The 214,735-nt window shown below is 47.6% G+C and overlaps 5 protein-coding genes and 1 pseudogene across 12 annotated transcripts; 2 read left to right on the forward strand and 4 right to left on the reverse strand.

The window, feature by feature from the left end:
* Nucleotides 1-35,186: 35,186 nt before the first annotated feature.
* On the forward strand, nucleotides 35,187-36,420 carry RNF186 (ring finger protein 186). Its single transcript, XM_066265149.1, has one exon. The coding sequence runs from the start codon at nucleotides 35,258-35,260 to the stop codon at nucleotides 36,047-36,049; it is 792 nt and encodes a 263-aa protein (XP_066121246.1). The 5' UTR covers nucleotides 35,187-35,257; the 3' UTR covers nucleotides 36,050-36,420.
* Nucleotides 36,421-51,121: 14,701 nt separating this feature from the next.
* Nucleotides 51,122-132,259, forward strand: TMCO4 (transmembrane and coiled-coil domains 4). 3 transcript variants are annotated; one of them, XM_066270258.1, is made up of 14 exons: nucleotides 51,217-51,447; nucleotides 62,752-62,929; nucleotides 69,975-70,149; nucleotides 70,901-70,928; nucleotides 79,408-79,540; nucleotides 87,759-87,856; nucleotides 88,097-88,240; nucleotides 89,060-89,179; nucleotides 91,002-91,166; nucleotides 92,451-92,587; nucleotides 93,869-93,953; nucleotides 122,568-122,685; nucleotides 127,358-127,472; nucleotides 131,070-132,259. In XM_066270258.1, exons 2-14 carry the CDS (start codon nucleotides 62,760-62,762, stop codon nucleotides 131,475-131,477), a joined length of 1,896 nt encoding a protein of 631 aa, XP_066126355.1. In that variant the 5' UTR covers nucleotides 51,217-51,447; nucleotides 62,752-62,759; the 3' UTR covers nucleotides 131,478-132,259. The 3 variants fall into 3 exon arrangements, with proteins under 3 accessions (XP_066126356.1, XP_066126357.1, XP_066126355.1); XM_066270259.1 differs by lacking the exons at nucleotides 122,568-122,685; nucleotides 127,358-127,472; nucleotides 131,070-132,259 and adding an exon at nucleotides 105,126-108,786 and having other exon boundaries at nucleotides 51,122-51,447; XM_066270260.1 differs by lacking the exons at nucleotides 122,568-122,685; nucleotides 127,358-127,472; nucleotides 131,070-132,259 and adding an exon at nucleotides 100,110-100,234 and having other exon boundaries at nucleotides 51,122-51,447.
* Nucleotides 58,249-59,560, reverse strand: LOC136329199 (phosphorylated adapter RNA export protein pseudogene; annotated as a pseudogene).
* Nucleotides 132,260-134,408: 2,149 nt separating the features above from the next.
* On the reverse strand, nucleotides 134,409-146,178 carry HTR6 (5-hydroxytryptamine receptor 6). The gene is made up of 3 exons (XM_066265151.1): nucleotides 145,465-146,178; nucleotides 135,054-135,212; nucleotides 134,409-134,858 (listed from the first exon to the last, which is right to left on the reverse strand). The coding sequence occupies exons 1-3, from the start codon at nucleotides 146,176-146,178 to the stop codon at nucleotides 134,409-134,411; spliced, it is 1,323 nt and encodes a 440-aa protein (XP_066121248.1).
* A 5,916-nt stretch (nucleotides 146,179-152,094) lies between these two features.
* On the reverse strand, nucleotides 152,095-164,017 carry NBL1 (NBL1, DAN family BMP antagonist). Of its 5 annotated transcripts, none has more exons than XM_066270265.1 (4): nucleotides 163,975-164,017; nucleotides 154,987-155,181; nucleotides 154,740-154,851; nucleotides 152,095-153,575 (listed from the first exon to the last, which is right to left on the reverse strand). In XM_066270265.1, exons 2-4 carry the CDS (start codon nucleotides 155,154-155,156, stop codon nucleotides 153,312-153,314), a joined length of 546 nt encoding a protein of 181 aa, XP_066126362.1. In that variant the 5' UTR covers nucleotides 155,157-155,181; nucleotides 163,975-164,017; the 3' UTR covers nucleotides 152,095-153,311. The 5 variants fall into 5 exon arrangements, with proteins under 5 accessions (XP_066126362.1, XP_066126359.1, XP_066126364.1 ...); XM_066270262.1 differs by lacking the exon at nucleotides 163,975-164,017 and adding an exon at nucleotides 163,666-163,949; XM_066270267.1 differs by lacking the exon at nucleotides 163,975-164,017 and adding an exon at nucleotides 163,077-163,326.
* A 15,380-nt stretch (nucleotides 164,018-179,397) lies between these two features.
* Nucleotides 179,398-214,335, reverse strand: MICOS10 (mitochondrial contact site and cristae organizing system subunit 10). 2 transcript variants are annotated; one of them, XM_066270268.1, is made up of 4 exons: nucleotides 214,180-214,335; nucleotides 184,350-184,397; nucleotides 182,758-182,857; nucleotides 179,398-179,651 (listed from the first exon to the last, which is right to left on the reverse strand). In XM_066270268.1, exons 1-4 carry the CDS (start codon nucleotides 214,241-214,243, stop codon nucleotides 179,573-179,575), a joined length of 291 nt encoding a protein of 96 aa, XP_066126365.1. In that variant the 5' UTR covers nucleotides 214,244-214,335; the 3' UTR covers nucleotides 179,398-179,572. The 2 variants fall into 2 exon arrangements, with proteins under 2 accessions (XP_066126365.1, XP_066126366.1); XM_066270269.1 differs by having other exon boundaries at nucleotides 182,748-182,857.
* Nucleotides 214,336-214,735: the final 400 nt, after the last annotated feature.

Consider the following 214,735-nt stretch of genomic DNA (forward strand, 5'->3'; position numbering starts at 1 on the left):
ATTAAACCCACCTGGGGCATACCTCAGCCCTACACAGTGACTGAGGAATGTACAGGGAAGGGCAAAAGGAGGTTTACCCTTATGAGTGCACAAAACAGAATTATTCTTATATTATTCATTTATTTATTAATTATGATATTGTTTGTTATTATTATTATTAACCTACTTTTGCCCACCCCTGTATTTTACCAGCACTTTCATTGTGCTTATCACCCTCAGTCCTCTTAGAGTGATGGAACCAATGGCATTATTAAAATGTAATTGGCAAAATTTGCAGTGACCTTAACCCTAACTTGGCCTAAAGTACTTTCTCTGGTCCTTTTGAGCCTGAGAGCTGTTTGCTCCCTTTGGGAAATGCATACTATCATTATTTGAAATGATTACCAGCCGACCCATGCATTTGACCCTTCCTGTTTTTGTAGTCAACTGGTTAAAGGACACATGTTTCAGTATTGCAGAGGAATAATCAGAGCCTTAGATAAAAGCCATACCCTGGTAGAACAATTCATCCACAGTGTGCTCCCGGAAGGTAAAGGCAAACATCACAATTTACACCAGATGATCTTTTTGTCTCCTGGAAAAGACATCTTCAGAAAGATTCTTTGCAACCTTGATGGAAAGGATCATATCATGTACTCTGAACTAATCCTTGCATCACAAAACTTATAGATGTTGATTCTTAGATTCATGTTTCTTATTTTAAAAAGGCTCCAATGCCGAACTGGACCTCTGAACTGGCTAAAAAATTAAAACTAACTAGGAAGTCAAGCAGATGATATGTGATGTGAAGGCTTTCCCAAGTTTTAGGATCATTTACTTTACTTTGACCTTATTACCGATCCTCTTCATGATGGACCACGCTGACAAATTTACTGAGCCTCTTAGATACCTAATAATTCAACATTCTTGACAGTTTCCTAATTACCATGATTTATATGCCTAATGTCTATGAGATTTTTGAAATATTATGGTTAACTGCTCTTCTTATGCTGATTGCCTTGCTAAGGAAAGTCTGCTTAATTAGTTGGTGGTTTGGGAATAACCCTTAGCAACTTCTGTCCAAAATGGTGACTAGACAGTGCTTTGTTAAAATCTATTTAATTTTAGCTGGAGTCTTTTTTTCCTCTGAGGGTACTTCTGTTGGCAAATGGAAAAATAACATTCTAGTGAATGATTCCCAAACGATAGCACTGGGAAAAATCTCTTTGATTGCTGGGTGTGTCTCCAAAGACCATGATCACCCAGATCTAAAGATCTCTCCTGGTTATACCCATCACCAGTTTCTCCCTGGTCTGCAATGCCATGGGAGATCTCAAGTCCTACTTCTAAAACTGCTTATGGGGCCTGACCTGTGGTGGCGCAGTGGATAAAGCGTCGACCTGGAACACTGAGGTCGCCGGTTCAAAACCCTGGGCTTGCCTGGTCAAGGCACATATGGGTGTTGGTGCTTCCTGCTCCTCCCCCCCTTTCTCTCTCTCTCTCTCTCTCTCCTCTCTGAAATAAATAAATAAATAAATAATTTAAAACTGCTTATGAGGTAAGACTATTTGACTGAGTTTCCCTGCCTTGATTTTTGGTTGACCCCCCCTCCAAAAAAAAAACCTTTCTCAAAAGACCTAATCATCTAACTTTCCAACCACCTGTATAATCTCACTCTTTCCTTTGCCTCTGGCATCAGACAAATGGCTGACCCAAACTGTAAAAGATATCATCTCAACCATCTTTGTCAAGTTTTTGTCACACAGAGTCCAGATGGTTATCAGCTGGCCCTTTAATAAACTGCAGTGACTGCACTGGTCCCTGGCTAGAATGCATTCCTAAGTCCATGCCCTGACATACTCTTGGCCATGTACCACATGCCCCTTCTACTTACACTTTTGCGATTACATGTGATTATAAAGGGGGAACCACAGGCTTGTGAATGCCTAGACAGTTAGTATATGTAGCAGGACAATGTCTTTTGGGCTACCATAGCATTCCATCTCAAGTCTTTGTTAAAAGAAACAAAACAAAAAAACCAACAACAACACCCAACCACAGTCTCATAGGTCTAAACAAGACTTGACAAGGCCATCTTTTCACACTACTTCTATTCTCCACTGATTACCATTGCCAAAAGATTTGTTTCTTGGACTGATGTGATCCATAATGACCTATTGACAAAGAATTAACCCCTCAACATGGCTGCATTAACTAACCCCACTGCTAAGACCTTGGCTCAACAAAGATCCTTGGTTCCCCAGCAAGTGTCATGTCAGATAATCAAATAACACTTGACTGTCTTCTTAAAGAACAGGAAATGTCTATGCCACCTTCTACTGTACCTGGATCAAAGCTTCTGATGAAACTGAGTTCCAGTTTGAGAAAATTAGAAAAATAGTACAGGATATCTCCAGTTCAATGTCTTTTAATGACACCCTCTGTTTCCCTGTAAATATTTTTAGTTGGCTACCCTCAGGTAGAAGCAGTGGCTTGGTTTAAGATCAGGACTTCAAATTGTTCAAATGTCATTGTTCAAATGTCAACAATGGTTGTTATTGAATTTTGCTATGTGTACTTATGTTTAAACTTTTTGTGCTACTAAATGCATCAGAAACTCTACAACCACCAACATCCCGATCACTCAGTGGGTTGAAATCACAAACTAGACTTATTTACCTGAAACTTTAGGTGGCTTAATAAAGTTCCCACACAAGAAAACTGCCTAAGAAGACTTTCCTGACTGCCTCTTTGCTGCTCATGGGTAGCCTATCTCCAATGACACTGACTCCTTAAAATAAAAATTAGAGATAAAAAATTTTCCCCTGACATGGGACATGACTTTCTGGGACATGTTCATCCCAGTGACACAGGACTCAGCAAATCTGTGGTTAATCAGTGATGCTTTCAGAGAAAGATTCTGACCAAAAGAGGCAACTGTGAAAGGTGAAATAAAACGGAGGCACTTAGGTCAAAGGTTCTAAATGAAGCTGAAAGACCTTTAAGGAGGTGTACTTTATACATGTCCTCACTGGGGGAAAACATGAACTTTTGAACTGGGCAAAACCCCAAATATCTCAAAGTCTCTATAAAGAACACCTGAAACTTATAACAGTAATGAACTTTTGCTTGTTGACAGCCTTAGAAACCATTTATGTTTAGCCAGGGCTACTTTCTGCTGCCAACACCCATCAAAACTCTTCATAAACAATTTATGCAAACTTCTGTGTTTTTTCTTCTTTTCCTTCTAAAAATCTCTGACTTTTGCTCCCTAGTGGGCACTATTTGGGTTGCTACCCATATCTCCATACCCCAAATTTCACTCCTTTGATCCCAAATAAACATTTTTGCTTGATGATTGCTTTTGATAATTTTAGGTTGACAGAGACTTTAAGAGTCGTTGACATCTTGTTCTCTTGCCTGCCCTATTACCCTCAGATAAGTCTTGTTTTATTGTCAATTTGCTCTTCCTGTGTGGACAGGGTTTTCTAAACAAAATTAAATATCAACTCAGGTGTGTCCAAACTGTCATAGATTATATATACTAGAATTTGAATTAATGATACGTCACTCTATTTGACGGGCATAGAGAACATATGAAGACGTCAAATACTCAGGACAAAGATCATCACCTCACCCCACCACCCAGCCCCACTCTGCAAGTTCACTTGAGCAAAGTGGGTGTTCTGTGCAGATGATTGACTGGCAAAGTCTCTGAGAAGAACAAGTTCAGGGTCAGAGCATCTAGCACCAAGGCCAACTCTTGAATTTCATCATTTGTACCTAATGTTGTAAAAATGCAACATGGTTTGATTATCAAGCCATTTTGATTATTAGGTGACAGTCTTCTAGTAAGCCATAGAGAAGAATTTTTTTCAACAAAAGTCTTCTCTCTCTCTCTCTCTCTCTCTCTGTGTGTCTCTCTCTTGGTCATTCTGAGTTTCTATGTCTGTTGTTATTGTGTATGTATGTGTGTTTGCATGTGCACACACACATGTGGAGCTTTGTCACCTTTTGTCTTTTTCCATTTACGCTGTTGGTGGTGGCTGGTCCTACTGTGTGCCTGTTCTGTCCTGCTTTCCCTATTATATTTCATCTTCTTTCTCTGGATTTCCAATACCCCTTTTGTCTTGCCCACTCAGCATATGGTGGGTCAAAAGGAAAAGAGTTTTGGGTGATCTTTTTGTCTCCTGGAAAAGACATCTTCAGAAAGATTCTTTGCAACCTTGATGGAAAAGATCATATCATGTACTCTGAACTTATCCTTGCATCACAGAATTTATAGGTGTTGATTCTTAGATTCATGTTTCTTATTTTATTTTTTTTAATTATTTTTATTTATTTATTCATTTTTTTAGAGGGGGGAGAGAGAGAGAGAAAAGGAGGGAGGAGCAGGAAGCTTCAATTCCCATATGTGCCTTGACCAGGCAAGCCCAGGGTTTCAAACCGGCAACCTCAGCATTCCAGGTCGATGCTTTATCCACTGCGCCACCGCAGGTCAGGCCATGTTTCTTATTTTAAAAAGGCTCCGATGCCGAGCTGGACCTCTGAACTGGCTAGAAAATTAAAACTAACTAGGAAGTCAAGCAGATGATATGTGATGAATCCAATCCAAATCCCATTTCTGTGCTTGCAACCTATGTGACTGGAAATATTTTCCATAATTTTTCCGAGCTCCAGTTTCCTTATTTGGAAAGTGAGAGCCATCATGGCTTCTACTCAGGGTTGTTCTGAGGTATTGATATCACATCCCTAACCAAGTACCTTGATCCAATAAAGATTAGTTCCTTCCTCTTCTCTCCTTCAATTCTTTTTTTTTATCTGTCTCACCAGTGCCCATTCACTCCACATTCCCTTAAAGGCTATAAAACTGAATTATATTACATACGATAATTACTTATGTATGTAAAATGAATAGTTTTATATGCTTTGTTGTTACTTTTCCTGGCAACGGAATAGAACAGTTGACACTGCTCTCGAGAGGAATAGAAGACATCACTTTTGGTTTTCATGTGATTCTCACTTGATTTTTCCATTGCATCAATGACCCTTGATGGAGGGGAAAGGTCACGGGGTGTGGGCATGGGGGCTCCTACCCCTGAACTAGACACTCATACTCTTTCAATGACTTTGCTAGTCATTGAGTTGCAGGATTTATCTTTACAACTCCATAGCAATTTCTCTGTTTGGTGTCTGTTGTTATCATCAATCAACTGCATAAACTATCTGCATAAATCATCAGCACCTGTGCCAGGATCCCACCCCTTGGCACAAATTAACCAGCCTGGCAGGTGACAGGAAGGGGAGCCCTGTGCTGCAGGGCACACAAGGGGGCAGCAGAAAGACAACTTTCTCTCTTTCCTCTCAAACACTACCCATGGAAACCTTTCTGGTATGAAAAATATAACGTGTTCAAGGTAGAAAAAGTTCAAAGACATTAAAAAATAAAAAAAAGGAAAGAAGATCCATAATCCCAAATCCCCTTCACAGAGATAGTGATTATTGTCATTTTAGTGTATTAGGTTGAACCCTAGGAGGTTGCTGATATATAACCATTTTTAAACTGCAAAAGTGACAATTTCATGTGTTTAAACTGATAGTTCCTCCCACCTTCTCACTACAATGAATATTAAAGCATTTTAAAATAAAATTTGAGATAGGCTTATATGTGTGTCGTCTTTAAAACCTACCGTTTTAAATAAAGTATTAATGATTACAATTCTGTATAGAGAGTAATTTCGCATACGCTAGGATGCGCAACAGTTTCCTTGGGAAGTAACATGTCACACGTGTACTGAAGCCCCGTGCTCACCCTTCCCCAACGGTCAATCCCTCTCCTTATGGTAACCAGCCCCATAAATCTGATGTTCATCCATAGAGGTTGGGGCCCTGGCCGGTTGGCTCAGCGGTAGAGCGTCGGCCTGGTGTGAGGGGGACCCAGGTTTGATTCCCGGCCAGGGCACATAGGAGAAGCGCCCATTTGCTTCTCCACGCCCCCCCCTCCTTCCTCTCTGTCTCTCTCTTCCCCTCCCGCAGCCAAGGCTCCATTGGAGCAAAGATGGCCCGGGAGCTGGGGATGGCTCCTTGGCCTCTGCCCCAGGCGCTAGAGTGGCTCTGGTCGCGGCAGAGCGACGCCCCCTGGTGGGCAGAGCATCGCCCGTGGTGGGCGTGCCGGGTGGATCCCAGTCGGGCGCATGCGGGAGTCTGTCTGTCTCTCCCCGTTTCCAGTTTCAGAAAAATACAGAAAAAAAAGGGGAAAAAAATGCAGGAAGTTCAAAAGCTCCAAACCATAAAAAGTGCTTCAATTAAAAGCAAGGTTGTAAAATATTTAATGGTTTGGAAAGTTATTCAATATGTCAAGTGGGAGCAGGGGTAGGATAGGTTATAAACATGTAAAGGAAAATATGTACATCCATAGAGGTTGGTACCCTACACAATATGCAGGATTATTTAGCATTTTTAACTTTACATACATGACACCAAAGTAGATATGTCATTCTCTTATTTTTATTGCTTATTCAATATTATACTTTAAAATGTTCATCCATGTTGATACGTGTAGCTTTTGTTTATTCATTTTCAAGTTGTTGTTATTGAAGATCCAGATTTGTCATCTGCCTTTATCCACTAGACTCGGTTCCTTCATGGTGGGGACCCCCTGCCTTAATTATTTGTGGCTCAAAAGCCTCCAGAAATGGATGCTGTGTAGAATAGACAAATGCAGGAAGTGAAGGAGGAAGAACCGCTGTCCTGGAAAACCAAGCTCAGGCTCTTTTGTTGGGGACCCAAGGTGGAAAGCACGGACGATGGGAAGGTTCTCGTGTCTGGGAGAAGCAGATGTCAAAGCTTGACACTTCGTTATGACCTCACCCCTCTGGCACCAGGCTTAAGGGGCGAGGACGCCCCATCCAGAAGTGCAGGGGAGGGACAAGGGCATGGGGAAAGTTTCTAAACAGTCCTGAGCCCGTTCCTGGAAGACGAGTACATCCCTTTCACCATGGCCGCCAAAAGACCACATCAAAGGCATGGGCATGTTCTTCAGATACTTTAATTATATTTATCTCTGAGTTTTTCTGACCATTAAAATTTATGATTGGTAGAAAACAGCATTTCTGGAGCCTGAAAACAGAGACAACCAAAATATAAATTTCTAGAGTAGTCAAAATCATCTTAACCCTGAGGAGTTTAAAGTGCACCTGTCATCTGAACTGCAAACCAGGGGTAGCAATCAACCACAGTAGCAATGAGGCATGCTGGCAGAGGCTCAGCGGCTCCGGAGTCAGAGCTGAGTTAGACTCCTGACACCGCCCATTCCCGAATGCGTGATCCTGGATGAGTTAGCTAACCTCATTCAATTTCTGTCTCTTTAACTGTAGATTAGAGACTGAGGCCCATCTTGCAAGTTGATGGGTTTAAACTGCCTGGTTTACCTCCTAGTGCACATTCTATAAATGTGAGCAACTTTTATCAGCAGGCTGGTCTTTGACTATTGAAGCTTGTTGAGCAAGAATGAAAATTCCTCCTGGTTACAAAAACCCAGAATCTCCCCGTATGGCAGCTGGAGGTCCCTGGTCACAGACCTTCTCAAGAACATGACTGTCCTTTGAAGAAGGTACATCTCTAACATCCCGGGAAACTGCCTTTGGTTTTGTGTCCATTTCTCTGCTTTGAGAAGATGGAGGGAATAAAAGGGCATGTGTCAGCAAAGCTCAGGAGAGACTCAGACCTTGAGATAGGATCCTCAAAGCAGAATGTTTCAGGTGCCTGTGAAATCCCCAGATGCAAAAGCACAAACTCAAAAGCACCCTGAAAGGTGGTGACATCACTGCACCTGCAACTGCCCAGGCAAGCATAGCAAACCTCACTGGTGACATCTGGTGACATCACTGCACCTGCTACTGCCTAGGCAAGCATAGCAAGCCTCGCTTTCTCTCTCTTAGTTAGAAGAAAAAAGAATTGTGATCAAAGTGACACACTTGGGGTAGATCTATTCAAAGGGATGAGAATTTCATTTTTGTATTTACAGTTAATTATGTCACATACACACACACACACACACAATACACTTGATATAATATTGGCCTTTGTTTTAATTTACACAGATAGAGCCACTGGGATTTCTTCATTTCGCTGGTGAAAAATAAGTCACACTTTGTACAGTGACAGAAGTTACTAGTGATGGTGAATAATTCATAAGGTATATAGATGTCAAATTACTGTGGTGTATAACTGAAACTAATATAATATTGCGTGTCAGCTATAGTTTTATTTAAATGGGTCATGCTTTAAATATATACACACTGTTTGATGCCTAACCTCAAAAATAATCATTATGGCATTTGTTATCATGGGGAAAGTGGTAAACAGCCTAAATGTCCACCAATAGCAGGGTCTTAAAAATATTTTTACTGATTGATTTTAGTGAAAGAGGAAGGAAGAGAGAGAGACAGGAACATCAATCTGTTCCTGTATGTGCCCTGACTGGGAATCGAACCACCAAACTCCGTACTTTGGGACAACACTTTAACAAACCGAGCCACCTGGCCAGGGCAGCAGTTTCTTTCAAATAAACTAGGATGCCACCATAGTGTAGAATAATCGGTAGCCATTCCAAATAGTCTTGCAGAACACAACTGATCAAATGAAACAAAATGGAGTAATGTATAAAATGTGTTATGATATGGAAAGAGCAGTTTGCAAAGAGGTAAGACTCCCACATCTCTAAAAATAAATAAATAAATAAAAGCATGTGCACAGAGAAAGATTAGATGTCAAAATGCTAAGTTGATTACTTCTGGGCTCTTTGAAATGAAGGAGGCTTTTATTTTCTCTGTTTCCATTGTTAGGCATGTTTGTATTTTTCTAAATTTCACACGTTGAAATTGCATTGCAATGGTTCTAAAAAAAATGTCTCCCAAAGGATGTGACTCGTTCTTGGAACACCTGGGTCTTTGCTCTAATCCTATTCCCTAATGCTTCCCTCAGCAGCACTCACAATGCCAGGGCTGGAGCATCCTTTTATGGGAAAAGGTCAAATATTCCTTTCTTTAGCAGCAAATCCTACCTTTGATGCATGCCAGGCATGTCACCTGTGACATTAGCTAAGTATCAGGTCTACCGGAAAGTTCTATTCGTTTCTATCACAAGTTTCGACACGTAAGCACGTTTATTTGGCACATGTGTGCCTCTCTATTTTTATCACTTAATGTATACATACTGACATAGCAAATTAACTAAAACAAAGTTGATTCACATTAGTCTTATGTGTGAAGCCATAGTGTACCCATGGCTACTGATAAAGTTCATTTACGCCACTGTAGTTTGTACGAATTTCAACAAGGAAGAAATGCTACAGAAACATGTAGAAATTTATTGAAAGTGTTTGGTGAGGGTACAGTTTCTGATAGGACATGCAGAAGATGGTTCGAAAAATTCGAAACAGGTGATTTTGACCTTTCTGATAAGCCACGTTCTGGGCGACCATCTTTGATCAATGACGATGTTGTTAAGACCATGTTGGAGCAAGATCCTTTTCTGACAACATCGGAGATCCCAGAAAGGCTTAATTCAGCTCGGCAAACCATTTCGGACCACATTTGGAAGATAGAATTGGTGTGGAAATATTCAAGATGGGTGCCACGTGAATTAAGTCAGAAGAATTTGGATGATTGAGTCGTCATATGCACATCTCTGCTTGCTCGGAACAAAATCGAGCCCTTCTTGAACCGGATGATAACTGGGGATGAAAAGTGGATTACCTACGAAAACATCGTAAGGAAAAGGGCATATTGTGAACCCGGAAAACCTAGCCCTTCCACCTCTAAACCAAATTTGACTCTGAATAAGAGAATGTTGTGTATATGGTGGGACATTTGAGGACCAATACATTATGAGCTTTTAAACCTGAACAAAAAGCTTAATCCAGAGTATTGTCAGCAACTGGTTAATTTAAAGACAGCAGTCCAAGAAAAGAGGCCAGCGATGTTCAATAGGAAGAACATCATAATGCATCATGATAATGCCAGGCCACATGCTGCTTTGGGGACTCGTCAAAAAATTGCAGAACTAGGCTGGGAAATTCTGTCACATACATCATATTCCCCGGACTTAGCACCCTCCGACTATCACTTGTTTTTGTCCTTACAAAATTTTTTGAAGGGCAAAAAATTCAAAAATGAAGAAGATATCAAACAAGCACTAGTTCAATTTTTCGCATCAAAAGATAAAACATTTTTCAAAAATGGGATATATAAATTACCCTCGTGCTGACAAGAAATCATTAATAATAATGGCAATTATATTATTTAATAAAGTTTATTGATGGTAAGAAAAATTTGTATTTTGTTGTATTCCAAAAACGGACAGAACTTTCCAGTAGACCGTATATAATTCATTAGTATCAGGAAAGGAACATGAGGAATAGGAACTCAAAAAATAATTTTTTTTAACCTCTTTGGGGCATTCATTCTTACACCTGGGTTGTTGGCATTGCTGCGGCATCAGAAATTTGAGATGGGCTGGCCATCTTGTGCATAGTTGGGTCATTTGATTTATAAGCTAAAGTAAGCTGCCAGCCCTTTGCTATGAACTTAGAACCTGCCCTTGGCCCCCTCTAAGTAAGACAGAAAGGACAAGCCAACCTTGACACCTTGCCCATTGTGAGGCTATTTTCTACTCCTTTTATGGTTTATACAGTTCAGGAGCTTTGCAGTCATACAATGGTTACCAGGCTGGTCTCCTTGCTGATCAACAATAATTTACAAAGCTAGGGCAGCAATGCATTTGGTAACAAATTACATGAAGATGTAAAGGTGTCCAAAGAAGTAATAGGACACCCCCTTGCCCAACTCACAATTAACTATTCCCTCCAGCTCTAACAGTACCACCTACAGGAAGCCTTCGGGGTTTCACAAGTTACCCCTAGACCAAGGAGTATCACCTCTTTATCCTCAGATCAAGCCCTGGCATTGGAGAAAGAGTCTATGAATGAATGAGCGAGTGAGTGAGTGAGTGAGTCAGCAAGTGAATGAATGACTCCTATGTGAGAATGAATAAATGGATGCATTTGATCTGACAGCACTTTGTAGACATGCTTACTTAAGTATTTCACAAAAATTTGTTGAGGATTTACTGGGTTCCCAGCTCTTTTATGGGCACTGGGATACACAGTGAGTAAGACAGACAAGCTTCCTGCTCTCAGGGAGCTTCTGTTCTAGCAGGGGAGAGAGTCAACCCACAAGGAAACCAATGTATGCCTGATTTCAGATGGTGGTGGTGCTATGAAGAAAACACACAACAACAGTACATGAAATAGAGTACTTACGGGGATAGGGTGCTTGGAAAATAAGGAGCGCAGGGAAGACCCCTCTGAGAATGTAGCATTTGAGATCTGACTTTGAAGAACTATGGAGGTACTTGTATTCAAATGCTTGTTTACCTTATTTCAAGTGCTTTATTCTTAAAAATAAATTTTCAAGGACACACCTGGCATTGCCTTTTTCTTGACAGTGGGAGCCATATCTTAGCCATCACTGTTAGCTAGCAAGATACAGTGGCAAGCACATAACATTTACAATCAAACTACCTAGGTTCAAATCCTGCCTCCATCACTTACTAGCTACAGACACGGTGGAAGTTACTGAAGCACTGGAGACTCAGTTTCCCCATCCAAGAATGAGGATGATGAGGATGAGGGGGATGATACTTTTATAGAAGAGATGGCTAATTGCCCATCAAAAGTCCATGCCGCCTGACCAGGCAGTGGCGCAGTGGATAGAGCGTTGGACTGGGACGTGGAGGATCCAGGTTTGAAACCCCAAGGTCGCCAGCTGGAGCGCAGGCTCATCTGGTTTGAGCAAGGTTCACCAGCTTGAGTCCAAGGTCGCTGGTTTGAGCAAGGGGTCACTCGGTCTGCTGTAGCCCCACCGTTCAAGGCACATATGAGAAAGCAATCAATGAACAACTAAGGTGCCACAACAAAGAATTGATGCTTCTCATCTTTCTCCCTTCCTGTCTGTCCCTATCTGTCCTTCTCTCTGTCTCTGTCACAAAAAACAAAAAAGTCCAGGCTTCCTCTTCTGTAGCATGAAATTGTCACTAAAAGGGAGTTGCCCAACCATGGATTGCATTTTGTAGAACCTCTTGCACCCACATGTGACCAAGGACAAATTTTTGCCACTGAGATGTGTACAGAAGTGATGCGTATCATTTCCAGGCCTGGGTCCTTGAGTCACTATGTGGAGAAAAAACACCCCTTTACCAGGAATGCCCCCATTGGACTGTGAAGTGGGGGAAGGGGAGGAACAAACTTTATGTTCAACTTCTGAAATTGCCTGACCAGGTGGTGGCGCAGTGGATAGAGTGTCAAACTGGGATGCGGAGGACCCAGGTTCAAGACCCCGAGGTCGCCAGCTTGAGCGCGAGCTCATCTCATTTGAGCAAAAGCTCACCAGCTTGAACCCAAGGTAGCTGTCTCGAGCAAGGGGTTACTCGGTCTGCTGAAGGCCCGCGATCAAGGCACATATGAGAAAGCAATCAGTGAACAACTAAGGTGTCGCAATGTGCAACGAAAATCTAATGATTGATGCTTCTCATCTCTCCGTTCCTGTCTGTCTGTCCCTGTCTATCCCTCTCTCTGACTCTGTCTCTGTAAAAAAAAAAACTTCTGAAATTCTAGAGTATATTTGTTACAACATCTAGCATGATTAAATTAACTAATATAAGCTTAAAATGTCATGAAAATTTAGTGTTTCACATACTTTGTTTACTCAAAATGGTTGGTAGCTGAACATAATTAAGTGTTTTGAATCCTATTAAATCAGGCTCATGAGATTTTAACTCCTTTTTCCTTCTACCTTTCCAGAAAGTGGTTTTTACTATATTGGATACTTATTTCTTAAGAGGTTAATGACTATAGGAACAGAAATATTAGGTCCCTAGGACATTGCAGACTTGTGTTACCAAAAAAATTTAATTGCCTGGGGATATTAAGTAACCTTCTTCCTTGACTTCAGAGTTTGCAGAGGAGCTTTAAATCAAGACTTTTCTTGGGATATAAAGCTTCTTTTCTCTTTCTCCTTCCTCCAGGACAGTTCTGTAAGGAGATCCCTGCAGGGCTTTTAGTTCTTAAGCAACTAAGAGGGAAAAAGAGAACAACCTGCTTCACATATTCATCCACTCTAAAATGAGATTGTGAATATAAAGCTCCTGGCACAGCAAATGGCTCATAGTGGGGATCTGACCAATGGGCCTGGCCTCCCTGTTACTCATCACCTCCTGTTAGTTCACTGTCAACTACGACAGTGGTCCCCAACCTTTTTTGGGCCACGGACTGGTTTAATGTCAGAAAATATTGATATTTTCACGGACCAGCCTTTAGGGTGGGACGGATAAATGTATCACGTGACCAAGACAAGCGTCAAGAGTGAGTCTTAGACAGATGTAACAGAGGGAATCTGGTCATTTTTAAAAAATAAAACATCGTTCAGACTTAAATATAAATAAAACTGAAATAATGTAAGTTATTTATTCTTTCTCTGCAGACCAGTACCAAATGGCCCACAGACTGATACCGGTCCGCGGCCCGGGGATTGGGGACCACTAAACTACGACACGTTTGACAACTTGTCTTCATTCTGGTTTTTTCTTCTGGGACTCTAATAATCCTGAATTAAACAGTCTATGCCATTTACCTTTCTTCTGTAGTTCACACCTTTATGACTCCTGGTCCTTTTTCCTGGAGATTTTCTTTTAACTTGGATTACAGTTTACCACTGTTAATTAATTCTGTCTATAGCTGTATCTAATCTGATGCATTGCATTCTTCATTTTATTGTGTATATTTTTCAGTTCTAGATTTTCTGTTTGTTTTTTTTAATCTGCTGTCCTCTTTTTTTTTTTTTTTATCACTTACTGTTTCCTGACAAATATTTCAGCTAAGTTTGTGTCTCTTGGAACATAGTAAGTGCAGTTGTTTTATTGTTGATTTCTGATCGTTCTAACAAAAATAGTTCCTATGGGTCTGTCTAGTGTCTGTTGTTTTTGTTGACTCTTACTCATGGTATCTTGTCTTTAGGTGTGCTGGTTATCTTTAATTACTTATTGGGTATTGTATTGTATTTTTTTTTTTTTTTGCATTTTTCTGAAGCTGGAAACAGGGAGAGACAGTCAGACAGACTCCCGCATGCGCCCGACCGGGATCCACCCGGCACGCCCACCATGGGGCGATGCTCTGCCCACCAGGGGGCGATGCTCTGCCCATCCTGGGCGTCGCCATGTTGCGACCAGAGCCACTCCAGCGCCTGAGGCAGAGGCCACAGAGCCATCCCCAGCGCCCGGGACATCTTTGCTCCAATGGAGCCTTGGCTGCGGGAGGGGAAGAGAGAGACAGAGAGGAAGGCGCGGCGGAGGGGTGGAGAAGCAAATGGGCGCTTCTCCTGTGTGCCCTGGCCGGGAATCGAACCCAGGTCCTCCGCACGCTAGGCCGACGCTCTACCGCTGAGCCAACCGGCCAGGGCTTGGGTATTGTATTTTTAAACCTATTAATTAAAATACTTTGAGGAGGCCTAATAAGATGTTGTGGTCTTCCAAAGAGGATTTTCATTAGTGTCTATCAAATACCTGAGGGTACTATCTGTCCAGGATAATTTAATCAAATTCAAAAGATTGAGGTTAAAAGGCCACCCTGATGATTCAAAGGCTGGTTGGTTACAGTCTGTGCTAGAGCTGGTTTACTTCCACTTTACCCTTTTTCCAGGGCATAACCCTTTGGAGTCTCAGCTAAAAATGGAAATGATTTACTGAGATCACTACCCTTGATGGAACTCAAAACGCTACTTCAGTTCCTCGACCTCTGAGAGGCTGCCAAAAGTCCAGCTCAGTCTTTCAGCTGCCTGTTTGAAGTCAACAAATGTTGCTGAGCACATGGCTTCAGGCACAAATACCAATCCTAGGACTGTTGGTTCTCCAAGACTGAGCTTCATACTATGTCCACCTATACACACCTGAGGCTGGATAGAGCAAAGTCTTTAGTTCCAGGTCTCCAGAAGCGTTGCTTTAAAAACAAATCTTTGTATCTGCAAACTGCAGCTATCCACTTAACTTCTGTGAGATGGCGCTTTCCAAGGAAGACCAGACAGTTTACAAGCTAATCATTCCTCCTGCCAGCCTCATACACTGGGAGACAAGGGCAGGGTAGTAAAGGGGTTAATGTTTTATTGTCTCCATTTTCAAAGGCAGTTTCCAAGTCAAAGCAAGTGAGTCATAACAGAGATCAGAATCCAACACCCAGTTGGTTCCATCCCCTTGAATTCCCTCCTACAGTGGGACTTTACCCCATAATGAAACTCACTTTTTTTTTTCTAAGAAATATACAAAACAGACTTTGGGCCACCAGGGAGAGGACAATGGGAGATAGGTGCATGGCAGGTCCCTGAGTCTCCCTAAGGACTGGATGATCCCCTATCTTGAATTTTCAGGACATTAATAACCATCCACGTTATTATTAGTTGAGCATTCACCACTATGCTAAAGCACCCACATGCATTATTTTATTTAATCCTCACACAGCCCTGTATGAAGATTTCATCATTATTCTAACTCTCTGAAGCCCGGAGACGTTAAGACACTTGCCATGACCAGCTAGTTAGGAAGTAACAGACCTTTGGTTTCACACTCAAGTCATTGGTCTTTTGTTACCTTTCCTTCTCTGCCTGCAGACATGTTTCTAGATATCAAGGGACAGAGAGTGGACAGGGGGCTTCCCAGGGGCCCAGGCTCATTCGGAGTCAGCTGAGGAAGCTGAACCCCAGAGCAAAGGACAACAGGAAGAGGAGAGGATTTCTCTGAAAGCGGCAGGGTGGGTGCAGACTGGTGTGCCTGTTGATATGGCAACCTAGACACTCCTGGAAACACCTGCTCCACAACCTAGATGGCTATTAATGGGTCAAGTGTCGTGTTCTTTCAGTTGTTATTTTCTTCTGATTTCTTCAAAGTTGTACAAAGATCAAGTCCCATCAAGGGTGCTTCAAGGATCCCTTTCTCCACCTTACCTTAGAATGTAGCTTGAACAATGTTTAGTCACTGAGGAGGCCCTACCCCTTGGAAAGGCCTCTGCTGGGACCAGAAATTTCTGCCTCAGTGGCATGAGTGTTAGTGGCTTTGGAAGTGTCTCTGCTCCTAAACAGATCTCCTATATTGACAGGTCACACTGGCTGAAATTCCACCAATAGAGTTGTCTTTGGCGGGGGGTAAAAAGAAGTGAACCGGCTTTCAAAATGAAACTATTCCCAGCTAGGGTCCTGAATTTTAATCAATCTTAATCTTTTCTCACATAAAGATGTCTTTTGCCAGACTTTTGTACCATTACCATTTGTCTGCTAAGACTTTGACCCATAAAAGGCCCCTAATAAATATAGTATCTGTTTACTATCTGACGAATGATCAAAATACATAAATAAATAAGCAGCAGGCTAAAATTAGAGAGAAAGGTCAAAGAAAGCCATGCTTCATCCAGCCTCTCTATTTTGTTTTAATGGAGTAGAACGTATAACATAGTTGCATGCACTTGTTCTTTGTGGAGGGGGTTAGATTTATAACTTTTACGATGTTAAAGCATTATGACGAAAGGTGCTTTTGCACTTGGGCAATTTTCAAAACCACCAGATTTTGGTGATTGGCCCAGCTAGCACTTATTCATACCTTAGAATAAATTAATCTGTGAAGCTGTCTTTCTTCAGACACCTTTCTGGGTGTCTCAGCATCAGCAAGAAATCATCGCGAGGACTCAGAACAGGTCCTGGCCCACGAGAAGCCCAGGATATATTACAGCCGGTATTATTGGTATCGGAGACTTGAACGTGGAAACTTAACACTTGGTCTAAAGTATTTTAATATCACCAGTTCTGTCTCTTAAAGAGCAAGGATACTGATGGAGAGGTAGTTAATACCTTCGTGTGGATATTACCCTGCAGCCTAAAGACACAGAGCCCACAGTAAGCCATCAAGAACAGTGGCAACCAGGCCCTGGCCGGTTGGCTCAGCGGTAGAGCGTCAGCCTGGCGTGCAGGGGACCCGGGTTCGATTCCCGGCCAGGGTACATAGGAGAAGCGCCCATTTGCTTCTCCACCCCCCCCTCCTTCCTCTCTGTCTCTCTCTTCCCCTCCCGCAGCCAAGGCTCCATTGGAGCAAACATGGCCCGGGCGCTGGGGATGGCTCCTTGGCCTCTGCCCCAGGCGCTAGAGTAGCTCTGGTCGCAGCAGAGCGACGCCCCAGAGGGGCAGAGCATCGCCCCCTGGTGGGCAGAGCATCGCCCCTGGTGGGCGTGCCGGGTGGATCCCCGTCGGGCGCATGCGGGAGTCTGTCTGACTGTCTCTCCCCATTTCCAGCTTCAAAAAAAAAAAAAGAACAGTGGCAACCAGAGCTTCTCCCACACCACAGGCTCACCAAGGGGATGTACAACTAGGTGAAAAGTAGGAGTGGAGAGTCAAGGGAAGAAATGGAAGAGTGCGTAGGAGAAGAGAGAAACCACAAGTTGGTGAGCCATATGTAAAGTTGGTGGACAGACCACAGTGACATTTTTATATTGATTGACTTTAGAGAGAGAAGAAGGGAGAGAGAAAAAGAGAAACATCAATTTTGTTGTTCTAGTCACTTATGTGTTCATTGGTTCATTCTTGTCTGTGCTCTGACTGGGAATCGAACCTGCAGCCTTGGCATAGAGGGATGATGCTCTCATCAACTGAGTTACTTGGCCAGGACTGCAGCCAAGTTTCTGAACCCCTGCTATGATGAATCCCAGCCCTGGGAGAGGTTCTATTTAAAAATGGAAGAAAAGTTTTCACAATTAAATAAATTAGGGAAACACTGTAATATATATCCACTCCATTATCCCTTGGCAATTCCAGTGCACGTGTTTGTATAAGAACACATGCAGAATCAAATCCTGTTTAACATTACTAAACACCCCTTTTCCCAAGCTCGTTTGCCAGTGGAATTCCTTGTTTGCAAAACATGCCATCCAATAGTTTTTCCATGGGACTTGCTTTGGGACACTGAGCTAGCTGTAAGGACATGGGCTGCCCTTATAGGAGTGTGTTTAAGATAATAGTCAAAATCATATTCCTACTCCTGGGGTGACTTTAAGTCAGGGCAGGTACAAACAGTCCACTGGGGTTCTGAGAAATCCAGCACAGATTTCCTTTTAACAACTTACCTTATTTTCTCTTCAGAAATGGGTCAAGAGCCTGGGAACTATGTAAGGCAGGGGTCCCCAAACTATGGCCCGTGGTCCACATGCGGCCCCCTGAGGCCATTTATCCGGACCCGCCGCACTTCCAGAAGGGTCACCTCTTTCATTGGTGGTCAGTGAGAGAAGCATAGCTCCCATTGAAATACTGGTCAGTTTGTTGATTTAAATTTACTTATTCTTTATTTTAAATATTGTATTTGTTCTCGTTTTATTTTTTTACTTTAAAATAAGATATGTGCAGTGTGCATAAGGATTTGTTCATAGTTTTTTTATAGTCTGGCCCTCCAACGGTCTGAGGGACAGTTAACTGGCCCCCTGTGTAAAAAGTTTGGGGACCCCTGGTGTAAGGCAACGAAATGGAGTAAACACAGACCCAGAAAAGGAAGATGTGAATCCTTTGCCCCACCACTTCCTCGCCGGGGGACCTTGGACATGCTCCTTAATGTTTCTGAACCTTTGATGCCACACTGAAAATCAGGCCTAGTAATACTTCCCACATGAAAAGTAAATAAAGTACCATTGTAGAATGCCTCACACAATGCCTGACTCATGGAGGCTGCTCATTATATGCCTGTTAGACCTGAGCTATTGAAGCAGAGACAGAAGTGTCTCCATGTTGACAAGATTACAATTGATGAGGATAACATGGAGCATTGATGGGGGACAGAAACAGGCCATGGGTAGTCTCGAATGCACAGGTCAAGGTGGATCAAAGGGATGAGACTTAGAGAAGTAAAATGTTGGCAAATTTTAAGGTCAGTAGAAGCCGCGAGACCGGAAATGCTGATAGCCAATCTCAAGGTTGAGTGGAACTGTGTGGGGCCCTATGTAGGCCTCCAAGGACACAGAAAAAAGTCATGAAAGACTCGTTTGCAGGTCAGATTTCTCTCTTCAGCAAATTAGACAATACCTTCTTTATTCACCATCAGAGTCTAATGCGAGGATAAAAGGAGATTTTGTATGTGACAGGGCTTTATTAAAATCTCATAAAGTATTTCATGGAACACATCCATGGAGATAAAAATTGAAAGTTAAAAAGTACTGTATAAGAATTGTTATTTGGATCAAAGTCTATGTTTATTTCATGGGTGTGCACTGAAGCCCATAACAAGCTAACATAAGAAAATGCTTGGCCCTGGCCAGTTGGCTCAGTGGTAGAGCATCAGCCCAGCATGTGAAAGTCCCCTGTTTGATTCCCAACCAGGGCACATAGGAGAAGCGCCCATCTGCTTCTCCACCCTTCAACCTCTCCTTTCTCTCTGTCTCTCTCTTCCCCTCCTACAGCCAGGGCTCCATTGAAGCAAAGTTGTCCAGGGCACTGAGGATGGCTCTGTGGCCTCCGTCTCAGGCGCTAGAATGGCTCTGGTTGTAACAGAGCAACGCCCCAGATGGGCAGAGCATCGCCCCCTGGTGGGCTTTCCAGATAGATCCCATTCGGGTGCATGCGGGAGTCTGTCTCTCTGCCTCCCCACTTCTCACTTCAGAAAAATACAAAAAAAAAAGGAAATGCTCATTCTCTAAATCAAACACCTGCCTGACTGTAGAAATCTCCTATCTCAGTCACATTTTCCGAGGCCTTTCTCTCTCTAGGATTGTTCAAAAGTACTGAGGACTTGTGCAATCTAGGACATTTTGAGAGAGCCCCTCTGATCATCAGCCCACATTAAACTTGCTAGGTCCACCATTCCAGCCTACACTGAAGGTGGCATTTCTGCCACTTTCAAGCCCAGCACAAGCACAGAAGGGTCTAGTCCAGGCCGGGAGCTCTGTGTCTAGGATCAGAACTCCCTCTGCTCAGCTCAATATCATTCCTATCAGAGGACTCATCTGCTCTGCTTTTCTGGAACTCATAAAATTTCTCTGTCCTACCCTTCTTGTTCTCTGGGACAGCTCTTTCAAATTTCTCCTCTCTGCCCTCTCTAAGGGTTGCCTCTCCCAAGCCTAGGAGTCACATCTTCTCAGACAGTCCCACTCTGGTCATCCAGGGGAACAAAGTCCTGGGGCTAGGGGAGACTCTGCTTTAAGGGGGCCCAGAAACTTCTTCTTCTGACTACCTCCTTGGGATAAGGGAGGAGAAACTCTCCACCATCATGAGAACAAAAATGCAGATTTATCTCAATAAATGATCTCGTATACCCAAGTGCTATGTTCTTCATACCCCTTAAGCAAAGTCTGACTTTAAGGTGAATTACTTGGATTGAGTTCCACTTTACTTTTAATAAGAGATCCATTTGGCTGGTTTTGCCAGCAAACTCGCACTGCCAACCCACGCTCTGACCTTGGTCCCAGCATCCGCCAGAGGAAGGTCTCCCAGTTGCGGGCTCAGTTGTTTTAGGAGGCAGATACATTTCCTGAAGATAAATGGGCAATGCTGACTCTGTAGGGCAGAGACAGTCCCCAGGGAGGGTAAACAAAGAGAAAACTATTCCAAGCTCACCCTTCACCCCTGTACAACCTCACCCTCACAAAACAGTTCCACACAGTGGAACTGCATGATTGCTTGTTTATTTAATTGTTGATATCTGCTTGCTCTTATATTTGGAAAATATTCTATCTTTTCTCCCTCCTCTTTTTTGGTCATAGCTGGTTATTTTAGAGGACAAGGTCACCATCAAGGAACAGCCAAACGAGCCTGGTGATTCTTTCCTGTGGTGCAGGGACAAGGCTGGGGCAAGACGACAAACCAGGACTTCACTCTGAGATGGAGATAAATCTTCTTGGGGCTTCTGTGTGATGGAGGGTGGCCTGACTGCCGGTGAGATGACTTTATGCTATTTTTATAGACGAGAGAAGGAAAACTCAAGGTCAGGGGAGAAAAGAGAGGGAGAAGGCGGGTGGAGCTCTTTTCCAGAGATGGCACCAATGCTCCAGGATTGTCAGAGGTGATCATGAACTTGCTACTCAGTGTGACTCCAAGGAAAACACAGATGCATACAACAGGTCTGAGGGAGAACGCCAACCTGAGGGAAGAGGCTACTCGTGTAGAGGGGATGGGACTGGGGCCACGGAGGGGTGGGACAGGGGCTCACCAAGAAGTTAGACTAACCTGCAGTGTGTTAAATTTTAGGATAGATACATCATTCATGCAATACTGGTGTAATTAAAGTGAATGTTCAAAAGCTTAATTTCGTGGAGAAAATATGAGATTTGAAGTCATACGTTCCGGATTTGAGACTTGCCTTTTCTATTTGGAGACACTCAGCCATCATTTCTAGAGCACCTGTTATGTACCAAAGAGTATGTCAGGCAACAAGGGTACACAGGTGGATCAAAAGAGCCCCTGTCCTAAAATTTAAGATCATAATTTATGTGATCCTGGATTTACTCGTTTCTACAATGGGTACGATGATTTCTACTTCACAGGGTTGCAAACACTATTAAATGGAAGTATGGAAGTATAATTCTGTTAACTGTGAAACACCACCCAGATGTTCTTTACATATTTATTACAAGCCTTATTTAAAGGAGGGTTTGAAACAGTAAATTGTTATTACCGTGTTTCCCCATGTATAAGACTCTCCCATGTGTAAGACGCACCTTAATTTTGGGACCCCGAATTTTTTAAAAATGTATTACATAAAGTTATTGAACTCAAGTTTTATTCATCATAGAATTCATACAACTCCCATCTATTAGCTTGTTCTCATCTGTGTCTGAAGATGAATCACTATCTTCATATATTGCCTCGTCCTCAGTTCCATCTATGGCATTTGAAATGCCACGCTTCTAAAATCACTGTATAAGATGCACCCAGTTTCTAGACCCCAAATTTTTTGGAAATAAAGTGCATCTTATACATGGGGAAATACAGTAAGTCTTTTCTCTTTTTTAAATCAAATGATTTTTTGAGACAATCAAAAATCTCAAAAGAACTTGGAAAGATGATACAAAGTATGGTGTGCTAATAAATGTGTGATAATTGGCTCTCCAGAGCAGAACAGGCCTGACTTGTACCATTTGCAAATCTCTGTGGTTTAAACACCCCCACCCACCACATCCCGTCTCAACCTACCAACCTACCAATGTAACATTACTGAACGCGGAGTTGGGAAGATGTAAGCATAATGGGCTCCAGCCCACCACCGACAAAGAGCTGTTTTCCTGAGTCATCTGAGAATGAGTTGCACTCTGACACACCATTTCACACATACTATCTATATGTGCGTTTCCCACAAACACAGACAGTCCTCCCAGATGGCCACATGAAAACAATTAAATAAACAGGCAATCAACACCATCTAATCCAGAGACCCCGTGCGAGTTTCACCAATCGTCCTAACAATGTCCTTGATAGCAGAATGGTCCAAGTCAGAAGCACATGCTGCTTCTAATTCTCAAGCCTCCTTAGACCCCTGCAATCTGTAACAGTTCATCGGTTGTACCTTGTCTTTCATGACTGTGACACTCCTGAAGATTACAGACCAGTTATTTTATGAAATATCCCTTGTTCTGGGTTTTACTGTTTCCTTGTGACTCTATGTAGGTTTAGCCTCATTGGCAGGAATACCTAGAGAAGCAGTGCTGAGTTCTCACAGCGTCCTACTGTGGCGGTCCAGCCACGACAAGTCTGTTACAGGGTCCTCGAACGGGAAAAGGTATGGAATTAAATAAATGATAGACAGAGAATTAAAGATATACACATAAAGATGGGTTCGGGAGGACCGCACGGCGAGCAGTCTCTACTGCTCCTAAGCCGATGCAATGGCGGCCCCGAGAAGCACATCCATCTTTATTCAGGGAAAAAACGTGGTCCATTAGCAATTCAATTGTTTCCAAGACAACTCAAAGACAACCCTCACCATACCATTTAGATCTAACTTTACACCAATAAGAAACTAGCCTCCAGGCTCTTCCGGAGAACATAGGTGGGATAAGCAATAATCAGGTATAGCTCTTTGTTAACTGGGCAGGTGAGATGGGTGGTTAGGCCCAGCACCTGTCCCCTGGATATAAAAACACCCTGTTTATATTTTGGTCTCCAACATCCTACCATTTGGAGTTTTATTTAGCTCTATCCCAGGGGTCCCCAAACTATGGCCCACAGGCCGCATGCGGCCCCCTGAGGCCATTTATCTGGCCCTGCCACACTTCCGGAAGGGGCACCTCTTTCATTGGTGGTCAGTGAGAGGAGCACAGGATACGGATGCTGTGCTCCTGGAGTGCTGTATGTGGCGGTGCCGCAAAGCCCGGTGTCGCTCACGCACAGTACTACTTCCTGTGACGCATCTCATTAGCCAAAAGCAGGCCCATAGTTCCCATTGAAATACTGGTCAGTTTGTTGATTTAAACTTACTTGTTCTTTATTTTAAATATTGTATTTGTTCCCGTTTTGTTTTTTTACTTTAAAATATGTGCAGTGTGCATAGGGATTTGTTCCTAGTTTTTTTTTTTATAGTCCGGCCCTCCAACAGTCTGAGGGACAGTGAACTGGCCCCCTGTGTAAAAAGTTTGGGGACCCCTGCTCTATCCCATTCTTGATGATGTTTTTCTTTGTTGTTGTTTTTTTTTTAAGTGAGAGGCGGGAAGGCAGAGACAGACTCCTGTATGCACTCAGATTGGGATCCATCCAGCAAGCCCCCCCACTGGGGGATGCTCTGTCCATCTGGAGCCATTGCTCTGTTGCTCAGCAACTGAGCTATTTTAGCACCTGAGGCAAGACCATGGAGCCATCCTCAGTGCCTGGGGCCAACTTGTTCAAACTATTTGAGTCATAACTATGGGAGGTAAAGAGAGAGAATGAGAGAGAAGGGGGTGAGGGAAAGAAGCAGATGGTTGCTTCTTCTGTGTGCCCTGACCAGGAACTGAAGTCGGGACTTCCACACACTGAGCTGGCACTCTATTGGTGAGCCAACCAGCCAGCGCCAACGATGTTCATTTTTTATCTCTTCATTAGGGTGGTGTCTGCCAGGTTTTTCCAGTAGAAAGTTATTCTTTTTCCTTTTGCAGTTAGTATTGTGTGAGGAGTAAATATCCTATTTATGACATTTTTACTTATTCTATTCTTGATTTATAGCTACGGTATATGAATTCATGGGTTTTCAATTTTATTTAATGAATTTGAATCAATTATTATCATTACTTGTTTTGATACTAAATTGTCCCTGGTTTGGACAGTGTTCTTTGAGTACTTCCTTACTTTCTAGCACAACGTGATGTTCCCAACTTGCCTTGTACGGTCTCCACTCCAACCTTGGAATCAGCCATTCCTTCGAGGTGTCCTGCTTCCTTGGACTCCTTAGTGGAGTACTCAGCAGAGAATGGTATTTAGAAGCCAAGATCTGGGTTGGCTAGTTGTGTTCATAGCATGAGGATGTCACTTTCAGTGGACAAGGATAAGGAATGTACACACACACAGACACACACATACTCAAATCTGTATTTATCTATAGATCTGTCTATATCAAAAGCCATGGGTTCACACCTGGCCTCAAATTCCAACTCAAAACCTCAGAGTTTATTTTGGTTTTCTCCCTTTCCAAACTTGCATCTTCCTTGTCCAACAGTGAAAAATTAGGTCTTATTTTTTAATTGAGCTGTAATTCACATGCCATAAAATTCACCATTCAATAGGCAATTCATTATTTTTTAGGATATTCACGAGATTGTGAAACCATCACCATTATCTTATTCCAGAATATTTTCATCTCTCCAAAAGACACCCCAAACCCATTAGCAGTAACTCCCCCGGCCCCGCCTCCCTCTATCTCCTGTCAATCACTAGTCTGCTTTCTGACTCGATACATTTGCTTACTTTGGATATTATAAATGGGATCAAAACAATATGTGATCTTTCCTGTTTGACTTTTATAATTTAGCACCCTGTTTTCAAAGTTCATCCAAGATGCAGCCTGAACTGTTATTTTATTCATTTTTAGAGCTGAATAATAAGCCACAATGAATGCACCACATTCTATCTATCTATCTGTTCATCAGCTCGTGGGCATCTGCATTGTTTCACTTTTTGGCTATTATAAATAATACTGCCATTAGCATTCATTTACAGGTTTTTATGTGAACATGTTTTCAATTCTCTTGAGTATACACTTAAGAGTATAATTGCTGTCATATGGTGATTGTATGTTTTACTTTTTGAAGAACTGTCAAAACGATTTCCAGAGTGTCTGCATAATTTTACTTTCCCACCAGCAGCATATGAGGGTTTCAATTTCTCCACATCTTCCAGAAACAAAGATGCCTGCCCTCTGGGAAGGCCACCGGTGAGACAGGGTTTTGTGGTGGTTGGAGGAGGGGAACAGGGGTTTAGTTTGCACACAGTGAGTTTGGAATGTCAACCAGACAGTCAAGTGGGGCAGGGAATAGACAATAAACATGATATATATACAAACTATATATTATAGTATATGCTAAAAGGTGGTAACTATGCTGTTCAGGGTGGGGGACCAGAGCAGAGTAAGTGGAATGGGAAGTAGTGGTGGAGGAGAGGTTTGTTGTAACAAATCAATAGTCAGGACAGGACAGGCTTCCTGACATTTCAACAAAGACTTAAAGGGCAAGCAGATAGCTAAGGGAAGAGAATTCCAGGCAGGGGAAACAGCTGGAACAAAGGCCCTGAGTCTGAATTGGAAGACAGTGTGCTCAAGTTTGGTGAGAAGAAAGAGAGCAGTCCAAGGTTGGAGAGATAACAGCACCAGCTCATGGAGAGCCTTCTAGGACATTGTAAGGACTTTGGCAATTTTTTTTTCAAAATGATCTGAGACTCACTGCAGAGTTTTAAGTAAAGAAATGTAAATTTTGCTGCAAAAGAAAAAATTATAAACGAGTATTATATATTTAATAATATGTATATTAAAATATTTAGAGTGAACTGTACTGATAACTGCAACTTACTTTAAAATGCATAAAAAATTAGATTGATGGATGAATAGAGCAATGGATAGATGATTAGGTATGTGAGAAAGCAAGTACCGTAGTGTTTTGATGGTAGAATCTAGCTGATGGGCATACAGGTGTTTCCCATAGACTTCTTCCAACTGTACAGTATTTTTAAATTTACTTTTGATAATACAGTGTTGGGAAGGAAGAGACTAAGAGGAAGGAAACTAAGGACAGAAACTATAGATGACTCTTTCAAGGAATTTTGTTCAAGGAAGACTAAACAAATAAGATGGCAGCTCGCTGAGGAAGTAAATTTAAGATGTTTTGGTTTTTTTAAGATACAAAAAACAATAGATGTTTGGTTTTATGCTACTGAGAATGACCCAGAAGAGAACAAAAGAAGTGATATTATAGGAAAGAGAGGAGAGAATTGCTTGTGCAATGTCCTTGTGTTGGGCAGATAAAATATATTTTGGTCACTTTGTTAAAGATGGCACTGCCTACGTGGAAGCCTGTCGCCCCGGTAATAATATTAGTTGCCCTTCTTGCTTGGGACAGGCATGATTATATTAATGTGTGTTGGGGGAGGGCTTTCGCATCAAAAGGTTTTAAAAGAAAGAGATCACGTTGTTCCGGAGAAGAGTGATTATGTTCTAGGAGGAGCCCATGCTGGAGGAGAGCAGAGAAAGGCCACGTGGAGGAGAGGAGAAGCAGCTAAGATGGCGGAATGCTGAAGGAGAAGCCAGTTTGTGCAGAGTTTGTGCAGAGAGAAGGAGATGGGGAACAGAGGTGAATAAGGCTGGTGAGGTAGATACCTTTGATCCAAGGAAAACTCGGATAAGTCAGTGACTTTGGGAGCCCTGAATGGAAAAGGAAGTATTTTCCCACTGGGTGTATTTCTTGCCCACTAGGTGCAAGCTAGTATTAAAGATAATGCCCCACCAGTTCTTGGCTCCATTGTTTCATTGCTGTCTGTCCGAATCCAATGCGAACCTGCATGGGCCAGGCGGCTGTGATGGTGGCCGTAGCTACTGGCTTTACACCATGACCAGACCCAAGGGGATGGATGTGGTTTACAATGGAGGGGTTGGCTTGAGCTGGAAGCACAGAAATTCACATATGGAAGAGAAGGTGGAAGCTGATACTGGCAAGTGGGAAGCTACCGAGGGGGGGATTAGGGAAGTTCTCTTTGATTGTTTTAATGCCTCAATAACTGGGCAGCAAGGTCAACAGTTGAAAGTAAGGATGGGGAGGAGGTGAGGCTTTGAGGAGAGAACAGAAGGGATGAACTAGCCATCCTGGAGAGGAGAGAATGAATAGACTAAGCACAAATCAGGTCCTTGCCTGGCAGCATTAAAGCCCCATTGAAGATCATGGTCAACAAGGTTGTGTGTTTTTCTCCAGCCTTGTTCAGCTTTACTGACACAGGCAGAGAACAGGTACAGAATTTAATTTTATCAAGGAGTCAAGTGATTGGAATAATTGACCACGGAACTGTAATTGAGGAAAGAGATGGGTGAAGACATTAAGGGGCAAAAGGTCATGGAAAGTGTGTGTGGGGGATTTCCAGTGTTCAGAAATTGTTAGTGTTTGAATACAAAGAAGCATGAGCTAGAAAGACAGGAGCAGTAGGTGGAGATCTGGATGTATGAACTTGATATTGTGGCTTATTGGTAAAAACAAAACATGGTGAAGGGAATGAGAGGCGGAGGTTGGGTGGAGGTCAAGATCACGGGAAGAGGCATGGTCAAGGAACTGAGGCCTGTGGCTCAGAAGGAACATACAGACACATGTTGCAATTGTCACAAATTCAGACTGGAGTCAGAGGAAAATGCAACAGTGAGCCAGGAGCCCAAATCACTGGGAAATGGGGAGAAATTATCTAGAAGTTGGCAGAAAACAATGTAGTGAAGGGAAGTACAATGTAGAATCCAATGATATGAGATTCAAAATTAAGGGGTTTTAGGACAAGGGGAGAGAGAAGGGTGTGTGCAGCAAGGACGCCTGCCCCACCTCCAGGCCCAGCAATATCTCTTAGGTATGTTGGGGGGGGAGGGAATAAATGACTAATCCATGAAAACATCCAACAAAGTGCTAACTCTTGTGAGGGCCACGTGGTCAAGGCTTGCCCAAAGCCAGACCACCTCCAGACTTCTCAGTAACACGAGCCAAGAAACGCCCTTTATTTGTGAGCTATGCAAGCTTGGGTTGAGTTGTCTGACTCTCACGACCCAGAGATTCCTGGCACAGGAAATCAACATCTCTTTTGACCTCCATCAGGCAGATGAGGAAACTAGGAATCAGAGATATTAAGGCGGTTGCTCCAAGACGCACAGGTAAGATTTGAACACAGGTCTGTCAGACCAGCCAGTCTGCTCAAACACAGCCTTCCCACCACCGATTCAAAGCCCCAGAGCCCAGGATCCCCCATTTTCTTCCAGTCCAGTGTCTAACTCCCAGAGGGGCTCTGCAGAGTCCAGAGCTGGACACTGTGAGAAGAGGGGCTGGTTTGACAGCCTCCTGACCATTGCCTAACCAGCCTGCAGAGTAGTTTAATGGGTCACAGGCCGTGCTTGGGAGGATTAATTTCCACATGGTCCAGTGGTCCAGATCCCAGGGCTGTGCTCCTGGAATGTGGTGCTCAGTGGCCTGTGGAGAGGTGTTCTGAGGTAGGCACACGTTGTCTCCAAGTCTCTAATGCCCAGAACAGCATGCGTCAGAGGAGACAAGGGTCCATGGGTTTACTCTCAAGAGAGGGAGGCCAGGCTACCTGCCCACACTCTCCACCCCATCTCTGCCTCCTGTCCTTGATTTGCCAATTTTCCTTTTATTATTTTTTCTTCATTTCTTTTCTCATTTTTTAATGTACATTTCTTTTTCCTACAACTCTTTTAGAATAATTTACAGAAAATATGTACAAGGATTAGGTAAACCATAAACTAGAATAGAAAGGTAGACTAAGAGGATGGGATGGACTACAACACCACATGCCAAGTGTGATATTTCACAGCTGCTGACATTGAGCTTCCCGGTGGCCAAAGCAAAAATGGGCAACAGAGTCAATTACATAGTTTCATAAACCTATTTCTTAGAGTATCCTGTGAAGAAAGCCAACAAAATAGCCCCCAAATACAGCTTTTGAGAGCCCCTAGAAAGAAGAGCTTGATTCGACAGCATTTCCCTATCTCTCAAAACCCCAGAGTTATGATATGCAGCATCAATAACTGTTCCAAAGAAAAAGGGTTTCACAGGCAGATAAGGTTGAGATAAAATCAGAATTGACAAAATCAAGCTGGTTTTCTAACTTCAGGATTTCCAAGAGGTATTAATAGTCTAAAGTCCATGTGACTCTCCAAGTTTGATGGACCCCTCCTCTCCATCCACCCCGTTTTTTTTCAGGAGTGTCTTTTATTTTTTGGTTTTTTGTTATTGGTTTTTTTTTTATAAATAATTATTTACTTTTTTAGATTTTATTTATTCATTTTTATTAGAGAGAGAGGGGAGAGAGAGAGAGAGAGGGAGAAATAGAAAGAGAACAGGGGGAGGAGCAGGAAGCATCAACTCCCATATGTGCCTTGACCAGGCAAGCCCAAGGTTTTGAACCGGCAACCTCAGCATTCCAGGTCACCACTTTATCCACTGGCCACCACAGGTCAGGCAGGAGTGTCTTTTAGAAGCTCACAGAAAGATAGAGACCATGTTTGAGATGCATAGATCAGTTTGAGAAATGCTGATCTAAAGCAGCAATTTTCAACTTTTTTTTTATCTCATGGCACACATAAAATTCTGCGGCACACCGAAAAATATATTCTACTTTTTGCCAATCAGACCAAAAAAAACCCAAACAAATAGCTATAATCTTGATTCATTCACACCGATGGCTACTGTTATGTTGGCTGTTGTCACTGTTTTTATTTGCCAATCTCAGGGAAAAGATGTCAGTGCCCCTGACTATGTAGTCAGGTATTGCATATTTCAAAAATTCTTGCCGCACATTGGTTGAAAATCGCTGATCTAGAGGAAGGACTAAGCTGAACTCCTCCAAATAAAAGTTCTTTCAACCAGGTGTTTGGCAGAGTTTTCCATCTGATGGTTTAAGGCCTGACATGGCCTAAACTTCAGGCCTTCTGATACTCTCGTGATAAAATAAGAATGCCTGTTCCTCAAACTCCTCTTTCCCAGGACTCATACATGCATAGTCCAAGCAACTAGAAGACGTGGGAAAGAAGTCACAGAGGATGAAGGCAAGACCCTCTCACAACCTCTGAGCTGTTCCATCTCTATCAAGTGAGGTCCAGGTGTGTTCCCCTAAGGACCTGGGCCAGGTGTGTTCCCCTGAGGGCCTGGTCCAGGTGTGTTCCCCTAAGAACCTGGGCCAGGTGCAAAGGTGGGGTTCCTGTTGCCCACTGGCTTGGCTGTATGGAATTGAAAAAGCAGTTAAGAGAATGGATTCTCAAAGACATACCAGATGTGTCCCAGAAGATGGGCAGAAGTAGGTCAAGGATGACTTCCAAGTCGAAGTCTGAACTAGGGTTGGCCAAGGAGACGGGAGCTAGGAGGGACAGGAAAGTCAGTTTAGAGGCGACCGTGGGAAATGGGTCTATTCTAGAACATAGAATCATTCTGAATTCAAAAATGCAGATTTAGGGGTTCCTTATCTGGTTTCTGTAATCTCACGAACAGAGGTACTTTGATAATTCTGAGTTGGGCAAAAGTGGTTTTATCTATTTCTCACCAACAATAGTTCCCAAACCTCGTGCCTCAAATCAGGTTCAGAAAACAACTCAGTGTATATCTAAGTTTGAGGCCTGAGCCACCAGATGCTCTGAGCCAGAGAGGCAGATAGAGAAGGTAATGTGCAGAGAGCAACTTTTTGAAAGGGCAAGCTATGAAAGCACACATCCGAGGTTGCTCATCACAGGACTGTGAGAAGTGGTGGAAAGTGGAAAGAAAACTTCAATGTTCCACTTTTGAGAGCTGATTAGCTAAAATATGGTACATTTGTATGACAAAACCACCTTTACGAATGATTTAAAGTACATTTATCATTATGCAATAGAGATATATGATAAACTATTGGGTAAAACTATTATGTAAAAATACACATTACCAAAATATAAGCAGCAGGGCCCAATTTTAATGGAAGAAAACATTTTTGTGTAAGCATGCAAAGAAAGGAGTCTACGGAAGCATATCGGAATTCAAACTTGTTCTCTGGGCTGTGAGGTTGCTGATTACTGATGTCTTTTTCTGCATGATCGTTAGGAATCCTTTTCTTTTCCCCCTTTTTTTACAATAAGCACGGGTTTGTTTGGGTTGGGGTTTTTTGTTGTTGTTGTTTTGGGGTTTTTTTTTTTACATAAATAGTCTTAAAAAGCAGAAAAAGGAAAACAAAGTATAGTTCCCAATGTCCTGCAGTTTCTGTCTGAGGTGCTTGGCCTCTTGCATACTTGATCTTCATTGTCCCATTGTCACTTTGGTCCCAAGCCCTCTTCCTCTGTGTCCCCCAACACTTCATCCTCAGACACACAGACACTTTGAGGGGGATGGAGGTGTAGCCAGCCAGGTTCTGAGGATCACAGAGGTCGGACTTCTGGAATGAAAGTGTGAGCTGACACCAGCCAGCCCGCGGGGGAAGACAGGATCAGAGGGTGACGGGCGTTTGGCGAGGACACAGCTCTCTGCCACCACTGGAGTGTGGAGGCCAGGCCTGGAGCCGACAGTTCAACCTCATGACTGCTGCCCCCTCACTCCTTTCCCAGTGACCTGAGGCAGGGCCTAGTCTCAGATCAGAGCTGTCTGCGGGGCGTGGGGCTGCGGTTACCAGCACAGGTCCAGGTGGTCCATCTCAGGGGACCTGGGCTCCGGTTTCCCCACTTGTAGTTGGGTGTGAAATTCTAACCCTGCTTGAGGCTGTGCTTCTCAAACTTCTTATATAACCCCGGGGGGGATTTGAAGTCACAGGATGAAAGAAACTACATTTCAAAGGGAAAGAAAAATTACTGAGAATTAATGAGTTCATAGCTGTTCAGCAATTAAAAAACAAGGATGTTTTATTTGGCGATTTGAAAGGACTCCGAGTTTTTGAATTCTAATGTGGCAGCAAGCACAAATCTAACACCGGCTAGAAGGAGGAATCGAAATGAATTTAACGTTGGAAGGCTCCAGAGACATTCTGTACTGCCCCCCACCCCCCCACACACCTCTCCCACCCTCCCCACCCCCATTGACCTCCTTCAGGCTGCGGCTCTGGTTCCCTCCCACATTCACTGCTCTTTAAGAAGCACTGGATGAACGAGGTCACCAAAGTGTCTTAGCTCCGTGTCCCCCGCAAGGGATAAATTACATCGAGGTCCCTTACAAAGCAAGGTACACAAATGACTGAGCATCCCCTGAGCAGGGCTGGATGGAGGTGGGTGGTGACGTCATCTTCCATAACCGTCTACAATGTTATTGTTTTCGTTTTATCGAATTTTAAAACTGAGCCTCCACGAAATGGAAGTGACTCACCTAAGGTCATCCAGCTGGTAAAGTGACAGGAACTAGATATTCAACTATAAAGCCAGTGCAGATCCTAGTTAAGCAGAGGCACCTTTAAGTGTTTCCCAAGCCGAGATAGAAGAATGGGGTGCAACACGAAGTATCACGCTATTACCAGCCATTATTTCTCAGGGAATGAAACTTTCTCAAAGAAATGTTCACACGCTACCTAACATGTTTCTGTAATTTTGGATGGTTATAATCTGTATTTTCTTAATTGTGTTTTCCCAACAATTTCAAATGGTTATTCTTTAGACAATAACTCCAGTAACAGCCCTTGGTCTGATTTCAACCTCAGCCAGCAAGCTACCTTCCTGATTATTTGGCTTCCAATAGAGCTGGCTAGCGGCAGAGGGGGCGCTGGCCAAGCTGATGTCACTGTACTGTCCACCTGAATTTCTACTTCTCAATATAAATAAATGCAGCACAACAATTTTTTTTTAACTTCTCCTTCTATCCCCAACCCTTCCTAGGGCCTCGCAAATGGAGAGAAACATTATATAACGCACATCAAGGCAGAGAAAAGAAAAGTGTCTTTCAGCACAGGAACGCACAGGCGTTAACTCACTCTTGGCCATGCGCAGGCTGGCTGGCTGGCTGCTGTTTGCCCCTGTGCTGAGCAGCTAGTAAAGTCTTCTTCATCTGCTGCTGTGTTACTGTTTCCCTTGTAAGAGACAAAAACACAACTCACAATGGCTTAAAAATAAAAATTAGGGTGGATTTTATAGGTTTATATAATTTACAAAGCCAAAGATAGAACTCTGGCTTCCAGCATACCTATATCCAGACATTCACTAGGCTTTTTTCTCACTCCTCTCTCTTACTCTTTCTCTCTCGCTCTCTCTCTCTTTTCTCTCTCTCGTTGTTGTTGTTGTTGTGCTGACTTTACTCGTGGGCAGTTGTTTTTTTGCACCCAGTGGTCCTGGCAGTTCCAGAGTTTCATGCTCTAGTTTGGAAACCAAGCAGTTAAAGAAACTTCCCAGCAGTTCCAACCAAAATCCCAGAATTTAATCTCATTGGCTTGACTTAGATCACATGCCTATGTCTGAACCAATTGCTGCAGCCAGCAGGGCGAGTCACTGATTGGTCCGCCCTGACTCACATCACTTTGCCCTTCCGCAGAACTGGGAACCACACAGAATGACAGTGGGGAGTAGCATTTGCCCAGTGGGAACACAAATGGGAACACAGCCCAGTGTAAAAGGAGAAATGGATACTTGGCATGGGGACAAAACAGATGCCCAGTGCTCGAACTGAGGTCTCCATCAGCTCGATCTGGGGGAAAATGGAATGGGAAGAAATTCTGACAGTCAGAAATAACTGACTGTCAGGCTGAAGTTCTAAAGAGAAGAGATGTCATTGTGGAGGTGGGAGTGGGGAATTAGATTTCAGAGGCAGAGGGCCCAAGGGAGGGCAAAGCAAGAGGGCACTGCCTGCCACTTGGGGTGGGGGACAGAGCTGGATCCGAAGAGCTGGACTCTAGGTGGATCTCAGCAGGTGACCTGAGCAGCCAAGGAGGGTTCCTCTGGTCCTCCGGGGTTTAGTGTGGCCTGAGTGAGGCAATTGCTTGGGGAGTGGATGGTGCCACCCCACCCACCTTCTGACGTTCAGGGCAAGGGAGAGGGATTGCATTTTCTTAACTGTCATGCTCCTTATATCTGTCAGCCCTGCACGAGTCCAGTTAGCTTGAGTCACCTTCCTGGAAGCTAATTGCCAACACACAAACTAATAAGACTAAGTTCCTAGACCCACGAGACTGGGAACCTGACTTTGGACGCTGGTGGTTCCTGCCCATGGAAGGCCCCTTGGCCAGCAGCCAGCAGGCCTGCCCTGACCCCAGGCTGCCTTTGCCTCCAGGCCCCCAGTGTCTTTTTAGGGCCCTGTACCAGGATTCCAGAGGACTTCAGATAGGACCCCTGACACAGGGCTTCCTCAGAGTAGGGCCAATATAAATGGCAGCTGTTCTTACTACTCGGGAGTGCAACATGCCCCGCACACAACTAATGGTACCTATAATTAAGCATGTGTAGGGCACAGCAGGGGTCTAGGGATGAGATGCTCAGGAATCGGTCACTGTAAATAGACTTTCAGCTGGGCCTCCCCCCTCCCACTTCCTCATCTCTCTTTTTCATGGGCCACCTGCTTGCAAATGTGTTCAGAGCACAAATGAACCTTTCCCCTCGCCAATCCTGACACCCAAACATTTTTGTCTGAGACCATCTATGGCCGTGTTTCTTAAAGTGGAGTACCCCGGTCCACCTGTGTTAGAATGACAATATTTGTGCAGATTCTTACAGCCCATTCAGACCTGCTGGATCTGTCTCTGGGTTTGGGGGTTAGAGATAGGCATATTAAAAGGCTGGTGGTGGTGGTGGGAATGCTAATGCATCCCTAAGCTCACAAGCCACGGTCCTATGGGCACTTCTGTGGCCCCAACAGGAAAGTTCTGATTCACTCGTAGGCCCTGCCCACTTTGGCCCTTCTATCAGGTAATTCAAAGTCTCCAGGCCTGCTAGTTACTGATTAACCCCAGAAAAGAAGTAATAATAACTGACGGGCTATCACAGGCCCAGAGTCGAGCTGAGCAGCCCTGGGAGACTGGCGTCAGACAGCTGTTGTCACCAGCCACTAACAAGAAGAAAAAGGAGGTTTGGTATGCCCACCTGCAGTCAGACTACATCTAGGTCCCAGCAGCACCTTGGCTATGCCCAGGCCCTGAACTGCCACGTCCTGCTGGATCCCATGCCCAGAATGGCTGGCACCGAGGTCCCACAGCAGCCAGCCCCGCACCAGCCCCTGCCAACCTCTATAGGCACCACCACCAACAGCCCCATGGGCCCCACCAGTGGTCATCATGGCTCTGCGGATCGTGACCTGGAGTGCCTGGTATGCCGGGAGCCCTACAGCTGTGCCCGCCTCCCCAAGCTGCTGGGCTGCCAGCACTCCTTCTGTGCCATCTGCCTGAAGCTCCTGCTGTGCGTGCAGGACAGCACCTGGTCCATCACCTGCCCGCTGTGCCGCAAGGCCACTGCCGTCCCCGGGGGCCTCATCTGCAGCCTGCGTGACCAGGAGGCCGTGGTGGGGCGGCTAGCCCAGCCATGCCCAGAGGTTTGGCTCTGTCCTCAGGAGCTAGTGAATCCTGCCACCTTAACAGCAGGGCATTCCAGCATGGCAGGAGAGGATGAACAGGACATGGCAAATGCCAACCGCGTGGCAGCCCGGCGCCTGCTGGCGCACCTGCTCCTACTGGCCTTGCTTATCGTCCTCATCCTCCCCTTCATCTACTCCGGTGTCATCCAGTGGGCGCTCATCTTCATCGTTGCCCTGGCCCTGCTGATGTCCACCCTCTTCTGCTGTCACCCCAGCAGCCAGGGCAGCTGCTGGCCCTCCCCCCGGACTCTCTTCTGTGGAGATCAGAAACACAGCGAGATCTCTTCGGTTGCCTGAGTGCACCCTGGCCAGATGCCTACAGCACCCTCTGCCTTGGCAGGCCTGTTGTTCCCACGGTGAACAGGGTAAGGGGCTATGAAGTCAGATTGATTCCCGCGGGAGTGGATATGCCAGCCGGACTTGCCAGCTAAAGCCAGAAAGGCTGTCTTGGGTCCAGAACTATGTGCTTGGATGATAGACTTATGCCTGCCCCGGTTAGGGCACAGCTAAACTGCACGGAGTGGGGAGGAGGCACAGATGACTTGAACACTACAAGGAGGGGGCTCCTGTCCCTTTATTCTAATGTTCCAAGTTATTCTTTCTATACCTTGATGAAAGTATTGCAAAATTAACGTTATTGAACAAATAGAACCAGAAGTCCTCTTTTATTTATTTATTTATTTATTTATTTATTTATTTATTTATGTGTTCCTTTTGCCATGTAAGTGGCTGGTTTTATTTGATTCCCACGGTGAACAGGGTAAGGGGCTATGAAGTCAGACTGATTCCCGCGGGAGTGGAAATGCCAGCCGGACTTGCCAGCTACAGCCAGAAAGGCTGTCTTGGGTCCAGAACTATGTGCTTGGATGATAGACTTATGCCTGCCCTGGTTAGGGCACAGCTAAACTGCACGGAGTGGGGAGGAGGCACTGGGCTTTTGTGTTGGGGTGGTTTGTTCATATTTCTGGCTGCTACACGTTTTCCCTCCTGGAAAGTCTAACCCCACAGGAAGTCCTCCTGTGCTTCTCGCCAAAGCTGCCCATCCTGTGCCCACTCCTCCTCACCCAAAGGTCCTGGCACTTTTGGTCTTCCATTGAGTCATGCTGTCCTCCTCCCCTGCCAAGAATGGAGGAGGAACTTATGAGGAGAAGTGGTACTTCTGATGCTGCCGGGGAGCCCTCACATTTAGTTGGCAGAGCTGGGGGGGGGGGATGCAAGTGGGTCTGGGAACTGCCCCCAGCAGCCCCACCAGGGTGTCCCCGCTCCGAGTCATCAGGCCCTGACTTAACAGGGAATCTCAGAGTTCCAAAGGCTTCCCCTCCATGCGGGCCGGCTGCCCACCTGACGTGCAGTCCCACACTCCAAAACCAAACACGATGGTGGCTGCTTTCTCTATTAGGTCACCTCACTTCCACTTGAGCTATTGTCATGAAGACAAGAGGCCTTGTGAATGCAGCGGCCCTCTCCTATAACCCCCCATTTCCTGCCCCCTCTCCTATAACCCCCCATTTCCTGCCCCCTCTCCTATAACCCCCCATTTCCTGCCCCCTCTCCTATAACCCCCCATTTCCTGCCCCCTCTCCTATAACCCCCCATTTCCTGCCTCACCCCCAGAGTCACAGCCACCAAGGCTCTCGGGTCTTTCCTCAGCCATTTCTGCTCCGTAACTAGAGGAGGCTTCTGCTGGAAGGAATGACCCTGTATGGTCACCCAGGTGACCTCAGCCCCTCAGCCAGGGGTCCTGTAGGGCGCAGGGGAGTGGAGGGTGACAGATCACACATTATTTTCTTCCAAAGGTCACCGTTGGAAAGCAGACATGAAACGAGGCGCTCACTGAGCACAATCCATCGTCCTGTCCTGCCTTCTGCTTTTCTTCCTGCAGATTCATCATGGTCACCAAGCTGACCCACGGGAGCACAGGGGGTTGATCCCGTGTTGTTGAACGAGGTCTTGCCTCTCAGGGCTTCATTGTCCCTGAAATAAGCTAGTAGAACTGGAATATTCCTAACACCCCTGCAGCCCAGGAGCTGAGGGCCCTGCTGGGCCTCCGAACAATGGACACGCATGGATCACATTCCCTGTGGCCTCGCACAAAAGGAAGTCGAAGTATAAGTATGGGTGAAATTAGCTGTTCTTGAAATATTTTTCTTATAAGGTGCGTGCAGGGTGTCTCTGTCACACCCATGCTACTGGCCTTATTGACTGCTGGTGCTGAGAGTGTGTGAGCGTATGTGGGTACATGTGGCCCACACCATCAAGCCAAGGCCAACGGGCCTGAAGAACACCCTGTCTCCCCAGGATGTGTAAATGACCAGAATTGTTTGGCATCTCCTGAGCTGGCCTTGGGCATGTGTTTTGGGATGGGTGCCAGAACGTTCTCTCCCCACTCACCACCATTCCCATTCCACCTAGTTCTTGGACCCTCCAGCAACAAGAAAACCTTCACCAAGATTTCGGTTGTTAATGACAACACCATTTCTACAATCAAAATGATGTACATGTTAATTGAGTGTCTGCTATGTGCCAACCCCTGCAAAACTGCTTTATACGCATTATCTGGCTGAATTTTCATAATAGCTTATGTAATAGAGATCATTTGACAACAAGGAGACTGAGGATCAGAGGGGTAAATTCATCAGCCTTACATTGCACAGCTGGCCACTTTTAGAGCTCCCTGGCAAAGGGTTATTCCTGCCCCATCATGCTGTATCTTTTGCATGCAGTTCCAAAACAACCAGGAAGCTAGTCGCCACGTGCAGGCTTGCAAGGAAAAATAGAAAACTAAGCTCCAAATTGAGAGGAGACTCCAAATTTCAGTGGTCAGGTACTCAGAGAGACCAGAGAATTCCAGAATCTGTTGTCTATGCTAAAGAGAAAGAAAAGAGAGCGATAAAAATGAGATGGCTTTCTCCTGACCAGGTACTGGTGTAGTGGATGGAGTGTCAACCTGGGATGCTGAGGACCCAGGTTCAAAACCCTGAGGTCGCCAGTTTGAGCTTGAGCTCATCGGGCTCACCAGCTTGAGTGCAGGGTCACTGGCTTGAGCATAGGATAGTTGACATGACCTCATGGTCTCTGGCTTGAGCCCAAAGTCACTGGCTCAAGCAAGGGATCACTGGCTCAGCTGGAGCCCCCCGTTCAAGGCACATAGGAGAAGCAATCAATGAACAACTAACGTGTAGCAATTATGAGTTGATGCTTCTCATCCCTCTCCCTTCCTGACTATTTGTCCCTATCTGTCCCTCTCTCTAGCTTGCTAAAAAAAAAGAAAAAGAAAAAGATGGCATTCCCCCATTTGGTTATAGCTTCCTTATTAGTGGATGTTCTCCCACTAAGAGGAGCAGAGGGTGGTGGGTGCCTACCTGTACCATTGCCCGTTGCCATGTTCTCATCTCACCTTGTTTGTTGTTGGGACCTCTCTGCAGATGACTGGAGGAAATTGTTCAGCTGTGCTAAAGCAGTTAATTCTCTGTCTGTGGCGAAGGAAAGCCTTCCTGGGAATGAAAGATGGCCCCGCAACTTCTTGGAACAGCATAGAACACATTCAAAGAGAAGTCAGATCCTGGCTCTTGAAACTGCCTGGAGCTATTCTTATGAACTTTGTAGTCTTGTTAGAAGATCTTGAGGTCACTTTTTTTTAAACAGAGAAATATTTCCTGGGTCAGTAGAGAACTCTGAACAACTCAGAACACCATGAAATCTAGGATCCAACCATGCATTTATTTATTCAACAAATAAATATTGATTGAGCATCTGTTCTGTTCCAAGTAGTGAGCAGGGTATTTAATTTTATTTGGTAAGAAACCCTGATAAGGAAGGAAAAGTAATATATGCAAAGTGCCTGTTATGGGTTGAACTACGTCCCCTTCCCCAGAAGAAGGTAGGAGGAAGCCCCAACCCCACTACTTTAGAATGTGATCTCATTTGGAAATAAGGTTTTTACAGAGATAATCAAGTTAAAATGAGGTCACTAAAGTGAGCCCTAAAACAACATGGCTGGTGTCCTTATAAAAAGGGGGAATTTGGCCCCAGAGACAGACACACATGAAGGAAAGACAGTACAAAGACACACAGGGAGAACATCATGATGACGAAAGTGGAGCCCAGGGTGATGCTGCAGAAGCTGAGGAAAGCCAACGGTAGCCAGCGTGCCACCAGAAGCTAGGAGAGAGTCGTGACATAGGTTCTCCTACAGAGTTCTCAGCAGGAACCAACCCTGCCGACACCTTGACCTTGGACTTCCAGCCTCCAGAACTGCGTGAGCCAATACATTGCGGTTGTTTAAGAAACAAGGTGTTGTGGCGCCTGGTGTGGCAGCCCTAGGAAACTAACGCAGTATTCTCCTGTGTCTACGCTCACAACATGCCCCTTCGCTAAGCTACTTCAAATTCATCTAAGTAACACGCCCAGAGTCTTATAGCATGTGAGTGGCAATGTCGGGCTCAAGATCAAGTCTGATGAACTCCCAAGATTAGATCTTCTCCCATTTTGTGGATGGGAAAGCAATGTTCAGAGAATCCCTGACATCCACCCCCCCCCAAAAAAAGCACCCAATATATCAGAGATGGAGTTGAAATCAGAATCTATGGTTCCTAAATTATCCTTAATTTTTGCAACAACCATATGAGAATTACTGAATTATTGCCCCTATTTCACAAATTGAAGAGTTAAAACCCAGCATGCTAAGGCACTCACTTGACCAAGGGTGCAAACAAGTGAGTGAGGTACTAGAATCTGAACTGACTGACACCAAAGTTATGTCTTCACTTCCCACTGGCCCACACTGCTCTGTCTGCAGCCCGTCTGCATAGCAAAGCAGGCAAGCATGTCTCTCAGGATGCTTGAATACCCACCACAAGATCTTCAAAGAGGACAAAACTAGAGTGAACATTTGTCTTCTCTTCTTTCCTTTGACTGTGTTATATTTTCAGCTGCACCCCTCTGGTTGGCCCCTCCATCTTCCTTTCTAAGAAAGGGAGAATTCCACCAGCAACCACTACACCAGCTGGGGTTCTTGGTCCTTCCTCTACCCACCTCCCATTTCAGCTGAGGTGGTCACATGATGTAGATCACATGCTCTTTCCCAGAACTTGAGGATAGTGATGAATCTGGGGCTCGTAAAGGAGGGATGCAGGTTTGAAAGAGGCAGCGGCAGCAGCAGACCAGGTGGGCTCCACAGCTCTGGTCCCTGAGCCTCTGGTTGATTCAATGAACACTCAAGATTCTCCTCTACAATACATATTTCTTTAGATAGCCAGAATCAGTTTCTGTTGCTTGCAACCAATATTCCTGAACCAATGCAGGAGCTGTCCAGGCCCCCAGTTGCTGAAATTTTTTCACCATGATCCACAGCCCTTCCAAAGCCGAAGCAATCGGCAATGTCACAGGCCAGGGAGCCAGGGGGCCACCTCCACCCCATACCCTAAACCTCCCAAGAGCCAGCCTGACCTTGTGGTGAGGCTACCCTGATGTCAGGCCCAGGAGGGAGGTTCCCAGGTCAGCTCTGCTCAGAGGTAGGTCAGACAGGAAAACACTGCCTTGGAGCTCAGGCCAGCCACAGTCAGAGGAGGCTAGTCTCCATTCTGTTGGTTTCATGACTCCCAGAAGAAACAAGCTCTAGTTCTCCAGTCATCTAGCCAGAGGCCCTTCACTGGAGCCGATCTGTGAAATGAACAGCCTTCAATGGAGCTGTGGATACAGCAGTTCCAACTTAACAGCATCGATCACGGTGGCTAATGTTTATCCAGTGCTTACCACATGCAGGCTGCTGTTCATCCCTTGGAGGTAAGTACACTTATTTATTATGCTAGACACTTTATACGTCATCTTACTGAATCAACACAAAACCCCTATTCAGGTAAGAGACTAAAGCACAGAGAAGGTAAGTAATTTTTGCCCAAGTGGCAGATCTGGGGTTTGAAAGCAGGCAGTCCAGTCCAGCTCAGAGCCCCCCTCTTAAGCACTATACCAACACTCCCTCCCCACCTCTCCCCCATCCTCCCTCACCTTCCCCACGGCCAACAACCCATGGACAAAGTAGGTCCCTCGGTCAGACAGACCTGGGTACAAAACCAAATCCTACCACTCTCCGCATGACCTTGGCCATGACATATGCCTTTCCTGAACCTTAGTTTTCTTGTTTGGAAATGCAGGATAATCAGGTCTACCTGATAGATGAGTTGTGACAATGCAACAAAATGACATGTAAAACATCTGGCACAGTTGCCAACACATAGTAAGTGATCACCTATCCCAGTCAGCCTGTCAACAAATGTATGTGAGCACCTGTCATGTGCCTGGTGAGTGTGAGAGGCAAAGAAGTACAGAGGAAGAGACGGTCCTTACCACCCCCGCCCCCACCACTGCCACCTTAGCCAGGGGAGTAAGATATGCACATATATGATATATACTAAAGTCAAACAGCTGAATGAGACCTGAATACTGATAGACAAGGGTTTGCTCTAGAGAAGAAAGACTAGACAGAGGCATTCATGCAGCTTCTGGAATACTGGTAATGTTCTATTTCTTGACTTAGGTGGTAGCAACAAAGGGAGGTAGTTACTTTCTAATTAGGTACAAACAGTGCCTATCTTTTGCATGTGCCTCTTTGTGTATATATATCACAGATTTAAAAAAATTTAAGCCTAACATAACAATGCTATAGGAGTCTAAACAGTTTTAGGGCAAAGGATAGGTCTGAGACTGATGCCCAGGGCTAATCCCACACTGTAATGCCTCCCCATCCAAACCCACCTCATCCAGGGTTTTTGAGTTTGTGGGTTGCTCAAGAGGTAATATATTTGGTTTGAGTCTCAATTCTTACTGGATGAATGAATGAGTCTCTTAAACTCTCTGAACCTCACTTTTTACATCTATAAAGTAAGGAAATAATCAGAGTTGTGAGCATCAAATGAGATCATAGTAAGGATATTTAGTTCAGTGAACCTGCACATAGGACATCCCCAGAAAACATCAGCTGCTCAAGACAGGCAAAAAGATGAATGTATTGGCTTGTTTAATCAAAGAGTTGAAGGAATCTAAGTTGATACCTGACCCTCCAGGTGGTTTTGAAGGTGTATCTGTCAGGTTGAGAGGTTAGGACATGTTTTATATATTCTTTTGTGCTCTTGCCCTGAGATCTGCAAATGTCAGGACTGATCTGTTCCCACCCACAGGAGTCTAAGTCAGTCCCTTTTGCCAGATCCTTTTTTTCCAAGACTCCCTTGCCACCAAGGGTGATCATGTGATGCAGACATGTGATCATAGCAAGGGGACTTCTGGGAAATCATTTCCACCCTGACCGTGGGAGAGAAACCCATAAGGAAAAGCTGATGAGGACAGCTCCCTTTTTCTTTTTCTGAATTAGCACATAACTGCTGGAGCTGCTTGCAACTAAATGAGTCATCTTTGGACCACAGGAACACAGCAAGAGACAGTAACCAACATGCTAAGGATAATGAAATATGAAAAGAGCTTAGGTCCTTACTGATGTCACTGAGCCCCTGGGCCACTCTGGAACCACATATCTCTGGATTTTTATGTTCTATAAATCATCAGGGTCATTATGATTGCAGCCACTGTGTTGGTCAGCACTAGATATTCGCAGCAGTGGCTGGCCATCCTAACAGAAAGGTATATCTTAAGGAAAATAAATAACACTATGTGCAGTGGGGTATCCTGGAATAGATTCTGGGATGGTAAAAGGATGTTAGTAGAAAAACCAGTGAATATAATCTGTACTTCAGTTCATAGTAATGTACCAATATTGGTTTCTTAGTCTTGACAAATGCGACATCATTATGTAAGATGTTAACACTGGGGAAACAGGGTGAAGGACCTACGGTTCTTAGTTCAGATTTCTGAAGGTTCTGGTCAGGATGGTAGTGTAGGTAAATGCAATACTCGAATCCTCCCACAATCACATCAAAATTACAACTAAACCACAGAACAACCATCATTCAGAACCACCTGAAATCTAGCCAAACAGAAGTTCTATAACTGAGGATATAAAGAGAAAGCCACACCAAGACTGGGAATCAACAGTGGAGTAGATGAAGCTGAGGATCAAATCAACAATTTGGAAGATAAGGAAGCAGGGAACACCCAATCAGAACAGCAAAAAGAAAAAATAATCCAAAAATATTGAAGATAATATAAGGAGCCCCTGGGACAACTCTAAGCATACCAATATTCACACCACAGATGTTCTGGAAGATGAGTGAAATCAAGGAATTGAAAACCAAATGAAAAAATAATAATAGAAAACTTTCCAAACCTGATGAAGGATATAAACCAGGGGTTGGGAAACTTTTTGGCTGAGAAAGCCATGAACGCCACATATTTTAAAATGTAATTCCATGAGAGCCATACAACAACCCGTGTACATTATGCATTATCCAATAAAAATTTGGTGTTGTCCCAGAGGACAGTTATGATTGGCTCTAGCCACCTGCAACCATGAACATGAGCGGTAGGAAATAAATGGATTGTAATACATGAGAATGTTTTATATTTTTAACATTATTTTTTTTTATTAAAGATTTGTCTGCAAGCCAGATGCAGCCATCAAAAGAGCCACATCTGGCTCGCGAGCCATAGGTTCCCAACCCCTGATATAGACACACAAGTCCAGAAAGTGCAGAGTCCCAAACAAGATGAATGCAAAGAAGCCCACACCAAGACACGTCATAATTAAGATGCCAAAGGTTAAAGACAGAGAATTTAAAAAGCAGCAAGAGAATAGCAGTTAGAGCATCCATAAGACAATCAGCTGATTTCTCGATGGAAACACTGCAGGCCAGAAGGGCATGGCAAGAAATATTCAAAGTGATGAAAAGAAAGGACCTACAACCAAGATTACTCTACACAGCAAAGCTATTATGTTTACTATTCAAAGGACAGATAAAGAGCTTCCTAAACAAGAAAAAGCTAAAGGAGTTCATCACCACGAAACCAGTATTCCAAGAAATGTTGAAGGGTCTTCTTTAAGAAGAAGAAAAAGATTAAAAATATGAATAATAAATTTGCAATAAATATATATCTATCAACAATTACTTTATTTATTTATTTTTTTTGTATTTTTCCAAAGTTAGAAGCAGGGAGGCAGTCAGACAGACTCCTGCAGGTGCCCGACAGGGATCTACCCAGCAAGCCCACCAGGGGGCGATGCACAGCCCAACTGGGGCATTGCTCTGCTGCAATCTGAGCCATTCTAGCTCCGGAGTTGGAGGCAATGGAGCCATTCTCAGCGTCCAGGCCAACTTTGCTCCAATGGAGCCTTGGCTGCAGGAGGGGAAGAGAGAGACAGAGAGGAAGGAGAGGGGGAAGGGTGCAGAAGCAGATGGGTGCTTCTCCTGTGTGCCCTGGCCGGGAATCAAACCCAGGACTTTCACATGCCAGGCTGACGCTCTACTGCTGAGCCAACGCCAGGGCCAACAATTACTTTAAGTGCAAATGGATTAAATGCTCCAATCAAAAAAAACTTATGGAGGTTGGCACTGGCTGGGTAGCTTAGTTGATTAGAGTGTTGTCTCATGAGGGTTTGATTCCAGGTCAGGGAACATACAAGAATCAACCAATGGTGGCATGAATAAGTGGAACGAGTCAATCTCTTCCTGCCCCATCTCTAAAAAATAAAAAAATAATTAAAAAAAAGACATATGGAGGCTGAATGGATAATAAAACATGGCCCTTACATATGCTATCTTCAAGAGACTTACTTCAAATCAAAAGACACATACAGACTGAAAGCGAAGGGATGAAAATATATATTTTGTGAAAATGGAAAACAATTTTCAAAAATAAGGTAGCAATACTTATACTTAGACAAAATAGGCTTTAAAACAAAGGCTACAACAAGAAACAAAGGAGGAAACAGCAATTCCATTTCTGGGTATTTACCTGAAGAAATCCAAAATGCTAAATTGAAAAGACGTATGCACCCATATATTCATTGCAGCGTTATTTACAATAGCCAAGATATGGAGCAGTGATTTTCAATCTATTTCATCTCATTGCACACATAAAGTACTTCCGCAGCACACCAAAGAAATATATTTTTTGCAGACCTGACCAAAAAATAAGTATAATTTTGATTCATTCACACCAGACGGTTGTGTTGGCTGTGGTCATTGTTGTGTTGGCTGTGGTCATTCTTTTAAAAAATATTTTATTGACTTTGAGAGAGAGGTAGGAAGAGAGAGACAAAGATCAACATCAATCTGTTTCAATATGTACCCTGACTGGGGCTCAAACCCACAATATTTGTGCATCAGGACGATGTTCCAACCAATCTGACAATCGGGAAAGAAATCAGTGCCCCTGACTAAATAGTCAGGTATTGCATGTTTTAAAAATTCTTGCTGCACACCAGTGTACCATGAGACACTGGTTAAAAATCATTGAAATGGAGCAACCTAAGTGTTCATCAATACATGAATGGATAAAGGAATAGTACATATATACAGTGGAATGTGACTCAGCTGTAAAAAATAATGCAAACTTGCCATCTGCAACAGCATGGATGGACCTAGAAAGTACTGTACTGAGTGAAATAAGTCAGACCGAAAAAGACAAATGCCAGACGATTTTACATATATGTGGAATTCATAAAACAAAATAAATGAACAAGCAGAATAGAAACAAACTCATAGACAGAGAACATTTTGACCGTTGCCAGATTGGGGGGGGGTGTGTGGAGATTTGGGGAAATGGATGTAAAAGGCGTGAAGGGATTAAGAAGGACAAATTCGTAGTTATAGAATAGTGACGAGGATGCAAAGTATAGCATAGGGAATACAGCCAGTAGTATTGTAATAACTATGTGTGTGTCAGATGGGTACTAGATTTATTGAGAGGATCACTTAGTAAGTTATATAATGTCTAATTACTGGGGTGTACACCTGAAACTACTATAATACTGTATGTCAACTGTAATTGAAAAAAATAAAAATTATTTTAAGTAAAAGAGAAAGAACTCTGTCCTATCTTTATAAATTTCAGTCCATCTAAAATCCTCCCAAAATAAAAAGCTTATTAACTATATAAATAACAGAATTATTAAAACCTAACTCAATATTTTCGATAGCCAAAGCTTCTGAGTTGAAGACTGTCTCTCTCTTCCTCTCTCTCGCTCTCTCTCTCAAATCAATAAATTTTAAAAGAATTTAAAGGCTTATTAGCAAATTTTAGAGGAGTACAATGGATTATTATGCAGCTTTAAAAAAGGACGTCACTCCCATTGTGACAACATGGATGAACCTGGAGAACATTATAGTAAGTGAAATAAGCCGGACACAGAAAGACAATACTACATGATCCCACTCATGTGGCATCTAAAATAGCCAACCTCATAGAGGTAGAGAGTAGAACAGAGGCTACCAGGAACTGAGGCGGCAGCGGGGGGCAGGGGGGAGAAATGAGGTGATATTGGTCAAAGGGTACACAGTTTTAGTTATTTTTAGTTATGCAAGATGCATGAGCTCTGGAGATCTAATATACAGCATGTGACCATAGGTAACAATACTTTATCATACACTTGAAATTTACTAAGAAGATAGATCTGCACACACACACACACATAGACACACACACACACACACATACCACAGCTGGTAATCAAGTACAGAGGATGGAGTTATTCAGCCTTTTTAGGGTGATCTTTTCACAAGATATACACAGATTCAAAACATAAAATTACATGCTTAAATATATATAATTTTATATGTCAAAATATCTCAATAAAGTTGTTTTAAAAAGATATATATATGCTTTTTTGTTTGCTTGTCTGTAAACCTGAAAGTCACAAATATAGTTTAAATATGAGTTAATTAATGGCTTTGATTAGTAGTTTATAAGAAACAAATTAAATTGTACCTCAAAAAAAAAAAAGATTAGCATCAAACTGTTCTCAACAGAACAAGGATTGAAGGGATTGATTTTTTCATGTATGATCCCAAATGATTTAATGCAAGTTCATGTACCAGCTAAAGGTATTTTGTGTGCCACCAGTGATATGGGTTTCATAAATAAAAAAATAGCAGACCAGGGGCGAGTGCAAACCATTCTTAGATATGAAGCAGGTGGGGGTCATCACCCAAGCCTCTGTGTATGTGATAAGGTAGAGGACTATAAAATTAGTATCTAATACACAGGAGTAATAGGGGAAAATATTAACCCAAGTGGCGTTGACCCCAAACCCCTGCCACATTGCTTAGCCAATTCCAGCTGATGGCCCAATTAACAAAAAGATGTTAAGTTCTTTGGGTCAAAAACACCTGGGAAACACAAACAAGAGACTGCTCAGCAATGTAACAATATCCATGGCAACCATAAACCATCCGCAATACCCTTCACCCTGGCCTTCCTCTAAAGGTGTGTCCAGTCCCTCCCCACGGGAACACTTTATTTCCGAGCGTCATTAGGAAAGAAGCGACCATAAACCATCCTCTGAGTCATTCAGTCTCAAGTTCATCATAATGGCATCATAAAGATGCTCTAGGGGTTGCCTTCAGTGACATCACCCTGAATTCAGTTCCATTCAACAAAACCCAGGCCACCCCAGGCCCCACCTATGTCCAGAAAAGGTAAACATCTGTGGGACATAGCAAAGGAGCCAATCCCTACTGGGTATCCATTATCTGCAACTCATATAAATATCTTTGAACCTGTATGTACTGATATTTAAGCCTATAAGAGGGCAGGGTAGCAGAATCAGCCAGATCTGGGATCAAATCCTGGCTCTTGTAGCTCAGTGACCCTGGCCAAGTTGTTTAACCTCTCTGAATCTCAGTTCCTTCCTCTCTAAAATGGGACTAATAATAGTATAAACTGCATAGGTTAAATGATATAAAATATGTATGAAAAGCATGTAGAGCCAGCCACAAGGATAATGTTCCCTACATAGTATTCATGGTGATTTCTGTAATTTCTGGGACAATAGAATTCAATCATTTAGTTGTTCCAAATCTGATTGTTCACTAGAATCACCAGGGAAACTTGTTAAAAGTATAAATTCCTAGGTTTCCATAACCCTGAGAAATTCTAAACTGGGTAGGTCTGGGGCAGGACCCAAAAACCTATGCCTCCATTTTATACTTCCCATATTGTGCTTAATCCATAGTAGGCACTCAAGAAATCCCTTCCTAGCCCGGACTATTGCAACAGCTTCCTAACTGGTTGCCTGTGTCCACTCTTTTCCCTCTGACCTCCGCAAAGAGCCAGTGAGATACTTTTAAAAGATAAGATTATGTTGTATCACTGCCCCAAACATTCCACAATTCACCATCTCATGCAGAATAAAATCCACAGACAGGCCCTTTGTCAGTGGTTCCTGGTGCTAGGCTCACCTTAGAATGCCTGGTGAGCTTATATAGAAAACCTATGTTTAGCCCAACGCCAGAACAGAATCAGAATCTCTGGGGTTGGGGCCCCACTAAACTTGCCAGATAAAATATAGAACACCCAGTTACATTTGAATTTCAGATACACAATGAATGATTTTTCATATAACTATGTTCTGGGCAATATCAGGACATAAATCCTACTAAGAAAGTATTGACTTGTGTATCTGAAATGCAAATGTAACTGGGTGTCCTGTAATTTTATTTGCTACCTCTGGTGACTTCAGCCCCAGCATCAGCCTTTCGCCTGCTGTAACTGCAGTGCCTAGGACTTTACCTGCTACTCAGTAAATTCTGGTTGAAGTACTTAATGGTTATGAAAAGGCTTCTCCTTCTAGCAAAATCCCCTAAACATTCCTTTGGGCGAAGTTGATAGAAGACAACTTAGTAGAAGTATCTTTTACCAAGAATAATAGCAGCTAATTTTTATTGAGCATGTCTTATTTGCCAGACACTGTTCAAAACACATTAGCTGTATATCCTCATTTAATCCTCATGACCCTGTGGGGGCTACAATGACCCTCCTTTTACAGATAAAGGAAAGTAAATTCCTCAAAGTCCAACACCAAACCCCCAAAATTCCAAAGGCATACACTAGAGGGATAAAATTATTTTCCCACCTTTTCCTGCGATAGCCTTGATGGTGGATTAGGTGCTGTTTAGTGCAGGTGACTGGGGTGTGGGGTGGGCTGTAGGCACGGCTGTAACTGGATCCAATGTCCAGAGTCAAGAGTGATCAATACAGGATCTCTAACTGATTTAGGCATGCGTGCGGGGTGGGGGGTGGGGGCAAAGCCACAACGTTGTACAGAATAATGCCTGGATCTGCAAAGCCAATCTGGCTGGGAGGGGCCACAAGACACTGAGAGGGGGGCTGGCTGGAGGCTTTCTGTTGGCATCACTTCCATATGGTCACCAATATTCTATCTTTATAAGGCCCACTTGCTCAGATATAACTCACTATGCTCCCCAAAGCATGCCCACTATTGATGCATTTGACCTTCATGATAGTCCTACAGGTAGGCAGAGTGGTATTCTTAGTCCTGATTGGCCAGTGGTGAGATGAACAGAAGAAAGCCCAGAACATTCTACAAAGACATGCATGGGTCACAGATTCTGCCTTGATAGCTGGGCACTGACCTCCACCTCTGCCTTTTCCATTCAAGGTACTAGGCTGTCTTCACTGAGAAAAAGAGCAACCGCCATGTGGCCGCGGGGATTCATGCTCCCAGTCTGGCCCTCATTAGCTCTGTGGCTTCTGCGTGGCCTGGACCTCAGCCTCAGTTTCCTGTCCTATAGAATGGGTGTGACAAGAATGCTTAGGGTTGTTAGGGAAATAAGATCCATTTGACCATTCATTAAATGACACTGAGCACTTGTCAAGTGCCTGGCACAGTCCCTGGGGCTGGGCACACAGCAGAGGACAAGGCAGTCAAGATCCCTGTTCTCTGGGCTTTAAAAGTCTAGTGGGGATGGCAGATAGAAACTGCAAACAGAAAATGAACAAAATAATTCCATAGACTGAGAAATACTACGATTAGATAGAACAGGACTGGAAGCCTGGTATGTGATTCCTCTGCACTTACAATAGTGCCTGGCACATAGTAGGTGTTCAGTGAGCATTTGTTCAATGGCTGAGGTTAGGGAAGACTGGCAGATGCCAGCCAATGTGGACACGGCAATGAAAACCTGGAAACAGAGGCAGGAAGAGGAAGGTCGGGGAGCAGAGTGACAGGCACCGACACCTTAACTGCAGACATCTTGAAACTAAACCAAACTTGGCCTTAGAGAAACGGAAAGAAAAGTCAGGGACACATGGATACATCAACACTCTGTAAACTTCAAAGTGCTGCCTATACGGGAGGGAAGGTATTTCTGTGCCTGGTTCTTTGATTTTCCATAATCTGCTTTGTAAGATTCCCAGGCCAGTTGCTGCTCGGAACCTCCAGTCCGGCCGAGCGCCTGCGAGCACTCTGCAGAGCCAGCTTGCAGGCCCTTCTCCGCGGCCGGCGGGGCGCTGCCTCCCGCAGGGCAAACACACCCTCAGCCCGAGTTTCGCGCCGGGACAGGCCCGTCACTTCCTGATACCGGCACCCCTGTCGCAGAGTGGCGGCGGGCCGGGCGGGGTGGGGACACGCAGCCCGCGAGCTGGCGTCCGGAAGGCCCCGCTCCCAACGCACGTCCTGAGGGCGGCCGGCCGGGCTGGGGGGCGGCGCAGGGCAGGCGGCGGGACCCGCCGGGACAGCGCCGGCAACGGGGAGGAGCCGGGGCCGCCGCCGCCGCCTTCACAACCAGGTAAGGGGCCACTCCCCGCCGCCGCCCCGCGGGCCCCACGCGGGAGCTCCCGCGCGGCCGGCCCCGCAGGCCCTTTGTCCCCCACCCCGCCCTCCGCCCCTCGTGGGGGCCGACCTACCGGGAATCACCCCAGCGCTGAGCGCCCAACAAGCAAGGTGTGACTGGTGTGACTTGTTTTTTTTCTGAGCCGGCAGTGCCCATGGAAATCGCGTAGGGAGGCAGCTGGGGAAACTGAGGCCGGGCTAAGCGATCGGGTTGTCATCCTGCCTCCCAACTCGGAGCTCCGAGCCTTTAGAAGTCACCCAGCCCCTCCTTTGATAGGTGAGGCGCTGCTCTGCGCTCAGAAAGGAGGAGAGTGGACTTGCTCAAGGTCACACGGGGTCACTGGGCTTCCCCTGGTCCCACGCAGCTCCTCTGTGTACTGCCATGCACTGGTTGGGAAAAACACGTGGAGAAAAGCCCAGACCCTCGGGGTTACAAGCCAGCCATGTCTCTTCAACCAGCACTGTTAGAGGAGGGAAGAATTTCTGTGACCAACTTTAGGGTGGATTTTACAGTTAAATAAACTGAGGCTCAGAGAGATGGAGTGATTTCTCCCAGACCACAGAGCAAGGAAGGAGAACAGGATAAGGACCTGACCCAGTGCCAGGCACAGAGTAGGCCATCTCAGTGTCCTCTGCCCTGCCCTGGGATCACACAGGGAGTCCAGAGCACAGCCAGGCTAGAGCCAGGGTCTTGGTCTAGAGACTACTGACTAACACAAAGTAAGAGTCAGGGGGTTAATCCTTTCCCCAACCCAGTGTCCATTTCACTGCAGAAAACATGAAACCCCTTTAAGAGCATCCATTCATTCATTCAATAGATATTTATTGAGCACCAATGGTGTGCTGGTGTGTGCATTGTTTAGGCACTGAGAATACAGCAATGAACAAGACAGGTGGGCCCACCAGGAGTGCACCCCAGAGAGTAGAACAGAACACTGCCCTTCAGTGTGTGTGTGGGAGGGAGTGGGGGGCTGAGCAGAGAGGGGAGACTGATGGAATCTTCCCAACCTGCAAAGTATGCAAAGATGACAAACAGTGGCTGAACCTCATAGCCACCAGCCCTCTGAGCCTTTGGCCCTTGCTTGTTGAAGATGCTCTGCCAGCCTGAGCTTCCACCCCTCCCCGCCTACCTGGGGATTTGCAGGGCGAGGGGGATAGGTTGGTAGAGAGTGGTCCAAAGGATGCCCTAACTAACCTCAGAGCCTGAAACCTGGCACTGCCACTTCCTAGCTGTGAGATCTGACCACTCTCCCTCTCTGGGCCTCTGTTTCCTCATACAGTGGGGGTCCAATACTTCAGAGTTGGCAATACTGTGTCAAAATGCTTCATAAATGGTAAAGCACAACCCAAAGTATGGCCTGTGTCAGAGGGCTTGTCACATCAGGTGGAAGCTAGGATGTGTTTCTTTAGAGGCTCTGGGAACCCTGTAGATAGCCTGTTACTGCTCTCACAAAGAAACATAAGGGGCAGCTGAGTTCCAGGCTGGGAGACTGAGTTTCCCCAGCTGGCTCATGTCACATTCAGTGTTTTAGCGTTTACAGCCCCGGCGTTCAGGTGTGCAGCCTCAGACAGGTGTGGGCTCAGGTTCTAGCTTTGTGACTTCCTCACTGAGTCCTCATGGACAATATCCTCATTTATAAAATACCTGTCTCCAAGGTTGTCATGAGGGTGAAGGGAGCTGGAGCCAGAGAGCCCTGCGCAGTGTCTGCCACTCTGGGAATGCTCTTGTTTATTAGGCCGAAGGCCCAGGAGCTGTCGGAGGGGCGCCGTTGACTGACTGGGTAGCCCTAGCTCAGCATGTGAAGCTTATTAGGGTCAGAGCCCGCAGAATTTCTCTTTCACCTGATGCCATTTCTCCCTGCCCTGGTGCCACTGGGCGACAGTGGTTAGATCAGCCACCTGTGCCTGCACATGTGGGACCTGAGAGGCTGCTCTGCATTATAAACTGAGGCTACAGATGTTACAGCAGGCAGAAGTGGGCTAGAGGGGGGCGGATCCACTTTCCACTTAACTGCCCTCCACTGGACAGCCAGACCAATCGGATTGTACCACCCTCTGTGTAAAACTCTGCTGCAGCTTCCCATTTTCTTAGGGTAAAGAACAAAAACTTTAACATGGACCACAAGGCGCTACAAAGTCTGGGCCCCACCTACACCGGCTCTACTTCTCCAGCCTTTCTCAGACCACTGTATCAGTAGCCCTCTGTGCTTGTGGCACACTGCTCCCTCCCTCCCCAGGACCTTTGCACATGCTCTTCTAGACTACCCTCCTCCCTCATCTCACTTTTCCTAGGTTAATACCTCCTTATCTTTCATATCTGAGCCCAAGCTAGACTAGTACCTCAGGTCACAAGACATCCCAGTTACATTCATAGGAGGTTTAGCTCAGGTGGAATTATACACTGGTACTGCCATTTGCCACTTGTGTGGCCCTCTCCTCTGTGAGCCTCAATTTTCTCATCTGTGAAATGGGGACAGTGGCAGTCACTTCCTCATAAGGTTGTGGTGAGGCTGAAATGGGATTGTGAGAGTAAGCCCAAAGGAAATCGTCACTGATTGTATTATTAAACTGTGCTTTTGAAAAAAAGGCACCATTTGGACATGAGACCCACACTGAAAAAAAACAGCATGGTTGAGGCCCGAGGTGGGAAACCTAGTGTAGGCTGGAAGCGGCGGATGGCTAGGGTTGGCTGGTGGCTGGCTGGAAGAAAGGGAGGAGAGGAAAATAAAGATGAAATGGCAGGTTAGGCCCATCGCAGGCTCGGGGCTGGCTGAAAATGAGATGGTAGACTGTGGACAGATGGGGAACTGGGGAGAATCATCTAAGTTGGCGGTGTTCAAATTGTGTTTGAAATCTTTCTGACTACTTTAGGGTATAAGCTAAACCAAAGAGAAGCAGTGCAACATCATAGTTAAGATGGCTGCTGTAGGGCTAAGACCCAGGCGCAAGTTTAAATTCCACATTACTTGTCCCATGACCCTGACCTTCATTTCTCAGGGCCTCTCTGTCTCCATATGTAAAATGGAGACCGTAGTACCGACGTGTAGAATTGTTCGGAGAAAACGAAATGATGTGTAGAAAGAGGTGACATGTGACTAACATTTACCAAGCATTTGCTGTCATTTTTAATTAAAAAATTAATTGTGATAAAATACACATAGCATAAAATTCACTATCTTAACCATTTTTAAGTGTACAGTTCAGTAATGTTAGGTATAGTCAGTCACCTTGTTGTACAAGCAATCTCCAGACCTTTTCAGTTTGCAAATCTGAAAGTCCATACCCATTAAACAATAACTCCCCAACCCTCCTCCCTCCAGCCTGGGGCAACCACCACTCTACTTCCTGTTCTCTGTGATTTCGACTAAGTACCTCATGTAAGTGGAATCATAGAGTATTTGTTCTTTTTTTTTGTGACTGGCTGATTCCAGTTAGCATAATATCCTCAAGTTTTACCCATGTTGTAAATTGTGTTATATATATATAAATATATATATGACACATTTTGTTTATCTATTCATCCATTGATGTACACTTGGGATGCTTCTACTTTCTAGCTATTGTTAATTCTGCTGCTGTGAATATGTGTATACAAATATCTTTTTGAGACCCTGCTGTCAATTTTCTGAGGTCTACACCCAGGAGTGGTATTGCTGGATCATTTACGGTTATAATTTGAAGATGGGGTAATGAGGGTTCCCCACTATATCTCCTCTCGCCCATCAGAGTAAGAGGAGTCCCAGAGCCCTATGGAACAGCTTGAAAACCAGAGGATCCAGTGAACCATTACAGACTTTGTCGTTTCTCTCCTCCCTTCTCAGGCAGATAGGCCTCTTGAATTATTTTTTTAATTACCCCAAGTGGAAACTACTACTCATTCAACAAATGTTTGTAAGTGCCTACTGTGCTTTTGTGTGGGCAGAGGGGGCTAAACATAAACAAGTAAGTGATATAGGATGTCAGACAGTGATGTGTGCTCTGGACCGAGCAGAGCAGCCAGGTAAAAGGGATTGGGATGAGAGGCTGGGTCAGGGTGGCTTCACTGAGCTGTGAGATTTGAGCCAAGACCAGAGGCCCATAACGGAGTTGGCCAGGTGGTTATCTGGGGGAAGAGTATTCCCAGCAGAGGAAATGGCCATGCCGAAGGCCTTGATGTGGAAACGTGCCTGGTGGGATCCAGGACGGTGTGGCTGGAGCAGAAGGAGCGAAGGGGACAGAGGAGGAGGGCAGATTGCATGTGGCCCAGTTGCCATTGAAGGACCGTGACAGTAGATGAGGAGGGAGTCGCGGGGGGTCTGATCTGGCTTCAGTTTAGAGTGGAGCTGTGTGGGTGCTGTGTGGTAGCTAGCTAGGGGCGAGGGCAGAAGGAAGTGGGAGGCTGGTGCGAGGGCTCCTGCTGGCGGTCTGTACTAGTAAGCAGCAGGGGGAGGAAGACACAGTGATAAATGTGGACAAATGTTAGACAGCCTAGATATCCGCCCCAATGGCACCCTGTCACCCCACCACCTTGCCCATCACCCAAGCTGTTGAAGTGAGGTTGGGATGGGAACTTTTCATGCCAGCATTTGCTGTTTCCTCTGGTCTGTTGTGGGATTGTCCAAAATCCTCTGGATTCATCTCTTGTTGGATCTGTTGCCACAAAGACCTCCTGAGATGCTGCATTGACCACTGGCTTTCAACTTACCTCCCATGTAGAGGTTTAACTCCCATGTAGAGGTATAGAATGAAGGGTTTCTCTCCCAGAAGGGGCAGAGGGGAGTAAATTGGTCCTGCCTAGAATCCTCCCTTCTGGAACCATCTCAAGATTGTGTGTGTGTGTGTGTGTGTGTGTGTGTGAACTCTGAGGTACAATCTTCAGAGTTTCTGGCCTAAAAACAGTGCTGTAGCTCTATTTTTTATAAAGGATTTCTTCAGCCAGATGCTTTTCCTTCTCCTTGGCTCCAAAACAATTAGGCAATTATTTCTCAGCCTTCTTGCAACTCTAGTAGTAATGCTCATCTCACTATACTACAGACTCATTGAAAACTGCAACTGTGACAGGTTAACTAGAAAACAGGAAAAGAGAAAGAACAAAACACACACACACACACACACACACACACACACACACTGGCACATCAAATATGACCTTGGCCTTCACTAGCTGCTCCAAGTCAAGGAAAAAAAAAAAGACCACTATTGGCTGGCATGTAGGAAAAACAAAATAAATTTTATTCTTGCATGTGATTTTCTTAGGGCCAGGTCATGGGGCTTTAAGGGTGATTGCAAGGACAGTACTGACCATAGGACAATTTTTTATTTCCTCCTCGGTACTGACTCTGGGATTTTTCATTTCCCCGAGGAGAAACCGCACATGTTGTTTATGGCATTAGTCAACAATTGCTGGCTGAGCCCCTGCCGTGGGTGCTTGCAGACTGAGGATGGGTGTTTGTGGAATGTCTGTCTCCCCCCACTACTGACAGAAATAATGCAGCCAGCGTTTTCTTTGGTGATGGGGGATGTGATTGGCTAGACAAAACAAGGTCCTACTACAGAATAATTCCTGTCCATCCCGTGTCCGGTCTTTGCGGTCTAGCCGTGGGTCAGTGCTCGCCCTGTTCGTGTATTGTTTTCCTGCTCAAGTCAGGGCTCTGCTGGGTCAAGTTCAGGCCTTGGTGTCTTGGTGACTGGATCCTGATCCCTAATCAGACCCAGGGGTGGAGGCCCCCGAGGACCAGTATACACAGTTCGGGTGACACACCCCTCACCCCACAGCTGCCATCACACTCCCGCAGCTGGAATTGTTTGGAGCCCAGCCCATCGACTGGACAATCCACAGAGTTGGAACAATGGGCACCTCCAGCCCACCATCACAGTAGCTGAGAATTCCTGCCATTCTCACCCCTGTCTACTTTGTTGATAGCAAGATCTGCTGGTCAAAGGAATGGGCTTAACTGTGACCACAGCCATGTGAGGCATGGCTGGTCTGCACAGGACCAGGACTTTCTGAGTGTCTTGGTCTAGGGACCAAGGACAGTGAATTGGCCCCCTGTGTAAAAAGTTTGGGCACCCCTGTTGTAGGCCATTCTAGGGGGATTGGTATTCATCCTGGCGCAATGAGAAACTTTCAGAGGTATAAAGCATGTAAAGCAGGCAAGTGACAGGATGGGTTACATGATAAAAAGGCTGGCTGGGCTAACTGTACAGAGAATGGATTATAGGGCATCTGGAGTGTATTTGTTGAGTGAATGAGTGAATTTCGCCTGAGCTGAGCTTTTTTTGTGCCCTAGTACAGGATGGAGCAAAAGTCAGTTTACAGTTGTTTCTATGAAAAATAATACAGTAATTAATAAATAATAATACCAAGATAAACTCTGTGTTTTGTGTACTCACAAGTGTAAACCACTATAAATCCACACTCATATACTCCCCTCTCCTCTGTGGTTAGAGGCAGACCAACTCATGCCTCTTTGATCAGGAGGTTGTTCATTCTTTTTTTTTATTTTTTATTTCTTATTAGGACCTTTTAATGGAATGTTTTAAAACCAGTCATAATCCACTGCAAAGATAAATCAGAAGAGAAAAACAACTTTTGCATGGCGTGTTATAATCAGCTGGAAAAAACTGATTATCAACTAGTTACAATTAGCACGTGTCACAGATTGAGAAATCCTCTGCTACATACTTTTGTCAGTGACAAAATTCTAAATGTTTCTATCAATCGCATTCATCTCCCCCACATATTCAATTGTATTTAAAACAAGAAGACAAGTCTATCTCTCCAGAATATATGTTTATCAGTGCAGGTAAAACAAAACAATTCAGTAGAAATGGTTTATCACAATATTATTTTAGAAAGGTTTATTCCTCAGAATGTACTAAAAAATGTCCAGATCATGAGAATGATCCACCTCAATGGCGTCCTCCGCATCCAGTTTTGTTTTTCCTTGGCCCTCCTGTGCCTCATCCAGAGAGGCCAGGGCCTCATTTGTGTCACTTGCAAAAGTTTCTCGTGATGTGTCATCATCTTCTTGAAAATTTAGACTTTTAATAGCTTGTTTCATTTTCTTCCCCAACAGCTGTGTCCTCCTCTTTCTAGCAGCTTTTTTATTTTCATATTCCTTTTGATTTTCAATGTAGAAAATGTCCTTAATTTGTTCCTCACTGATACTAGGAGTGTTTTTCAGAAGATTCAGGAAAACTCCACCTGGTGTTCTTCGACTACCATTCATTATAAAAAGGCTGCCATTTTGTTCAACCTCAGCAGTTTCCATCAGAAGTTCAATAGTCTTTTTGTTCCCGATTATACTCACTACTCGGGCTATCAGATCTTTCTTTGGTTCCTGCAACCTGAAAGTAATTTCATCAGCCACTTTCTCCTGAGAATCGTCCTCTGTGATCTCATACCGGCCTTTATAGTTCATTTCTACTCTGTCCCCTAGTCTGTCTTTGACAGGTCGTTTCCATTTGAGATGACCTTGCCCATTTTCCCCTTCCTTTGAGCCTGTTTTATTGTCACCTTGCATATAGTCCTCTAGCTCTTTGTCTAATTCTGATGTGCGTTCTTGAAACTCTCTCTTCAGTTTCTTAGCGAGCAAATAATTGTAGCTCTCGCATTGTCTGCTTCTGTCAATAGTGCCTTCCATTTCCAAGATACCAAGTTCAGTGGCCACTGCATCTTGAGTCTGCTCCTGCAGCACAGTGCCCCAGACATTGTTCACCTTCTTCTCTCCAGCAAAAGGCGGTTTCTGGCTGCTCTGGCCAAACTGAAAAGGCTCTGGTTTGGGAGAGGGGTTAAAACATTTCTGCCGCTTGCGTTTCCAAAGAGAGCTATCATCATCGGAATCAGAGAAACTCTCTTCACTTGAGTCCACACCTTTAACAGTCCGATAATGTGACACTGGTGCACAGGCTGCTGCAGTGCCCTGGAAGGGCCTCTCTGCACTTCTCCCACCTAACGCTTTCGACACCTGCAGCGGCCCGTCGCTCGGTGCGACCGTCATGTCGGAATCCAAGTCGGAAAGCTGTCCATCTTCCATGTCGCGGGGCTCCTGCTCCATGTTCCCGCGGCGCGGCGCCGGGACTCAGGAGAGCACTTCCGGCGCAGCGGTTGTTCATTCTTAAACTAAAAATCAATGTGGGGCCCTGGCCAGTTGGCTCAGCGGTATAGCGTTGGCCTGGCATATGGAAATCCCAGGTTTGATTCCCAGTCAGGGCACACAGGAGAAGTGACCATCTGCTTCTTCACCCCTTCCCCTCTTCCTTCTCTCTTTTTTTCTCTTTCCTTTCTCCTCCTGAAGCCATGGCTCTGTTGGAGCAAGTTAACCCCAGGCACTGAGGATGGCTCCATAGTCTTACCTCAGGTGCTGAAATAGCTCAGTTGCCAAACAATGGAGTAGCAGTCCCAGATGGGCAGAGCATTGCCTCACAGGCAGTTTGCCTAGTGGATCCTGGTCAGGGCACATGCAGGAGTCTCTCTTCCTCCCTACTTCTCACTTAAGAATTTTTTTTTTTAATTTAAAAAAAATCAATGTGGGTCTCCAAGAGACCAGCCCAATAAAATACCATCTTGGGCTCCTCCAGGTAATAGGCACAATTACTGCAGGCTCCAAACGGCACGTGGAGTTGATTACATGTAAACTGCTGAGCCCACTGACCCTGCAATGGGCATGGCTGGCTGCTGCCCCCAGTGCCATCCTTAGTTCCTGGCTTGTTCCTGTCCCTTTGGTCTACCACCATAGTCTGGGCTGACCCTCCGATCCAAGGAAATCTGTGAATCTCAAACTTTGGTTCCTGGAGCAACCCCTGGAGGCCAGTCTTGCTGGGTGACTTTGGGCAAGGCCTTAACCTCTCTGTGCCTCAATTTCTCCACCTGAAACAAGGGAAGAAAGATCCCTGTGCTGGTGTGGAGGAAAGAACGTAGTATTTGGAGCCAAATGTCTGGTTTGACTTTTATCACATACTTACTGTGTAACTTTGCGGATATTGGTCTCTCTGAGCCTGTTCCTCAGTTATAGTAAAAGATCATAATGGCTCACGTGCTATTTAACCTCACATGGGAGTTGTGAGAATTAAATGGACTGGAAAGTGCTTTGTAAACTATGTGTGCTGTACACATCTTTGTGTGTTGCTCCTAATGACCTCAGGGTTATTTTGAAAAGCTAATGAACCATTAGTTGCGGACAGACTTTTAAATAGCTCCTCCATAGAAGTTATCTTTGGAGAACAAAAGTTTTTATTGCTCAGCTGGATGAGAATGAACTTGTAGGCCAAAACCAATGCAGAGTGTGCTGTTAGACTAGAAATCTCTTGGTGATAGGATGAGTAGTTAACACAGAGGTGGTGGCCAAGGGCTCTCTGGCTTTGGTCTCTAGCCTGCTGTTCACTGGCTGTGTGACCGGGCCCAGTTACTTCTTGTCTGAGCCTACTCCTTCTCTTGCACACTGGACATAATGGTAGTACCTGGCTCATAGAGTTGGCTGAGACCACGTGTGTTAAAACTGCAGCCCAGGGCCTGGCAATCCAGCCATGGCTCAATAATGTTAACTCTCATTATTATTTATACATCATTACTGTGTGCCAGGCACTGTGCTGAGCATCTCACTTATTTGTTGTTGACTGTTTTATGCATTTCTTTCTTTGACAAACATTTATGTAGCATGAGCCGCGTGCCAGGCTCTGTTATAAGTACTTTACAAACCCCAATTTGCATGGCTGTGTCATGGATTGCTAACACGTTCTTCCAGGCTGATATGGGTGTAGTCCCATTTGTAGGTGAAAAAATCCAAGTGCAGAGAGGTTGGATTGCCTCAAGCCTCATATCTATTAGGTGAAGGTGGTTAGATTCACACCCGGGTCTGTCAGGTCCTGAGCCTGCATTCATATCCACAGTACCCTGTGGTCAAGGCTGGTGCCCTTCCCAGTACCTGCTTCCAGGGCCCTTCCTGTCCCTTGGATGCCCGGCTTGGCTTGGTTTGTTCTCTCCCCTCTTGTCTTCTCCCCTCCTTTCCCTTCTTCCCCTTCTCTCCCTGGGAAGGAAGGAAAGAATAAAGGGAGGGGAAAGGAGGAAGAAGACCTCCCTCCCTTTTTTCTGTCTTTTTTCCCTTTCCTTTCTTCTTTCCTTCCTTCCTTCCTTCCTTTTATTGAAGTATAATATACATTGAGTGCACAAGTCATAAGTATACAGCTGAAGGAATTTTTAAATATACCCATATAATTACCATGTGGATTAAGATATAGAATATTTCCATCACCAGAATCATCCATGTGCCTTCTGAGTCAGTATTCCCTCCCACAGGTAACCTCTCTATCATCTTAGATTGATTTGACCTGTTCTTCCAGTTCATATAAATGTAACCCTATAGTATGTATCCTCATGAATGGCTGTCTGGTTATCATTTCGTCTATGAGATTCACTCATGTTGTTGTGGTTAGGCAGGCTTCGTTCTTTTTCATTGTTGTGTAATATTCTGTGGTATGAACATGGTGCTGTTTGTTCATTCTACAGTGAGTGAACATGTGAGTTGTTTGCAGTTTGGGACTATTATGAATGAAGCTTCTGCAAGCATTCATGTACATGCCTTTTGGTAGACATAAGTTCTCATTTCTCAGGAGTAATTGCTGGACATAGGGGAAACATATGTTTAGCTTTAGTGGATAACGTCAAACCATTTTCCAAATGGTGGTTTATCCTCCCACCAGCAGTATATGAAAGTCCCATGTTGTCAATCTTTTTAGTTTTAACCATTCTGGCAGGTGAATGGTTGTATTTCATTGAGTTTTAATTTCCATTTCCTTCATGACTAATTTATACTCCCATCAATAGTGTATGGAAATTTTGTTTGTTCCTCATCCTCATCAACACTTAGTATTGTCGGTCTTTTAGTTTAACCATTCTGATGGGTGATTACCAATGTTTCCTTGGGGTTGGAATTTCTATTTTTCTAATGACTAATTATGTTGAACACCTTTGCATGTGCTATTGGCCACTGAATATCTCTTATGAAATACCTATTTTTAAATTCCCCTTTCTTTTCCTTAATGATTTATAGGAATTGTTTATATACTATGGCTACAAATCCTTTGTTGATATACATGTTAAAAATATTTCCTACTAGTGTTTGGTGTGTGTTTTCACTCTCTTAAAGATGAGTAGAAGTTCTTAATTATAATGAAGGCTAACATATCAGTCTTCTTTCTTATGGTTGATCATTGTGTGTCCCGTTTAAGTACATTTGCCTGCCCCCAGATGCATTTCTCACTGGGCATTCTTTTCCTGCAGGACTGGAAATGGCCACACGGGACAGATCCAGCCGCAGGCTGCATCAGGTGGCTGAGCCAGCTGTGGAGGGAGACCCCCATCTGCCCGTGGGCCGGGAGTTGTCTGAGGCCAACCGCTTTGCCTATGCCGCCCTCTGTGGCATATCCCTGTCTCAGCTATTCCCAGAACCCGAGCAAAGGTGAGTGCTTTTGTCTCACAGAGGGAAGGCCATGCTTCCTCAGGGAGAACATTATTGACGGCACGAACAGCCTGCCAGGTACTGGGGGCCATACGAAAAGGAGGAGGCCATGGTGCTCGCCTTGAAGAAACTCACAGCCCGGTATAGGGGAATACGACCTCTCCTTCAGCACTCACTCGCTCATACCTTCCCCAAGCATTTTCTAAGCACCTGCTATGCGCCAGACACCATTTGAAGTACCTAGAAGGTATACATGAATAAGATGAACAAGGCAGACAACACCAACACCCCGCCCTTAGGTAGGACACAATCTAATGGGGGATAAGATATTTATTTATTTATTCATTTATATGACATGCATTTGTTGAACTCCTACTCTGTGCTGGGTGTACTGCAAGACCCTGTAGATAAAACAAAGAAGAACAAAGTTTGGCTTCTGCCCTCCTGGTGCTTACTGTCTGGGGGGGAGGGGGTTACCCAAATGACTGATTGTAATAGCAGACAGATGGGGCATCATGGGAGCAAAAGAATGACAGGTTTAATGACAGTGTTAGTGTCTGTCATTGTCAATTTCTAACATGTGCATTTAAATGTTCATTTAAAGTCCTTATAAGCAGAGTTGTTAAGAGCTCGGACCTTGGCCTTCAAGGGCTTCCAGGATTCTATGGGGAAAGAGTTCAGAGGCAAGAGGAGGCCAGTGAGGAGGCTGATGGAGTCATCGGGGAAACAGGAAAGTGATCAGGGGGTGGAGGGAGGCCACAGGTGAGACTGGTATTTCTCAGGGAAGATGGAGTTGACTTGGGGATAGGCTGGATGTTGTGGGAGGGGCAGAGCAGGAAACTAACCCTCCCCAAAGGCCCAGGTGGGGAGGCCACCTCAGAGGAAAGAGATGTCATTACTGAAACAGGGAGCAACAGGTTGGGAGGACAGGAGACAAGAAGTTGTTACATCTGCCGTCTTTTCAAGACCTCCCCCTCAAAGCTCCCCCATTAGTCAATTTCCCATGCCTTGGGACTTAACTGGGTGTTTTGTTTGTTTGTATTGTTTTGTTTTTTATCCTTATCTCTCCTACTGGACTGAACACCTGAGCATATTTATCTCCTTGGGGGTCACCTCCAGGAAGCCTTCCCTGACCTTCTCCACCCCTAGATCAGGGTGTTTCTTCACTTGCATGTCTGGTGACCCTTCACCACGACCCAGACTGCACTGTAACTCTTCCTACACCCACACACCCTTCTACAATAGTTTGAGCTCCCGGAGGGCAGGAGCTGCCTCATTCATCTCTGCGTCCCTAGTGCCTCACACCCAGCTTGGCGTAGTGAAGACACGGGGTACAATCTCCCCCATGAAAAGAATGGTAGATAAATGCTGGCTTTATTAGCACAGGAGACAGTCCAGGGGTTTGGGACTCAGAGCTCGGTTCAAGGCCTCTGCCACTTTCCAGTTACAGGTGACCTTGTGCAGGTTATTTAACTTCCCTTACATCAGTCTCTTCATCTGTAGAATGGGCTAATAATACCCACCCTTGCAGGGTGATTACCAGAATTAACTGATGTTAGGAAGGTAGTCAAATGTATAAACTCTTGTACAAGATAAGTAAGTACTAGGGATGTAATGTGTAGCATGACTATGGTTAACTTGGCTGTGTGATGTACATTCAAGTTGTTAGAAGAGTCCATGCTAAGAGTTCTCATCACAAGAAACACAATTTATTTATTTATTTATTTATTTTTGCTTTCTCTTTTTATTGTATTCACATGAGATGCTGGATGCTAACTAAACTTATTGTGGCAATCATTTCACAATGTATGTAAGTTAAATCATTATGCTGTGTATCTTAAATTTATACATATATAAATTATATCAGTAAAATGGGAAGAGGAATTAAATGAGATAATGTAGGTAAAGCCCACAGCATGGGCTATTTGCCAGGCACATAGTAGGTGCTCAATAAAAGGTACAGGTTACTTACTAACTCCGTGACTTATTTTATTTGCCCCCATTTCCTCCCCTATACAATGGAGACCATATTGGATTTAATCCTACCAGTCGGGGTATTGGACCAGGGTATTTGGAGCTGCAAGTACTAAAAGAGATTGAAAGAATAGATTTTTTTTTCTCACTTAACAGGAAGCAAAAGATAGAGAGTTCCAGGCTTGATTCAGTCCCTCAAAAAGCCTCTGGGTAGTTTCTCTGCAGTTCTCCTGGCCTCCCCTCCTGATCACAATGTGGCTGCTGCAGCTCCACACATCACATCCTCACAGGAAGAAGCCCAAGGCGCAAAGGAGGAGGGTGGGAATTCCCCTCAAGTCTCTCATCAGGGAGGAAATCATTTTTAGAATATGCCAAGAAGGTTTTCCCTTTTGGCTAGACCTAGACACTTGCCCAAGTCTCACCTGCAAGTGGGGGGAGCTGGAAAAAAAAAATAAAGGCACTTACTATTTTTAACCTCCCTCATGAGAGGCAGGTTCTGCTGGCTGGGGAGAAGGAGGTAGGGAATTACTGCTGCAGAGAAACTGCACCCATCATGGCAGGTGGTTATGAAGAGGGACTGTGTTCTGCCAAACACAGATTGGGCATTCCCATTATGAACAATGAAATCACATATGCTATCTGGAGGTTGGACTGTATCTCACTGCCTGTTCTGTCCCCAAGCAAGCCAGAGTCCTGTCTCCTGCGAGGGTCTGACTCTCCCTGCTCTGGCCCACACCTGTTCCGTATCTGGGAAGTCTCTACCTATCCGAAAGCTTCCCCCGATCTGATAAGCTGATATTTAGTGGGGGGAGCTTTATGTACTTTGTTCACATAAAGAAATATTTATGAACCTGGACAGGGTGCCAGGCCTGTGCTGGGCACAGAGGGAGGTGATTTGTTGTCCTATGTGCCCTCCCACCCCAACCCAAGTATTGTTCTAAGCACACAGGGCTGGAGGCATTTGCCCTGGGACACTCCTTCGTGAAAATGTCTGATGCAGTATGCCAACCTTTTGCACGTGGTTAATCTTGGTTTTCCTGAGCCCAAAACACATTTTAAAGACAGCTCCAATCCTTCCACAGCTTAGGGGGGCAATTGGTTTTAGTAATCTTAAGAAAACACTCTGGCCCTGGCCAGTTGGCTCAGCAGTAGAGTGTCAGCCCAGCATGGGAAGTCCCAGGTTCAATTCCTGGCCAGGGCACACAGGAGAAGCACCCATCTGCTTCTCCACCCTTCCCCCTCTTCTTTCTCTTTATCTCTCTCTTCCCCTCCTGCAGCCAAGGCTCCATTGGAGCAAAGTTGGCCTGGGTGCTGAGGACAGCTCCATGGCCTCCATCTCAGGGGCTAGAGTGGCTCTGGTTGCCATTGAGTGATGGTCCAGATGGGCAGAGCATCACCCCCTGGTGGACATGCCAGGTGGCTCTCGGTCAGGTGCATGCTGGAGTCTGTCTCTCTGTCTCCCTGCTTCTCACTTCAGAAAAATACAAAAAGGAAGGAAGGAAGGAAGGAAGGAAGGGAGGGAGGGAGGGAGGGAGGGAGGGAGGAAGGAAGGAAGGAAGGAAGGAAGGAAGGAAGGAAGGAAGGAAGGAAGGAAACACTGTGGCCATTTTTATCCACATGGAGCATAAATAAGTATTTAAAATACTTATTATTGGGGGTGGGGATGTGGGGGAGGAAGTGGGGGGAAAGGAGAAAAGAGGGACAAATATACATTGACAGAAAATAGTTTGACTATGGGTGATGGGTCTACAACGTAATCAACAGTTCAAATGCTATAGAAACGTTCACCTGAAACCTATCTACTCTTATGGATCAATGTCACCCTGTTAAATTTAATTTCCTAAATAAAATTTTTTTAAAAAATAAAACACTTATTATTTATCCATGCTTTTAACAGATGATTTTTGTACTATTCATTCTATTTATTAAATATGGGAAAATGAATGGGCAGAGCAAGATTGTCAAATGTTTTCTGTAGAGGACCAGGCATTTCAGCTTGCTGGCCACATGGGCTCTGTCCCCATCCCTCAGTTTGGCTGTTGTAACCTACCAGCAGCCCAAAACATTATATATGTGATTGGATTCTAATGAAACGTATTCTGCAAGAACAAGCTGCAGGCCAGATGAGGCCCCCTGGGTGGTATGCAGGGGGGTGGGGCCTGGTGAGTAGGAGGAGCTCCACCCTCCCCATCAGTGAGACTCCTGATAAGGCATTTTAACCTCTGCGACCCAGGGGGCTCCACCTGCAAGATTCGATAAGGATGAAAGGGAATTCTGATGCACCTGTTTAGCCAGCACCTGGCACATGATGAGTGCCCATGAATATAAGCTCTGTCGTGGGTAAGCCTTTGCAGTCAGGCAGTTGTGGCCTTGAACCCTGGAGCTTTCATGTACCCCCTCTGGGTCTGAGTGTCCTTATATCTAGAATGGGGGTAAAAATAGTCCCTCCTCCCTCATGGGAATGGGATGAGAAGTAAACAGGCAGTGTGGAGCCCTGGCCGGGCGGCTTGGTCGGCTGGAGGGCCGTCCTGATACGCAGAAGTTGCAGGTTCAGTGGAGCACATACAGAAACAGATCGATGTTTGTCTGTCTCTTTCCCTTCCTCTGTCTCTAAAATCAGTAAGTAAAAATTTAAAAAGGAAGAGAAACCAGGCCGTGTGTATATAGGACTTGGCACGGGTACTGAGGCATAGTTGTTCTGGGATTGTCGATTGCTGTCAATGTCATTGTTGCTGTTGATTCTCATGTATCTCAACTAGACCACCCACCACTTTAGAAGCAATCGCCGAGGCCCTGCCAATCAGAAATGCTTTTAGTTATTTGATAGATTGCTATCCTGCCACGCTACATATATATTTATGAGTTCATTTGTTCATTTAAAGAAACACATATATAGTGCTTTACATGTGCCAGGTATTATTCTAAGCACTTTTCAACAACTCTACAAGGTAGGTTTTATCATTCTCGCCTCTGTTTTAGAGATAAAGATACTGAGGCACAGAGAGTTTAGGTAACTTTTCCAAGATCACAGAGCTAGTGGCAGAGCTGGGATTTGTACCAGAGGTCATGCTCTTAACTTACCTCCACTCTTGTTATGAGATGCTTCCCTACATCCAAGACTTTTTCCCTGGACCCAGGGCCAGGCCATGCTGCTGTCCTCAACCCTGTGCCCTTTCTGTACATAAGTTTATGCCTAAGTAATGTTCAGTTCACTGAGTCATCCCCTGCCCTCTGTACACACACCCACATACCATCCCAGGGTAATCCCAGTAATTGCAGTGAGGTAAATTAAAATAATTGCAATAGCAGTAGCTAACATTTATTGAGGGTTATCAAGTACGAGGCACTGCTCCATGTCATTTAATCCGTCCAACCAACCTTTAAGGCAGGTCCTGTTATCAGCATTTTATAGCAGAGGAAAGTGAAGCTAAGAAAAACAAAGAAAGGAAGGACACAAAGGGGACTCCCCCAGGGGACTTTAGAGCCTGACTCTGAACCCTGTTCTCCACTGCCTCCCTTAGCCATCTTCTGAATAAAAATAATGACGCCAGCTAACATAAGTCAGACAGCTACACACCAAGCCCTGCTCTGGGTGCTTCGTATGTATCGTCTCATTTAATCTCAATCAACCGGAGGAAGTTGATCTCTTAAACCCATTTGCAGATGAAGAAACTGAGGCACAGAAAGGCCTGGTTGCTTTTGCAAGGTGATGCATCACTCTGATGTCCCTTTAAAAATGAAAGCCTTTTCCCCAGCCACCAAGAAGGCTGCCAGCACAGACACCTTGCCCAAGGTCCTGCCCCCTTCCTGGGCAGCCTTTATCAAGTGACCAGCTGATGGGGCAGCATAAAGGCACCAGTCCCTCGCCCCACAGGGGCAGCTCTGAAGGGTCACCCCGTCTTTAGAACTCCTAAGGTTTCCGTAGAGACTCCATGGCAACCCGACTGCTTTCCCCCGATCCCATCCTACATCCTCCCTGCCCTCCCACAGGCACTGACCCCAGGAAGATCCTAGTAATCATTTCAGAGCTGCCTCCTGAGGACCGGGACCATAGTGGTGCTGGAGCCAGTATTCTAACCTGAGCTTTTCACCGCTCCTGTCAGGGGGCCGACTGGCAGAGGTCCCTCTACTGGGTCTTTGGAGAACTGGAACTGGTGGGCTGCCTGGGATTGCTGGGGACCAGGACCAGGTGGTGCAAGCAGGGAGCCTCCTGACGTGGCCTCCATCCCCAGGGAGCTCTGCTTGTTTCTGGGAGGCTTGATTCCACCCCGATCTGGCCAGAACAGGGGGTGTGGAACCCAGTGTGAGGACCCCCAGGAGAGTGCAGTTGGGGTAGGCTGGGGTGCTGGATTGGGAGACAGATGTGACTTCTCGGTCTCAGTCTTCTCTCTGGGCTGGTATTAGTCCCCCTCCGATCTGGCTCCTGCTCCACACCCACCTCTGCCACGCCCCACTCTGCTTACCATTCTCACTGCCACAAGTGGTGACCGTGACTCAAAGCCTGATTGGGACTCTGCCACTGTCCCCAAGGTGCCATGTGCTTCCTGCAGCTGTGTCTCAGCTTCTGGGGTTCCTTCTCCCCGATAGCATCCCAGCCATCCCCCACCCAGGGACTCCTGTGAGACTCAACTCCAATGCCTGCTGTGGGCGTGGAGGAAGGACAGACCCTTCCTCTGCGCCTCCTCTGCTTCTGAGCGGCCGACGTTTCTCGAGGAAGCATGTCCCTGGCTATTTCCAACAGCAGCGGGTCTCCTTCTGGGAGATCCCTTTTTTAGTCGCTGCTCCTCCCCTCTGCAGGCTGGTCTGGGGACACATGGTCAGGAACTGCTCGTTGACCTCATTCCTGAGGTTTATCAGCCTCTTTGGTCAAAGGTTTGGTGGGGGAAGAAGCTAAATCCCCACCGTCTGAAATTAGCTTTCGGCTCCCCTGCCTTCCGTGGGCCGCAGTCACCGGGGCCCTTCTATGTGCTGGCCGTTCACGTGCGTGAGCACATCCAACCTGAACTTCCCGGCGGCCTTGCGAGGGGCACCGTCTGGAGGCTTTGGGATCTGAGTCGTGTCTGTCTTTCAGCTCCTTCTGCACAGAGTTTGTGGCAGGCCTGGTGACGTGGCTGGAGTTGTCAGAAGCCGTCCTGCCAACCATGACTGCTTTTGCCAGCGGCCTGGGAGGCGAAGGAGCTGACATGTTTGCTCAGATTTTAATGAAGGACCCCATCGTGAAGGACGACCCGTTGGTGATCACTCAGGTACACCCACTTCCTGAGTGGCAGGTGCTGGGGAAACCAAACAAATGATCTCCTCGGTCAGTCGGAAAATTGCTTCCGGTGGGGGTGGGGTGGGGTAGTTGAAGGCTAAACGATTTCATCAGAATGACATGAGGGTGGTGATTATAGCTAAGGTTAAATGATCACTAATGAATATTTACTGTTGATTGGTTTCTTAAATAGTGCTTAGTATGTGTTAGAGCCACAAATATTAACTCATTGGATTCTGAAAACAATTATGAGGTTAAAGGTATGAGTATCCCCATTTTGTAGATGAGAAAACTGAGGCGCAGAGAGGTTTAGTAGCTTGTTGTTCAAGGTTATGCAGCTGACAAGTAGCTGAGCCCAGATTTGAACCTTGGCAGTGTGACTCCAGAGCCCCTGCTCCTGAGCTCCAAGCTGTGGGCCCTTTTCTTGGAAGCAGCAGCTTTGCTGCATGCCCTTGGGCTTGTCACTCGCCTGCTTTGTGTGCAGTTAAAACAGGCAGCTGGGAACACAGGCTGCTGCTGTTGGTGGGTCCGGTGAGCAGATTTCAAACAACCCTTCCCCTCCCTCATTTCACTCCCTGAATTTCTCACACATCTATTTATTTGCTTATACCACTGACTAGACTATAAAACAGAGATATATATTTTGTCTTATTCCCCCACCTAGTAAGAGTTGAAACATATTTGTCAAATGAGCGGGCTGATTACATAGCAACTTATTGCCAATACCTGTTCCTTTTCCCCAGGACCTGCTGAGCTTCTCACTCAAGGATGGTGAGTGGATTTTCTAAGTTCTGTAAATGTGGGCACTCGGCTTCACCCTCAGCTGGTAAAACCAGGGGCAGGTGTTGCCACCTGTGGCCTGGCCCCCGTGGTGTTTCTGATGCAGGAAGGAATCCCACAGAATTGGGGAGCCAGTGGGGACCTCATTCGTGCCAAGTACTGAGTGGTGCTTCTTAGCGGTTATTTCATTTATTCCTCTCAATGCCCTGTGGCTTTACCTTCTAAGTAGATCTTAAATCTGGCCCCTTCCCCGTCTCTACCCACCACCCTGGTCTGAGCCACCTTCAGCCCCCTCCTGGATGACAATAGAGGTCTCTGCACTGGTCTTCCTGCCACCGCTCTGGCAGCAACTCCAATGGCATTTCCAGATGCACATCTGGCAGTGCCGCTTCCTGGCTCCATCCCCACGACCACTGCTGCTGCACTCAGGAGCAAGACCCCTCCTGGTGGGCCGGCCCTGCCCCCACCTCATCTCTCACCACACGACCCCTCCCACGCTGGCCTCCCTGAGTGCACCCCAGCTTCTGGCACAGGGCATCTTTGCACACGCCCCTGCCCTGGCTGGAGAGCATCCCGTTCCTCTTGCCTCTCTACCTCTCCCTCATGCCTCCACGCAGTCATCACTTCCCAGGGATGCTCCCCCCACTCCCGGTACCATGTCAGCCAAGGTTGCAGTTGGACACCTACTTACATGTTTCTTTGCTTGGTAACAACTGGCTTCCCGTCCAGACCGTAAGCTCCATGGGGGCAGGACCACGCCCAGTTTTTTTCACTACATACTTCCAGCACCTGCGCATAGTAAACACTCAGTAAAACATCTGTTGAATGAATTCATGAGATGGGACCTAGCGTTCTGTTTTATGGATGAGGAAGTCAGCTGAGAGAGGTTAAGCAATTTACCCATGATTGCTCCGTAAGTGGCAGTACCGGATTTCACTACATGCGTTTCCTAAGGCTGTCGTAACAAATTCCCATAGATGGGTGGCTTACAGCAACAGAGACTTACTCTCTCAGTGTTCTGCAGGCCAAAAGTCTGAAGGCATGGTGTCAGCAGGCTTTCATTCCCTCTGAAGGCTGTATGAGAATCCTTCATGCCCCCTTTAGCTGCCGATAGCTCTGGGAAGTCCTTGGCTTATAGCTTCATCACTCTAGTCCAGAGGTCGGGAAACTTTTTGGCTGAGAAAGCCATGAATGCCAGATATTTTAAAATCTAATTTCATGAGAGCCATACAATGACCAGTGTACCTTACGCATTATCCAATAAAAATTTGGTGTTGTCCCGGAGGACAGCTGTGATTGGATCCAGCCATCCGCAACCATGAACATGAGGAAATGAATGGATTGTAATACATGAGAATGTTTTATATTTTTAATGTTATTATTTTTTTACTAAAGATTTGTCTGCCAGCCAGATGCAGCCATCAAAAGAGCCACATCTGGCTCGCGAGCCATAGGTTCCCGACCCCTGCTCTAGTCTCTGCCTTCATCTTCTGCATCTTTCTCCTCTTCCTCCCTTTCCTCTCTGAATGTTTCTGATAAGGACATTGTACGAGAGACCCCATCTTGAGATCTTTAACTTAATTACAATATTCCCACCCCCTTTTCTGTTGTTTCATTTTCCATGGTTTCAGTTACCTATTGTCCACCAGAGATCAAAAATATTAAATGGAGCCTGATCGGTGGTGGTCCAGTGGATAGAACATTGGCCCAAGGACACTGAGGTCCCAGGTTTGAAACTCTAAGGTCACCAGCTTGAGCACAGTGTCACTGGCTTGACCCTGGGGTCATCAATATGATCCCATGGTTGCTGGCTTGAACCCCAGGTCACTGGCTTGAACCTAAGGTCGCTGGCTTGAACTCAAAGTCACTGGTTTGAATCCAGAGTCGCTGGTTTGAGCAATGGGTCACTGGCTCAGCTGCCCCCCCCATCAAGACACATATGAGAAAGCAATCAGTGAACAACTAAAGTGATGCAACTACGAGTTGATGCTTCTCATCTCTCTCCATCCCCATCTCTTTCTGTCTCTCTGATTAAAAAAATATATACATATATTAAATGAAAACTTCCAGAAATAAACAATTTATAAATTTTAAATTGCATGCCATTCTGAGTAGCGTGATGAAATCTTGACATCCTGCTCTGGCTGGCCTGAAATGTGACTCACCCCTTTGTCCCACGTAGCCATGCTGTGTACACCACCCTCCCGTTAGTCACACAATAGCCATCTCAGCTACCAAATCATGTATCAGAGAGAGAGTGAGATCCCATTAACACAACTTTTATTACAGTGTATTGTTATAAGTATTCTATCTTATTATTAGTTATTATTATCAATCTCTTACTGTGCTTAATTTGGGAATTAAACTTTACCATAGCTATGTATGTAAAGGGAAAACCGTAGCACACATAGGGTTCGGTACTAGCCACAGCTTGAGGCCTCCACTGGGGGTCCTGGAATGATGGAGAGGTCAGTGTCATAGTTGGTCCCAGTCCTTCTCCCCAAGCTCCATGAAGGCAGGGCCCATGTCTCGATTATTCACCATTGTATCTCAGCATGTATAACACTGATGGGCACATACATGGTGGGCATTTAGTGATGGATGGATGGATGGATGGATGGGCTTTCTTTAGGGAATGAGCTTGGACCCTAGCAGGGTAGTTTGTCTGAACTCGAGGGTTAAACTGCCTTCGTCCACAGAGAATGACGAGAGAGGGACACACAGCAGAGGTGGAGGCTCTTGGTGCTGCTGGATTCCTCTTGAGTGTGAGGCGAGGTGATTAGTCAGGAAATCAATATGAAAAGCTGCATTTTTTCAGAACTTCCTGAAGGGCTGACTTTTACTGACAGTATTGGGATGTTAGCCACAAAATGATGCCATTTAGGAAGCTGGATGGAATTTTTTGTGCGTGGGTTAATCATTTTCTTCTCCTCATCCTGTAACAACCCACGAAGCTCTTTGCCCACAGAACTGAGCAAATACATCTTTTGTGTGTTGAAGGTCAGCCTCGCTCAGAGCTAACTCTGAAACAGGTTTCGTGACCTTGGCACTGTTGACCTTTGGGGCTGGATCATTATTTGTTGTGGGGCCATCCTGTGCATTGCAGGATGTTAGCAGCATTCCTGGCCTCTATTCACCAGATGCCAGAAGTATTTCCTTAAAAAAAAAAAAAAAAAGAAGTACTTCCTGAATTGTGGCAACCAAAATTGTCTCTGGGCACCAATGGTCAAATGTCCCCTGGGGGCAAAAACAGCCCTGGTTGAGAACCAGTACTCTAGGACCCACAATGTGGTCATCTTGGGGGGGAGGGGGCGTAATTTGTAGTTGATAATCTTAAATTATTCTAGTTGCTCTTCTAGATCCTGTACATAGCTTATGAATTATTGCAGAGTATATAATCCTCATATCAACCTAGAAGGTGGTGCCCTTATCCCCACTGACAGCAGGATGGGACTACGTTACAAAGTTTCAAAATTCCATTTAAGGCAAAAGGAGTCTCGTTGTGAACGCTGCATTGGAGCCCAGGAAACTTAAACTGAATCATGGATTTTTGCCCTCTGTACTCTGAAGCCAAAGATAGGATCAACTCTGGGCCGTGGGACCTGAGGCAGTGCACGCTGCATGAAACATGTAACCTTTACCACAAACTCTGCTCTACTTTCTGATCCGTTCTTTATTACAGAACTACAAACCCCGCCCCCCTGATGGATCGGAAGGGTTTGAGATAATAGTCTTTGGTCATGGTGAAATGCAGACATTGTCACCCTGCTGCTGGGTTCTCCATCAGCATTCTAGATATTCATACAACTTGTTACCAGTATTAAAACTGGTTGGTTCACCATGGCCAGATAGCTCAGTTGGTTAAAGCATCATCATCCCAGCATACCAGGGCTGTGGGGCTCAGTTTCCAGTCAAGGCACATATAGAAACAGATTAATGTTTCTCTCTAAAATCAATAAATTTTTTTTCTTAACTGGCTGGTTCCTCCATTCAGCAAATAAGAACTGAGTACACACTGCCTGTGCCAGGCCCTGAGAGTAATTGTAGTCATAGCCGATTCTCATTGAGTGCCTGCTGTGGGCAGGCCCTCAGATCAGTGCTTTATAATAATTTTTTAAAACCCCTCAGCAACCCTGAGAGGTAGATACTATTACTGTCCCCATTTTACAAAAGAGAAAAATACAGCACAGAGAGGGAAATAACCTGCCAAAAATCACACAGCTAGAAAGTAAGGGGGTCAGAATTCGAACCCAGGCAGTGTAATTCCAGAGTTCACTCTGAACTGCTGTTGTGCTTCCCACGTGGAGAGAAAGTGCTAAAGCCCTCGTCCTTACTGCTGACTTTGAGAGGGTTCGGTGAGGCCGGGATGCAGTGGCTACCCCACGTGGCACCAGGTCTGTGTAGAGTGAGTAGTCATACGGTGTTTCTGCTGGCAGGGAATACATTTCTCATTCAGTGCAGTCACCCTCCCCTATCGTGGACCTCTCCCAACAGAGATCCATCCATTCATTCATTCATTCCTAAGGAGATTCCATTCTTTACTCTTACAGAGATGATTATACAACCGTTTTGTTTTAGACAGGGGCCTAGGTGCTGGGGATGTACAGTGAATTTGGAGCTTATACTCAAGAGGGGGAGACAATAAACAGGTAGGCAAGTTTAAAAATCAAGTTATAAATGGTGATCAGAAGGAAATACCCCCTGGTAAAGTAATCAAAAGCACTGGACAGGGATCAGGGAGGACTCCTCCTCCGAGGTGACATCTGAGGAAGGAACTGGGTGATAAGCAAATAGATATTGGAGAGTATATCCTAGGTGTTGTCAAGACAGAAGACCCCACGCAGAGGAGGAGAGGGGTCTTACTCAGTAAACCCACTTTCTCCCTTGTCCCTGGGGGAGCAGGACTCAGAGGGTACTGGAAATGGAGGGTAAGTCTCAGCTAAAGGTGGGAAACAAACAGGTCTTTTATGCTGTTTGGAGCAAGTGGTCACATCTGAGGACCCTGGCAAACAAGCAGGGAGCTTCAGTTAATTAATGAACCAACGCCTTTTAATTGGGAAACTACTAATCACCAGGCATTGTCCTAGGCACTGGGAGACAGTGGGAACAAAGAAAAGGTTTCTGAGCCCTGGCCGGTTGGCTCAGTGGTAGAGCATCAGCCTGGTGTGCAGGAGTCCTGGGTTCGATTCCCGCCCAGGGCACACAGGAGAAGCGCCCATCTGCTTCTCCACCCCTCCCCCTCTCCTTTCTCTCTATCTCTCTCTTCCCACAGCCAAGGCTCCATTGGAAAGTTGGCCCGGGCACTGAGGATGGCTCCATGGCCTCTGCCTCAGGTGCTAGAATGGCTCTGGTTGCAACAGAGCGAAGCCCCAGATGGGCAGAGCATCGGGACGCGCCGGGTGGATCCCAGTTGGGTGCATGCGGGAGTCTGTCTGACTGCCTCCCCATTTCCAACTTCAGAAAAATTTTTAAAAAATGAAAAAAAAAGGTTTCTGCCCTGGTGGGACTTAACATTCCGATGGGGAGATCCAGACAATAACCCTATTCACAGATATAACAGTGGTAGGAAACGGGAATAGGGACTGGGGGACTGGGGCACAAGCTGTTCTACATCAGAGGCTGATGGCTCCTCTAAGGAGGTGATATTTGAGTAGAGACCTGATGGATGAGAAGGACCAGCTAGGCAGGGCTCTGGGGGAGAGGCTGTCTAATTATAGCAGCAAATGCAAAGGCCCTGGGGCAGGAATGAGTTGGCTTCCTGGTGGAAGAGATACTGGTGCTTGAAACAAGAACCAATAGAAAGCGAGGTAGGAGAGGGTGGCAGGAAGGTATTGGATCATGTTCACCTTACAGACCATGAAAAGAAATGCGGACTTCATTCTAGGTGCATTGAGGCACTCTTAAAGAGTTTCAAGTTGGGGGAGAGAACACAATCAGATTTGTGACTTTAAAGAATCCCTCTGGCTGATGTGTGGCAAGTGTTGTAGACGCAAGAATGAGAGAGGAGAGGCCAGTGAGATGGCTGGTAGTTGAGGAGCGGTGGTCACAGTGGCAGTCATGGCAGTGATGACAGTGGAGACGGAGCATGGTGATCAGATTCAGGATATTTTTTTGTAGGTACAGCTGTCAGCATTAGCTGGTGGATTGGATGTCAGGGAGTGGAGAAATGAGAATCGTGGACAATGCCCAAGCTCTTGGCCTGAGCCCCACAACAGAGCAGACTGGTCTTTGAGGAGTGAGTTGGCAACCTGGCGGGTTGGTGGGAGAGCCAATACCAGAGAACTCCAGTGTCCCAGGTAGCCTGAGACTCATGCACCCCCCACCACTTACCACCTGCCTTAAATAGACACCAGCTCCAAGTCCAGCAGCCTGGCCACCAAGGTCCTTGAAGTGACCCTTACGTGAGGCTGACACCCTACAGCCCCATGCCTGAGAACACGTTGGGAGGTCACCTGTGCACCTGGCAGCTTGTATCACTGCTGCCTTGACAAATGGCTTACAAATTAGTGACTAATTATAATTGCCACCAATTAATCACCATGGCCAAGGCTTGGTTAATTCCCACAGCTCGATTATCACCTGGGTGCAGTAGTCTATGATACGGTGAGGGCGCAGGGAGCTCCTTTGTCTGGACCTTTAATTGACATAGTAACCCCAAGACACAACATGCCGTTGTCTGTTGCCCAGCACGTAGACAGTGCCACATCTAGGGCGGTTTCCAAGGGCAGCTGGGCAAATGCTGCCAGACTAGAGCTCGCTCTGAGGACCCAAGTTCAAGGAGAGAACTGGTTTATATTGCAGAAGCTGAAACCTCAAACTTCAGGACTTGTGGGGGGGGGCTGTATCACGTCGAAGGCTAGCCACTCCTACTTCAGTATAATATTATCACCCAGCATTGCAGACACCCAGTGGAGGGTACCACTTCTCTAAGATTCATTAGGACCTGTCATAGGCCAGGAGTCCTGTCCTCAAAACTTTGTGAGGTGACTCTCTAGTTCTGTTTTTCCCCTGAGCGAGGACGAGCTCCTTGCAAAGTTTAGACATACAGATAGAACACCTACCCAGATTGGTGAAGCCATTTGAATTTATTCTTTGTGCCAGGCACTATTCTAAGGACTGGGGATAGAGCCATGGGAATCCCAATATCATTATGGATCATTTTGAAAAGGCCAAAAGAAAAAAAAATCACATTTTTAATATATTTCCTTCTCCTTTTATCAAATGCAGCATTTGTGTTTGTTTGTTTTTTTCTTATTTGGGACCCTATAACATATTATCAAATAAATCTTTTTTTTTTTTTTTACATTTGTTTAATTGCATAAGCTTTTTTTTTTTTCCAGTTGCTACAAACTTCTCTTAGGAATCATTGTTGATGGCTTTATTGTTTCCCACTGGGCGAACAGTCCTGCAGTTACTAACCCAACCTCCTGATGTTTGAAATCTCCAGACTGTTTCCACATTCCTGTTGTAAATGCAGCAGTCAGACCTTTATTACTACATATTTTCTACATTTAGGATTTTTTTTTTAAAGATTAGAATTAGAGAAATGGAGTCCCAGGACCAAAGGGGATGCACATCTTTTCCCCATTTTTCTTTTATTGTGGTAAAATATGTGTAACAGAAAATTGAGCTTCTTACCCATTTTTAAGTGCACAGTTCGGGAGCAAGAGGGACATTCACATTACTACGCACCCCCCCCCCATCCATCTCCAGAAAGCTTCATCTTGCCAAACTAAAACTCTGTCCCCATGAAACACTAACGCCCCCTTCCCCCTTCCTGTGTCCCCGGACCGCCACCATTCTACTTTCTGGCCCTATGATTTGGGGGCTATTTTTAATGCTTTAAATATAAATATTGTCAAACTTCCCTCCAGAGAGTTTACATTAGTGCACACCTGAACACCCATGTTCATCACCTCCTAAACAGCTTTGGAATAAAAAAAAAACTGATCTTTGCTAATTTGATGAAAAAATACTACCTTGCTTTTGATTAATTTTTTTTTCAAGTGAGAGGAGAGGAAATAGACAGACTCCCACATGTGCCCCAACCGGAATCCACCCGGCAATCCCGTCTGGGGCCAATGCTCACATCAATCAAGCTATCCTCAGCACCCTGGACTGACGCTCAAACCAATCAAACCACTGGCTGCAAGAGGGGAAGAGAGTGAAGGGGAGAGGGAGGGGCAGAGAAGCAGATGGTTGCTTTTCATGTGTGTCCTCACCAGGTATTGAACCGGGGACGTCGGCACGCCAGGCCGACGCTCTATCCACTGAGCCAACCAGCCAGGACTTGATTAATGTTGCACAGTATTCCATCCAGGAAGCTGTGCTGTTGTTTAATTGACTGGTTTTCATGGGGCTGCGCACTTAGGATGTTTCCAGGGTTGGGGTTTTATCAGTTACTCTGCTGTTAACATCTCTGTGCTTCAAAGCCAAACTGACCCTCCACCTGTGTTCTTTCTCTTCCGAGGGCACTACGACGCGCGGGCCCGAGTCCTCATCTGCCACATGACCTCCCTCTTCCGAGTGCCCCTGGAGGAGCTGGACCTCCTGGAAGAGACGTTCCTTGAGAGCCTGAAGGAAACCAAAGAGGAGGAATCCGAGTAAGGGAGTCCTGGGAGCCCCAGGAGCCCCGCCCATTCACCAGGAACCGGGAACTGCCCCTTGAGGGCCCCTCACAGATAACAGTGCCTCTTCCCCTCCCCTCCGTAAAGAGCCGGGGCACTGAGGTGGAGGGGGTACTGAGGTGGAGGGGGCACTGAGGTGGAGGGAGCACTGAGGTGGAGGGAGCATTGAGCGGAGAGTCCCAAGGCAGCCCTGATTCGCTGTGCGGCCTTCGCAAGTCTCGTTCCCTCTCGGGGCTCCAGTCCTCATTTCTATGAGGAGCTGATTGAATGGAGGATTGCTAAGGGCTTGTGACTTTAACATTCGGTGGCCCCAACACCCCTCTTTACCTCAGGTTCTTGTCCATGGGCCACACTACCCTGGGTTCAGATTCCACTTCTGACATCCACCCACTTTTTTGACCTTGGGCAGGTGCTCCCCCTCTTCTCTAAGCCACAACATTCTCATTTGTAAAATGGAAGCAAGGAGAGTGGCTGTGAAAAATGAATGGGACCATACTGTAAGGTGCTTGGCCCAGGGTTGGCACCAGCAAGTAGTCGGTCGGTATGAGGGCTTCCCTCCCCTACGCGCCCCGTAGCTCCCAGTGGTAGAGAAGCTTTGCTCTCTATCTGTTGTCAGGACCGTGCAGAGGGAAATTACCCTGGCAGCTGGGCCAGAGCTCAGCCCTTTGCTAAACACCTTACACAGGCTCTGCTCCCAGGGCAATCAATCAATCCGGCCCCAGCCGGTGCGGGCTCCTTGCACCAGGCACGTCTCCCAGGCTTGGCTTTGTTCAGCCTCGATGACTGTCTTTGAGCGGCCAGGCTGGGCCAGCTCAGCCCAGCTGGGAACGTAGCTCTGAAGGCAGGTTCAGAACTGGGGCCACCCTTTGACCAGGGTAGAGGTCAAAGGGAGCAGTGGTTTTCCTGGGGAAGGAGGAAACTTGTGCTGTTGAGATAACCTGAAAACAGGCTTGTTTTGACTCCCTGAGCTGTGTCAATAAAAAAACACCTGAACTCACGTCAGTTACCACCGTATAGGGGCTGCCCAGATTCTAGGGCTATTTTGGACATTTGTAGTGTCTTATGTGCCTTGAAAAGAAGGAAACTTTTTGCCTGACCTGTGGTGGCGCAGTGGATAAAGCGTCAACCTGGAAATGCTGAGGTCACCCGTTCGAAACCCTGGGCTTGCCTGGTCAAGGCACATATGGGAGTTGATGCTTCTAGCTCCTCCCTACCTTCTCTCTCTCTCTCTCTCTCTCCTCTCTCTCCCTCTCTGTCTCTCCCTTTCTCTCTCCTCTCTAAAATAAATAAATAAAATTTTTTAAAAAATTTTTTTAAAATCTTAAAAAAAGAGTGATTTTAAAAAAAAAAAAAGAAGGAAACTTTCAGCTATTGTTTGCCAAGCTTATTGTCTGAAGGAAACATACTGCTCAGAGGATTTGTTCTGATGATACCAGCAGTCAGATCGGGGAATATGTAAAAACAGAAGTAATAACACAGCCCAGCTCTGCCACTTACCAGCTGTGTGACCTGAGGCAAGTGAACTAACTTCTCTGGGCCTCAGTTTCCTCACCTGCAAAATGGGGATAATAATAGCACCCTGTTCATCAGGTTTTTGTGGGGCTCAAATGTATCCATACCTATAAAGTGCTTCGAGCAGGCCTTGTACAAAGTAACTGGTTGATAAATATCATCATTTGCTGTAGTATCAGTTACCATTGCTGTTAATGACTACATATGAGCCTTTTCCTCAGAAAAATACTCCACGTGCAGAATTTTTTAATTCAATGTTAGGGACTTTGGGGATCTCTCAGTTCCTGTCTGTGGTCTCTGGAAGGACCTGAGACCCAGGAACAGCATACATAGTTCAGTCCGGTTCTCAGTTCAAGTCTGCTGCCAAGTCTCTGTGTGGCCCTGGACATGCCGCTTTCCCTCTCTGAGCCCCAGCGCCGGTGTTCCACCTGCCCAAGCGGAGGATCGAATTATATGTAGGTTTCTATTAACGCTAAGGTTTTGTGTTTCTGCAAGGTGAGCTTATCACTCGGCACCCCAAGGCAATCCTTTGCACCTGGAATGCAAGGTGTGATGTACCTCCTTTCTGCTTTTGGGTCCCCATATGAGCCCAGGGGCTATCCAAGCTTTTCCCACTTGTTTGGTGATTTCACTCTTGCGTGCCTCAGTTTCTCCATCTCTGACGGGGAAATAATGGTAGCATCTCCATCATTAGGTGGTTAAGAAGATTAAATTAATGGATTCATATTCAAAAGCTTGGAAGAGTGCCTGGCACATAATAGGTCTCAGTAAACGTTAGGTAATGCCCTGCTGGAGGTTGACATTGGTCACATCGTAACAACATTGTCAACATCGAATTTGAGTATTTACTAGATGTAGGCACAAGATGTCACATCATTTGGTGTTCATAACAATCTCCTCAGGGTTTCACAGGGGACAAAACAGAAAGTCCCATGAGTGATAGAACTCGCCCAAGGCCACCCAGCTGGTCAGAGCACTGTCTGATTCAACCACCATATCCAGTCTGAACATCACTTGCTGCATGCCTCAGAGCTTAGCTGACCATCCCTTGTTCCCTCCTTAATTCTGAAGAAAGCAGTAAAGATAGTTCTTTTATGGGGCTTTCTAAGCATTTACTAGGAAAGTGTTTCTAGACATCTAAGAGATAAGCACTTCGTCTCTATCAACTGGAGGAGGTGATTAAAAAAAGGAGAGAGGCCCTGGCCGGTTGGCTCAGTGGTAGAGCGTCGGCCTGGCGTGCAGAAGTCCCGGGTTCGATTCCCAGCCAGGGCACACAGGAGAAGCGCCCATCTGCTTCTCCACCCCTCCCCCTCTCCTTCCTCTCTGTCTCTCTCTTCCTCTCCCGCAGCCAAGGCTCCATTGGAGCAAAGATGGCCCGGGCGCTGGGGATGGCTCCTTGGCCTCTGCCCCAGGCACTAGAGTGGCTCTGGTCTTGGCAGAGCGACCCCCCGGAGGGGCAGAGCATCGCCCCCTGGTGGGCAGAGCGTCGCCCCCGGTGGGCATGCTGGGTGGATCCCGGTCGGGTGTATGCGGGAGTCTGTCTGACTGTCTCTCCCCGTTTCCGGCTTCAGAAAAATACGGAGAAAAAAAAAAAGGAGAGAGGCTGTGGCTGGGTAGCTCAGTGGTGGGGGCATCGTACCAAAGTACAGAGGTTGCCAGTTTGATCCCCAGTCAGGGCACATACAGGAGCAGATCGATGTTCCTGTCTCTCTCTCTCTCTCTCTCTTTCTCTCTCCCTTCCTGTCTCTAAAATCAATTAAAATATATATTAAAAAAAAAACAGAGAAGAGGGTGGGTGGTGGTGAGGGTAGGGACACAAGATAGCAGGGAGTAAAACTGACCTGTGGGACCATGAGATGGGCAGTGTCACGTCTTGTGTGTCACTAGGCATCTGTGGCTTCACCCTGGAACCGGGCCCAGGTCTACGTTTAGGCTGCTGCCTCCGTCTTTGGAAGGCTGACATGGAATGCCAACACAGGGTCATTTCTGGCATTCCAGGGCATGGGTGTGGCCAGTGACTGGGACAGTGTCGACTGCCACGATATCTCACCAATGAGCAAAGTCAGGAGCAGGGCTTCATTGGAAATGAGAAGTGTGCTCTGAATTCTCCCTTCCAGATATAGGACGCGCTGTCCATGTAGCTCAGAGCAAATGTCTCCTCTTGTGCTTTAGATGTTGAAATTCAGACAATGGAAGTAATAATTGTAGGAATAAATGTATTCTATTTTTAATCATTTATTTTTATAATTTTTAATTCCAGTTTACATTCAGTATTGCTTTGTATTAGCTTCAGGTGGATGGCATAGGGGTTAAACAATCACATACTTTACAGTGTGTTTCCCTGATATTTCCAGCACCCACTTGGCACTGCCCATAGTTATTGCAGCCAGTATTTCACTCCTGATGGTTGGTGATGGGCCTATACTCTCTTCCTGCTCCTCTGGGGACAGTGAGTGGAGGAATAGAGCTCTAAAGTGAGAGGTTCATGGTCAGTGCTGGTCAGAATGACTCGGTGCTTGCTGTTCAGGAAACGTTTTCTGAGCACCCTTGGGCCCCAAGCCCAGGGCCAGCTGCTGAGGGTGGAAAGCAGGAAAGTCTCGGCCTGTGCCCTCAAGGTTTGGCCCTGCTGTTCTCCAACCTGAAATGCAGCAGGTCCCTGGAGAGCTTGCTAGTAGTTTCCTCACCCGCACGCCCAGAGCTTCTGGCCTAGGAAGCTGTGCTTTTAACAGCTACCCTTTGGGGATTCCGATGCAGTTGATCTAAAGCCCAACCTTTGAAAATCAATGGTCTAGAATTCCAGATGGCTAATACCATCTGGAGGGTTAGAGGGCCCAGTTAAGTCACCTTGGGGCTTGGGCAGGCTTCCTGGAGGAGGTGACTCTTGAATGATGAGTAATGTCGTGCCAGACAAAGGAAGGTGAGAAGGCCAGCAGGAACACAGGTACTGAGGCACAGGCAGTGTGCCTGTGAGGGTTCAGTGTTCCCGGAGGGCAAAGTGTAAGTTAAGAAGCGATGAGCAACAAGACAGCGCGGAAACAGAGACCAAAGGGAGGCTACCAGAAGGGAGGGTGGGGCCGGGGCAGGTGAGAAGGAGAAGGGGGACACAGTCAATAATATTGTGATGAGTTTGCACAGTGACAGATGAGTATTGGAATTAGTAGGGTGACCATGTTAGAAGCTATAAAAATGTCAAATCACTAGACGGTACACCTAAAACTAACATAACCAGTATGAGACTGTATACCAAATATACTTAAATTTAAAAAAAAATTTTTTTTTTTTGTATTTTTCTGAAGCTGGAAACGAGGAGAGACAGTCAGACAGACTCCCGCATGCGCCCGACCAGGATCCACCCGGCATGCCCACCAGGGGCGACGCTCTGCCCACCAGGGGGCGATGCTCTGCCCCTCCGGGGCGTCGCTCTGCCGCGACCAGAGCCACTCTAGCGCCTGGGGCAGAGGCCAAGGAGCCATCCCCAGCGCCCGGGCCATCCTTGCTCCAATGGAGCCTTGGCTGCGGGAGGGGAAGAGAGAGACAGAGAGGAAGGAGGGGTGGGTGGAGAAGCAAATGGGCGCTTCTCCTATGTGCCCTGGCCGGGAATCGAACTCGGGTCCCCCACGCGCCAGGCCGACGCTCTACCGCTGAGCCAACCGGCCAGGGCCAAAAAATAATTTTTTTTAAGTAGTGAGTAGTGAGTCTGTGAAGGAGGCAAGCAAGTCATGGAAAGCCTGATGTCGTGCTGGAGAATGACCCTATTCTCTGGGGAGAGGGAGGGGCAGGGGGAAGGGAAGAGGGAGGCCGACAATAGCGACTATACCTCCTGCTTGACCTTGGTCACTATGGTGGGGCTGTCATCATCCTTCCACATACAGTCCCCCAAGTGAGAAAACTGAGGCTCAGAAAATTGGGTGAGCCGGCAAGATCACGGCAGAGCTGGGCTCCAACGCCTCTGCCCCAGACTCCCAGACTTGCCCAGGCAGCGTTTGTTGAATGAGGCGAGGCAGATGCACAGGGCCAGCTGCTTGTCCCCCTTAGAGGTAGGTCCCCTTGCATGTCCCCTTGGACATCCTCAGCTGTGTTAGGCTTGCTCGTGGGGTTACCAGGTGCAAACCCTTTGCCTGATTAGTGCCTGAGCACATGGCAGACGCACGTGTGCATAGCCTATATAAGGCTATGGGTGCGTGCGGTCGAGAGAGATTGGATTGTGGATGCATGGGTTGTCTGCCCGCCACTGGGAGGGGCCATTTTGCTGTTTGTTTGCCTGAGAGGCGGTTTCCCCTGCCTGTGTGCTTGTCTGCCATTGTGAGACTTTATTAAATGGAATGGCCCTATGCTTTCTGGCTACGCAGTTTCTCTACTATCTGCCCGAATCCAATGTGGACTTGCCTGGCCTCGGCCACCGGCATTACACTCAGCCTCTTGACTTTTTTTCTCAGGCCTTGAACTCTGCCAAAAGCAACTAATTTACAACCTTCCTGTTTACACTGAGTAGTGCTGGCAATTAAAGGCCAAAGTATATCTCTTGTGTTTAGGAGGAAATTATTGTAATAATGAAAGCAATGATAATAGCAACAAACATATCAGACAGATTAGGATATGCCACTGTTGTATGTGGATCGTTGCATATAACTCTCACAATGCCCCTGGGAATCAAGGACTCTTATTATTCCCACTTGCTGGGTGAGGAAACTCAGGCAGGACCAGTAATGTATGCGAAGTCACCAAGTTAGCCTATGGCTCTAGCCATGAGGAAGAATGGTCTTTTGCTGCAGTAACAAATGACTTCCAAATCTCAGCGACATACACCACACAGGTGCCTTTCTTGTTCATACGACCTGTCCACTGCAGATTGGCTGTGGCTTTCGTCCAGCCTGTCTTGGGCCTGTGTCCCAGGCTGACAGAGTGACCTCTACCTGGTTACATTGCCGGTCTCAGAGCAGAAGGAGACTTATCAGTCCCCTGTACCGACAGTGACAGATTTCACTGGAAGTGACACACATCCTTTCCACCTAACGCGGGTCATGGGCCATTCCATTCAGCAGGGTAGGGATGTGTAATCATCCGTTGGGAGGACCAGGGTGGGGAGGGCTAACTGAGAATTCAGTGAATGGCGGTACCATAAGCAGCACCGCAGAGGAAGGTCGAGCCTGCGCTTATGGGGTGTGAGTCCCCACCTCAGAACCCAGGTGCTTCCTCGCCCTCCGCCTTCCAGTTTGCTAGATGTGTGCGGCTCATCCCCTAGGTCTGCTGAAAACCCGCCCCTGGGGTGTGCGCGGAGACCATTAGCCTTGGTCTCAGCTTCCCCATTGGAAGTGTCTGAGCGGCACACCCAGGGGCTGCTGAGCACAGAGCTGTCTGAGGTGAACTGGCAGACACCAGAAAGCATAGCAGATCCCCGCATGCCCAACTCAGGTCCCATGTCTTTTTTGATTACGAGAGCACAGGCTGATTCTCACCATCCCATGTGGTTTGTGAGGAAGGAGATGGGAAGGAGACAGGTGCTGGTTCGTGCTGCCCACCGACACGTGGCACCCCGGAGGGCACGTCATCCGTTCTCAAAGTGTATCGATTGAATGGATGAAGAAGGAATTACTTAATCTTTACAAAGCAACTACCTTAAGAGGTAGACGTTATTAACCCCATCTCGGGAAGATGCAAAGAGCCACCACCGCATGTCACTACCCACAGTGTGCCATTGTGCCATATGCATGACAGACTTTCTCTTCATCCATCCCCACAGGCCCTCGGGAGGTGGGTGCTGTCAGCCCTTACTTTGTCACATGAGGACAATAATAACAGTGCATCTAGGATAAGATAAACCACAGGGAATAGACAGCATGGTAGTTGGCATGCAGGAATTCCTCAATAAATATTAACCATTTCTTTTTTTATCATCACCATCATCTGCTATCACTCTACGCATTGAGTTGTCCATACTCCAACTTCAGTTCAGAGTTCACGCTCATAATGACCTCCCCGACCTGCCCTGTGTCCTGCTCCTTATTGTCCCAAAGTGCTGAGCTCCAGGTGTCCGGCAGAAGGACAGGGCTTAACGGCTGACACTCCTAAGCACTCACAGTCATTCTTCCCAGGACTCACCTGACGCCGATTCACTTGAAATGCTTCCCTTCTGCTACATGTTGTAGCTTCTACATCTTAAGTCTGACTGATTCTAGCTATTGCCCCCAAGGCCAAGGTTTCTAGGGCAGAGACTTCTCTAACCCATCTTTGAAAGGGTTATTCGGAAGGAAACTGGCTCACAAATATCCAAGAGGGAGGCGAGCTCAGATGTTGAGGGGAAGAACAGGAAGGAGGGAGGTGACGGAGTCTGGGTTTCTATTTGGTACTCGTCTGAGTCCATCTGTTGAAAGATATTTTTGTGCTTCTTTACTATTATTATTATTATCTTTTTGTCTCTTCGCCATTCAAATTGCAACCCTGTTAGGATGGATTCTTTGGGTAAGTAGCACATCTCACACTCTGGGATTCCCTAGCTGGGTTTTAGAATGTTTTCAGCTTTTTAAAAGCATCGATGGGCCCAGGGCGATTTTGGTACCTTGCTCTGAATGACAGAGCAGCACCCAGCATTGATCCCAGCATTGATTTGGGGGGTGGTGAGGCAGGGAGGTCTCAAGGGATCCCAGGCACAGCCAACCCTAACGACCCACCTCTTCTCCCCCAGAACGGCCGAGGCCTCCAGGAAGAAGAAAGAAAACCGGAGGAAATGGAAGCGCTATCTCCTGATAGGCCTGGCGACTGTTGGAGGCGGGACAGTGATCGGTAAGGCGGGCGCAAGGTGAGATGGTGGCACAAGGGTCAGTGCAGTGCAAAGGGAGGGATGATGCCAGGCTGGGAGTGGAGAGGGCGGGAGATGGGCTGGGAGGTGCCCCTGGGCACATAGTAGGTGCTCCGATGTGTTCGCTAGTGTTGTTAGCAGCCTCCGTGGAGGCAGTGGGCAGCGGATGGGGGAGGAACCAGCAGGCACATCCTCACTCCCACCTTTACCTGCTTTCCTGGCAGGTGTGACCGGAGGTCTAGCTGCCCCTCTTGTCGCTGCTGGGGCCGCGACAATTATTGGCAGTGCTGGAGCAGCGGCTCTGGGCTCGGTGGCCGGCATAGCTGTCTTGACCTCTCTGTTCGGTGCAGCTGGAGCTGGCCTAACGGGTAAGGTTTGCGATGAGGGCTTTTCAGCCAGGGTGGCCCAGCTCCTAGATGACACGCCCAGGTTCTTCCCAGTGATGGTTCCCCGAGAGGTAGAGGAGGAGCACATGCCTCTTCTCATGCTGGGTCCCGGCCCTGCCAGAACCTGCAGCAGGCCTCACAGAGAACTGGATGATAACTTGCCATGGGTCAGTATAAGGGCTGATTGTGAGAAACTGCACCTTCTGTACACTTCCTGAGAAGGACCTATTAGACCTGCCTGTCACCATTTAGGAAGTTTCCAGACAAGCCTCCTCAGAGACACTTGAGCTTCCTTGTGTAAGAAAGCACATGGCTACCCTTCATTTACCAGCATCCTCTGGGGGAGTTTTCCCAAATCCTATGTGTCAGCAGCCCCCCAGCCCCACACAGATTCCTGTTCCACTCCTCAAATGGGGTGTCATTTCTGGCTTTGAGAATCTTGGTCAGTTCGATCCACTTTTACTGAAAGGAGTGTGTTGTACCCCTAAAGTGTGTGGATGGGAAAAATGACATAGAACCGACTAAGTTCAGACAGAATGGTGGTTATGAGTCTGGGCTCTGAGTTCCAACCCCAGCCTGCCACTCGGAGGATGGCCAGCCTTTGGAAGCCACTTACCCTCATCTATAATTATAAACAATAATAGCAATACCCTAATGAGGTAAAAAATGAGACATCTGTCCAAGGACAGGGCACACTGTCGGTGCTCGCTCTGTGAGTTATGAGCACAGAGAGCCACTCTGACTAATGTTTCCCAGGGTCCCCAATCACCTCCATTCTCACTTTTGTGTCTGGGACTGTAGGATACAAGATGAAGAAGCGTGTCGGGGCCATTGAGGAGTTCACATTCCTGCCTCTGACGGAAGGCAGGCAGCTGCACATCACCATTGCCATCACCGGGTGGCTGGCGGCCGGCAAATACCGTGAGGACCAGGGTGGAGTGGACAAGAATGTGGGGTGGGGGACGTTAGCTGAGCTGGGCCTGCTTCTGTGTGCCCGACCCTGGCCCCACCTCTTGCCTGTGTGTCTTTAGAGGGTGGGATAGCCCCATATTGCAGAGGAGGAAACTGAGGCTTAGAGAAGTGAGAAGACTTCATCCGATATCCATGTCCTATCTATCTATCCATCCATCATCCATTCATCCAACTATCCATTCACCCAGCCACCCAGCCACCCATCTTGCTTCCGTGCAACACCTGGTCTGAGGCAGAAAACAGACCATTAAGCAAGTAGTTAACAGGGAAGCTTTATGGATGGCACAGTAGGGGAAGCACAGAGTATTTCTACAGAATGAGGGGAAGGTTTCTGGAGGAAATGACATGCAGCTACGGACTGGCTGGGAATTAGCTGGCTAAAGAAGGAGCAATAAGTATAGACCAAGCAAAGGAGCAGCATGTACAAAGGCCCAGCAGTGCAAAAGAACCAAAAGGAGCATAGGATACTGGGGCAGGGGGCTAGGAGGTAGAAGTGTGGGCCTGCCAAGTCAGATCACACAGGAGCACGTGAGGCAAGGAATTTGAATTTATCTGGAGAGCAAATGGAAGACAGCAAAGGACTTAAGCACAAAGTAAGAGATCAGTATGCCTTGGCTGTGTGACCTCAAGAAAATTACTTGGCCTCTCTGAGCCTCAGCTGTTTCATTTGTAAAGTAGAACAAATCATTCCTGCCTTTCAAGGTACTAACAAAGATTAAATTAAACAAGGTAACATATAGAGGGCCCCTAGTTTCTAACTGGCATTTGTGTTTTCCACCAGGGTGGCATTGAGAACTAACACCATGGTCTGCTCACAGCCTGGCTCATGCATGCAAGTGCCCTGTGTGAGGCTCAGCAAACAGTTTACATTCAGAGGGAGGTCAAGGTGGGCCAGGGAATCCAGAGCACACAACCAGACACACATGCTCAGAGCCTCCTGGGTCAGGTCTCTGGGATCTGAGGGTGGAAGCCACGGCTCTTCTAAAGGACAATAGAAGAAAGCAAGAGAGAAAGCCAGGTCACAGAGGGCCTGAGTGTCACCTGGAGTGTCACCTCTCCAGGTGACACTCTCTTTAGGGCAGAGAGTGAGCCAGGAGGGAGGGAGAGGGAGGCAGACAGTCGTGGTTGTATGTTCCTGCTTAACTTTGGTCACTACAGTGATGCTGTCGTCATCCTTCCGTTTTTAGACCCCAAGTGAAAAAGTTGAGGCTCAGAAAAGTGGGTGACCTGGCGAGATCACAGCAGAGCTGGGCTCCAGCGCCTCTGCCCCAGACTCCCAGACTTTCCCAGGCAGCAGTTGTTGAATGAGACGAGGCTGACGCACAGGGCCAGCTGCTCATCCCGTTGCGTGTTCCTATTGTACGTCCTCAGTAGCTCAATGCCAGAATTATTGCAGGGTGACAGAAAAATACCACTTTACCACGTAGTAGTTCAAATACCTGATTCTTACAACTACTCCATGAAGGGAGATAAATATTCATCTCCCCACTTCACAGACAAGCAAAGTGAGGCTCAGGGAGGTACAGTGATGTGCCGGGATCACACATCTATTAATGAATGCAGGGGCTGGGACTCAAACTCCCACCTGCTGATTCATAGGGTGGCACCATACTCCATCTAGGCGCTCCATCTGCTCCACTATCAGCTGCCACTCCCTGGCAGGGTAGGCCTCTTCTTTCCCCCTGAGGGTGAGTGGTCCCCCATCTGGGGAACTGGAGTGGGGCATCCTCTAGCTCAGACAGGAGAGACCACCTATCTGTGTCCTCCCCAGGCACCTTCGGCGCTCCGTGGGCGGCCCTGGCACGCAGCCGCGAGCAGTACTGTCTAGCCTGGGAGGCCAAGTACCTGATGGAGCTTGGCAACGCCTTGGAGACCATCCTCAGTGGCCTTGCAAACATGGTGGCCCAGGAGGCCCTCAAGTACACCGTGTTGTCTGGTAAGTCTTCCTGTCCCCACTGCCAGCAGCATGCCCACTGCTCCCACCCCACGTGGGTACCGTACCTTTGTGTGCCTGAGCTCCCCAGTGAGCCAAGCACTGTGCTGGGCCCGAGGAACATGGAGAAGTTAAGACTGTATTCTTGTCTGTGAGAAGGGGAGGGTCCTTGTGGGGAGGAGACAGGTAAACAGACAATCACATTATCACGTAATGTATCAGTTCATTATTGCTGCATAAGAAGCCACCCCATGCCTGACCACTGGTGGTACAGTGGATAGAGTGTCACCTGGACACTGAGGACCCAGGTTCAAAGCACTGAGGGCACAGGTTTGGCAGATTGAGCCCAAAGGTCACTGGCTTGAAACCCAAGGGGTCACTGGCTCAGCTTGAGGCCCCCAGTCAAGGCATGTATGAGAAAGCAATCAATGAACAACTAAGGTGACACAACTACGAATTGATACTTCTCTTCTCTCTCCCTTCCTGTCTTTCTCTCTCCCTCTCTCTCTCTCTCACACATACACACACACTACAAAAAAAAAATGCACCTGAAAATTCAGTGACTTAAAAAATAACAACCATTTATCGTAATAGCTCAGGAGTCGTGAGGCTTTATTCAGCTGATCTTTGCTGGGCCTGCTCATGCACCTGCGGGTCAGCGGACTGTCCACGGATCGAGGCTAGCCTTGTTGGGGCAGCTAGGGCACTTTGGCTCTGCTGCGTTTGTCTCCTGCCCATCCAGCGATCAGCAGACTAGCCCACGCCAGCGGCAGTCCATGAGAGGCTAGCCTTGTCGGGGCAACCAGGGCACTTTGGCTCTGCTGCGTTTGTCTCCTGCCCCTCCAGCAATCAGCAGACTAGCCCGCGCCAGCGGCAGTCCATGAGAGGCTAGCCTCCCCTCACAAGTCCATTTCAAGTCTTCTTTAGTTACATCTGATTGGCCAAAGCAGGTCACATGGCTGGGCCACCGTGCATGGGCAGGGCAGGGGAAGGGACACTGCAGAGTGATGAGGCTGAGTGGGAGGGTACCAAATGGAGTGACAAATCGGGGCCCTCTTTGGAACCCCACACATGACAGATGCCTGAACAGAAGGGACCTAGTCCATGTGTAAGAAATATATGAGCTTCAATTTCCTTCTTTGCTATTTAGCAGTTTGACAATATTTGGAGGACTTACGGGTTCCAAGTTAGAGACTCCGCATGCGCTCACTCAGGCGTCCATTAGCCAGCAACCACTTCCCTGCAAGGACCCCCACTGCCTTCATCACTGGCCTTTCCCCTCCCCAGGTCTTGTGGCTGCCCTGACCTGGCCGGCCTCACTCCTCAGTGTCGCCAGTGTCATCGACAACCCTTGGGGCGTGTGTCTCCATCGCTCAGCAGAGGTCGGCAAGCACCTGGCCCACATCCTGCTCTCCCGGCAGCAGGTACCTGGGAACAGCTGTGGCTAGGGGCCCAGAGGGGAAATGAGGGGGCTGACCTGGGCACAGACGTCAGCCCTAACGATGCCTACGTGGAGGTCGCCCAGCGGCTTCCAGGGAATGAATGGGTGGTCCTCGCTGCCCCTCCATGTCAAGTCACAAAAGTACCCTAGCATGGGCCTGTGGGAATGATAAATAGACTGTGCATCTCAAGCAGGCTGCGAGGTGAGGACTGAATAACAGAGGCGCCGGCAGGTATGAACGAGGCCAGGTGTTTCTTCCTAGAAGGGTAGAGCTACCCTCTGAGCGTACGTCAGTGGTCAAAATATTGTGTAACGTGGTCCGGATTCCGTCCATGTTCCAGACCAGAAAGTGGAATGAGGGGCATGCCTGGAAGTCACACCTGTTGCTTCCCGTCATGTCGCTGGCCAGGATTTAGCCTGTGGTCGCCCCTGGCTACAGGGACGTTAGAGAAACTCAGTCTGTGGCTGGGGGCCAGGAAAACTCAGAAGCTCTATGCCAAGGACGTGGGTGGGTACATGGGTGTTGGGAGATCAATAGCAGCCCTTGCTACAGGCTCCTGCAGAGTTGGAGCACTATTTAGTGGTTTCCTATGGTCGGAAATGGAGGTGGGGGAGGGAAAGGTGGATACATGTATTAGCGCAAAAACAAGAGAAAGAAATAGACTGGTGGGACCAGTTTGGACCTTTGGAGCTCATGTGCTCCCCCGCTCTCCTTCCAAGCCAAACTTGTACCCAGATACCCCAGACAACCTTTTCTTACGAGTGGGCTTTTCCACAAGTTCTTTAGCCAGAACGTACCTCTTTACGTCTAACTCACTACCTACTCTTACAACATAAGGTCACTATTTCCTGTCCCACCTGCCTATCTAGAAACAGAACAGCTGTCCCTGCGGGTCACTCTTTGCCTCTTTCCCTAGCGCCCCTGGGGTCCCTTCCACCTCCTCAGCCCGCTCCAGCAGGGCCCCAGTTCACTGCAGCCACTTGCCACCAGGTAGACAAGCCCAGCCTCTCAGAGCAGAAGAGACGGCAGCTGGATAGCCGTTTGAGCTGAAAGGGAATTCCCCCAGCCAGAGGCTGCCTGTCAGCCTCGGGGGCAGCCAACTCCAGTGTCAGGTGTGCTTCCACCGAAATGAGGGCCCATTCTCCTGATTGAGAGGGCAGAGCTCGGGGCCAGGAACAGCACAGGCATCACTCATGCCCAAGGCACTGAGGAGCGTGCAAGGGTGGTGTCCCCTCCCAGACACCAGTGTCCTTCCTCCCCCAGGGCCGGCGACCTGTCACTTTGATTGGCTTCAGCCTGGGAGCCAGAGTCATCTACTTCTGCCTGCAAGAGATGGCTCAGGAGAAAGGTGAGTCTGGCTTATTGTCATGGGTGCAAATCCTTCCCAAGGTCATCCCCTCGTCCAGGGGTTCCGGAGCAGACGTCGTGAGCCGCGTGAATGTGGTCTGAGCTGTTCGATACAATAGTTCACAGTTTGAAATAGTTCGAACATGAACAAAATTGTGAAGTCACTTGGAAAATTGTTTATATTTCTGTACGTAAATTAGAGCGGATGTGAGACAGTCCTACAATAATGACATTGGCCTTGGTGTTCCGACGCATGTTCTTGAATGGGAGGAAAGGTGTAGGACAAAAAGTTCAAAATTGAGGTGGTGGCACAGCCAGGTCCCCTCTGAGGACTCTCGGGGAGGACCTGCCCTTCCTCTTCCAGCCGCTGGCAGCCGCTGGAAGCTCCTTGGCATCCCCAGGCTCAGGGATGCATCACTCCAATCTCCGCCCCCTGGCCACATCACCTCCTCTCTGTCTTCTCTTCCGAGGACAGTGTCCTTGGATTTAGGGCCCACCAAATCCAGGATGATCTCATCTCGGGATCCTTAACTAATTATATTTGCATCTATTTAATAATATCTGCAAAGACACCTTTTCCAAATAAGAGCTCATTGACAGCTTCCAGGTGGACATGTCTTTTATTAGGGAGAGGGTGGCACTGTGCAACTGCCACAGACACCTTTGGGAGCATGTCATGCCTGTCAATGGCCCACTTTCTGTGCCAAGGCTGTGGAAAGCTTGAATGTCACTGCTCTGGGCCTCAGTGGGTGAGGTCTCCAGGACAGAATGCCGGGTAGGGACAGACCCGTCAGCAGTGGCTGCCGTAGGAGGGTGTTGGGGGACTGAGGTGCGGGGCTCGGGGCACTGGGAGCGGCCCACTGTTTGTGTGACCCAGACTAACCTCTCTCCTGCTGAAGCCTAGCAGCTGCGGGACCCTGAAGGCGGGAGAAGGGACTGAGACAGGGTCCTTGCCCTGAGAGCAGACGGGCTGGAGTTACAGCCAGCATTCTCACTCGGGGTTCCTTTGAACGCCTCTCTGGGCCTCAGCTTTCCCACTTCCAAAAGTGGGTTAATAATTCCCACCCCACGCCTGCTTTGAGGAGCAAGCGAGGAGCCCCATGTATAGTATTTTTGCAAATTGTCAAACTCTTCCTTGAGCAGACTCAGCTCAAGGACATCAGTTTGCAGCAACTGCTCTTTCAGAGTGCCCACCCACCTAAGGCTACCCCTGACCATGGCCCCGGGCCACTGTCCTTGGTCAGCCCCAGTTTGTGATCTGACTGCTGACCAGTTGCTGGCAAGCCAGAAGGGGTGGGGATGTTGTCATTGACTGGACCTCCTGGGGAAACGTGGTGACTGTCATTTTCGGTGTTGGTGTCACCAGCAGGCACAGGGGAGATCCTGGTGCTTAGAAGCGTGATTCATTCCTGTTCTTTCTTTTTTGCTAAAATGGACTGAGGATTGGAGCTATTTTCTTGGTTGCAAAGGCAAGGTGGATGTGCCCTCCTCGGCATTCACTATGGACAGGCCAAGCCCCCGTGTGGGAGCCCTGCAGGGGACCTCACCATCTCCTCTGTGCCATTTTGAAGGACCCTGAAGTCTCATGTAGCTTTCACAGCCTCCTTTTCATCTGGTTTGTTCACATCAGTAAGCAGTGAGGTGACACCTGTGTTCTGTCTCCAGAAGCTTTGGGTAACCTGGGACCACCATGCAGAATGTCTGGGGAGCCAGGTCCAAGCTGTTTACACCAGAAACACTCAGCCTGGGTTCAGAGGTCAGGTAAAAAACACTGAGGAGGCAGGGCTGCCTCTGGAGCTCCAGTAAAGGTGAGCTTCCATGCCTACTGTGCAGGGCATTGTGCCTTCCCTTCTGTACACATGCGTCCCCCTCCCCAGCGTCGGCAGAGACAGAGCAAGTCAAAAAGGGGTCCCTTAGCTGCCTTTCCTGCTCTACGTGCCACAGATAATCCAGCTGGAACACTATGACCTGCTGGGAGGGACCCCCAAGATACCCACCACATCTCCCCATCCTCAGCGCCTCATCCCCTTTAGTAAATGGCTTTGCTGAGCAGCAGCAGCTCCATTGACCCCTACCACATAATGCCACATCCTGTGTTCCTGCAGCATTGTGCAAATGATGACTACACTGTCACAATCGGGGAAAATAAGGGACAATCTCTCACACAGAACACACTGTTTGCTATAAAAATGTGTGGATGATAGAGAGGCAGAATGGGTGTATCAGTCAGCTATCACTGCCATGATGCCGCATAACAAACCACCTCCAAACTCAGAGGGTTACAACTCCAAATATTTTTATGCCCAGGGTCTATAGGTGGTCTGTGGGTCAGTTGCTCTAGAATAGCCTCTGTTCCCAGCTATAAATTACATAGGCTTGGCCCCGGACAGCAGGCTGGGCTCAACTCTGCTCCACGTGTATTTGTCTCGGTGAGGTTGACCGGGCAGCGGCCACCAGAGCACCCCCTTCTGATCCATCACGAGAGTGCCAGAGCCAAGCTGAACCACAAATGCGCATTTGAGACCTCTGTTCGTGTCTTATTTACTAACATTCTGTATCAGGTATTTATGACTGCAAACAACTTATCAAAACATAGTGGCTTAAAACAGCAATAATTGACTATTTGTCACAATTCTGTAGAACGACTAGGCAGTTCCTCTCCTCGCCTCACTCGTGAGGTTGCAGTCAGAGCTGGAACTCTCCTCACGGGACAAAGCGGGGAATAGATTCCTCTCCTGGGTGGGAGAAGGGGCCAAGAATGTTTGGCAATTTTTTAATCTTTCACATGTTCTGCTTGCCCAAGCAAGCGAGGGCCAAGCCCTCCGTTGGATGGCTGAGCAGTGCACTCCGCCCACAGCGGGGCGGGGCGGGACAGGAAGGGAGTGCATAGTTGCCAGGCAGTAATCCAGAGGCCAACAGCAACCCAGACCCTCACGCTGGCTGGCAGAAAGGAAAGCGTGGGCTCTGCAGTCCGCTGAGACCTGGTTCTGAGTCCTGGCTCTGCTCGGCGGGGCAGCCTGGGTTGGGCAAGGACTCAGCATCCTCAGACATCCATCTCTCCATTTGCAACAAGAGATTAATGTCACCTCTGGGCAGTGGCAAAGGGCAGAGAGTGTGGAGGTCAGGCAGCCAACCCAGTGCTGGGTCCTGCTCAACACATCCTCTGACAACCATCAGGTTGAGGTCCCTGCGGGCCCAGGGGCTGGCTGCAGACTCCCCTTCCTCTCTAAAGCTGCCCCCCACCACGGGGGTGCTCTTGAAAAGCTGTCATTCTCTGTGCTGTCATCATTTTGCTCCTTTCCTAGACATCTTTCCCCCCCAACCCATGCAGCAGACCATCTGCCAGACTCCTCATGACAGAGAGTGACGTGATCTTATTTAAGAGGACTGGTTCTCAGGTTAGAGGAAAAAGGCATATCTCTGGCTGCAATTAGCATAAATTACATGTTAACTTCAGATTATTATTTTTTTTTTTTGTATTTTTCTGAAGTTGGAAACGGGGAGGCAGTTAGACTCCCGCATGCACCCGACCGGGATCCACCCGGCACGCCCACCAGGGGGCGGTGCTCTGCCCACCTGAGGCGTTGCTCTGTTGCAACCCGGGCCATTCTAGCACCTGAGGTAGAGGCCATGGAGCCATCCTCAGCGCCCGGGCCAACTTTGCTCCACTGGAGCCTTGGCTGCGGGAAGGGAAGAGAGAGACAGAGGAAGGAGAGGGGGAAGGGTGGAGAAGCAGATGGGCGCTTCTCCTGTGTGCCCTGACCAGGAATCAAACCCGGGACTCTTGCATGCCAGGCCAACGCTCTACCACTGTGTCAACCGGCCAGGGCAACTTCAGATTGTTAATACAAGCCAAATCTTTGGTTCCCCTACTGATCAAATTGAATGAATTGCCATTTTCCCTTTGGCTATGGTGATAGGAAGTGAGCTCGCCCATCGGCTGCTTCTGGAATGTGAGGCTGGAAACTGGGGGGGGGGGGAGCTCAGGGTGGCAGGCCTGGCTAGTTAGTCAGTGATGTGTCCCTGTACCTTAGCCTTGTGGGGGATGGTTCCCAAAGCAGCTGCCTGCCTGCCTGCCTCTTTCCTGGCCGCCACTCCCTCCCTAGGATCTCCGAGGACCACCAGTAAGAACTGGGGCTTTGGTATTAGGCAGACCTGGATTTGGGTCCTGACTTTGTCACTGACGAGCAGAGGGGCCTTGGGAAGGTTGCTTAATCTCTCTGAGCTTCAGTGTCCTCATCTGAACACTTACCCCAAAAGCTCATCAGGAGACTGAAATGAGATGAATATGAAAGTACCTGCCCCGGTTTGGGCACACTCGGTAAATACTTCTTCCTCTAAACTCCTATCCGAGGACCTGTATGCGCAGGGTACCATGGTGAGCATCATGTCGATAGAGGAGCTTGTCATTTGATGTCCACTTTCCAGCCCCTGTGCTGGCCCCTGTGCGAACTCCAAATCGAGAGGACCTGCCCGTGCGCCACCACGTCCCTGGCGCCCAGTACATTCTGAGTGCTCAGGAAAATGGAGAAACTTGACTTGGGGTGAGGGAATCAAACGTGTGCTGATGCACTCACGAGCCAGGTTCAGATTCTCCATGTGCCAGGCGCATACAAAGCACTTTCGTGCGGGATCACTAGAGGGTACTGGTAGGGGGTATCCCCTCCCCAGCTTTACAGAGGAAAAAGCAGTGGCGGGGGGGGGGGGGTGTAAGCTATGCAAGTCCTGAGTGCCAGAGCCAGGACCCAACCCCAAGGCATCCGGCTCAGAGCACTCACTTCTAACCACGGGCTCTACTTCACAGATGGGCCGCTGGTTGTCTAGGGGAGCTAAAGAGAAGGGCATTCCACAGGGTCGGGTCAGCAGGGGCAAGGCAGGCTTGTCCAGGTGTCCAGGAACAGTAAGTTTAGTGTTTCTGTAGCCTATGGAAGGGGGACCGAGCAATGGTGGAAAAGGTTAGGACAGAGTGTGTGGCACAAGGTCTCAAATGCCTGGCTAAGGAGTCTGACTGGTTAGACAGCTATGGTCCCTGAATGCACAAGTCAATTGGGTGGGTCCTGTGGAGGGAGGTCAGCCTCAGGCAGCCTGTAGTGCACCCACATGTGCACACTCACACACACACACACACACTGAGATACACACTGCCAGCCCCGACCCCAGGGGCCTCCAACGCCCCCACTATTCTCTAGGTCAAGTGCAGACTTCTCAGCAGGATATGCAGGCCCGCTCCTGAGCTGCCCTCTGCACCACCCCCCACCTCACACTGGGCTCCAGCAGACCAAGCTCAGCTTCCAAACCAGCCACGTCTCTCTCTCCATCTTTTCCAAGTTACTCCTACTCACTTTTCAGGTCTTACTTTGTCTGGAAGCTTTTCCTCCAGTAATAATAATACTAGATTCCAGGAATGGGCTATTAATAATAATATATTCCAATAATAATAGTATTATAGCATCATATGTTATAGAACTATAATAACATTATTGTGATAATATATCGTAGCAGTAGTGACGGCCCAACTCTACATTTCCACATGCCGGGCACAGGGCCAAGCTCTTCACGCATATTGTCTGGTAATCCTCCCAACAATTCTATGAGGTTGATACTAGTATCATGCCCATTTTACAGATGGGTAAACTGAAATAACAGAGCTTAGGTAACTTTCCCAAATCATGGGGCTAGCAGGTAGCAGAGCAGGCAGTCTGGCTGGGGACTGTGTGATCTTGACCCCAACGCTAGACCGTCACTTCCATTCTTCCCGACACTGGTCCTGCTGTTACAACCACCTGGTTTCTCATCTGGCCAGCTAGTGATGGTTACCTAGGAGTTCACGTCAGAACTACCTGGGCACTTCTTTTCCCAAAATATACATATGCCAGGGCCCTACACGGAGGGGGTCAGGCACCCCATCTTGGAAACAGCTCCCCTGAGCAATTCTGATGCAAAGCCCTGGTCAGGAACCACAGCACGGGTATGGTGGGGTGGCCGGGCAGGGGACCTGCTTCTCTCTGTATCCTGTCACTGTGTCCGGCGCAGACAGGTGGACGCATGACGGGGAAGAACGATGTCAGGCTCAGCTTTGCATGTCCCCAGCACATGGCACAGGTGCTCATCAGCATTTGAGACAAGGAGAGTCCTTTTTACATTGCCATCATCATAGGTCATCCACATTTTACCTGGAAAACCTCTACATTTTAAAAGAAGAAACAGAGGAAACTCGGATGGGAAACTTTCCAAATAGCAAGAATCTGGCAGGAATCTGACCAGAAGCCCAATGGCTGAAAGTGCAGCCTGTTTTCTCCCCTCCGGTCACCGTCCGAAGAACTCACGGCCAGAAGACTGAGCAGGAGTCTTCATTCCTGACCAGCCCAGCCCCCCCCCACCCCACTCCCTTAATAACATCCCACCCCACCGGTGTCTGGACAGGAGGTGAGAGAAGACTTTGGGTCCCCTTTGCCCTGACCTTGGTCAAGCACATTCTTCTGAAAACGGGTCTGTCTCTCACCTCGCCATGGCCTATTCTAAATGTGAGCAGCTGCTTTTCACATCAATGGAGACGTGGCCCCACTTTCTTTCTGGGACTGAAGGCTCCTCTCATCCACCCTGCTGTCCTTTTCGGCCACTCCAGGGGGTAGGGAGAGCCCTCTGGTGCTAAACCTAAAAGCTGTTTCCATCCCCAGCTTCCCTTGTCTTTCCAGAGAGTGAATAAGGGACCTCCTCATGGCTCAGAGGAAGGGGAAGTTGAAAACAAACACAGTGACCTGCAGAGGGGAGCTGAGAGGTCTGAGTCCCGAGAGCTGGACGCCTGCATGACCCCCCAACTGCCCTTGGGAATAGAGCCTTTCTCACTCACCCTCTTTAAACCACCCTGCAAAGTAAAACGGATAAAAACACGGACATACACATACGTAAATACGGCCACACGCATGCATGTTTACACGTGCACCCTCCAACGTGACCCTCGTTTTCCTGCTGTTCCCCACGTCCCCATTCCAGAAATCCAGCCAGCCTCTGGCCACCAGGGCTTTACAACTTATCATCTGGTCCCCATCTGCTCAACAGAGGGGCCAGGCACAGCTGGAAGAACACAGCAAGATGCAGGTCCCTGTGGTTACTAGGCGACAGGGTCACATGGCTCTTTCCCACCAAGAAGCTACTAGCTTAGGTGCTGCAGGTGGGCAGGCTCTGGAGTTAGGGCATCTGGTTTGAATAGATAATCCACCACCAGGCAAGTCACCCCACCTCCCTGAACCCCAGGTCGCATGTGCAAAACAGTAAATATGTCGATATAGACATTGTTGTGAGGATTAAACACAATAGTGCATATACCTGCCAGCAAATAATAAGACCTCTGTGGTTCTTTTTATGTGTGTGTAACAGAGAGAGAGAGAGAGAGAGAGAGAGAGAGAGAGAGAGAGAAGAAGAAGAAGAAGAAGAAGAAGAAGGAGGAGGAGGAGGAGGAGGAGGAGGAGGAGGACAGATAGGGACAAAGAGGAAGAGAGAGGGATGAGAAGCATCAATTCTTCATGGCAGCACCTTTGTTGTTCAGTGACTGCTTTCTCATATGTGCCTTGACTGGGAGGCTATAGCAGAGCAAGTGACCCCTTGCTCAAGCCAGTGACCATGGCTCATGTATATGATCCCATGCTCAAGCTAGCGACCCTGTGCTCAAACTGGTGAGGTAGCACTCAAGTTGGCAACCTGGGGGGTTTCAAACCTGGGTCCTCTGCATCCCAGTCCAATGCTCTGTGCACTGCACCACCACTTGGTCAGGCGAGCCCAGTGATTCTTATTGAGCATTTATATTATCCTGGGAACTATTTTACGCTTTATAAAAGGGAGCTGGCACTGGTGTTAGAGCACCCCACACACAGATGATGTGAGCCATGGACCGAGTTGAGGGAAGACTGCCCCCTCTCCCGGGATTGGGGTCTGCAGTTCCTGTTCCTTCCTGTCCCTGCAGCCACCTTCATCCTCTTCCCCACCAGCCCCCTCCCAGGTCCTGGCCTCGTGTAACCAATGAGGCATCTTCAAGCCTCCAGCTGGCCCAGATTGTGAATGAATTATTCACCCTTTGCCCCAAGCCTCTGTTTTGCATCTAATTCATCCCAGCCCAGCGGGCTGGTTTCAGGCTGACCTGCTGGTTTAATACCCAGTTAATCTGTACACAGAGGAGACCCTCTCCTAATTGCAGAAAGCCCTCATTATCTGAGTTAGAGGATGTAAAAGAGGAATTACTCTAACTCATTTGAATCCACTAATTGTTTTCCAGATGCCCGTGAGACCTGGTGATGAAATGTAGTAATAAACCCCACCGAGCCTCCTAGCACCCACAGTCCTTCCGCCAGCCTCCCCTCCCCACGCCCTCCTAGCTGCAGCTCCTCCTCCCTTCCCTCTTCCCCAAGAACAGCTGCCTATAGCATTAACCCTCTTCACCACTTCACCTTCCTTTCCAGGTGATGTTTTAAAGATCAGGGGGTTACTGCTTTGGGGAGATGCTACCATTCACAAGGTGCCCCTCACAGCCAGCCTGTACTTCCCTCAAGCTCAGTGTGGTCAGCTTCCTTTCAAATTAGTGTCTAGACCAGAAGCCCTTTGAGAGCAGGGATTGTGGCTGACCAACCTCTATGCCTCCTGTACCTGGAATAAAGCCAACAGTCATACATGCTCTATTCGTGAATTGAACTTAAAAGTTTAATGTTATAAGCATTTGTATTGTATCAGTCAGGATAGGTTAAATTATGCTGCAGGGACAAACATCCCCAAAATCTTAGATGTGTCACCCAACAAAGGTTCATTTCTCACTCATGCTACCTGTCCTTGGTGGGCAGATGGGAGGTTCTGACCCATTGTGGTCACTCAGAGACCCACGCTGACAGAAACTCCCTCTCAACATGTGGTTCCCCAGAAAGAGACCGAGAATGTGGTGACCTGTGTGTGGCTCTTAAAACACTTTTACCTGGAAGGAACACATGTCACTGTCACTCATGTTTCACCAGCCAAAGCAAAGCACAAAACATCCAGGAGTGGCCCATAAATGTATTCCCAGAAGGTGGAGAGGCAGAACGATGTCATGAATAGCACCAGTGATTGTCACAGGCATTTTCTTCTCACACACATTCTGAGGACCTCATGATTCCATTAAAATAACACTACGTAGCAGGCTTCCTTCCCTGAACACGCACTAGAGCTTCACGTTCAGTGAGCAGCCGAAGACCTGAGTTGGAGTCTGGCCTCTGTGATTATTCTCAGCTGAGGTCTCACATTCTCACCGACCTCAGGTTCTTTATCTACGAAACAGGGACCTTCCTTTCTCCCCTAGCTGGCCTCACAGCATGGAGGGTAGAAGTACCACCTCGAGTGGGGCGGACCCTGAGGATGCCTGGGTGAGAGAGCCCCAGTGTCTGGTGGAACCCAGGGGCTTGGCCAAGGGGCCCCCTCACAGACAGAGGCAGAAATGATACCCAGTATGTTACCATGGCGGATCCTAGACAAAGCTGATTTCGGTTGCTGGCAGTTCGCTCTAGTCCCATGATGGTGAACTTTTTTTATAAAAACCATCCACTTAAAAAAAAAAAAAAAAAAAAAAAACCGCCCACTTTTGCAGTGCTGGTCAACCTGGTCCCTCCCGCCCACTAATGGGCGTTCCAGCTTTCATGGTGGGCCAATCGCAGCGCCCACGAAGGATGACTTGCCCACAAATGGTAATGACTATAATAATACTAATAGCAGTAGTAGTAACAGCAGCCGTTTGCAAAGGCCCAGCTTTCTGCCTGGTTTCTGCTCTGGGATTTACAAACACTTTCTTCAACCTTCACAGCAACCCCACTTTTCAGATAAGGGGGATTTAGAGAAAGGTAGAGAAGCTTGCCTAAGAACTAAGATTTTGGTTCCCTTTCTCTGACTCCAGAACTCCTATTTATAGTATTATTTTGGGCCTCTCCTGGTTGGATGTTATCACTCAAAGCAGTATCTCAGATCAGACCTTCCAAACAGAGGACTATTCAAAATCACATTCACTCCAGCTGGCTCAGATTCATTAAGCAACTACTGCGTGCCAAGCGCCACGTTGGGCTGTGGACAGACGGCAGTGGACAAGCCAGCACAGCCCCGACCCTGTGGAGCTCACTGTCCGGTGTATTGAAATACTCTGCCTCCCTGAGACAGGAGGTGGGGTCTTGCAGAATGGCTGTGGAGGTCAGCAGTGACATGTGCCAGTCATCTGAAAAGCACCTGGCACACAGCAGGTGCTCAGTAAAGGGAGCCCGTGCTCTTCTTCCATACCTAGTTGTAGGGCAGCCACCTCCCTGGGGCTGGCATCCTCAACCTGAGTGTCCTGTCCTTAGGTGGGGGCCACTATCTCCCCGCCACTTCCAGCCCATAAGTACTTGGCTTAGGAAACAGAAGAAGTCCCAAGAAGCCAGCCCCGCAGGATGTGGTCAGATGCTCAGCAGGGCTGCCAGGCCGGCTCTGCCCCTCCCATGCCTCCAGGCAGGTGGTCTGGGTGTGCAGAGGCACAGCGGGGGGCCGGGCCATGCTCCGCCATGCGTCACCCTCAAGATGTGCGAGGCATGCGCAAAGCCTTCTCCATCTGTTCCTCGGGTTCTCAGAGCAGCCTTGCCACATAATCAGATGCGCCCAGGCTGAGTGGAAGGACTGACTTCCAGTGGGAATCCCCTGTCTTCCGGAGGAGTATTTGAATGCTTGATGTGGCTGAGGAATCTTTTCTTTGGACAGAAACGGACCCAGTCAACTGAGGTTTACTGAGACCCCTCTCACCTATTTTCATGATTGATTCACTCTCTCCTCGTCATCTCGCCAGCTAACAATTATTGAGCACTTACTACTTTACATGCCTTAGTTGATTTCATCTTCTCAATAATCCTATGAGATTTTAACCAGCCCCATTTTCCAGATGAGGAAACTGAGGCTTACAGAGGTGTAATAACTAGGCCATGACAGGACTAGTCATGGTGAAGCTGGAATTTGGATCCACAATGGCTGACGCGGGCTCTTATTAGTGACTTGATCTCTAATCCTTGGAGCAGCTATGGCCAGGGTAATTGTCTCCACTTTGCACCTGAGGCTCAGTGTGAGGCTAAGCAATGTACCAGGTGGGTCCGTGGGATATTTTGGATGCAAGTCCTGAGATTTCCATCAACTGTCCTTCTTACAGCCACACCCGGAGCTCCTCTCTGCCCCACAAGGAAAACTGGGACTTCAGGGCAGCTCCTGTCTGCCCGGGTTCAGGCACCCCACACCTTTCTGCCTGTTCTCACCGTCCAGAAGACTCTCCCTTCTTCCCGACCCACAGCCGGAAGCCAGCTCAGACGCACCTTTCAACCTATGGCTCGAAAATTCCCGACTCCACCTTTGACAAAAGAAGACTCAGATCCACAAGCATTTTGAAAAGAAAAGTAGTTTCTTGCAAAAATGTATAAACTGGTTAGGCTTCAAAAGGCCTGGCTTGCCAAATTACATACACACAGACACACACACAGATACACACACGCGTGCGTGCGCGCCTGATTATCAAGGTCATTGCATTTTTGTCAGTCTGTTCTTAATGGAAAAGCAGCCATTTCTCCCAACGCTCATGAAGCCATGCAGGGCACACAGTAGCTTCAGACATCAGCCTCCCAAACACCCGGGGACAGAGTTGTTCTCATTAGGGAGTCAGCAGCTCGTGGGAAATGCCGGGTCACTTTGGGAACTAGAAGCAGACAAGGTGACCCTGTTACTTTGACTTTGCCCAGAGGGTAAATTGTGGGGTTGGGGTTGGTGTTGACCATTGGGATGGAGTGTCTGTGCTTATGCCCATGACAGCCGTTTTATTAACTTTGACCCTCACAATGTCCTCAGGCCGGTATTATTGTTCACCCTGTGTTACAGAGGTGGAGCCAAGGGGACTGAGGCTCTGAGCCGGAGGGGTTTACCCAAAGTCAGAGCAGAGACTCCCGCCCAGCACCTGACCCCTAAGTCTGGGTCATTGTGCTGCAGCCAGCCACCTCCTGCGCCCTCCCTCACCCTTGACCCTGCCGTCTGTTTCAGCCAGTGCCGCCCTGTGTTAGGGGCACCTGCTTACCTCCCAGAGGGCGCTCAGCTCCAGGACAAGCACTATCTTTTTAGATCCCCTCTGGCTCAGGCCCTGGCACATGGGAGACAACACACCATACATGTTAATAGTTGACCCATTAACGAGGGGCATGAGAGCAGCCAGGAAGGTCACCGAGGGTGCTGCCCACAGAGGATAATGCCCGAGGCCTCCGGGTTGTGAAAGACTTGCATAACCTCAGCAGAGTAGAACCCACAGCCCCCAGACCGGGGCCAGCTGGGTGACCTATTGCCCAAACCACCTAGTGACCCCGAGCACTTGGGCCACTCCACTTCTGGACTGCCCAGCAGACATGGTCAGCCAGCACACGCACACCCCGTACAATGATCCTGCCCACTCCAAACCAAGACAAAAGCGCACCTGTCATCTGTTAGAGCAGGAAATGAATGTAGCCAGAATTCCCAGTGATGAACAGTCCACTTCTGACAACAGTCCATCTGCCAGCCCCGGGATGAATTTGCTTTGGGACTGACTAACCCTCTTACCAAGTATATTTCTAGTCCCAGCAGGTGGCGAGGGCAGGGGTGGTAGTGCCTGATGCCAGGAAGAGCCACTATCCAAGTACTCACAGAGAGACTCTGGGCCCCTGGGTCACGGCGGATGGCCCATTTTTCTATGTATTGGCTCTACAAAGGTTTCAAAAATTAAGTGGTTGTAAAGTGAGCTCAATTCCAAGTGGCACGCAGTAGCTGGCTCAGCCAGGAAAGGGCCACACGAACCAAGAAATCAGTTCTGCTTCAGCTTACTGATGCATTTACTCTCCTTTCACTCCCAAAGTATCCGGAGGGACATTAATTAGAGGCATCACGTATTGTCCACGCAGTTGGGAGAGGTTTCGCGAGATGAGCCAGCTCGCCTGTCGGTGTGTTCATTCAGCAAATGAAAGGCTGCAGGGCTGCTGAGCCCTGGGCACTGGAGCCCATCAGTTCAGTCCGTCCCGGTTCCCCCGTCCCCTCTTCATCTGTAAGCTGCCTCCACGTCATCCCTTTTCCCCGCGTCTTCACGGTGCAAGGGGCCGCAGCAACCAGTCGAGAAGGGTACGTTGCAAGAAGAAACCTGGACCCAGAGTCCAGTGTCCAAGTCCAGGCTCTGCTAGTTACTGTCTAGGGACTCCTAGGCAAGTCACTTCGCCTCTGAGCTTCAGGCTAGTAGTAAAAGGGAGTGCTGGTGCCTCCTGGGAGTGATCTGGGACTTAATCACTACCATTGATTGAACACTGACCGCATGCCAGGCACTATGGCTAAACTAAGCATTTTGCATGTGTTTTTTTTTCCTTTAATGTACAAAGAACCTGAGATGTAGGTATGGATATTCCTAGTTTACCAGTGAAGAGGTTGAGAGTGGGAGTAGTGTCCATTTCCTTCTCTGCTGTGTCACCAGCACTGGTATGCGACTTGGCACAAAGATGTGTATATGGTAGACCACACAGCTGGCTTTGCCACGTAGTGGAAGTGACAGCACAGCGCCAGCACACAGTAGGCCCTCAGTACCTGAGGGCTCCTTTCTTCCCCTCTCCATTACTTCCTGCAGGTGGCTTTAGCCAAGGCAGTGGCTCTCAGCATCTGAGCTCGCGACACACAGTACCGTCTTTAGACAACTGATGCTCCCAGGGGAGGAATGAGTTAGCAGAATTTAGATTTCATTTGCTGCTTTCTCCTAAACTAATGGGGTCTTCACGAGAAGCTTGGCCAGGGATTATGCCAACTCCCTTTGAAGGCATTTGCTTCCTCCTAGGGATGCAGACGATCTTGGTGTTGGCCAGGGAGGTCACTGGCACCCTGACGGAGCCCTGAGGGCTGCAGTACCGGGCGCTCAGCATGCCCCCAGGTCTGGTCCTAGGCTTTTCAGAAGCACAATTTTATCCGTTTTGTACCCAGAGCTGATCAGAGCCCCACTAAGCTGACTCACAAGAGATATAGTGTTGGAAACTGAATGCTGACTCTTTTAGCATTCAGAGTGGCACCCACAAATGCCACTCAGCAGATGGAGCAGACACCTGTGCTCCTGGCCCCCGTTCCTGGGGAAATAGTACGTACTGAAGTGTCTGTGGCGAGCCCAGGGATAGGGAGGGAATGGTCTCTATGACCATTCTTTTCCTGATGACCATCTAGTCTCACGGGCAGTTCCTGGGGGTGGGAGGACTGGGGGGAGTTCCAAACAAGGGAAGAAAACACCCCAACTCTCGTTCATCTACATATTAATGAACCATCTCAGTACACGGCATTCTGTAATGGAAACTGTGGGGTTTCTTTCCCTTGTATCTAGGATGTCCGTGATTATCGCGCCTGCTTAGCCAGTGTCGTCAAAACTATTACCTTTCAGAAAATCGCCAGGCCTGTTGTGCGGAACCGAAGATATAAACGTTCCTGCCTGTGGGTCAGCGCATACCCTACACGTTTCTGTTTTAATGACAGGGCCTCCGTTTGGGGGCCCCTGTCCCTGCCACCCTGAAACAGGATGTCCCATGTGAACTGTGACCTTTTAGGTCTCTAGTATATTCTTCATTATTCTTTATTTCCTCGTCTTTTTGTTTGCTGGTTTATTCACACCTCCATTTATTTATGTATTTGCACAAAGCCCCCATCCCCTTCCTCAAAGGATCGGCAGGACTTCTCGGGAAATACAGCCACAAAAACAACAATGTATGAACAGATACAAGACATCAGGACCCGGAAAAGCAAAAATCTGAATTTGTTAAGAGGCCCAAACGCAGGGGAGTAGGGCCTGGATCTGAATTCCAGCTTTGCCACTGACCAGCTGAACAGACAGGCATCTGTCCTTAATCCCTAGGCCTCAGTCTCCTGACCTGTGAAATGTATTAATACTTTCTTCAGAGGATGATCAAAAGAATTAAGTGTGATAATATATGTAAGCACTTAGCAGCATGCCTGGCAAGTCGTGGGCATTCGGGCACCACTGTTTTTCGTCACTCTTACGGTTATTATATATTTATATAGTTTCTCCTTTGATGGCCCAGTTGCTGTATTGAGCTGTGAACTTAGCTAGTAGCTTCCGAGCAGTCAAAGCAGAAACGAGAGGCGCTGGCTGCCTGTTTCTCATTTCCAGGACAGCACGTGGCGGTGCCCACTGCCAGGGCAACAAGGCCTTCCGTTTCATCCTGACTTACTCTGTCTGAGAGCCCCACCCTCTTTTAGGAGCTGAGCGCTCAGAGTCAGGCTTAATTAGCCATCAAAGCCTCAGACGTCTCTGCCGTTGGCAGCTAGAAAGGTATTTCAGACCTGGAACCAGGAGAAGAACGTCCTGATTGGGAATAATCAGAAGCTGCAAAAATTGTTAAGAAGCTTGTAGCGGGGGCTCCTTTAGAAACTGAGCTTAGAGATCGTGGTCTCTTCGGCTTTGGGTACTTGGTTCCAAGCACTTGGGTGCTTAGAAAACTATTAATTAGGCGACAGGTCCCAAGTTGGGTTTTCATGTGGGTGATTTTACATTTTGTACTTTAGCAGCTGCTAGAGACTGAGGCTTCATGGGATTTGTTGAACCTGGATCACAGGCTCAGAGGGCAGTGGGAAGCAGTTGGTCCATCCTGCCCCAGTCCCATGCGGAAGTTGGACGGAGACAGCTAGCTGCTCATCTCCAAAATTAAGAAACCCTATTCCAATAGCGGGGAGTGGGAAAGGAAGCTGGTGTTTATTAAGAACCTACTATGTGCCAGGTGAGAGCAGAATCCATCTTCCCAGGCACCTTGGAACATGTGGGCCTTGTTATACCAGGAAACAGGTGTTGTCTTTCCCATTTTTACAGATGGAGGACTGGAAGCCCAGGGAGGTTAGGGGACTTGTCCAAGGGCCTTTGTCACAAGAGCCTAGACATTAAGCGGTTCAGAGGGAGTTTTTCCTCCAGATGGTAGGGAAGGCTTCCAGGAGGAGGTGGTAGGCTTTGAAGAACAGGTAATCTTTAAGAGGCTATGAGGGAGGCAGGAGGCCTTAGAGCCCGGGACTGATTAGAGCAGAGATCCAGAGATAGGAAGGTAAGCGGTCCGGGAAGACAGGCCACCTGAGCCAAGGTTTCTGCTGGGAAGTTGGGAGAAGCAGGTGTGGAGGAATGAACAGGGTTCAGAACGCAGGGGCCTGACCTGTCGGCAGGAGGAGAAGCAGAAACATGCACGCAGGCTCTGACTTGAGTCTTCAGTTTTAACTTTCACTTGATGTATTTATTTATCCCTTATCAGCAGACTTCTGCTGAGGACCCACCATGTGCCAGGGCCGGTGCAGGGCACGGAGGGGACAGGGGTCAGCCAGACTCCATCCATCCCCACTTGGGGATGACCTCCAGCCGTGCCCACCTGTGGCTGCACGTACCCACCGGGGCCCTTTTCCCTCACGCTCCACTTCCCCGAGGCCGGGGTCTCCAGCCCCCAGTTCGGCCCCACCTTGGATCCCCAATAACAAGGTTTGTTGAACTGCACCAAGAGGAGCCAGCTGACTGAAAGCCTTTCGTGTCCGTCCCTTCAGGCGTAGTGTCTCATTTACCGTCACAGCCTGCCAGGGGGCGAGGGACACGTGTCCCTGGTTCTCAAGGGAACAGGCTCAGAGATCTCAGGGGATTTGCTCACCGTCACACAGCTTGTACGCCACAGAGCTGAGAGTGGGCCCCAGGCCTGTCTGACTCCCACACCGGGGGTCTCCACCCTGCCTCATGGGGACCCTTTAATTTTATAGCTGAGTAGTTACCCAGCTTGCCCAGGCTGCTGCACGCCTAATTAAAGGCCGGGCCAGCCAGATCCAGAGTCTCAGTCTCCCGGCTCAGCTCAGAGACCCCCGGGAGCAGCAGGTGCCGTGGGGTGTGGCCAGCCCATCCCTTGGCGGGGTGCTCTCCCCCAGGTGCCGTGGGGTGTGGCCAGCCCATCCCTTGGCGGGGTGCTCTCCCCCTCTCTAACTGGAATGGCATTCCAGGAAGCTGCCGCGTTGGCCGGAGACGCCTAGCGCTTTTGTGGTCGCCACAGCGCCACCTTGTGGTGACTTTCAGTGGGGCACACACTTCACAGAGGAAGGGGCTCCCCCAAGCCTAACACTAGGTGGTTTCCAACTGGTGCTGGCTGGGGTGAGTCTACTGGCTGCCTTCCATTGAGGGCTTGTGCAAAACTAAGCAGCTGGTCCTGCTTCCTGAGAGATTTCTGTGCCACCCACTTACATCCTTCTGGCCTACAGTTATTAGGCACCAAAAGTACAGAGGGGAAGGAACTAATCTCTATCAAGTACCTCCTATGACGGGTGTTTCTAGACATCATTCCATGGAAGCTTCCTGATAGCCCTAGAGGTGAGGGATTCTTGGGCCATTTTGCAGAAGTGGAAGTGGACAGGTGCGCTCTGAGCCCAGGTCCCACTGGCCGAGCAGCACAGGGCTGGCATCGGACGCTTACGTGTTATCAGAGCAAACACTCTGCCCATCTGAGTGTGACCGGCTTTCGGGCGGCAGCTGCCACAGATGTGCTGTTGTATTAACGACCTTTATCTGCTAGATGAAAATCAGAAAAGATCTAACAAAAACCAATTCTTGTAAAAAAAAAAAAAAAAAAGAAGGACAAAGAAATAAAAATTGGATCCCATTAGTGACAATCCACCTTGTTCTGAAATGACCAAAACAAAAAAACAGGATCACGTGGCTTCTTTTTTTTGTTAAGGTGGAAGGGAACTCATATGAGGTTGTTTGTGAGAATTTTACAGCATCCCAGGAGTCCCTGGGAGGCCCCTGTCATGTGGCAGCCCCAGGAGGCAGGAGAAAAATTAATGACGTGTCATCAATTACCCTACCGGGGACCTGGCCTCAGGACCAGGGAGGTGCACGGACACACATGTACACTCAGGGGGACGTCCAAAGACACAGGCTGCTCCAGTCACTCAAGGAGATGGTGTAGCAACCACAGACACTTCCTACTGCCACCAGCTTCATCAGTGCTCTCCGTTCTGACTGTTCTGACCAGCAGTAGCTGTGCCATCTGTTTCAGAAATGCAATGAACAGTTGTAAAGCTTAGGAGGGGGTAAGAGGAAACAACCGTAGGGAAGTCTTATTTTTGTACCTCGATCCAGCCAAGTTAAGTAAGTTCCCAATTGAAAGATGACCCCCTTTTTAAAATAGCCATACTGTCAGAAAGCAAGTCTGACACTACCGTCCAGAGAGCACCAGAAGTTAACTGGACTCAGGCCTGCTAAACTGTAACCCATACTGTGAACACCAGGAAGGCGTAGCCATTAGCAGGATGGTGGTAACCACTGAGAATTTCAGCCAGGTTTCCCAGGCACAGTCATGCTCACGTGGCTTCATGGTTTCTGTTTGCCATGGGCGTACCTACTTAACAGTTGTATATCAACTCATAATCTTTACTCATTAATTTATTTTACAAGGAATCCTCTCAAATAGAAACCCACATTATTTGTCATAAATGAAACGAATTATAAAATACATTAAAAGTAAAACAGTGCTATGAAGAACTAGCCTAATGCAGTCACCTCCCAAAAGCTCTGAGCCTGAGACCTAAACCCTTTCTTTAAAAAGAGAGAGGTTGCGCCTGACCAGGTGGTGGCGCAGTGGATAGAGCATCAGACTGGGATGCCGAGGACCCAGGTTCGAGACCCCGAGGTCGCCAGCTTGAGCGTGGGCTCATCTGGTTTGAGCAAAAGCTCACCAGCTTGGACCCAAGGTTGCTGGCTCGAGCAAGGGGTCTGCTGAAGGCCCACGGTCAAGGCACATATGAGAAAGCAATCAATGAACAACTAAGGTGTCGCAATGCACAACAAAAAACTAATGATTGATGCTTCTCATCTCTCTCCATTCCTGTCTGTCTGTCCCTATCTATCCCTCTCTCTGACTCTCTGTCTCCGTAAAAAAATAAATAAATAAAACAGAGAGAGGTTGCCCTGGCCAGTTGGATTAGTGGTAGAGTGTCAGCCTGGAGTGTGGCTGTCCCAGGTTCAATTCCCAGTCAGGGCACATAGGAGAAGCAACCATTTGCTTCTCCACCCCTCCCCCTTCCCTTTTCTCTCTCTCTCTCTCTTTCTTTCTCTCTCTCTCTCTTTCCCCTACCACAGGTATGGCTTGAATGGTTCAAGCAAGTTGGCCTCAGGTGCTGAGGATGGCTCCATGGCCACACCTCAGGTGCTGAATTACCTCAGTTGCTGAGCAACAAAGCAATGGCCCAGATGGGCAGAGAATCACCCTGTAGGGAGCTTGCCAGGTAGATCCTGGTCGGGGCACATGCGGGAGTCTGTCTCTTTGCCTCCCTGCCTCCCTGCCTCCCTCCTCTCACTTAATAAAAATAAAAAAAAAAGAGGTTAACAAATAATGGGGCTCAACCAGCAGTGGAGTGGCAATAGTGTGGACTAATTTGCCTGAAAATTCTTCCATCACAAATAATCCAGATGTTAGGTAAACACTAGCAAATATCCCTTTAAAGGTTTAGCTAAGTTCCTAAGAAGTAAGGAAACAAGGAGGGAACAGATACCAAAGCAATAAGCATGTACCCTGACTGGAAGGAGTAAAATGTCTCCTTGGGAAATTCAGAGACACAAGGCCGTGCCTCGCTGGATAAAAGGTTCAAATTTATACTACCTGTGTGACCCAGGAATCCCAAGTCAAAAAATTAACACCAAACTACTCCAGAAAAAAATAGGTCTTCAATCCAGGCTAAGACTCCCATATATAAATACATGAGCAACTTTAAGGATGAGCTTATGAACTAGACTTACTTTAAAACACACAAGAATAAAATAAAATAAAAAAACTACCATGTGGGAAAGTCACAGAAACAACAAACATCAGGATCAAACACTCAGTCCTCAACAGAACAGTCTGAATGGGTCCCCTCGAAAAAAGCATGTTTACCATTACTAAAGACATAAATTAATACATTGAAAATAAATGGAAAGAACAAAGCACTAAAAGAAAGAACAGGAAAATTTGAAAATAAATCAAGTGAAAGTTCTAGAAATAAAAAAACTGAGTCGTTGAAATTAAAACTTTAGTGAATGAGTTAAACAACAGATTAGGCAAAGCTAAACAGAGAAATAATTCATTACAAGATTCATTTGAAGAAATTATCCACAGTGCATCATGGAGAGATAAGATGGAAACTAAAAAAGTTGCCTAATAACAAATTCCCAAAGAAGAGAATAGGAAAGAGATATTATTTACTGGATGAGACTTTTCCAGAATTGACTCCTGAGATTCAAGCAGCACGAGTCCTGAACAGGATAAATATTTTACACCTACACACATCATAGTGGAATTGATCAACTCCAAAGATTAAAAGAAAATCTTAAAAAAAAAAACAACTGCTTACATAGAAACCTCAATGGAACTGATGAGGCTTCTCAAAACAACAGTAGAAGTCAAAAGAAAAAGTGAAAGAACTGTCAATCTAAGATTCTACATTGATCTTAGCCAAAATTCCGAGAAGCAATTCAATCTAAAATTCTATATCTAGCTAAACTGTTCAAGACTGAGGGCAACATAAAGATATTTTCAGATAAGGGCTGGACAAGCTTACTCCTTGCTGCAGTAACTACTTAAGGGTTTACTTCAAAAACTGGTGAAAATGGCCCTGGCTGGTTGGCTCAGCGGTAGAGCGTCGGCCTGGCGTGCGGGGGACCCGGGTTCGATTCCTGGCCAGGGCACATAGGAGAAGCGCCCATTTGCTTCTCCACCCCCCCCTCCTTCCTCTCTGTCTCTCTCTTCCCCTCCCGCAGCCAAGGCTCCATTGGAGCAAAGATGGCCCGGGCGCTGGGGATGGCTCCTTGGCCTCTGCCCCAGGTGCTAGAGTGGCTCTGGTCACGGCAGAGCGACGCCCAGGAGGGGCAGAGCATCGCCCCCTGGTGGGCAGAGCCTTGCCCCTGGTGGGCGTGCCGGGTGGATCCCGGTCGGGCGCATGCGGGAGTCTGTCTGACTGTCTCTCCCCATTTCCAGCTTCAGAAAAATACAAAAAAAAAAAAAAAACTGGTGAAAATGACTGCGAATACAGGGTTGGGCAAAAGCAGGTTTACAGTTGCTTGTATGGAAAATAATACAATAAATAATAAATAATCATACAAGTATAAACTCTGTTTTTGCATACTGACAACTGTAAACCTAATCTTAGCATACCCTGTCTTTCTAGCACAGAGCCTGGGATCCAGGCCCATGCTGGTTTAACAGTAACTGCTCTTATCCCAGTTAAATAAAAGCCTGCGGACACTGCTCTGCACTGTAACCCCTGGTCCTCTAGATCTGGCCTTTGTGCTTGATCTTGAACCTGATCAAGATCAGCACTTGACTTCTCACCCTGATCTCGCCTAAAGGTTCTGCTTCGGCTTACTTGTCCGGTTCTCTGGATGGTCCCTGCCTTAGCTCAGGTCTCCCAAGAGCACATCCCTGAAAACCAGCCACTCACCAGCAGCCTGACCGTGCCATGCCAGCACCCTGACACCATTCCCACTCAGTGTTCTCCCCACTCTTTCCCCTTTTCACTGAGAATTCAAAAAAAAACAAAACACTCATCCAGGGCTGGTATCATCTTGCTCGCTACACATGAGCTGTCAGTGCTTCGCAGTGTTTCAAATGTATTGTCTACGGCCCTGGCCAGTTGACTCAGTGGTAGAGCGTCGGCCTGGCGTGCGGAAGTCCTGGGATCGATTCCCAGCCAGGGCACACAGGAGAGGCGCCCATCTGCTTCTCCACCCCTCCCCCTCTCCTCCCTCTCTGTCTCTCTCTTCCCCTCCCGCAGCTGAAGTTCCATTGGAGCAAAAGATGGCCCGGGCGCTGGGGATGGCTCCTTGGCCTCTGCCCCAGGCGCTAGAGTGGCTCTGGTCACAACAGAGTGACACCCCGGATGGGCAGAGCATCGCCCCCTGGTGGGCGTGCCGGGTGGATCCCGGTCGGGCGCATGCGGGAGTCTGACTGCCTCCCCATCTCCAGCTTCAGAAAAATACAAATATATTGTCTACATCAGTTGTAGACTGATTGCCAAAAATGGTCCTAATTCTCCACCCCTCCCTGTATCCTTATCCTTGTCAATATAACCTTGAAGCTCTTCCCTTGGAGGGATGGAGTATGTTTCTCCACCCCTTGAATCTGGGCTGGCCCTGTGACTTGTATTGTCTAACAAAAGGTAAAGGAAATGACATCCTGCAGCTTTCAAGCCTATGCCTCAGAAAAACCTTGGACACGGATTCTGCTCTCTCCTAGAAAATCTTGCCACTGTTATAAGAACAGATCCAGGCTAGCCCACTGGAGGATGAAAACTACCCAGCCCTCAGCCTACCACCCGCTGGCTGTGGAGACGAGTGAGCCCAGTGGGATCAGCCATGCCTGGACAATCTCAGCAGAACTGCCTAGCCTAATTGGCAGTAGACTCATGAGCAATAAGTGGTTATTTTAAGCCACCGAGCTTGGGGATGCTTTGTTACACAGCCCTAGCTCCCTGATGGAACGGGCATGACATTTTATTTATATGCACGCATATGTATAATGAAACTGTTTGCTCCGTACTGGCTCACAGCCTGAAGCTTACTAGCAGCTATATGTAGATATACTCAGTTGAATTAACCTCGCTGATGGGAAAATTGAGCTCCCGTGGCAGGGTGTGTGCTGACTGCCATAACTCTCTACCCAGAAATGGAAAGTGGGTCATGTTTCACGCAGGTCCTTTTATTTTTTCTTAGCAATACCTTCTCACCCACTTGGTTGGACAGATGTCCCAGAGCTTAACAAAGCAAAAAGGTCATACACCTTTGCCCTAGTGCACATGTGGGGATATGGATCTTCTAGCAAAGTTAAGCCTGCTAGTATATCTTCTGAGTCAACCAAACTGGAAATGTTAATTTGGGCAGGTGTGTGTGTGTTTTGTTTGTTTGTTTGTTTGTTTCTGGCACCAGAGTTTAGGACTTTTTCATTTGTCCCATGAAGCAAAATCATGACAGAACATTCTGCTTTTCTTCACAACCCCCAACACAGAGAGATAGAGAAAAAGAGAGAGAGAGAGAGAAACTATAAGAAAAAAATGGTAACCCTTACAGATAAGAGTTAGCTCTATCACTCATCTCTTTAAAGAGTTTATATGAATATTCAGTCAAAACCCACAGGTCTCCCTTGAAATGTCATCTCTGTGGATCTCTAAGAAGACCACAGGACTGTAACTGTCTTGGAACGTCCCCAGCGGGCTGTGCCTTTGATCAGGTAACAGAGTAAAATCCCCAGAGCCCCCTCTTCCATCTGAAAGAGGGAAAGACCGGGATAGAAGCTAGTGTGTGCCTGTTTTTAGTAAACAGTTTTGGAAAGTGTCACCATTATCAAAGGACATATTCTGCTTCAAGATTATATTTGAGTGCAAAGGAAAGTGGGGCAGGAGAGTAGGAAAGAAAATGTAAGAATAACAAAATTCCACCACGCCACTTACTGCGCGACGTTGAACAAATTCGTGTCTCTGAGGCAAGCTTTTCCCATCATAAAATGGGAGTGGTCATGCTTGCCTCCTAGGGTCATTGTGAGGAGTAAAAGAAATAATAAATGTAGAAAGCATTTAGCCTATCCTGAAGCAAGCTATGATGGTGATAATAAAGGATGATTAAGAAATCAAATTCCAGAACTTTGTGGGTTGTTCCCATTGATTTGAGAGAGAAACATCAGCTTGTTCCACTTAGTTGTTCCATTTAGTTGCGCACTCTTTTACATGCCCTGACCAGGGCTCGAACCCACAGCCTCGGCACACTGGGACAATGCTCTATCCACTGAACTACCCAGCCATGGCCTGTTTGGGGTTATTTTATTTTATATAAATAAAAGGAAAGAAAAGGCTTTGCAGCAAGCTCTCTCTCCAATTTCATCCCCAGGACCTAATGAATTTAGACCAGCATTACTGCCCATGATGTTTGCAAGATAAAACCAAGGCAAAAAGAGTTTGTCAATAAGCTCACACAAGATACGTTTTAACACTCTGACCTTTGGGTCCCTCAACTCCTGCTTGGCTAAAAACCCATTTCTGAGCCGTCACTAGATACGAGCTGAAATGCGGAACAGGCTGTCATTCGGGCAGCTGGCCCTTTCATCTTCGTGATAGCAGACATTGCATTTGATGTGATTTAGTTTCCTTCTGTGGAATTCATCCACCAGTTGCTTTGTCCTCAGACAGACCCAGCGTTAGTCCCCCGGCTGTGAGCGAGGAGGGGGTCAGGCGTACAGATTAATTTCCCTGGTACCAGGATGCTGGTAATAGCCTTACCACTTTGCATTGCCAAATGAAAGAGATGGGGACCAAAGAGGGAAGATGAAGGCTCGCTCGTCCCCTAAAGAATTCATCCCAAATTTTTATAATGCATCCAAATGGCCTTCTTTATGGGATTCTTTTCAGTGTGAACCTTATTCTGCTGGGGGGTGTGGGGGAGATGGTCAAAGCTTCCCTTTTGCCTTTAGCTCTGCCTCTCTTTCTACCTGTCTCCCTCCCTCTCCCTTTGCTGGCTTCTCTCTGTGTGTTTATCGTGTGTGTGTGTGTGTGTGTGTGTGTGTGTGTGTGTGTGTGTTCAAAGTGGATCTTGTTTGTATTAGATGCAATTCATTATCATTTCCTTTGAGGTCTGTTTCCTGGACCCACAGTCAGGGGAGAATTCCCTCCTCCGTTTGCCACTTTATCGTTCACTGCACGCATGACCCCCTGCCAGGAGGGAGACCATCCAGCTCCTTTGCTTCTCAAACCTGAGGTCCTTTGGTCTTGGCAGCCCAAGAAAATCTCATTATTGACCACGTGACTAGCTTGTGGGAGCGTGTGATGTTGCCTTTCCAGCTGCTGGATGAGACTTCTGTGTAAGTCCTAGAGGTGACCATTTGGAAATACCTGGACAGTGCGGGTGGGCTGGCCGCCCTTTGGGAAACCCTGCTGTATAGGAAAGACAGGGTGACAAAGGGAAAGCTAGGAGCGGTCATTCCCAGGGACAAAGGGCCCCTTCCCTGTACTAAAGGACTCTTCATGGGCTCTCAGAAAAAGCTGGCCCTGCTCAGTACATTGTAAGAATGTTTAATTATATAAAAACTCAATGTATACACAGTTTTTAAGCCCAAGGCTATAGTAGTGTAGATGGAAGTTTGCTCTTGTAAAGAAGCTGTCTGGGCCCTGGCCAGTTGGCTCAGTGGTAGAGCGTCGGCCTGGCATGCAGAAGTCCCGGGTTCGATTCCCGGCCAGGGCACACAGGAGAAGCGCCCTTTTGCTTTTCCACCCCTCCCCCTCTCCTTCCTCTCTGTCTCTCTCTTCTCCTCCCGCAGCCGAGGATCTATTGGAGCAAAGATGGCCCGGGCGCTGGGGATTGCTCTTTGGCCTCTGCCCCAGGCGCTAGAGTGGCTCTGGTCGCAACAGAGCGACGCCCCGGAGGGGCAGAGCATCGCCCCCTCGTGGGCAGAGCGTCGCCCCCTGGTGGGCGTGCCGGGTGGATCCCGGTCGGGCGCATGCAGGAGTCTGTCTGTCTCTCCCCGTTTCCAGCTTCAGAAAAATACAAAAAAAAAAAAAAAAAAAAAAAAACCCGTCTGTTCTCAGCTGTTATTTATTTTGAAAAGCTAAGACAATCTCCAGACTTCTGAGAGGTGCCCTGTGGTAGGCGTGTCCTCTTAGGATTCCAATGTGAACTGCTGAGAGCCTGTGGGCACTTGACAAGATAGGACCAGACCTGCCTAAATTCCGACGGATAAAAAAAGTAAGTGAGGGTAGTTCCGCAGCAATGTAAATACACTCAGCACCACTCAACCGGACACTCGACAATGGTGAGGATGGTGAATTTTATGTTATATGTAGTTTAAAGCAATTAACTAAAGTCTTAAAAATAGGAAATGAGGAAGTGTTTAGCCTCTGCTCTGAAGGGACTGAGGCTGCTGTTCACTATCGTCTGCCAGTCATCACCCACCACTACTAAACTTCTAAAACATCGCTAAACTGAAACAGTTCTATAGCCACTTACAGCCTCCTGGCAGCTATTCTGGGCAACTCAGTTGGAAATCCTGCATTACCACTTCTGGCCACAAGGGGTCCCAGCCCTCCGGTGTGTCAGCACCCAAGGCTGGAAAGTGGTCCTGCCTCTTCAATGAGGCTCTGTGGGCTGAGCTGGTGCCTTGAGTGGCGAATCCCCAGAGAGAGCTGCCGAGCTCCGTCTTTGGCCCTGGGTTTGGCACTGCAGGAGCAATAAGAACCCACACGCGATCGCTGTGCTTTCTGTTGTTACTGCAAACAACAGCAAGCATGGCCCGGGAACCTGGCAGCTCTCTGGTGCAGCCTGGATTCTGGTCCTACCTTTATTCCCACTACCTGTGTGCCCTTGGGCATGTCCCATTCCCTCTGAGACTCAGTTTCCTCCTTTGCCAAGGGAAGGGGTCAGAATAAAATCTCATTCTGTGCAGTTTTGCCAGCAGCATAAGCACCTGAAATCGCCCTCACCTCAAGGGGTATCTGAATCAGGCCTGCTGTTCAGCACAGACTGCCAGCTTACTGAAGTTTTGCATCCTTCTGCCTGATGATCATCTCACCAGAAGCAAAAGGAGTGAAATCAGACTTCTGTGACACCACACCTTTCAACATCAGAGCCCGAGGAGCGCTCAGAGATCTTAGTACTACAGGGGTTCTCAAACTTCTGTTAAACACTTAAAATCCTTTGCTCAGACAAACTTGGACATGGAAGCCCAAACAGAAAACAGTTCAATGCACGCTGGTTAGAAACTGGAGACCAGACAGAGGAAGTCAACTGCCTTCTGTCACTCAGCAAGAGAGTGGCAAAGCGAGGCAGAGGTGTCCCCTCCTGGGCCCATTCCCTAAGAGTGACACTAAGCATCCAGATTCCAGAGACGTGCGGGAACTCAGAATCATAAGAAAGTGCCACATGTGGGGATTAGGATTGAACCCAGCTCTTTGCAATTGCCCAGTATGTATACTGGCTTTCCTGAGGGATGGCTGTTCATTCACTAATTCGTTCGTTCATTCATTCATTGTTATTCAAATCTTCACTGAGCTTCAAATGTACACCAGGCATTGCTCTAAGCCCATATAGCTCTGAATAAGGCAGCTAGAGCACCTACCCTCATTGAACCGAGATGTTAGAGGAGGAGACAAATGACATGTGACGAGAAGAGAACTGCAGCAGAGTAAAAGAATAGAGGGTCACGGGAGGCGTGGAGGGTGTGTGTGCACCTCTCATTGGTTGAGAGCAGTCCTTCTCAAAGTGTGGTGTGCACGCCCATCTCTGCACTGTTAAATTCCAGCCTGCAACAAGATAAAAGACACGCTTCTTCCCTGTTTCTAGAGGACAAATATTCCATGGAGCAGCCCTGGCCCGAAATATCTCTCTGAACCCTTTGATCAGTGTTGTGGATTGGTTTGTTATGATTTTGAAGCCACGCGTTTATAACTTAAGTGACGTTGTTTTGATCTAAGGATGAATTTGCGCTGGGGAGGCCATGTCAGAATGATGTCGTCAAAAGTGTTGTATACTGAGTGTTTATCGATATGAATGCATAGAAGAGCATCTATGACATAGGGAACATTTAAGCTTTAAACGCCAACAGTCTGTGAGGATATATGGAGAGTGCAATGTAGGCAAGGTTGGGCCCTGCTGATCTGAATAGCTCTCTGAAAACGTTCAGACGTCAGCTCCAGCCGAGTACAAGGCAACTCCTTGCTGGCAGTGGTGAAAACCGAGCAACGGCCCGTGAAGGAGGTGACCTTGCCCGCCAGCACCTTCGCTCCCCAAGCATCGTGCTCTGGCATCAGGGGGTTTTGAGTGAGTGCTGCAGCTGGACAGCAGCTCTTGGCTGGCTAAGCTGACTCGTCCAAGAACCAGCTACTAGAAGTGACACCTCGGTGTTATTTCTGTGTTGGCTTATTAAGAGGCTGTATGCTATTGGCTTGTGAAATATTATTATAAATTGTAATCCCCACAGGGAACCTGGTGTTAAATAAATTATTGGCCAAGACAATTTCGGTTTTCGAGCGTGATCTTGCCACGAACAAAGCAGTCAGTGCCGCTGACGAGTGTACTCCCTGTCCCGAGACCACTGCCCCTGCCTCCTCTTCCCTTTCACCTTCCCGCCACACTGCACAGGCCCCAGGGCACCGGCGCCAAGGAAGGCTGTGGTGTCCGTACCTGGCATGTCTGACGATCCAAGGCCCACCTAAAGGAAGACGTCCCATCCGAGTCGATGGCCAGATGTGAGCTGCGTGTATGGTGGAAATAGACCCAGGTCCTGACTCAGGCTTTGTCACGTACCAGCCATGTGATCTTAAAAATGTCTTTGGTTTTTTCTAACTCTAAAATGGAAATGATGGTGCTTTGCGGGAAGAGCTCGTGCACACTGTGTGTGCATGTGCGTGTGTTTGCATGTGTGTGTGCACGGACATGTGAGTGCATGTGTTTGCATACATGTATGCATGAGTGTGTGTGCACATGTGTGTGTGTGACATCCATTTCCTCCACCACTGTGGAGAGCCCCCTTCAGGACCCACTGTGGCCAGGGACACTGACGGCCTTTTCCGGGTCTCTCTCCAGATTGCCAAGGGATCATCGAGGACGTCGTCCTGCTGGGTGCGCCCGTGGAAGGAGACGCCAAGCACTGGGAGCCTTTCCGGAAGGTGGTGTCCGGGAGGATCGTCAATGGCTACTGCAGGTCTGTGCAGACCCCAGGCCAGTGGGGAGGTGACGACACTTACTGAGCACCTAATGTGCCCAGGCCCTGTACTGGAGACACAGATGTTTAAGGCCTGGCCCCTGTCCTGTTATGAACTGGGAAGCCTCTGCCCTTCTAGGATGAAACAGTCCTGAAAATCATCTGTCAGGCCTGAGACCAACCTATAGGAGAGACCAGGCTTGTCACTATAATCTGGGGACGGGGGGACATGGGTGAGTGGTACACAGACTGAAATACAAGGACTAGAGTTCAAATGGGAGGTCTTCCGATGCCGACTAGGAGCTCATGTGTGCGCATCACTCGGCAGTGCAGGAAGGGGGAGAGGAGAGGCCGAGGTCTCAGGGCACGGCTTTGGGGTGGGGCAGGGTGATAGAACAGGGAACTGCCAGCGGTGGGGGGTCAGTACCCACACCTCCACCTAGGGGAGGGGGCCTGCCATGACTGACAGTTGTGGGCTGGAAGGGAGGCAGTCTGGCTTGGGGTTTGGGAAGAGGACTTGAGGGGTTTCAGCCAAGGCTGTGCCACAGACTTGAGGGAAGGAGAGATGCCGCCCACCGCTGAGACCTCAGGAGATGGGCCCGAGAAGATGCCCGGGCCCGTCAGCCTCCAAATGAAGCAGAACAGAGTGACAGTGTTTATGAGCTCACAACTTGGAATCACACAGACCTGGGTCCCCAGGCTGGCCTCAGTTTCTCCATCAGTAAAGGAGGGGTGATACTAGTGACTAGTGACTCCCCCAGGACTAGTGACTCCCCCCCCCCATGACAGTTAAACAGTTTAGAGAGTTATACATGGTAAGTACATGCAGATGATGTGACTATTTATCAGAGGTGGCTGCGGCCACCTGGATCTTCAATCAACAGGCTTGGTGTGAGCACCAGCCTCGCACGTGCTGGGGCCATGACGGGGAGCAAGCCCCGGCCCCGTGGAACCTAGCACCTGGTAGGGACAACAGTCAGGAAAGCCGGCAGCTCCAATCAGACAAGAGCCTTGTCTGCAACACCAAAATCCAGGAGCTCTGGAAGCAGAGGCCTCTCCCCAGGAGAGGTGGAAACAATTAGTAAGTGACACACGTGCCCTGAGCCAATGGAGGTGACTTCTAGGCTTTGCTTCTTCCTCCCACTGGGCTTGTGGGCTGAGTGACTCGGGGACCCCACCCCAAGCCCCACCGCAGTGCTGCGTGACGCAAAGGCTACAAGCCAGATCACCATCCTAAACTCTGAAACATTACCCTGAATTCTGAAATCAACAGGCCCCTGAAGATTTTGGACAGGGGACCCACACTTGAGGGATCATGGCCGCAAAAGCACAGATGCTGACTGCATCACCAGAGAAGCTGACAGTCCGAGCCCAAGTTTGAAAATTGAGAAGCTGTCAGATTGGGGGACTAGTTGTAGAAAGCAAAAAGGAAAAAGAAAAAAATGACTCTGGAGTGTTGGTGGAAGGTGACTGGCTCCATTGACACAACTTAATAACAATTTTTTAAAAAAGAAAAATGGAGGCAGGACTTGTTGGGGAAGTTCCCGGAAGGCGGCTGGAAGGACAGCACGGGAACTCAGAGGAATTAGGACGGCAGCGAGGGCCAGTGGGTTGTCGGTGTCCACTGAAGCCAGAGGGGCAGGTGAGATCGTCTAGAGAAAGGGGGGGATGCTGGATTCCAGATTCTGAGGAATATATGTATCAGGTGGGAGGAGGAAGAGGCTCTGGCCTGAGGCTAGGGGCAAGTCAGAATCGTCCAACCTGCTGTGCCCGAGACTTTATGCTGGGCACGGGAAGACAAAGGTGGACGCAATGAGAGATGCTCCCATCTAGTGGAAGGGACACATGGAAATAGACAATTATTTTTAAAAACCTAAAAATGCAATCATGAAGCAATGGAAAAAGGGGAGGATATGACAGGTATTAGACTCTTACCACCTGCTGGGCTCTGTCTTTGTTATAATTATCTCCTTTAATCTTCCCACAGCCCCACGGTGTTAGTATTATAAATCCCATCTTACAAGTGAGGAAACTGAGGCTCAGAGAGTTGAAGTCAAAAGATGAATTAATTTTCATTTTGATCGAAGCCCAACCATCCTAAAGTAGGACCCCAAACTGAAACCGATTTGGAAGTATTTATCATTTTGATTATTTAGCCCACAAAAATAATTAGCTGTGTACTTCAGAGCTAACACTAAAGATGGTGTTTAGTCATCAATAGAGGGCATTATCCAGGACACAAGTCCAGCCAATAACTTTGTCTCTTATCACACATACTCTAAGCTGAGTTTTTAGAATCAGGATATATAGTAAAAAGAACAAAGAAACAAAAGGCTAAGAGCCATAATATATAAAGAGCTCATGCAAATCAATAAGAAAAAATATATATAATAAGAAAATGGCCAAAGGATATCTATACATAAACTCACAGAATGAATACAAATAATCAATAAACTTTTGAAAAGATGCCCAGCTTCATCATGAATGAAATAAATGCAGATTAAAATCAGTAAAATACTATTTACCGCCCATGAGATTAGCAAACATTTGAAAATGAATAACATTTCATGTTGGTGAAGAAGTGGGAAATGAGCACTGCCATTTATGTACTGTAGGTGGCAGTTGAATTTAGTAAATCCTTTTTGGAGGACAATTGACAATAGCCATCAAAATTTTAAATGTGGCCATTTTCTGGACCCCCTCTACCCCCCAGATTTTGACTTCTAAGATCCTGATGTACTAAATATGCACGTGCACAGAGGGGGCTGTAAAAAGTGAATAGTTGCAGCTTCACTTATAGTTCAAAAATGAAAGCAACCTAAATGACCATAAACAGGGGACTAGTTAAAGGGAGAAGTGAGTGCCACGATGCATGTGGTGATCCCATTCATGAGGGGAAATGTCTGTCAATGCACAGGAAGGTCCAGAAGGACCCTAAGAAACTGCTAATAGTCGCCACCCCGAAGGAATGGACAGGCACGAGAAGCAGGGAATGAAGGAGACTTTCATTTGATATTTTAAGTAAGGATAGTTTGAAAAAAAAATACAGTAAAAGAAAAAGAACAGACCAAGCTTTGATGTCAGACCATTCTCGGTAAAAAATTTGGTTCCACCATTTACCTTGGGAGTGGTTTTGGACAAACAACTCTAAATCTCAGTGTTCCTGCCTATTAAATGGTAATAGCAGTCCCTTCTGCACAGGAGTTCTGGGAAAATTACATGAGATTACGTAGAAAAAGGGCTGGCTCTTAGTAGGTGCCCAGTGAACAAGGGCAGTTAGGATGACTAGTCCTAGGCAGATTCACATACCTCGTGACTTTTTGATGCCTTTCATCAAGAACAGGGGAAAGAATTAAAATTGCATGTGATTAATACGAGATCAACAGAATCTTATTAAGCCCATCTGTTCTACTGAGAACCTGAGGCTAATAAGTTTGCTTTTTAATTATTTTGTGAAATCCTGAGCCATCTCTCTAGAGAGAGAAAGAAGGAGGAGGAGAAAGGAGAGAGGAAGACAGAAATGTAACAGACCAAAACAATAACTATAATTTCTTGGTAAATTAAACACCAGTCAGACATTTATATTCTTGACACCCAAAGGCAAAAGTTTTGTGCTGTGAACCTACTTAAATGTAGAGTGCGGGGGTGGGGGAGCTTCAGGCTAACGCCACCAAATTATATACACTTATGAATTTATAATGTGCATTAATAAAGCTCTTTGCAGATCTCATCACTTACTTGGGCTTTCTCGAACCGCCTGGAAGCTAGCCAGGCAAGTGGTACCGCTCCCTGCTGTACCAGAAAGAAACTGGAGCACAGAGAGGGTCAAGTGCCTCTCCAGAATCACACAGCAGAGCCAGAATGTGAACTCAGGCAGGCCTGTCTGACTCCATGGTGACAGGGTTTCATCCTGAGCCCCCCAGGGGACTCCTTGTGGTCCCTGCTCCAGGTTCCACATGGGTGGGAGGTGATGGTAGATGGAAGAAGGGAGGACCCCTGCCCACAAGTGGCTCCAGGTCTGAAGAAACAGACAGCAGAGAGCCCAGGGTTATTTTCTCTGGATGGTGTGGGGTGCAGGGAAGGGGGACCCATAAAAGTAGAGGCGTGTTCCCAGGGCTGCGACCTGCCTGGGTGGCCATCCTCACATGCTCTGAGACGGCCTGACTCAAGGCAGAACTGCTCCCTGCAGCTCACAGACAAGCGGGGACCAGACCCTGAGCTCACCCCGCAGAGCACGGTGGCCCCAGTTCCGAATGGTCCTCTCCTGCAGAAGGACCCTGCTGCCTTTCCGTCTCCCCCGGGAAGCCCTGGACCAGGGAACTGGGGGCTGTGAGCTGACAGCAGCTCTCCTGCTCCTCGTGCTGACTCTTCGAGAACTTCCTCCAGTTTCTTCCTCCATCCATTCAATGGATATCCATCTACTGCCCACCAGGCACTATTCCCAGCTCGGGGGACTCAGCAGGGAACAAAGCAGACACCTTCACGGGGCTCCCACGCTCTGGGGAGCACTCCCACAGGTCCTCGCTGCTCCCACCGTCACACTGCACAGGTGCAGCCAGGGCCCCGGATCCCACAGAAACACCAGTCCCACCGGACTTCCCTGGGCCAGGCAGGGCTCGTCTGTGTGCTAGGGCTCCCCCAAGGCTGACGTTCACCACTCCTGTGCCCGCAGGGGGGACTGGCTGCTGAGCTTCGTGTACCGCACGTCCTCGGTGCAGCTCCGCGTCGCCGGCCTGCAGCCCGTGCTGCTGGACAGGCGGGTGGAGAACGTGGACCTGTCCTCCATCGTGAGTACCACCCGCCGCCTGGCCCTCCCAGGGCTCTGCGTTTGCCAGCAGGGGCCCTTCACTAACCAGCCCAGTAGGCTCCCACCCCAGGGACTGGCCCTGGCCCATCCCACCCCATGGGAGGGAGAGCATAGAATTTGTTTGGGAACAGGTAACGCCTATTTACGGCACCGTCCCTTTGTCACTGGGCCTCTTTACCCACCGTACCTCTAACCGTCACGCTGCCTCTGGGGCAGTGTTATTACCCCCATATCGCAGATTAGGAGACTGAGGCTTAGAAAAGTTTCTATCACACAACTAGCAATTAACAGACTGCATTTGAACCCCCAGAGCCCATGCTCTGGCCCCACCTACTGCCCCAGTCCTTTCCCCTCACCTTCCCCCACTCCTCCTCCCAATGTCCCCACCACCAACTTCCCCAACCCCAGAGGACTAGTAGGGACAGTCTGTTTGCCCAGAAGTAAGCAGAGGACGCAGGTAAAGGGATCCAGGCTGGACCACAGCAGAGGTGCCTGCCTGGCTGGGAACGTGGACTGCGGAGCAGGGAACCTGTGTTCCCACATCCCCTGCCTTGGAAGCCTCAGGGGAGTGTATTTAAAATGCAGATCACTGCCTGACCTGTGGTGGTGCAGTGGATAGTGTCGACCTGGAAACACTGAGGTCGCCAGTTCGAAACCCTGGGCTTGCCTGGTCAAGGCACAAATGGGAGATGATGCTTCCTGCTCCTCCTTTCTGTCTGTCTGTCTGTCTGTCTCTCTCTCTCTCTCGCTCTCTAAAAATGAATAAATAAAAAAATAAAATAAAATAGTATACTAAAATGCAGATCACAGGGCCCCACTGCCCAGACCTTTTAAAGCCGTCCCCAGGAGTGGAGCCTGCTAGTCTGCAATTGAACGTACTTCCCGGGGACTCTCACACACCTACCTCCAGGCTGACCGCAGTTGCAGAGGGTTAAAAAGAATCCCACTGGGAATGGGGTGAGGGGACCACCTGGGCAGCCATACAAACCTCACTTTGAGTTTCTAGAGCCCCCTTTCAGGCTTGAAGGCACCTCATTGACCTGCACACACCTGTCACAGGGAATTCATAGCTCCATGTATGGACACTGTATGCCCAGCGCTGCCCTCAGCTGGCATCAGTGTCCTCATTGTACAGACAAGGACACTGAGGCTTTGAGAGGCTAAGAGACGTGCCCAGGGTCACACAGCAGGAACATGGCAGAGCAGGTCTCAAACCCAGTTCCAAAGCCGATGGGCATCACCCCTTCTTGGGCAGACATGAGAAACGGGCAGGAGAGGTGCCCGCTTCCAGGAGGGTGAGAGTGATGGGCTGCAGTTACATCTGTTCTCCTGTGAGAACAAGAACTTTGGTTTCCAATTATTATGTTGTCGGCTACCATTTATCAAGTGCCAAGCGCTTCCCAAGCAGAACACACACACCCCCCCCCCAGCCGAGAGCAGGCAGACCCTCCCCCTGGGCGCCTCAGAATCCCTGGGGGAGGGGCACTTGGAGGACTCGGGCTCCTCCCGGCAGCTTCAACAGCAGCCTGTCCCAACAGCCCTCCACGGCACCTTAATCCCTCCCCCACCAGCACCACTAACACTGGCTGCGTGTTTATTAAACCTGACTGGGAATTCTAGCACAAAAATCTTAAAACCAAAACTTTATCAGTCACTGCTGCCCCAGAAGCTCCTGGACCATGTCCTTGCCTGAGGTCCTCTAGGCCTCTCACTCACTCACCTGCCACCATGATGCCAGGGCCACCTCGTCCTCACTTATATCTTCGTTCCCCAAACTCCCAGATCCTAGCAGACAAGTTCTAACCGCCAGAGGAACACCAGCGGGGCAGCCCATGCCTTCCTAACTGGGAGCTTTAGGCCTGGTGTTGGCCCAAGAATAAGAGGCACTTCCAGTGCATGTGTGCGTGAAAAGTGACCACTCCCGGTTAAAGGGACAGTCGTCCCAGGACAGACATGAGGCTCTGGCCCCAGAGCCACAGGAAGCCTTTTAGATCATCCTTAACCCTGACAGACTTACTTCACATGACATAAACCTTACGACAACCCCGCCCAATAGGAGGTATTGGGCTTCCCCAACCCACAGACTGAAAAGCTGAGGCTTGAGAGAATGAGTTCACGTAGCTAGAGCTGTAGATCTGCGCTCTGAAACCAGGCAGAGCCTGTGCTGTCGTCGTCCCCTCCCCCTGCCGTGGGGGTGAGGGAAGCTGGGTAACCAGACCAGGAAACCCCAGGACTCAGAGCGATGCCTCCTGAAGAGGCCCAGGGATCTCTGTCCTAGTTAGGGTACCTGAATGGGGGAAGGTGAGAAGTGGCTTGTGCCTCACCACCCCAAGAGTCTCCCTCTTCCAGAAGGAGGAACAACTGAAAGTGTCCTGTAAATGAAAATTCCCTTCAAAATGTCACAGGCCCTCCCAAGATCCAGTCTCTGCCCCAGGAAGCCTCTGAGTGGGATGTATTGGGAAGGGCACAGCCTTGGGCAACAGGGAGGCCTGGCCACTGGTATACTGGCTGTGTGACCTTGGGCCGGCTACTTCACCTGTCTGTGCCTGTTTCCTCATCTATGAAACGGGGGAAATCACCTACCTTCAGAGCAGCGCATGGGAGATGCTTGGTGCATAGTAGGCCCTCGTGTAACACCAGCTGCCTCCTCTCCTGCCTCTGCCACCACCTTCAGTTCTGCCCTTTGGACCAGCAGCTCTGGAGGTATCTCTCTCCTCTCCTCCCAATGCCTGCATGGCAGCTTCCCAGCCCTTGCCTAATAATAGCTCGTTATCACATTAGGAGAACTCCACAAAAGGCAGTACTTTCCCCTTTGGGGTAATTAGGGTAATTAGCATGGCCTCTGTGCCTCCTTGGAAATTCTTGCTGGAGGAGAGGTGGCTGGCAAGGGTTTCATTACTGCTGATGGGGAACCACTGGCCTCCTCGTGCTCAGGGCAGACACCTGTGGGCTGGGCCTTCTCCCTGCTGGACCACACCGCCCCAGGCCCTTCGTGAGTCATCTCAGATGTCAGCCACCCGCTCCAAACATGGTCTGAGCTGGCTCCCGATCTAAGGACAAGCCTGAGCCAGCTATGAGTGAAAGCTCTTATGACTAAGGGGGACAGGGGGAGAGTGAATTGTAGGAGGTGCTTCACAGTCTATGCCGTGGGTCTGTTTTCGGTTCGAGGGCTTCCAGCCACGTCACAGCAACCTTCCGATGTAGCTACACTTAGTGTCCCTGTTTTACAGCTGAGGTAAGTGGAGGTCAGCATAGAAAGGGGCTTACCCCAGCCCCCAGAGCCAGTCACCTAAAGCTGCAGATGGAATCTGAACCTCCACCCCAATGAGCAGAAGATTCCTTCCTGCCCTCCATGGACCCAGATTCTGCAGGGAACCTTCCTTCATTGCTTAAGGAGTTCTAGAGGGCCGTGAACTTAGAGGTTCCCACCCCACTCTGGGTTTCAGAGTCATGGAGAGTCAGAGTCAGGACATTGGTGACTGAGGGACAGGGGGAGACCCAGGAGCTTAGCCTGGGTCCCTGGGGAGGGCTGGGCTCTGCCCACCTACCATGACCTTCACTCACTGTCCTCCTGCAGGTCAGCGGCCACTTGGACTATGCCAAGCAGATGGATGTCATCCTGAAGGCCGTGGGCATCCGCACCAAGCCTGGCTGGGGTGAAAAGGGGCTTTTGCTGGCCCCAGGCAGCCTGCCCCAGGAGGAGCCCCGCCAGGCGGCAGCTGCCTCCTCTACAGACAAGCCCACTGACCAGGATGGGCAAACCCAGGGCCCTGCAGCCGGAGATGCCTCCAAAGCGTCCATATCCACTGACCCCAGCCAAGCCCAGGTGCCAACGAGACTGGACCAAGTCGAAGGGGGCTCCCTTCCTGCTGCTGCCTGCCCTGCTGAGAGCCCCCAGATCTGCAGTCATGGCATGAGCCCCAACCCACTGGGCTGCCCCAGTTGTGACAGCGAGAACCAGGGGCCCTGCCCAGGCCTGGATTGACCCCAAAAGGGGACTTGAGCCATCTTCCCATATTTCCACATGCGGTGCTCTGTTACCCCCTTCCCCAGGCCCCCTGAAGGAGCCCTGAGGAACTCCTGCCAGTGCCTTTCCTGCGCTGAAGGCTTTGGGATTGCAGAGCAAGCAACTGAAAGGAGGAGGCACTGAGGGAGACGATGGTCCCTCTCTGGGAAAGCAAGGCCAGAGCCCTGCAGAATCAATCAAGCGCAGTTGAGAGCCCCAGGACTGTCAGCTGTGGGCCTCCTGTATTTCAGGTCACAGCTGTGGGGTCTGGCTGTCCACCCAGAGGACAAGGGGGCTCTCTGGAACCTGAGGCTCCCACCCACCACTCTCCCCTGGCCTCAGTCAAGCCAGGTATCTGCCTGCTCTTCCATCCACCCCAGGGCTGCCCAGCATCCTGCAAGCACCACACACACCCGCAGAGTGGGCACCAGTGGGGAGCAGGCAGCTCCCTCTCTCTGCTCTTGGGAGATCTAATCAGATCCGGCACACACAGCCATGCTGGCTGTGCACTGCTCAACCGAAGGGGCGGCAACAGACATGGTGTGTGTGAAAGGCACCCCCCAAAGCTGTGCTGCACAGTGGCCCTGGATGTCATCGGAACAGAGTCAGTAATGCACACGCGGTATCGGTGGGACCTGGGCCTGGTAGCAAGAATGGATTATTTGGGAGAAGGATTTCCTGTAGCAGGAACAGAGGTGACGAGGAAAAATAAAGAGTAACGGTGACCACTTACTATGTGAGTGTTTACCGTGTACACAGTGCTCACGTGGACTGTCTCAGCGGACCCCTCAACAACCAGATGAGGCAGCTACTGCTGTTATCTTCACTTTACCCCTGCAGAGACCGATGCCCAGAGAGGTCAGGTGACCTGCTCAAGATCATAGAGCTGGTCAGGCCCAAATTGTCAGTCAGTCCTCAGAGCCCAGATCTTAGCCACTGTCCCTGCATCTCTGGGAACCTCCCCTTTGTTCCTCCCACTGTCCCTGAATGACAAGACCAGAGATCACACCCCCACCCATTGTGCAGATGGAGAAATCAAGATGCAAGCAGAGAAAGTATTGACAAGCTCTGGAGCAGGCAGCGGGGAGGAGGGGAGACAGGAGGAGTTACAGTGATGGAGGAACTGAACTGGTCCTCAGGGACATGTGTATTTGTTCATTTAACAAATATTTACAGAATTCTTGCTGCTGTTAATCCAAACAGCTCAAGTTACCCATGGAAAACTAAGGCCCCGGGAGGGTAAATGACGTTACTGAGGTCCCAAAGTAAATTAGGGGCAGAGTCTGGATCGGAACCCAGGACACCTGGGCCCAGGGTCTCTCCCCACATCACCAGCTCCTTCTCCAGCCCACGTGGCCACTCAAGCAAATCGGTCCACACTGCAGTCACTGCCTTCAGCTAGTGGTTTATTGATAGTCTACTGGAACAGGCCCCAGGGCAGGGGGCTGGCCCCACAGGCACCACAGTCCCTCTGTGGACTGCAGCCAGGGCCGGAGTGGAGTCTGATCAGCACCAAGGAGAGCCAGGCCCCCAGCGGAGGACTCCCTGGGAGTTTGGGTTAATAGAACTTAGTGCAGGTGGGAGATAAGAAAAACCTCCCACTGAAAAGAAACCTACAGCAGGTAAAGTGTAGGAACTGAATCTTTCCTAAAAAAAAAAAAGGCCCTGGACCAGGGCTCACCTGCCCGCCTAAGGCTAGCAACCCACACCAGGGACAACTCCTCTTCAACTCTACTGACTGAGTGGCCACCACTCCCATTTCCCTCACTGACCCAGAGGGGGTAGGGCACGGGGATGGTTCTGTCCCCATCAGCTGGCTCCCTCCTGGGTCCAAGGAAGCCCAGGGCAGAGGATCACCCATCGCAGATGTTGAGCAAGAAGCCACAAGCCACCCTTTGCCCCAGGAGAGGCAGTGCAGTAGCCTGGGAGCTGGGATGGGGCTGAAGAAGAGGAGGAAGATGAGGGGGAATCACTGGGAACTAATGGCTTTTCCTGGCCCACAACCAGAGGCCAGGGGGCTGAATGGCCAGGACTTACAGCAACAGCAGGTGGACCACCTACTAACCACCTGCCAGGCATCCACAACAGCAAGTGCCACCTACTGGGTGCAGGCATCCTAGGCACACTGCGCTAATTCTCATGGCACCCCATCCTTACCCCATTTTGCACATAGAGTAACAGGCTCAGAGAGGTTAAGTAACCTGTGCCAGAGCTAACTAGTGGGGCCGAGGCTCAGGTTCAGGCCTGCCTGACTCCCAGGCTCAGGGGTTTTCTGTGAGGCCACACCCATCCAAGGGGCTGGCTGGTCCAAAAACTGTCCAGCAAACCATCCTCAGGGTTGAAGATCAGCTAAGCCAGCAAACCTCAAACTGTAATGTATATACACACATCCCCGGGGAGCTTGCTCACACAGCGATTCTGACTTGGCAGGTCCAGGGAAGGGGCAGAGGTCGAGGTTTTTAACAAACTCCCAGGAGCTCATGGTGATCTGATGGCCCACGAACTATCCTTAGAGGGGCAAGGGATTCAGCCCTGCACTGATCCATCTCTGCAGACGGAGGCATCCCTTCTGTGCGACCTGATAGAATGCGCAAAGGAGATGGTCTTCATCCCAATCTGAGCTGAGAGGCCTTTCCCCTCTCCCAGAGCCTCCAACCACTCTGTACACACAGCCACGAGTTACACTCAGCACTGCCGCTTCCTGGAGAAACAGTACGGAAGCCAGCTACCCTCCCTCCGCTGGAGGACGTTGAATGAGCAGTGGTGGCTGGTTCAGTGCCCATCCCCGTGAGTTCAGAAGGCTCCCAGGAGACCTGCAGCCCATCCTGGCCTCAGCCAAGAGCTGGCCCAAGGCCTCGGGGACTTGGTTCCAACCAGTCCAGTTCCTCGTGGACCAGCTACCGGTCCAGATCAGTTCGTGGGGGCACCAGGCGGATGCAGCCGCAGCTTGGGCTCCATAGGATCGATGTTGAAGAAGTTGACCGTGGCAGAAGTCCTGGCAGGTGGTGGGGGGTCCCGGGTGGCCTCCCCCGGTAGCAGCAGCTGGGATGTGAGCTGAAGGCCAGAGGAGCCCCCTGAGCCTGAGTCAGAGGCAGAGGCAGAGTCCGGGGGCAGGGGCAGGGGCAGCACCTGTTGCAGGCTCAGGCCTGGCCGGGCACCGCTGTGGGAGGTACGCATGGAGGGCGAGGCCAGGCTGGTCCGCTGCTCCTGGGGGCAGCGGGGACACGGCAGGATCCTGCCCAGGGCCCGCTTGAAGTCCCGCATGAAGAGTGGGTAGATGATAGGGTTCATGGTGCTGTTACAGTAACCCAGCCACGTGAGGACATCAAAGAGACCGGGGGAGACGCAGTCACACACAGCCTGGAGGAAAGGGGCGCATCACTCCTGGTCCTGGGCAGGAACACAGACCACCCACCCAGCATGACTAGGACAGACACACACGAGCACACCCAGAGAAGTAGCCCACCTTCCTCCCTCCCCGTGCTTGGGCTGGTGTGGACCGCGGGGACCTCCCCAGCAAGGCCTGGACTCATCTGCCCCCTACGGTGGCATTACCTGGGCTATGTTGGCCACAAAGAAGGGCAGCCAGGTCACAAAGAACATGCCCAGCAGGATGCCTAAGGTCAGGCTGGCCTTCAAGGCCTTCCTGCTGTGCTTGGTGGCCAGACGCCTGCTGTCGGCCAACTCCACCCCAGGGCGGGGGGTCCTGGGCACCTGCAGAAAGGAAGTCCACATGAGTCAGCAAAGAGCCCTCGACTGACCCTGACCCCATCTACAGACTGAGCCTCAACCCCAATTCTAGACCGAACCCTCATACCGGCGATAAACTGAGTCCTGACCCTAGACCGAGCCCCAACGCTAGTCCTAAACTGAGGCCTGACCATGACTCTAGATCAAGCCCTGACATCAGCAATAAACCAAGCCCCGATCACGATCCCAGACTGATCCCTGATGCCTACCATAGATTGAGCCTTATATAACCAAGGTCTCAAATTGAGCCTCAAACCTGGACCAGACTGAGCCAACCTTAGCCCCAAGCTGTGTCCTGTCCCCAGCAATAGACTGAGCCCTGCTCCTGACCCAGCACTACACAAGGAGCTCTAGGAAATGCAGTGAGACAGCAACATCGCCCCAAACACAAATCAGTCCAAAAGACACCGCCCTCCATGCAAAGAACAAGTCTATGCAAGCCAGCACCCACGACCTTGAGCTCCAGCACCTCCCAAAGCCTTTGGTGCTAGAAAAATTGGTCACAATTTAACAAAAGAGGCCCTGTTGCTGTCCAGGGATTGGCTATCTCTTTTTATATGGGTTCTCTTCATATATTGGAGAAATGGTTTTGCTTGCACTATTACCCTCATGCTGCACAAAATAAAGTGCTTTTTTGGAAAACCTGTGCCAGAGCAATCGTTTACAATGAAATCTATTATAAATTATTTGGGGTGCTCTGGCATTTCACAACTCAAATTATGTGGGGACTAGCAGACATGCTATTCCCAAACATCGACTTCAAGAGCCGGAGTGTGGTGAAGGGAAGGGATAGAAAGGAGCCATTGAAAGGGGACCATGAGCATGAGGAGGTTAGAATTTGACTCTGCAATTTGGACCACAGTCCCAAAATATGAAGTTTCCTTAAACTGGAGTATCCCTTAGCCCAAAAGTTCCCAGAACTTTCCAACCTCATGAGCCCATTGAGAGTCTAATAACATCTACACTGTTCCCAGGAAATTAAAAGCTTATCATTTTTTTACACACATACAAAAAAAAAAAATTCCACACTTGCAGAGGGTTCTGAGTCATCATCTTGAAGCCCATCCATGAACTCCTAGGGGGGGCCCATGAAGTCCTCCTCTAAACCGTGCGTTGTAAACAATTTTGGATTTTCTTTTTTTTTTTCTCTTTTTTTAATAGAAACCCTTTCAACGTACAGTCCATTTTTATTATTATTGATTTTTAGAGAGAGGGAGAGAGAGAGAAAGAGAGGGGAGAAGTGATAAGAATCAACTCATAGTAGTTGCTTTCTGTACGTGCCTTGACCCAGCAAGCCTGGGGTTTCAAACCGGTGATCTCAGCATTCCAGGTCAACGCTCCATCCACTGTGCCACCACAGGTCAGGCCAATTTTGAATTTTCATACATCAGATTGTCACAAAGTGAGGCCCACCTATATTCACAATTTAAGTAAATATCAATGTGCAGGGGTGTGCACTCTTCATTGAACGATGCAAAGAATTGTATGCTTCTGGGAAGCACACCTGAGCTTTGCAAGTCAGGAATTCCCCCTCCGCCCTCCCACCCTACATTTTCTAAACTTTATGGGAGCCCAGCTTACTTCATGAGGCAGCCAGTAGTGGGCTGAGTACAGAGAAATGAGAGTCAGAAGGAGGCAGGAAGGGAACCAGATTCCCAGGCAACCTTCGCAGATGGAAAGGGGGCGGGAGAGACAAAGCCAAGATGTGTCAGCCCCATCACGTATGCACAGAAGTCAAGCCTCTCTCCCGGCTCTCAGGTGCGGGGCGCCACCACCTTCCAGGCCCGCTTTTCTCTCCCCGCCTCCTCCGTGTAGCGGGACCTTGTTCTTTGTCCATGGTGCTGAAATGTCAGCTCCATACTGTCTTTCTAAAAGCTTGGGGGTCTAATTTTGGAATAGCGGTGGGCAGGAGCGGACAGATGAAGCACTGTAATTCCCACCCCTCAGCGTGTTTATGCAGGCGAAGTCTGGTTATCTGAATATCAAGGACAAATCCACAAAGGGCAGCCGAAGAGAGGCATTTGTTGTCTCTCCCCTCCGTCTTGGTGAGGCAGCATTGTGCAGAGGCAAGAGCTAGGCTTTTAAGACAAGTGGTCGGGCTTCAAACTATGCCTCTACCACTTATTCACTCTGTGCCCTTGAGAGAGTCTCTGTTTCCACATCTGTAAAGTGGGAGAAACGATACTCAGCTACGGAGTCACTGTGAGGCTGTGGGTGATACGTGCATGCACGGGTCCCCACGCAGCGTAAGCGCTCAGCGCATGGTAGCCTCAGCAGGGTGTGTATGAGGAAGAAGTTCTGTCACCCTCGGCAGCCTGGTCCTCCTGCCAGCATTTCTGGCGCCCCAAAGCGGCACAGATGTCAGGACACACGCTCTGACTCACCACGCTGTAGCAAGGGGTGGGCTGGGTTGGGGGAGAGGATCCACTTCCCTCTTTCCTCTTCTCATTTTCTCCCCTCCTCCATATGGTTTCTTGGCCCCACCATGGTCAGCCTGCGGGAGAGGCTCCTGCTTCCCCAAAGAATCTGCTAAGATCTGCCAGGCCTTCGAATTGCTGCCATCAATGGGAACAGACAACAGGGGAGGAGGAGACACAGTCTTCAGAAGACCCCACCATACTGGGATCCCTCTGAGCCCTGGGGACCTAGGGCAGGGGAGAGGCAAGAGAGAACCTTGATCTTGTCAGAGCTCTAAGGCATGAGGAACTGAAGGCGATACCCTGAGGGCAGGCATCAGGGCAGAAAGCTCCAGAGGTGGAGTTATGGATAATCTGAGATTCTTTCGTCTTCCTGGGAACAATGGTGGGTTTTTCCTTCACCTCTTCTCCTGAAAGAGTTGACCCAAGAATGTAAGCAAAAGCGAAGAGAGAAGGAAACAGGCTCAGAGAAAGCAGGGGACCTTCCCCAGGTCACATAGTGCCAGAACAAGGCCTTGAACCAAAGCACTAATGACATCCCAAATCAACACTGTGACGCCCATTTATTGAGCACTTACTATGCTTCAGCATTTGATATTCACTGTGCCGTTCAGTCTTTATGGGAGTATTATTATCTCCACTTTGCAGATGAGGTTCAGAGAGGCAAAATAACTTCTCAAGAGCACTGAGTCAAAAATCAAAGTCATTTCTGGCTCCAGAAACAACACTTCTTCCACTTCACCATGCTGCTTTTATTTGGGGGGAGGGCATCCATGGGCCACAGTCAAGGGGCAGGTACAGAAACCCCGCTGCTGCCACCGACAGGCCTGCATGGGGCAGAAATCAATGGCACACACCCTGGCGTCTGGCTGGTGTCGACATGCCCCCCTCCACTTCTCTCTGCCCTGTAGTCACCTCATAGCCCCTTATGGTCACATTGTTTGCATATCCCTTACAAGCCTGTGACATGTGCGACTGTCAGAGGGCAGCCACCTGGAGGACAATCTGGCAGTGCCTTTCCAGAGTGCAATTCCACTTACAGGTTCCTCTGGTCATAAACACCCATACACTTGTCTGCACACACGGCATATACAAGAAGGCGTGCCACAGCACTATTCATGATAGGAGAAAATTAGAATCAGCCTAAATGTCCATCAGAAGGACAGTGGTTAAATAAACCATGGCACATCCCACTAAATAGCACTACACACATGTTTAGGCCCTGGCCATATAGCTCAGTTGGTTAGAACATCATCTGATATGCTGAGGGTGCAGGTTCAATCCCCAGTCAGGGCACATACAAGAATCAACCAATGAAAGCATCAATAAGTGTAACAACAAGTAGATCTCTCTCTCTCTCTCTCTCTCTCTCTCTCTCCCTCTTCCTCTCTCTCTAAACTCAATAAATAAAAAAATTAAAGAAAAAAATAGTAAACACATGTTTAAAAGAAATGAATCAATGAAATGGAAAGATATCCAAGACATATTAAGTGATAATGGCAAGTGGTAAAACAATACAACAGTTTTATTTGATTAAAAAAATGCACAAAATACTAAACTTTACTAGATACATAAACAAATATGTGAACATATAAAAAAAGGACAGGAAAGACATACTCTAAGTTAGCGAGTGTCCCTGGGAGTAGAAGGTGACTGACTGGAAGTCAAAGAGGTATTATACTTTATCTCTATATTTGAATTTTTATTTTAAAATGTACTTGTGTATTCCCTTGTGTAGTTTAAAGTGTTTATGGCCATCTAATCATAGTGTGAAGTTACAAGGTGGACTCTAGAACCAGACTGCCTATTTCCAAATCATGACTTTGTCACTACCCAGCTGAGTGACCTTGAGCGAGGTACCTCACCTCTTTGTGCCTCATTTTTCTCATCTGCAAAATGGCCATTATAATAGCATGTGCCTCATGCAATTGTAGTAAGGATTAAATAATATCCAGCAAGTTATTCGAACAGAGGCTGGCACGTACTGTGTACCACGTGTTAGCTATAGTGTTGTTGATTTAACTAGTGTCCAGTTTAGCTCTTTGATAACGGTGGTGATACTGATGCTGGTGGCAGGCTTAGTGCTTTTCCCCAGAGCAGCTCAGAAGGGGGTGAGCTCCCCAGAACCATTTTTTGCTATAAGAAGAAAGGAGAGGAACATTTGTTGAGCACTTACCATGTGCCTAATTTACATATATCATCTCATTGGTTCTTCAGACAACCTCAAGTGATAAACAGCATTACCCCTGGGGTAGAGGGACATCAAGGATGTTTCCAAAGTCACCTGGTTATTCTGGAAAGGAGGCAGGATTTGAACCCACAACCAGCCAGAACACAGACTCGTGTACCGAGACCAGGCTCCACCACACTGCCTTGGTCCTAGCAGCAGCCAAGCCTGCCACACTCCACACTGCTCCTCCATCAGCCTTGCCCCGATTCAGCCCCCTCCTTCCCCTCTGAGATATTTCTGTGATCACAGCCTCCCCCTCTGAGGAGGAGGAAGCAGAGAATGAAGGGAAGATAGATTGCTAAGACAGAATGAGGCATAGTTGGGTGAAAGACGGGGAGGAAGAGAATGGGGCGGAATGGGACTGAAGGGGAAAAGGATGGGAGAGCGGGAGAAAGGTGAAGTACAAAGGAAGACGATAGGGGAGGGGGCCATGGGCCACAGAGACACAGGAATCCTGGCAGACAAAGAGAAGCTGAGAACGCAGGAACCGCCAGCCAGGCCCCCTTCTGCTGCTCTCGGCCAGGCTGAGCTGAGCTCCATCACTGGTCCCTCTGGGACCTTCCAAGGATGAGCACGTTCCCACATGGGCACACTCCCTCCCCTCTCCTTTCCTGCCCTGGCAGCATCCAACGCCCGTTGCCTCCCATGCTCACAGTCCCTGACTCAGCTATAAGCATGACCCCCTTTCTCATAGCCTCTGGGGCCTGGAAGACCTGACTGAAACCACTAAGCCAACCGGTTCCTTTATAAAAGCCTGTTCACATAAATAAGCAGATGTGGGGGTAGGGGGCAGAAAATGCTCAAGCCTGCTCAGTTCCCATGTCCTCAACCCAGAGGAGCTGGGGCTTTAGGGACCTGTGCCCAACTCCCTTCCTACCACGGAGAAGCTGCAGGTTGCACCGGGGGAGGGAGCTAAGGGCTAGCTGGGGCTGAAGGCAGGAGGAAAGAGGCCCAACGTGCCACAAGCTTTGTTCTCATCAGTTCCTTTAGGTCCAGGCATTGAGAGAGCCTCCACCCCCAATCCGGAAGCTGCCAGCCTCTCGGACAGGCCAGCAGGAGTGGGAGGAAAGGGGTCAAGAGCCGGGAGGCCAGAGTAGAGGCAACATCCAGGAAGCAAATTCCCACAACGTAGGCAGTTCTCCAGGCATTATGGAAAATGGCATCAGAGAGCCTGCTTAGGGGCTGAGTGGTTCTGGAAGCAAGGATAGTAGCGGGGTCTGACACTTCCACACGCCACCAAAGGAAAGGGCTTTCCAGGAAGTAGGAGGAATTAGCACAGGCACCATTTCCGGTTTGAGGGGTCCATGGGTCATTCTGCCTTGGAGGCAGCGAGCTAGCCTAAATGACCCAGGAAGACTCTTCTCAGCATTTGGTTTTAGGACTCGGTGTGCCCCCTTTGCTTCAGGGTGCAAACATATGCACAGCCAATGACAGATTCTGAGTATCCACAGACTGAGACACCTCTCCTAGAAGCTTCATAGCCCCATCATGATAAAGTTCTGTAATCAGTGTCTGTCTCCCTGACTAGTACATAGATTCCCAGAGGGCAGGACCCTCTCAGTCCTGTCCATCACTGCATTCACAGCCTCGGATAGCGCCTGCACAATGTAGGACCTCCATACATGTTAACAAGCAACTGAATTGATGTACTGAAAAGTGTGGGATCCACCAGGTACAAGAACTGATTCTGAAAGGAATGGGAGGAAACGAAGCAATGTGAACAGGGGTTGAATGGCTGGCTCTGTGAAGCACCGTGTCCATTTCAGTCCTTTCATCAATAAACACGGAGCACTGAGGCTATGCCAGCCACTGTGGAAGGTGCTGGGAATCCAACAGGAAACAGACACATTCTAGTAGGAGGAAATAAACAGATAAATAAATGGGAACGTATTGAACATGTCAGGGGGTGGTAAGCGCTGCTGAGAATAATAACTCAGGAAATTAGGACTGAAGGGGATCCAGGAAAGTATGTCAGTTGCTACTCTTAATTGACAACTGAGCAGAGGCCAGAAGAAAGCAATGGAAGTTGCAGAGAAACCACATGGAGATGTAGGGGAAGGGTACCCCAGGCAGAGGGAACAGCAAGTGCAAAGGTCCTGAGGCAGGGCTGTGCTTGGTGTGCTCAAGGAACAGCCAAGAAGCCAGCATGGCTAAAAGAGAAAGAGTAAGGAAGGAAAGGAATCCACAGAAGGAGCAGAGAGCCAGGTGATATGAGAGGTGAGGCAGCAGGAGCAGAGGAACGACAGGACAGGACTTGCATTTTTAAGAGCTCGCTGTGGCTGCAAGAATGGAATCAGGCATCAGATGAAGGGGCTCAGCCTGGGGGCGGGGAAAGTGATGGAGATGAGAAGTGGCCCGAGCCTGCACATGCACTGAAAATAGAGACAAGACTAGACATGGATTGGGAGGAAGAGAGGCATCCAGGCTGCCTCCAAGGTTCCTGGCCTGAGCAGTTGAAAGCATGAGGTTGCCACTGGTTGACATGAGGAAGACTGTGGGGAGAGTAGGGCTGGGGCCAGGAAAATCCAAGGTCTATGTGGAGCATGTCAACCAAGCAGTCCAGGCTGGAAGTTATCAGCGTGTAGGTGGTACTTTCAGTCAGGAGACAAGATGAGCTCACCAGGGAGTGAACATGAAAAACATGAGAGGTTGGGGGCCCAGAGATGTCATGGCTGGGGGACCCAACAGAAGAAACTGAGAAGGCACAGCCAGTAAAGCACAGGGACATGAGGGGGTGTCCCTGAAGCAGTGTTTTAAGAGAGTGCCATCGCCCACAGGCAATCCAACGCTCACACTGAGGCCTTGGCATCGGCCTGATCTGAGCTTGAACCTCACTAACCAGCTGTGTGACCTTGGGCAAGTCACCTCCCCTCTTCCTGAACCTCAGCTTCCCATCTGTCAACAGGAATGGTGGCAATATTTTCCTCATTAGGTGTTCAGGGTTTAGCTCAGTTCAGTGTCTGGCACACAATGAGCGCTCAAAGACTGTGGGGCTGTAGCTGTTGGCACCTGGGGGACTTCTGCCCAGGTTCTGAGGCCACAGGCTCAGGTTCGATCCTGGTGCCAGCCAGTTAGAGTCACGGAAAGAAAATCTGTGTGTCACAGGCCCTGCTGGAACCAAGAATCTAGACCTCTCTCACTCCAACCTCATCAAGACCAGCCAGCTTCTCCCACCCTTAGTCACAAAAGCAGAGCTTCCCACAGTGGGGAAGGGCCTAGACCAAGGGTCCCCAAACTACAGCCCACGGGCCACATGCGGCCCCCTGAGGCCATTTATCCGGCCCCCACCGCACTTCCGAAAGGGGCACCTCTTTCATTGGTGGTCAGTGAGAGGAGCTCATTGACCATCTCATTAGCCAAAAGCAGGCCCATAGTTCCCATTGAAATACTAGTCAGTTTGTTGATTTAAATTTACTTGTTCTTTATTTTACATATTGTATTTGTTCCCATTTTGTTTTTTTACTTTAAAATAAGATATGTGCAGTGTGCATAGGGATTTGTTCATAGTTTTTTTTATAGTCCGGCCCTCCAACGGTCTGAGGGACAGTGAACTGGCCCCCTGTGTAAAAAGTTTGGGGACCCCTGGCCTAGACTCCAGGTGATAAATTGATACCTTGTCAGGTAACTGAATCACACAGTAGGAACACGAGCCCTTTACAGTTCCCGTCTAGCTCTCTGGTCACGCCATGAGGAAGTCTCATGTTGATGCCACTTTGTCTTTAACATTCGTCTGACACTTAACAAAGAGGAAGCAGGCCTCGGCCCAGTCACTTCAACCAGCCGAGTCAGGCCTCAGGAACACTGCTGGGTTCTGCACACTCACTAGAGTTGTGTTTGTCACCTTCTATTTATGGCAACGATAATTGCTTGTCCACTCTGGAAAAGATGAGTCTTTTTCTTAAACAAATCCATGGAAGTAAAGATAAATGAGGTGATTAAAAGAAATGACTAAGTACATATGAATGAAGTGGTTTGAGGAGTGTAGGGAGGGTAGTAAGACAGATGTCCCAAGGTGGTTCCTTTGGCCTGAAGTTTGAGACGTGTTCCTTTACAAGAACCCAGAGAAAGAGTAGGGATGGCCCAAGGCAGTTCTTCCTACTGCTGAAGAACCAAGCCAGGGTCACAGCCACCTGCTGAGACTCAAGGATGTTCTCCAATGAGCACAGATTGGGGGAGAGAGCAGGCCTGTGGCCAGGACCCCTGGCCCACCCAGCTGCTGCTCTGGGCCTCACTGCTGGAGTGGGACAAACTGCTCCAGGGAACTGGCCCTCAGCCAATTCTCCATTCATCTTGTGACCCACAAGCCCCCACCCCCACCTGCAAGAGTCTCCTTCACTTAAGGCTTCACCAAGACGAGCCTGGAGAGCCCAGTCAGGACCTTTCTCAGGGCCTATGATCTAATTCTTCGGGGCTAAGGCCTGGTATGTCTAAACTCCCATCCCTCAAGTGGACAACCGCACTTAAGCATCATGTGGCCTGGATGGCAAAAGCAGGTACACTGCTCTGGACCCTGCATGGCCTTGAGCTAAGAGCACCTATCCCATTTACAAGTAATTACAAAGCACCTACTATGCGCCATGGAGATCACAATCAACCCAGACACAGCCGGCCCTCACGGGGTTTACATTCAAGGGGGGAGACAGACAATGAATGAACAAGCCAACAAATAAACTGAGGGTCCCTCTGGAGAATAACCAGCTGGGGGAGGGTGCGGGTCTGCAGACAGAGTAGTCAGGAACAACCTCTAGGAAAATTTAATCTGTGAGCTGAAAAAGTCAGGCAAGGGAAGCTCTGGAGGGAAGCATTCCAGGCAGAGGAAACAGCAAGTGCAAAGGCCTTGGCAGGGAGGTCAGCTGGTGCCTTCAAGGAACAGACAGAAGAACCATGTGACTGGTGCAGAGAGAGGGAGGGGGAAGGAGGTAATATAGGAGAGTTTCACAGGGTGGGATCCCAAGGCCAGACCCTGACATAGGTCTCCTTTTTATCCCGACAGCAATGGGGACTCACTGAAGGGCAAGGAAGTCACGTGATCATTCTTTTTCTTAATACCTCTGACTGCTATGCAGAAAATGGATGGGGGTAGGTCTGGAGCAGAAGCAGGGGGAGCCAGCAGGAGACTATCAAAGGCTCCCAGGTAAGAAGCAATGATGGCTTGGATTAGGAAGGTGTGTTGGAAATGCACATGTTTAGGAGACAGCACCAACAGTTCCCACCAATGAATCTTCAGTGCAAAGGGAGAAAAATTATCCCTATGTTTCTGGCTTGCGATGCCATGATGGTGCCATTTGCCATCATGGGGAAGACCTGGGAGGAGCAGGTGGGAGAGTTGGGTCATCCTGAATTCCCTGTTGCACACGTTACCTTCCAGAAGCCTGCCTCCCATCTCGATGAAGCTATCCTGTGGACAGTCCAGCACAAAGTCTGGAGATCAGAAGACACCTAGGAGCTGGGAATAGCCACTTGGAAGTCACCATCAGCGTATATTAAGGGGTCAGGTGCCCCATAGGCACCCAATAGCTGCTCATTCCTCCAACCCACAATCCCGGATCTCCCCGCGCCCCGCGGGTACCTGCAGTGTCTCCAACGCCTGGCCGGCCATGCCCGCAGGGAGGGAGGCCACCTGCAGAGCCTGCTTTCGGGCGGCCAGTAGGATCCTGCAGTAGGTGAAGCAGATGGCGCCCGAGGGCAGGAAGAAGGTGAGGCCCGACGCCACGAGGACGAAGGGCAGGCTGGCTAGCAGGCGGCACTGGCCCGGGGCAGGTGTCCGCGCGCGGCCCAGCTCGTGCCAGCCCAGCAGCAGGGGCAGGAAGGAGGCAAGCGCCGCGAGGGTCCAGGCGCCCAGAACTAGCGCCAGGGCGCGCGGGGTTGTCATGCGCAGCTTGTAGCGCAGCGGCGAGAGGATGAGCAGGTACCGGTCCAGGCTGATGAGGCAGAGGTTGAGGATGGAGGCGCTACAACACATCACGTCGAAGGCGGCCCAGAGCAGGCAGAGGCCTCGCGCCAGCACCCAGCGCCCGTACAGCGCGTTCAGCATGGCCGGCGGCATCACCACCAGCCCCACCATCAGGTCAGACGTGAAGAGCGACACCAGGAAGAAGTTGGACGTATTGCGCAGCGCGGGCTGCGTGCAGATGAGGGCGATGAGCAGCAAGTTGGCCGCGGCAGTGAGCGCGATGATCACACACAGCGCGGCTGCCACCCAGCCTCGGCCCCCCGGGTCTGACACCAGCCCCGACCCCCAGTCGGGAGTGCTGTTGTATGCAGGACCCGGCTCTGGGACCATGGGGGCGCAGGATGGACAGCGAGGCCGTGAGGTCCGAGAGACACCCCTGGGGGCAGACAAGGGGGAGGAGAGGGACAGGGCGATAGGAAAACAGGCAGAGATCCGGAGAGGATGGGCAGGGGGTGGACAGGCGGCCTCCGGTGTGGGGCAAGGACACCTGGATCAAACGTGTAGGAAGTTTAGAGGGGGCGCTTGATGAGGAGCAGAGTGCCGTCGAGTGAGCGGGCAGGAAAGTAGGAGGATGGGGACGCCAGAGGACTCTTGGAGGTTGAATGGGAGGGAGCGGAGTCACCTAGAAGGGGCGGAAGATCCGAGCGAGGGCGCCTAACTGGGACACGGAACCGCGGAGGGGGGAGCAGAGGGCAGTGGGCGCGCTCGAGCGGGGGCAAGCTCTCCGAGGCAGGTGGGTGTTCGGGCGCTCTAGGTCTAGAGCCGTAGTGCTTGGGGTCTCAGGGTGGGGGCCCACGGGCAGAGCAAAGCCTCCCGCGGAGAAGGCAGGTCTCAGAGCCCGTGCAGAGGCATTCCTGGGATTGGGCGGACACGGTATCCTGAGGTGTGGGGAGGAAAGGACGCTGGGCCGGCTGGCAGGAACAGAAGGAGCAGCGGCCGCGCCTCCGTCCCCTCCCCACCTGGCCGCCGGGTCACGGGTCCCACTCCTGCCCGCGCTCGGTACCTGGGGCGCTCAGCGCTGCTCCGCCGCGGGCGACTGCGGCAAGCGCCGCGGGGCTGCGAGAGGAAGAGGCGGCCGCCGGCCCGGCAGGCGCCCAGGGAGCCCAGGAGGCGCGACGAAGGGCCAGCGCAAGCGGGTGAGCCGGTTGGGCTACCAGGGGTGCGTGGTCCCCGCGCCGCGGAGCCTGCGCTCCTCCTCGCTGTGGGCGGGGACAGCTGAGCCCCCGCCTCGCAAGCGGGCGGGGTCCCTGGTACCCCAGGCCTGTGGAGGGGCGATCCAAGTGCCCCAGCGGCAGCAGGTCGCCTCCCCAGATGTGGCAACCTCCACAGCCCCGCAAACCCCTCCCCAACTCACGCGTGGCGGTGGCGCAGGAGGAACTCAAGAAGAGGAGGCTGTAGCCTGCCTTTATCTAGGGCTACCCCCCTGTGCGGGTTTGCCCACCCGCAGCCGGCGCACCGCATTACCAGCGGGAGTCCATTGGGAGATATTGGGCAGATCACTTGACACCCATATATGCACACACACACACATAGGTATGTACACATAAATATTATACATAATATATAGTAATCTCTATAATACTTCTTTCAAACTTCTAGTTTAAACAGCAAGTCACCTCCTCCTCAGGGTTCTCCAGCAGAGATCTTCCCTTTTCGCAGCATCACCAGGCCCTAAGAAAGAAGTCCCTGACCTGTTGGCACTCCCAGTTTAACAGAATGTGAACAGGATTGGGACACTCCGGGCCATGTGGGGGGTACAGTCACTGTAGGTAGAGGGGTAGGATGTGGCACCCCAGGGTGTGATCCCACTGTGTATCTCTTCCTCTGACTAACAAGAGTTTCTACAAGGCTTTACAGATTAATGTTGTGAATTCCATTCATTCATTCAACAAACATTTGTTGAGCAGCTGGTAGGTGTCAGGTACTGTTCTGACCAACTGGGACACCACAGTAACCAAAACAGATCCCAGGTTTGTGGAGTTTGCAAGGTCTTTCTTGATTGCCTTCAGCTCAAAAGATTCTGTATAACATAGAGCCACATCTTGTGGTGACTCCATCCTGAACCCCTACAGCTCCCACACGTAAGGGTCCTGCTATGTGTCAAAGGCTTTATTATATTTTCTGACCTTTTGTAATAATACCAAGAGATAGATGTTAAACTGGGGCTCAGAGAAGCCAATGGCCTCCCCCGAGGTCACCAGCAGCAAGTGATAAAGTGGAACTGAAACCCAGGTCTGCCTGACACCCAAGGCAGAGAAATCCTAAGACACGACAGCACCCTCCACCCACTCATGAGCCACTTTTTGGTTCTCGGAGCCTCCATATTGCCCACAGACAGGTCTATGCAGCAGGAGGAGGAGGCTTGTCATCCTTCCCAGTACCACCTGCACCATCCTGACAGGTTCTGCTGTGCCCGAAGGAACAGGGTGTCATATACCAATCATGAGATGAATGTCTTAAAGGCCAGACTTGGGATCCCATTTCTGCTGCTTACTAGCTCTGTGGATTTAAGACCAATGGCTCCATCTCCTTGGGTCACTATTCTTTCATCTGCAGTAGTTTTCAGAGTAATACAGCAACCACCTCACAGGGTTCTTAAGGGGATTAAATGAGCCGGTGTAATCTGTAAACTTTATGGTATTGTGTCATTGCTAGCAGTTAGCCTCAATGTTCCCATTTGAACAATGGGAATGCATTCAACTCTGGAGTAAACCCTTCAGCCCAGGGATTCCTGGCTGACCAATAGCAAACCTCCAATGTAAAGCAGACATTGGAGCCCGGTGACCTGGGTTCATAATCCTGATTCTGCTCCTTGCTCTGTGAACGTGGTAAAGCCTCTTCAGTTCTCTGCTACTACGAAACTGGGGTGGTGAAGACATGAACAGAATAGGTCTTTAAACCATTTCACACAGAGGAGCTGCCTGATAAATTTCAGCTTTGAAAAATTAGTGAGATATATACATATACATATATATATATTATAGAATATAAGCCCCTCTGCTTTAACTTTGATGTAATGTTTGATAGCCTTTGTTTAGAAAAAAAAACTCAAGAAAACATGACAAAAATGTTAGTATTTGTTCAATCTGGGTGATAGATTCACAGATGTTGGTATGATCTGTACTTTTTTATAATTCTATTTTTTTCAAGCTTGGGCCTGAGTGATGGTGCCACCTTGTGATCACACTGTTATTACCTTGAATTTAAGAACTTTTCAGAAATTACCATGAGTGCTCCTAAAGTTATTGTTTCTATTATGGATTAATAATGTTCTAGACGTCCTTAACATTTCAGGGTGAAAAGGGACCTTCAGGATGCTTAGCCTTTGGTTGGTTACTTCTAGTCCCAAGGTGCTCTCTCCCTAGAGAGGAAGGCTGGTGCCACAATGGGACAGCTGAGTCTTAGAAGGTCCTTCTTCTGCTCCAGGCCTCCATCAGATGAGCCCGCGCTCAAGCTAGTGACCTCGAGGTCTCGAACCTGGGTCCTCCGCATCCAAGTCAACCGCTCTATCCACTAGATAGGTGCCACCGCCTGGTCAGGCCCCAGGCCTCCATTTTTGTCAGTACATAGAGGACAGAAGAGAGCTGCTCATTACAGAGATGGAGAAACCAAGGGCAGGGACGGTATGAGGCCTGCCCAAAGCTGCCCTCATAGAAGACACTGACCAACTAGGTAGGTGTTTGTTGGTTTTGTTTGCTGCTGTATCCTCAGTACATTAGGCTGTCAGTAAATATCTGTTCAGTGAATAAATCAACAAAACTATCAGCCCATCCACCAGCAGTTATGGGCCAAACATTCATTTGCAATAATTGTTTTTTATTTTTATTTATTGATTTTTAGGGAGGGGGGAGAGTGAGAAACATCGACTTGTTGTTCCACTTACTTATGCGTTCATTGGTTGATTCTTGCATGTGCGCTGACTGGGCATTAAACCTGCAATCTTGGCATAGGGGACGATGCTGTAACCAATTAAGCTACCCAGGGGGGGCTCATTCTCAATCATTTTAATAATGGCGGACATTTATCAGGGTCTTACTATATGCCAGTCACTGTTTCAAGCTCTATATGTACACTGATTTATGTAAAGCTCACCATGACACTGACTGGAAAAGTTATAATCTTCCCTGTTTTACTGATGGGAAACTGAGCCTCGGAGATCTTAAGTGACTTGCTCAAGATTACACAGCTAAGAAGTGGTGCCATCAGGATTTGAACCCAGGCAGTCAAGATTTTCCCTGAGGCTTAGAGCAGGAGGGGGGGGGGAGCTAGTTGGGGGTTGTTGGCTTCATACAGACTAACAAGGCAGGAAAGCCGGGACCAATTACCCACCCATCCGGAGAGGGGCCTGCGTTGACTGTAGTGTGTGTCCCTGCTAATCCCTTGTAAAGATTTTTAAGCCCTTGCGGGTGAGGGTGGAGGGGAAAGGATGGCGGAGGGGGAGCTGCAGTTATTTTTCTGGGCTGTTTTGGTTCAGTTTGAGGTTGGCAAAGAGGAAAATAGGCAGTCACTACTTCACATCTCACTCCCCTTTGTCAACTAGCCCCGCTAGCCAAACTTCTAGTCCTTAAAATATGGCTCCTCCCACTCGCTGCTCCCAAGTCCAATCAGCAGCGTCTCTCTCGTGTGGCCCCACCTTTGCCGTGTGGCCCCGCCCCCAGGACTCAGCTCGGGCCCAACTCTGGCTCTTCCTTCAGTCTTGTTGAAACTAAGCTCTGCGCTGATACTTCCAGGGATCTTACTGCGAAGAGAATGAAGTCTGAACTGTGACTAGCATTCCAGGCCAGCCACCAGCCCCGCCAACCCACCTTCCTGCTTTTTTTCCGAGCCGCGCGTTATTAGTTTCTGTTTCTATGAATTTATATCCTACCCTGTTGCATACGGAGGATGGAAGCAGCTCCTGACCAAGACACATCCTCCCAACACAGTGCTCAGGTCTCAGCGGCCCAGCTCCAAAACCACAGCCCCACTAAGTCCTTCATTACAACCTGGTCTCTGGGTTCTCAGAAGTCTCGCGGAACTTTCTCTTCACCCTCGAGTGAGTTCTCACCTCCAGCCATATAGAAAGATTGTCGATATGGCCAGAGCTTGTCCCTCCAAGACTGAGGGGTTGCTGGAGTCTGCATGCAGTAAGTATATACTTCTCTCCAACCCAATTCCACATCAAGGGATGCAGGACCATTGTGGGTAGTCATGCAAGCTGTGGCCTGCACAACTGCAAGAAATGCCATTCTGGAGTTGGAACGTACACAACCTTCACAACCGTCCAGAGCGGCCGTGAAGCAAAAGCTTGGGACACCAAGGAAATCGCGTGTAGTACACAATGGTCGTCACTAGAGGGCGTCAGATTAGACTCTCGGGCCGCTACTTCCCAGCAAGAGCAAATCACTCCCAGGGCATTAAGGCCTCGTTTTCCCCATTAGCAAGATGAGCATCTTTCAACGATTAGAAATAATATCTGCAAATTGTCTGGTATGTGGTGGTTACAGCAATGTATGCGAGGATGAAAGGAGGTCTTAGCCCTCACCCTGTCCTTTCTCACTGGAGAATTTGGGGGCATTCAGGCTCAACTGCATGAGGGTAATGTTACCAAACGTGTAGGATCATCGTGAGGTGTCAGGAGCAGCCCAGCACACAGCAGGTAATTAAGAACTGGCAACTACTAAAGTTACACGAAAAGCCCAGGAATTAGGCCAGACTGACTGCTTGGGTTTGGGTCCTGTCGGTGACATTTCTTAACGGATGACCTGGCACATGTCTTAATCCCTCTGCACCTCAGATGCCTTGTCCGCAAAATGAGGGCAAATCACAGGGTGGTGGTGAGGATTAGGCAAGTTATTTAAGTAAAGCCTTTAGCACAGCACCCCACCCGGTATATTAGTTTGTAATCACCAGTTTTGTCCATTTCCCCTTCTCCTGGGCCAGGCCAGGCTGGGGTACAGGGAAGGCCTGATGCTAGATCACTGTGAGGATGAAGCAAGCCCAACGGACCAAGGGGTCAAAACCCAAAAGGCCCAGTTGGGGAAGCCCACCAAAGACACATGCAAGGCCATGAACAGGCACCCTAGGAGAGGCGGGAGCCGAGGAGACAGGGCCCAGGGGTGCACATGGCAGGAAAGTGTCAGGATCGCCAAGATGCAGGAGTCTGTTCAGGGCACACTGGGCAGCCTGCCCCCTCTCCCGGGGACCTGCTGCCAGGCCCTCAGAAATCTTGTGCATCGGCGGGGCCAGCCAGGGAGGGAGAGAACAGGCGGTGAAGAAATTTATTCATAAGAAGACTCAGGGTCCGTCGGGGAGACAATCTACTGGTTACAAGCTCCAGAAGCTCTTGTCGGAACAGCCGAGGGGTGGGGCATCCCCAGGCAGGAGGCTGGTGGGGCTGGAAGCCACCCGCCTAGGGGGCAGAAGAGCAGACACATGTGGCTCTTCCCTGCCCGCATGTCCTCCATGCCCTGCCCCAGTACCATCCGCACCTGCTCTAGGGTTAAAGTGCAGTGGGAGGGGGGAGGCCAGTGAGACCCGGCAGCTGGGGAGCCAGTGACCACGCAGCCCACTGGAGCCTTCGCTGCTCCTCTTCATTTCTTGAGGCTCAGCAGGAGTCCACCCGACCCAGGTCCCTGCTTGGAATCTGAGTAAGGGTGACCCCCCTCCCCACCTTCAGATCCTTAGGAAGGGTTCCCCAAGCAGGCTGGCTCCTGATCAGGTTTCTGAGGGGACTAGAACTTAGAGGGCAGCAGGAGGCACTAAGATCTCAAAGAGGAGGGGAGGCTCTTCTGCGGCAATGATGGGGTGGGCGTGGTCATTCCCACCCCCTAACCTAGGAAGTCCCCTCCCTTCCTTACCTCCCTCCATCCTCTGGAAAGCCAAGAAAGCCAGTGGCCCAAAGAGCCTGCCTGGCCCCTGGCTCCGGGTAGATGAGTCAGCAGGGTCCTGCCCAGGCCTGACTCCCAACCATTTCAGTGCCATGTGGAAAAGCTGCCCTGGGCATGGGAGTAGGGTGGGAGGCCTTTGGGGTAGCCTGTGGGGCTGGAGCTCCCTGTTTCTGCCAGTGGTCTCCCCAGCCCGGACCCAGCTCCACCATCATACCCCAGGGGCCCTGCCCCACCAGAGGCTCCATGGGCCTTAGCCTGGCTCCCGCCATCTTGGATGGCCTCACCCCCACCTCAGCAGCTTAACCACCTTCCTTCTCCTCCCAAGGGCGCATCTCTAGGAGGCAGAAAGGAAGAGAACACCACCCTCCAAAAAAGAACCCTGAAGACCTCTGCCTCCTGCCCCCATTCTTGAATATATTAAATTGTGCAGCTTGGCTCCAACCCCTCCCTTCAGATCTCCATGGCAACCGGGAAGCATTCCAAGTCCAAGTCTGAATCCAAGTCCATCCAGTGCCAAAGGGGGGCTTCAGCCTCTCCCCACACACTTCCCCCAGCATTCCATAGGGGACGAGAGGGGAGGAAGAGTCGAGGGCCTCAGTCCTCAGGCCCCTCTTCCTCAGTGTGAGGGGCCCCCGGGGGTTCCTCAGGCTCAGAGGGCTGCCCGCCGGGGTGGGGATGGGAGTGGGAGTGAGGATGGGTGCCCGGCTGGGAGCCCAGGCCGTCCTCGCCCTGCACGTAGACACTCAGCCCCTCGTGACTCGGCTCCTTGCCACATGCCTGGCAGCTGCAGTGCAGGATCTTCTCCACCAGCTTGTCCACCCTGGGAACCTCTTCGTGGCCGGGGCACTCCAACGTTACCTGGGGAAGGCAGCAGAGATGTTTCCACGGGCCTGGGGCGGGCAGGGAGGTCCCAAGGGGAACACATCCTCATGGGACCAAGAATCCTAGACCCCTCGGCATCCTAAGCCCACCTGTGAGACCCCAGTTAGCTCTGTGGGCCCATCCAGAGGGAGAGGGGGAGAGTCCCTGCAGGTGCCACCTGACTTGTCTCCTTACAACCAGTCCTTCCACCTTCCTAGCCATCCCCTAGCAGCAGCCAGAGGGCTTCCTGAGACAAAAAAAAATCCCATGTGGCCCGCCCCTGCCTAAAATTCCCCCCACTGCTCCCCACAGCCCAGGGAGAAAAATCCTGACTTCTTACTAAGGCACCCCCAGGCTCTACCGGCTGCCCCTGGTGAACCTCTCCACCCCTGACTTTGCGCCACTCCTGCCAACTATGCTGATGATCTGCATGAGGCTTTGCACATGCTGTTCCCTCTGCCTGGAAGGTCCTCACCCAACACATCTCCTACCACCTGCCCCAAACACTGCCCAGTTACTTTCTACTCAACCTTTGGGTCTGAGCTCAGATATCACTTCCTCAAAAAGTTTCCCCCTACCCAAACCCCCAGTCCAGCTGAGGTTTGCCCTTTATGAACCCCTTCAGCATCTTGCTCTGGGAAGGCCCCCAATTACCTTCCTTTTCCCCTCCCTCCCTCCCTTCCTTTTCTTTCCCTCCCTCTTTTCACACAGCACCTACTCCATGCCAGCTCTGGGGACAAAAGGCATGGTCCCTCATGGAATTCAGAGTGTAGTATAGCAAACAGACTTGTCAAAATTATCCAAATGCAGACAAAAACCTGGGGATGTGACAGATGCTTAAGGGCAAGGGCACACAGTGCTCAGGGGATCAGGAAAGGGGCCCTGAAGAAACGATGCTTGAGCTATGAGCAGAAGGGTGAATAGAAGTTAACAAGGTGAGGAGGAAAGGGAAAGTGTTTGAACCGAGGTAAAGTGCATGTGCAAAGGCCCTGTGACAGTCACCAGCAAAGCAGGTGTGAAACTGAAAGGAGGTAAGCTGGTGTCAAGTGTCAAGCTAGTGAAGAAGGTGAGAGAGGCTAGGTGAAGCTAGAAAGATTGGTGAGCCACACTGGGCTTGGTGGGGGCGTGGTAGGCTGGGCAGGGGCGGGCAGCAGTACTCACAATCTCCCACATGGACTGAGCTGGCATACAGGAGTCACAGTGCACCAAGGACTCTGTAGACTGCGGGAAGGTGTTGGGAACACTGTAGCTGAAACACTGTCCTAGGCACGCTCTGTGGGAGGAGAGGTCACCATGCCCTTGTCACTGTGGCAGTCACTGTGGCAGAGGCAGGGACGGGCAGCCCTGTCCCCTTCCTCCCTCCTGAGCCCCTGTGCTCCTACCCTCCACCAGTCCCCCTGGATCCCACCTGTTCTGGATGGACTTGGCCTCACAGCCGCTGTGGCCCACAATCTGAGTGATGTTCTTGGCCTCACACCAGGCACTCTTGTCCGGAAACAGTGCCAGCTTGTTGATGGGCGGCGGAGCAGCCAGCAGCATGGCGGGGAGGACGGCCCCCACCAGAACCTGAAGCATCATGCCCGTGGCCTTCAGAACCCTAGAACTGAGCACAGACTGTGAGTAAGGCCAGCCAGGCTCAGGAGACTAGGAAGAGGGGGACAGTGGGGTTACAAGCATGAGCGCTAACATCTGACTACCTGGGTTCAAATCCTAAGTCTACCAATTCCTAGCCAAGCACAACCTCGGACAAGTTATTTCTCTCTTCCGAACCTCAAAACTAGGGCTGGGATAAAACCAAAACCAAAACCAAAACCAAAACGGGGGCCGGTAATAGTATATATCAGATGGCTACCATGAAGATTAAATGAGGCATTATTTGAAAAGCCCCCAGAAGATAGTATACACTCCACGTTACTTTTATAACTTACTAGGTAGCTCTGAACAAATTACTTTTACCTCTGTGCCTTGATTTCTTCACTTAAGAAACAGGGATGGTAACACCATGTGCGGCAAAGGATTGCTGCTGGTACTGAACAGGCCTCTAAGGCTCAAGCACCTGTTGAGTGTTCAGCGATCAGTAGTTCTGTCCTCACTGTGATGTTGTGGGTCCCCCGGGAAAACACGAAAAATTGCCCACAGTGCACGCCCCCAAGAGCTGGCCATCCAGCACATCTCCTGGGCAGGCTGCCACCGGCGCCAGTATTCCGATGCCAGGAAAACTAACGTCCACCTTCATGTCACTGAGAATTCCTGGCACTTTGGCTGGAGGAACCCCAGGTAAAAAATAAAAATAAAAACTAACCCCAGACTAGATTCTATTTCATTCTTGAATGTCCCACCAAAGCCTCGTGCCCCAAGTCTACACACACATCATTATTCCCAGCCCCATCCTAACCTGGGACCAGCAGGAGACAACCCAAACCAAGCGCTTGACCCTCTCAGTCAATTGGACGGAGCAAGGCACTAGAACACCAGAATTCGCCAGCAGATGGCGCTGCAGGGCAGTGTGTGTCCCAAGGATTCCCACAGAATGGACTTTCCCAATGTTCCCCAACTTCATCTTCTGTAGGTTTCCCGCCCACTCCCCTACCTCAAATAATGTGGAGGAGAAAGGCTTTGGGGGAGATTCTGAAAGGAGAGCAAGGAGGTCCACTGGGGAAAGGGAGCTGCAGGGTCAGGAGTCTACACATGCTCTCTGACCCTGGACACCCCGGCTACGGAGTCCCCACCTGCTAGATGAGTGAGTTAGGCTCCCTAGACCACTGGCTTCCAAGCCTGGCAGATCCTCAGAATTCCCTGGGTCCTTGTGGAGTGAAAGTTCTAGGGTGGGTGGAAGTCTGCAATTCTAACAAGCTTCCAGAATGGTCGTGATACGCAACCAGGTGTGGAGACCGGTCCAGCTCACTCTGGGAGTCTGGGAGTCTGTGTCCTGGGACAGTCCCCACAGAGGCCTGGATGGGGCTGAAACAGAAGCAGGGGTCCGGTATTGCACACTGGTCCCACAGACACCCAGCACTAGAGCCGGGCTGGCTCAGAGCCTGAAAGCCCATTCAGAACAACCCTCAGCCCACTTTCTGATTCAAACGTCTGGGAGGGGTACACGTGGGGGGAGGGGGTCTTGCCTTCTGCAGTGAAACCTAAGTGGACTGACTCAGTCTGGCCAGCCTGCAAAGCTGTGACCTCCTCCAACACAACCTGCTCTCTCTATCCATCCAACAAGTCCCCTCAGCTCCTGGGGGACGTCGGGTAAGGCGGTGAGAGCCGTAGGAGGTAAGTCCCAACAGTCTGCCCCCCCGCCCAGATGAGTCTGTGTCAGGCCCAAGCTCTCACCCACACACTTCCGGTCCCGCTCACAGCATCAACAGCAAAGCCCATGTTTTCAGTACAACCACATCCTAACAAAATAGGACAGACTTGATCCTAACTGGAAACCTAGCTAATTTTTCAACAGGCTTAGCATCCAGGACGCTTCCCCACCCCTGGCAGTGGATGGCCCGGGGCCACACTCAGCTCCCCCAGGCCAGCAGCCTTGAGCTCCAGCGGATGCGTGGGTCCCACAAGCAAGGCCCCAGAAGTCACCTATGTTTGAGTCTCAGCCCTCCCTAAGAGCTATGTAACTTCCAGAAATAAAATGCACCTCTCTGCATTGACCTACCTCAACCCCAGGACAGGGAGCATAGCGCTTTCCTTGGAGAACAACTGAGAAGATGCAATGAAAGCACCTGGTACCCAGCAGGCACCCAACTCAGACCAGTTCTCGTCCCCCAGGGGGTCATGGGGAAGCCTGGGCAGGCATCTGAGCTGAGGCTGAGCACTGGACCAGGAGGCAGGGAGGACACCAGGCCACTCTCTCCCACAGAAATGGTTGTTATCAGGACTCATCACCCTTCTTCTGCCCTCACCCACAGCCACCAAGAGCCCTGGCTGTCCCCAACCCCTGGCACAAACTGGGGTGGGCTCTTTGCTAGCAGGTTTAATGTTTTCATTGGTTAATCCTTTTTTTTTTTTTTAGAGAGGAGTGAGACAGACAGAGAGAGAGAAGGGGGGAGGAGCTGGAAGCATCAACTCCCATATGTGCCTTGACCAGGCAAGCCCAGGGTTTCAAACCAGCGACCTCAGCATTTCCAGGTCGACGCTTTATCCACTGCGCCACCACAGGTCAGGCCTTTTTTCCTTTTTTCAAGCAGCAACTCAGCCACTTTAAAAACAAAAAACACAGCAGTCAGACCTTCCTTCCTGAGACTTGAGAGCCTCACCCACAGATTCTCACCCCGTCCTCCTCACCCTGTTGGTCACATAGTAAGTGACAGGACTCTCCGATACCGAAGTGGGATGGGGGAATCTCACCTTGTCCCAAGGCCTCCCAGCAAGTCAGGCCAAGCAATGCCCTTCTACTGAGTCCTGTAGTTCTCTGCAGTCCACATTCATTTACTGAGCAACTTCTAGGATGGCAGAGAAGAAGGCGAGGGTATGGGCAGGGGACATGGGGTCCCAGACCCTGTGCCCTCTCAGGAGCTCAGAGCCCAGAGTGGGGGGATGGGGTTAAGAGGAAGTTGTTTAGAGTAGGGGCAGTCAGAGAGGGCTGTGGGGGCAGGGAGTAGATTCTTTTCTTTTTTTCTTTTTTTTTATTTTTTTATAGAGACAGAGAGAGTCAGAGAGAGGGATAGATAGGGACAGACAGACAGGAACGGAGAGAGATGAGAAGCATCAATCATCAGTTTTTCATTGCAACACCTTAGTTGTTCATCGATTGCTTTCTCATATGTACCTTGACCGCGGGCCTTCAGCAGACCGAGTAACCCCTTGCTCAAGCCAGCGACCTTGGGACCAAGCTGGTGAGCCTTGCTCAAACCAGATGAGCCCGCGCTGAAGCTGGCGACCTCGGGGTCTCGATCCTCAGTCCTCCACATCCCAGTCCGATGCTCTATCCACTGCGCCACAGCCTGGTCAGGCGGGAGTAGATTCTTAATTCTAGATTTAATTCAGGGTCACAATTAGTTACCAATCAATAGTAGGGACAGGAGGGACGCTCTTGGCTGTAGAAACAACCCCCAGGAGAGGGAGGAATTTACCCAGGTCAGCCCCGCACAGCCGACTCACAACATTCACTGGGCTGGGCGCTGTTCTAGGGGCTTTCACATACACTCACTTATGCAGTCCTGACAACAGCCCTATGCAGTAGGGACTCTTATTTCCCCCATTTTGTAGATTAAGAACTGAGTTACAGAGACGTGAAGAGGTTTGTTTGAGCCTGACCTGTGGTGGCGCAGTGGATAAAGCCTCGACCTGGAAATGCTGAGGTCGCTGGTTCGAAGCCCTGGCTTTGCCCAGTCAAGGCAGGTGAGAGAAGCAATCAATAAACAACCAAAGTGAAGCAGCTATGGGTTGATACTTCTCACTTCCCCTCTCCTTTCTCGGTAAAACCAATAAATAAAATCTTTTTTTTAAAAGAAATTTGCTTGAGAGTCACTAAAAAAAATAAGTAGTAAAAAGAGATCTATTTACAACTTCTGTGCCTCAGTCATAGGAGTAAGTACATGAATATAAATAAAAGTGCTTAAAACAGAGCCTCATCCGTGGCTAGAACCAGTGAGAAGTAAAAAGAACTGAGCTTTGAACCAGGACAGCAGCAGGGTCACCACCAGCTACCTTTGCAGATGAAAAGGGTCTCAGAAGAGGAAGCAGGAAATGGAGAAGACAGCTGGGAACCGGGGGCTGGTCTGGAGCGGGCACAAGGCCCTGTGTCCAGACTGGCAGAAGCTTGGGAGCCTCTCAAAACAGGATTCGAACCCCACTCCTGAGTCCCCTGCTCCTCGGAGCCTTGGAAAGGTGTGACACTGCCTCTCCTTGGGGTTCAGGTCAGGCTTCGGGGAGGACGCCTGCAGCCCCGAGTGGGGGCCTCCTTACCACCTCACTGTCTGTCCCCAAATCCAAGCCCTTCGGATCCTCCGAGGCCTTGGGCAGACACAGGACACATCCGAGGCTGCTAACAACACAGGAAGGAAGTTCCCGGGGGGCACTAGCTGATCCATTCCAGCACTGTGGAAACTGAGGCACAGGCCAAGAAACTGGCCACCGTATGTCCCACACTGAGGAAGAGGGTAGTGAATAAATGGGAGACCTGCCTTGGCAGGTCCCTCAGGAAGAGGGGGTGGGCAGCAAGAACACAGGCTTCGGGTCAGGCCATTGGAGTCCTCTGCATTTCCACACTGGCCAGAATCTAGCCGACTCCTTGAGACATTTGCCCAAAACTCAGGGGCTTAGTCCCAGTCCTGGACATTCGGACCCCAAAGGTCCGGGGTGCCGCCTGGGCATCACCCACACACTGTGAAGCCCTTTCCGATTTTGTATAACAAGTGAACAAGCCTGACCTGTGGTGGCGCAGTGGGTAAAGCGTCGACCTGAAAATGCTGAGGTCGCCGGTTCGAAACCCTGGGCTTGCCTGGTCAAGGCACATATGGGAGTTGATGCTTCCAGCTCCTCCCCCCTTCTCTCTCTCTGTCTCTCCTCTCTCTCTCTGTCTCTCTCTCTCCTCTCTAAAATGAATAAACTTTAAAAAATAAATAAATAACAAGTGAACAAGCGCTCTCCATTTCCTCTTTTGGGTAAATCTGAACATTCAGGGTCACTTAGGGCCAAGCACACCAGGATTGTCTAGGTAGAAAGTATCCACTCACCCCAAGCTACACGCACACGCACACACGTGGCAGGGTCTGGATCTCCTCTACTCTCCATAAATGACTGTGACAGACCCAGGTTCCCATCCTAGCTCAGCCACTTTGACCTTTCTCTGCCTCAACTTCCTCATCTGCAAAGGTGAGTGGTGATAATACCCCGTCGCAGGGCAGTTGTGCATGGGAACCTCTGGAGAGGGTGCCTGCCATGGGAGAAGTCCTCTCCAGTAAATGTCACCACCAGTGCTCTCTCTGCCTCCCACACGAGGCCCCCTTCACCCCCTCCCTCCACTCCATCCCACCAGATCCTGGGTGGTCCTGAAAATATGTAAATCCGGGGTTGCACCTGCCAAACAGTGAAAGTGGATTGAGGGGAGACTCAAGCAAATGCCACCAAGGCTGGGGGATGATTTTATAAACTGTCAAGTACTGCCCCACTCACTCCCACACTTGCCGGCCACAGTGGGAGCCGAGAGGAAAGTCCCACTCAGACTCTACTTCTCAGGCCACTGACTGAAGGGACAGGGTCCAGGAGAGACCAGGCCCCTCTAGAAGCCAACTTCCAGAAAACAGGCTGGGCCTGGCTTCTAGGCCTTGCTTGCTGCTGGGTGCAGAGGGTGTGGTGCTTGTGGCCCTGGGCTCAGGGATCAGCAGGGTGGGGCCATCACTGCGGGTTTTGGACAGAGGGCAGGGGCTTTCTTGAAAGGTGCAAATGGAAAGATTGCTCCAGGAGGGGTCCAGGCAGTGTCAGACCCCAGCCCTAGTCATCTCAGTGGGGTTTCCCAGGCACTCTCTGGGGTTGGGGACAAATTCAGGTCTATGCTCATTTATTGGTTCACTGGATGCCTGGAGACAGGATAGACCAACGGTTACAGCCCAGGCCACAGACCACTTGTTTCGCCTCCCTAAGCTTCATGTCTGTACAGTAGGGAGTGCAGCCTGGGAATGTCCACTTTAGCAAAGTCCCTCCAACGGGTTCTGGCTCCTGCACATTGCTTAAGGCCACTGTGATTCTATGACCCCAGTCTCACCGCAGGGTGGCTTCCTTCCTCCTCTGTCAGCCAGCCAGCCAGCCAGCTAGCGCTGGCACAGCATGAACCAACTGTCCAGGGGGCAGACACGCAGGGCCAAGCTCGGGACCAAAAGGCATGCCTGCCTCCTCCAGGCAGCTCCACCTTCTTGGCTACAAACCCCCAACCCAGGCCATGGCCATCCTGCTCTCAAACCCTCCTGCTGGAAGACCCAAAGTTGTCTCCAAAACAAATCTATGCTAATGAGCCGCTGCAGGACCGCCCTACACATCTGCTCAACAGAAGTCCCCCTGCAGACCTTACCAGCATCCCCGCTGGCTCCCCAGCCTCGGACCCTGAGGGTTGGTGGGGAGGGGGTAAACTCAGCCTGAGATTTCGCTTTAGAAGAATGGGGACATATCGTAGGCAATGCAGAGCACCTACACCCCCATCCACCCTGAATGCACACAGGCCCAGAAGAAAGCTTGCAGGCTCCGTGGAGAGGGGTGGGGTCACTGAGGAAATGCTACGGCTTCACCTTTTCTTTGGCCCCAACTAAAGGCAAGCCACACCCAAGCAGCCCCAGCAACTGGGGGAGTTTCAGGAGGCTGGTGATTTGACAGTAACAAAGGCTGAGGGGCCTGCTGACAAATTGCGGCCTCACCCCCATCCTCTGCCAGCGCCCAGCCTTTGGCCTCAGGCCCTGACCTCTGTTTGTCTCCGCCCCGGGGGGGGGGGGTCCCTTAGTTACAGGCTGGTGTCCTCCAGCTGGGCCATGGCCTCAGAAAGCCTGAAAACGTGCACTTCTCCCCTAGTGCCCGCCAACCCCTGGCCACGCCAAGGCAGGCAGCTGCCCCTTTACTGCTGCTTGTAAAAGATTAGAATCACCCCGCCCAGGGAGCAGGCGGGCAGGTGGCCGGCAGCAGGGCCCTGTTGTCCAGCCCGCCTCGCGGGGGTGGAACTCTTAAGAAAACTGAGCGCCCGGAAAGGCGGGCTCCCCCTGCCCCAGACTCAATTCCAGGGGGATGACCCCGGCCGGGCCCCGGGGGCAGGCGGAAGGTAGGGGGAGGGTTTCGTTTCTTTTACAGGGTCTAGGAAACTATTCCGACTACTCAAAGGCTGGGGGATCGTCTGAATTTGAGGGTGAGAGATCAGGGAGACGCACAGACACAGAGAGGCCCCCGCATAAGGGCAGAACGCAGAGACAGAGAAAACACGCAGGCAGAGACACAACACCAGGGAAACTCAAAACGGAGAAAGAGAAAGGGGCAGAACTAGAGAAAGAGAGGGACCGAAACAGAGAGACAGAGAGGAAAGGGAGAGAAAGAATGAGAGCGAGAGGGGGGGGGGGGTGGAGAGAGAGATTGAGAGAGAGCAGAAATGTACCGGAGCGGCGAGGCTCGGGCGCGGCGAGGCCCGGGTACAGTCGGGAAACGCACGAGCCTAGCGACCGAGCTCGGGGCGCTGCCCCGGCGCCCGCGCGGCCCGACCCGCCTTCGACCCGCCAGGCTTTCGCTCCGACACGCATCTCCCTCCCGTCCTCCCCTGGCCATGGAAACACCTACCAAGAAACGGAAACCCCCGGGCGAGTCTGCGGATGGGCTCAGGGCGCAGCGGAGTGCCCTAGCCACCCCGTGCCGCGCCCACGTCCCCAGCCCCGGAGTCCGGAGGGGCTTGGCGGCAGCGCCTCCACCCCATGCCTTGGGCCGCCGGACAGGCCGGGGGCGAAGCTCGCAGCCGGGGGCGCGGCGCTGCCCCTGCGGCCGAAGCCTCTGGAAGCCAGGCTCCCGCGTGCTGGCCCGGGCAGGACTTACCGCGCGCGCGGCAGCGGCGGCGGCGAGGAGCGCGGCGCGCCCGATGGTTCCTGCGGAGCTGTCTGCGGGCCGCGGGGGTGGCACGCCCAGTGGCCCCAGAGGCTCGGGGAGGCGGCCGGCAGGGCTGGCGGCGGCCCCGCGAGGCTCGGCTGGGCTGCGCGGCGCACTGTCTGCGGCCCCGGGCGGGCGCGCGGTGCGGGGGAGCGGCAAGCGAGCGGCTCCAACGTCAGGGGTGTCTCCGCTCCAAATAGGGAGCGAGGGCGGGGGCAGCGGAGGGAGGGACGCGAACAAGAAAGAGCGGGCGGGCGCGCGGCCGCCCGGGCCCCGGCCCCTTCTCCCCGCCGGCCCGGGAGCCCTGGATCAGCCTTCCGCGCGGACCGACGGCGCGGCGGAGCCGCCGGTGCCGCCTCGGCCTGCCCTCAGGACAGGGTAGAGAGCCCCGCGCCCAGCTCGTTCTAAAGCTCCCTCCGCCGGGTTTCTCTGCTCTCCAACTTCTCTCTGCCTAACTATTCCCGTGACCGGGGCCACAGGCCATGCCAGGCCTCGAGGTGACAAAGATGGAGTTGTTTCTTTATGTGGGAATACCAACCTTACTCCAAGGGTGTGATGCTCCAGTCCACCGAGTCCAGACAACTGGCAACCATCCTTGCTCCGCAGTCCTGTGGGGCGCCCAGCCTCTGATACACTCCAGACCGGTCGGGCCGTGTTCTTAGTACCTTAGTGTCACTCACCCCTCTGCCTAACTTCCCCTCAACTCGGGCTCATGGCTTAAGCGTCCAGAGAAGGGCCTGTGAGCCCCAGGAAAGGCTATTAGGAGAAAGAGCGCCAGGAAATAGACCAACTTCTCTGACTCCTGGAAAGAACAGAGCCCCCAGCCTGGCCCAGCGTCCAGCCTCACCTGCGGTGGGAAGTGGGAAGGGTCACCCAACTAATCCATCTGCAATTGGGCACTTGGATGGATTGCAGTCGTGCCCTCTCTAATCTGTGTGCACAGTGGAGTGAGAAAATAGCTTTGCTCCCACAGTCCTGGGGCTTGGAGATTTGCTTTCTATCCTTGTTGTCTGTGCCGACTCATCTGAAGTCTGGAGGTGGCTGAGCATGCTGGGTGGCTCCAAGTGGCCAGCTGGTAATTCGTGATGCCCTCTGGCCTATCTGCCCTCTCCATACCTCCTAGCACTTGCTTATGCTGTTCCCTCTGCCAGGGGAGCCTTTCCATCTTTTCATCTCCTGATAAGAGCATTCTTTAAGCACCAGATTAGAAAGCATTTCCATGACTCTCAGGTGGCACAAACTTCCTCCTCCCCTGTGATCCGGCAGCAGGGGACACATATCTCTGTTAATGCTGCCAACACTGCTTTCCCTCTGGACTAGTTGAGTACATCACTTTCCTCCACTGTGAGCTCCTTGAGGGCAGGGATCACAGCGATTTCAGCGTCCATTTCAGCACCTGCAGCGTTTAAGGTGGGGCCAGACAAGGTATACAATGTATTTGGCTAAATGAAGTATTATCCCCTATAGGTAAGTGCTTCCACAAGGTTAACTATAACCATCATGATCGCACACACATATTAAGCACCTTGCTATGTGCCTGATCCCATTCTAAGTACTTTCCACTTGCATAGTACATCTGTGAGATAAACAGTATTGTTATCCCCATTTTATAAAAAGAAAAGAAAAACACCCACCCTGGCTGGTTAGCTCAGTTGATTAGTGTTGTCCAGAAACACCAAGATTGTGGGTTTGATTCCTGTTCAGAGCACATACAGGTAGCAACCAATGAACGCACAACTGAGTGGAACAAAAAATGAATGCTTCTCTATCTATTATCTACCTATCTATCTATCTTCCTCTCTCTGTCTCTCTAAAACCAATCAATAAAAAAAATTAAAATATAAGTAAAAAAAAAAACAAGACCTCGAGAGAAGTTAAGTAACTGACCTAAAGTCACACTAAGTAAGAGGTGATGCCAGTAACAGCTACTGTCTGTGTTGGGTGATCTTGCCCCACAGAGTACAGCTGCGCTGCATTGTACATAGTAGGCACTCAGGAAACACTGACCGCTTTGCTTACCACATTCTCAATGTGGACCCTGGGTAGGGTGGTGGGGGGAGCAGATGTCTACATTTGGTAAGAATCCACTCCACCGCTGCAGGAAGCTCAGGGCAGCCTAATAAACTTGTCAGACCTCACAGAGAGTCAGGAGTAGAAACCCTTGACAGTTCAGCCACTGCTCTCTCAAATGCAGGAAGATTCTAGAACAATCCCAACTGCCTAATCAAGGAGATGGGTTTGAGTCACACCTATCTGGTGAAAATTGATAATTACAGGAGGGCCACAATGAGGGCAGGGGGTCTGGCAATTATATCAATTACATCAACAAGTCACTGTTATATGCCAGGCATTATGCTAGGCACTACTATCAAATCCTTACCACAATCTCATCATTATTCCCATTTTACAGGTGAGAAAAGTCAAGGCATCAGAATGTTTTAGTTCCCTACCCAAGATCATGTGGCTAGTGACTGACAAAGTCTAGACTTGAACCCAGACCACAGACTGGGCTCCTCTACCCACCACAACCTGTGCCTGCCTCAGACAGAGCCCCTCTCCCTGCAGGGATGCTGCCCACCAGGACCCAGGGTGGTGGGGGGTGCCCAGCAGGAAAGGCAGAACCTGTCACATTGGAGTCTCCAAGCTCACTGTGATGCACCTGGTTGGCAGCGGTATGCCAGTTGCCCGGACAGGCCTGGCTGGCACAGGGCACGGGCCTGAAGCCAGATCCTGCTGGCCCTGGGCCAGCCTCTTGGGGCCGAGGTAATGTGGGGCCCGAGCTGGGGTAGAGGGCTGAAGCCTCTCTCCCCAGCTCATTAGCAAACATCTGGGCTCAGGAAAAAGGCCGACCTGGAATGTGACTGGGCTGTGGGGAGCTGCTCCCTCCCTGAGTCCTGGGAATGCGAGCTCCCTCCCGCAGGGCACGGGCTCAGGCCAGCTGTTTCCTCTAATTCCATCAGCCTCGCCTCAACAGGGGTCCAAACCTCTGCACTCCCCTGGAGAAAGAGTGAAAACAAGCAAAAGGCCGTCCTTCCTAGTCCGCCCCTCAGAATCAGAGGGTTGGTCCTGGGGCCCAGAACCACAGTCCTTCCCTTTCCTGTGATCAAGACCAAGCGTGCCCACGATTCCAAGTTTGGAGCTGGAGGGTCCATTAGGACTCATGGTGGAAGATTCTGGAGTCTTTCTGCTTGGGTTTGAATCCTTGCTCCTTACCCACTAACTCTGGGACTCTTAAGTTGTTTCATGCCTGGGCCTCCGCTTCCTCCTCTGTGAAATGCAGCTGCTATGGTGGGTACTCTACAGAGTTGTTGTGGGGACTCCCTCATTTACTTAACAAATATTGATACACCTACTATGGCCCAGAGGTGTCGGGGACACAGTAATGGACTAGACCCATAAGGTCCCAGCCCTCAAGAAGCAGGGAGGCAGAGGATATACAAATAAGCAGACAAATGGGCCTCTCCTAACCCAAGTGTTACGAAGGAACAGTGAGCAGCCAAAGTGGGTGATGTGATGGAAGGCGCCTCTGGAGATGTCTCAAAGAGGTGACGGGGAAGGTAAGGTTATGATGAGAGGGAGCCAGGACTCAAGGAGATAAATGGATGTGAAGTGCTCGGCACAGTTCCTGGAAAATGAAAGCTATTTTAGGGAGGTTTGTGTACAGCGAGTGGAGGGTAGGCGGGAGTCAGAATCCCGGCATCAAACCCAGACTTTTTAGCACAAAGTTTTCTCACCTTACTCAGTCATGTACTTCCTGAGTCTCGGTTTCTTCATCTGTGAAATGGGAATTTCAGTCGTACCCAGCTGCAGGCTTACTTGGAGAATTCACTAAAAGGCGTGTTCCTGGGGCACAGAGCTTGGCACATGCTCAGCTTTCAGGAGGTGGTAGGCTATCACTACTTGTATTATCCCACCTCCCAGAATAGGCCTAAATTCACTGATACTTGGACTTGGAGCCCACCCCCTGGGCTGCAGCGTCCTTGGTGCCTGGAGGCTCAAGGAGCCTCCAGGGCCCATCTCGGGCTCTGTACCAAAAGGTATGTCCCTGAGGGCTATTGACCTTGCGGGAAGTGTGGGCATAGCCTAGACAGGAAATCAGGAATAAGGCCCCAAGCGAAGGGTCCTTGGCCACATGGGAAAATTTTAAATGCTGTGTAGGTGAGGTGGAACCAGGAATCAAGAAAAGGGACCAAGTGCTAAGAATAAGAAAGAGAGACGAGAGGAGAGAATAGGGTCAGAGATGAGAACTAGATTCTGGGAATCTGGGAGTGGAAATTTAAACCCAACTCTGTCTGACTCCAACAACTGTCCTTTTTCCATTCCAAAGAGGCAGCCTGAGTGGTGGTTACGGCTATTTCCTCATCTGCAAGAACAAACATAGTGATGTTACCAGGAATGTGGCCTGAATGCTGGGGATGGGGTGCCAGGGGCTCTCCCCAGCCACTCCCTTTGCTGGGCATTTGTTTGCTTCCTCCCCTCCCCATCACTCACTCTCTCTCTCTCTCTCTCTCTCTCTCACACACACACACACACACACACACACACACACGCACACCCATGGAGCTGAATTCTCCCAGTCTTCAGTAAAGGCCACCCACCTCCGTGTGATAGCACCAGTGAAGGGCTCCCAGGAAAGGGCCTCTGCCGGGAATGCCCCCAGCTCTGCCCCGTGGTCAGCTCGGTAAACCAGGCTGCATGGTGACGAGCAACATTGGGCAACTTTAGTTCTTTTACGTCAACTCTCCACGTTTCCTCATTGTTCTTCCATCTGTCAGCGCCCAGTGCCCACACTTACCCACCAAGAGTGGGATGAGAACATTTCTCCCTCCTCAAGAGTTGGCCCTTCTGTGCATATTTAATATCCTACAGAACAGCATTTTTTTTCTTACAGTTTTTGTGCTCCACATAAATTCATTGTAAAACCCCTTTTTGGAACGTGGAAATTGGAGAAAAAGGCGGCACAAAAGGATGTCATCTGGGTGTCTGCCCAGTCTTTCACTCAGAGAATTCACCTCCAACCACATCCACAAACACAGGGTGCCCCCAAAGCCAAGTCTGTTTTCCATGAACCTGCCGTCCTGGCCAGAGTGGATTGGACCAGAATGGATACATGGCCCACACTGGGCCAATCGAATCCGGTCGCTGAGGGATCCGGGCTGAGAGGCACGGGACTTCTGGGGGCCGGGACTGGTCCGGGGGTCGGGACTGTTTCGGGGGCCGGGACTGTTCTGAGGGCCGGGACTGTGCTGGGGGCCGGGACTGTGCTGGGGGCCGGGACTGTGCTGGGGCCGGGACTGTTCTGAGGGCCGGGACTGTGCTGGGGGCCGGGACTGTTCTGGGGCCGGGACTGTTCTGAGGGCCGGGACTGTTCTGAGGGCCGGGACTGTGCTGGGGGCCGGGACTGTGCTGGGGGCCGGGACTGTTCTGGGGCCGGGACTGTGCTGGGGGCCGAGGCTGTGCTGGGGGCCGAGGCTGTGCTGGGGGCCGGGACTGTGCTGGGGCCGGGACTGTGCTGGGGCTGGGACTGTTCTGGGGCCGGGACTGTTCTGAGGGCCGGGACTGTGCTGGGGCCGGGACTGTGCTGGGGCTGGGACTGTTCTGGGGCCGGGACTGTGCTGGGAGCCAGGACTGTTCTGGGGCCGGGACTGTGCTGGGGGCCGGGACTGTGCTGGGGGCCGAGTCGCACCAAGGGCAGAGTTCCGGGGAGCGCTGACTGCGGAGGAGGCTGACCAAGGCTCAGTTCCTGCCTCGTGCATCCCCGGAGTCACCTTTTCCTTGGAATCTCTGAGCTTCTCCGGCATCTTACAACCTTACACTGATCTGAAGGAGCTTCATTACTCATCTCTCAAAGTCTTGATTAAAAACAATGCATTTCTTTTGGGGGGGGGGGTGTTTGACTGCTTACTCAGTGTCCAGCATGGTGCCAGGTTCTGGAGATGGAATGAGGCCTAAGGACTTCCATCTATGGCACTGATTTTCAATTGGTGTGCTGCAAGAATTTTTAAAATATGCAATACCTGATTATTTAATCAGGGGCACTCACCTCTTTTCCTTTAGGTTATCAAATTAAAAAATGGCAACAACCAACACAGCAACAGCCATCCAGTATGAATGCCCTGTCTTGAACCAAAAATATATAGGTCGTATAATAGAGTTGCATCTTACTGGTCACATCACATCATAAGGTTGGGCCTGATTGGCTAATTCTCAATACCAGAAATCCTTATATGCAAGTATAGGCACCTAATTTTTTAAAAAGTTACCTCGGAACAAAAAGGGTAATTACTATTATTATTATTCTTTTTTGTAAATCAACAAAAATTATGCCTATTTTTTGTCAGATTGGCAAACAAAGTATTTTTTAGTGTGCTGCAGAGTTAGTAACTAGTTTATGTGTGCCATGAGATGAACAAGGTTGAAAATCGCTGCTCTAGCCAAGGCTCCATTGGAGCAAAGATGGCCCGGGCGCTGGGGATGGCTCTGTGGCCTCTGCCCCAGGCGCTAGAGTGGCTCTGGTCGCAACATGGCGACACCCAGGAGGGTCACAACATGGCGACGCCCAGGATGGGCAGAGCATTGCCCCCTGGTGGGCAGAGCGTCGCCCCCTGGTGGGCGTGCCGGGTGGATCCCGGTCGGGCGCATGCGGGAGTCTGTCTGTCTCTCCCTGTTTCCAGCTTCAGAAAAATGCAAAAAAAAAAAAAAAAGAAAGAAAATCGCTGCTCTAAGGGCAGAAGGCAAACCCACAAACAGTGGCGGAGCAAAGGAAAAGCTCACTGCCAAGGAAGCTGCCAGCCATGAGGGCCGCTGAGTTCAGAGAAGGGACAAGTAAGTCCCAGGGGGCCAACGGGACCCAGTAGGCTTGCTGGAGATTTCAACGGGGGCCTGAAATGTGAGCAAGACTTGGGCAAGTCGGGAAAGCAGTCCGTACTAAGAAAGAAAGGGACCAGAAAAAGGGATTTGCACTTGACGAGCACAGCCTCTACTGCAACATAGCAGACACCAGCAACAAAACACTTTATGGATTGGCCCAGAAATAGTCTCACAATTTTTCTTAACACCCCTCCTCTGGGCAGCCAGAGGCAGATGGGTACATGGGTTTATGAGATAAAACTTACTTGTTTGGTTGAATGTGTCAGCCCAAGGAAAATGGGTTCCGGGGACAAACTCGATTTAGTTGATCGAAATAGAGCTAAAACACTAATAGTCACCCAGCAAATATTTATTGAGTGCCTACCATGTGCCAGGCTCTGTTCAGGTACTAAGGACAGAGCAGTAATAAATAAATAAATAAAACAAATCTCTGCCCTCAGTGAGCTTACATTCTGGGACATCAACAAAATATGCTGTTAAAGATAGACTGAGACAGTGATCAATGCCAGTGAATCAAGCAGGGAAGCAGATTAGGGTGTGTGCGGGGGGTACAAAACCAGAGTGGTCAGGGACAGTCTCACTGAGGAGGAGACATGTGAGTAAAGGCTTACAGGAGATGAGCGAGCAAGCGAGAGGTATGCACACCTGGGAGAAGAGTGGGCTCCACAGAAAGTAGCAAGTACAAAGGCCCCGAGGTGGGAACGTGCCAGTGTTCAAGGGACAGCAAGGACAGAATGACTGAAGCAGAGGAGCAAGATGAAAAATGGCAGGTCAAGGTCAGACTTGGACCAGGAGGGCCAGATCTTGTAGGATCTTGGAGTCCACTGTAGTGACTTTGGCTCTGTCTTCAAATGGGAGGAAAAGCCATTGGAAAGCCTTGAGCAGAGGGCTGACTTAATCCAATTTACATATTAACACTGGCTGCTATGTAGAAAAGAGACTAAAGGGAGCAATATTAATACTGTATAGTCTAATATTACTATATACCATGCAGTGTTCAAGTGCTTTCCGCATATTAATTCTCGTAACCTTTTGATGTAGGAATCATCATTGTCACTCCCATTTACAGATGAGGAAACCACAGCATAGAGTAAATAATTTCCAAGGCACTGTACCAAGTATGTGTCAGAATTGGAATTCAAACCCCAAAAGTGTGGCTCAAGACCCCCTGTTCTCGGCCTCTATCTTATTCCATGGCAGGTGCATGGGCACAGAGTAGGAGGAAGAGATAGCGGCTGGTTGCTGGAGGGCCTTGAATGCCAGGCTAAATCACTTGGACCTATAGTTTGTATGTTACTGGCGAGCCACTGAAAATTCCTGAACTGGAAACAATAGGCATAAAACAGAGTTAAGACTGACGGGAGGGGAAAGACTGGAGGCTAGAGGTCATTGGAAGACTCACTGACTTTCTGCAGCGTGGAAACAATCCTCCCGGGCTCCCCCTCCTCCACTGGACCAGGACTTGACAAGATTACGTGGATTACACTTTCCTGGTAACACAAGTAGAATTTGGGTTTCATCCATAAAGTCTAACCCAGAGAGAAGAAGAAGTCAAGTCTGTAACAGTGGTGGGCCTTTTCTTTATTTCTATGGTATAAAAAGAATCTGTCATGTGATATTATAATTGATAGACCCCTAGTCTAAGCAGGGAAGTGTTCTTTTGATCATAATTTGCTACATAATTTATTATATTATAAAATAACCCTATTTAGCTGGCTATTTCACTTTTCTCCCCAATAACAGAGTGCCTGACCTCACATCTGATCTGTCCTGTGTGGCAGGAAGGAATCATTACAACCACCTTACAATGAGGCCCAGAGAGATCAAGTGACTTTCTCATGATTACACAGTGATCCTGGGAAGCAGCTCAGATGAGAACAGAGGGTGCTCTATAGTAAGAATTTGGGAGAAGCCTTTCTTCTGACTGAAAGTCACTGACCCATAGCAATGAGCAGTCAGGGCCACTCACTTAAAAAAAAAGAAGTTAATTTAGAAGTTTTAAAAATATAGGAAACATTAAACCCAACTCCCTAACTGAAAAACAGTAAGATAAAGCTATGCCATGAATATAATAAAAATACACCCTGGGTCGGGGTCACATCCAGAGATAGAAGAGCAGGAACGGCAGCGGGTGAGCGAGGCCAGAAACCAGAGGGCACAGGGAGACCAACAAAGGCAGAGGCCAGAGAACACACACACATCATGGCCATCTCTCAAAGACACAGTGTAGTTCCACTCATCTACACACATACCTAATCTACAAGTCCTCTCTTCAGAAGTTAAATTCCTAGAGGCAGGTTTCTCACTGTTAGATGAGGGAATTAGGAAGTGGGAGTTGGGGGAGGCCAGGCTAAACCCTAGGTTTTGGACTTCAGATGTTGGTTTGAACTCAAGGTCACACATACACACACACCCATTTCGTAGTTCTGTCTGCTGAGAGGCCCAGAAGTAATGACACACGAATAGCAATGAGCACACAATGAATGGTTTCCAATGACCACTCTCCACTGAAAGGAACAAGGGCTCCTTGGAGAAATGGCTGACTCTCAGGTTGGGGGAAGCAAACACCAGGAGAGTCTGAGATGTCTGGTGCTTAAAGAATGAAGTGGACATGTCAAAAGGACAGAGGCACCAGCTTGAAAGGGGTCCTACTAATCTAGACATTTTGAGTGATAAATATTGACAGAAATGGCTTATAATCCATCTAATAAAATGAAAATCCATGAGTCCACACTGATATAAATAAGTGAACAAATATTTGGGGGAAAAGGGTAAATTCTTCCTCACAAAATGCCAAGTAATAAGGAATAATGAATTTTAAAAATCATCAATGCATGCTAAAACTAATGATGGTTTGATAAGGAATAAGATCTTTAGTCTTAAAAGCATGTCCCCACAATTTCCTTATTAATTACAAAGAGAAAAATAAACTTACGGAGGATGAACCATGCAAACACTTCAACCAAGTGAGCCAAGTTCACATCCCTAATGTTAAGACGGAAGGGTATCCTCTAAAACAGGGGTCCCCAAACTTTTTACACAGGGGGCCAGTTCACTGTCCCTCAGACCGTTGGAGGGCCGGACTATAAAAAAAACTATGAACAAATCCCTATGCACACTGCACATATCTTATTTTAAAATAAAAAAACAAAACGGGAACAAATACAATATTTAAAATAAAGAACAAGTAAATTTAAATCAACAAACTGACCAGTATTTCAATGGGAACTATGCTCCTCACACTGACCACCAATGAAAGAGGTGCCCCTTCCAGAAGTGCGGCGGGGGGTCGGATAAATGGCGTCAGGAAGCCGCATGCGGCCCGCAGGCCGTAGTTTGGGGACCCCTGCTCTAAAACATAGACGGGGACACATCAAATCTCGGCCGAAGCCATAAACCTGAAATCTATTCATGAGGAGACATCAGGCAAACCCAAACTGTGAAACATGCTACAAATAACTGGATGTACTCTTCAAAAAGGTCAAGATCAAGACAAAAGGCTGATGGACAGTTCTGGACTAAAGAAACTCAACAAGTAAATACAATGCATGATCCTGGACTGGGGGAAAGAGCTAGACAATATATTATTTTGACAATTTACAAACTTTGAATATGTACTACAGAATAACACTATTGTATCAATTGTGAACTTCCTGTGTCTGATCATTGCACTGTAGTTATATAAGACAATGTCCTTATTGTTAGAAAATATACAATTAAGTATTTAGAGGTAAATGTGTGCTGTCTCCAACTTACTCTCAAATGGTTCAAAAAGCCTGTGCGCGCACGCGCGCACACATACACACACACATACACACACACACACACAGGAGAGAACAATCAAGTAAATAAGGAAAAATGTGAACAGTTAGTGAAATCAGTAAAGGGTATAAAGGAGTTCCTTGTATTATTTTCACAACTTTTCTGTAAGTATAGAAAAAATTATATCAAAATCAAGTTACCAAAAAACTTAACCCTTTAAAAGTAAAATATAAAGGTAGTAAATATTATCAGTATACATTATTTTAAAAGGTTTCTATTTTCTACCTAGTGTTGGGTACATTTTACTGTTTGTAAATTATGCCTAAAAATAACCCATCCTAACTGAAAGTGTATATAGTTTTTGAGATGGCATGGGTCAATAAAATGTCATGATGCTTAATTACATTTCCGAGGATTTAGCACAACTTATCAGTATCACTGACCTGAAGGTCTGGTTGACAGTCATGTTTCTGATTAATGAACACAGGAATTATTATTTTTACTTTTTTTTTTTTTTTGTATTTTTCTGAAGCTGGAAATGGGGAGAGACAGTCTCCCGCATGCGCCCTACCGGGATCCACCTGGCACGCCCACCAGGGGGCAACGCTCTGCCCACCAGGGGGCAATGCTCTGCCCCTCTGGGCATCGCTCTGTTGCGACCAGAGCCACTCCAGCGCCTGGGGCAGAGGCCAAGGAGCCATCCCCAGCGCCCGGGCCATCTTTGCTCCAATGGAGCCTCGCTGCGGGAGGGGGAGAGAGAGACAGAGAGGAAGGAGAGGGGGAGGGGTGGAGAAGCAGATGGGCGCCTCTCCTGTGTGCCCTGGCCAGGAATCGAACCCAGGACTTCTGCACGCCAGGCCGACGCTCTACCACTGAGCCAATCGGCCAGGGCTTATTTTTACTTTTTAAGACATATGGCTGATTTCTATTTTTTTAAAAGATTTTATTTATTCATTTTAGAGAGGGGAGGGAGAGGGAGAGGGAGAGGGAGAGGGAGAGGGAGAGGGAGAGGGAGAGGGAGAGGGAGAGGGAGAGGGAGAGGGAGAGGGAGAGGGAGAGGGAGAGGGAGAGGGAGAGGGAGAGGGACTGATAAGGGAGGGAAGAGCAGGAAGCATAAACTCTTATATATGCCTTGACCTGCCAAGCCCAGGGTTTCAAACTGGCAATCTCAGCGTTTCAGATCAATGCTTTATCTACTGCGCTACCACAGATCAGGCAAATATAGCTGATTTCAAATCAGATCAACTTATTCTTATCAACTTAAACTCAATAAAACTGACTCATCAATTTCAACTAGTTTAATCAGGTTTGTGTCAAGTCAGGTTTAAACTGGATTAAACCATTTTGAACGAGCCTTCCCAGTTTGAACAACTTTGGCCCAGCACAGCAGAGGAGTTAGAGTCTGGGTTCTAGAATCAGTGGAAAGCCCTCTTCTGTCACCTCTTAGCTGTCTGTCCTTGGGGCAAATTATCCTTTCAAAACCTGTCTCTTCATCAGTAAAATGAGGATAATAGTACTTTAATCATAGTGTTGTAAAAATTAAGGATCATAGTGTATGTAAAGCCTTAGTACCCAATAATACTATTGTTACATATTCATTCAAAGTGATCAAATTAAGTTCTGCCTGCTTCAAACTGGCTAGACCAGGAATTAAGATGACTTGACTGACAGCTGGTAATGAGCTCCTCTTCCTAGTTCCAGTTTCTTCCCTATTCAAGTCTCATCCCTGCCCACTCCTGAATTCCTCCTAGAATTCTTGACTCCACCTTTCATCTTCTGACTCTGAACTCAAGTGAGGATGGCACAATTGAAGGCAATTATCCCACATGCAAATGTTCAGTCATTGTCCTGTTTCCAACCATGCCAGAGCACCTTGGGGAGCTCTTGAGTCCCCCATTTGGTTTCTTCAGTGATCTCTGCCCCTCCTGGCCCAGCACTGGGACTATGTGCTCAGTAAGCACCTCTGATTTTCAGAAAGCTAAGGTGGCATTTCAGAAGGGGAGAAGACACAGAGACTTTACTTATATCTTTTTTTTTTTTTTTAATTTATTTATTCATTTTTTTTAGAGAGGAGAGGGAGAGACAGAGAGAAAGAGAGGAGAGATGGGGGGAGGAGCTGGAAGCATCAACTCCCATATGTGCCTTGACCAGGTAAGCCCAGGGTTTTGAACCAGCGATCTCAGCATTTCCAGGTCGACGCTTTATCTACTGCGCCACCACAGGTCAGGCACTTTACTTATATCTTAATGGAGCAGGGTAAACACAGCAGATATTAATACTTGTTTGGGAAGATGCACAATTTGCCAACAATTTTTAGGCTTATTACCAGGAACTCATTCAAGAAGTCCATTTCCTCCCTCAGACCTTGCTAATGTACACTCTAAGAGCCAACTGGAGCCCAAAGATTATGCCCTTTCTGTTCCGGAAGAGTCCCCTATCTACCGCTAAAACCATGCACTCTATTCAGATTCAAATAGCAACAACTTTTTAAATACTTGTGTTAGCACATGTATTTGACTTTCAAAGATATAAGGTAGGAATTACATTTTCTCCATTTACAGATAAAAGAGAAGTTTGAAGAGCTTAAGAAAACCTGCCACCCTCATAGCCACATAGCAAGTAAATGGTGGAACAGGGACTTGGGACCCAAGTCACCCAGCTTCAAATCCTATGGTCTCCCAACTTGTTCCCCATTCGCTATAACTCATTACTGACTCACTCTCAGTAATAAGTTAACATGGGAACTTCTGCCCTGCTCCTGCCCAGGTCCAGTTACCCTGAAATCATCCTTTGGTGTCTGAGGGGAAGTGGTGCATGCACAACACTTAAAGAAAAAAGTGGTGATAGCTTCCAGATGAGCTTGTTATTCTAAATTTAACATTCCTTTTGGTACTTAGAATTTCCACTTTCTCCCTTCCACCCCTTTGCATTTATGTAATTAGAAAGCATGCAACAGGAAACCGTTTGTGTCTCGGTACCAGTGAGGAGGAAGGCTGTTCCAGCCCCACGGAGTCCATCCTTGTGGAAACACTTTGCAGAGTTTATTTGGACAGGTTCAAAAATAGACCTGTAACAATACAATCAGATTGCACCACAACAAGTAAAATGTGATTATGGCTTGGTTACATTAAAAAAAAAAAAAAAGTCAACAGTGAGGTTTGGAAAAACTAAAAGCAAAACTACATAGATTTTCTCCGCCATGCCCAATCTCTGCATTCCCTGCAAGCAGAACGTCGAGACTGCACCTTTAGATCTTTTGAAATGGATGAGAGAGGATGACACTCACTCAAGCAGACAGCTCAACAGAGTGTGTTCTGGGGCCATTTCTCAAAACAAAGGCATACTTCTGTGTAAGACAAATGTAGCCTGATAAAGGCTCCCCCAGTGGGGACTAGAAATGCCAAAGTCATTCACCTAAATGAGTTCAAAATACATATTGTCTGGGCCAAATTACAGTGTCAAGCTCAGACTATATGTATTTATGTATGTTGGCAGAGCAGGCCTCTTTAGGGGCGCCACAGTGTTATTCTGTGCCCCGTTGGGCTCCCATCTCTCTCTCTGCCCAAACCCATGAACTTCCTCGCGTTTGGTTCCAGAAAGGCATTCAAGAAGCAAAGTCAAAGTTTCAAAGCCCCACAAGGGAACAGGGCCCCAGGACACTTGAATTTCGAACAATTCTTAAGAGTAGAACAGAACTCGTGCCTTTGCCAACAAACTGGAACTTTGTGAAGGTTGACCTGAGGTGGGGACAGGGTTGGGGACAAGATCAGGTATTGTGCTTTGGGCCAGCCCCTGCTAAGAGCTAAAGACAGAAACACAAAGCACTGGAATCGGAGTGAACAGCCAGTGCCTCCTTTGGCTGGCCTGCGCCCAGGAGCCCACACAAGGCTGAGTGAGGCATCCACTCTACTCCCAAGTCTTCTGACTTGTCTAGAGAAGGAGTGCGGCGGGGCTGTGTTTTGTTTTTGTTTTTTGTTTCTTTTTCTGAAGCTGGAAACGGGGAGAGACAGTCAGACAGACTCCCGCATGCGCCCGACCGGGATCCACCCGGCACGCCCACCAGGGGGCGATGCTCTGCCCCTCCGGGGCATCTCTCTACCGCGATCAGAGCCACTCCAGTGCCTGGGGCAGAGGCCAAGGAGCCATCCCCAGCGCCCGGGCCATCTCCGCTCCAATGGAGCCTTGGCTGCAGGAGGGGAAGAGAGAGACAGAGAGGAAGGGGGGGGGGTGGAGAAGCAAATGGGCGCCTCTCCTATGTGCCTTGGCCGGGAATCGAACCCGGGTCCCCCGCACGCCAGGCCGACGCTCTACCGCTGAGCCAACCAGCCAGGGCCTGTTTTCTGTTTTTGTCTTTCTTTGGGGGGGGGGGCTGTTATTTTTTTCTCTGCCTGAAAAATAGAAAAATTGGGAGGAAATAGTAACTTTTAAAGCAATATGGAGAAGACTAGTATTAAGGGATGAAACAGGCTGCCTACAACAGTGCCTAGTTCAGGTAGGTGCTCAAACAACATTTACAGGATAAAGGAACAGGTAGGATCAAGCTCTATCTTAATATTACTATAGAGAGAGACATAAGATATGAAAAACTGAGTGCTGGGGTTCTATTTTCAGGAGTAATTGCTACAATACTACTTTTGTGTCCAGCCTATTTAAAGTGAAACCACAGAAATAAGCCCATGAAGGGGGGATTAGAAGTGGCACTTTTGTCCTCAAGTTTCAGCTGCCACCTGAAGACAAAAATCTAGCCTAAATGTGCTGTTCCAGCCAGGGGGGTATGCCATGCACTCTCCCAAACCCCAGGACAAAGCCCCAGTGCTGAAGCCTGGACTGTGTGTAGCTCTAAAACTGTGTCTGCGGGGCCCTGGCCGGTTGGCTCAGTGGTAGAGCGTTGGCCTGGCGTGCAGGAGTCCCAGGTTCGATTCCCAGCCAGGGCACACAGGAGAAGCACCCATCTGCTTCTCCACCCCTCCCCCTCTCCTTCCTGTCTCTCTCTTCCCCTCCCGCAGCCAAGGTTCCATTAGAGCAAAGTTTCCCTGGGCGCTGAGGATGGCTCTGTGGCCTCTGCCTCAGGCGCTGGAATGGCTCTGATTGCGGCAGAGCGACGCCCCAGATGGGTAGAGCACCTCCCCCTGGTGGGCGTGCCGGGTGGATCCCAGTCCGGCGCATGTGGGAGTTTGTCTGACTGTCTCCCCGTTTCCAGCTTCAGAAAAATACAAAAAAAAATACAAAAAAAATAAATAAAACTGTGTCTGCAAAAACCGTGACCTCACGCCGCGAGCCATGGGCAGAGCCAGGTGGCACACCCTGCCAACGCAGCCAGCCACCAGACCTCAGTGCAGTGGGTGCCACCAGAACACCCGCTGGGCCCACTGGGGAGAAGAGCACAGACCAGGGAGAGCTGAGATCCAAGGCCGGCTCCTCAACACTCGTCACCTCCATCAGACAGCACAGCAGCGCCTCCAACCTGCTATCTGTGAGGCAGAACAGTTCTGAACACTACACATTAAGAGTGCACAGCAGCTGTGGCTTCAGGAAGGTCCTCAGAGAGGCTGGAACCAGGCGCTCGCAGCTACTGCCAGTTCAGGTATAATCTTCCTCATGCTCAGATACCAAAGGCAAAGAGACGCAGACAATACACTGGGCTGCCTATTTTTGTTTAATTTATTTCTTTTAAGACCGCCTCCTTGCAATTTCCAGAGAGAAAATACAAAACAAGAAACAGACTTGGTTTCAAATACACAGACAGTGTGCTGGAGTTGAAAGCACTGCTGATGACATCCTTACAGAAGAATGCCAGCTTACTCCAGGGCACTTCAGTATTCCTGAGGAATAGACACGACTTCTCCTCTCCTCCCACCGGGACGTTCTTGGGTGCAGTCACTGCTTCTGCTCCTGCAAAGCAAGGATACTCGGGTCAGGGCTGCAAGGACAGTATTTTAACAACCTCTCTAACTTGCTGCTGCAGGTCAGATCCATGGGACTCACAGGTCCAAAATCTTAACAGTCCTGTTTGCTTTAAAACTATCTCATGAGACGGTTGTATACATCCTGCCCAGGTTCTGAAGAAAGGCTCAAACTTTGAGGAAGGAGAATAGGAAAGTAGCAGAACAGGGCTCAATGGTCGGTACCTGAGTAAGTATATTCCTAAACCCTGACAGGGAGATGAGAGGTGCGTGGGAAAACATGGGTCTGGACTCAGCCTACCCATGAGGGGGTTCTCTGGCAAGTTTCTTCACCTCAGTAGATTCAGATTTCCCATCTTCTGAATGAAGAATATAACATCTCTCTCACAATCTACAGGGGGCTGGGGGCTCTAGAGAAAGAACAGAGAGCACCTAGGATGACCCATGGGGCATAGCAGGCACTCAGAAGCAACTACCATAGTATGACTATATCAAAAAGCCCCAGGCTGGGATTTAGCTCTTTTATCTTTTTTAAAAGATTGTTTTGTTTATTGATTTTTAGAAGGGTTGGGGGAGCAGCAGGGGAAGCATCACTATGGTTACTTCTTGTATGTGCCTTGACCGGGCATGCTCAGTATTTCGAACCTGCGACCTCAGCATTCCAGGTGGACGCTCCATCCACTGTGCCACCACAGGTCAGGCTGCTCCTCTTTTTAAAAAATGGAGGATGACAACATTGAGGCACAGATTCAAGTTCAGATAAAGTTACAAGGCCATTCTGGAGCAATACACACAAGGCTGTAAAAAGTGTAACAATATTTTCCACAGTAACTCCCAGCCATTAAATATATAATATGCATGTAATCACCCGAGCCATTATCCATGGCAACTCAGTTTGGAACATTTCAAACAATTAAAAGACCTAATGCTCCTCTCCCTGTTCCTTTCTATTCTCCCCCAAATTCAGTCGTGGTGCCAATACAGTGACGGGCTGGGAAGCAGTGGAAACTGCCTGTCGTCAACTCCGTCTGACGCAGCTGTGCCTCTTCTTGTGTTGTCCCTCTGATTCCCTCACCCTGGCTCCAGCACAGAGGTGGCTCACTAACATGGAGGGCAGCGAAAGGCCTGCCACTTCCAAACTGGCCAGCTCTCCCTACTCCCAATTCTCTCTCCAACCACACACAGGATGGTGGGTAGGGAGCTGACACCCTGGGTACGGTCTAAGAAGCTACTGAGCTGTGGTGGGATACTGTCATTAGAGATCTGTTAACAGCTTTTGACCAGAATTGGGACACTCATTTCTATCAACCACATTTTCTGCTCTACTTGTCATTATGATGGAACAATGAACAAGTCAATCACCTTTGCTTGGCTGGCCTCAACTGCAATAACGAACATAATATGATATCTCATAGCTTACAACCATGTCCTCATTTACTTCCCACAACAAGCCTGTTGGTAGAAATTATTATCCTCATTTTATAGACAGAAAAGAGCACCTCAGAAGTGAACAATTCAAGACCACATAGGAAGCACGTGACAGACCAGGACTCCCACGCAGGTCTCCTGGCTTCTGTGATCTTTCCACTAGCCTCTGAGGCTGCCCAGATCACAGTGAGCACACGGGTAACCCAGAAAGTAGATGATTCTACATATCCAGGGAATGTGAAGTTCTTTGCTGAAGTTTGTGTTGCTATAAAAGTTATGCCTTAGTAAGCCTGAGGCCATTAACACCTCTAATAGGATACACTATTTATTTCATTCATTCATTTTACATTTATCTGAGTGCCCACCTTGTTCCAGGCCCTGGGGATATAAAAACAAAACACCTCTCTGTCCTTGAGCACCCAGCTGCCTGTGCTCCTTTCCCTTAAACCCCACAGTAACCAGTACTCTAAAGTAAGGCAATGAATGAGAAATCTCAAGAAAATGTGCCACCTTCTTCCCTTTAAAAAATTTTTTGATTAATTTTACAGAGAGAAGAAGGGAGAGAGAGAAAGAAATATCAGTCTGTTTTCCACTTATTCATGCATTCATTGGTTAATTCTTATCTGTGCCCCAGCAGGAGTTTGAACCTGCAACCCTGGTATATCAGGACGATGTTCCAAACAACTGAGCTACCAGGCCAGGGACCTTCTTCCCTCTTGAAGCATGTTATAATTTTTCATCCTGTCTGCATTATTAAAAGTCCATCTGTAGACAAGGATTTTGGTAGGATAATGTGGGACATACACTCAAGAACTAAGGTGAAGGAATTAGCCAAAAAACATACAATACACATAACACAGAGACACCATCAACAGTGCGGTGACGGCCAGAGGGAAGGAGGAGGAGGGCTAGGAGGAGGTGGACAGAGGTGGGGGGAAGTGGAGACAGAAAGAGACATTGCTAGGGGCGGAGGAATCCGATGCGGTGGGCAGAGGTGGTTTGCTGAGCAGTACACTTGAAGCCTGCATGGTTTTACAAACCAATGTCATCCCAATAAATTCAATTAGACATATATACAAACAGAAAAGAATCTGTCCTCTTTATAAAAAGCAGAATGATGACTAAGTCTCAGAAGTCTTCAAGTTTAGCTTGGGTATGTAAGAGATGTCTACTTGAACAAAAGCATTACTTACAGATATTTAACACAAATCTCTTTACCACAATGATATATTTTCAGTCAGTTTTATCAATTCCTGTAGGCTAACATATCAGCATGCACCTCAAGGAACAGGGGAGGGGAGAGACTTTAGGCATCAAAGCAGCGTCAACATCATTAAAGGCCAGAGAACAATGAGGATCTCAGCAGTGTCATATGACACACAATTTATTAATTATATGTACTATAAAGAATTCTTGCCTGACCTGTGGTGGTGCAGTGGATAGAGCATTGACCTGGAACGCTGAGGTCACCAGTTTGAACCCCCGGGCTTCCTGGTCAAGGCACATACAAGAAGCAACTATGCATTGATGCTTCCTGCCCTCCCCCCTGCAACCTCTCTCTAAAAATCTTAAAAAAAAAAAAAAAAGATTTCTTCAGGGATGCAGGAAACAACTCTTTTTCTTTGGAAAGAAAGAGAAATATCCATTTGGTACATACTTTGACATACTTTCCATGTAGAAGATATGGAGCCTGAAAATCATGCTGACAGTTGGAGTAGGCCATTCCCAATCCCATGCCAGAGCCGAAGGCCAGGGGCCACATTCTCCCTAGTGAGCAGGAAAAGGAAAAGTCCAATAGGGCACCGTTAGGAGAAGTACAGCTTTTCTCTGGCTCAAATACATTTGCTTACTGTTCAATAAATATTCAACATGCACTATACAGATGACATATTATGCCACATTTGGTCAATGTTTCATCAACCGTCAAAAAAAAAAAAAAAGGAAGAAAGAGGCTATTAGTAAACTTATTAATTTACCAAGTATTTATTAAGTACTTATGCTGCCAGGTTTGAGGTATTAATAATTGTACATATGAATGGTACATAATGGTACAATATAAAAACAGTAGACAGAGTTGAACCTTTTAACTTCTCTTTAACAGTTCTAATCATTTGCTCATTTCAACTTTTTTTTTTTTTTTTTTTTTTTACAGGGACAGAGTCAGAGAGAGGGACAGATAGGGACAGACAGACAGGAACGGAGAGAGATGAGAAGCATCAATCATCAGTTTTTTGTTGCAACACATTAGTTGTTCATTGATTGCCTTCTCATATGTGCCTTGACCGTGGGGCTACAGCAGACTGAGTAACTCCTTGCTCGAGCCAGTGACCTTGGGTCCAAGCTGGTGAGCTTTTTTTTTTTTTTTTTTTTACTCAAACCAGATGAGCCCGTGCTCAAGCTGGCGCCTCGGGGTCTCGAACCTAGGTACTCGGCATCCCAGTCCAATGCTCTATCCACTGCGCCACTGCCTGGTCAGGCTCAACTAATTTTTTAACCTTAACAGAAATAATACCCTCTCAGTAAGGTGCTTGAATTTTTAAACTATCTATGAATTTCACCAATACTTATATATATTTTGATTACAGTAAGTCACAAGGTTTACTTAAGCCAGTACTGTAAATGATTATTCCATTTCAGCACGATGTGTTATTTATGACATTCTAGTTATGTATTCCCACTAGTTCTTCACATAAAGAGGTCAACAGCCAAACTTCAGCTCTTCCACAGAATGAAAGAGATATTGCCTGCCTGTGGCTTAGAATTTTTTATCAAAAAGCATGTGTTTGCTGAGGTCACCGGTTCGAAATCCTGGGCTGCCTGGTCAAGGCACGTATGGAAGTTGATGCTTCTTGCTCCTCTCCCGCCCCTCTCTAAAATGAATAAAGTCTTAAAAAAGAAAAAAGCATGTGTTTTTCTGGTCCACTTGTTTTTATTACTAGAAGAACTCTCATTTTCAAGTTCCTTTTGAAAAAAAAAGGTAATTAATTAGAAATACTTGAGCACGTAGATTTGGCCAAATGACTCACTAGCATAAAGTACAGGCTTTTAAATGGTATCATATTTACGAGAGCAAGCACCCTGACTCAACGCCCAGGGGAATTCTGGAGATGCTCAACCCACTGTGACCTCTTTTGAGTCCACATTCTTTGTCGAGCTACCTCAACCCATAAATGCCTAGGCTGGCGGCCATGTAGATGTCCCTGCTAAGTGTATGTATGTACACTAGGACATTATGTTGAAAAGGCAGAATCACACTTACTTTTAAAGAAGGTAAGTGAGAAAACAACTCCTAATCCAAAACCAGTACCTGCAAAGAAGGAGGAAAAACACGTTACATCTCATAATACAACCTGACAAAAATAAAATGACCATTTCACAAATGTGAGCATCTATAAATGATTTTGTTTCATTTAAGAGTGTTACTCTCCTTTCTGTCTAGACAAGTCCTGGGGTGCGGAAACAAGCCGGGAGGCAGCTCTTGCGGAGCAGCGCGCTCTGCACCGCTTGGGAACACCCTCCGGCACCTTCCGCAGAGGGCCACAGCCAGCACATCACAGAAATAACATCAACTGGAAGCTCCCTTTGTCATTTCAACACTTTGAGTGATGGCTACATATTTTTTCTTTCAAGATCTCATAAAAAATTTATTTTTTAATTTATTGATTGATTTTACAGAGAGAGGAGTGGGCAGGGGAAGGAATGAGAAGTGTCAACTCATAGTTGCTTCTTAGTTGTTCATTGATTGCTTGTCATATGTGCCTTGACTAGGCAAGCCAAACCGGAGACCTAGCACTCCAGGTCAGTGCTCTACCCACTGCGCCACCACAGGCCAGGCTGAGTGATGGCTAGTTTTTGAGGAAGATGGAAAGGAGTGATCTAGAACAATTCCTAAAGGTTGTCACAAGTCCATGTCCAAACATGGAGATTAATCCCCTCCCCTCCACTCCCCTCATTTTACTCACAGGGTATTTTAACCACTATCTTTCAAAATAAAAGAACACACACAGGACTATTTTAATGGTCTGGGAGAAAAAAAATCAATAAATATCTAATTTTAAATTAAACTTCATAGCCACATAAACTTGAAAAAAAGAACCGAATTCTCATTTTACCCAGTATTCTTCAAACCTTGGTCTTTCCAGTGCTCCTGTCCACATTCTGCTAAATCCATGCATCACCTACACAATTATTAATAGTTTTCTTTTAAAAAAATATCATCGCATGTATTTAATAACTTTAGCCTCAACTTAATAATATTGGTGTAATCACAGATTTGAGTAATAGCTATATATATATATTTTTTAATAAAGTATTAAAATGAATGTATAATCATGAAAATAAAAATATCTGTCTGGGGTACCACTTTAGAAAAAAAAAATCACCTCACATACTGTAGTGATACATGTCCCAAATTTGTTCATGCCAAGGAAGAGAACCAAACCTGATTTTCCCCTTCAGATCTGACAACTGTTTTCACACCTGTCAGAATGTGCTGATTCTCTTTACCGTCTGTTCCATAGCCCAACAAAGTCCCTGACTACTGTACAATTAAGCAACACACAGAAGTCCCCATTCTCACTTGCCTGAATAATTTTCAAATGTGAGCTACTGGAATTCCAAGAGCTTCTTATCTATCTAACCATGATTTGGGGTTAGTGCACCGTGAACATGCAGAATACTCCTCTTCTGCTCCAAACACAGAGAGAGCTTCATCACGAGCAAGCAAGCTAGTCTGTATCTTTTCTGACCCACCTTAACAATCCAGCTGATGTTGGCCTGAAGAAAGTATGCTATTAACTGAAAGGCTTCTGATAGTTCTCCCCTACTGCATACATGGGGTGCATACATGTGGCCATGACGTATGTTTCCTTCCTATGACTGTATCCTACACAAATAGAAATTTTAATTAAAAATTATTACTTTTCCCTGTCCAACAGACCCTGCATTAGGTGCTGAGTTGGTGCCCAACTTTAAAGTGTAATATATGAAAACCATTCATGTCATCCCCATTTCCATATAATTTAATAAAATGGTAGAAAACTAGTCAGTTTATAGACCACAATAATTGGCCTACTCAAGACTGACATACTGAGAAGGAAAAGGAGCTAACCTTTCAGTATTTCCCATGAATACCCAACATTATCTTCCTTCCAATTACCTGTTAAGCCAAACAACAACCTGATATGGTATTATCCCCCATTTTCCAGTTGCAGAAACTAACTCGCTCAAGGATACTGTTCAGTCAGTGATAGAGCAGTGAACTGGGCCCAAGTCTGCCAGACTCCAAAGCCACTACACCCACTATGTGTCCTGACATTGGATCCCCCTAAAGTTTCAACCCCGAAACAATCACGACCTCCCAAGGGAAACTGGAGTATCAAGATTTCTACTGCCAGTGCAGTAAGATACAGCCAAAAAACAAAGTGTGCTTCCCATGCAACAGTCCAGAACGCTAGGCAACCAGGCTAGTAACAAGTCTACACAAGGCCAAAAGAACTTGTTCAGATTCATTCCCAGACTAATCCGACCGCACACGTCACAGACACAAGTCTACCTAGTAGGCATGAGTCAAGAACTTCAGAGAAATGGGAGCTATCGCGACTGATACTCCTTGGCAAAAAGCTGTTGCTTGGTTAATAAAATGGCACAGGGTTCAATTTCAAAACGACTTGCCTCACCCGCTTGCAGCTGGAAGATGAGTAAGACAGTAAATTGGTACTAGAAAATGAGGTAAAGGATTTGGACTGGCTTGCAGATTTCAAACCAGGCAATGGGATGGGGAGGTAGGCCAGTAAAAACATAATGGCTTACAATCAGAGCTTTTGGTCTTCTCCATCTGGAAGGCAATTTTTTGGCAAACAAATCAAAAGCCCAAAAGGAAAATATTTCAGCATTTTTCTTGTCCCTCTGACTCCATGCCTGTCTCTCCTATTTTCCCCCCAAGGAAAGAAAGCTCTCTGATGTTCAACTTTTCCTAGCAGGAGACCAAGAATGATGCGAAGCCCACTGCTAACCATATCGCTCAACCACAAAGATGAGAAAAGCTTCAACATCAATCAATATTGAGTAGAAAATCTTTAATCTCTAGATTTCATTTAAGTTTCGGTACATGCCTAACCCCCTAGTTTTGCTCCTACATAGGCAGTTATCTGCAAGGATACATGAGATCAGACCAGCCAAAGACAGAGTGTGCTCTGGATCTTGGTTAAATTGGGCTGCTACATCTTCAAGTCCTAAAAGTGATTTGCCGTGCCCTTTCTATATTTTTAAGACACAAAATAACAAGAATGTCCTCTTCAGAGAAAAAAAAAAATGTGAAAAATTATTTTAAAATGCCAGTGTTTTACTTAAAGCTAACTATCTCAGTTATTTAAGAGATAAACAATGGAGGAACTGCTGATGAGTTTTACAGGTTCAAGTTCTCACATGCTCAACTTTCTTTTAAAAGGCAACATGTTGCTTCAAAGAAAGTCCCACCTGATCAGGGGACACCAACTCTGCAGCTGTTTCCACTAAAGATTGGCACCTCAACCCCAGGTTTAAACTTCATTAACAATAAAACATGAAAGGTTTGTCTTACAATAAAAACAAACCAACATGGAAAAGAGAAGAGTTTTCTCTGCCTTTGGCCACTTTTTTCTGTTGTTGCAAGACAAGCTCTCTTAGAGGAAAAAAGCCAAAGGAAAAAGTACAAAGCATTTTTCACCTTCCCTGGAAGCAAACATTTAACTATGAACACAGTTTATATAACTTTGCCTTCCCCGCCCCCCCCCCCAAGCCTGTTCTTTTGGTCCATGCATCTGAAATGACAAATAACTCTAAAGTAAAGAAATGCCTGATTATAAGTACACATCTTCCTCATGGTAAAGCCCAGTTATGGGGGGGGGAGATCTTGGGGGGGCAAGGAAAAAAACCCACAAAAAAACAAAAAGAACCCACAACAGAGGAGCCTTATGGAATTGACATTAGGCAAAGAGCCCGTGTTCTGAAACCATTTCTTCTGGAGAGGAAAAAGAATTGGCACAAATTCTTTCAGAAAGAAATTACTTCAAATCAATCTAACCCTGCACTTTAATGCACGTTTAGTGCCCAGAAGGACATCATAAAACTGGCTAGTAGATAAACACAGATTTTTAGGAAGGAGCAACTCCCTAACAGTTCATCTGATACTATTTTAATAACAAAACAACAGAGAACTCATTCCCACTAACTACATACAAAATATTGCCTTATCTTATGCCCAAGTGGATTCTATAACAAATTTAAAAGAAAAACAACAGCGGTAGGCCAGTGCACACCGAAGCCACATTTTGTGTAAGAAAGGGGGAAGTATATGTTGATGGCTATTACTGTGACATATGGACAATTTCCAGTTAATCAGTGCAACTTTATTTAGAAAAATCTTTGCTCTCACCATGTCACAAGTCATAAAGCTTTTTACTTCACGGGAAATAATTAGGAAGCAAACATAATCAGCAAGAATTAACAAGCAGGCTACAAAATCTGATTGCAGTCTTGAGGTAGAAATGTACTTTGGATGTTAGCCCCTCAACAAAACTAGCAGAAGCAACACACACTCCTTGCGAATCAACTTTGCAAAAGTTGCAACTACCGACGAACTTTCAAATAAGGAGAAACCACTCCTTGTTCAGAGAGGCTCAGAAAAATAATGCTCAGAAATTCTCTTAGAAATTCTCTCCAAAATTTCAGGTGAGGGGAGGGGGCTCCACAAACCCACCTCATTGGTCTATTTAGTGTATACTATTTATATGCTATTTAAGGTCTCCAACTCTCATTTATCACTTTAAATCAAGCCCCTAAATTTATAAGCCTAATGTACAGTTATCAATACTAAATTTGATCTGCATCAAAAAATTAAAATTGCAAAGCAACTCCATTTTAATTTGCATAATATCAAGATGAGCAGAAACTTACCGTAAGCAATTGGCAGTTTATAAATATGAGCTAAAGGAATTACAAACCAGTTTTTAAGATCCTAGAAGCCATGTGCCAAACAACTTTATTCTGAAACGAAAGATACAGCTTCCAGAAAATGAGCGACTTACTCTCCTGCTGAGTGGGACTGGAGCACTGATGTAGTGAGACAGGCCAAGTTCAAACCACTGCTGACGCCTGACCTCAGGTCACTGGCCCCGCCGGCCTCAATGTGCTCATCCATAGTAAAGACAATTTTACAGGGTTGCTGTGTAAGCTATCTAGCAGTGTCTGACAGAATTCAGTAAGTGGTAGTAAATTCTGCTACCACTCTAATAAAACACAGAAGATGTCAAAACTGTAAGGTAATAGTTAATCCTCTATTGAAATACAAGTCACTGCCTCACTTAGGGTTACACTGAGGGTGAGCCACAGCTGAAAACCAGAACCTTTCTCCCCTCTCTTTGCATAGTTGACTATATTTCATTGGCATTAGCAATTGTTTCTAGGAATACATCAGGTTTTGATATATATTTTTTAAATAGGGGATTTCTTCAGACTCACTGTTGAACTAGAACAAAATACTTTAAAGTAAAGATTTTCCTAGAGCTATACTTATGTGCTTTGAACATGGATTATATCAAATTGACCTATTTATAATGGGCATGTTTTCCTGTTCAATCATGTTTCTATAAATGCTATTACAATCATCAAGTGTATTTGTTATGACAGAACAAACAAGAATGTGCTTTTATAGAAAAGGACCCTAGGGACTGAATTTAGTGAGAATTACATTTCCAAGAAACATTTCTGATTTATGAAAGATGCTCAGGGCCCAATTTATGAGGGAAAAAAAACGTTTTCAGTCAGTTCCAAACTATGTTACTTAATCCTTTGAAGCAAAGACAGATTGTCCCAGGTGTCCATGTGTAAATGCCAAGTCATGTGAATTAACCAAGAAAGTGTGCCAGACCAAAGACCCAGAGATGGTAAATTTGGTCTGTGTTAACCAGGTTCTTAAAAAGTCAACACTGGCCCTGGTCGGTTGGCTCAGTGGTAGAGCGTCGGCCTGGCATGCAGGAGTCCCAGGTTCAATTCCCGGCCAGGGCACACAGGAGAAGCGCCCATCTGCTTCTCCACCCCTCCCTCTCTCCTTCCTCTCTGTCTCTCTCTTCTCCTCCCGCAGCCAAGGCTCCACTGGAGCAAAGTTTGGCCGGGCGCCGAGGATGGCTCTGTGGCCTCTGCCCCAGGCGCTAGAATGGCTCTGGTTGCAGCAGAGCGACGCCCCAGATGGGCAGAGCATCGCCCCCTGGTGGGCGTGCCGGGTGGATTCCGGCCGGGCGCATGCGGAAGTCTGCCTGACTGCCTCCCTGTTTCCAACTTCAGAAAAATACAAAAAAAAAAAAAAAAAAGTCAACACTGCTGCAGGGTATAGGGGAAATAGACTAGGAAAGTGGCTACTTAACAAGATCTTAACCTTCCTGTGGCTATCAAGACTAGACACAGTCTGGAACATCGGCAGGAATTTCTAGAGTGAACAGCAATTGCTCATATTCTGACCAGAACAAGCAAACCAGTCAGCTGAAATGAATAAAGATAGGGAAGGTAAGTATGGGAGGCATTACTAGTAAGCTCTGCTTCAAGAAAAGCCAAACTCACAAAAGCGTCCTTTTTAAATGAGTACATATAGCACATGATTCACTTTCAGAATCCGGACAGCCATACAACTTTCCAAGAATGCACAAAAGAAGAAACATGGTTGTCATGAAAAAATGTAGAATTAAGTTTCAATAAGCAATAAAAGACGCAATGCATTACCTTTTTTATTTGGGGGGGGGTGCTTTGGAAGTACTAACATTTAATACTGTCAGGCACTGTATTACATTTCTAAACATTATTTCATTTGATTCACAGAACCACCTTTTAGGTGTACCTTGATCCTGGTCTTATAGAAGAATAAACAATGTAGAGTGACCTACCCAAGTACACACATCTACAGAAGGAGAATTCAAACTCAGGTTGCCTGCCTCCAAAGTTAGGGCTCTTTCCTACACACAAGGGTAAAACTTCAGAGAGGCCAGTAGCAGCAGGGCAATGTCTGTTGTTCCATATGACAAAGTATTTTTCTGGACTGTTAGCACTATGCCTCAGAAATTTATAACTGTGTTACTTCAGTCCCTCAAGAAAAAAACAGAAACCACAGATATCTTACTTATTAGGAATGGTAACAAAAATCTGAAATTACTTAGAATCAAGGAGAAAGTCAACAAATCAAGTCAGGAAATACTTCCCTGTGCACCAACTAGAGATAAAATGAATCCAAATGGGCTGAGGGCTGATAAATGACTTCAAATGACGCCAAACTGCTCAAACGGGTATTCTGCTGTGAGTCCCTTCCCTCCCAACACCTCCAATACCTCTAGCCCCTCCTCATCAATATCAGTAACTGGCTTCTCATCCTTGTGAAAGTAAATACAGTATAAGAACTAGGAGCCTATTATACCCTATGTACACCATCATTATAGCTAGTATGTTGTTGCCTATTCCTGATTCAAATGAAAAGTTCAATAGAGAAACAAGTTTTTCCTTACACATTTACTTGATTGACATTAGTTAGCATGTATTAAGTAGAAGACATGAGGATGATTTCTTTACTCTTGGAGCATCCTGAGTGTAGTACATAGTGCTTATTTTTTTTGAAAAGTAGGAAGTGTTACATAGTGGTTATACTTCAGTTACAAGGTTACATGGCTGTGGGGGTAACAGGTTAAACATGACTGAGAATACTAATTAGGTTACTTAGTAGTTGTTTATGGGTCCTTGGGGGAAATTACAGACCTTCTCTAGGCATCAGTTGCTTGTGTGGAAAGTTAAGAACACTGACATTGACAATGCCTGTCCCTGACTGGGGAGAGTGAAGATCAAAGACCTTAGTGTGTGCAGAAAGCTTGGAAGAACAGTGCACTGCAGTCACTGTCCTTGTCTTCTCCCACAAAACGCCTTTCAAGAACAAACTGAAACGTTAAATATTTACTAAGCACTGAAGGGCAAGAGTTCTAGCTTCAACAAGAGTCAGAAATAAGTAAAAGAGTCTCTTTCTTGGAGAGCCTGTGATCAAGAAGGGTAACAAGTCAGGTATCCATAAAAGTGAACAAAAGCAGATTCTCGGTGCCCTGAGGGAGGGACAGCATTCTGCCAGGAAGATTACTTTTCTTTAATCTTCAAAAAAAAGGTGGCATTTGAGTGTCTTAAAGGACAGGCTTTAACAGCCAGAGTTTTGGTGTATGGCAGAAAAGCAGGGTTTTGTAGAGAAACTGGGGGGAGGGGGGCAGCCCAGCTAAAGCTTGAGGCAGGTCCCAGAGAGCAGAAGATAAGGCTAGAAGGGGGTGGAGCCACTCCAAAGGCACCAGAACCCTGGGCCAAGGAGTCCACACAGCACTTAATTCAGCAGGCAGGGGGCTTCCCTGAAGAGCTTTTAAAGGGGCTAACAAGACTGAGGCTATGCTTTAGGAAGATTCATCTGATGAAGGTGTGCAGGATTACTTGGAAAGGAAGAGACATTTTGCTGGCAGAATTTGCAGGACTTAACAACTGATTAAGTGTGTGTATGTGTATCTGGGGTTTTGGAGGGTGCAATGGGGAAGTCTGTCAGAGAAAATGCTGAGAACTTCTACCTGGATAACTATAAAAACACTGGTGCTATTTATAAGTCACCAAATAAACTTTTAATACCAAATCCCCTTAATAAACCTAAAATATAACTTGATTTATAAAACTGCAACGTGTACATTCTTTTCAGGAACACTATACTATATTAAATGAAGACTATTCACTAAGCACTTATGCTCAGGATTAAATCACCTCATTTTGATCCTCACAATAAACTTCTTTTATTGGCCCCATTTTATAGACCAAGAAACTGAGACACGAAAGGTCAAGTAACTTGCTTCAAGTCACACATGTGGGATTTGAACCCAGGCAGTCTGACTCCAGAGACGTGGGCCTTGACTACCATACTACACCACTGCCAGGGTAGCCAGCCCCCTCACAGACATACGAATTCTAACCACCTATCATCATCAGTAATTGTGGCCTACCAAAGGGAACTAAATACCGTCCAAAGTTCATCCTGGCCAACAGCAGGTATAGGCATTTCCTTAACTATACAAACTGTGCACCCACGGTGTGCCAGGCACCATGCTAGGCCCCAGGGAATAAGAAGTTTCTGTACTCATTTAGTTCCCTGTCTAGTGTTGGAGCCAACTGATAATTAGAAACTCAAAGTACAAGATACAATGACAGAAACAGGATGTAGGAGAAGCACTGAGCAGAGTACGCAAACCATCCCGGAGGGTTCGAGAAGGGAGGGTGGAGATGGTGGCAAGAGAAATGGACGACAAGACAGATTCTCTTTTCTACCCATCCAACCGAAAAATGTTCCTCACATACTTTGGTCCCTCCTCAACCGCCCTTTCTGCCTTTCCTGTAGTCCAAGCTAGGCAGAATTTCTGAGTAGGGGTGATGACATTTAATGATGATTCTGAGATAATGGATCCTTAGGTAAAATATACGTAGTCATGGACACAGACAAATATGGCTAGAGAAGGGGGTCAAATATTTTTAAAACATACCAATGGGTTTTGCATTAAGGTATTATTGGTGAAAATAGTGAATAAAGTGCCCAAGTGTATAAGGGTACGCGGAACAACCAGAAGACTTTATACTACAGGAGCATTCCTTAAAGGCATCGCTATTCTACAAAGCCCTATAAGTAACCTCTCCAAATCACTGGACTTTAAGAAACCAAAAATTTAGTTTTCAGAAACTGAGTAAAGAAAAAAAATTTTTAATACAAGTTATGAGCTGAAATAAAATGAATTTCAAGTTGCACTGAAACAAGGAAAAAAATAAGTTGTGATTTTTTTTAAGTGATTTTTCAATAATGACAGCCAATCTTTTCTGGGAATATGTAAGATTAATAGCATTTATTCTAACATCAAGACAATATATGATTGCAGCAGCTAGATATACTGTACTTTTGCTTCCAATCAAAGCGGGATATTTATGAACTTAAAGTTCAGGGTTTGTCACATAAAGGCCTATGCTGAAAAGGGTAAAAAAAATCCTACAACTAATGGATTTTAATTTAATCACCTGGTATGATGCCAAGAAAACACAACTTTCTCAAGACTACCTTCCTAGTAAAAAATGAATTATGTTGCTTTAAATCAATTGCTTCAATTAATCATTTAAAATCTACCAAACAGGAAAACTGAGTGGTTTATATGCACAGGTTCTGACAAACAATCAGAAACATTTGTCAAAGTTAAGTCTACAAATCCATCACTGATTCTGTGAGTGTTACAACAATTACAAGTTATCTTATGCACCCTCACGCAGGTGTAGGTTAGATAAAGAAAACTGAAGGCAAAGCACAGGGTTTCAATTCCTCCCATATAAACTGTAAACTATTAATCAAATAGCTTTAAATTCTACCAGAAGGGACATCACTGAAGCAACCTGAAGAGTCTATGTAATCTTAAACAAGCCCAGTGGCCACACTGTGACCTGCCCGCCTCTACCACCCTGTTTCCAAGACAGGCCTCGTACCATTTTTTTATTTCACTCCCCAGAGTCCATTAATATTCACCCATATTCTCCTATTTTTCTAATTTGTACTTAAGTTTACCTTGTATTTCTTATTCCTGTCATGCTGTATAAAGAGCATTTCAAATTCATTTTCTCTACTTACTTTTAAAAGTGACAAGATAAATTGTTAACATTTACCAACTCTGACAGACTTTCACTTTATAAGTAATACAGTTAGTCTTTTTTTTCCACAAGCATGCATTTGATTTAAAACAAAAACAAAAGACCTTGAGCCTGACCTGTGGTGGTGCAGTGGATAAAGTATCGACCGAGAACACTGGGGTCACTGGTTTGAAACCCCAGGCTTGCCTGTTCAAGGCACATACAAATAGCAACTACTACAAGTTGATACTTCCTACTCTACTCCCCCTTTCTCTCTCTCTCTAAATCAATAAATTTAAAAATCTTAAAAAGAAAAAAAAAGCAACCTTGAAATTATGAGCTATGCTTTTTAAAAAGTCATCCTATTATTTGTTCCTTTTTCTTTTCCTTGTTTCCCATCTTATTGTCAGTTGCTGACAGAGCAGGTGCACACATGTATGAACACATGACTCCCGTGTTGTGTATTAGTCTGAAGGGCTATGGGGGGGAAGTCACAGGGGTAAGAAGTTTGGAAAAGTTACATTTACCTAGGGCAGGATTTCTGGGCCTCAGCTATTACGGGCTGGCTAATTCTTTAGTACTGTCCTATACATTGTAGGATGCTCAGCAGTATCCCTGCCCCCTACCCACTAGATGTCAGCAGCACCCCCAGTGCTCCATCCCCCAGTATGGCACCCATGACATGTCTCCAAACATTGCCAAATGTCTCCAGGGGTGGGATATGGGGGGGTCAATCATCTCCAGTTGAGAACCACCAGTCTAGGGGTTTACAATTTATAAAATGCTTTCAAATCCATTTAACTATTACCTTTTCCTGCCTGGGCCGCATCAGAACCATACAGGGGTTTGCATTCCAAGTTTACAGATGAAGAAACTGAGGCTCAGAGAGGCAAATAATTGTCCCAAGCCCACTCAGCTCCAGGCCCAGCCCTCTTGCCCCTGTCCCCCACTGTTCCCCCACATAGTGCTCAAGCTCCTCGCCCTTGCAGGGAGAAGCTGCACTACATCAGCGTTTCTCACAGTTCCCTTTCTTTCAAGGAGAAAGCCTTCCTTCCAGAGAACTCTTCTGTGGAAGCCCAGTACATTCAACAGATAAGAACTAAGCTTCTGCTTCAGGGATCCAAGTAACACCCAGGACCTCCCTCTTGAACCTCATACTTGTGCTGGAGGGGACCCATAAATTCTAGAGCTCTAGAGGGCATATTTTGAAAACTGGTGATAAATGAATGCTCGTGTTTGTGATAACATGTAAGTTCAATGATTCCAAATAGCCCTCTCAGTTAGGGACGGTCTCCAGCTGATACACAAACCAGCCCATTCAGTAGAAAGAGTATCTTAAAGTCAGTGGCAGGGGAATAGAGAGGGTGTATGTGTGTACCTCGTGTGTGAGACCCCAATGACTGGGTCAATCCAGGAGGAGAGTTATGAGCTGGGATCAGAAGACCTATAAAGCAGCAGTCTCATGGACAAATCTGTCCAATATCCAAAAGAGAAAGAAAGAAGCTCTAAACAAATCCCCCTATCCGAATGGACCCAGGAAAGAGCATGGCTCAACCTCCCCAGCCATCAATTTTCTAAATCTGTGAAATCAGAGGGTTGAAATAAATTAGTGATTATCAGCTCTCCCTGCCAAAGCAATAAAATTATTTTTCCAAATAAAATACAGGGTTGGCAAAAGTAGGTTTACAGTTGTGAGTACACAAAACAGTTTATTCTATTATTATTTATTATTTTCCATACAAACAACTCTATACCTCCTTTCGCCCCACCCTGTATTACACTGAAAATAGGTAAATGAAATAGATCAAAACAGAGCTGCTCTGTTGGGGCAGGGGAAGGAGAGGGGTTAGAGGCCTGACTGAAAATCACTTACTCAGCCTCCCTTCACTTTCCTCTCTGTGCCTACCTCCACCCAATGGCAACCCCTAGGATACTCCAGAAGACATTTAAAAACCAACCAACCAAATGAATCCCTAAGGTTTCTTCCAGCTCTAATAATCTATCATTCTGTAAGTCTATGAATCCATGGAGGTTATTAAAATGGAGCCATCTAAGGAAAACAACAATGGGACATTACATCCACCAAGAACAAATACATCCCTTTAACCTGTTGACCAATAAGAAACTTCATTAACAGAAACCAATGTAATTTCAAAGTTGGATTTTCACTTCAAACTACTAAACTGTTCAATAACAAAACTAAATAACAACAAAAAACACACACAAAAACATTTATTTAAAGAGTATTCACATGCCCTGGCTGGTTGGCTCAGTGGTAGAGTGTCAGCCTGGCGTGCAGGAGTCCTGGGTTCGATTCCCGGCCAGGGCACACAGGAGAGGCGCCCATCTGCTTCTCCACCCATCCCCCTCTCCTTCCTCTCTATCTCTCTCTTCCCCTCCCACAGCCCAGGCTCCACTGGAGCAAAGTTGGCCCGGGTGCTGGGGGTGGCTCTATGGCCTCTGCCTCAGGTGCTAGAATGGCTCTGGTTGCAACAGAGCATCACCCCCTGGTGGGCTTGCCGGGTGGATCTCGGTTGGGAGCATGCAGGAGTCTGTCTGACTGCCTACCGGTTTCCAACTTCAGAAAAATACAAAAAATAAATAAAATAAAAATAAAGAGTATTCACAGTCCTCAACTGTAGGAACCAATCAAACTCAGTAAATCATTTCTTGAAAAAAAAACTGTTCTCATTTATTTGCTTACATTATAAAAACGGCAGATCATCACTCCCAAGAGATATTTTGGATTAAGTTTATCAGTCCATTTATATAAATAAAATCATATATCACACATGACGTTCTACAACTTGCTCTTCTCAGTTTATAATTAACAAGGACAGCTTTCTGTTTCTTTTCTTCCAGATTTTTTAAAAAATTATTTTTAATTTATTGGGATGACATGATTCACCCAAACATACAAGTTTCTTTTTTGTTTGTTTTTGTTTTTTACAGAGACAGAGAGTGAGTCAGGGAGAGGGATAGACAGGGACAGACTGACAGGAATGGAGAGAGATGAGAAGCATCAATCATTAGTTTTTCATTGCGCGTTGGAACACTTAGTTGTTCATTGATTGCTTTCTCATATGTGCCTTGACCGTGGGCCTTCAGCAGACCGAGTAACCCCTTGCTGGAGCCAGCAACCTTGGGTTCGAGCTGGTGGGCTTTTTGCTCAAGCCAGATGAGCCCGCGCTCAAGCTGGCGACCTCGGGGTCTCAAACCTGGGTCCTCCGCATCCCGGTCCTATGCTCTATCCACTGCGCTACCGCCTGGTCAGGCCAAACATACAAGTTTCAAGTGTACAACTCAATATGACACCATCTATATACTATATCATGCCATGCAAAGTGTGCTTCCGCCCCCATTTTCCCTCTCTACCCTTCTCACCCCTTTCCCTGACTAATGCCACCCTGCTGGTGTGTCTCTGTGTTACGTATTAATGTTTTTTTAGCTAATCCCTTCACCTTCTTTCATCCAACCCCCTCATCCCCCTTCCTTCTGATGGCTGTCCAGCTGTTCCATGTGTCCACGCCTCTGTTTCTATTTTGTTCATTAGTTTATTGTGTTCATTAGATTCCACATAAAAGTGAGATAATACGGTACTTGTCTTTCTCTGACTGGCTTATTTCACTTAGCATAATAATCTCCAGGTCCATCCAGGCCATCATAAACAGTAACATTTATTTCTTTTTTATAGCCACATAGTATTCTGTTGTGTAAATGTACCACAGCTTTTTTAGATTAAAAAAAAGCTGTTCATCCACCAATGGACACTTGGGCTGTTTTCACATCTTGGATATTGTAAATAACACTACAATGAACACAGGGTGCATATCTTCTTCTGAATTAGTGTTTTGGGATTTTTAGGATATATTAATAGAAGAGGGATAGCTGAGTCACAAGGTAGTTTCATTTTTAACCATCTGAGGAATATCTATTCTGTTTTCCACAGTGACTGCACCAGTCTGCATTCCCTCCAGTGTAGGAGGGTTCTCTTTTTCTCCACACCCTCATCAGCACTTACTGTGTGTTGTTTTGTTACTGAGCACCATTCTGACAGGTGTGAGGTGAAATCTCACTGTGGTTTTAATTTGCATCTCTCTGATGATTAGTGATGGTGTATTTTTTCATATGCCTATTAGCCATCTGTATGTACTCTTTGGAGAAGTGTCTATTCAGATCCTTTGAGAATTTTTTAATTGGATTGTTTGCCTTTCTGGTGTTGAGTTTTAAAAGTTCTTTATAAATGCTGGTTATTAACTATTAACCCCTTGTCGCATGTATCAGCGAAGATGTTCTTCCACATAGTCGGTTGTCTTCATTTTGTTGGTTTCCTTTGTTGTGCAAAAGCTTTTTAGTTTATTTTTTCATTTGTTTCAATTGCCTGAAGAGAAATACCAGCAAAAATATTACTATAAGAGATGTCTGAGACTCTACTGCCTATGTTTTCTTCTAAAATTTTTATGGTTTTGCAACTTATATTTAAATCTTTTATGCATTTTGAGTTTATTATGATGCATGGTGTAAATTGGTGGCCTGGTTTCATTTTTTTTGCATAAAGCTGTCCAATTTTCCCAACATTATTGAAGAGACTGTCTTTACTCCATTGTATACTCTTATCTCCTTTGTCAAATATTAATTGAGGCGCGGGTTTATTTCTATGGTTCTCTGTTCTGTTCCATTGCTCTGTATGATCTGTGTACCTGCTCTTACGCCAGTAGCAGGCTGTTTTGATTACTCTGGCCCCGTAGTGTAGCTTGAGATCAGGAAGTGTGATACTTTCCACTTTGTTTTCTATTCTCAAGATTGCTGAATCACAGCACGTCCTTTTTGTTTGTTTTTAATTTATTGACTTTAGAGAGAAAGGTGGAGAGGAGCAGGAAGTATCAACTTGCCTTAACCAAGCAAACCCAGGGTTTCAAACGAGTGACCTCCTTGTTCCAGGTCGACACTCTATCTCTGTGCCACCACAGGCGAGGCAAAGAGCAAAATTGTCAATTTTGATCAAATCCAGCATGTCAATTTTTTTCTTTGTAAATTTTTGCTTTTTGTGACCTAAAATATCTTTTCTGAACTCAAGGTCACAAATATTTTTCTCTTGTTTTTTTCTGGAGGTTTTAAAATTTTTATATAAATATCTTTTTTAAGATTTTATTTATTGTCCTGGCTGGATAGCTCAGTTGGTTAGAGCAGTGTCCCAAAGCGCAGAGGCTGCTGGTTCAACCTCCAATCAGGGAATGTACGGGAACAGGCTGATGCCCCTCCCATCCTTCCTCTCTTGCTAAAATCAATAAATAGTGTTTTGGGTTTTTTTAAATTTACTGATTTTACAGAGAGAAGAGAGAGAGGGAGGGGTGCGAGAAGTATCAACTCATTGTTGCTTCACTTTAGCTATTCATTGCTTGCTTGTTGTATGTGCCTTGACCAGGCAAGCCCAGGGCCTCAAACCAGCGACCTGTGTTTCAGGTCAACGCTCCACCCACTGCGCCGCCACAAGCCAGGCTCTTCTGGAGGTTTTATAGTTTTGGCTTTCGCATTTAGGTCTGTGACCCTTTGGAGTCAATTTTTACAGATGGTAGAAATTTTTCTCTATATGGATCCCCAGTGATTCTAGCACAATTTGTTGAAAAGACTTTACTTTCCCCATTAACTGACTTGGCATCTTTGCCAAAAATAAACTAACTATATACTTATGGGTCTATTTCCAGACACCACCTGACTCCACTGATGTGTGTGTGTATCCCTTCTTCAATACTACGCTGTCTTATTTACTGTAGCTTTACAGTAAGTCTTGAAACCAGATAATATTTCTCCAACTTGGTTTTTCTTTTTCAAAATTACTTTGGCTATTTTACATTTTTTATTTTCCTAAGAATTTTCTTTTATTTTTTTAGATTTTATTTATTCATTTTGGAGGGGAGGAGAGCAGGAAGCATTAGCTTCCATATGTGCAGCGACCAGGCAAAGAACAGTTTCAAATCAGCGACCTCAGGGTTCCAGGTTGACACTTGATCCACTGCATAACCATAGGTCAGGCTATTTTACATTTTCACATAGAGTTTAAAATCAGCTTCTCAATTTCTATAAATATATTTTTCTTGCTGGAAAAAACAGAGATAAACTTCCTCACTTAGTTGCTAGGAGAGTAAAAAAAGGGATAATATGTTAGTGTACCAAATGCGATGGCAAACAGGCATTAAATTAATGTTAGTTTCCTCTCTTTCCCTCTCTCGGTCTTTAAATAAACAGGATCCAATCCAGCAGTGTCCTAACATTTCACTAGTGGGTCAATGGCTGTAGTAAAAATATTACCACACCAAATGACTTTTATAAGTAAATATTTGTATTTTTACTTGGATTCAACACTAAAATGCACTTGCCAGAGAAAGCAATTCAGCATATTTACTAATAAACTCTTTCAGCCCACATTTTAGGAAAGCATAAAACCACAGCCAGACAAAAATTTAAATGTTTTCAAGTTCCATATAGTGCCTAATTACATTTTCTATAACACTAACAGAAAACTCTCCTCTAGCAAGATCACAATGTTCCATTATTCATATACTACTTCTGCAAATGGAAAAATATTTTGTAATTGTTTAGGAATATATATGACCACTATATGTTTTAGTAATACATATAACAAACAAAACATGGCTACTAATTCAACAATTAACATGTACTAATTTGAAACCCAAACCTATAAACAACCAGAACCTTTGAAGTATTTTAGTTTAGTCTAATTGATATCACTCACTGAAACGGCGAGGTATCAGTTTGCAAACACAGGCCATCAAAAGGCAATTTTTGGTGAGCCACCAATACTTTGTGGTAACCCACATTTATCAGATGAACAGATTCTTAAAGGAAAACAACAATTTGGTTTCTTTTTCCATGACTTTATTCAAGGCCTCTTTCAGTGTAGTATTTTTTAACATTAAAATGGCCTGAGCCTGACCAGGTGGTGGCGCAGTGGATAGAGCGCTGAACTGGGATGCGGAGGACCTGGGTTCAAGACCCCAAGGTAGTCAGCTTGAGCGCAGGCTCATCTGGTTTGAGCAAAGCTCACCAGCTTGGACCCAAGGTCGCTGGCTCGAGCAAGGGGTTGCTCAGTCTGCTGAAGTCCCACAGTCAAAGCACATATGAGAAAGCAATCAATGAACAATTAAGGTGTCGCAACAAAAAACTGATGATTGATGCTTCTCATCTCTCTCCATTCTGTCTGTCCCTATCTGTCCCTCTCCCTGACTCTGTAAAAAAAAAAAAAAATAATAATAATAATAATAATAAAGGCCTGAAACAATCAGTTTAACTACACTTAATTGATTAATGGATGAACACACAAAATCTGCCATTTAATGCTAAGGCAGGTCAGCTACTAAGGCATTTAATATCCTATTTTCTTTCTTTTTCTTTGACAGAGATAGAGTCAGAGAGAGAAATAGAGAGGGACAAACAGGAAGGGAGAGAGATGAGAAGCATCAATTCTTCATTGCAGCTTCTTAGTTGTTCATTGATTGCTTTCTCATATGTGCCTTGACCTGGGGGTGGGGCTACAGCAGAGCAAGTGACCCTTTGCTCAAGCCAGCGACCTTAGGTTCAAGCCAGCAACCATGGGGTCATGTCTATGATCCCATGCTCAAGCCAGCAACCTTGTACTCAAGCCAGATGAGCACGCACTCAAGACGGTGACCTCAGGGTTTCAAACCTGGGTCTTCCATGTCCCAGTCCAATGCTCTATCCACTGCATCACTGCTTGGTCAGGCTTGTCCTACTTTCTTAACGGGGAACAAAGCCAATCTCTTTTCAAGAGGATGAATGTATGGCAAAACAGTAACTTTCATCCTGTTGACTGAGCTGCATACAACCAACGCTCTGTCTCAAGACATACCAGAAATTAATAAATGGTAAAATGTTACTTGGGCTCCCCACTCCTGCCTCTCTTATTGGTCAACCACAACACCTTTCTCCATTTACAAAGGCTTGGCAGCACTGTTGACTCCTCCTGCTCATGAGCCTGCATTTCAAGTTCTGTGAATATTATCACTGTACCATCACCATTACTTCTGTCTCCATTCCACACCTGCCCTCATCTTATTTCTGGTTTCCTCTCATTTGATCCTCTGTGGCATGATTTTGCCATAATATACTAACCCATCTCTCTGTCTTCATTTCCAACTTCCTTTCCAACTCAATTCTCCTTGTGCAACGTCAGTGATCTTTCTAAATTCAACGTCACTCTTCAGCTTAACGTTCAGTGGTTTTTCCCAATGCTACACAAAGAGCTGCCATACAACCCAGCAATTCCACTCCTAGTTACATATCCAAGAGAAATTAAAACATATGTCCACATAAAAACTTGTACACTTGATAGTAGCAGCATAATTCATAATAGGCAAATGTGAAAACATAAATGTCTATTAGCTGATAAATGGATAAAATGTGGTATATATCCATACCATAGAATATTATTTGTTAACAGATGTCTATACTATTCAAAGTGAATTAAAGATTCAATGCAATCCCTATTGAAATCCCATGACAGCCCTGGTCAGGTGGCTCAGTTGCTTAGAGCATTGTCCCAGTATACCAAGGTTTGATCCCTGGTCAGGGCACACAAAACAATCAACCAATGAATGCATAAATAAGTGGAAAACAAATTGATGTTTCTCTCTCCCGCTCTCTCCCTTACTCTCTCTAAATCAACAAATAATTAAAAAAAAAAAAGAAATCCATGACATATTTTTGCAGAAACATAAAATCCAGCCTAAAATTCATATGGAAACAAGGGACCCTGAAGAGTCGAAAATAATCTTGAAAAGAACAAACCCTGCCCGGCTTGTGGTGGCGCAGTGGATAAAGTGTCAACATGAAATGCTGAGGTCACCGGTTCGAGATCCTGTGCTTGCCTGGTCAAGGCACATAAGATAAGCAATCAATGAGCAACTAAGGTGAAGCAACTATGAGTTTTCACTTCTCTCCCCCCACTCCTGTGTCTTCAAAATCAATAAATATTTTTTAAAAAGAACAAACTTGGAAGACTCACCTTCCTGATTTCAGAATTTACTACAGTAATCAGAACAGTGTGATACTGGCATAAAGGCATATAGACTAATGGAACAAAATAGAGAGCCCAGAAAGAAACTCTTACATACATGTCAAATGACTTTTGACAAGGGTGCCAAGACCATTCAATGGAAGAAAGGACAGTCTTTTCAATAAATGGTACTGGAAAAACTGGATATCCACATGCAAAAGAATGAAGTTGTATCCTTCTTTACCTGCCATCATATACAAAAATTAACTCAATATGGCTCAAAGATCCATATGTATAACATAAAACTACAAAACTCTTAAAGAAAACATAGGGCAAAAGCTTCATTACATTGGATTTAGCAATGAGTTCTTGAATACAACACTGTAAAATAGTAGGAAAAAACCCATCTTTTTTATATATAGATACTGTATTTTTTGCTCCATAAGATGCACTTTTTTCCCCCAAAAGTGGAGGGGAAAATACTCGTGTGTCTTATGGAGCAAATGTTCATTTTTTTTTAGTTGCTGTGGGTTCCCAGACAACTAGAAGAGTATTTGAACATTAAAGTCTCTTCTCATTTGTTAATAACAGTGCTAATGGTTGTTAATACTGCTGTTGAGTTTCACTGTTGAAATATTATTGTGGTATATTTTAGTATATATTTCAACACCATTTGGTTCAGAATATTTTTTTCTTATTTTCCTCCTTAAAACCCTAGGTGCATCTTATGGTCAGGTGAGTCTTATGGAGGGAAAAATATGAGTAGGTCTTTGTCCCCAGTTCCTGGAATAGAGTCCCTAAAGCCCTTGGAATTTCCTAGGTGAAGGAGTGTTTTTCATTCTAATGAGACAGTTGGTGAGCTCCTGGATAGCTTCAGAATGTGGGCTGGTCACCAGAGAGACCAAGCCAAGCTTGGAATTTTTAGCCCCACCTCCCATTCTCCAAGAAGGGGAGAGGAGCTGGAAATTAAGTTAATGTCTGATACTTCTGTGACAAAGCATCCATAAAAGTCCCAAAAGTTCGGGGTTCTGAGAGCTGCCAGGTTGGTGAACATATCTATGTGCCAGGAAGGTGGTATACCCCAACTCTCCGGAAACAGAGCTCCTGCTCTTGGGACCTCTTTGGGAGCTCACACTATGTAGCTATCTCTTCTGGCTGCTCATTCATAGTCTTTAATACCCTTGGTAATAAACTGGTAATCTAGTAAGTAAACTACTTTCCTAAATTGTATGAGCTATTCTATCTAGCAAATTATCGAATCCTAAGAGGGGGCTGTGGGAACCTGTGATTCAGAGCCAATCACTCAGAGCCCAGTTAACAATCTGGACTTGTGATTGGCATCTGAACTGGGGGCAGTCTTATGGGACAGAACTTTAACCTGTGGGGTCTGTGCTAACTCTAATGAATGTCAGAATCGAATTGAATTATAGGACACCCAGCTGGTGTCAGAGACTTGCCTAGTGTGGAAAACCCACACATCTGGTGTCAGAAGCACTGTATGTGAGGTAAAAGAGACACGGAGGTTTTTTTCATGCTCAGACATCAAAAGCACAAGCAACAAAGAAAAAATAGACAAATTGGATTTCATGAAAACTTTTAAAATTTTGTCTATCATGTAGGCATCCTACATAATGGGAGAAAATATTTGCAAATCATATATCTAATAAAGGATTAATATCCAAAATTCCTAAAAAAAAACAACAAAAAAAGATTCAAAAATGAACTTGAATTTACATTCTCCAAGGAATATAAATAAATGACCAATAAACACATGAAAAGATGCTCAACACCCTTAGTCATTTGTGAAATGCAAACCAAAACTACAATAAGATATACTACCTCACACCATTAGGATAGCTACCATCAAGAAAAGAAAGAGAGCCCTGACCAGATAGCTTGGTTGGTTAGGGCACTGTCCTAAAAAGTCAAGGTTGCAGGTTCAATCCCCAGTTAGGACACAAAGAAGAATTAACCAATGAATATATAAGTAAAGCAACAAAGCGATGTTTTTCCTTCTTTCTCTCTCCCTTCTTCTCTCTCTAAAATCAATCAATAAAATAAAAAATTTAAGAAGAAAAGAAAGAGGAGGAAGAAAGGGAAAGAGGAAAGAAAATAAGTATTGGTAAAGATGTGAGAAAAATGGGACCTTTGTGCACTGTTGCTAGTAATGTAAAATGGTATAGCTGCTGTGGACAACAGTATGGCAGATCCTCAAAAAATTAAAAAATATAATTGACATATAACCCAAGAATTCCACTTTTGGGTATATACCCAAAAAAATTAAAAGTAAGGTTTCCAAGAGGTAGTTGTATACCCATGGTTCATAGCACCATTATTCACAATAGCTAAAATGTGGAAGCAACCTAAGTCTCCATCGACAGGTAAATAAATTAACAAAACTGTGATACACACATATGAATATTATGCAGCCTTAAAAAGGAGTGAGCCTGACCAGGCGGTGGCGCAGTAGATAGAGCGTCGGACTGAGATTAAGAGGACCCAGGTTCGAGACCCCGAGGTTGCCAGCTTGAGTGCGGGCTCATCTGGTTTGAGCAAAAGCCCACCAGCTTGAACCCAAGGTCGCTGGCTCCAGCAAGGGGTTACTTGGTCTGCTGAAGGCCCGCGGTCAAGGCACATATGAGAAAGCAATCAATGAACAACTAAGGTGTTGCAACGCACAATGAAAAACTAATGATTGATGCTTCTCATCTCTCTCTGTTCCTGTCTGTCTGTCCCTGTCTATCCCTCTCTCTGACTCACTCTCTGTCTCTGTAAAAAAAAAAAAAAAGGAGTGAAATTCTGACATGTGCTACAACATGAATGAAACTTGAGGGCATTATACAAAGTAATATGTCAGTATGAAAAAGACAAATACTCTACAATTCTACTTACATGAGATCCTTAGAATAGTCCCACTAGGTGACTCAGAAACTGTGGGACACAGGAGGCATCCAGCCAACAAGCACCCACCTGAAGCCCTCTTGTACTACCATACTTATATCAATAGCAATTCAAATTAGGCTAAGGCAGCATCCTAAGGTCTCCTTCCTGAAGCAGATTTTTCTGTTTGAATCTCTTGGGCCTAAAAAAGGGAAGGGTCAAAGGTTCTGAGTCCTTTGTTTCTTAATAAAAAGCTTAAAATCAATATCCCAAAAATGAGCTTTAGGGTGGCATAATTTTGGTCCCTTCAGTCCTGCCTTTGAAACTTTAAATAATAAAGTTTCCCATTCCAGAAACTAAGTTGATAGATTGCTCCAAATTTCACTGATTCAATCATTCAGCTCTGAGAGTAAGTCAGTTCAGTTAAATGTGTTGAGTCTCATTTCAGGAGGTGGTGATGCCCCTGAGCTCCCAAAGTGAGGCCTATAGTGTGTATGCAAGCAATCAGGTATGAAGAAAAAAAAAGATTAATGATCAGAGCAAATTATAAACCAGTTTCTGATTCCGTAAGGCTGTCAGTCAAGAAGATTCTGGATGTAAGGCTACGAGTTTCTGCTGAATGAAGGCTGGCAGTGACTACCTAACAGAGCCTCCTCGTCTGCAGTTTGAAGGGCCCTGACAATGCCATTAGGTGTTCCAGTGAATTCTGCATGGCTCACACTGCATTGAAACCGAGACGGCTTAAGTATGAGCTGTTGTGGCAATTCTTCTTAGGTTTATATTATGTCCTTTAGCTGCAATTTGCAATTCCAAGGCTCAGAAAAGTTTTAGTTCTTAACAATTCCAAGTCCAAGGATAGGAAAAAAAATGAAACATTAGTTCAGAGGGATATAGCCAAATATTTAAGGAAACTAGAAAAATTCAGGACTTAGTCCAGTTTATAGGTGAAAAATAAAATATGAAAAACAATGAACTGAACTAGAGTCTTAATATCCGTAACTGGGTATTACAGAGTCTATGGAAACACACTTTCTCTCCCTAAAGTCACCCTCATTTTTCAAAGATAATCAAATTAATAGAACTGCTTTTCTTAAGATAGCAAAGGAAGAGGGAAGGGTATTTATAAATAAATATATCTCTTCCTACTAAAGGACCAAATCATATGAGAACTTTCTATTAAGATATTACTCAAGCCTGACCAGGCAGTGGCGCAGTGGATAGAGCGGAGGACTCAGGTTCAAGACCCCGAGGTCGCCAGCTTGAGCGCGGGTTCATCTGGTTTGAGCAAAGCTCACCAGCTTGGACCCAAGGTCACTGGCTTGAGCAAGGGGCTACTCAGTCTGCTGAAGGCCCACAGTCAAGGTGCATATGAGAAAACAATCAATGAACAACGAAGGTGTAGCAAAAAACTGATGATTGATGCTTCTCATCTCTCTCCATTCCTGTCTGTCCCTATCTATCCTTCTCTCTATCTCTGTTTAAAAAAAAAAAAAGTATTACTCAAGCCTTAGAGTAAGAGATCCTTGTAGAACACGTTTTAAAAGAACCACTGCCTATCTCTGGCCAATGATGTGGTTGAAAGAGCATTGTTACAGATCACCAAGGTCACCAGTTCGAGCTCAGATCAGAAAAAGTATGAAAAGCAATTAATGAGTGCACAACTACTTGGAACAACAAGTTGATATTTCTCCATCTCTCTCTCTCCCCCCCTTTCTTCTCTCTCAAAAACAAACAAACAAACAAACAAACAAGGCCCTGGCCAGTTGGCTCAGTGGTAGAGCATCGGCCCTGCGTGTGGAAGTACTGGGTTCAATTCCCGGCCAGGGCACACAGGAGAAGCACCCATCTGCTTCTCCACCCTTCCCCCTTCTCCTTCCTCTCTATCTCTCTCTTCCCCTCCTGCAGTCAAGGCTCCGTTGGAGCAGAGTTGGCCTGGGCGCTAAGGATGGTTCCATGGCACCTCAGACGCTAGAATGGCTCCGGCTACAACAGAGCAATGCCCCAGATGGGCAGAGCATCACCCCCTGGTGGGCATGCCAGGTGGATCCCAGTAGGGCTCATGCGGGAGTCTATCTGACTGCTTCCCTGCTTCTAACTTCGAGAAAAAAAGAAACAAAAAAAACCCAAACAAAACAAAAACAAAACCCACTGCCTCAAGTACATGCCTACAAGAACTATTTAACTCATCTGTGCAACATCGAAGCCAAACATGAGCAATTAAAATAGTCACTTTTTCAGCAAACCAGTGGGGAAAGAACAAGGCTTTAGCCAGAGAAGTGCTCACAGAGGGAGCTGTCCTTTCACCTTGGCTTCCCATCTCTATCAAGGTAGCAAGTATAAAATTATCAAAATATAGCATATCCCTTTCTTCCCTGCTTTAATCTTCTAAAAAAGAAAAAAGAAAAAAACACAAAGAAAACCTCTATCTGTCTTTTGACAGGCTGCCATTTCAAGTCTCCATTCCCTTCAGAAGTACCAGAAAAGCACATAGCCAAAGCGGTTTAAAAAGTCCTATTTCCTCACTGCTTTAAGGAACAGGAACTAATAACACTCACTACACGAAAGAGTCCATCGCCATAGTCTCATAGGCCATTCAGACTAAATAAAGCCTCCCATGCTTCTCTTATGCTCTATCTCTATCACTAAAGGGACAACCACCTCAAAATCTGAACTTAGCTCACTGCTCAAAATTACCCCCCCCCATTTTTTTGTTTAAGTGAGAGGAGGGGAAATAAAAAGACTCCTGCATGCGCCCCAACAGGGATCCACTTGGCAACCCACACCTGGGGCCAATGTTCGAAACAACTGAGCTATCCTCAGTGCCCCCTGCCACACTCAAAGCAACTGAGCCACTGGCTAAGAGAGGGGAAGAGAGAGAGAAGAAGGAAAGAGAGGGGAAGAGAGAAGAGGAGACAGAGGAGAAGAGAAACAGATGGTCGTTTTTCATCTGTTCCCTGACTGAGGATCAAACCCAGGACATCCACACACCAGGCCAACGCTCTATCCACTGAGCCAACTGGCCAAGGCCTAAAAACCCCCTTTCAACTTCTCTATTATCATTCTCAAATTCAACTATGTAAGCAGAAAAGCAACCAAAATCATAACCATTTTTCTCCCCATAGTCTCACTACTGCCTTACTAAATCCTATACGTTATTTAGTATCAATGAAGGGCACACACACACCCCCCCTCCTGTTTTACTTCCAAATTCTGGTGAATGGCGTTACCACTTACCCAAGCTCTAACCCTGGAGTCATCTTGATGAGAAATAAAGATGAGGCTAAGATAATCAATTGGTGAGAAAATAAAAAAAAAAAAAAAAACCCAGCATTTGCGTTCCTACTATGTTGTCACTGTGCTAGCCTAGGAAGTGGGTTATACTATTTCCATAATATAAACAGGGGGCAAAGTCTGGAGTTTCTCAAATATTCCTTTCCGGTCTAAGAGTTCAGACTTTTATCACCTCACATTTACAGTACTGTCTGTCTCCTCTGCTCTAAATTTGTTCTGAGTAAAACACTGCCAGAACAATCATATGAAAATTTTGTAATATCATATCAATTCCCTGTTGAGAGCAGTGAAATGCCTTCTGCTTTTCTATTTGCCTACTGACTGGCCCGGAGCTCAATAAATATTTGTTTAAAACCATCCATGATTCCCCTCCAGCCTACATGTAATGAGCTCTGGAAGCAGAAAGTAATAATAGATTTCATGTAAGATAGAGGCATTTGGATATACTGAATGCATGTGAAAAAGCCAAAGGTGACTCAAAAGCCTTAAAGACAAAGTGGAAGCTCTCCAAGATGTTTCACAGTCCTGACTCTGCCCAAATCAGCCTTCTTTAGGGAACAGTGGTGCTGAAATCACAATGCCTGGATTCTAACCCAGCTCCTCCACTTTTAGCTACTTAACCTTTACTTACATGCTTCAATTTCCTCCACTACGTAAGTTCAACTAGGCCTCTGCTCAAATTCTTCTATCCTGCCTGACTATCCAAGTCCAAGTCTTTCTCCAAAGGTCAGCTGAAGGCCCATTTCCCTTGTAAACTCTTAACTGGATGAACTACTTGATTTATAATAGCACTATAGCAAAAAGGGTCTGAATCATTCATTTTCATTTTTATCTGTAATCATACATCACCGTGCCTCATTTAATTATTTCACCTATGTATGCCATACCCCCCACCAATGTCCCACTCATGAATGACAATGACACTAAACAATGTCTCACATAATCATCACTGACAAAACAACATTAATATCAATTAGTACAACCAGCATTTATTAAATATATAGATACTACGTTAAGTATCTTGTGAACTTTTCTGACTTTCACTCTTTGTAATCCTTTTAGGTAAATCTGTCTCTTTATTCTCATTTAAGGAAGAGACCTTACCCACAGCTACAAAACTACTAAGTATAGGGGTGAAGAGTGAGAATGGGTGATTTTAAATTCATCTCTGCCTCCATTCTTAACTACTCCATGCTATCTAATAATTACTGTGGTATTTCATATCTAGATATTAAATCTTCTCTCTTAAATGTAAGCTGTTAACATTAATAAAAATTGTGTATTTCTTTTTTTTAATTTTAATTTTTTTATTAATTTTTAGAGAGGAGAGAGAGTGAGTGAGAGAGAAGGGGGAGGGAGGAGCAGGAAGCATCAACTCCCACATGTGCCCCGACAAGGCAAGCCCAGGGTTTTGAACCGGTGACCTCAGCATTCCAGGTCGACGCTTTATCCACTGCGCCACCACAGGTCAAGCAAAAAAAACTGTGTATTTCTTTGATCACTTCCAAAATAACCCATTCTTTTTTTTTTTTATAATTACATTTTATTTATTAAGCAAGGGTGTGGGGGCAGAGTATAGTACATTGAGACACTCCCTTTAACTCTCACTCTGACCTATTGAGAAGGTCATATAAGCTCTCTGGGTCTCAGTTTCTACATCTGCAAAAACAAAAAGTTTGGACTAAAACATGGCTAGGGTCCATTTCAGATGTGATGTTTTATGGTTTTAAGTGACTTGAACAGACCAATGATAAGCACAGAAATTAGTATTTCATAGGGATTTTAAGGGAAAAGTGAACTTGGTCTCTGAACCCCCGATCAACATTCAGTTTCTACACATGCAATTGCTTAGGTCTTGAGTTCTCATGTATTTACACATTTTTTATGACTTCATACCTTAAAAGAAAATGAGGGTGGCTAAATTTCCACAGAACTCCAAATCAAGTGGAGAAAAAATTTCTTGAATAAGGAAGAGTTCTCTTAATGAGAATAGTCACTAAGTCAGGCTCAGATTTTAGACACTGTATTAAGTAACACAAGTCACAGGCAGAATGTGTCTCTGGTTTGGAGAACCACAAAATACAGTGAAGCAGCCCTGAGATACACACACACACACATGCTCACATGCACATACACACAGTTATAATTGAAGGAAGCATCTTCTTCAGTCCGTGCATTCTGCTTTGGGGCCCAGAGTACGCCTCTTCTATCTATAAAGCACTAGTTCTCTTCTGTGACCAGTTTTGCCTCCCAGGGGACACTGGGTGATGTCTGGTCGCATTTCTGATTGTCATGACAGGAGGTGCTACTGGTCTGTCTTTTTGGAGGGGGGAAGATGTTCCATCTTCTAAGAAAAGATCACCTGGTGCTCCATTTTAGTGTCTACACTTTGTATTCTCTGTTTCCTATCTCCTTCTCCTGCACAAACTGGCTTTTCCTTCACCATTCCACCATTTTGGCTGCCTCCTCCACATGGCTTCCCTGCCCTGCTACAACATGGGCTCTTCCTCTTTACAAGAAGGTGGTCACTCTCTCTCCAAAATAACCCATTCTTTTTTTTTTTTTTTTTTTTTTTTTTTTTCCATTTTTCTGAAGCTGGAAACAGGGAGAGACAGTCACAGTCAGACTCCCGCATGCGCCCGACCGGGATCCACCCGGCACGCCCACCATGGGGCGACCCTCTGCCCACCAGGGGGCGATGCTCTGCCCATCCTGGGCGTCGCCATGTTGCGACCAGAGCCACTCTAGCGCCTGAGGCAGAGGCCACAGAGCCGGCCACAGAGCCATCCCCAGCGCCCGGGCCATCTTTGCTCCAATGGAGCCTTGGCTGCGGGAGGGGAAGAGAGAGACAGAGAGGAAGGAGAGGGGGAGGGGTGGAGAAGCAAATGGGCGCTTCTCCTGTGTGCCCTGGCCGGAAATCGAACCCGGGTCCTCCCCACGCTAGGCCGACACTCTACCGCTGAGCCAACCGGCCAGGGCAATAACCCATTCTTAATAAGCGATTCACACTTAAGCCTTTACATACACTTATTTGTCACAACTCTGTGAGGTAGTAATAATTTTTATTTCCAATTTACAAATGACAGAGAAGGTAAATAACTTGCCCATAATCACACAGCTGGTAAGCAGTGAATTCAAGGGTGAAGTGGTACCTGTGATATATTACTTCATTTATTCACTCTTCTCAACTAGTTTTATTAAGCACTCTTCCAGAGGTTGAGGATACAGCAGTGAGTAAACCAAAAACATCCCTGCTCTCATGGAGCTTGCAATCTTATCTCTTTTCCTCTATTTCCACTCAAGGGATACTCTTAAGATTGCCATAGAAAAGTGTCAAAATTTGTTTTAATAAATATTAGTATGGAAGAAAGAGCATGATCCTTAAAGCCAAAAAACCTGGGATAAATTCTCAACTTTGCCATTTATGAGACCTTGGGCAAATAGCCTCGCCTCTCAATGCTGACCTGCGCGAGGTAGTCCTTAGTATTCACTCAGTAAAGGAATTTCCCTCTTTCCCCTTCCCTCCCTGCAGTGCCTTCATGATGTGTACCGCCCCCAGACATATGTTAAAAGGCCACACGGAGTTACATGAAGGACTGCAAAGTGGCCAATGCCTTCTTCTCCAGGGCAATTCTCATTCCAAATCACCATCCCGGTGTCTCCGGTTTCAGGCCCCAGACTACTCGGACGCCCATTAATCAGCTTACAACTCGGCAACGACAGCAACTCACGTTAGGGCCTGGCAGCGCCTGAAACGTGCTCCGATGACCTTCTTTAGAAGGTACTTTTGCTTCATCTCGGGTGGGATGTGCCCTCCTAACCAGGCTCCCCTCCGCGGGCGGGAGACATGGCCCCAGGGAGCCTTTCGAGCCTCTGACACAATATTGTGCCCTACATACCGTTTTTCACTCGAAGAGCTCAGCGCCTCTCCTGCCACCTGCCAACCCAACCCCCACCTCCTCGGGGCTGCAACTCCACTCCTCTCCCTCGAGCGCGGCCGAGGTTCCCCCGGCCCCGGTGCCCCGCCGCCCGAGTGACCTACCGCCGGGGCTCGGGCAGCTCGCGCTGGCCGGAGGGGCTAGGACAGGCCGGGCGGCCTCACCTCTTAGGGAGCTTCCCTTCCGCCCTCCAGGTCAGCGGAGCCTTGAGCTGGAGGCCCGACTCCAGAGGGGCCAGCCCGGAGCGAGAAGACCCTTACCTATCTTGACGACCGTATCCGCTAAGCACCGGTCCCACTTCCTGCCGAGGTCGGAGTCCGACATGTTTTCCACCTGGTGCTCCACCTCTCCTTACCGCAGGCCCCGCGCGCCGACTCCAGGCAAGTCTCACGAGAGCTGGCAGCGGTTCCCACGCCCGGAAGACCGGCGTCGGCATGACAGATATCGCGAGATGATCTGACTGCTTCCGTCCTTTCCAGTCTTTTTCAGTTGGTCGTCAAGGTGACGAGTTGCTGGGAGGCCCGAGGTGACCCTGACCTTGGAGCCGCGCCTACCTAAGGGTTGCGAGGCCGACTGGATTCCTAGGTGGCACTCAGAGCTCTGTCTGAAAGGCCCTTTTTACGCACCAGCTCCCGACGTTGGCTATGAAAAATCTCAGGCAAGTGAGGGCACAGCGCTTTCTTTATTCATTCACTTACCTTCACTAACGCCCACCTGCAGCACTTACATAAAAACTGCTCTGGGAAAGGTCACCTATTACCAGTCAAATGGAGGCTGTTTGAATCTCTGTACAGTATTGGCCACAACTGCTTCCAA

The sequence above is a fragment of the Saccopteryx bilineata genome, chromosome 3, assembly GCF_036850765.1.
Source record: "Saccopteryx bilineata isolate mSacBil1 chromosome 3, mSacBil1_pri_phased_curated, whole genome shotgun sequence".
Classification (NCBI taxonomy): domain Eukaryota; kingdom Metazoa; phylum Chordata; class Mammalia; order Chiroptera; family Emballonuridae; genus Saccopteryx; species Saccopteryx bilineata.

Excerpts from the sequence above, each read along its gene's own strand:
- RNF186 (XM_066265149.1), top strand. The coding sequence starts at position 35,258 with ATGCCCACCTGCAGTCAGACTACATCTAGGTCCCAGCAGCACCTTGGC.
- TMCO4 (XM_066270258.1), top strand. The coding sequence starts at position 62,760 with ATGGCCACACGGGACAGATCCAGCCGCAGGCTGCATCAGGTGGCTGAG. Across the intron at positions 70,929-79,407 it reads GAGCTTCTCACTCAAGGATG|GGCACTACGACGCGCGGGCC; the intron begins GTGAGTGGATTT and ends TTCTCTTCCGAG. Across the intron at positions 91,167-92,450 it reads CAAGTACACCGTGTTGTCTG|GTCTTGTGGCTGCCCTGACC; the intron begins GTAAGTCTTCCT and ends TCCCCTCCCCAG.
- HTR6 (XM_066265151.1), bottom strand. The coding sequence starts at position 146,178 with ATGGTCCCAGAGCCGGGTCCTGCATACAACAGCACTCCCGACTGGGGG. Across the intron at positions 135,213-145,464 it reads AGGCGTTGGAGACACTGCAG|GTGCCCAGGACCCCCCGCCC; the intron begins GTACCCGCGGGG and ends TCCTTTCTGCAG. Across the intron at positions 134,859-135,053 it reads TTGTGGCCAACATAGCCCAG|GCTGTGTGTGACTGCGTCTC; the intron begins GTAATGCCACCG and ends CCTTTCCTCCAG.
- NBL1 (XM_066270265.1), bottom strand. The coding sequence starts at position 155,156 with ATGATGCTTCAGGTTCTGGTGGGGGCCGTCCTCCCCGCCATGCTGCTG. Across the intron at positions 154,852-154,986 it reads GCCAAGTCCATCCAGAACAG|AGCGTGCCTAGGACAGTGTT; the intron begins GTGGGATCCAGG and ends CTCCTCCCACAG. Across the intron at positions 153,576-154,739 it reads CTCAGTCCATGTGGGAGATT|GTAACGTTGGAGTGCCCCGG; the intron begins GTGAGTACTGCT and ends TGCCTTCCCCAG.
- MICOS10 (XM_066270268.1), bottom strand. The coding sequence starts at position 214,243 with ATGTCGGACTCCGACCTCGGCAGGAAGTGGGACCGGTGCTTAGCGGAT. Across the intron at positions 182,858-184,349 it reads CTCACTTACCTTCTTTAAAA|GGAGAATGTGGCCCCTGGCC; the intron begins GTAAGTGTGATT and ends CCTGCTCACTAG. Across the intron at positions 179,652-182,757 it reads CCATATCTTCTACATGGAAA|GAGCAGAAGCAGTGACTGCA; the intron begins GTATGTCAAAGT and ends CTTGCTTTGCAG.